This window comes from Rousettus aegyptiacus, unplaced genomic scaffold, assembly GCF_014176215.1.
Source record: "Rousettus aegyptiacus isolate mRouAeg1 unplaced genomic scaffold, mRouAeg1.p scaffold_m13_p_1, whole genome shotgun sequence".
NCBI classification, from domain to species: domain Eukaryota; kingdom Metazoa; phylum Chordata; class Mammalia; order Chiroptera; family Pteropodidae; genus Rousettus; species Rousettus aegyptiacus.
The window spans coordinates 119,832,157-120,120,514 of NW_023416284.1; the positions used below are offsets into that span (position 1 = coordinate 119,832,157).

Below are 288,358 nucleotides of genomic sequence, written 5' to 3' on the forward strand. Positions count from 1 at the left end.
GTATGATTTCATTTATATGAGGTATCTAGAATAGTCAAATTCTTAAAGATGGTATAGAATGGTGGTTGCCCGGAGTTGGGGGAAGAAGGAATGGGAGTTATTGTTTAATGGGTACAGCATTTGTTTTGCAAGATGAAAAGTATACTGGAGGATGGAGGTGATGGTTGCACAACAGTGAATGTACTTAACACCACTCTATACTTAAAAATGGTTAAGATAGTAAATTTCATGTTGTATTTTACCACTTAAAAAAAAAAAAAAAAAAAAGCCGAATGGGTTAATTTGTATATGTATCTTAAGACTCCAAAACCTTTTGATTTACTTATCGATAATTTATCCCTGCTTATTTGTAAAAATATAGTTGAGACAATTTAAAGAAAACAAAACAGTTCAAAATTAATGATCAGCTAAAGAAAAGGCAGATTACACTTAAATTCTAGCTCAGAGCTTCCTGGCAGTGAAACAGTTCTGGCTCATCAAGGGGACCAGGAGAAAACTTTATTACTACTAAAATCGAAGAGAAATTTATCACATGATCCCTTAGGAAAAACAATGCTTTCATTTCTGATTTCATAAGAGATAAAAGTAGGTACTGTCTACTAATGTTTACTTTGTGGTAGGTAAGAAGCGCTTTACCTGCATTATCGCACTTAACCCCATGGTAATGCTGTTTCTGTTCTAGAGACAAGGGAAACAAGATTTGGAGATGTTAAGTAACTTGCCTATGATAAACACTGTTGGTTGTTTTCCCAATAACCATCTCTGCTCACTGCCCTCTACCCTGCCAAAAGAACAGTTTTTTTTTTTTTTTTTACTCCCTTCTGAAGCCCAGCAGCTAAATCTTCATGAATTTAAACCAATCTTAGTCATTGCTGTCCTCCCAGTGTTGGTCTAGGCCTGAGGCTGGTGTGAAACTGACCTAATATATTATGAAAGGAGTCTTCTGGGTGTCTTCTTTGCCATTAGAAAGGACACTGTTTAAGGTGATGAAAATGTTCTGAAATTAGTTTGTGGTGATGGTTGCACCAATTCTGTGAAGATGCTAAATACCACTGAATTGTACACTTTGAAAGGGTGAATTTTCTTCTTTTTTTTCCCCCTCTTTAATTCCGCCCCCCCCCCACCCTTCCACCCCTGACCTACGGATGTTGCTACCTCCCCTTAAGAACTGGATCTCTGAAGGTGGAGTGGGAGTCTCCTCCCACACACTTGGAGCATGCACCCAGGGCTTGGTGCACCCCGGGCCTGGCGCAACTGGCGTATGGTCCGTGGCTCCACTTGGTCCTAGGTGCGAACCTAGGACCTTCTGCATGTAAAACAGACGTGATAACCACTACACTATGGAGCCAAAGGGTGAATTTTATGGTATGTGACATATATCAATAAACTGTTATTTGTTTAAAAAAAAAAAGGGGGGGCTGTATGATTGTCAAGCCCTTTAGCAATGATTTTTAAATCTGATTGGACATCAGAATTCCCAATAGAGCCTATAAGAGTAGATGGCCAAGCCTTATCGCAAGCAATTCTGATTCAGTTGTCCTGGAAAGGTCTTTGCATCTATGTTTAAAGAGCTCCACAGGTTATTCTGCTGCTAACTCAACTCAATAAATATCCATTGTCTCAGCTGCTTTTGGCAGAAACTAAATTGCAATGAATTTTACAGTGCATGCTGGCTCAGGAATATAGAATACAAATAATCCATACTGATAATTGAAGTTCTAGAGCAATTCCGTTGTACAAAAAAACTGAACTTGCATTCTGTTTCAGAAATTCAAGTCTAATGGAGTCATTCAATATTCCAGTGAGAGGTAGGCTATGATAATTTGTGAGCAAGACTAAATTTTTTTCAAATGTAAGCTTTGGGCCACTTGAATGTGTGCCTGGGCAAGTATAGGTTGAAGAGTAAGTACCATTCTGTGAAACTTGTTTCAGTAATTTATATACAAATTATATTTCACCAATTTTAAGATGCATATTTTCCATATTTTTCCATCTCTAAATTGGTGTATATCCTATGACCATATCCTGGTATCTTATAATTGGCAGCATTTGTGACTTTCAGTTGAAAACACCTTAGATGCAGTGAAATACAGTGTGTGGTTGATATTGTGTTGCAATAGAAAATATATTTCTTACTGTGGATCCTAGTCAAAAATCTTTGAAAAAGACTAATCTGTTTGAATAGCACTACTCCATGATGGGAAGACCAAAATACATTTGGATTCTTTTACATCAGTGTATTCCTCAAAGTAAGAATTTTTCTGAAAAGCTTTTAAAAACAAGTCTTATCTTCCTATGCTATAGCTCGGTTAAGTGATGTGATTAAGGTTTACCACAAGTTGCTGTTGAGCATGGGTCTCAGGTATTCTGACTTTACAGTACCTTTCTGCCACTTTGTGTTTTTTTTTTTCCTCCTAAGCACCAGAGATCCTTCACTAGATAAAAAGTTCTCCATCTCTCCTAAACAATCTAGTATAGAACTGTTTCTCTTGGTTTAGACTTCAATTCCCATTCCCACCCTTTGTAGCCTATTTGATGCTAAGCATTTATGGAATTGCCATGCTTAATGAGCCATTATAGCACTCAAACTTAAGTGTTATCCCAGAGCTTAGAGGCTGAATGGGGAATTCAGAGTGTGCATTTCACTTTGAACGGCATTCTCTGCCAACTTAAAATATTCTTCGTATACTTGAAGACAATAATACATTTCTAGTGTTTGTTAAAGAAACTATTTTTTTTAATCCAGTGACTCATAATTAATTTTTAGTTTCATTCTCTTTTAAAGTTAGTCTATACCCTTTTAAAACATGGACAATCCAAATTTAAAACAGCACATTAAGATGCAAAAAACACATTGCCTAAATTTAAAAGGAAACATTTCTAGACTATACTGTATTTAATACAAGACCAGACTATGTGTGTGTGTGTGTGTGTATGTGTGTGTGCACCTGTTTCAAATAATGAAAGGAAACTTACTGAATTTTCTATATTTCCAGTTTCATAAAGAACAACCTCATGGCTTTAGAGACAGGTGTCAGAGCTTTGAAGAAACAAAACCCATGAGCAGTTACATAAAATATGAAAACTAAGTTCCCAGAGATGCATTCCTTAACTTCAATATAAAGAATTAGCTATGAGAAAATGTTCTCTGTACCCAACCATAACTGAATAAAACCCACCTTATTTCTCATTAGACATTTAACCGAGGCGGCTCAACAGAAGTCTAAAGGATCAATCAAGAATGTGTGACAATAGCTAAAGTGAGGGACTGCAGGTCAAGGTTGTGTGGGGCCATTCCTTTTTTGCAGAGATAGAGGTCCACCCCTTTTACCTCAATGGCTACAACCCAGGCCTCAGAAAAGATGCCCTCACCAGGCTGAGAGAACCACTTCCTCAGTCTCCAGACAGCACTGAAACTCAAATTGCTTACGTAGCAACCCTACAATTTTTTCGCAACACCAACTATGGCCTCAATCACATGATTTTACTGAAAATGTAATCAAGTGAAATATTCTGTGTTTTCTTTTCCTATTAGCCATCTGTCCTTTAATCTCTGGAAACCATACTTGCAGGATCATACTACACTGTCAACTTTTGCTGCCAGTTACTCTCACTAAACTACCTACTTCTATTTTAAAATCTATTGTGCTCTTTACAGGCAATAACCTACATTTTACACTTTTGACAATGTCTCAAAGAGATTATATTTAGGCAATATCCAGACTGCCTATGCTGTTGCTTTGATCTGAGTGTAATAAAGTTTGGCAAAGTCAAAGCTATCTGAATTCTTTTAGGGAACTCAAGATTGGTTAAAATAGAAAATTTAAATTTCTAGTCTGAAGATCTTACTCCCACCTTGACCTTAGCAACTTTAAATGGCAAATTATTTTTGTCTACCCAAAGAGAAAAAGTAAATTTAAAGCTACTACCTACTTCCCTTTGCTTTATTAAACATCTGATAAAATTTTCATCATGATTATCTTGTGATTAAAATGGTGAAATGCCTACGGCCATGCCATGCTGAACGTGCCTGATCTCATCTGATCTTGGAAGCTAAGCAGGGTCGGGCCTCGTTAGTACTTGGATGGAAGACCAGCTAGGAATACCAGGTGCTGTATGCATTAAAAGAATAATTTAAAAAATCAAATAAAATGGTGAAATGTGACCTAGATTATAGCAGTTAAGTGAATTTGCAATTAGCTGGACCATAATCAAAGAACAGTTCTCTTAATGCAATACCACGGGCTTCTGTTTTTATACCTAATGTGTAAGTTACCAACTATTTAAGTCAAACTACAGAAATAATTATATGTGTAAATGACAAAGCCCACATTTTTCTTTGACGTGTTAGATAGGCTCAAGATTCAGAATGATCTCAACAAGATGATAAACTAATAAAAAAACAGATGAACTATAGCAGAGATATATGTAAACTCCCAACATTTGATTTCTTAAAATTAACCAGTCTTTTCTTTGACTGAATCAATCCCAGAACAGGAAAAGGCAATTAAAAAAAAAAAAAAAAAAAAAGCAAATTCTAAATAAAGTAGGGAGATTAATAGTGACATACCAATGTTGGTTTCTTAGTTTGACAGATGTACTCTGGTTAATGCAAGATAATATTAGGTGAAAAACTAGATGAGGAGCATGTGGAAACTCATCTTTGCAACTTTTCTATAAATCTAATACTCCAAAATAAAAGGTTTATTTATGGAAAAATTAACCATGCAGTTTAAAGGATATCTTCCTATAGTTTTGTAAAGATGTTTGTTCACTATAATCTGTAAGTACAATGGAATTAAGTAAAGCTGCTGTTCTTTCAAACAACTGTACTGATAAAACTACTTTATTGGCTGTTCACAATACACCAGGTACTACACTACAGAATCTATGTCCACTAGTTCATCTTCACAACAATCGTAAACACAGTATCATGCCCGTTAGATAGATGATGAAAGGCATAGCTTTTTCCCAGGATCATTTAGTCTAAATGCATTAATTTAGGAAACTTATCTTTGGGTCACATTAATAAAAGCACCCTGTAGATTAAGAGACCAATCTTTTATGCATCCACAGCTTTATTTAATTTGGGTGACAACACTTTAAAAAGCTATCAACTGTCTGGGAAGAACAGCATGGGAAGAATTTAGAAACCATGTGACTTAGGGTTAAGAAACTGCTGTAGGAACTGAAAGTGTTAAGCTCAGATGTGACTCAAGGGATTATCGTTTGGTGTCTTCAAGTAAATTGGTGGCTCTTGTAGAAAAGAGAATGATAGTTTAATTATCCTAGAGAATAGCCTAGGTACAATGATTGTAAATTACCAGCGAATTTAAATATCGGGAAAAAAATTCATCTGGTGATGGGATGACTTAGCCTCTCCTCTATCCATGCCTCACATCTGTAATATGTGTAATACCTGATCCCTATGAAGGTTGTTGAGGATTCAGCAAGATGTCGCTAGCCTCCACATATTACATAAACATTGATGAGGTAAATCAAGCAAAGATTTCAGTGAATATATTCAGTTGATTTCAATATTAGATTAAAAAATTTTTAGATTTTCTCAGTTTCCCTGATTTTGTGTTTGTTATGAGGCCAAGTTAAGCCTCATATATTGAGATATCTAATACAATGTTTTCATGTTGATTCAATAACTCCTATTTATCCTTCAGGTTTCAGCTATTCCTGATATATGCCTTCTCTAGCAAATCCAATTGTCCCTTTTACTCTTCTCTCATAGTATCCTTTTCTTTTCCTTCATAGCATTGTCACAACTCAGAGTTATCTACTTAGTATCTATCTCCACCAGATTATAAACTTGAAGGGCAAGAATTGTGTCCATTTTGTTCACAACTCTATCTTTTGTGCCTAGAATAGTGCCTAACACATAGGAGGCATATTTAAAAAAAAAAAAAATTAGCTTGTCACTGTGCTACAGCATCTCAGTGCAGCACTCACTTCAAATTATTTTCTTCTTAAAAACATTAATACTAGCAAAATAAAATGTAAAACTTCACTTGAAAATTTATCACTAATGGTTCAGCCACTTTGGAAAACTTGAGCAGTTTCTTATAAAAGTAAGGCATATACTTGCCGTACGATCCAGCAATCCCACTGCTAGTATTTATCGTAAAATAAAAACCTATACTCAAGCACAAACCTATATGTGAACGTTTATAATGACTTTATTAGTCATTGTCCCAAACTGGAAACAACCAAATGTCTCTTACCTGGGAGTGGATAAACTGTCATATCTATTTAAAAAAGAACTGATTACTGATACATGCAAAATGGATCTCAAATGCAGCATGATAAGTGAAAGAAACCAGACTCAAAAGGCTATGCTATAAATTCGGGTATATGACATTGGTGCAGAAACAAAATTATAGGGACAGAAGACAAATCATTGGTTACCAAGGTTTAGGGGAGAGGAACGTTGACTACAGAGGCACTGAAGAAGTTTGGGGATGGCAGTGATAGAACTGTACTTTGTGATGAACTGTAATACGTGTCAAAACTCGCAGAACTATATACTTTAACAGAGCAAGTTTAGTGTAGGTAAATACCTTAATAAAAAAGTGGGAAAAACTTTTAATCTCTTGCTTCCTTAGGTTTTCCAATATTCCTTGCTTACTTAGAATTATTAACAATAGTTCAGCATTATCTGTTGTCATGTCTCTCCTATGGAGACCAAACCGAGCTCTAAACAATTTAAAGGCAGTCCAAGGTAAATGATAATGTTCCTTCTACTTATTTCACTTGCTTCTGGTAACTGCTGGACTAAAGCATAACCCTTAGAAAATGAACAAAATCATATGGTCCCTCTGAGAGATTTCCATTGAATCAAGGGTCAACAACCTTTCAAGAGCCATGTGAGTTTCCTAACAAAGTTAATACATTTTCCTCTTTTAAATCACTGACTAAGTGATGTATTTAACAATAGTTAGGCTTCAATTCTAGTTTTAACTAGTCACTGAAGTTCCCAGAGACCTGCAAATAACGGAGTTGACTTTGATGCCATCTGCGTGAGAGAACCTATAGGTTTAAGTGAAAAAGGCAGTTATGAAAAGCAAAGCCAGATTAGGCAAGAAAACTTCAGGAAGGTAAAAAGAAGAAAAAGGAGAAATGTCTTATTCCCTCACCTCACCTGAAATGCTATGACCTCCTCTTATCAGGACTTGGGTCATAACTCCAAAATGCAACTTTCTCGACTGGATTTATTTCTGTAGCATTTCACTTTCAATCTGAAACATGTAAGGGTATCTCAACACATGAATTAGCTGTCACCCTTTAGAGTTGCCCATTTCAAGAACTGTGAATACAACAAAAAAAACCTTTGGCTTGAACTCAGTGCTCAACTTAGCAGAAAAGGTTACAAAGGTAGTAAATTTTGATAAAATCCATAGTCCTGATAATATTCTTTGGGGTTTTTATACCCCATTATTGAAAAATCAACTCTTCATTGATTTTATAGTCAATAGCCTTTTGTTAGGCAGAACCATAACTAAACCAGATGAATTCCCACGTTCTTGAAAGAACTACTTCAGCAATGCCAGTCTTGCTGCTAGAACGTCAACTTCCTAAGTTTACCGATATTGATACTTAACTGCAAAACTTAAGTTTTGGTAAGGTCAATTTACATTTGTTGGAAACATTTAAATGCTAAATATTCAAAAAAAATATACGATTTTTGTTGTGTATTAAGTGCTATGGGGCCTATATATATATATATATATTCTGAAATGAACACCCGTTACTTTGGATTGCTGGGCATAAAGTCAGATAAGCCTTATTGGCAATCTGTATTTAACTCCTGAACCAGAATGTCTTTCTGCTTTCATGTTCTGAAATCACACGAGAAAGGAACAAATTTCAACAAGATCCCATCTAAAATTCTTTAGACGCATGAGTACAATGGCTGAGCAATGTAAAGCACCAGTTTGATAGTCTTACAAACCCATTCTAAAATATTTTGCTTTTAAGCAAAGTATAAGGAAATGCAACATGTAGAAACTCAGATTATGTAAAAGTGCTATCAATTAATTTAAAATTCAACTAATTTGCCGTGGCCACCAGTAGGTGGTGCTCCAAGCACTTCACAAGCATACACAAGGTCAGTATAAACCTATACAAACTAAAGCTTAAACTTGTTTGTTCTACTTTCACAGTGGAGCAATTTCTAGGTAAACCTCGATAGGGGGTTGTCAACCTTCAGCTGTGTCAGACTTGCATTTGTTATCTACCACTTATTGACCAGCTTTTAAAAAGAACCTTGTATTTTACTACAAATAAGCAACATACTTGTAAATACATTTAGGGAAAAAGCTGCTTACTGAACTATGGTTGTCAATGTACATCCTTCGTCAATGGTCTCAGGTAAAGTGCTAGTTGACTCAGGGACTACCCAATTTAGAAATAAAGCTAATAAACTTCAAATTGCAACTAAGTTGAAAAAAAATTATATATGGCCAGTTTTTTATATCACATTCCACTTAGTATTAAATGTCTTACATGATTTTTGCCACTTTGAACTGTATTAAATTTCCTTTCATACACAAAGAGGCCTATTTAAGGATTATACAGAATTAAAACTTCTATTCATGTTTCTCAAATATTCTAGATTTCCCATCAAAAGCCAGAATTTACATTAGATGTTTACAAATGTCAAACTAATGGTTTCCCTTTTGTAACCAATCACCACATGCAATCCTCATTAGTTAAGTACTTACTTTCATCTTGTCCAACTAACTTCAAATTCAATATTCCTTTCAGCTAGCCAATTTTTGAAAGGTGGACGGACAACCTTCCCAAACATTTGCACTAAAACCTTTCCCCTAACAGGACAGTCCCAATGAGTCCGTCCCACTTACGCTCATTTGCAAATATCTAAGCTTTGAATTTAATCTCCAACGTTGGCAATTTGTTCACTGGACTTTTTACATGAAACTCCACTTCCCAAGAGGGCTTAAAATATTTAAGTGACAAAACACACTCAACTTCCAGTATCATTTATTTTTTTTCCTAGAATCTGGATACAATTAACTAGCAAGACAGTGCTCAATACTGTTTAAGCCTCATTTTAGGTTTATAACTACCTGGGGTATTTGTAAATGTGAGAATTCACATTCCAGTAACTGGAAAACTAAAACTTGACAGAACAAAATTTACTTACTATTGATGTCAACTATACAAAATTTCATATATGCAACACATCAACTTTATTACAGAATTTGGCCCTTGTAAACTAGCTTACACAGAAAGGTACTTTGCTCATCTGTCCTGACCTATTAAGTGTTGCACCAACAGACCCAGCCCATAGCTTTTTAAACTATGTAAACAGATGATTCCTCCCCTTAAGCTGAAAAACCCCAAGTTCCCACCCAGTAAAAGTTAACCCAGAATTATCAAATTCTAAAGCTTCAACATGTTAACACCAGAAATATTTTATGGGTAACTCTTTTAAGTCTTTCACCAAAATACCATAGGAAGTTACAGTGTTGACCAAAAAAACACACAGGTTTATCATTAAACTTTGTTTTAATGGGGTCTCAAAATGCTGTGACAGATTTTTGGTCAAGTTGTTTCCATTAAAAAGTACTGATTTTAAAAACTAATAACTTAAAAACTGCCACACACACAAAAAACCAAATGGTCCACAAAACATTCTCCTTTCCTTCTGAAGGTTTTACGATGCATTGTGATCATTAACCAGTCTTTTACTATTAAACTTAAATGGCCAATTGAGACAAATAGTTCTGAGACCGTTCTTCCACCACTGATTAAGACTGGGGTGGTAGGTATTGGGGATAATATTCATTTAGCCTTCTGAGCTTTCTGAGCAGACTTGGTGACCTTGCCAGCTCCAGCTGCCTTCTTGTCCACTGCTTTGATGACACCCACAGCAACTGTCTGTCTCATGTCACGAACAGCAAAACGGCCTGTTAAAAACAAATTTTAAGTTACTGTTAGAAACACCTAGCACACAAAAGAAATACTTCAAATAAAATTCCTAATTACACACTAGTCATTCTTACCCAGAGGAGGATAGTCGGAGAAGCTCTCAACACACATGGGCTTGCCAGGGACCATGTCAACAATGGCAGCATCACCAGATTTCAAAAACTTTGGGCCATCTTCTAGCTTTTTCCCAGAACGACGATCAATCTTCTCCTTCAGCTCAGCAAATTTGCAAGCTATGTGAGCTGTGTGACAATCCAGCACAGGTGCATATCCGGCACTGATCTGGCCTGGGTGGTTCAGGATAATCACCTTCAAGGCAAGATAGGCATTTAGTGAATTCTCAAAAACAAGTAATCAACAACCTGGCACTAAGTAGAGAGTCACTTAGTTACCTGAGCAGTGAAGCCAGCTGCTTCCATTGGTGGGTCATTTTTGCTGTCACCAGCCACATTGCCACGACGAACATCTTTGACAGATACGTTCTTGACGTTGAAGCCCACGTTGTCCCCAGGAAGAGCTTCACTCAAAGCTTCATGGTGCATTTCAACAGACTTTACTTCAGTTGTTACATTGACTGGAGCGAAGGTGACCACCATGCCAGGTTTGAGAACACCTGTCTCCACTCGGCCCACAGGTACAGTACCAATACCTAAAACGTTTTGGAAATAGTCATCAACAGCTCATTTGGGTAGGTACTGCAGCAAGCCATGCAAGGTACATTCTGGTATGTTCATCTTACCGCCAATTTTGTAGACGTCCTGGAGTGGCAGACGCAAAGGCTTGTCAGTTGGACGGGTTGGTGGCAGGATGCAATCCAGAGCTTCAAGCAGCGTGGTTCCACTTGCACTGCCATCTTTGCGGGTGACCTTCCATCCCTTGAACCAAGGCATCTATAAAAGGCAAGGTTATCAATTAGTGTTGCCAATCTTCCCCCACCATAACCTGGGCTTTTCTTAACTGTCACAAGCCACTTACATTAGCACTTGGCTCCAACATGTTGTCACCATTCCAACCAGAAATTGGCACAAATGCTACTGTGTCAGGGTTGTAGCCAATTTTCTTAATGTAGGTGCTGACTTCTTTAACAATTTCCTCGTATCTCTTCTGGCTGTAAGGCGGCTCAGTGGAATCCATCTTGTTAACACCAACAATTAGCTGTTTCACACCCAGTGTGTAAGCCAGAAGGGCATGCTCACGGGTCTGCCCGTTCTTGGAGATACCTGCTTCAAATTCACCAACACCAGCAGCAACAATCAAGACAGCACAGTCAGCCTTTGGAGAAAAAAAGCCAATCTTGTTAAACAAAAGCTCCTCAAAAGGATGAACCCAATATAAAACAGGCAAAAATAATTTTTTTCAAGTTTAATCTACGAACCTGTGATGTGCCTGTAATCATGTTTTTGATAAAGTCTCTGTGTCCTGGGGCATCAATGATGGTCACATAATACTTGCTGGTCTCAAATTTCCACAGGGAGATATCAATGGTGATACCACGCTCACGTTCAGCTTTTAATTTATCCAAGACCCAGGCATACTTGAAGGAGCCTTTCCCCATCTGTGAAGATTAAGGATGGTTACTTCGTGATCAAAATCCAGCTTGAAATTCCTTACTCCCACTATCTGGGAAAACTATTAGACTCCACTTTATACCTAACTTAGTTTACAAAGCAAATTGATTCACCACATGTTAGATTATACCTTAACTGGTACAACACACAGATCTAGGTTAGGGATTGATTTTTGGAAATTACCACTTAATTACTGGCAGTTATCTTAGTTTATCTGTTTATGTCGATGTACCTACCTCAGCAGCCTCCTTCTCAAACTTTTCGATGGTTCTTTTGTCAATCCCACCACATTTGTAAATCAGATGACCAGTTGTGGTAGACTTGCCAGAATCTACGTGTCCAATGACGACGATGTTGATGTGAGTCTTTTCCTTTCCCATTTTGGCTTAAATTTAGCGTTGGTTTTCACGACACCTAAATTGGGAGGAGGGGGAATCTTTTAACCACCGTCCCACAAGCTTGAGAGCAAGCCACGATGAGAACTCAAAAGGGCAAATTCCAAGGAGAATCACATCCAGTGCCAAGCTGGCCCAACTCTTGTCTCCACCCACCAAGTGTGGGGAAACTCCATCGCCCTCGCCTAAAGTCCCCTCCCCCAACCAGAGGCAGCCCTGCTCCAAAGACCATGAAACCGAGGAGCCGGGACGGTGCCGGGCACACGACGGGGTCACAGGAAGCAGCGGCCGTGGAGGGAAAGGCCCTTCCCTTTGTGCGGGTGACTCACCCGCCCGCTCTCCCGGGCCGCCGCGTCCTCCATTTTGAGCTCCCTGCACAGGGCCGCGAGCGGCCATCTTTCCGCGCACGCAACTGGTGCCGAGCGGGCCAGGCCGGCCTCGCCGCCCGGGGCGGGGAGGCGCACGGCGGCGCCGGGGCCGCCACGGGCCTCCTCCCGCGTCGACGCGGGGCCGAGGCTCGAGGGCCCCGCCTCGCAGGCCATGTGCACCGGGCGGAGGGCCCGCCGCCGCCCCGCAGCCCGAGCCCCCGACGCGAGCGAAGCCCGCCCCGTCGGCGCTGACCAACCTCGGCCAAAGCCCCTCGACGCAAGACCCCCGGGGACACTTTCCCCGAGAACTCGAGTGGCCGGAGACGTCTGGATCACAGGGCGGGCGAGAAGGCGCGGCGGCGGGATTCGCACGCGGCGGCCACGTCGCGCCAACCAGGCCTTCACCCAAGCACGAGGCGACCGGGCCCCTGAAAAAAGCGCAAGGCCTCGAACTCTCCCACCCGCTTACGACCCGAAATTCGGGGTCAAGAACATCGCAAAGGGGCTCCGTGGCGCAGCAGCAGAGAAAGGCACGCGAGGGCCGCAGCCCGCTCGGGGAGGCCAGGCCCGCGGAAGCCACGCCCGGCACTCACCTGTGTTCTGGCGGCAAACCCGTTGCGAAAAAGAACGTTCAAGAGGACTACGGCACTTATATACGGTCCTCCCCCACCCTCGGGAAGAGGGCGGAGCCAGCACACGACACGACTTTCCCAGTTTACCCCGCGCCACCTCCACCGGGCACCCGTTCAATCGCCGTCCCCTCCCCCAACGTTTCGGGGACCGTGGGCGATGTGCGCTCAGCCCACTGAAGAGCACCCGTCGCCTTGCGCATGCTCCTCTCGACCCTGATGATGACGAGAGCGCGGGTGGGAGGCGGGGACCAGCGAGCCCTCGGTTCTAGGTTAGTGGGAGTTTACCGACGGTCCCTGGGATTCCCCGAGGCCAAGGCGAGTCCTCCTTTTGTATGAATTACTCTCAGCTGCAGCTGGGGGTGGGGCGGGGCGGAGAGTAGACGGCCAGGCGGGGACGCTTAGAATCTTCCCTCCACTGTTCCTGCTTTCTTTGCAAAGATGGTATCCAGGTTGGGGTATCCCTTCACCCCGCAGTACACCTCCCGTCCTCAGCCTTGACCTCTCGCGGGTCCTGGACAAACCCCTTGAACAGCTTCTTCTACTGGTCCCACACCCGCCCGAGGCAGGGTCCTCCTCTGTCTTTGCCCTCCGAGTCCTTAACCGGCTGGAGAGGAGTACCAGGCTGGGAATCCGGGGCAGCGGACCCAGGGCCGGCCTCAGAAATCGCAGGTGGTTAAACGCAGTGTCCCTGAACCCGAGGAATATGCTCCTCAACTGGCTTCTTGGCTTGTTTCAGTAAAAGCCAGCTGCTTTTACAGAAGTCCGTGTCAAAAGTCACCCCATGGTACCCCAGGCGCCCAGGTTTTCAGTTTTTAGACTCCAATCCTACAGTTTGCTTTACTTCTAACTCTAGTTTTATTAAGCTAAAGGGACCCTGAGTGTGTGTCACCCTCGTGGTACATTTTTTTCCAGTGTACACTCATTCGATTGCAAGCATGAGAAACCTGAAAAGAATTTTTGAAATTCAGTATTTCCACATGATCTCATGTGGAGACTAAGCTGTACAGCAACAAGGTTATCCACCCACTGTGAAATCACTGCTCCTAAAAAAACGGCCTATCCCATTTTGATAAAATGTCGTTTTCTGTCGTCCTATTAATTGTAACTGAATTTTAGCATGCATTCAGGGTGAAACTGTGTAAGGGCTTTTTGGCTGGCAGTCAGGGCAGACTCAGAAATATTCCTCTGAAGGAAGAACTTTTTTAAATGAGCTAATTACTAGATCGTTATGTCTCTTCTTTCATGTATAGAACATTTCTGCAACTTCTCCAGCTGATCTATTAACAAATATTTGAGAACCTACTAGGTGTCCCAGTGCTGAGTAAAGCTCTGTGGCATGAACAAAAGAAATACTTCTTTTGGAAAGGAACCAGAATCAAATCGGAGGAGGAAAACTAACATATAAACAACTGGAAAGCTAAGGTGGATGGTGCTTACTTTCTAATTAATTGCAGAATACAGTTCTATTCCTAGCTTTCAGTTACTTCTCACAATCCAAATGCTTTTTTTATTTTAATGAAAGAAGTCTTCCGGAATAGGCTTCCTATGCCTTTTTGTTTTACCAGTCTTTGTAGACATAAACTTATAAAAATCAGGTTTTTCTGTTTCTTTATTAACATGTTTATAGCCTTCTTGTTTTAACTTTGAGATAGTTTCTGTGAAAGAAACTAGGCCATATAAGTTTCCCTACAATACAAATAACTAATCTTTTTCTAGCAACAAAAGCCTTTTCTGTGTGTTTTTCTAGCTTCTCACCTTTCACAAATTCTTTTTCTCTTGCATTTCCTAGTGCCCTTACATGTGGAATAAAATTATCTTGATATGCTAGTCCATGTTTGTAGTAAGATGTAAGAAGTACCAATGAAAATCACTAGCAATAGAACAATGCGAATATAGACCTCTGTGTTTATTTCTTTGGAAATATTAAATAATGACTATTCTCTCTGAAACCAGATTCTCACAATCAGGCAGACTTGTGTAGCACAGTGATACTGACTGCACGCTGTGCTTTTTCAGATTAAGATTAGGGTGTTACAATAGAGTTATTATTTTCCATGCCTTCTTTAGCAGTGTATGCTTTAAATGGTTTGGGTTTGCACACTGCTGGAGATAATACTAAATATATAAATATTTCAACAGGAATGATGAATTTTTGAAAATGCAAAGAAATGATTAGTGACAAGGGGGAAGGAAGCAAAGACTAAAGATTAAAAATTGAATATTTTAAAGTTGTATATGGAATCCAGAATTATAGTTAAACACCTAATCTAAGAAAGAAAGGTTAAAATGGAAAGTGGATGTTGGTTAGGAGGGTAAAGTATCAAATTTCAGTTTAGGAAAAGTGTGAAAACTTATTTCTGTGAAACGAGCACGGTTAATTAAAATGTAACATTGCAAATGTTTATACAGTAATAACTGTACTAATATGTATGCTTTCAGTAGAATTATTGTTTGAAAATATGGGCCTATAATTTAAACAGTAATTTTTGTAGATATATGTGTTCAGCACTATATTGGACATGAATTCTCTAAGAGATGTTCACAAACATTTCCTCGGTTGCTTATAAAAACTACAGCTCCTGAGTCAAATCTCACCTTTTCATTTTTCTAGTATTTCAACCTTACTGTTTTGGATGGTGGGGGAAAAAATACAACATTCCAAACATAATTATGGTAACAAATGGTTCGAAAGTGTTCCAGGACCAAATCATATCAGCCAAAGTTTCATTACTATGCCCAGAAAGAAAGAAACGAAAATTGAAAAGGTATAACTCTTATATCCCAGATTATAAGTAAATTTTCCCCAAGGCCCTGTGATTGCAGGTAAGAGTATACACTTTATAAAATACATAAATACCTTATAGAGAATCCCTTTTTGAATTAGCACCTAACGAACAGCAAAAATATACATAAGTCCTTGATTTATATCTGAGTAATCTACTGGGCATCTTTGACTAGGTTATTGACTGAGGTAATGGCCGAGACTTCGTGAGAGATCGCGAACCATCCGGTGCATTAAGGTTAGGCAGGGCCCACAAGCCTTATCTCGGGGCAGAGCTCACATTTCTGCCCTGGGTCGAGGCCGGAACAGGACGGGAACGCAGGTCCCGGGGAAGCCCCGCGCGGCTCGGGGCGCCCTGGGTTCCGAGGAGGCAGTGCGCTGCGGTCCCCGGGTAGCGAGGCGGGCACGGGGCAGTCCCCCAAGTTCCGCGTGCGCTCCGACACCTGTGGCCGGGCCAGGGCGCGAGGCAGCGAGCTGGCTCCCTGGCTCGCTGGCTCCCTGGCTCGAGTCTCCGAGGGAGTGAGGTCGCCCCAGCTTGCCCCTGGACACGCCCCCACTTTGAGGTCACTTTCTTTGGTGCTCGGACTGCGGAAGGAAGTGCGAGGGAGGAAGCTGAAAACCCCACGTGGCTCGGGGTGGGGGTCGGTTTTCGTCACCCGTGGCGTGGCCTCTAAAAGCCTGAAGCAAAAAAAACCCCAACAAAATAAAAGACTGAAGCAGATATTATTACTCCTTTTTAGAAAGCTCTTATCCTTAGGGCCAGTATTTTGAAACATAATCCCAGTTTATTTTATCTCTACAACTTTACAGCAGATACAGTATGCCTTTTACTGCTTAAATGTTAAAATAGTAACAGTAGCATCGTTGAAACTTGTAAATGTACTTTTTGGTTGTAATCTGAAGTCGTATTTTGTTTAAGATTTTCCTTAGAGTTGCTCATGCCATTTAGAGTAGCAAACTGTTAAAATACATTGTCCTAAACATCTGCACTGTCCCTTTTAGGGAAAAAAAAAAAGAATTTCCTTAGTAAAAGGGTGAACAATAATAGTTCTTTGATATCTGTAATTGTGATTCACCAAGCATCTCTCAGTATTGGCTAATCACTTTGCTATTGGGCCTAATTTAAAGCAGCTTTAAGTAATTACATTTTGCTGTGGCTTGCCACGTTTTCATCTTGCCTGTGCCAATTAAAAATGGTTTTTAAAAGAGTATTTTTGAATATGATTAAACCAAGGACTATTTGGCTTGAGAAACAAAATAAAATGCCTCTTGAGTGCCAGATAACATTTGCACTATTTAATGTGACCTCACTACCAACATTTTACAGATGGAGAACCTGTAGGCAACAACTGATAGTTTATGCATAATAAGCAAATGCAGACGTTTATTTTTTTTAATTTGTATCTTTTTTTTTTTTTTTTTTTTTTGCACAAATGGTAAGGTATATCACCTTGCTCTTTTCACTTAATACTTTTTGGAGATCTTTTCTTGTGAGTAAATTAGGGCCCAGCAGAGCAACTTCGGAACCCAAGTAATCTGGCCAGAGAGCTAGTCCTAACTTTTAAGGCAAGTCTAAGGAGCCTGGTATAATGAAAATAGCAGTAGCATTGAAGTCAGAAAATCAGGGATTCAGCCATTGCTCTGCTATTTACAGATCTGTGATTGCCAGTAGTTTTTGGTTTCTCAGTGCATCTGTAACAGGGGGCTGCTCATGATTCATCCTTCGCACCTACCTCATAATTCTAATATGCAATAATATGAAACCATATGGGAGCACTCAATTTTCTATTTAAGACTGAGTTTCTATAAGCTTTTTTGGACAACTGTCCATGGTTGGTTTGCCATGTGACACTAATATGACACAATAGAGAAAATAAACTCATTGGTGTCTTTTTATTTCTGAAAGTTTTGAAATAGGAAATACATGTACATAGTAAAAAATATGTACAGAGGTTATACAGTGAAATGTTACTCTCTTTTCAGTGGCTTAGAGAAAGTCTGAAGAATATTCCAGGATGTTTAAGGAGACTAAAAATGTTTCTGCTACTGCTATCATGATTCCAAGCCAGTGCCTACCAGGATAGAAGCTCTCTGATTTGGCATAGAGGAAAAGATGACCTTCCCTCACTTTTTTTCTGAATTCACACTTTATAGACAATATTCATTTTCAGCATTACTATATAGTCATAGGCAACTTAATAGAAAGAACACTGGACTAAGAAGAGCTTGAATCTATTCCTAGCAATTTTATTTATTAGCGATGTGATCTTGAATAAATCACCCATGAGCTTGTTATCCTACTCTAAAATATCTAATAATACCTATTTCACAGAACTAGTCATAAGGACTAAGTGAGAAAATGTACCTGAAGATACAGACTATTTTTACAAATGTTAGTGCTCATTATAATTAGAAAATAATCATTAGCTTTTTCAAAAAACAGAAAGAAAAATTGTTCAAAATACAGAGAAACTGTCAATTGTCATTATTCATTCTAATAATGAGCACTATTTGGTCCATTTCATTTAAGTACAGAACTATAGATTCACCAATACATGTGACACTGTGTGTTTGTGTGTGTGTGTGTGTGTTCTGTAAGTGGGAGGGACTTTCAAATTATGGCATTCAGTAAATATTGGTAATTGTACAGGACTTCAGATGTCAGTCTTTATTCATCCATCCGTTCACATTCGTTAAGCAAGTACTATGTGCCAGATAATTAGACATTGAGGAGATAAAAAACAATTACTATTGGATGGTGTGTGCCATCCAAGAGCCCTGGAGAGGTAGAGAGAACATTGACAGTGAACAGATGACTCCAGGAGAGCATGATTGTAAGCCTAGGGTGCTTTCAAGCACTCAGGAGGGACCCAGACTGGGGGAGAGGATGAGGACAGCATCAGGGAAGGCTTCTCAGGATAAACAGTCTCACCTTGTTTGGGTAGAAACTAGGAGTCAGTCAGTGGAAGAAAACCTTGGAGGGTGGGTGTGTTAAGGGTGGAAAATTTTCAAGTGGGCCAACTCTAATTCTGTAATCTGCTTGTTTTATGTTAACCAGAGTGGTTCCAGGCTTTAGAAACTGTCTCTTTTGGGAGCTCAGGACTGATCTCCTCTAACTCTGCGTGGTAGAGAGTCAGTTGCCGGCTGGCTAATAAAAGCTCACAATTCATCTCAATTGGCTCCGTGGGTCTTAGATTTGATTGCACCACAACAGGTGTTTTGGGGTGACTGCTCTAGAAGAGAAAGTGGGAAGGAGAGTTTGCTCCTCCGTAGATATGAACAGAGAGCAACATATATCTGTTTTAGGGTATTCACTGAGACCCCTGAGGGACCTGCGAAGTACATGAGCTTCAGAGACAGACAGACCTGGGTCCAAGTCTCACAGCCATTGCTTACCAAATGTGCGGTTCTGGGCAAGTTAATTTGACCTCTTTAAGCTTCAACTCCCTCATTTATAAAAAGGGGATGATAATACCTACCCTGTAAGACCACTGTGAAAATTAGATAAGAAATTATCTCAAGTGCTGAGCATGGTTTTTTTTGCACCAAGTTAGAACATAATTGGCAGGAGTTTTTTGTTTTTATTTTCCTTTTTGTTTGTTTTTACCCATTGAGTATACAGCATGGTGCTTTCAGGGTGAGTGCAATCAGAAAGCCTTCACTCAAATCTCTGCTGGCTCTACCACAGCTAGTGATGGGATGTTTGGCAAGTGATTTAACCTCCCTAAGCCTCAGTTTTCATATCTATAAAGTGCAAATAATAAGTAAAAGCTACCCTAGAGGTTTGTGGTGAGGATTCAATAAAACAATCAATGTAAAGTAAAGTATTTAAAGCAGTGCCTGGCACCTGGTAATCATTCAGTAAATCTTAATTATTGTGCATGTTTGTTTTTGTTTTTGTTTTTTGTTCTTTTGAACTGGAATCTTGTCATAGAATGAAGTTTCTTTACTAAGAAAATACCACGATGACCTTGCTTTGAGCTGTATTTAACAGCCCCGCATTTAAGTTTGCTTGTTAATTTCCCTGTCAGCTCCATTTTCAGAATCTTAGAGTGCCATGTTTTAAATATTGTGAAGTTAAAAATGTTTAAAAATCAGTTTTTTTAAACTAGGATTTAAAAAAATCAGAGACAGCATAAACAGTTGTCCCGCATTCTAAAGTCTTGTCACATTCTTGTACTTCCTAAGATTAAATGTCCTGTATCCTTCAAAAAAATATTTTAGTTTGGTATCTTTTGATTTGTTGCTATGTCATCTGTTTTTCTAGTACCATCTGCTTCCGGTATATCTACTGGCAAGCTGTTCTTGCTGCAAAAAGAACTTCACAGACTTATTTATTTATTTTTTTTTGAAAAAACTAACTATTTTGTGTCATGATTGTTATGGAAACAGTGTGTCACACAATCATCAATAAAAAGAGAAAACCAGGTCTCAATAAATGGGGAACCACTATGGTAAGCTATTAGATCATCTTCTTATTTTTAGGACACATTAACTCAAAAAAAAAAAATTGAGAGCCATCATACGCTTAAAAACTATTGACAATCTCTCCATGAATTTGCATATCTGCCACCTGTGGCTCCACTGCAGAATGACTACTACTGTCCCTTTTTATATAGTATATATATGTTATTTCCATACTTGATTTTATTAATTCCATTTAACCTGTACCAGCCTTTGCCATAAAGCCTACAATAATAAACTCTTCAAGTTGAAAGAGAGTTTATTCTTCATCTAGTGAATCCCACTAATTTTACAGATAAGGAAAAGTGTCAGAATGAGTGATTTGCCTAGTGCTCACCTGGCTAAAGATAAAGGCTGCCCATCCTGTGGCTTCTATTTTTTGCCTTTGGTGGATAAAGTAGTAGGGATTAAAAGTGCACATTCTAGAGCCAGACTAGCTAGATTCGAAGTCCATCTCTGATATTTACTAGCTATGTGATCTTAGACATATTGCTTTCCATTTTTAAGTCCCAGCTTCCTCATCTGTAAAATGGGGATGATATTACTTATTTATAGAGTTATTATGAAGATTAAATAAGTTAATATGTATTTTTAGTATTTCTTGCATTCTCTAAGAAGTAACTATTATTATTTTGTCTGTCTTGTTCATTATCTATTCTCAATACCTAAAACAGTACCTGCACAATAAGTATTTGTTAAATGAATAAATGAATGGATAAAGGATGAGCTGTGTGACTGTGCCATCATTGACTAATTGACTCAAAAGGGATTTTTCTATATTTTTATGAAAGGATGGTCCTTACTGTCAGACATGAACAGATTAGATCAGTTTCAATTGTGGAAGGTAAATGACAGCTGTAGGTAGAACTACTTAATTTTTTTTTTTTTAGTCTATATTAATTACTATGTTGTGAAGAAATAGTGGCTGAACATTTTCCAAATTTGGTGAAGATCAGAGTCAATCCCTTCAGTGAAACCCAAGCAAGATAAAAAGACATTTCTTAGGTACATCATAGTCAAACTACTAAAAGCCAGAGATTGAGAAAAAAAACTGAAAGTGCTCAGAGAAAAATAAGGGAGCAACAATTGAAGTGACCGTGGGACATGGAGGCAAAGAGATAGATGAGCAACATTTTAAAGTGTTGAAAGGAAAAATAATCAAACCTGACAACCCAGAATAATAATAATTCCTCCTCTTCTTCTTCCTCCTCCTCCTCCTCCTCCTCCTTCTTCTTTCTTCTTCTTTCTTTTTTCTTCTTTCTTCTTTCTTCTTTAGAAAAGAAAAGATTCATTAGAAGGGAAAGTACATTTCCAGACATGGAAGTGGGCCTGAGCAAGAAAAGCATGGCTCAAAATGCCCCAGAATTCTTTATCTATTGAAAATATTCTTCATAAATGAAGGTGATAAAATCACAATGAGATATCAGTACACACCCACTAAAATGGCTAAAACTGAAAAGACTGACAGTATTAAATTTTGGCAAGCAATTGGAACTCACACAGCTGATGAGAATGTAAAATGGTACAATCTCTTAGGAAAACAGTTTACTAATTTCTAAAGAAAGTTAATCATACTTCTACCATATGACCACTTCTGGGAATTTAAAGAGAAATTAAAGCATATGACCATGTGAAGACTTGGGGCCAAATGTTCATAGCAGCTTTATTGGTAATCACTAAAAATGGAAAACAACCCAAATGTTCATCGAAAGGTGACTGGATAAACACATGATGGTATATATTCATACAATAGAAAATTACTTGCTCTTTCCTCCCACAGCCCAAAATGCCCAAGGCTAAGAAAGCTAAAGTGAAGAATCAAGAAGCCAAATAGGGTAAATCCCCTATTTGAGAAAAGATCCAAGAATTTGGCATTGGACAGGACATCCAGCCCAAAAGGGACCTCACCTACTTTGTCAAATGGCTCTGCTACATTCAGCTGCAGCAGCAAAGGGTTATTCTGTATAAGCACTTGAAAGTGCCTCCTGTGATTAACCAGTTCACCCAGGCCTTGGACCACTAAACAGCCATGAGCTACTTACGCTGGTCCACAAGTAAGGCCAGAGACAAAGCAAGAGTAGAAGCAGAGGTTGTTGGCTTGAGCTGAGAAAAAAACTGATGGACAAGGGGATGTCCCCACCAAGAGGCCACTTGTCCTTCGAGCAGGGGTTAATATTGTCATCACTTTGGTGGAGAACTGGAAGGCCCAGCTGGTAGCGATTGCACATGATGTGGATTCTATCGAGCTGGTTTTTTTCCTGCTTGCCCTGTGCCGGAAAATGGGGGCGCCCTACTACATCATCAAGGGGAAGGCCAGGCTGGGGCGTCTGGTCCACAGGAAGACCTGCACCATCATTACCTTCACATAGGTTAACTCAGAAGACAAGGGAGTATTGGCTAAGCTGGTGGAAGCTATCTGGACCAATTACAATGACAGATATGATGAAATTTGCCGTCACCAGGGAGGCAACGTCCTGGTCCCAAATTTTGTGGCTTGCATTGCCAAGTTGGAAAAGGCTAAGGCTAAAGAACTGGCCACCAAATTGGACTGAGTACCCTGTCATGTTTTCTGTACATAAAAGTAATAAAAATTCTTTCAGACACTGTTGGAAAAAAAAAAAACTTCGCCAATAAAAAGGAATTAACTATTGATAAATGCAACAAAATGAATGACATTCAAAATGATTGTGCTGATTGAGGAAGCCATACAAAAAAAGAATACATGTTAAAATTCTTCATTGATATAAAATTCTATAAAATGCAAATTTATCTGCAGTGACAGCACATTAATGGTTGCTGGAAGCTGGGGGGGGGGCAGTGCTATGGAAATGAGACAAAAGGGGATTGATTGCAAAGAGGTGTGAAGAAACTTGTGGGTGATGAATACATTCATTATTTTGATCGTGGTGATGGTTTCATAGGTGTTTACATATGTGACATTTTACCAAATTGTATACTTTAAATATATGCAGTTTGTCATATAACAATCATATCCCAACAAAAATAGGAAAAAGAGAAGAAAATGAAAGAAATAAATGAAGGCAAAAGAGATACATTTTTGGATAAAAGAAAACTAAGAATTTGTTGACAGTAGACTTGTGCTATAAGAAATGCTACAGGATGTTTTTCAAGCTGAAGAGAAATAATACTAAATTGAAACTCAAATCTTCAGAAAGGAACAAAATGGAAATGATAAATATCTGGGTAAATATAAAATACTACTTTTTCTCCTAATTTCCTTAAAATATATAAGATTATTGAAAGCAAAAATTATAACATCTTACAGGGTTCATAACATGTGGATTGAATACATATAATAGTTATAGGTTAAAGGACAAGTGTAGGCCTGTAGAGCAAGGCTTCTACATTGTACATAAGCTACTGTTAACTCTAAGTAGTTTGTGTTAAGTTAACAATGTATATTGTACCCCTTAAAGCAAATGCTAAAAACAAAATACATAGATATAGCTAAAAAGCCATTAGATAGAATGGAATTCTAAAAGAACACCTAAATAATCTAAAAGAAGAGGAACAAAAATCAGAGGGGAAAAAGAAAACAAATAGTAAAGTGGTAGACCAAAATCCAAATATTTCAATAATTACAATAAATATTAAGGGACTAAACATTCTAATTAGAAAACATGGTTCGTCAGAATGGATTTAAAAAAAAGAAAAAGCAAGATCCAAACATATGTTGTCTTATGAGATACACATTTTACATTTTAAATATAAAAACATGGATACGTTGTTAGATGTCACTTATTTTGTCACGCTGAAAATAGCTTTTAAACTCTGCCTGTCTCAATCACCATACTTATAAGACAAAAAATAATTATATTCTGTCCAAGATTGTAGCAGTTGAAAATAATTAAACGATTATAATGAACTTTGCAAATAATATTTGCGGAATTATTATTTTCTTATAATAATTACTTAATGTACTCTAATTATTCCATTGTTTCTTTCTGGACAAGCTTATCAATATTTAATGTAAGCATTGTTGTGGCTTGCTCAAATCTAAGACCCATAGAACCAAATGAGATGAATTGGGAGCCTTTATTAGCCAGCCAGCGACTGACTATTTACTACATAGGGTTAGAAGAGATCAGCTCCAAGCTTCCATTAGAGGCAGTTTATAAAGCCTAGAACCACACCCTGGTTAACAAGTAAGTAGATTACCACACCCTGGTCAACATCAAAACAAGCAAGCAGATTACAGAATCAGAAATTGGCGGTTAGCATATCTTTGAGCAGATTACCATATCCTGGTTAACAGAATCAGAGTAAATCCTTAATACTGGCTTACTGGAAAATTTCCCACCCTTAACAGCATTATCTTATTTAATAATGTTATCCTACTTAATAACATTTTTACTATATAGCATAATTGAAATCAGGGTTTTGGTGTCAATATCCCTGAGTTACTCTTGGCTCTGACATTTACTATATATTCTCAGGCAAGGTTTATACTACTTCTTGGATTAAATAAAAGAGTGCAATGTGAAATGCTCTACACAGAGCCTGGTACATAGTAAAAGCTCAATAAATGGTAATTATCATCATCACCATCATCATAATGACAAGAGTGAATTCACATATTTTTTAAGACATTATGTAATGTCAAAAGAGAAAAGACATTTTAAAGTTTTATATTTTTGTCAATACTTTCAACAAATTTATAACACTATGTTAATGAAATAAAATACAATGAAAAAAATCTACAACAACCCAAAGAAAGCGAAAAACACCCCATTATATCGCAATCCTCTATATGTTTCTACAAAATTAAGTGGGTGTCTATCAAAGTCTTCCTGTGTTTGAAAACATTTTATTCTGACACTAAACTTTAACAATCCAATGAAGCAAATGAGAGCCAGACAGCAAAAGGAGTCTATTATCAGATTCCTAACCTGAAGAAAAAATTGTCTACAGACACCCCCTTTGTTGTGGGCATGTCCATTATGTGACAGGAATGTGAGAGAACAAAAAATAGAATTGCAGCTATTGAATAGAAACTGGGAGCCTTCAGCGTCAGAATACTTAAGTGAAAGACAGGATTCTATGATAACTGGGAAAAAAATGCATTTTGTCTTGATTAACTATCATAAAATGAAGCAATCAGTGCAGGATCATTTTGCTCACATACTTTTTTACAGCACAAATGGCCACAGAAGATGGTGAGATGAGCAAAGGACAGGACTCAGGCATGGCTGGCTCTAGTTCCTCCCTCCGGTCTCATCCCATCTGCTGCATTCTCAGAGGGATCCATCTAAAAGGCTTCCCTGTTATTTTCCGTTATGGCCTCTTCTTGGTTTCCTTCTTAACACCTATCATAACATGTACTTATTTTATTCACTTAGCTCCTGTTTCTGCTTTGTCTCCTTTACTAGAATGTAAAGTCCATGACAGCAGAGACCTTGTCTGATATTCTTTTTTCCCCCCATGATATCTGGAACCTAGCACACGGAAGATCGTCAACAAACATTTGTTGAATGAATGAGTGGATGAATGGAGAAGGAATCTGGGAATGCAATCTGCTTCTCCTCAAGTAAATTTCTTACTGACAGGCATATGCTGTCTTCAGTTTGAGAATCTACCAAAAAACCCTTTCTTTGGTGTCAAAAATCTTTCTAAAATTCATGTTTTTCAGGAGCCTTCCTAATACACCCTGGTCTTTCTTTTTTTCTAGGTTGGACTTTCATTATGTTTTCCTGTTTGATTTCTTGGTTTTTAAGGTTTGACTAGGAATGAGAAGTGCACCCTGGCTGTGGTGAGGGCAGGAAACGTCCCTAGATGTTGTCGCCCTGATGCCTGCTTACCAAATAAAGTGACATCTTCCTGTGGCCTGAAAAGAGGAGTCAATCACACTCATGACTTGGATTGGCTTAGAAACAGGTAGGGGGCAGTGAGGGTGGAGGGAGCTCACTGAGAGCAAACATATGTCCTATTTCTTTGTCTGTTCATCCATCCATCCACCCATCAGTAATTTTAGCATTACTGAGCTTAGACCTATACCAGAACTGTTCTAAATGGTTTATGCATATTAATTAATTAATTTCGTTGTTACAGTTACCCTAAGAGTTTGTACTGTTTTTATCCCTAGTTTATAAATGTGAAAACTGATAACCACTTTTTAAGCATTATTATTCAATAGTCTTTCAGAAGGAACTGACGATTTTTTAAATCAGATAGATAATCTAGTTAAAAAAAAACACTATGGTATTTTTCCAAATCACTTTTGACCCATGTAATTATAATAGTACAGTATGTAAACAAAATTACATATATTACCCTAGAAATATGGGAAATGTTACCATATAATACACCTTAGGATAAAGTCAGTGGCAAATAGGAGAAATGAGCAAAGTGCTGCAGAGAGGACGCTGGAGGAATGGAAAGAATATGGCACTGGAGTTGGAGAGACTTGGGGTTGAATCAGTTCTCTGTTCTTGGGCAACATGCAGAAGGCTCAGTTTCTACACCTGTGAAGTGAGAGTGACGAACCCTCTACAGATCTTTTCTGAATTCCCCAGACTCGGCTACGTGCCCTCCTCTGTGCTTCCCCATCATCTTTTGCAATGTCTTGCATGTCATTTGCCAAATCGAAAGCACTCTTGATATGACCATATCTTCCTTAGATTATAAATTCCTTGAGAGCAACAATATCTGGGAATGTTCCCCACCACCACCAGGACCTGGGTAAGCTCCTCACTTCCAGTTAAATTCGACTGGTTCTTTAGAGCTCAGCTCAGTTACCTTTTCAGGGAAGCCTGCCCTGACCCTCTCCTCACCTATTCTATTGCCCCCCACCCCGCCCCCCACCAGAGCTGTAACGGTTTCCTTTGCATAAATGTTTATAAAACCAAGTTTCTATATTGTCTTCCTTTGAGGTACTTGTCTTAGTTTGTACTTATACATAGATTATAGTGAATATTTAATAATTGTCCTCTCCTCCCCCCAGCCCCATAGGCCTCAAGAAGGCAGGGAGAGACCAAGTATATATGGTTCACCACTGGATTCCCTATGGCTAGGGGATCCTCACAGAGAATACGGGTCTTGAAAGATGTAAAGGATTTCTACTGGCATTTGAGGCAGAGAAAGCAGTAATTTAAGACATGTAAGTTCACATTTTGTTTTTAAAAAGTTGAGTAGTCCTCTGTGTTTCTAGAACAGTGGTTCTCAGCCAGGAATGATCTCACCCATCTCTCCCAGGGGACAATTGGCAATGTCTGGAGACATTTTTTTATTGTCATGACTTGGAGAAGCTACTGGCATTGAGTAGGTAGAGGTTAGGAATGCTCTGAAATATAGTGCTCAGGACAGCCCTGTACAACAAAGAAATAGGTATAGTTCTAGCTCAATATGTCAGTAGTGCTGAGGTTGAAACCTCTGTTCTGGAATAAACAAAGTTAAATACACAGTTTGAGGCTTTATCACGGAAAGCCCCAAGTCCATCTTCATAATCTTCAACACTGATTAGGAAACACTTGTACTAACAAACACTTGTGAAATGGATTTAAGTACCGAAAAACCAGTTAAATGTTAAATTCGGGACAAATGTTGAAAGACATTTCACCAGATACAGAAAGGAAGATGAAGTACTTTTCTTCTTCAGTCAGGTAGATGTAGGTTCAGTTCTCTCTAGACATATGTATTCTTTAAAAAGGCCTTTCCCTAAAAAGAACCACTTCCCACAGGGGAATGGGCATGTTTAAAACTTAATTGAGCAGTTTAAATAATACTTAAATCTTTCAGTTATATTTTATCGGTAGTTTAATCCTATTTGATGACTGACTGAGTACAAACTCATTCTATTTCAAGAATGGATAATGGAAACAAAAAAGTACTTGGAGAGTTAAAAACATATCCACACAAAAACCTGCAGACAGATGTTTATAGCAGCTTATTCATAATTGACAAAATTTGGAAGGCACCAAGTTGCCCTTCAGATGGTGACTGGATAAATAAATGGTGGTACACATAGACAAAGGAGTATTATTCAACACTAAAAATAAGTGAGCTATCAAGCCATGAAAACAGAGAGGAAACCTAGGTACGTATTACTAAGTGAGAGAAGCCAGTCTGAAAAGGCTACAATGCTACATGATTCCAACTGTATGACATTCTGGAAAAGGTAAAGCTATGGAGACAGTAAAAAATCAGTGGTTGCCAGGGGTCGGGGTGGGGGAGGAAGGAATAGAGGGAGCACAGATGATTTTTAGGGCAGTGGAAATACTCTGTATGATACTGTGATGGTGGATATGGTATCATACCACACATGTGTGGTCATTATACACTTGTCCAAACCCACAGAATGTGCAACACCAACAGTCAACCCTAATATAAACTACGGACTCTGGGTGATAATGAGGTGTCAGCATAGGTTCATCAATTGTAACAAATGCACCACTCTGGTGGGGGAGGGAGTGTTGATAATGGAAGAGGCTGTGCATTGTGGGGACAGCAAGCAGAGGGTACACTGGAAATAATCTCCGTACCTTCCACTCAGTTTTACTGTAAACCTAAAACTGAAAAAATAAAGTCTATTAAAAAATAGTCCTTGGGCTTTTAGCTGTTCTTAAATTATATATTTTTTGGAGTTACTAAACATGGAATTGGACCTCTGGGGTTAAGAGCAGGGAGCTCCTTTTAGAAGTAAAAAGATTGATTACTGAATTGAAAAACAACCAAAATATACAGATATTAATGTAGGAAGGGTACACAAAATCAAGGTGAAAATGGCAAACAAGGTACAAAAGTAGGATATAATACTGCGGCGATATCACCCAAGAGGTTCCAATAGACAAGATTAGAGGTTGTAAAACACTACTAAATTATAGTCACTAATTTCCACCTAAGGCAATTTTGGCCTTAATTTGTTTAAAAAAGTTTTTTTTTGAAGTCCAAGATTAAAACTCTTAAAGCCAGGGAAGGTTTCTATAATGTCCAATTGGAGGGTAAGGGGAAAATTTTAATCAGATAGAATGCTTGGCTGATTGGTGGCAAATCAGAACAAGGTTTTGTAATAATACTGTTTAAAGCCCAGATTATTGAAAGGCAAATATCTACATAAAACAACCGATCTCAACATAGATGTTGTTGCTTTGTTCTGGGTTATGGTTTCTCCCAAGTTATCTTTCGGGAATTTATAAGTGATCTTGTGCACTGTTTGAAGATTTCAATGAGAACAAATCAAGGCACTTGGCACTCCACAGGTCAAAACAATAGTTTTATTACAGAAGGCTGCCTTAATGCTAGAAGCAAAGCAACACATGGTGATCATCTCAAGAGACTGGAGAAGATGTAGCAGCAGAGGGATGGGAAGATGCTTGCTTCACCTTCAGAGACATTGGACTTTTTTTACTCTAGGAAATTCCATAATTAGTTACTAGATAGGTGGCTATTTTTATGGCCAGGCTCTCCCTTTACAGAAGGATTTTCTTTTTTATGAATGCTTTCTGTCCTTGACTCTCTTACCCAGCTTTCAGCAATTGGCCCTACAATATAGGGTTTACAAATGTGGACTCCCTGCTGGATTACATTAGGGTTCCCACGCAGTTCACCCTGACATATGTGTCCTCTTTGAGGGGTAATGTGACCATTTCTTTTGCCCCCTCTTAATTCCGCGCCCCCCTCCTCGCCCCCACATTTTCACCCCTGATGTATGGATGTTGCTGTTTCCCCTTAAGAACTGGATCTGTGAAGGCAGGGTGTCTCCCACACTCTCTTGGTGTGCATCTGGGGCCTGGCCCACCCCAGGCCTGGTGCACCCAGGGCCTGTCGCACCTGGGGGTCCTAGCGCACCCGGGGTGGTCCATGGCTCCACCTGGGGCACGAACCCAGGACCTTCTGTGTGTAAAGCAGACATGCTAACCACTACACTATGGAGTCACACTGACCATTTTTTTTTTAAAGACTTTTTTACAGCATTTTTTAAAAGGTGCACAGCAAATTTAGCAGAAAGTCCTGAGGTTTCTCATATGCTCAGTGTCTCTACGCATGCATAACCTTCATTATCAACATCCCCCACCAGAAGGCCATAGTTTATATTAGAGTTCAGTCTTGATATTGTACATTCCATGTGTTTTGACAAATGTATAATGTCATGCATCCACCATTATGGTTTCATAAAGAATTGTTTTGCTGCCCTAAAAAACTTTTGTACGCTATCTATTCATTTCTCCCCAAACCAACTCCTGGCAAACCACTGATTTTTTTTACTGTCTCCATAGTTTTGCCATTTCCATAATGTCATATAGTTGGGATATACAATACACAGTCTTTTTGAACTGGCTTCTTTCATTTAGTAAATATGCATTTAAGTTTCCTCCACGTCTTTTTATAGCTAGCTAGCTCATTTCTTTTTGGCACCTATTAATATTCTATGTTCTGGATGTATCACAGTTTATTTATCTATTCACCTACTGAAGAATATCTTGGTTGATTACAAGTTTTGGCTCACGATGCTTTTTGGACTTTAAAAAATAAATAATTCGAGCAAGAAATAGAGATTTAAAAACTACATATGACATTTTGGGTCTCAGAGTTTAAAAAAAAAGTTAATACAAATAGATTGAAAAGATATGCTGGTGAAATTCTGAGACTCTTCCATAACAGATTTTTATATCTAGAAACAACCATTAATCAACAGGCAGCCCAAATTTCAGTACTTTTGTCCTAGTTTATGTGCATTTAAGTACAAAGATCAGTTTAAGTTACATTACTGGACTATTTTAATAATGCTTAATAAATAAAAGCAGGCTATAGTGGTAAGTTTTTACTTGAATTTAAATTTGTCTAATATAAAATAAATACAAGTGGACAAAGAACATTATTAAAGAGTGAGACTATTCAGTGAGGGAGAGAATATGAGGAAGTAGGGACTCATACTTTTGATGAGACCAGAAAGCAATACAATCTGTTTTTGAAGGCAATTTGACAGTCTCTTCTAAATTTTTAAGTAGTATATCTTTTGACAAAGCTTCTAGAAATTTGTTTTATAAAAAACATGCAAGGACTACATTGAAAAATGCTGGCAGTATATTAAATTAAGAAAACAAGGTATGAATAATAGCAATGATCTCATTGTAATATATACTTGTATATGGATTAAAATACTTTGAAGGGGATATTGCAAAATATCACCTAAGTGTGTAATTGCCTATTGAAAAATGGTGTTGGGGGTTTTATTAGTTTTCTATTATTGTGTAACGAATTACCACAAACTCAGAGATATAAACTAACACCTGTGTATTACGTCACAGTTTCTGTAGGTTAGAAGTCTGGCACAGTGCACCTTGGTCTCTGCTAGGGTAATCACAAGGCTGAAATCAAGTTGTTAACCAGGCTGTGTTCTTATTGGAGGGTTTTGAAAGAATCTGCTTCCAAGCTCAGTCAGGTTGCTGGCTATGATACTATGATTTATAATAAGAAATACATATTTGGTTTTCCTTCCAGTTTCTGACACGGATATCCTGACTCTTGGAATTTCCTAAGTGATAAGATCCATAGAGTCTATGGTCGTGCTACCCTGAACAATCCCAATCCCATCTGATCATCTGATTTCGGAAGCTAAGCAGAGTCTGGCCTGGTTAGTACTTGAATGGGAGACCACCTAGGAAGACCAGGTGCCGTAGTTGTAAAAATAAAAAAAATAAGGGCTTGTAAACTGACAAGGTCCTTGTAATCTGTGATGTCAACCGAGGGTTGACTTGCCTTAAAAAAAAAAAAAAAAGATCCATTGAGGTGTCATTTGTATGTTAACAAGGTGATTTTTGGACCCTCACCTAAGAAGGGTGTGTGGGGGAGGCGGGCAGGGAGAGTGCTTGTTGCTAGGAGAACCAATCACAGGATAGGAGGATTGGAACTTTCAGTCCTACCTCCTGAGCTCCAGGGAGTGGCCAGGGCTGGAGGTAGAGTCGATTGTCAACGGTCCATGATTTAATCAATCAGGCCTATGTAATGAAGACTCAAAAAAAAAAAAAAAAAAAAAAAAAGACAGCGTTTCTAGACTTCTGGGTTGGGAAACATCATTTCGGGAGAGCCGTGTGCCTGGAGAAAGCATGGAAGCTCCTTGAGCTTTCCCCATACTTTGCCCTATGCATTGCTTCCTTCTTGCTGTTCCTGAGTTGTATTCTTTTATAATAAACCGATAATTTAGTAAATGAAATGTTTCTCTGAGTTCTGCAAGCTGCTCTAATAAATTAAACAAACACAAGGAGGTGGTGGGGGGCTGAGGGGATGGTCCTTGGAACCTTCAATCTGCTGTTGGATCAGAAGCAGAGGCGATGACCTGGACTTGGAGGTTGGTGTCTGAAGTGGCAGGGAGGGGGAAGGCAGTCTTTTAGGACAGAGTCCTTACGTAGTCTGTGGGATCTGACATCATCTCTGGATAGATAGTGTCAGGATTGAGTTTAACTGTAGGACACACAACTGCTGTCTGAGAGTTCCATGATGGCGTGGGACCGAAATTGGTGGCCAGAATTGTTACTGGCAGAATCCCATATCTTGTACAGAAGTAGTAATAAAACTGTTAGTCAGGGTATGCTTGCTCTTACCTCCCAGAGGCTGTCTGAACTCTTTGCCAAGTGGTCTCTTCCACCTTTAAGTGCGCTTCGTCATTCTCACACCTCGCATCTCTCACTTCCTCCTCTGTCACCAGCCAGAAAACACGATCTGATTTTAAATGACTCATGTAGTAGGGTCAAGAGCACTTGGATAATCTAGATTAAGGCCGATTGTATCATGTTACGTATCCCAATCATGAAAGTAAAATCCATCATATTCATAGTCCCAGGGACTATGTTGTATTACCCCAAGGGGGCTGAAACTCTTGGGGTCCATTGAAGAATTCTGCCTTCCGGAAGGGTGGAGGTAAAGGAGGAGTATTTTCATTTTGTACTTTATTTATATCTGTAATGTTTGAATTTTTGGGGAAAAGAATATGTATTACTTGTAATGTAAAATGTCTAGAAGGATATACTCTAATAGTTTAACAGGGTCTAGGTTATGTGTAGGAATAAAATTTTTTTATATTGTTGCAGAAAAATCAGACCAGTGAGAAACCAAACACCACTCAGAGAGTTAGAGAACTCAGGTTTATTACACTGGTGGTCCCAGAAGAGCTAGTGCTCTGAAGATCTGGACGCTGAGCTCAGGGGTAACCTTACTTTTATAGGGTTTATTTGCGAACAAGCAAAGGGGATACATCTGTTATCTAGACAGAGCAAGCAAAGGGGAGGATGAGTCTTCAGTTGATCTCGAGGTCACCCTGCCCTTTGGCCCAAAGCACTGTAAGTCTTTGGAATATTGGAGGGGAAAGATTCTCTTCTATGATCCTTCACAACTCAGGTGTTTGAAGAGTAAAAGTACTTTTCAGCCATTTCAAAGAAAATGCGCTTCTTCTCTGAGTCAACAGTAAAAAAACTCACTCTTGGTTAGGAAGAGAGAATGTATTTGAGTTATTTATTATTTATTATATGCAGGTCAGGGAACAAAATCTCTAAGTGCAGGGCAACACAGAGCAAAAACAAACTGCTAAACTAGATTGACTTTTTATTTTCTGTTCTTTTTTAGTAGGTCTTTGTTCCCCCAAAAGGAAGGGCTGATACTGATTAAATTGGAAAAAACAAGTTCAGAATGATAAAGTGCTTCCTACATATTGCTGCTAGTCTGTGTAAATCCCAATTTGCACACATTTGTACATTTTTCTCCCACCCCGACATCCCTTCCTACAAGATCTGAAGTCTTTATTAGGACTACAACAGAATCACCATTCTTGCTGAGGTCAGGAGTCATGTTTTTATAAATAAAGCCTCTTGATTGAATGAAAAGAGCTGGGGCCTGGGAGTTAGCATTCTACGTTCTCCCCCTAACTAGTTCACTTATTTGACAAAGTTATTGAGCACCTACCATGTGCCAGGTTAGGCACTGTTCCAGGGGCCAGGCACACAGCAGGGAACCAAAACTAGTCCCTGTCCTCTTAGAGGTGATACTCTAGTAGAGGGAGAACAACAACAAACAAAAAGAAGTCTCAGTAGAATTTGGTTGATGGAGGTGAAGACTATGGAGAAGAAAAAGGGATTGTAGCCAGTGGGGTGAGACTGAGGGATTCTCAGATGTAACTTGCATCGGAATCACCTGGGAGTAAGGCACTTGTTAAAATATAAACTGCTGTTCACTCTCCCCAAATTTCTGATTCAGTAGGGGAAGAGTGGCTTGAGAATTTGTGTTTTTAACAAGTTCTCAGGTGATGCTGATGCTGTGGTCCAGAAACCATGCTTAGAGAACCACTGGGGTAAATCACGTTATACATGATGTCCAGGAAAGTCTTCTCTGATAATATAACCTATAAACAGGCACCTAAAGAAGTAAGTATGCTATATGAGAAAAGCAAGAACATTCCAGTGAGAGGACAGAAAGTGGGAGCCCCTGAGGTGGGCATGTACTTGGAGCGTTTGAGAAATGGCAAGGGGGCTAGAGTGGCTGGAATGGAGGGGAGAGGTGGGAGGAAAAGAAGATCATATAGATTTTGATGGCTAATATACGGACTAATTTTTGCCTCAAATAAGGCAGAGCCAGGAAGGAATTTTGAGCAGAGAAGTGCTGTGGTCTGTGTTAAAAGTATTAAGCAAGTGTAGGGTATGGCTCTCTGCAGTAATAATGACAACTTTCACAGCAATAATATTCAGACTTATTTCCTGGATAAATGGATGAAAAGGAAAGCCTAAACATGTTTGACAGCTATTATAGAATGAATGTTTGGGTCCCCCTAAAATTCATGCGGTGATACCTAATCCCCAGTGCAATGGTGTTGGGAGGTGGGGCCTTCATAATGTGCTTAGGTTATGAGGGTGGAGCCCTCGTGAATGAGATTAGTGCCCTTATAGAAGAGACCCCCCAAAGAGCTCCTTGTCCCTTTTGTCTTATGAAGATACAAGGTGAAATATGCATCTGCAATATGAAGATGGCCATCTATGAACCAAGAAGTGGGCTCTCATCAGACACCAAATTTGCTGACACTTGGATCTTGGACTGCTGGGCTCCAGAACCGTGAGAAATAAGTTTCTGTTGTTTATAAGCCACCCAGTTTGTGATATTTTGTTATAGTAGCCCAAAGTGGACTAATAAACAACTTAACCGAGGTTCATATTTTGAATACTATTTACAGGATCTGTGGCATTGAAGATCAATAAACTGTTACCTTGTATCTTAAAACAGTTTACTTTCCTGTGGCCCATTAGATTAGAAAATCTATAAGGATAAAGGCCATATGTGTGGATAGTGTGTATATTGTTCTCATGTAGTCTTATCTACAGTTATTTATGTATCCCCAGTGCCTTATATCCTATTGTGCCCTCAATTATTTTTGGAAAGATGAATGAATGAATGAATGAATTAAATATTAGTTTCTACATAGAATTGTACAACATCAACAACTAAATCACAATATTTGTATAAAGAATTTCTGTTGCCGATTTTCTCATTTGATGCTCAGAATATTCCCATTTGGTAAGACCAAGTAGTCTCTTTTTCAAGGGGAGACTGAGAAGCCCTAAGTGTTGAAATGATGATCCAATGCCGTATGGCTGGTAATGGCTGAGGTAAGTCTTCAACCAGAATCTCAACTCCAGAGCCCAGGATCTTTTCACTACATTACCTTTTACAGATCTGCAGCTAATAACACACTGTGGGAAGTTTTTTTGTCCCAAACTTGACAAATTCCAAAGCCTCTTGCGACCACCCCACAAAGTTAAGCAAGACATGTAAAACCTCTCTCTTATTGATTCAGAATATATTCTTCCCTCAATACCTACATATATATCAGTATCATGGTGCATTTATTTGGTAGGTTAGAGAATGGTGTGTTTATGCAAACGAACTGAAGAGATAGTTCTTGATTCTCCTTACATTTAATTATTGGAGTATCCAAGAAGAAAGTAAGTTTGAAATACGCCAGCAATGCCAAGTACGTTCATGAAATATTAATGAGGAGATGTTCCTTGAAGCAGAACTAAGTCTTTCTTGGTGAAATAAGTAAGAAATTTAGCATACTATCCTCACTATTATGTTAATAGCACACAGTTTAGTAAAAGCTCTGAAAAGTCTTGTATTCAAAAATCTATTTAACTCTGTTTCGCTTAAAAAAAATTCTTCCTTACACTTAAGTGATTGCTAATTTTAATGCTATGCAATGTTTCTCAAAGTGTGCTCCGTGACTGATATACATCGGTATTACCAAGGACATAGGCTAACAATGTATATTTTTGGGTCCTGCCCAACCTCAGGTCAAATGGATCGCAGTCTCTGGAGAGAGGGAAAATTTGACCAGCTTCCCAAATATTTCTATATACATTCAAGCATGAAAAAACTTGGTATCTTTCAAGTCTCCATCCATACTTCTAAACTCACAGCTGCTGCCAACAACTCGCAGAATCTATCTTCTCTTTGATGGAGCTTTGTGGGCAGCCTGGAACTCCAGGTTGTTAGGAGAGGCAAGAGTTTCTAGATTAGAAAGGCAAATAATATCAGTCGCAGGGATTTACAGATCACTCTTAATTTTGCACATAGATACAATTTCTTTTTTTTCACCTTTCATTGTTTCATTTGGTTGCTCTGAGAGTTGAATGTACTTGACCTCCTTACATAGATAGCAAGAAGCTTAATGATGCCATTGATGATGTAAATATTTTACATTTGTCCTTCCCCTTTCATTTTTCTTCCTGTTTTGTTTCTTTTTTTCTTCTCTAGTATGAAAATGCTAGAAAGCAATACACTAAAATGTTAACAGTGGTTGTCTTTAGTTAATGGGGATGTGAATAGGTGATTTTCTTTCTTTCTCCCCTACTTTGTACTTTCAGGTTTGCCAGTGTAAGTCAGTCAGTAAACTCAAAAACACAATGTACGAGAATGGAGAAATCTGTGGAAGGAACACCCCTAGCCATTGGCTACCTTCACAGGAGGGAGACTAGGGCGAGACATTACCTTATATCTTTGTCTTTCTTTACCTGTTAGGTATACATTTTGAAAATAGTAAAACAAAATTTAAACTGTTTCTCTAGATTTTTTTTTTCTTTCTGCCCTGTTTTTCTCTTTTTCTTGCTGATCCTGTCTTGTCCTACCAACTGTGAATTCTGTGTTAGGGAAGCAGCTGAATGACACTTGCTGGAATGAAAGAGCCACTGTCTGGTCTTTCTATGTAAGTACAAACCACACAGAGTTTATGTATAGCCTCTTTCTCCTGGAGGGTTGAGATTCCTCTTTATAATTCCACTGCTATTTTTAACATCCCTACAGGGTAAGGAGAAAGCCAAGCCCCAAATCTTTGAGCTAGTCACAAGGTTTCTCCATCTCCATTTCCCCTGGAGCGAATAATCCAGAGCCTGAGAGATCATCTACAGTTTAGAAAGTACTCTTGGATAATTTCTTTCCATATTCTTAAAGGAGCCAGCCCTCTTAGTTATTAAAAGGCTACAGGGAAAGAAGGAAAACACGGTTATATCGATTAGTGCTTGAGGAAGGATCTTATAGTCATTTGTATCTTCTGCAGCAACACTCCACTTCGTCCTCTAAGTATGAATGAAGAAAGCTCCAGGAGTAAACAGCCTACCACATCCGGCAAAGGCAAAACAAAACAAAACAAAACAAAAAAACCCGGCAGGCCCAGGCACTCCAGGCTCTCAGTCCCCGGGCCAAGTGGCCTTGATAATTTCTCTCATTACTCTAGAGACTGTTAATTTTTCAGTCTGTACTTGAAAATGGGCTATAATTGTCCACTGAGCACAGACGGATACGCTAAATCAGCCCCTGGAGAAGGCACCACTGAGCCCTCCTGGTTGCCGCGGCTGTTTCCAGGCGCACTCCCTGCTGCCTTTGAACTGCTCTTGAGAGCTGAGAATTATGCCCAAGAATTGAAAACTACCGCAGCTGCCTTGGCTGCACCCTTCTCACTAATAGGGAAATTAATTTTAGATCCACATGGAGCGCTCACTTTTAGGTATATGGGGATTATTTTAGCACTCTCAAATCTGGGTTTTCCTTAGAAGTGTGAAAACCTCATTTAAATATTTTAAACTAGTACTAACAGCAGACAGAAGTCCCTCGACTCTTCAGAAAAAAAGTGGGAAAATAGTTTTAGGTATTTTCGCCACGATCAATGGCTGTGGCGGTGCATCATACTTATTGTCGTTATTGGTACTGTTTAGGGGATCTTTACAAAGCTACTAAGGGTAGACTTTAACCACACTTGCCCTCAACTTTCTTTTGATTTGGGGTTACTCTTCTACAGTAAGACTGAACATAGGCTAGTGGGTGAGAGTTCAGTGAGACAGAGAATAAGTTTTAATCGGTGTTTTAGATTGATAAGAAAATTTTAACTTGAATTGCTCAGTATTCATATACACCAAAAATAAATAAATTTGGAACCTCACTCTGTGTTACATTTACACATGAGTGAAAAACCTAGATGAGACCAGATTCTCTAATCAACAGGAACCTGTATGCTGACTTTTTCTAATTAAGAGCATTTAAAAAAATAGTCTAGTGAACACTTCTAGTGAGTATTCCAATGAATGACCACCGATGTCATTCAGCCACATTAATCCAGTCAATATGTTCAGGCAGTGTTCTTAGCGTTAGTGATCTAGAAACATAAAAGACCAGGTTCTTCCTTTCAGGAAGGCTGGTGGGGTGGATTTGAGGTCACTGGAAAAGACAAGCATGAATATGAAGTCATAAGTATTTTAGTATGGTATTAGCAGGCCTAATTCATCCTCCCCCCTCAAAGTAGGTGGTTTCTGGGCACCTCAGGTTTGAGCACATTGAGCGTCTAGCTCTGCCCAGGGCAGCTGCAGTGTGCGGGAGAAAGGAATCTCACTTCTATTTTTCAAAGTCCCCTCCCAAATCCAGTTTCTGTGATAAAAATCATTGAGGAACCCCCCTTCCTACCGCCCAATTTCTATTCCTACCTTCGTCACAGAAAAGAGCAGAGTCAAATTTTAGATGTGATAATTACAGTTCTATAATTCCCTGAGCAAAGTTTAAAATGTTTTTCAGTCAACAAAACAGCAACTTCAATTAGTTAGGTATCAGGGTCTCAGGAAACATCTTAACCCCAGTATCATTTCATTACCTCAGCCCACCAGATACCTACCTGTTGTATTTCAGAGGGACATGTTCAATAAATAAATGTCAGTGCTAATAGCTCAAGTTTCATTGTTAAAGTTCAGAATTTTCTAAATCATAGAAACTTTTAACTTTCTAGCCATTGACCCCAGACATTTGGCAAATGTCCCTGTGTAAATGGAAAACTATCATTGCTACTTGGAAAATAATGTCTATAATATTGTTCATCTGCTATTGGAAATTTTCAGAGGAATTATTTGAGTTTATCTAAGAGTGCAGGAACATGTAGTATTACCAGGAACCAATCTGGGCCTACATGGGAACATTTTAGGGACAGCAACCCTACTGATCTCACCAGAAGGTAGAGAATGAGCAAGTAAAGAATTGTTCCCCTGTTGTGGCCTAATGACTACCCCTCAGACAGAATGAACAGATTTCATTCCCTCTAGAATTTTTTTTTTTCTCTAAGTAGTTATGTATTATGTAATGCAAGAAAGGACATGGATTTTTGTATCTGGACATTATAGTTTTCAAAATTTAGTATTCATTCTCTGAAGTTCACATCTATGATTACGTAAACATTATCAAGTATTTTATTTTCTTTTTCTACAGAGTATGAGTACACAAGTATTATAAAACAAAATGAGTAACTCTCATTTGGGATCTTAAACTTATTCAGTTAAATCAATACTATTTATCCACCTCCAATATACTGGCCAATGGATTATCCAGCTTATTTTGGAATGCTTCTTTTAATAGGGAATCCATTCCCACCTGGAAGAATTCGCTCCATTTTTCAAGAATATCAATTTAGTCTTTTGGAGCCTTCTTTTTACGGTCTCAGATATATCACTCAGTTTCAGATATACAATGTTGTTTCATTTCTCCTTATTGACAAAGTAGTCATAGAAGGAAATATAGTATGTTTCATTGAATTTATGAGGGCCAAGTGATTGTTACTTTTTTCCTCTAGGTGCCTGCAATTCATCCCTTTTAATAATTCATTATAAATCTCCTGAAGAATTATAGCCCTACTCACTGGTGTCGATGATTATTTGAGTATGGTAGGGGGAAAGAGGAGGTGCTTAGAAAATGGGTCTTATCAAAATTAGGCCTACAAAAAAGTGTAACCAGACATTTGGAATCTGTGATTCAGATCCTGGATTTGAATCTGTCATTAAAGGAGAAACCACCTTTTTATTCCTTTAAAAGGGGCAAAATATTATTCAGTGTTTCTCACTGTGACCCACCCATCCTCTGTTTTAAATTTCTATGTTTTCCAATAACAAAGGAATCAGTCAGTATTGCTGCGGTGGGGACTCAAATCTGAAGGGTTTGACACTAAGATTTGGGAAATATGTCTACCCTTAATATATATATTTGACATCAGTTATTTAGTCATTTTCAACAAAGAAATTGCTTTGAAAATCTGTCGCATAATAGTTTTTTTTAAAATCTTTGTATCCTGAGAGCCTAGAACAGTGTTTGATTCTTAATGGATGCTCAGAGATAGCAAATAGATATTTGTCAAATAAATAAATAAATGTTCTTATGGATGCTCTTTTTTGGAACTGAGTTTGATTCCCAAATTAAAGTAAACAAATATAACTAAAAGCCATCTCATAGTTCTTATAAAAAGTACCAACATGGACATATTTTACTACCTAGATTAGGCAAAAACTACTCAAATAATTGTTATCTAAGAAGTTCATAACATATGGTATAGGAGACTGTGTGTAGGAAATAGACTTTGGAAAATGATCACAATCATAAGGTCAGTTTTTATGGAGGAGATAGAACTGAACTGGGCCCTACCTAATTAGTTTATAGTAAGCAAAGGGGAGAAGCAAGACTAACAGGGAGGGGAAAATATCACCTCAGGCCAGGAGCAATAGGAAATCAGTTTGAATAAACTGAGAATGGGAAGTTTTGGAATAAAATGGGAAGAGAGTGAACTCAGATCATAGAGAGCATTGAAAGTCACACAGAAGTGCTTAAACTGACCCAGTGGGAAACAGGGAGCCACAGGGGTTTTATAGAGTAAAATAATGTATAAGGAAGTTATACATTATAACCTGTGGAAAATAATGTATAAAGAATGTAGCCTGGAAATGCCAATACTAATAGTGGTTTCCTTCTACTGAGGGCCTGATGTGTTCTAGGCACTTGGCCAACAGCCCTAAGAGGACAAGAATTATTGCTCCCATTAAACAACTTTGTAAAATGAGACTGAGAGGTTAGACATCCGTCTCGAGAGACTTAGTAAACGGCTAAGTTGGGACCCACAGTAGGGTCTCTGCCTCCACAGTTTGTGCTTTAGAGCAAGGTGGACAAACTATGGTGCACCAGGCAAATCCAGCTCACTGCCTATTTTATACTGTCCTTAAGGTATGAATAGCTTTTACATTTTTAAAGAGTAGGGAGAAAAAATCAAAAGAAGAATAAAATTTCCTAACATGAAAATTATATGAAGTTCACATATTAGGGTCCACAAATAAAATTTTATTGGAACACAGCCAAACCTATTAAGTTACATGTTGTCCATCTGATTTCATGCTACAATGGCAGAATCGAGTGGTTGGACAGAGACCCTATTGCCCACAAAGCTTCAAATTTTACTTTCTGGCTTTTTATAAAAAGTTGACTGACTCCTTCTGTACAGCTTTGTTGCTCAAAGTGTGATCTGTAGACCAGGAACAAGGGGTATTATCTGAGAGTTTGTTAGAAAGACATAATCTCAGGACCCCCTCCAGACCTGCAGAATCCAAATCTTTACTTTAAGCAGCATAATTTGTATGCCCATTCCAAGTACAAGAAACATTGTTATGCCAGTGTGTTGTTTTGGCTGAAGGGTTGTAGGAGGGCAACCTACAACCTACCTACAACCTAGGTACCTGCTAGGACTGTTGGGTGGCTTGAAGATTAGGAGAAAGAGGGGGAAGGGGCAGGGTCCACAGACATTTAAAGAATGTCTGACATTTAAACGTGTACAAGCAGCCACACATTCCTGCCCCAGGCCTCTGGGATTCCTGCATATATATCTGCAGAGATTAAGAAGCCATGTACAAGTTAACATACAAATCTGCATTGGTTGCTATTAAAGTGTGTTTTGCCATGGCATTTTGAATAAAGCTAATCAACAGGAGGATAATCAAATTAGCCAATATCTAACTCTCCATTTCCAGACAGGAAAAGGGCTTCCCGACCAGCAGGAACACCCAGTCTACCAGAAACTGGCATGAAGCACTGCTGTGGGGAAGCTTGGAGAGACAGTAGCTCCGATTATTTGCTGAAGTGTTTTTGCAAATGCTAGCATAGTTGTGAAGATGATGGTGTAGCCTGCAGTCCTCCCTCGAAGATATTCTGCATGGAAATGTGCCATTTGACCATTTTCTACTTTGGTTTTTAATTGTTGGTCAGGTTCAAGGAAGAATTGAATGCTCTATAATTTGAAACCACATTGGAGTTTACAGCTGTCACTTATTGCACTCCATTAAACATCACAATATTTCTATGCTCCGGGGCTATAGCCCCATTTTACTACTCAAAGTTAACTACACTTAAGGACAGTTTTGCATTTGCTCAATTAGTGGAGAATGTACTAGGCACAGAGATGTACAGATAAATAAGATAACAAAAGGGTCTTTATTCAAGAAGTTGACAGTTTAACGGGAAGATAGATATGTAAAGTAATAAACAACAAAACAACATTTTGTACTAGCACAGAGAATATGTATACATATATTTTTCTCAGCAATTCCAGTCAGAGTCACTTACTTCCCTCTCTGTGCTGGTCAAAAATGTTTATTACCATAATCATGATTACTATTATTATTGTATTATATGTAATTTATTTTAATAGTTTATTTTAAAATATTTATTTATATACACGTACTTTCAATTTTTTATTATGGAAAAGCTCAAACAGGCAAAAGCAGAAAGAAAGGGAGAATAATCTAATTCTTTCCCTATCCATTACTTCCCAAAAACTCATCCATCAAATGCAACTATTAATAACTCATGGCCAGTCTTCTTTCATCTCACCCTCTCCTACTTACCTCCTCTCCTATAGAAGTATTTTGAAGCACATGCCGGATGTTATAACATTTTGTGGAAAAGTGATGTTTCTTCGAGTGGAAGATGTTTAAGAATTCACTGCATGAAGAAGAGAATGGGAAGCCTTCAAGTGGAGGAACTGACCTCAATACCAGCATGAGGGCAGGAGAGTGTAAGTCACAGTCCACAGCAGTTTGGCTCGAGGGAAGAATTTTGCAGGTATTTGTGGAAAATAGGTTGAAAGGAGAGTTAAGCTAGAACGTAAGCACCATGAGGGCAAGAACCATGCTTGCAATTGTTGTCCCTGTATGAAATCCCTTGGATCCCCAAATGCCCGATGGGGATTAGGGCTCAAAGGCTGTGTTAAAAGTAAATCAGTGAAGGTGGGGGCAGACAATGGCAGCCTTAGAGTATTAGGGTCCTGTACTTTATTCTGGGGCCATTGAATCAGCTTAATTTAATTAATTGGGGCAGTGGATTGTTATATGATTAAATGCTGTTTATGAAAGATGAACTCAACTAGAAACAAGTATATTATGTCATGAGTTCACCAAGTTCCATGCAGGATTTAGCCCTGCAGGGCCTCATCAACAACCCCACCTGGTCTAATGCTGCTCCTCTCAGCTGAGCCTCAAGAAATCATGAATCTCATTGTAACATTTTTTTACTTTAAAATAATGATAATAATTCTGATTTTTTAAAACCTTTTTCGTAGCATCGACCTTGGGATAAACTAGTAAAATAAAACATGAAAAATATTTTTAAAGTGCTATATAAATGTATCACACAACAATATTTCCACAATCATTTAAAATATAAGTATGATTGCTTTGTATAATTGGATTTCCTGTTACCTCGAGGGAATGAGGATAACATCCTCCAAGCAGGCCCTACAGGGATTCCAGAAAAGGAAGCTTCCTGCCTGAAGTGTCCCCAGCCTGTTCTCGGCTCACAGGATGGAGTTTAATTTCCTTATGCTCAGCCCGCTTTGTGGCAATTAGAGGTTGCATAAGAGAGCAGGGTACAAAGTGTACATGCTTCGGTTGGCATTCATTTAGTCTGTTGCACATGTTATCTTAGAGGTCAGTGACTTGAGGGTAAATTGGAGGATGGATGAGTGAGTGAGTGAGTGAGTGAAAGCTGAGCAGAACTGGGAAATGGGGTGATACTAGCAGCATTTAGACTGCCAAGGATTGTGCACTAGGTCCAAAGTGGGTACCTGCAGAGGCTGTGAATGCAGTAGGCCAGTTGGGAATGCCTGGATCCACATTCAACGCGATCCAGTAGGACCGTGATCTGGCTCAGGGTCTTTATCCTGGAGCTCCTGCAGGAGGCCCCAGCACTTAAAGCAGTGGTTCTCATACCTTAGTATGCGGCCTCATCACCTGGAAGTCAGGTTAAAACATAGACTGATGAGCCCCAGAGTTTCTGGTCCTGTAGGTCTGAGTGAGGCTTGATAATGTACATTTTAGCAAGTTTCAAAGTGATGCAGATTCTACTGTTCTCTGTACCACACTTTGAGAACCATTGCCTGAATATGCTGACTGGTTTAATGAATCATCTGTTTTAAAGATCAGACTCAGAAACCTAGTAGCTTACGTAGAGTCACAGAGCACACCTCAAGGCCAATTCTATACACTACTACACTTCTCCCTGCACTGAATGCTGTCAGCCTTCAAAAGTCATCTCAGAAGAGGTTATTTCCCAGTCATTTTGCACAGTGACAAATCTCTCAGTTAATTTATGTGTACATTGAATTCAATAGCTGAATAAGTATGTTTTTACATATAATAATGTCTTTATAAATCAAGAATGCCACTACATAGACTGTAAGATAATTTGAAAGGATTTATACTTATAAATGGAAGATTAGGTCACTCTCCTAGTTGGACTACTATTTGAAAGCAGGTGGTTGAATTCTGTGGACTCTAGTGGAATTGTAGCTGTAGCTAATTTACTGAGGTAACCTGCTCTTTTTTCTGGCTCCCTGAGTGTTGCTGTTTTCTCTTCTGCTCACTTCAATATACACACTGGCCTACAGTATCCGGAAAACTTGTGGAAACAGCAGTTTGGGAACAGAGCAGCAGAAGTCAGATAAGACATGATGAGTAAGCAGGCATTCAGTCCTTCATCACTGTAAAAATTACTACCTTTGCATTGAACTTTCTCACATAGCGCAAGGGACTGAGCAGGGCCAAGAACCCCAGCACAGAGGCCCGGCTCTGCTCAGCACACATAACTCACAGTCTCCCTGTTTAACCTCAGTGGATCCTTGGTTAAGTCCATTCTCTTTGTGGGTCTCTGCATTTTGCTTAACAATTTTGCCTTAAGTTCTCTAGTAGCATATGTGCAAATGATCTTAACTACAGCTTTGTTGTATCATGCACATTTATTTATGATTGTTCAGTCACAGCTATTCACTCGCCAAACATTAATTCATTGTCAGGTGCCATACTCAACATTAGAACTACAAAGAGGAGTAGATTTTAGTTTCAGACCACCAGTAGCTTTTAGTGGAAATAAGACATGGGAACAAATAATTCCAGCAAAGTGGTGAGTATTGAAATAGAGGGATGTACAATGACTGATGAAGCAAGGAGGGCTCAGAGAAGCTTCCCAGAGGAGGTGACAATGGACCTGAGTCTTAGGAGATCCCTGGAAAGAGACCCCCTAATCTGGGCTCAAGAAGTAATACATATCAAGGCCAGGAAATCCGGAGAATGACTTATTCAGCATGGCGGCCTCATGATGTGTGGCAAGGGAGAGGCAGCAGATGGAACTGGAAAGGTAAGCATTGACATCAAATAGAGCGGTTGCACCCATAACCAGATATACCAGCTTCTGTCCAGGATAATATCCTTTGGATAGATTGGTTAACTATAAAGTAGGGAAATTTCAGACATCATGCAGTAACTAATTGTAAAATTTTTAGTATATGAATTTTCACCTTAAAAACAATTGTGTTTCTTTAAAATGAACCAGAACAAGTATTCAGATAAATATGGATTAGGAAGGGCAGAGCAGATGATCGAAAAGCTCAGTACTCCATAGAATGATGGTACATGGATTCTACCACCTTTTTCCGGTCACACTGGTTGAATATTATGACTATAATAAAAGACAAGAATCTTATCAAACGGGGTTTGTTCTTGTGCACCAAACAATATAAATTGTCTCCAAGTCTGTAGACCTTTGTCCTCTGAGCAGAGAAACCATGGTATAGGACTGACTTGTTGGATTATCATTGTTAAAAAGTTACCATATTTTTCAAATTCATATTTATAGTCTTGAAAATCTGGAAAAAGAGTGATGTTCTGATTGAGTTTGCCTTTTCTTTTGCATTTTCAGTATATGTATCTTTGTTTATTTGAGTTGCTATAATAGAATACCATAACTTAGATGGCTTATAGAAAACATTTATTTCTCTCAGTGCTGGAGGCTGGAAAGTTCAAGATCAAGATGCTGGCAGATTTGGTGTCTGATGAGAGTCCTCTTCCTGTTTTATGGACAGCTGTCACATTGCTATAGCAGAAGGGGCAGAGGAGCTTTCTAGAGGCTCTTTGATGAGGGCATTAATACCATTCATGGGTTACTTTTTCATGACCTAATTGCCTCCCAAAGGCCCCACCTCCAAAAACCAACACTCTGGGGATTAGGGTTCACCATATGCATTTTGGGAAGATACAAACATTCAGTCTATAGCACTATGTAAATCAATTTTAACCAAAGCACAATTCTTCTCTGATCTCTGGCTCCAGATTTTTCTGAGTTATGACATTCAGAGGAATTTATGTCTAATACAAAAGAGAAATGGAGAGGAGAAAGGTTCTGGTTGTCAGTGAAGGCTTAGAGAGAAACCGGAGTCTTTCATTCATATTAATTTACTTAGTCTAATTTTCTGAGATATTTATTAAGCTCCACAATATGGTAAGTATGAGGCTTGATGAGGAGACAGATGAACGGCCTGCTTTCTGCCCTCAAACTGCTCAAAACCTGGGGTAATGAGAAGTTATAATGAAGTGTGATAAGTGATTTAACAGAAGTTACCTCAGAGTGTGACAGAAATACAGAGAAGCAGTATCTAATTCAATGTTGGGGATGGAGTATATGGAAGGTTGGGAGACAACAAATAAATCTGAGAGATGTCGATACTTAGGTCTATTAAAAATTATTTTTAAAAATTGTTGTCTTATGAAATATTTCAAACATCAAAAACTACAGAAGAGAACATGACAGTCATAAGACTATCATCCAGATTTAACAGATGGTAATAGGGGTGTCATATTCTTTTCTGTACTTTCCAATGTTTGAAATGTTTCATAACACAGGAGTTGGATCTCACACCCTGGCAAGCTCTTTTGCAATTAGATGCTATAAATGTTTTGGGGAGCAGCACCCTGATATATAAGCTCTAAATCTTTGTAAACTTTGGGATCTGTAACCTCATCTGGTCAATGTGCAAGATAAGAATTTGAGCTCTCATTTTGTAAATCAGGAACTGGAGGCACAGAGAGAGTAAGTTGATGGGAATAAATGCTGAAGAACATATAATTTTGTTAAACATACTTATATTTGTCATTTATTCCTCAAAAGCACATAAGAAGTAGAAGCTTCTGGGTATGAAAAATCCACCAGAGGTATTTTTTTTAATAAAATAAATTATAGCAGTGAACATTTATAGCCCTTACAGCCTACAAGGGGTTTCACATGCATTTAAGAACGTAATCCTTGCAAAGCTGTGAGATTGATTGATATGGTAATGCTCATTGTAGAGACTGAGCCTCAGGAGGCTTTGTGAGTTAGTTGCCTACCATTGCACTAGCGCCAAGTGGCCGATCTCTGGTCCTGAAGTCACATTCATCTCACTAAACCATGTTGCCAAATTTTCACCAACTAGTGCACAGCACATATTCTCCAAGACAGATAGGAGGGAGGCTTGAATATTTGTGACTCTGCCTTCCCTTCCAGTTTCAAGGCTGTAAGACCTGTGTATTATAAGTGAACCATACGTTCTGTTTGATTCAGAGCAGGTTTGTTCACACACCACAGCCGCTTCTAGGCAATGCATGAAGAACTGGGCTTATCTGGAATTTTATCTCATTCTTGTGGTGGCATTTTTTCAGTCCATTTTTTGTTGTTGTTGTTACTGCTTCTCTTTAGTTTATGGCCCTGGAGTTGTCAGTGCTCTCGTGAACTTTCCTGACCTTTCTTCCAAATTCCTTGCACCAGCAATTGGCCTAGGTTATGTAATCCTATCCTTACCAGTCTTCCAGAAAAGGCTGCCATATCACAGTGGAAAGTGTGGTTTCCCGAGCTGCCTCCTGGCAAAGTGCTCTTGCTTATCCAGCTTTGGGCCAACTCCAGGGTCTATGAGTTCCAGGAGAGGTGATGAAGGGCTGTGACAAATGCCTGCCCTGGCAGATGGATCAAATGCTGGCTGCCTCGAGAGTCGAGTGGAGCAGTGGCTGCCCCCAGGATGGGACTTCTGTACCTCCAAAGGATGACTGCACTTGTACTGTCCCATCTGGTGGGTGAGGCCTTTGAAATCACCAGCGTGTTTGGGGGTCTTCACTTCCAATCCACTGGCAGTTGCCACCACTCAGCCACTGAAAGACTCTAAGCCAGATCCAAAAGAATTAGCTACTAACCTTGAGAGGCACTCTAGGGGAGAAGCCTAGATGTAGAGAAGACAGCAGACCCGGATTCAAGGCTTGGCTCTAATATTGAGATCTTCTTGGATGCTACAGAAAACTCAGACTCAGTCTGGCTTCAACAAAAAGAAAATTCATCATTTTTCATCTCCACAAATAGAGCGAGCGCCAAGCTCTGCGCGATCAGTGGCTTAGTGATATCATTAAGGACACAGGGTTTTTCTGTCTCCCCATTCCTGCCATCCTCGATGTTGGTGTCAGCCTTGCTGGCTCTCCCTCATGGTTCCAGGATAATTCCCACGAAGGCTACAATCAGAGCTACAAGCTTCCTAGTCACTGCCAGTAGGTAGATACTGCTCCCAAACAGGGCCTATAATTTTTCTGTGTCAGTTGGATCAGCCCACCTTTGGTCTCCAGCCTACCCCTCTGGGACCAATATTGGTGACCACGGGAATGCCATGTTGAGGGGTTCAGACTTGCTTTGTTCAATATAGAAATGACGAGCCACATGCGACCATCAGGCACTTGAAAAGTGTCTAGCCTGAATTAAGATATACTCTAAGTGTAAATACTGATCAGATTCCAAATTTGTTTTTCTCCTCTCCCCACCACACACATACAAACACCCAAAGAAAATATCTGTAGATGTAAGAAATGTTCAAACCTATAGAGAGTTTTTATGAGTTTATTTGAGCAAAACTGATGACAACAATTGTCAGGGAGCAAGATCTCAAGTGGTCTGGAGAATAAGTCTTGCAGGGTCTTTTATGCGTTTGAGATCAAGAAGGGAGCCTTAGGAAGATTACATGAAGGTGGGAGAAAGCAATGGGGCATGGATCAAGGAGAGTTTAACTCACACTTTCACTTATTAGAAGGAGGGGTCTGAAAGGCATGTTAACCTAGATGCACAGAAACAATGGACAGGTCTTTCTTAAGGCAAAGATAAGCCCTTTACTAAAGAAGTTATGTGGGTGGAGGGAGGGGGAAGGAAATACGAGAGAATTAAAAAAAAAAGAAGTTACAGGCCTGGGGTGTGACTACCTACGTTGACCTGCCCACAGTTAAGAATTTATGATAAGATCACCCTGCGAGGTTACATTCCATAGAACCCATTTTTTGTCCACATATCTCTTATTTATATTGATTCCATATTGAAATGATAACATTTTAGATATATTGGGTTAAATAAAATTTCTTATTAGAAGTAACTTCGCCTGTTTATTTTTATTTTTTTAATATAGATACTAGAAAATTTAAAATTACACATGTGACTTGCTTTATATTTCTATTGGGTAACACTGGCTCAGGCAATCAGGGTCTACTTCCAGAACTGGAGACACATGGATGCCTGAATAAAATCATGATTCTTTCGGAAGGAGGAAGTCTTTTCTTTTTGGAATAATTAATACATCACTTTTCTTTGCAGATATTTAACAGAGAGGATGGATGAAGGGCAAACAATGTGGGGCTATACATTCACAGAGAACTATTTATGTGAAAATGTGCTGTGCTAAGTGTTGTGAGAAAAAGAAATTGCTGACTGAGTAGGGGAGATAAGATATGTAGGCATGTGAATGGTGCTGATAATAAAGGCTGTAGGATTTCAGACTTTGGAGAGAGAGTTTCTGTCTTGTGTGACAATGGAATGTCAGTTCGATCTGGGCCTTGAAGGTAAATGGGGCTTTCAATAAAAGAAGTCAAGTGGCTAGAGTTGGCTTGGGAGGCATTCTAGGTGGTGGGAAAAGCATAGGGAAAATGCTGAGTGTAAACTGGAATTTTAGTTTAGTGGAAGCTGAGGGTTAGAGAAAAATCAGAGTTGGTTATACTGCTAATGGCCTTATTCCACCACTGTGCTTTAGTCAGGGATGGCTGATGGGAACATTTATTAAAGAGCTACGGACACCAGTAAAATACATCTTTAAGTACTTTAGCAAATAAGCTTAATTAAGCCAGTTCTCACATCTCTTGCCTTTAGGAAGTGTTCACAAGTTGGGTCAGTATAGTTCAGTGCCTGGGTGCATAAACCCTGGCAGTAAACTGCTTGGGTTCTAATCCTGGGCTACAATACCATTTGTGCAATTTTTCAAAGGTGAGATTTGGGTCAATTTCCTTAACCTCTCTTTGCCTCAGATTCTCTTTCTGTAAAACGAGAATGATAACACTATACTTACTTTGTGAGGTTGCTGTGAGGATTAAATGAGTTAACATATGGAAAGTTCTTAGAACATATAGTGCATAAACATAGTATGTGCTATGAGTTTGTTAAAAAAAAAAAAGGTTGGTTGTTGCTGACTACACATAGCTAGGCAGCTAAATTGCTACTGCTAGGGAAAAAAATTTCTTTTTCAAAATCTATATATATGTAATAATTACAAGTATATAAAGACAATGCACAGAGAGGATCCCACAGGAAGAAATACCATTGTCAGGTCAGTCTGGCGCAGTGAGCCTAGCTCCACATCCCTTGCAACAGTTGCTAACCCTGCTTTGCTGATGTTTGCAGAAATTGTTGCAGCGTTTACAAATAAATCTCTAAGTATTTAACAAAAGTGGAGCAAAATACACTAACTAAGCTTAAATGTTCTTAATAAAATAGAATATTTTGTTTTCTTTTTAACATGCACCTCCACCTGCTTGACTCCCTCCTTTTTCACTGGGAGGCTGTGAGGAGTAAAGACTATTTTCTGGATTTAGATAAATTGCTCAAATTTCCCAAGGTGACCCAATATACTAATAAACTGGCTTGCCTCAGACAGCTTTTCTGTCCGGGTGTAATTATTAATAGCATCCCTTGCCCTCTAAAAGTCTTCGTTTGGATGGTAAACCATATGGTCATCTCATCTACGGAAAAAGGAGAGAGACTTGCATGTATGTATCAGCTCTGGGGGAGTTGTAGGGTTTTAGTATATGAGGGTGTGGTGTTCTCGGAGGTGAGGAGAGAGATTAAGAGGGGCAACTCTTGAGTTTGGACGGCATTCTGGGCTTTGTGGCTGGCAGGAAACTGTCCGGGGCAGGGCGTGGGGTGGCGGGGACTTTGGTATTAAGGGGAACTGGCCATCACAAATTGTATGCAGAGGTCATGCCCTCTTCCCCGCAGGGTGTGTCCTCCAGGATCTTGTGCCATTGCACTTGGCTCTCACAGTTGGGGCGCAACCCACAGGGCTGTGACCACTGGAAACGCCGGGGGGACACTGGTGGGTCTGCCTGGACATATTAAGAGCTGGCTTGCCGCAGCCAGGATGCTTTTCGTCCCACGCACTGGCAAACACGCCAATGACTAAAACCAGTCTTAAACATTCTATTGATTTTCTAATCTTGGCTGCAGGTGCTGTATTCCTAGAGAGTAACTGAGTCCCCAAACTCCACACATTCTGTAGGAGAGGACTGCATTTTCCAGAGAGCGATCGTCTGGCCACCAGGCCTCAAGCCAAGGTCTTCCCCGACTCCCCATGCCTGTCTGAAAGGGTGAATTCCCATCTTGTGCGGTCCAAGCTGGCCTCTTCCGACTTTAGTGAACCGTTCACCCCTGGCCTGGGAGCAAAGGTGCTTTTTTGTTTGTTTGTTTTTTGGCTATAGTGCCTTTTTTTCAGGATAGTTTCGAGTGAGTTAAGAAAACGTGTGCAGGAATCTGCCCAGTCCCTTAGGCAGCGGGGAGGGGGGCGGGTAGGATGGTGAGCGAGGAGTCGATTTGGGGTTTCCTGGGGTCTGCCATTTGCTGCCGCGGTGACCCTGGTCTGTGGGAACGAAGCCCAAGGACTTTTGCTTTTAGGTCCCACAGCTCCTGTGGGTTTTACAAAATTATCATAATTATAATGTAATCTTAAGAGGTAGTTCTGCATTTTAGGCTAAAAAGCAAGAAATGAGGGTAAGAAATAGTCTTTTTTTTTTTTTTTTTTTTTTTTTAGCATCCCTGCTGCCGCGAGCTGCGGGCAGCCTCGCCCCCTCCCGCCGCGGGCGAGTGTGGACGCGGCGGGCGAGTGTAGACGCGGCCAGAGGCGGGTTCTGAGGCCGCGCTGTGACTTTCCATTGTTCTCAAGGCCCAGCCGCCCCGGCTGAGTCATTCTCAATCCTTTTGTTTTCTCTCGGCGAGCGCGCAGAGATGGTTGCTCTAATCGTAATATTCTCTCCTCGGAGGAAAGAAATCTAGTCTTTGATAGTTCTGATTCACGAGTCAGCTAAAATATGAGTCAAACTCAAGTTTCCTGAGGTCTATAAATATCTGCTCCACCCCGCCCTGATGGGAAGTGCCCACAGTTCATGTTTCGCCACCAAGTGGCTCACATCTGGAAGAATGCTTTGGTGTCCAGGGTGAAATGATCCGCGCGCTGTGAGTGGTTTGCAGGGCAGTGCAACTGCAGTGTATTCCAGGCTTCTGAAGGAAGAGGAGTATGAGTGTGCGCGTGGACGTGTGTGTGTGTGCGCGCGCACGTGCACGCTTCATACAGTTCTTTAAAAGTGTTGTTAAAAGTATAAAATCCTTACACTGAAAATAATGGACATTATACTGGGATAAGGGAGTAGAGAAAGTAGCAGAACTCAGCGGCATCCTCTACCCGTGCCTGGTCTTTTGGCAAGTAAATATGGGTCATTTGGCATGGCCTGTGGGCTGACATGAATATCAACAAGGGCCACTTTGTAGGCCACAGAAGCCACTTTACACCCAGGCTGAGGTGTAAAGTTTGAAGAGAGATGAAGCTGGGCGGGGCGGGGGAACAGTTCTGGGACTGACCCTGAGTTTTTGTATTTTTGGTATTTTTTAAACAATGTACTTTTTTTTCCGATTTAAAAAATGTTAACTTTTATTTTTGAAAATTTAAAATAAATAAGAAAGTACAAAGGAGAAAAAAATTTAAGCACCTATTATATCACTATTCAGAAATAATCCCTTTTAACATTTCGGTGTATATACTCAGCTTTTTTTGCCTTTACAAATTTTATTTAAACAAAAATGGAATCATATGCAAGAGAATTGAAAACATATGCCCACAGCAAAACACCTGTACATTAATGTTCATAACAGCATTATTTATACCAAAAAGGAAATAACCCAAATATGTTTATAAACTGATGAATGAATAAACAAAAAGTGGCACATTCGTTCAATGGAATACTGTTTGGTAAAAATCAGGAACAAAATATGATACATGTTGCAACATGAATGAACTTTGAAGATGTTATGCTAAGAGAAAGAAGCCAGACACAGACCACATGCTACATGTTTTCATTTGTATGAAATATCCAGAATAGGCAAATCTATATTTAGGGAGAGTAGATTAGTGGTGGAAGGGCCTTGGGCATGGGGGTAGAGGAATGCGGAGTGACTGCTAATGTACAGGGGTTTCACTTTGGAGTGATAAAATGTTCTGGAATTAGATATGTGATAGTTGTGCAACTCAGTGAATACACTAAAAACCACTAAAATATGCTTTAAAAAGGTGGATTTTATAGTACTTGAATTGTATCTCAATAAAGCTGTTATTAGAAAATGTAAGCACAATGAACCTAGTAATATAATATGAATATTTCTCTAATATTCCCAATAACTACTCTTTTGCAGTTTTATTATTAATCATCGAAGTAATGCACATTCATTGTAAAAAAATGCAATAATAGAATAAAAATTAAATAGAAAAATAAATAATAAATTAAATAGAGGAATAAAAATTTGAAAGTGAAGTCATTTTCTCCTACACAACTTCAACACCTTTGGAGTACCTGCTTAAAAATTATTTTTATCTCATATGCTTCTGTTCTCAGAACTTTATGTTTAGTGCAAGCTCACGCACTGACTCGTTTTATTTTTAATTTTTCTCTTCTTTCCATCTCTACTCTTATTCTCCTCCCCTGCACCGCCACTCAATCTGTTTCTTGTATGTTCTAAATTATGCAAGTACCTTTGGCAAATATCACATTTTTTTGAATGGGTTTTTAAATTTCGGAAGTGGTATTGAGCTATGAGTCTCCTTTTTCACTCGACACTTTTTGAGGTCTCTGCATGTTCCTGAGTGATATTACTCTGTATTAAACATACACCACATTTAACTTACATATTTTCCTAATAAGGGACTCCTCGGTTGCCTCCAACTCTGTCACAATAAACAGTGTGGTGTATATGCTCCCTTAAGGACTTGAGCAAGAATCGCTTTGCAGTTGCGGGGGCATTATATGGGGTCAAAGGATGTATTCTTATTTAACTTAACTACAAATATTTTGCTTTCTGAAGCAGATATACTTATTTGTAGTCTCTCCTCTCCCCTTGTGGACAAGAATTTTCATCTCCCCACATCCTTCGCCAACACTAGGTAGTATCAACTCCTAGACTGTAAAGATATTTTCCAACACTGTTTTCTATCCCCTTTCTAATTTCACTTACTACTATTAACAGATCTTCTATGTACATATCAATGCACATATAATTTGCTTTTTTGTTAACAAAGGTATGAAAAAACAGTTTTTGTATTGTTAGGTAGTGCTTTTTCATCCTCCAAAAAAAAAAAAAAAATACAGATGTTCTCCTGCACCTCTATCTCAGCTCTTTCTCATTCTTTTTAATGGTTGCATTGTATTCTTTACTATAAACACACCAGAATTTATTTAACAATTTCCCTTGTGATGGAAAATTCACAATATTCTAAAAGATGTTTGATGCTTGTTCAAGTATTTTTTAGGCTAGATTACCATCGAAATTAATTGATGGTAGAGTTGCTGGTTCATTGACTATATTTATTTAATTTTGATATACTGCCAATTATTCTCCAAAGATGTTGTAATGATTTTTATGCTCATCAACAGTGTTCGAACTTGACTTTTTCCCATGGTAATGAGGCTTATTCCTTTACTTTTTTAAAAAAATTAAATGTATTGAGGCAACATTGGTTAATACCATTATATAACTTTCAGGTGTTCAAGATTATAATTTGACATCTGTGTACTTTAGTGTGTGCTCCCCACCTGAAGTCTAGTTTCCTTTTGTTACCATACATTTGACTTTCTTCATCCTTTTTGCTCTCCCTCACCTCCAGCATGATTCTTAATGGAGATGGCACAGCATAGGACTGAAGAAATTTTGCTCTAACATCAGAGAGACCTGGTTTGAATCTTGGCTCCTCCACTTAACTATGTGACTCTCTGTTTTCTCATTTATAAAATGGTGCTGTTGATACCTACACAATAGGGCTGTGGGGAGAACGAAGTAAAAACTAATTAAACAGTACCTGGTGCCAGTACCTGGGAAATTTACAAGTATAGTTATTTATAATATTATAATACTAGATACTACTACATCGAATTTTGAACACATTCTCACTATTTCCTCATCTACTTTAGTTTTTGTTTAGTTGACAGTCTCAGGCAGTCTGGGTTCAGTCTACTCCACCTTCTTCCCTTTATTTTCAACCTGCTCAGACTTACAGTGGAAGAACATGGACTCAGAAGATTTAATAATGTACACCCCATGCCCGCCTGCTCCTCGGGCCAGTCTAAACTCACCATTGCTCCTCACCAACCTTCTTAGTCCCATTTTACTGTGTGGGTCAAAAGTAAGTGTAGAAAGAAGGCCGAGTGTCTGAGAATTCCTCCCAGAAAGAACAGAGAAGCCAGCGGCAATGACTCTGCAGCTACCATTCCTGCTAACAGCAAAGATAAAAAAGGGTGACGGTTCTAGCTCCCCATTGCTGTGTGTGTGTGTGGGAGGTGGCTATCACAGAGTCAGGAAGTGAGGAAGATGTGGGAGTGGAGGTATAGGAAACACAGGGTAAGGAAGGTTCTAGAGTTATTTTTCTTCTGCATCCTGAATTTATACTTCCCAATGGGAACTGAGGTTCTTCCTCTCAAATCCTTGCTTCCTATTCCTTACTTTGAAATAACAAGGTTCGTGGAACCAAGAATGGAATGTCGACAACTCTTCTGGAGGGAGTTTATTTTTCAGGAATACCATAGAGTGGGAGAGTTGGTCTTTGGCACCACATCAAAGTGTCCTAATTGTTGGAATTTTCAAACTGGTATGTTAGTAGAAATGACGAGGTAAATTTTTTCCACAGAAGCAACCAAATAGTGTATTGGCATGCCTAGGTTTACAGAAACATTTAAAAAACTCATAGTACTACAGCATAAACAGAGAGTAATTAAATATGCTTTAATATTATACATGGAGCTAAGATAATGTTACAACAAATTTCCAGCTGGGCCCAGGGTTAATTTTACAACTTGTTCTGGGGGAAAGTAAAGATCTTCAGTGTGCTCTTATGCACAAGGCTTCTCGTAGGATTTTTTTTTTTTTTTAATAAGTAAGAAATGATTTTGTCTTTTAAATAATAATTTGATTCTATGCTAAAGACAGATATTGTTAAGGAGTTTTTCTTTGGTCTAATGTAATAGTTTGAGCCATTGGGCTTATTCAGTTGAAGTTGGCTTTAAGAGCTAAGATGACTGACTGGGTGAGTCGAAGACCCTCCATCAATAGTTAGAGAATGTACCTCTGACCCCAGTTGTAACTGGGTCTTGCTCCCTGCTTAGTCAGGGTTATTGTTAGGATTAGGTGAGGAAATGTATGTGATAGTGCTACCTTCGTGAAAACCTCAGGATAAACTTTCTGCCACTGACAATAGAACAACTCAAAGCACTGCAGACATCTGAAGTATTTCCTTGGAGTTAAAAAAGGGAAGGGCATTATAATAGATATTGTCTAGGTAATTTATACAATATACACACTTAAATTTCCTCTAACAGCATCCCAAAACTATCATTTAGCATTAAAGAGACTAGAATATATATCCTAGCCAGGTAGCTTTCAATCTCAACCAAGCTTCTGTGGGAAGCTCAAGTTTTAGACTGTGGAGTGAGTGTGAATTTGTAAAATGCTTAAAACTGGGGCTATTTGTGGTGCGATAAAGGAATACTGGAGCCAATATGCACATTTGATCCTAAAAGGTGATTACTGTTGGAAATGCTGTCACATTTCAGTTGTTTCTGCAAAAAAGAGCCCTTTGGGAAACGGATTTAATACAATATTTAGGATGGTAGGCTTTTCCTCTGCCCAGCATGCAGCCTGTCATGACAGAGAGGCGTGTGTGAGGGGAAACCGGTCCTTTAAATGCTTTTTAAACTCAGTCGTGCAACAATGGCTTCTCGCTTACAAGCACAGTGACGTGGAACTTGTAAGTTTCCTCCTCCCCAATGTTAAGATAAAGTGAAAGTAAACAGGCCCTTGGAAAATTACTAGTGTTCTTCCTTATCAAGGCACGTGAAAGAGGGTGGCAGAATTTGTTATATTTCTTTTCTTTTCAGTACTGCCTATACCCGGCTTTTCTATAGCAGAGCTCCTGCAAAGTATTTTCTATGGGACCCTCTACAGCACAAACTTTTATAATTGGCTTTTCTGCTTATGGTTGCTCTAAGAGGCAGAGGCATTTGAAAAGGCTTTGTGATCCATCTTAATTTACATTTCTATGAGAAAGCTAATTTATTCTTTAACTGAAATTAGACATTATTTACCCCACCTCTATTCATCTGAAGCAGTTAAGTGGTTTTTTTTTTTTTTTTTTTTTTTTCCTGAGAGGAACCAGGCCATTTCCTATAGTGCTCTTCTATCTCAAATTTAAATATACTCTTATCGATATTTTTCTACTGGTGGAATTTAATTTTGAACAGCTGCTCTCAGAGAAGAGATTAGATTTTGTACTTTGCAACAGGGTCTAAATTCTAACATCTCCATTTCTGACTCTTGAAAACAAAACAAAGACTGAAGTAAGAAAAACATTACAATGGTTAATACAAACTCCTGATTTCAGCACTTACCTCAATTTCTTTCATAACTCTGTTTCTCAAAGTGAATTGGCATGTTCATTCCCACTGGATTTGATTGATTGGTGGATAATGACGTTTTAACATGGAAGGTTTCAAAGGCTGGACTCTATGAAGAAAATGTGAGCTCCAAGAGAAAAGAGATTGGCGTTTTTTTCACAGCTGTATTTCAGGTGCAAAGAACAAAGCCTGGCTTATAATAAGTGCTCAATAAATATTTGTTGCATAACTGGGAGAAGTATTTTGCCTATATAGCACTAAGCTGTCCTCAAATACTTTTAAAACCGCTTACCAATAACTGCCACTTATAACATTTTGAGGTTAACATATTGTTTCTTCACTAAAAAGGTGTTGGCACATTTACTTGTCTTTTTTTTTTTTTTTTTTGAGAAGAAAATCACATACTGAAAAGTTATATATGAGATAACAAATTCAATTTAGTCCATTGAACCAAAAGATTATTTTTGAAATATTTATTAAGCAACTGAAAATAAGACAAAACATATATGGTTATGAGGAAGACGATGCTGAGATGAATCAAATGAACCCAGGGTTCGAGATGCTTGTGATCAATCTAACAGGGAGATAGACACATGCATGTGTTAATATGTGTTATAAAGAGAAGGCCATGAAGGAGAAAGGGGATCAAATAGTCTGAGTTCCAGGGAGGTCTCCAGGGAGGGAAAGGACTGTCAACTACATCTCTGTAAACTTATCGCCTGGCAAAGAGGAGATGTTCATATTTGTGGAATGAATGCATGCATGCATGCATGAATGAAGAAATTATCTCTTCCTCAAAGTTGAGTTTAAAATAAAGAAAAAAACCCTATGAAATAAATGAATAATATCGTGTTTCAGTGGATCAAAGGAGACCACATCAAGATCAGGGAAGGTAGAATAAATCAGAGGTCAGGAAGGAGGTGGAGTTGAAGAGCAACCTTCTAGGCCCAAGCAATGAAATTAGTAAAGGTGTGGAAGGGGAAGGGGAAATGGAGAGCTGGTGGAAAGAGTGAAGTAGCCAAATGTAGCTGCAACAAGGTGTGGTGGGGATGAGTTTGGAGCAGGTTGGGCCTAGGAGTTGGGAAGGCAGGCGGCCAGGTAGAGGAGTCTATTGGGCAGACAAAAGGGCGCCAGGGGAGTTCTCCCTGGGGGAGCATCCTGATCAGGGAGATGAGGAGTATTGGGACCATGAACTCAAATTGGTGGGAAGTTGGACAGAAGAGGATCGGACTAAAAGCAGTGAGACAACTTTTGTTTCCAGGTGGAAATAAAAGTCACAATGATCTTATTTAGGGGATGGCAGAGGGATTAAAAAAAAATTCCAGAGACTTGAAAAACTGGAATGGAAAAGACAGGTGGTTAATTAGACACAGGGTTGGGGGAGGAAGACTAGGGAGGAGGAATGAAAAATGACTCCAGGTCCAAGCCTAAGTGACTGGGGAAATGAAACTTTTAAAAGGAATAAGGAAAGTGGCAGGTACAGCTACATTTATTGGGGGTGGTGATGGAGGAGTGAGATTGGATTTAAACAAATCTTAGGTACTAAGATAGACAGTAGGGGATGTCCAGCAGGCAGCCAGTGATTATACAGTAGCTTCAGCAACGGGTTTTTAAAATTAATTAAATTAAAGAAATGATTTAAATATCTTCCCCCTTCTGCCTCGTTTTTTTTTTTTTTTTTTTTAAATGATGTATTTATTTGAATAGGTTACACTGCCACATTTGGTCAAGTGAAAATTAGGTCTCCTTCCTACTCCCACTTGCGTATTTTCTCTCTTCAAAGGTAGCCACTGATTCCAATTTCTATCATTCTTGAGATATTCTGTATATCCTGTATATCTACACACCACACACACACACACACACACACACACACGTTCTCAGGAGAGTTTTGTAGTTTTGTTTTTTAAAGACTAGAGAAGAGTCCTGTGTTTTTGAGACAGAAAAAAAAAGAATAAGGAGAGTGGTAGGGATGGAAGCAGCAAATTAAAGAGGAATTACTGGAGTAAGGTCTTAGAGGAGGTAGGACAGACTAGAATCTGTTGTAGCAAGAAGAGCAGATCCTTTTCAGAGTTAGGAAGGGCAGATTGACGGCAATAGAGATTTCTGATGCTGCATCACTTAGATGGCCTAGGTCCCCATAGCCTGGTGTGGCAGAGACACATGTAAAAATAGACTGGTGGCTTGAGGAGGATGGCAGAAAAGATGTAAAATAGCCATTGTGGACTCTAGAAAATATCATAGAACTGTCAGACCCAAAAATCAATCCAAAAAGGTTTATTTTGATGATTTATAAAAGTGCCATGATAGCAACTTAAAGCTATTTATAAATTTAAAAATTTACAGAAGTGTATTCACATCATGCTACATTAATCACTTTTATTAAAATGTTACAGTAGTGTTGAACACAACAAAACATAAACCAAGTTCTAAGTCACATAAATGTGCTCAAAGCTTGCTCAAAGACCACTGGAAGATGGTCCAGGAAAAAACTGGAAAAATATGATTTCAGGAAGCAGCAGAAATATAATTATACCTTTACATGACAAACAGGCCTCAGGTGATGTGGCCTTTAAAAGTTACTTAAACTTAAACTGTAACCAGAATTTTTCATGTAGACAAACTGAGGTTTTTATTTTTAATTTTGATTTTAATTTTTAAATTCTGGTATATCTCATAGAACACAGGACTTGGAATTTATTCTCTGATCCATGAGAAGGTAGTTTTAATCAAGGATGACATTATTTCTGGTTATTGGGCATCACATTTTTCTTTTGTGGGTTACATGCCAATGACTTTTCTTGGGAGGGGAAGGTTTGAAGATACATCGGAATCGCGGCTGTGGATCTCAATGCTCCTGACTTCTCAGGGCTTTATCTATAAATTAACAGCCCCCAAGGGAAGAAGAGTGTCTGAAGACTTGGCACTGACTCTGCTCTTGGATGCTACCACTGATAAATGCTGTCTCTGAAGCCAGGAAAGGAATGCTTGGTGGCTGCCTGGACCTGCTTTCCTCAGCCCAGTTGCCAGGCCAAATTATAGAATGGCTGGCAGCTCCATAAAGAGTGTAAAGTTTGAGACCTCAGGGTCAGGATTCCTGATGACAAATAATTCTTATGAGGAAAGTGAATAAAAACATGTTTATCAAGACCTGAGAATTATTATCTAGTTAAATTAAGCAGAGGTATAGAGGGGTCCATTTCACCTCATTCAAGTAAAGCCCTTAAAAATAAATGGAACTCCCCTACTTCATGTTGTCTGACTTGCAGCCAGGTATGTAGCCCTAAGTTATAAGTTCCAGTATACATGTTATTAATAATTAAAGACAGCTAATATTACCAATCTGGCAACTGGTGACATTTCATGATGATAAGCCTTAAAAATTTAATACAAGTATAATTTTTCTTGTATATAGAATGATTACATATTAAAATACCAAAGGCACTTTTAGGTTACATGATAAACAAAAATACATTAATAGAGACATAATTATTTATTGGTTCCTTCAGTTTCTGTGTCCATGGTGATCATCAAGGGCCCAGTTTTGCACTTCACCTTTGGCGAACAGCGTGAAGAAAGCGGCACCAAATACATTAATAGTAGCAGCGATCCAGAAAACAGTTTGCCATTCTCTAATAGTGTTCTGTTGAGAAAGAAAAAAATGCATATAAAAATTTTTTATTTGTAGCCCACCTTATAGAAAGGTGATGTCACAAGAGTGTTACAATAGTAACACTATTCATAAAAGAAGTAACCCCAATATCCATCAACAGTGAGATCATGGTGCATTTGTTCAATGGAATACTATATAGCAATGAGAACAAATGAGCTATGACATCATGTATATCTTTTGCTAAATTAAGCAAAAGAAGCCAGACATAAAAGAGTACAAATCGAATTCTCAAAGATTAGACAAAACTAATTTATGGTGTTAAAAGTCAGGAAAGTGATTCTTCTTGGTGGGGGTGAAAAAGGAATGGTAGGAAGGGGTCCCTAGGGGCTTTGCAAGGGAGATAACAAACTGGGGAGTAGAACTGGCAATGATATAGAAAAAGGCAGTAAAGCTAGTATGAAGTCGTTTATTTAGGAAAAAAGGAAAAACATGAAGGAAGGAGCACTCTGTGGTTAAATTATCTGAGATGAATGTATTTTGGTGAAAAAAAAAAACCCCTCAGAAATCCATCTTAAATTTTAGTGTCTATTTAAATATGCTAATAATGCATCACCACCCTAGAAGAGGAGCCAGTCAGTAATTACACTATATACCAGAAAGGAACGTTTAAGACAGCTTCTTACAATTCCTAAGACAAAGCTTCTCTGTGTGATCTACAGGACAAAATAATACCTCAGTGTTATATGGAGGCAATGAATAACTTAAAATCAATCAACTGTACCAGAAATGTGACATAGCTCCTAGTTTGTTTTTTAACAAAAACTCCACCAGTTTTGAGAGAATGCTGTTTTGTTTGTAACAAAATTGGATCTCAGACACACTTTGACTTTTAATTTATTTATACTCTGACTTATTCCACAAAGGTTTTGAGGCAGGACAGTAGAATGTAATTGTAAACAGTTATAACTGTAAAGGCAAATGTGTTCTTTTTTAAATATAATACCTTTTTAATACTAAACAAATGCTACAGCAACATATCCAAAATCCAGTTCAGTTCCCACTTTATACACATTTAAGATTTTAATTCAAGAATCCATATTTCCCCAGTATAAGTGCTAGGATCATCAATAAATGAAATTAACATATGGTAGCATGTTGACTTACCTTCTTTTGTTGTCACAATGCTCTGTGAAGATAAGGTAAAACATTTCTGACATGTCCATATTGAGACACAGAATTTTAGAAAAAATTTTCCCAACATACCTCTTATTAAGTGAGAGAAAATAGTAATGAGGAAACATTTAAGTAATTACCGATTCATTTAACTAAGAGAAGAAATAGGAACATTATCTGTGGTGAACACATATATGTCTGAAATTGGTATATTTGGTAATAAGAAAGTTTGTATCCATATCTTAAAATTTAAAGGATTAGATAGAGTTAATTTGATCACGGAGACAAAACAAAGAGAAAGTTAAATCTCTTTTAGCTTTTTAAAAAATATATTACACCAGTCCTTTAGATTTTTTTAAACAGTAGAAAACAGGAGATGGACAAGGCCTTTGAGGTCATTTATTTTGATTTCTTACACAATGTAGGCAACCTTTTACATGGCAGAGTCTCTGCTTACTGATCTGGCCCCAAGCTGCCAGCTGCAGGCTGGCCGAACTCGGGGCTCACTCCACTTTCAGGGCCCAGTGCCCTTGCAGAGTCTGAGGCCCGGCCCTTCCCACGCCTCTCGCTCACCGCTCTAGCACTCCTTCCTCACTAACTGGTTATTCTCTCCTCTGTGCACAGAGTACAGAAGAGAGAATATTTTTGTGTGCACAAAATATGCATGCATTTTTCCCCCTGCGTTTGTCATGCTGTACTTTACTATTTGATTATATATAACCTCTAAATGATGAGTTTCGCAAGCGCAGAACCTGTCATTTTGCCTTTGAATCTTCAGTATCTGGCATGTTAATAAGAACCCAAGAAATGCCCGTTGAATATATGTTTGACTATTTTGGGGCTCATTAGCTCATAAGGCAGCCCATTCCATATAGTAACAGCTTTAAGCAAAAAAAAAACTTTCCTATGGCCTCCTCATAACTTCTTTCCATCTGTCTTTATGAAACTGCCGAGAATAAGTATCTTTCATGAGGTAGTCCTTCAATATGTAAAGATAGCATGTCTTCCCAAGTTTTCTCTAAACATTCTCGGTTATTTCAACTGTGCCTTATTCATTCTCACATGTTTTCCTGACACCTTACCTTTGTGGATCCACTTCTTGAATAATTTTACATTGCCAATTTTGACTCATTCAAAAGACAAATTATTTATCTGGTATAATATCACTTTTAAGTACTTGCATGGCTTTAGCTACAAGATCTTATTTAACTTAGTTCTATTGTTTTGTTTAAAATCCGAAGAGTACTCTTTGAAAATATACTTTCCTACTTATTAAGGCATTTATTTGTTTGTTGCTATAAGGAACTACATAAGAATAAACATTTAGAATTTTATACTTAATTAAAATATATTCAACTTTGACACAGATGTGCAGCTTCAAGTAAACTGTTTAAACCTTTCTAGTTTACAAGTTAATTATTTACTTACTTCGGGGGTCAGACTTCTAGCAATGACAGGCCCAACCATTCCTGGAATAGTGGCAAATGTATTTGTAATGCCCAGGAGGATACCAGCATACCTGCAGAAACATTTCACAGAGGTTTATTATTGTGTTATTACGCATTAATGTAGCTTTTTTCAGTAGACAGCTATACCACTCCCAGGTTGTATTCTTGTGACATTTTATGTCTAAATGAAATGTCTTACTGAAATAGGACTGAATATTTAGCTGGTGAAAAACTTGCATTTCAATAGGTAATTAGCATTCTAACACTACAGAGAGAAACATGGCCATTGAAATAATTCCTTTCACAGTGAATAGAAAAATGCTGAGATATGACTTCCATATATGACTGTATCTAGATAGGAAGCTTGATGCGTCTTAATATTATTTAAGTAAAAAAAATTATTTTGTGATTACAAAATTTATTTCATTGTTGAAAACTTAAAAACATTAAGAAAATAATATAGAAATAAGATCATATTGTACATCAATTTCACAACTTGTTCTACTTATTACATGACTGCTTGTAGCTAAATCTTTGTACACTGTTCTAGAAGTAGACAAGTTAGGTCTACAGTGTGTGTCTGTGTGTGTGTGTATAACAAAAATGCCTTTTAGTAGGCTTAGAAAAAATTCTGATTTATTTTAAGGATAAGTCTTCAGTGAGTGGAATATTCTTATCTATGTTTAGATGCAAATCTTTAAAGAAAGAATTCCTGTATTATTTGAGAAATGTTAATGATCATTGATTTCTCTGATAAGAAATCTGTACAGATTAAGGAAGATTACCAAAGCCAAGATCTTAGATGCTGTCCTAAAAAGAATGAGATGCTTATCATTTTCTATAAAGAAGTCATACTGGACTGATAATTTCAGGAGACCTAAAGATTCCTACCTAGTTCCATCATTAACCATTTGTGTGACCCTGAGTAAGTCAGTGATAGATTAGTTCTCTTATCATTCATGGCTTCATAGATGTATACATATAACATATCTTGTGGTCTCAGCTGAGCTCCCCTACATCCCACCAAGTATTCAAGAAAAAAATTTTTAGGTGTAACATACATATGGAAATGTGTAAAAACCATAGGTGTACAGCTTGATGAATTTTCAGTGAACACAATAATGTTACTAGCACCTGATCAAGAAACAGAAGCTACTGGTATAAACATTTTAAAAGACATGTTACATAATGGCTGAACTGCATCTCAGACTGAATAAACTTTAATTTGAATAATCATAATATTGTTGCGTCACCCCTCTCCTACTCAAAAACCTGGTTTAATGCTCACTATAAGACTGTAATCTTCTGCCTGATTTGCGATGACCTGGCCTTTGTCCATCTACCCAGCCTATTTCCTATTACCACACAATATACAACTTCAGATCCACAAAGCTCTCATTCCAGCTGCTCACATCTGCTACATTTATTCCTGCTACTTTTCTTTATTGGTACTATATTCACTATCTGAAATCCATACTCTTTCCATCCAAGCCACTTGCTTGGCCTCTCTCCCATGAAGCTTTCTCTGTCTAGTTCAGCCTATATTGAGTCAACTTTTCAGAATCTTTTACTGTCCTTAAAGTTGGTACTGCATGTTTTATGAGGTAATTGTTCTCTAATTCAAATTTGCTATATCTGACCCCACAGTCTCACTGCAAACTCATGTTTTATTCTCCTTTATTATTCCCAGTGACCAGTGACAAAATATATGCTTATTAAATATGTGCTGTCCAGAGAAGTGGCACACGACCCACAGTTGTTTGTGGCTCCCTGCATGGATCCATGGGGCTCTGGCTGCACTGACTGCTGGAGCTTTGTCCCATGGGGACTAGCACCCCTCTTGGGCTTTGGCTCCAAAGAGTGTCAGCTCCTGCTCAGGAATTTCACATAAATGGAATCAAACAGTATGTAACCTTTTGAATTACATACTAAGGTTGCTGAGCACCATTCCAAAGTTGTGTTTTAATAGTTCGTTCCTTTTTAATTGCTGTCTAATTGAAGAAACTGGGATTTTATCCTGTAGACAGTCCTACATTCTGGATTTTGTAGATTGTCTCTGAAGTATCATTTAACATAAGCTTATGTTTTCTGTATTTCCTATACACTGGTAGTAATACATAGACTCTAGATCCTAGAGCACTCATTAGATTTAGCTTTGACATTTTTAGCAGGAAAACTTAAAGGTGGTGGTTAGTTAAAAATTAGTTAACCAAGTAAATGGCATTTATTATTTTTCATAAAATCACCTATGCATAAAAAAAGTCCAATTAGAGCTTTTAATTTTTTCATGAGATAACTGGTGTTATAAAATTTCAGTCAAAATTAACAAAGCTTGATTTTATTAGTCTGTATAATCTTATTGTGGGATAGTATTATTTCTATTAGGGTTCAGGACCCTCAATACCTGGGCTGAAAGATTACTGATCTGAAATTCTTCTCCCCATTTTAGATATGGAAAAGTGACTGCTATGGTCTGAATTGCATCCTCCCCAAATTTTGATGTTGAGATCCTAACCTCCAATGTGACTGTATTTGGAAATAAGGCCTTAAGAAGTAATTAAAGTTAAATGGGATAAGGGTGAGGTCCTAACCCAATAGGATTGGCAGACTTATAAGAAGAGGAAGAGAGATCATTCTCTTGATCTCTGTGAGTAAATACTGAGGAAAGGCCATGTGAAAACACAGAGAGAAGTTGGACTATCTGCAAGCCAGGAAGAGTCCTCACCAGAACCTGATAATACAGGCACCATGATCTTGGACTTCCAGGCTCCAGAACTGTGAGACAATAAATTTCTGTTTTTTAAGCTACCTAGTCTATGGCATTTTGTATGGCAGCCTGAGTTGACTAATACTGTGCCTGAATAACAAAAATCCTATTGAACAAAGGTATCTATGAACATCACAAATTTGAACACAGTTCAAAACTCATGTATACAGGATACAGTGACAAAACCATGAGACGCAGATCTTTCTGGCTTATGCCCTTTAGGGAGTGTATCTTAAATTAACTAAGCTTGGCAGTACTTCTTCTTTTTTTTTTTTTTAAACCATTAACACCTTGGCAGTAGGAGGAACTGACTGCAATGTTGCCAGGGCTTTTCAGTGACAGATATTAAGTGCAAATGAATGTTGTGAGTTCTAAATGTCAGCACCAAGAAGCTCATTCAAGTATTTCTATTACACTTGGCCAGAAAGGGCCATGAAAGATTGATGACTGCTTGGGAGAAATATATCGTATGAATTCAGTCTGGATTCTGTACTATTGGAGTACTAGAATTCTGTGGGATTCGGTGTGAAAAACATCTATCCAATTCCCTTGAATCCGGGCAACAAAATTTTCCATAGAAAACCACTATTTCAATTTATAGAAGAAAAGGCTTAGAAAATGCCATCCACACATTTATATGTTAACAGGGATACTATTTATTGAAAAACCTTATGTCAGGCATGGTCCTAAGGATCATTCATATATATGTCATATCATGATATATAACAGTAATCTCAACTTCACAAGGTAGAGATTATAATCTTCATTCTACAGATGAAGGACTATAAAATGTTACCCAATTTGTTTGATTCCAAACCAGTACTTAATATTATAATGTTATAATCTCTAATGCTGCCTCGTTAAAAACATAGTTATCACTGAATTTGAGTTGTAGGAAAGATCAATTTTCTCATGCTTAATTTTTCACCACAAGCTCTAGTGCCAAATGCTTAAAGGTCTATGGCCCTCAAGTGTTATCCGCTGGATAGGCACTCAGTTGTTAACAAAGACAATAGGCAACTAAGCAACAACATGGTCATAAGATATGTAATCTCCGCATTAACCAAGACACAGGGAACTAGAAACAACTAGTATCCTCTGAGCCAAGAAATTCTAGTTGGAAAATAAAAAAATGAAAGCTTATCTGAAGGGATGATTCAAAATATAAAGGAGAGAAATAATTTTAACTTTGATGATATTATCTTCTACTTGTACAGCTATATAATTTTAAAAATTACATTTGTTGTTAACATACATACATAGTTGATCACAGCCATAAATCTGGTGCCTCAGTCATCTTAGAGCAAGTACAGCATTTTTCATTACCTGAGGCAAACAAGTGCGTACCATTCTCCTAACTTCTACAACTATTTGCTGACATCATTTATGTTGCTAAGTGGTTTAGCTTCATACCATATCTGGGTAAATGTCTTTTTTGGCTTATAAGACTCACAAAATGTCAGGGTTGGAATAGGGTCTTTAAGATGTAGAGTTCAACCACTCAGCTGATGCTTGAAGCCCCATTCCGGGATCCCTCCTGTAAGCTGTCCAGTACAGGCTTCAGGGCATGGCCTTATCACCCTTTGCTATGACACTGAAATTTAGTAATTGTGAACCCAATTCATTTTTTCCATTCTGTGCAAAAGGATATCATGGGAGATTCTGCTGCAATCTTGATATATCAAATATATTGTTTTCTCTATGTATGAAGCTAAAATTGACATTGAGAAATTAGACTATTTTGCTATTTTGGCTCTTGGTGATTCAATGGTGGTTCCTTTGTGATCAATAGTTTATTTTCTAAGAGCTCACCAATCATCTTTTTAATATCTTACTTGGATTAGTTTATGACCCTGGTTATGGCACGTGACCCAAAGTTTGCCAGAAAATAACATGTTTATTAAATTATGTGCAAATGCACTTATTATATTATGAGCTAAGTGTGAGTGTCTCTGTGTGTGTGTTCTATTTAATCTTTACAACAATCTTAGAAGATAGGTACCATGCACATTTACTTTTTCCTTCTCTAGCATTCACTTTCATCTTCTTTTAACAATAACTCCAATTTCTATTTGATGATCCAACTTTCCTTCATTACCAGTTTAAGAGAGCAGAGTGGGATCTTTGACAGATTCCAGAGCTTCTGACAGGCTCCAGGCACCTGATGAATTCAGAACTACATTCCAGCTCCATGAAATGGAGTAGGTAGCTTACTACCTTCCTTCCAGCTGGGGGGCTACAAAGCCAATTTTATGTTCCCTATTATTTTTACTTCTCATATTCATTTAGTTAGTTTTATAACAAACTCACATTAACTGAGGCAACCAGAGTATCTATTTTCTGCAATGAGTTCTTTCCCCTGAGTTCTCAAAAAAACTTTCTAGTTCTTCTATAATAAACAATAAGATCTTCCAAATAAGTAATTGAGATGCAACTTAATGTAGCAGAAAAACCCGTTGGATCATGGAGCTGAAAAGCCTGGGTTCAAGTCTTAGGTCTGCTATTCATTAGCTGTGACTTTGGAAGTCATAAAACAATCTGTGCCCAAATTTCTTCAACTTTGAAATGAGTCCTTTGCATTCATAACTTCATGTGTTGTAGTTGATGTAATGATGGTCTCCAAAGTATCTATTCCCATGAGGTTTGAGGGACTTCAACTCCTTTGTCTCAAACTTTAGGGGTGGGTGCTTACTGTCCTAAAGTCAAATGGTATTCCCTTGGCAATAGGGGTTGCTTCATGGTGGGTATGTCACTCAGTTTGGTTCAATCGAAATGAAGCCCAAGACTTATTTCCATGACTAGAAGAGGAAAAGAGTCTTCTCTTTCTTGCTTGACATGAATGAAGCAGCAAGTGATTCTGGTCATTACTGCCAAGCATTTCATGGTGTGATTTTACAAGCACACCCAGCCTTAAGATAATAGTATTATCATAAAAGGCAGAGTAGTGAGTGAAAAAGAAGCAAGTCAGGAATATTAGTAGACAGCTAGATATCAACTCTTGCCTGAAGCCTATTGTTTTTGGACTTTACACACTAAGATCTAGATATGTTATGAATCGCTAGATTTTTAGTCATCTCAAATGAGGATTTCTATTACTTCAACTAAAAAACATCTAAGAGATAACACAGCCTAGATCTCTTTTGTGCCCAAACTCTTAATTCCCATTATCACTCTGACTGTTCACTAAGCCTAAGCTTGTGAACAGTCAAACAGCACATTTTCAATACTACACTTGGGCTACTAAACACCACTGAAAGAAATAACAACTTAGTACAATAGTGAGAGTACAAAATTAACCTCCAACTTCAGCAGGTCCTCATCAATGCTAAAAATTCCTTCTACGAGTTCTTAGTGACTTTTTCTCAATAGCTATTTCAAACCTTTATCATTCTCAAGTCTTTTACTCCACCTATCTTCTTTTTAGGGACCACTATGTCACAGAGGCTAACAGTTAAGATTTTTCAATTTACTGTGACATCTAACACTGTTGATCAAGTCCTCCCTTTGGGCATCCCAGTCTCCACTTATTTTCTTTATCCTACTACTGTTGCTTCATATCAATTACCATTGCATCAGGCTCTTCTTTCTCTTAATGGATTCCCAAGGTTCTCATCAGAGTTTGCCAAGTAATTTTATCCAATTCCATGGCTTCATCTACTACTCATATGTTGATGCCTCCTAAATCTTTATCTCATCCAGATCTCGATCTCTCTCTCTCTCTCTCTCTCTCTCTCTCTCTCTTTCTTTCTCTTTTAAAAGCAAACCCAGGGCTTCTTTTTTTTTTCTCACCAACCCCTCTGCCTCTTTTTCTTTTACTTCCCCCCTCAGCTTTATTGAAATATAATAGACAATTAGTTGCTCGTATTTACCTTGTACAATTCATTTTTTCCAGTTATAGTTGGCATACAATAATATAACAGTTTCAGTTGTACAGCATAGTGATCAGAGATCCACACAACTGACAAAGCAAACACCCCATTAAATCTAGTACCCCGCTTCCCCTTACATATTTATTACATTATTAATCATCTTTCCCATGCTACATTCTACTTCTCTATATCTATTCTGCAACCATCCATTTTGTATCTCTTTGCCTTTTTTGCTGCTTCCCCAATACCCCTCCCATCTAGTATCCCTCCAAATATTCTCTGTATCTATGAGTTTATTTCCACTCTTGTTTTTGTTGTTACTTACTTTGTTCTTTAGATTCCACATATATGTGAATCATGCAATCTTTGTCTTTCTCTATTCGACTCATTCAGTGTAGTACCCTCTAGGTCCATCAAGGCAATATCCTTTTCCATTCCCTTCCTTTTAGTCTGTGTGTGTCTTTTAATCTGAAGTGAGTCTCTTACAGGTAGCATATATGTAGGGGTCTTGTTTTCTTATCCATTTGGCCACTCTCTCTTTTGGTTGGAGTACTTAATTCTTTTCCATTTGAAGTACTTGTTGATAGGAATGTAGTTATTACTATTCTTTATTCATGTTTTTGATTCATGTTTTTCTTCTTAAAGAAGTCCCTCCAACATTTCCTGTAATACTGGCTTGGTATTGATAAATTCCTTTAGCTTATTTTTGTCTGGGAATCTCTTTATCTGTTCTTCAACTCTAAATGATAGCTTTCCTGGATAAAGTATTTCTGGTTGTAGATTCTGGGTTTTCATTATGTTGAATATTCGTGTCAAACCCTTCTGCCTTGCATAATTTCTTTTGAGAAATCAGCTGCCAGTCTTGTGGGTGCTCCCTTGTAGGTAACTAACTGCTTTTCTCTTGCTGTTTTTAAGATTCTCTCTTTGTACTTAACTTTTGGCATTTTAAATATGTTATGTCTTGGTGTGGGGCTCTTTGGGTTCCTCTTTCTTGGAACTCTCTGAGCTTCTTGGGGTTGTATGCCTATTTCCTTCACCAGGTTAGGAAAATTTTCTATCATTATTTCTTCAAATAGCTCTTCAACATCTTGTTTTCCTTCAGGTACCCCTATGACATAGATATTTTTACATGTAATAGTGTCCTATAGGCTCCTTAAATTATTATAGTCTCGGCTTTTTTTTTTCTTGCTGTTTGGATTGAGTGTCCTTGGCTTCCCCATCCTCTATATCCATGGTTCAATCCTCTTCTTTATCCACTCTGTTGACTCTCTCTAATATACTCATCTCAGATGTGTTCTTCATTTCTAATTGGTTCCCTTTTATAATTTCCATTTCCATTTTTGTTTTATCTGTTAAAGTTCTCACTGCATCCATCTACATTTCCCCTAAATTCACTGAGCATCTTTATAACCAGTGTTTTGAACTCTGAATCTGTTAGATTGCTTGACTCCATTATTCCTGGATCGCTGTTCTGTTCTCTCATATGGTTTCTGCTTCTTTGTCTTCCCATTTTGGCTGTCTTTCTGTGTCTGCTTATTAGTGTGGTCTTACTAGTGTGGCTTTGTGTAGTAAGTGTCCAGTGGCACAGTCCTGAGAGGGGTTCAGCTGCAGGCTACGTTTAGCTCCAGCCTACGTCCCTCTGGGGCCACCTGTTAAGATTAAGCAAATAATCCACAGATGCTGTACTTATAGTTGCCTCAAGAAACCACACCAGAAACCGAGGCCAGCTGTTACCAGTGTGAGTCTTGGCGCTGCTCAGCAAGGAGCACCTGACTCACTGAGGACACAGCTGGATGTGGCTTGGGTGGGGCTGCAAGTTGGGGGAGGCTCAAATCTCTGTCCTGAATTGAAGACTGGATAGTCTTGACTTCCTTGAAGCATATTCTTCATTTTCCTTCTATCTCTCTCACTGTCTCTTTTTTAGTTTTCTTTTCTGGCTATTTCCCCTCTTTCTGTTCTCTAAAGATCAAGATCCAGTCCTGAGATTGCTTGTCATTCTACCCTTTCCCTCTAGGCAATCCTTGTCTTTAAATACATTGATATGTGGATTATTATTCCTTAATTTTCAGTCAGACTGCTTTTCTGAGTTTCATTAGCACAACTACTATTTTGTGATGTTTTCACAAATATCTAAATTTTAACATATCTGAAATTTTAATCTTCCCCCAAGACCCTTCCTTCTTTAGGCATCCCAGTTCCCTAAGTGGTATGTCTATCTACCCAGTTGCCCATGTGAAATATCTGGAAATCATCATCCTTGATATCTTCCTCACTCATCAGGTCTCATAGATGTCAAGTCCCATCTATTGTATTTATAGACATCTCAAATCCATCTACTTCTTTATATCTCCTATTATACCCCATCACTTCTCATCTGGGTTACTGCAATAGCTTCCTAATTGGTTTCTTCTATTTGTACTCTTGTCCACACAGCAGTGATTTTAAAATACAAAGAATGTTATTTCCTACTGGCTCTAGATATAATATAAAAGGCTTACTATAGGCTCTTGCTCACTTCCCCCAGTGGCTTTCTTCTCTGCCTCTCAGCCACAAACAGCCTTCTCTTCAGTTAAATGAAATATTCTGCTATGGACTAAATGTTTGTTTGATAGGGTCTTTAGGAGGTGACAAGGGTTAAATAAGATCATAAAGGTGGGGCCCTAATCCGGTAGGGCTGGTGCCCTTATAAGAAGAGTAACAGACACCACAGCTCTTTCCCTCTCTGCATACCTGCATGCACGCATGCACATACCTAGGAAAGACCATGTGAACACAAAGCAATAAGGCAGACCTTCTGTAAACCAGGAAGAGAGCTCTTACCAGAAACCAAAATCATGTTGGCACTTTGATCTTGGACTTCTAGCCTCTAGAACTGTGAGAAAATAAATTTCTGTGTTGAAGGCACCTAGTCCATGGTATTTTGTTATGGTGGTCTAACCAGGCTAAGACACACATAATTTATTTTTCCTCTCATATAAATTCTGCCAGAAATATGACTTCCTTTTTGCCTGGCTAACTTCTTATTCTTCAGACTTTAGCTTAAATATCACTTTGTCAGAGAGATTTTCCCTCTCTCCCTGAACTACATTATGTCCCCCTAGTATATTCATCCAGTTTTTCTTAAAAAAACAAAACAAAACGGTTTTTAGTTGTGTGATCCTTCATGGCCACACTCTATACTAAAAGTTCCACAGGCTAGACTGTGTTATGGCTGGCGCTTGGCAGGCATTTGATAAGAATGAATTATCACAATATATTAATTATTTGTTTTCTTTTGTTTCTTTCCTCAACTATATCAACCTTCTTGCAAGCAGGAGCTAGATTTTATCTTTTGTAGAGTTGTGTAGACTATAAATGTAGGATAAATTTGAAATTCAAATTTTAAACACTACAAAGATTGTAACTAATGGGTTTAATAATTACTCAAATCTATTTCTGGTTCTGAAAGTTTGTGTGTGTGTGTGTGTGTGTGTGTGTGTGTGTGTGTATACTGGTATATTTTTGGAAAATAAAGAGTAGTTTAGTTCAGCTACGGCAAAGAATAACTAGAAAGCAAGGTGAGGTAGGAAGTAATAAACTTAGAAAGATAGGTTGGAGCCATAATGTGAAGGATTTTGCATGTTGGGTGAGAATTCTGTATTTAAATGTAATAGAATATAAAAATTGATTTTATTATGCATGAATAGTAAAGCAAGAGCTTTCAAGAAAAGTATTGACATATAGTAAGATCAATATGTAAATAGTTTTTCAGAAAGAATTTTAACATGGTACTGAATATGAAAGTCTATTTTTATTCTTCCATTCATGCAATTAATTGATTACGTACGGAACATGTCTCAGCACAGGGCCAGGTGCTGGTACTACGGTGGTAAATCAAAGAGAGTTGGCCCCCGCACTCTCAGTGTTTATAGTCTCAGAGCTTTTGCTTAGGTTACCTTTTATTTCAAATGGTTTCTTGGTCCAATGCCTAATTGTTACTGGTTTTCTTTCCTTGGTTCCCCACTGTTAAGGGCATATGTAGAACTGGAGCTCCTACTTTCTTGGTCTGATCATATAAATTAACTACTCAACAAGTATGGACTGGGGATGCCTCTCCTTTTACAGAAGGTGAAATATGGATATGTAAGATGTCTCAGTCTGAGGGAGCTTACATCCAAATTGGAGAGATAAGAGTTACATTTAGAAATAATTACAAATCAAGTTAAGGCAGTTACTAAAAACACATTTAGTATAAAATTATAAACAGAATGCCTTGAGAAAAGAAAGAAATAAAAGCAAACAATAATGTTCTGGAAAGGCTTACTGAAAAACTGGGATGGATTCAGATGTATGGAGAGGAAAAGGTACTGCCACTGGGGCCGGAGGTACTAGAGAATGGCTAACAGCGCTCTGTCAGGAGCTGGACACACAAAGACTCTAACCCGGTGGAACCTTCTTGGACTTTTTATATAAAATGAGAGATTGGATTAGAATCATTTCAAAGGTCTGCTTGAGTTCTATGAGAGTCAGCTTAGTGGAGCTTATCTTGAAGTACTTACTTAAAAGATGGGAGACTGAGGATCCATAGCAATATGAAGACTCTGTAGTCTGGGTATAAAGGATTTGGGTTAGGGGAAAGATGTTGAGAGACCTCTGTTCTCCGAAAATAAGTTTGTATACATTGTTAAAAAAACTTAAGTGCAGACAATCTTCTGGGTTAAAATATTTATAGTCCCCTCCTCTACCTTGTCAACTAGCACAAAACGTATTCTAGAAGTATGTGGCCCAAAGAATATTTCCAGAAAAGCAGCTGTAGAAAGAATTCTGAGCTTAACAGTGAGTTTTTGGTTCAATTTTGGCTCTATCATTTATTAGCTGTGTGGTGTAAATAAAATCACTTAACTTCTCTGAATTGGAGTTTCTTTCATCATAAAATAGGTCAAGAATACCTATCTCATAGGAATGCTTTAAGGATAAAACAAAATCACATTTATGAAAGAGATTTTTAAGCTATTGAGTGCTGGATAAATATATTTGCAGACAGGTCAGACAACACTTGAACAAATCAACTGGTATGGTCTTGGGTATTCGTCCATGAAACTAAATGCCCGCTATGTGTAAAGCAGGATGGTGAGCCTTGATAATGGTAAGATAAGAGTCTCTGCCTTCACAGAATTCTTATTCTAGCTGGGTTGAAAGACACAAGTTATAATGTATTATATGTAATGTTTTTATGGGAGCATTGTATACAGAGTTGGTGATAGTTAGAAATTTAAATTTAAAAACAACTTCATGCTTTAATTATTGTGTAAACTAAAATCTTCCTTAAGAATTTAATGTCATTTCTAGAGTATTCCAATTTATAGAGCCAGAAAGTAGAATGGGGGTTGCCAGGGGCTGGAGTGGGGGAGGGGGAATGGGAAGTTAGCATTTAATGCATAGGGAGTTTTGGTTTGAGAAGATAAAAGTTCTGGAGACTGATGGTGGTGACGGTTGCACAAAAATGTGAATGCACTTAATGCCACAAAACTGTTCACTTAAAAATGGTTAAAATGGTGAATATTGTGTTATGTATATTTTACAACTTAAAAAATAACTTAATCACATCCAATCTTTATACTAGTACTCACGAAGGAGCAATATCCAGATGGTTGATGCTATATCCAGAAGAACAAAAGCCTCCCAGTGTTGTTGACAGGGTTAGGAATGCAACAGCCAAAGAATAATCACAACCTATAAATCCAGCGGCTACCAGAAATACTGCAGGTCCAATCATTCCTTAAGTCAAAAAGTTATAAAAAGAAAAAGAAGTCCCAGCATTATTATTTGCTTGCTCTATCTTGATACAGTATAAATGTGAAATTGGATATTACTGCCACCTACTGTAGAAATGTCATATTTCATAGAAGACTCTAAATTCAAATTATGTAGTTTTGTGAAAAAAACTTGTGAAAAACATAGGCACAATGCAACTAATATAAACATAAAAAAAAAAATTTCTTTATACAATGTCATTAAATCTACTTGTGACCAGGGCTCAGCTAAAGTTCTACAATGTTAGAGCAAGAGAATGAAAAATATGGTCCCAGATAGAAGCAATAGTTGCTATGGAGTGTGATTTAAAATTCACATAACTAAAGAAGATAAACTAAATAATAAACTTTGTTGGACAAAGTTATAGAAACACTCCAATTAGGTTTCAACAACTGAAAACAATATGCATAGTTTATTACAGGCAGTTAAGCATAAAATACAAGATAGGAAGGGACTTAAGGAGTAGGTTGCCATTTTTTCTGTGTCTATAGCAGTGTTATCTAATAACTCTGTTGTGATGGCAATGTTGTATTTGTATATACTGCAACTGCAGCTGAAGAACTTATTTTTAAATTTCAATTAAATTTAAGTGGCCACACATGGCTAGTGGTTACCGTACTGGACAGAGCAGGTCTACAGGAAGCCAAAAAAAAAAAAGAAAGGCCTTTTATGGTCCAAAGGGATTTAATTTACTTGCAGATGTGGAAAATTTTCTTGAAAGTCGAAGTAAGCAAGCAGTGGAACAGGACAGTACCTTTCAGTGGTAGCTGCTCAGAAGGTGTTGGCAGAATTATCCCGAATAGGGTCCTTTTACAATGTAATAACTGAAGTATCGCCATTAGCAACTTCCAGGGTCTCTACTTACTCTTTAAAGAAATTGAATAATTGTCCTAGATAGTTTTAAATTTTACTTTTCTGAAAGCAGAGTCTGAAACACATGATTATTTAAGGTTCCTTTGAGTATTTTGATTTACGGCTCCTCATTTCATATAATGATGTTAGTAGATATTTTTGGTTTGCAATTTATAATGTATTCACTTAGAAAAGGAGTAGAGGCTTAAAAATGTTATTTTCATTACAAATTTAGAGCTGAAAAAAGTGACAAAATTCTGGGGATGACATTAAGAAAAGCAATCCATTTTTATTGTTTTAATATGATGGTGGAGATAAATCTTAATCCTCAAAATGCATAATTCAAAGAAAGTCATTTTATATAGAAATGCACTACATGCATTAAAACATACTATTTTAATATGTGAACAAAGTAAATGACTAATATTATTATTTTTTTACTTTGTCTTGCACTGTAGACACAGTAGTAAATAATTGCAAGCCAAAACAAAATCTGATTCACTTCACTTACCAATAAGGTTAAAAACTCTTCGAACACATATAGTTGAAAAATTCCATTTTGCCCTCAAATAGTCAGCAGCTTGACCAGACAGGATCATACATAACCAAGAGCCAAAATAAGGCACTGCAGATAAAATCCCATTCTGGAAGGAACAAGAAGATATAGGATTAACTACGGTGGGAGGAAGAACCAAAACAACATACACACACACATCCACCACCACTCAAAAACAAAGGAAATACATGGCAATACACTGTTAATTTTTATATAGTTATCGTAAATAAGTTTGGTTTTTTGAAGGATTTTGGGATTCAGTTCAATGGAAGATCTAAGATCGTGTCTCAGAGGGAAACAGAGCTTACCATTGTCCAGTCTGCTCAAGGTAATCTTGAATGTTATTTTGGGACCTGGGCTATAGGTTCAGTGAAGAAAGATGTCTTCCTATTAGCCTATGGATTTTCCCCACTGGACAATTTCTGACTTCAATTTTCAATGATTTATTTATTTAAAAAATAATTTTTAATTATAAAATAAAACAGATACAGAAAAATACATAAATCAAATGTATAGCTTAATGAATTATTCTAAAGTGAACACCATCTAGGTCAGGTGTTTGGTGCCTTTAGCATGTGCTTTGAGAGGACAAAGGCAAGGAGGTGATAGAGAAAAGTGTTTCTTTCCCTCTTCTTTTCCTGTAAATTTACCACCTAAACAAAATGAAAACACCAGGAGATATGAAACCGAATTTGCCATGGAAATGTTTTATTTGCTTTGTAGGAAATTATTTGATAGCTTTCTAGCAAATCACAAATTCTGTAAAATGAAAAGTACATACCTGGAAAAAAAGACAGCAATGTTTTCTATTCGTTTTTCCTCAGCACAAACCTGAGGAGCCAAGACTAACTGGCCTAATTCTGATAAAAACAAATGTTTTTATAGTCTTAAGAGAGATGGGTATACTTGTTAATGTTTCCAAACACACAAAAAAACACAGAAAGGTATTTTACCAGTGATATTTACATCTTGCAATAATTCCATTTAAGTATCATTCGTGATGCAACCAGAAATATTTGTTAAAATTTAAAATTTAAGTGTGCTTAAGAAGAGATTTAATTTTTTCATCATAGTTTGTGGTCCTCTATATTTAGATGTTGCATGCTTCCAGTTCTACTGGCTGTTGCTGAAGATTTTTATTTCTTTCTGGTACTAAGCTGTGTAATATCCTCTTTAAATTTCATTCCATTTAGACTTTTGAATAATGAGATCACTTCTATTGTTACTTATGGCAGAATCCTACACATGAATAAACTGTAGCAAATAGAGAAGTAAATTTTCGGGTCTTGGTCTTATTCCCTGGTGAGATTAGACTGATAATTCATCAAAGTTAATAAATTTTTCCACCTAAAGTCCCAATGTTAAAAACTCCCAACAACCTAAAACTATTAAAATCTTCAACATTTACTCAATTCCATGGGCATCTTCCATAGTTAAGCTTTCTGTTCAAGGATATGATTCCTTATATTCATTTGCTTAAAAAAATGATTCCAAAATATTAATATCCAAAATAGGGTAACAGATATTGCCCTAACTCTCACTGAGTTGTAAGTAACCAGAGTGCTAGAACTGAAAAAAACTAGGAAAAAAGAAAAATGAGGATAACTAATGAAACTAAACTTATATGAAAAAGCAAGCTTATAACAAAAGATCATACAAATTAGTAGTTACATACTAGTCATGGGGATGTAAAGTGTAGCATAAGAAATACAGTCAGTAATTGTAATACTTATGTATCGTGTCAGGTGGGTACTAGATTTATTGGGGTGATCACTTCGTAAATTATATAAATGTCTAATCACCATGTTGTACACTTGAAGCTAATATAATATTGTATGCCGACTATAATTAAAAAACTTAAAAATCATTTAAAAATCCATTAAAATATCAAGAGCTTTAAAATAATAAGTTAATGTGAGATTATAATTTTAAATACAATGCTTCTTGAAGCAAGGTTTTGCTTAAGCAAAGGTCATTTCATTAGTGCGATAAATTGATTTTCAAGAAAAAAAATCCATATTAAAAAGAGGCTCTGAGGGGGATCAAATATATGGTGATAAATGGAAACCAAACTTTTGGTAGTGAACATGCTATATAGCATATACGGATATCGAATTATAACGTCGTATACCTGAAATATAAAATGTTATTAATCAATGTTACCACAATAATAAAAGGGGCTTCTTATAACTAGAGAATTATTTTCAAACTCTATTCACATTTTAAAATTTTGATTCGAAAAGAAAATAATTTTTTTTGTATGAAATGAAAGAGAAATTATTCTTGCTTTAAAGTCTCTCATTATAGAACTTAAAATCTCAAATAGAAACATTAGTTGAATAATTTTTAATTTTGCATGCAATTCAACACTGTAGTAGAAGATTACAGTCAGGCTCTGTTAACAGAGAGTTTAGAAAAAACAAGGTTGCTCACAACAAATCTATTCCATGCTATTGCTGAAGCTTCATTTTAGTTTAACTTCCGTCAATGCCATTCGTGGATATATTTTGGTATATAAGTGATATTATTTTTCAAAAGTAAGCAGAAGAGTTCTTCGCAGCTCAGTTGCCTGAATAAAGTTCAAGGTTCGGTGCATGTGGTTAATGTTTTCAGTATGCTTTGAAAGGTAGGTGACTAAAGATGCACTTTGACAACGTTTAAAGCTGGTAAGTCCAAATAACCAGTACAGTTATGCAGTCAGCCTTGCTATCTTTATATTCGGCATCTAGGCTGCTTCTTTACTTCGAGGGTATGGGGGCCCAGGATAGGCCACCCCAAGATATCCCACAATGGAATATTATTTTGAACTAAAATCACTTGAGAAGCAGCAGAGTAGAAGGAGTTGTGACTCTCCTCTGTCTCTCAAAAAGTAAGAAATAAATCTATGTGATTGGTGCCCTTCTTGTTCCAGAGAGTTGAGAGGTATCCTTATCACAAAGTTAAAAATCCAGAGTTGAAAAGCCTATATAAGCACACCTTGAAATGCTTTTACCAATTTTCTACCTAAGTCCGAACCTTGCTTAGATTCTTTTCCCATGTGCACTAACTTTCTTTGTCCTGTCAATTTCTCACAATTTATTGTTTCTTTGTCTAAAGGTACAAAAATGTGCCTGCTTCAGTCATTTATTTGTCTCATTTTATGATCTGAGTATCACATTGTGATTTTCCCATGTGCACGTTATTAAACTGGTTTTCTTCCTGTTAATCTACTCTTATGTCAACTTTATTATTACTCGTCCAGCCATAAGAATTAAAGAGGCATAAAAGGGCAGGAATGCTCCCACTTCTCCAACAGTTTTGGCTAGCCAGCCAGGAGACTTCACTGTTGGGAAAAACTGCCTTTTCCTGGAACCATGGCAGCTAAGAGATCCTTGGGGGAAAGCTGACAATGAGAAGGCAAACAGGTAAGCTTTTTCTTACCTTGTCAGCCTCCCAGATTCTCTATGTGCAGGGTCCAATGGAAAAAAAGGTGATGAGACTTTTATTCTCTCTTTTTAAATTTAGAGTAGCAGGAGAGTTAGAGAGCTCCGCCCATTCCTGCTCCTTCTCAAATTATTTTAGTTCAAAATAATCAATATGCCATTGTGGGATATCTTGGGGTGGCCTACCCTGGGCCCCAACAAGGGCTTTCACTTTGTGGCTGATTAATATTCCATTGTATGAATGTACCACCTTTTTGTTTATTTATTCAATAGCCGATGGACATTTGGGTTGTTTCCACTTTTTGGTTGAGTAATGCTGTTGTGAACATTTGTGCACATTTGTGTGGACATATATTTTCGACTCCCTTGGATATAGACCTCGAATTGGAATTGTGGGGTCATATGATAACTTTATATTTAACTTTTTGAGGAACTAACAAACTTGTCCACAGTGGCTACACCATGCTACATTCCTACCAGCAAGTAATGTATGAGGGTTTCATTTCCTCTACAGCCTCAACAACTTTTGTTATTTTTTTAAAAATTCTAATAGATGTGAAGTAATATCTTATCATGGGTTTGATTCGGATTTCCCTAATGACTAATGATGCTGAGAATTTTTACATGGGCTTATTGGCTATTTGTGCATCTTTGGAGAAATGTCTATTCAAATTCTTTGTTCACTTAAAAAAATGGAGTTATTTGTCATTTCATTATTGAGTTGTAAGAATTCTTTATATCTTGTGGGTACTAGATCCTTGTCAGATATATGAATTGCAAATATTTTCTCACATTCAGTAAATTGTCATTCTTGATAGTGTCTTTTAAGGCACAAAAGTTTTTAATTTTGATGAAGTCCAATTTATTTTTTCCTTTGGTTAATTGTGCTTTTGGTATGTAAGAAACTGTTGCCTACTCCAAGGTTGCACAGATGCATATTTTCTAAGAGTTTTATTGTTTTAGCTCTTACATTTAGGTCTTCGATCTATCTTTATTTTGAAAGCAAAAATACCACCAATTTTCCTTACAAACTGTGCTTCTTTCTCTTGAGGCTTTTCCTCAACTCTGTTTAAAGGCAGAATCTATCAACATAGAGATAATAGGAAATGCCTTGATTTGCTGAATTGAAAAGGAGCTGGCAGTTTCAGGAAGGTCCTTCTTCTACAGCTTTACAACGATAGCTCTTCCAACGCCTAAATGATGCTGCAGAGCAACTTCTGTGTAAGAGAGACATTGCACCTCCCAACATCCCTCTCAGCTGCCATCAGAGTCCCACTACCATCCTTTTTAGAAGTGAGTACTGATACCACTTGAATTTGTCATCTGATGTTCTGGCCTGTTACTAGTGGTACTTTACTTAGTAGGACTTTATGGTTAAAGGGTTACCAGCCAAAAGATTTCTTCAATCGAGTTAACACACACAGAGAAAAGAAAGAACACTGTGAAGCAAAACTAGAATTCAGTATATTGGAGTAAAATGGAAGACACAAAATAACTGGATTTCATATAGGTAAGAACAAATTCTGTGTGTAGTTTAAAATATGTACTCTATATAAGAAGCATATGATCATGTTTTCATACCTTTTGAACACTGAACCTTAGGATCTCCTTCATATAAGTAGGCAATAATGTCAATAAAGTATAAAAAGTCCAGTTGTAAGAAAAATGTGCAGCAACAATAGCCCAAAGTGGCAGGGATTTTAGCATGGGTATCCATGGTATTGACTTCTGTGAAGACAGCTGAAAAAAAAAAAAAAACAAGCACAATTAGGATAAACTACAGCTATGTTTAGGCTATGTTTAGATCTATATCTTCTTAGCCAAAATTCCATTTAGAACACATTTTCAGCCATGATAGTAAATTCTAGATTTTAAACCCACTCTTTTAAAATATTAAACAGCAAGAGAGCCCATATTCAGATTAGAAGAAAAACAGAAAAGTAATCTTAGTATAATGTTAACCTCAAACACTCTTTATGAATGTCAGAAGTCACCTACAGTATTGATTTCACCATCTATAAAATCGAGAATAGTTTCATAATCAAATTCAAAGGCTGGCTGGCATAAGGGGGAAGGCGACTGGAAATCCTATTAGAATTTATATTTCATTATCTAATTTTTATCCAATTACAGTGATTTATAAGGACTGTGCAATAAGTTTTTTTATGGAGCTAAATGGAGTAATGTTCTTCAAAGTAGGGTGTAAGCACCCTTACTGAGGGGTATGCAAGATGATCTACAGGGGTGTGGAGTGATGTATTAGAACTTCTACCTATACTCACTTTTATTCTAAAAAAAGAAATTAAACTCTATTAATATTTAATAAGTAGGTTGGCCCTGGAGTATGCCAGATGTATAAGAAAAACAGCGAAATGGAGCTGATGTTGTCAGAAGAGCAATCTAAAATGGAGCCAGGAGGCCTTCAGGAAGCTGAGTGAATACACCCGCTCCTTGTGAAACAATTTTTGAACTAGGCTAAACCAAATAACTAAATCCTGATATAGCACCGGGAACTGGCTCTGTATTACTAAACTCTCTATTAAAATATGAATTTTTCACCTAGCAATAGATACAAGCAATTAATCATGTATAGCATAGCGTAAGTCTGCTTGCCAGCACCAATCATAGCTTTTCAAAGCAACTTGCATAACCCCTTTAGAAGCCCATCTTTTTCTGTCTTTATAAACGCTGTCTTTTCTTTCCCCCTTTGAACACAGTCAGGTTTCTACCCAAATCTGTGTCTCCTGGATTTGTAGTTACTAAAAATACCACCAAATAAAACTTTTGTTTGCTTTGTAGCTCGGTTAAAATTGATTGACGCAGACAAAATCACATATTGTATGATCTCAATACAAAGGGGTTAATGGCGTCCTCACTTATTTGTTTGTTCTCAGTCTATTATATATATCTGCCTTTGAAAGTGAATTTATAGATTTTATTAGCCAGTTTCAATTAAAACAAATCTCACAAACTTGACAGTATCTTCAAAAGATTCTTATAAAGAGTCAACAGAAGTCTAATAATGTAAGCACAAGTGAACACTAAGAAAATAGTAGAGCTGACACTTTTCCTCTTTGTCAGCTATCACACCGAGCAAAATGATGGTAGGCTCATCAAGTGCAACATATTCCAACATTGTTCCTATTAAGTCACATTATTATTACTAATTTTTAAGTAATAAAAAGATTTTTCCTATTAAAATTTAAATTTATGTATTTACTCTTTCATCTTAGTTATCCTTTAAAGTCTATTTTTGGTTTTATAATGTACATGTAAATAACCTATATATAAATAAATAAATATTCAAATTGTTAGCACCCCATCATTTTATTGATGCACTATCAAGAGAGCTTAGAGATCATGGGTTGGGGGCATCAGATTATTACATTTCCTATATACTGAGGCTCTATGGCTTCTTTCTCAAAAGCTAGAGGAATCTATGTTTCTGCCTTAAGGGTTCACTGTTATTTCAAAATGAGGAAGAACCAGTGTTAACCTTCTTGTAGACTTCTTCCTAGGTACTTTTTTTTGACTTGGTAGCTATGCTCTTGTGTTCTCCATTGTGTATCAAAGATGTAAGAGATATAGGGGAAGAGGAGAGAGAACACTTATTCTTATATAGCAGTGGTTCTTAATTCCAGCTATACTTCAGAATCACCTTTGACACTGCAATATTACAGATGGCTAGGCTCTACCCCAGATCTACTGAATCGAAAACAATACCTTTTAAATGGAGGGCCAAGGCATATATTTTAAAAGGCTTTATTGGTGATTCTATAGAGAAATGGTTCTCAGAGTTTCCTGTACATTAGAATCACTCAGGGAGCTTAAAAAACCTGCCAAGATCACACCCCAGATCAATTAAACCAAGTTGGGGATGAGTACAAGGTAAGTGGCAGTATTTTTAAAAGAGAGCCAGGGGATTTCAAATTGTAGCAAAATCTGGGCCCACTACTGTAGAGACTAAAGAAGTTTTCAATCACTTCATCTACCTCCATTACTTGAAAAGCTCAGAGCAAAGAGGAAAGACAAGGCCAGTCTACAGATTTTAGAGTTTAAAGGAATTTAGAACATAGCTATCTTTATATGGCTTTAAAATTCAGAGGAAGTAAAATCACATTTCTGCATTAAAAGGTATGAGCTTATATGTATCTGACCTCCGAAAACTAAATATATTCTGAATAATGTATCTTTCTTCTTGGAAATATAATCTAGTGTGAAATATGTGATAATTTTAAGATTCCTGCTATATGTACTTACACTTATTGACAGTGGTGTTTTAGAAAAATGTATGGCTCTGATAACCGCTTTTTTAGCTTTTTGCCAGAATATAGGTATAATCTTGTTTGCACAAATAAAGCAAACGTAAAGCAAATTTATTTAAATTTAAATTAGCTTCATTCAAAATATTGGCATATTTTCACAGTCTATAAATATTAATTGAAATTTTCATAATCTGATGTTTTTGGAAGATCACCCAACCAAGACCAGCTCTAAGTGGAGAGTGACATAGGCAAGATGGCCAAATAAGACATCCCACACTCATATGGCATCCACCCACAGACAAAAGTGCCTTTGTGGGAGCTGCAGGATTCAGCTCCATGTGACAAGGGGCTTGGGAGGAGTCTTACGCATCCTACATTGGGTAAAAGACATAGACCTTGGTTCCTGCTGTGAACTCTGAAGGTGGTTGTGAACCATCTTCTTGGCCGAGGTCTGGGAGCCCTTGGAGAATATTGATTTAGACAATCAGCTACCAACAAGAAAATCCTGCCATATATGATGTGAATGGACCTTGAGGGCATTATGATAAGTGAAATAAATCAGACAGAGAAAGACAAATACTGTATGATATAATTAACATGTGGAATAAAAAAAAGAACTTATAGAAATAGAGTAGAATGGTACTTGCTAGGGGCTTACGGGTGGGTGAAATGTTGGTCAAAGGATAAAAACTTTCAGTTATAAGATGAATAAGTTCTGGGGACTTAATATACAACATGGTGACTGAAGTTAATAATACTGTATTATGTACTTGAAAGTTGCTGAGAGTAGATCTTAAATGTTTTCTCCATAAAAAAGGAAATGATAATTATGTGACATGATGGAGCTACTGACTAACCCTAGTGTGGTAACCATTTTGTAATATATAAGTGTATCAAATCATTACCATGCACACCTTAAACTTACACAATGTTATGTGTCAATTGTGCCTTAATAAAGCTGAGGGAGAAGACCAGCTGTATGTCCAACACATAAGCCTGACATGTGGCAGGTTCTCAAAAGCTATTTGTTGCCTGAATAAAATTTCTACAGAGTTAGAGGACTGGAGAGAAGAATATGATACATACACATTACAGCTTGGTGTTCATCTGTAAACTGGGTAAAAAACAATAGTTTTCTTTTCTCCCAGTAAGAATTGTCAGATCAATTTATAGTATTTCCACATTACGGGTTATGTTTCAGGGAAGAAAAAAATCTTCATTTATAAAAATATTCAAGTTAAGGATGAATTTTTAAATGTTACTAGGAGAATTTATCCAAATACCCAGCAGACAAAATCTTTTAAGGTTTTACGGTAGAATTACCTAATAGAACTTTCTATGATGATGGAAATGTTCTATATCTGATTGCCCAATTGGATATAGAACATGTGGTAACCAGTAATCACATGTGGCTATTAAGCCACTGTAATATGGCTAGTGCGACAGAGGAATTGAATTTTTAATTCAATTAGTTTAAATTAAAATTTAATAGCCACATGGGCTAGTGGCTACTGTAATGAAAGACACAGGTTTAATAATTTCTAGATCTAGAAATTATTCTCTTGCTATTGTTAGAGAAGACAGGTCAATCAAGCAATATCCAAACACAATCTCTATGGCTTCATTATACCTAATGTTGGAAAAAACATTAAAGTTCTTATCAGAGCTCTACATTATTCTAAAATGCCATTGCTGATAAATGAAAATACAATGGGAAAGAAATTTTTAAATTGTTCAGATCATTTGCCCAGCCAACATTTTGAAAGCCAATTTTCTTGAGATATTTGAATGATAATGAAATTTCTAAAGGAACCATCAATGAAGTCTTGGACTCTTGTATAGAGAACGTGTCATTAAATTTGTAATAATAGCTAAACCAGCTTTTTTTTTTAATAAGTTGAAACAGAAAAAGACAAATTACAAAAAATTTGTTGTCGTGCTAATCTTCTCTGTATCGTTCCAATTTTAGTATATGTCCTGCCGAAGTGAGCACTATTTGTTGTCAAATGTGTTAATTTTCTAGAATATAGGGAGGATAAGATTATTCAACAAATATTTGAGTATCTTCTACATGTAACTTCACACACACAAAAACATTTACCTGTCCAATCCAAGTAACAGCAAACTGATATAGAAAGTTGCACGCAATAAATGTTCATAATTTATGGCAACTAAATATTCCAACCAAGGCCCCCATCTGCTTCAGAATGTTGCCAAATTGTGTAATCTTTCTTACAGGTATAAAGGAAAAGCAAAAACAGTTATAAAATATGCTGTTCTCCAGAATTAAGTAAAAAAAAGAGGGGGGGAAAAAGACACCAATACCAATCTCCAAGAATAAAAATTTCTGAAGGTGAAGTGGTAATGTCTTCTCACAATTTATTAAAAGAGATCTTCAAAACAGAGTAGCATTTGATGGTCTTAAAGCACTCGCTAGCACAGAACTAGTCATGAAATGGTCTTCTGAGTTTACCTGCAGAATGCCCTGAAGATTTTATTGCTCTTTTTGTAACATTTTTTTCCCCTAAAGATCTACTCTAGAGGAGTAAATTATATTATTACATATAATATAATTTATATTATTATATACCATAATAAATGTGCTGTCCTGTGCTGTCTCCTTATTAAATCACACTCATTTAAAATATAGATAAAAACACTCTAGTTTTCTAACAACTGACATTGGAATGTAGCTGTAAGATTCCGTTCATAAATAACACATTTTATTTTATACTAATTAAGAAGAAAAGACAAACTTAAGACTCACCTGATAATCATTAACTAGATTCAAAATTACTTTAAAAAGTAATTTAATTTTTCATAGATTTAATCTAGAAAGTATTGAAATTTCTCAGACAAAACAAATTAATACTTCATACATTTATTTCATTTACCTGCTCTACTTTGCCTAGAGTACACATAATAAAAATATCTATTAAAAATTGGTATCTTAATTCTGAAGGAAAAAAGTTTCTGAAATTATTTTTAAAATCTGCCAAAGTTCATACCTGATTTTTTAATGATGAAATAATGTATTCCTTTTCACAGTGGGAGATTGTCTTATGAGTTTCTGGTATATCACTAACTAACCAGATCCATAGAATAAACCAAATGATTCCGACCACACCTTAAAATAGAAAAATAACAGTTAAATAAAATTAGAATTTATCAATGGCAATTTTTACATGTCTTGAAAAAGTTAAGTAACTATAAACGCAATGTAAAATTGGCTTCAGTCTAGTTTTCTTTTCAAGTTCCTCTTATAATTTTTTAATGTGATAACTGCTATCTGTATTATTTCCTATGAATTTTGAAGAGAACGGCTTTTAACAATATGGCTCTCCTATTAGGGTATATCAGACAAATCTTTTAAAATGTAATTTCCATAATCTATTACTTCCATAGGTATCTGTTATTGTTTATTGATTTTTTGTTTTGATTGCAGATAGATTTCCTACATGAAATGTCTTTGTGGCCATCTAATGTATTAAAAATATGTATCATCATGCTAATGAAAGGTCTTTGGACTAAATAACAGATCAAAACTATCAAGTAAAAGCATCCAATTTTGCTTGAGAAAAAATTTTTCAAAATATACATTTTTATACCATCCAACACGGTATAAAAATAGTATGTATAACATTCAACTCTTGGATTCAAAAGCAGTTTCTATTGAGAATATTCCAAAATTGATATTAGGTCATAACTCAACTAGATTATTTTAACTATATCAACTTGAAAAACAGGTAAGTGTTTTAGAGCTTTGTTGTTTAGGAGATAATTACTTCAGTGAACTGGAATATATATTTTAACCAATTATGAGACTGCTATTAAATTCTGGATTTAATATTACATTATAATTTAGTTTGAATTTTTCAATAAACTTACCAAAAAGGTAGAAGACATAAGTCCAATTCATATAGAAGCAAATTATTCCAGAAAGAGGAAGAGAAATTACTGTTCCAAGCTGTGTTCCTAGAACAACAAAGACTTTGTAAACTCTGGAGAGAGATGAATAACAAGGAGACAGGTTTATTGCTGAAAGAAGATGGGTAACAGATAATAGAGAAGCGAAAGTATGAATCAAATCCTATAGGAGCTGAATCAGTCACATGCAAATATAAACAAGTCATTCTCATAAGGAATCATTTATTAGAAAACCCACACTATGTAAAATGTATATGTTAACATGTAGTTGCATTAATTACAACTATGTAATTATTAATGCCTTAGAAGGTATTGATCAATATAAGACCTATTATAATATGAGCTAGTATATGCCACATGTATTAGAAATCTCATTATCTGGGGCAAGGTTCAAAGATGGTCTCTAAGGCTGACAAACATGACCTACTGCAGCATACTTGATGGAATAAGAATGAAGCTTTTAATAATCTAATATGCCCCAAATATATTACAAACAATTATTTCAGATACATAAATAATAAAATTCATTTTAACTATCAAATGTAAGACATCTTAGAGTACAGAGGGAGCTAAAATAATCAGACACTGTTTCTTGGCTCAAGTTTTGTTCTTACATAGGATAAATATAAAAAAAGAATTATTACATGTTAGAAAGTATAAGGTGTCACAGAGCAATATGTAAGTTAAAATATGGGACAGATTATCTCTGACTTTCAGAGGTCAGGAAAATGTAAGCAGTAGCAGTAGACTTTGAACAGATGGGTAAGATTTTGTTCTGTAGGATCAAGGTAAGAAAGAAGACACAGAGGGCGCTGTAACAGGATGAGCAAAGAAAATAGAAGTAGGAAAGCAGACAGTGGATTTGGGAACTTCATTTGGGTGAAAGAAAGGAATAGAAGATAAAGCTAGAACAAAAGGTTGAATAGTTACTAAATACCATCTCATGCCAAGGACTGTGTGCCATGGACTAGGCTAGCTGAAATGAAGTGGTAAAGAATGTGTAAAGAATGCTGACCACTAGTTCAAATTTAGATTTTATTCAATAGGCAAAGGGGAACCACAGATGGCACCTGTCTTGAATTTATCATCAGATTTCTCATGTTAGTCTCTACACAGTTTTAAGAATCATCTTAAAATATAAATTGGATAACGTCTCTTTCTTGATTAAAAACCTCTGATGTCTCTCCATTGTATCTGGGAAAGAAAAAAAAAATTCTTTCCTATGGTCTATAAGGCCCGATGTAATCTGGCTCTTATCTATTTCTCAAAGCTCTTATACCATTATTCCTTTTTTCATTATGTTCTAGCCACCCATAGTGATTTTTCATTTCTCTGAACCCTTATGTATTTCCTTCCTGAGGGCTCTTGCACATACTGTTCTGATTGGCTGGAATGTTCTTCTTTCTGCTCTTTGCATGACTAGTTTATTCTTATTCCTCAGATTTTAGCTTAAAAGTCACTACAGAGAGGGCTTTTTCAACCACTATATTTCAAAGCAATCAGGTCAAAAAGTTTTCATTCAGTTAGTGGAAGAAAGAGTAGAATATCTTATGTGATCCAGTAGAATTAAAATGCACATATAAAGCTCATGCTATCTCACCTACAGGTCAAAATGATGGACAATAAATGCATAGAAGAAAGATATAAGAAAAGAGGTGTTGCGAGTCATAATATGTGCATGAGACAATAAAATAAGAAATCACAATTTAAGGACAAGTGTTCAATTTTCCAGACATTGGACTTAGAAAAAAACAGCATTCTCTATACCAACATCTGAAAAGGCAACATGTTTTAAAATAAATGATGGCAAAGGGAGAAAATGACATTAGTCAATTAAGCTATACTACTAGGTACAGTTGCACCAAAAAGAAAAATTAATAAAATTATACTCCTAAAACTTAATTTTCTCCCAAAGGAGGCATCTGAAATTGCATGATTCCGGTGTATAGTCAGTCACTTTTTCTCCAATGCTGATATGTATACATAACAAATTATAGTAAAAATATTTATAATAATAGTTATCTCACCTGCATATGAAATGCTAAGAAGCTTGCTTCTTTCAAGAGGGGGAGCCCAAGAAGACCACATGGCATGCATGGCTGGAAATGTGACACCCTGAGGAAGGAAAAATGATATTTTTGGTGAAGTACAGGTAATTTTGTTAATGTTTTAGATTCAGTTGAGTGTTTTGTTGCAAGAGAAATTTCTGGATAAGAATCAAACTAGAATTATGTTCCATGAAGTGAGGTGTCTTTACAGGGTTAAATGAAAATACTTCATGATGGAATACTTCAAAATCTGAACAAAGATTTGTGGATTTTGTCAACTGGTTAGAAGACTACAAGGTAAGGGTTACAGTAAATCTAAAAAAATGTACTGAATGATGACATAAAGGTATTTATTTCAAAGTTAATTTTACTCTTTCACTTCATTAATGGCCTGAATGAAATGTGAATATTAGCAACATATAACTTAAAAATACTGAGCTAACACTTTGGGATACTGGAAGAAAATTCAAATGGTCTGACAAAAAAAGATTTAATTAGAGTGTTTATAGTCTGTTTTTTTTTCTTTCTGGTGATAACTAGCCTTGTAAATGACAATTACTGATATAAAAAGGCATGAAACAGAGAAGGCAGGAAGGCTTACAGAAACTTGGGAGAGGAAAAATACTGCAGGAGAGTGAAAGGGTATAGGGTTTGGTATATTCAAAATAGTAGATTCACAGCTCTACTTGGCTACTTACTAACTGTATAGCCTCAGAAAGATCAGTTAATCTTCCTGAACTTCAGTTTCTTTATCTGTAAAACAGAAATAATACTCCCTATTTTGCATGATTGTTGTAAAGATAAATGGTAGCTAGTGCTATTATTAATGAGAGAATACATGCTTTAATATTTTGTACTTTCTGTTGATTCTTTCGAAAACAAAAACAAAAACAAAAACAAAAAAGAAAGAAATACCAGTGGAAGGCAAAAATAATTTAGGTGGCATTCGAAATCAGTATGAAACTGTATCATGAACCATCCACAGGAGGAGTCATTATAGAATAAAGCTTAAAACATTTGGTAATGTCCACAGAGAGTACCTTGTGGAAAACCCTTGAGACAACACAGGTATATTTATAGAGAATCGGATGCCAGGGCTGAAAAATGCTGACATAAGTTTATGGATAAGGTAATGTACATGTAATACATATTGGAGGAATAAAGGACAAAAGAACCTAAGAATAAATACAACCTAAATTCTATTGAGAAATAAAGCAGTCACTTGAGATAGCAGTAGTAATACAATCAATATAATACTAAATCAATGGCATAGACAAGAAGCTAAAATATAGGAATTCATTCAGCAAGGAGTTTCAGTATCTGGGTCAGAGAAAATATGCTACAATAAAGTATACTTTACTTAGGTAAGGAGAAGAGAAACCTGGTAATACTGAGGTAATTTTTATTTTGTAGTCAAGAGGGGTTTGTTTAGTACACTCCTATTTGATAAGGATAAAATAGGAATGTTCAAATGAGTGATCAAAGCTTAAATTTAAATAATACTTGATAATTTCCAAAGTATTCTAGCAATCATTATTCAATCTGAGCTGTGACTGAGAATGGGGCAGGTATTTTAGTCCCAATTTTAAAAAATGATGGAATTGAGGCCTAGCAATTAGGACTTAAAGTATCACTGTTAAACACAGTGAAGCTATTATTCAAAGTCTGCTTTTATGACTCTAGTTAGTGTTTTTCCAAAATAGCATTATAAATTATTACCTAACATTACCTTTGTGGTCTACACCAAACTCACAGGCCACTATCTTGCTTGGGTTAAAGAAATGTCAGGAGAGAGCAAATTAATTTATGCCTCAATGTCATGGGTAGAAGTTCCAACTTAGAAACAAAAAGAGATGATTATTTAAAGATGGAAGTGGATATGATGAAATGCAAAGGAGAAGTGAAAAGGAAAAGATAAGGAATTAAAATTTTAAAAAATGATAAAAATCTTAGGAGGGCAAAAAACATATAAATTAATAATAATTTAAAAAGCAACAGAAAGGCCAGAAGAATCAGAACCGAATTAAGTTATATAAAATGATAAATAGTTTGTCTCTAAGTTAGAGGACCAGAAAAAGAATGAATAATAGAGAAAGTTTTATGAATAGCAACAAATTTAAAGGTAGAAAACGGTAATTTGACAATCTTTTGTGTAAAATGTTTCAGATATGTGCAGTCAATGCTACAGCAGAGATAAATTATGGCAAAAGTTCAGGAGGTAAGGATGGTCTATCTTAACTGTTTTAATAGTGGTTTATCTTCTTATTTTCTAAAGTAAAAGAGAGTAGAAGGAACTATGAAGTGTCCCTGGAAAATGTTTTCTCTACTTTTTGAAAAAAGCTTTCAATTTCAGGGTGCTTCTACTTGAAACCTTATTGACCATGAACGAAATCTACTCAGGTTATTTTCTAATCATTTTCCTAATTAAAAAATAAATCCCTATTATCTTCCAATGTTAATTTTTGGTTCATAATCATACCAAAGATGATATCTTTAAGAAGACAAGAAAGCAATATAGGGTAAGTAAAACAGAAGAGAAAAACATTACCTCTCCTAGACCTTCTAGTGCCCTAAGTACAATGAGAGCTCCAACTCCGAGATCTGCAGCAATGGGAGTTAACAGGGTGAAGACAGCAGTGCCGAGGACCCCAAATCCTAGCAGCAGTTTCCCCCCCATTTTTCTGGCAATATATCCTCCAGGAATTTGTGTGATGATGTAGCCATAAAAAAAAGAACCAAGAATCCATCCTTGGGTTTCTGCATCCCAGTGGTACCTCTTACCCTATAAAGAGTAGGAAGAAAAAAAAATCAACCATTTAAGACATTGATTAAACAGCTCCTTTAACTTATTGGCATGTGAGTACATATAAATATAATTTAGAACTACTGTTTTAGACTGCAGAACGTGCAACTTTCTACAAGGTACCTGAGTCACGTGATACAGAAATGGAGTTTCTAGAAGTGAATGGAAATTAACTGACTCCCTGACCCCCAACATCTTCTTTCATCTTCAGCTGAAAATGGTATTTAAGGTGGTGGGGTTAGCCATGTTGGTGTTACTCAGTTTTCCTGGGTCTCTCCCATGTATACAGGAAGTATACCTGCCATTTAAACTTTTATTTGTTTTTCTCCTGTTAATCTGTATTTTATTACAAGAATGTCTAGCCGAGAACCCAGAAAGGTAGAGGAAAATTATTTTTCTTCCCCTACAGAGCAACAGGCTATGCCATAAGGCCTAGGTGCATAGTAGGCTACACCATCTAAGTTTGTGTAAGTGCACTCTATGATGTTTACACAATGACAAAATTGCTTAATGATGCATTTCTCTGAATGAATCCTTGTTAAGTGGCATGTGACTGTATTTAGAGTGTGTAAAACTCAATTCTGAACAAATGATGAACACTTATCGACTCTACTATAACACAAGGCAGGCAAAATAACTTTAATAACTCAGGTTAGACAAGTATACATTTTGGAAAAGAATATACTAAGAAATTGACTTGATCTTATTATCCTGCAGTTGAGATTATTTATATTCTCCTGCAACAAGTAGCCTTATAAGAAAATAGCGATTAAATAATAGTCCCATAAAAACTATTTAACAGCATCTAAAACAATCAAATTTTCTGATATGAGGGAGGAATAAATTTTCTTCTTCCCTCCTAGGTTTTCCAGCTGATCTAATAATTAAATCTACATGAGACACATTAATGAGAAAAAATAACCAATTTAACTACACTCTTATGTAAGAGAACCCCATATACATGAGAGAGTCAGGGATGGAAAGGAAAAATGAGGTATATGTGACCTTTTGAACTCAGGATAAGGTAAGGCACCTTGGGGCTTCAGAGAGGTGGAAGGTCATTGTAGGATGATAAGAGCAGATGTTCAGTAATTAGAAGTTAGCCCTGCCCTCGAGATTGATCATAAAACTATTTCTAGTTGTCGCTCTTATTATCTAGTTGTCAGTCTTATTAAGATCCCTAATTTAAATTATTTAAGGGAGATGTAAAAGTTTCTCTGAGGCTGCAGCTCAAAATCACATGCCAAAGTGGCACATCTTAGGGTGGCCAGATCTGAACTCCTTCAGTCTTGCCTTTGAAACTTCCTGAGATGTTTCACATTCCATAAGTTGGGTTGAAAGATTGCTCCATATCTCATTAAACTAGTCTCAGTCTTAAAAATAGGTCAGTTCAGTTAAGCAGTTTTCATTTCACTTCAGGACCTGGCAATGCCAGTGGGTTCCCAAAGTTAGGCCTATGGTACAAGCAACCAAGTATTTAATAAGAGGTATCCCTATGGAAACAAAAGAAAAAACGATGGTTAATGATTGAAGCAGGCTATAATCCCAATTTCTGAGGTCTGAAGGCTGGCAGTCAAGAAGATTTTTAGATGTCTAGCTTAAAGCATCTTCAGATGGAGTGACAATTTGATGGATTTTCTTGGTTTTAAGTTTGAATGTCTCTGGTGATCTTTCTGCATCAGGCGTGAAGATCGTCCATATGTGAGCTGTTGAGTGATTCCTCTGAAGTTTGTATCAGGTTGTCCCACTTGCATGGCTTTACAAAAAGGGCAGTTTTAGTTCTCAATGGTTGCAAGTCACAGGATAGGAGAAAAACTAGAAACGTTAGCTTGGAGAGTCATAGCCAGCTATTAGAGAAAACTAGAAGAATTCATGACCCAGCCCAGTTTACAGGTAAGAACAAAACCTCAAAAGACAATGAATAGCACTAGAAGTGAATAGCCACAGAGGTGTATTACTGAAACACAATTTTTTCTCTTTGTAATCACCTCCATTTTTTTACCAAAGATAGGCACAGTAAGACTGATTTATTTGCGAAATAATTCGCTTCAATAAATTTGGCCTGATTATTTGTGTAAGTCCAACAAGGATAGTAATGAACAATATAGGCTCTTTTAAATTTGGAATTTTTCATAAGGAGTCTTCAGATTGAATTCTGAAAGGCCTCTTGAGGTCAGAAAAGCCAAGGCACGGACTTGCCATCAGAGGTCACCTATAATACCTACAGATTTGGGTGAGTTCCTCTTTTTTCGAGGTCCCTATAATATCTCAAGGTTCTTGAACCAGCCAGGAAAGTGACCTTCTTTACTCACCTAGTAAGGCTGCTGGGAACCCTGTAAACAAGATACCAGGCTGATATTTCCAAGGTTTTTATTGCCTTCCATACGTCAATCTTAATTCTTTAAAGCTATCTGGTCATAGCTGAGTCTATGCACGTCTCTCTTAAATATGACATTCCAGTCAAAACCTTGGAAATATAACCAGTTTCCAATTGTGTTCTGTTTCATGAGCAGATTCTTATTAAACTTATGCAAATAACAATATTGCCATGAAAATGAGGATACTCGCTAGCACTTTCCAAATTCTGGTCCTGGATTTCTGTTTCTACTAGGTTATTGAACTTGGCGGTGTCTAGCCTTTCATAATATTCTTGTATAATTCTTTGTACTTCTGTGGTGTCTGTGTTAAATTCTTTTTCATTTCTGACTGTGAGTCTTTTCTCTTTTTTTCCTTAATGAGTCCAGTCAGAGGTTTGTCAATTTGGTTTATCTCTTCAAAGAACCAGCCCTTTGTTTCATTAATTTTTTCTATTATCTTTTTATTCTCTACTTCATTTACTTCTGCTCTGGTTTTTATTTTTCCTTCTACTGACTTTGAGCTTCATTTGTTCTTCTTTTTCTAGTTCTTTAAAGTCTAATGTTAGATCGTTTGCGATTTTTCTTGTTTCTGAGGTATTCCTGTAATGCTATAACTTCCCTTTGAGTATCACTTTTGCTGCATCCCACAAATTTCAGTATGTAGCATTGTCATTTTCATTTGTTTCTATGTATCTCTTGATCTTTTATTTCTTCTTTGACCCAATAGTTGTTCAACAGCATGTTGTTTAATCTCCATATACATGTGGTTTTTCCAGCTTTTTTCTTGTAGTTAATATTCAGTTTCATATCTTTGCAGTCAGAAAATATGCTTGGTTTGTTTTTGATTTTCTTAAATTTATTGCGACTATCTGTCAATTGGGGATGGAAATTCTATAAATATTGATTAAGTTCATTTGCTCTAATGTGTCATTTAAGGCTGATACTTTCTTGTTGACTTTCTGTTTGCATGATCTATCCATTGTTGACAATGTAATATTCAGGTAATCTACTATAATTATATTTTTGTCAGTTTCTCCCTTAGGTCTGTTAGTAATCACTTTATTTTGGTGCTCCCAGGTTGGATGCAGATATGTTGATAAGTGTTATGTCTTCTTGATGAACTGTCCCTTCAATCATTATAAAGTATCCATCTTTGTCTCTTATTACCTTTTTTCCCCCCTCTTTAATTCCCCTCCCCCCACTTCCACTCCTGATCTATGGAAGTTGCTGTTTCCCTTTTTTAAGAACTGGATCTCTGAAGGCGGGGCGTCTCCTCCCACACACTCATGCACTTGGGGCCTGGCACACCCAGGGTGTGGTCCGTGGCTCCATCTGGGGTATGAACCCAGGACCTACTAGGTGTAAAGCAGATGTGCTAACCACTACACAATGAAGCCACCCTCTTATTACCTTTTTTATCTTGAAATTTATTTTGTCTGATATAAGTACTGCTATACTTGCTTTTCTCTGGATGCCATTTGCTTGAAGTGTCATCTTCTACCCCTTCACTTTGAGCCTGTTTGTTTTTAGAACTAAGATGAGTCTTCTGCAGGCAATGCAGAGTTAAATTTTGTTTTTTAATCTATTCCACTACTCTGTGCCTTTTGATCAATAAGTTCAGTCCATTTATATTTAGAGAGATTATTGAAATATAAAGACTTACAACAGCCATTTTATCTTTTGTTTTCTGGTTGCTCTGTATCTCCATTGTTTCCTTTCGTGATTCTATCTATTTTAGTTCAGCAGTTTTCCATTACTTTTGAATTTGTTTCCTCTTTTTTTTTTTTTTTTTTTTGTCTCAGTTCTGGATTTTTGTTTTGTGGTTACCTTCAGGGTTGTGTAAAATGTCTCATACATACAACAGTCCTTTTACTTCTGATTGACCCTTATCTTCATTCACCCGTTCAATTTGTTTCCATGAGTACTCATATCGGATAACCAAGAGTCACTAAGCCCAAGAAACTTGTTTCACAAATATTTTTCCCTGCTAATCTAAATTTTGATTAGAAAAAAAAAAAAAAACTCTCGCCACTTTGCTTCCACTGAACTCTGCAGGTAGAGATCCAGGAGTCTGACTTGGCAAGAATCCTTATCTTCTTTTTCTGGCTCATGTTAAAGGTCCTGAGATCTTTCTATAGCAATAGCTTCGAGGTGAGCAGTGCCCAGCCGGTGACATATTCTGTTCACAGTGCAAACTGTGTGGGAGGAAGAAATTTTCCTCTACCATCAAGATTCTTTTGACCGGACTAATAATTAAATCGATATGAGACAGATTATCAAGAGAAAATAACCAAATTTAATTACATACATATATATGAAAACCCAACATACGTGAGAGGTTCAGAGACAGAAAGGTAAAATGAGGTATATATGGCATTCTGATCTAGGGATTAGGTAAAGTCCCTTTGGGTCTCAGAGGAGAGGAAGGTCCCTGAAAGACAATAAGAAGAGCAGATGTTTAGTAATTAGAAATTTGCCTTGCCCTACAGATAGGTCACAAAAGGTTACTTCTGGTGATAACTCTTATTATGGGTAAGACCCCTAATTTAAAATCTTTAAGGGAGAGGTAAAAGTTTCTCCTGAGCCTGTAGGGTCTCAATTGCCTTCAGCTCAAACTAATTCACAGGCCAAAATGGCACACATTGGGGACACCTATTCTGAACCCCTTCACTGGTATGCCAAACAGGTTTTTCCAAATTTTCTTCAAGGATGATATGTTTATAGAGAAAATGACAACTTTTCAAACAGATCAAGGCATATCACATACATCACACAGATCAGCAGCAAAGCTATAGTTATAAGTTGCTGTCCAACCAGTTCCTGAGAAAACACAAAAGAAAGTGATTCAGAGTTTACTGAAGAAAGGTCTGTGGTTTCTATGGGAAGAAGAAAGACCTTTCAATATTCTTATGTAAATGAATTTTAGGAGTAAGATTGTTTGCTTAAAAAAAATACTTACGGTTTGATTATGGAGAACTTTATTGGAAGTAGAATGCTCTGCACACTCCTTGGAAGTTCTATTATCTACTAAAGTTGTATTTGAATCTACCATATCCACTAAAGCAACACTCAGATTCACACGTAATGCATAGAGAACAAAGAAACCAAAAAAGGCCAAAATTGCTAAGTTGTAACGAGCAGAGCAGCACACTGGAGCTGAAACAAAGATTGGGGAAAAATTTTGTTAAAAGAATAACTAAAAAAATAATAACTTAGGTGATATTGTCTAAATCAGTAAAAGATTTTTTAAAGTGCACAAATTAATACATCATGAATACTTTTCTGAGAATATTAAGCATATCTAAAACATTTGTCAAAAAAGATTTGTTCCCAGTATCTTTAGTATTGATAAGCATTTAACACCTGAGAGCCTGCACTGTTAAATAGTTTCTTAAAACAAGGAGGCAATAGCTTTATCAACTTTGGTTGGAAAAATTCCCAACCCAAAGTCAATACTGAACCCCTAATCCCTGTCAGGTGGCAAAGATATGAAAAAAATAGGTAAGGGGGTTTAATGGCATCACCACTAGTTTGTAAAGAGCTATCTGAAACATGGCCAATAAGCACTTGAGTACCCACTACAACAATATATTCCACTGACTACAGGCTGGTTTTGGCACTTATCAAACTGACTGATTCATGGTGAAGCATTAACAAATAGGGCACAGCTACACTTAGGTACATATTAAAATAATATAATACAACTCACTTTTTTATAAGTCCACACACACATAAACAACTGCTATCATTTTTCCTCTGGGCAAGATTTACATCTTTTGAGAGAGAACTTTTCATTTGACATTCAGTAAACATGAGTTCCTTTCCTGTTAACCCTGGAGAAAGTTATGACAATGAGATAAAGTGCTACGATATATGAGTAACAAGGGACAAAGAGTCACATTAATCTGCGTGTGTCTGTGTTAAGTATTATAGCTATTATTACTACTTTTTCTGGATAGTAGAAATTGTTCATTTGTTAGGAATTGAGGTTATTTATAATTTGTGAGAAATTAGGGATTGGTAAGAGAAGTAAGAAGTTGTTAGAGAGTGGGGGTGTGACGTTTCCAGGGAAACATACACGATTGCCAAGTCAGTACACACCCTGGGCCTGGGTGAGGAGTAAGTAAATACTGAACAGTGAGGGGCTGAGGCTGAGATGGAAAACCCATGGTTAAGGGCACTGACCTAAGCAACAGTGATGATGATTTTTTTAGAGGAGGATGGGCACTAGCCCTAGTGAGTCTTCTTGGCTTTAAAAAAAGATTTCCTATCTAAAATGGATAAAATGATTTTTATCCTACCTGGTCTTATCCTACCTTAGGTATTTAATTCCTGATAAATTCTTATCTATTCCTAGCTTCTGAATTAATATTCATTTATATGAAAACATCAAATTCCATTAAAAGGAACTCAGTTATTTTAATATTAAAACTGATTATCGCCACATGACCCAAGGCTATTTCCCTTCATTCTACAATATGGTTGCTCTCTACCAACACACCATATCCATACTTTATATTTAAGACTACATTAACACACAAAGTATATTTGTAAAACTCAATATTTGTGTAACTGAACCCTGAATGTAAACCACCCCAAAAAGAATAGATGCAACTCCCCCCAAAAACCCCAAAACAAAATCAGTAAAAACAAAGCAAAGGATGTACCATTTAAGGTTAGACAATCACAAGTTTTTATAGAGTGGTACAGTGAAGAACGGGGTCCTCATTTTGTGGTGCCCAGATTCTCTGAGGAATACAAAATCCAAATGGTCTTCATTGATGATGATGATAATGAGGATGATGAAGATAAGGAAAATATTAATAACACTTACTATGTGCCAAACTCTGTTTTAAGCACTTTCTATTAGCTTATTTAATCTCCACAATAACCTTATGAATCAGGTATATTATCTTCCCTGATTTATAGATAAGGAAAGCATAAGAGATTAAGTAATTGCCCAACTCACACAGCTAGTTAGTGCATCTGGGACTGGCAATTAGGCACTGTGGCTCCAGATCTATGCTCTACCTTTAGACATAAATATCTTAGAATACTAAAGCTGATTTCTCCAACATAAATGAGCACATTTTTGGTACAGCAGTATTTTGAAAATTCACTTAATTGAATACATGATACATCTCATTCCCACAAAAGTAAACCTTCACTGGTGGAAAGTGAGAGGAATAAAGAATTTTTATGTGGGAGAGGGGAAGCTTTGCTCTTCCTTGACTAATTCCTCCCTTCCTTCTACCTAAATGTGGCAGAAAAATCTATAGACTTCCTATTGTTTATTAGCATTGAGCCACCCTTCCCCCATCATTTTGGTGTGAACTTCTGAAATCCACCAGGCTAAGTACTAAAATCAAATGCTTTAGAGGTAGGGTTACTGAGAATTTTGTCATATTATATCAACCTGAAAAATATTAATTCTTAACATTAAAGAAACTTATCCTAATTTTAGCTCTCTCAATAAAGAAACACTATGCATACTTTAAAACCATGTCCTTATTCATGGTTGAGTGGAGAACTTTAACATTTGTGAAGGATTAAGTAAAAATGATTAAGCATTTTGCAAATAGGAATTTCTTTGATATAATGTTGCAGTTTTACATCAAGGAAGGAAGCTGGGACTAAAATCCAAGAGAACTCTGAGGTTAGTCCTTAATAGAGCTAAATGCAATTTTTGGGAATTTAACTTCTTTGGCCTTCAGGTATTTCTATATAAAATCATGTGCCACCAGATGGTTGTTAGTTTCTAAGGTCTTTTAAGTGCTATAAAATTTTACAACTGACATTTTATCAGCCCTTCTCCTTTAAAAACAATACTATGCACTTAGGCATAAATAAGTATCAGTTTGTTCCAGAAACAAAAGTAAAATAAAATAAAATGCATATAAACATATGCACCAACCTTAGAGACTGGCTGATCATAATTGATGCTCATTCTGATAAAAATTAGCACCCCTCCCCTGCCTCCTGCTACATGCTGGTTCTTGAAACAGGCCATTGTCCTGACCCAGTCAAATATGTAAAATGTTTGTACCTGGGACTGATCACGAAAGGTACCTGTGACTATCCCATCCTGTTCTATATAATTTTCTGGCAACTACCAAGCAGCACAGGGATCCATTTCATCTTGCAGCCACCAAAACGTGCCTCTGATGTAAGTTTCCCTTAGTAAACTCTATTAATTACCAGACTGGAGTGACTAGCTTCATTCTTTGGTCTTTCCATGCCTTGTGGTTAGGGAGTTAGATTTTTAGTCCTGGGACCTTTCTCTAAGTCTGAATATACTGATGTGGATGGGAAGTTTTCCTTTTATTTATTTTTTATTAAAAAAATATTTTTTTAAATACCCATACTATCTTGAACATAATTTAATTTAGAAATATAACTAAGGGTCATCTTATTTCTCCTATCAGATTGTATGTAGTAGATATTATTACTAAAGCTAGGACAAGGGGCACTACTGAGAATGAGAGTAAAAGGAGGCCCCTGGCACCTCTTATAAAGTTGTTATACCCATCTTTACCTTTTCCATCTCTCTTCTCCTGGTGCTCCTCTCTTGTCCTCCTGCTCACAGCATCCCAGACAAAAAGCTTAATTTAAAATATTGTTGACTAATGCAAGGTCCTATAATTGTAGGCTCCTCTTCCCTAGAACATTTATTATATTTTAAAAAGCAAAAAAAAAAAAAAGCGTTGCTGTTATTTTTACTTCATTTTTGCTCTCCAGTGGGTATGTAAAAAATAAAAAAAAGAAAGGAAATGGCTATAATGAAGATAGTCACCTCAAGCCAGGTTAAACAGGGCTAAGATCTATATACTCAATCCCTGAATCAAGCTGGGATTGTTTTTAAAAGCAATGCTATGAGTTAATCTTTTTCTTTTTCCATCAACTTTACTAACGCATAACTTACATACATTAAAATGCACCCATTTCTAACACGCAGTTTGGTGAATTTTGACAGATGTATACATCTGTGCAACCAAATCAAAATGTAGAACTTTTCCATCCCCCCAAGAAGTACTCTGGTGCTTCTTTGCTGTCAATTCCTTCCTGTCTGTAGTTCTCAGGCAAGCACTAATCTGCTTTTTGTTATTATAGATTGGTTTTGCTTGTTCTAGAACTTCATACTGATGGAATCATACATTTATATGATGGCTTCTTTTGCTCAGTGTTTTTGAGATTTAACCACATTGTTATGTGTGACAAGAGAAAAAATTTTGAGAAAAATTCTAAATTAAATTACAGCAGGTCAGAGGAGACAAAGGAGGTTAATCCGTTAACATAACTGTGGGCAGAAACCAACAAAAGACTGCTTACGTTCTTGAATCTATGTTGAAACTGTACATCTATTTCCAGGTGGTTATTTTCATCTTATCTAACAAGGGATAGTTGACCACCAGATAGCACCAGACCCTGCTTATGCATGAACTTTCCAGACTGTTGCCCCCAACCAATCTAAAATCAGCAAACACTTCTTCCTTATGGACTATACACCTATCCCCAAACCAGCCCTGCTTCACCTCCTCCCCAACTTATATATAACCAAGGTAAATTCTTCCAAAACAGCTTCTATCTTTCTTTCCCAAATTCATTGTATAAGAGATCCATCAATACCAGGAAGGCGGACATGTCAGTCCTCTCCATTAGCTCTGCTGCTGATTGTTCAGACTGTATGTGCCAGACCCTGTTTTTTTCCTGGCTAGTATACGGCTCAATAAAGTCTTTCTTTGAGAAAAAACTTTTGGCCTCAAAGGCTGTTAACATGTGTATCAGTAGTTTTATTATTATTATTATTATTATTACTACTGAGTAGTATTCCATTGTATGGAATTTTATATGTATGGACATATAAAATCTGTTTATCCATTCACCTGTTGATGGATGTCTAGGTTGTTTCAGTATTCTACTATTATGAGTAAAGCTTCTATATTATGGTAATGCATATATAACTTTAAAATAACTTGCCAAACAGCTTCCAAAGTAGTTGTACCACTTTATACACTTACAGCCAAGTATGAGAGGTCTAGTTATTCCATATCTTTGCCAACATTTGATATCTTCAGCCTTTTAAATTTTTAGTCATTCTAGTGGGTAATGACTCATTGTGGTTTTAATCTGCATTTTCTTGACAACTAATGATGTTTAACATTTGAGCTAAATTTATATATAAATCTCCCCCCAAATTACAACAAAGTATAATAGTCTCTAGAGACTATCTTTATTATGACATTGTTTCTGCATTTCCAGGTTATTTTACAGAAGACTATAGACATCTAACACTATAGGCCACAGGAAAAGATCAGTTTATGGAACTAAGTCCAACTTCCAGGTAAAATATCACTGTGGTACAGTATTTATATGAGCATCTACTAAAATAAGCTACCATCTGTTAGATGCAGCTATAATGTTGCCACCTTTACTGTTGCCATCCGATAATGTTAAAAAAGATATCACAGGACTATACTGCTCTTGGTCAGGAAAAGTCAAATTTCTAATTCAACTGTTTCTCATGCACACATCTTTAGATTTGACTATAGACTGTATGCAAACTGATTTGTTTTTAAGTTTTAATTATTTTTTAAGAAAGTTACATCACAACGGTATCAAATAGTAAAATATTTTAACTTCCCCAAATTCAGGGAGGATAGTTGTTAAGTACCTCCTTTTCTCTTTGTTGCAAGACCTTTGGCAAGTTACCTCAGAGTTTTATAGATATCTGGAGAATAATTAAGCTGTTTGCTAATTTAAATCAAATGATGTAAAAAATAGTGCGCAGCACTTTTAATCTCTTACTGCACAATTTCAAGATATTCACTGGGTTATGCAATGATTTCCCTTCGCATACTCAAAAATGTTAATCTCAGTTCTTTTTTGTCTCCCATCCTCGCCCAAGGAACTACCAGATCACATGCTGGCTGACTTGAAGCTGCGGAAACCTGGCAGTAACAGCTGGGAAGAGCCAGCGGCTCGGTCCAGTCCTTTGTCCATCGATATGCAGGTTTCTCCTCCAGTTCGCTTTTATATCTGGTACCACCCGACACTTTGCCCATTGATTTGCGGTTTCTCCCCCGGTTCGTTCTTCCATAGCCTTCCCCCGCTCGAAACTCCTTAAAATCGCCAGTACCCCAGTGGCAGCGGCACCCAGCAGCTCCTTGCCCAGGCCCTGTGGGGCTGCACTTGCCAAGGTCCTACCGAGCCTCCCGCCAGGCGTGGCCTCGCGGTCCCCCACCGCCTCCGGAGCAGCTTTTGGGCACCGAGGCGGGCGGGGGCTACGTGGGGCCCGGAACAGTCTCCCCTTCCTTGAGTCCCCTCGCGCCTTGGCTTTCCCCCAACTGGGGACTCTCTGCTTAAGCAGCTCTGACCCCATTGCTGCCCGCCCGAAACCCCTGGAACCGCGCCGCTGCTCACCGGCTTCCGCCCGTGGGGCGTCCTGCAGGAGGGGTGTGCTGTCCGAGGCCTCCTCGCTGTCGCTCGGGGACAGGCCCCGAACTGGGGATCTCATGATGCCTCCGAGGAGCAGATGTGCAACCTACCGGCCTAAAGGAGCACTTCGGCCGGACAGCCCAAACCCAAAGGCATCGCCGGCCGGGGGAAGCGGTGCGGCTGGCACCGCCCCCGGGCTGACAACACCCCTCAGCCACGTCTTGTCACTGTGGCCCCGCCCAGAGGCGGCCGCACTGACTCCGCCCCCGCCGCCATCTTAGGTTCCGGCAACTCTGGAGTGGATTGGGCAGGGGCGGGGGCGGGAGAAGTGGAATTCTGGAACTTCCGGCCTGGGGGCGTGGTCTGCGTTTAGTTTCCTGCCCCGCTGGTTCTAGGCCTGAGGGGTTTGCGGTGATCATATGGGTGAAAGGTCCTCTCTCATCCTGCACTTCCTATAAAGCTCAGGGGCCGCCCCTCCGGGACCACGGATGAATGGGAACTTGGAGGTGGACAGTGAGCACTTGCATCGTGCATAATTAAGGGGAGGGCTTGGATCGAACTTGGGAAGTGGATGGTGTGTATTTGACGTTCAGTTTTCAGTAGTAAATTGCCATGAATATTAGTAGCCGTGGTACTACTATCAGTGATAGCATATTGTCCCTCAAATAGCTTTTGAGAAGAGAAAATAAATAAAAACATATTGTCGAATCCTATGAAATTGATGATTTCGTAGGTCAAAATAACCTAGTCTCAACGGTTTCAAGTGATTCAACTTATAGAATCTTCTGATACATTTGTGTTATGTCTCCACAGGGCTAATGTTCAAATCAGCCTGTCCTGGTATTTGCTGACAGAACGAGGAACTAGGAAAACGGGCTGGCCTGCCTTGGGGTGCAGGTGGGGATGGGAATGGGATGGATATGGGGCCTCTCCTGGACTCAGGCTTTAGTTCGTCAGTTATGGTGGGTAATAAAAATATGGAGATAAAAGGAAAAGTATGTGGTAGATGTCCCTGGGGAGTTCACTGTAGTCAAAGAAGACTCATAAGCCAGTAATTGAATTAACCAGATCAGAGGCTTGGTGAAATCTGTGTGGGAACAAATGGGAAGGTCGCACTTGCACTGCAAGGAGGATGGGAGTTGCTGAAGATATCCTCACCTTCTGATTGGTAAATGCTCTGAGAACAATGAACCAAACCTTGTTTCTGAGTTACTGAAATTATCATGTAAATTTTAAATCCTTTAAGGGAGGATTCAAACTTTTTAGATTTGTAGAGCAATGCCACTCAACTTGAATATACATGAAATCACTTGGCAGTTCCTTTTAAAATGCAGATTAAAATTGATCAGGTCTGCTGTGACAGTTAATTTTGTGCGTCCTCTTGGAGGGTGTTTTTGGATGAGTTTACCATTTAAATGGGTGAATTCTGGGTAAAGCAGATTGCTCTCTATGTGGGTAGACCTATTCAATCAAAGGCCTGAATAGAGCAAAAAGGCCAACTCCCTGAGCAAGGGGGCATCCTCTATCAGACTACTTTCAGACTTCATTTGCAGCACAAGCTCTCCTGGATCTCCAGACTGCTGGCCCACATTGCAGATTTTGACTTGCCAGCCTTCATATTTACATGAGCTAATTTTTTGTAATGATTCTTTTTATACACCCATGCTATATTGTTTCTGTTTCTCTGGAAACCCTGACTGGTACATTGGGGATGGGCCTGAGATTCTGTATTGCTAAAAAGCTCACAGGTGACCACACTTTAAATAGCTGGATTATAGAGGACTTAGACCAGGGAATAAAGCTTCCAACACATTTGAAAGATTTCAAACTAGATTTAGGAAAGAAGACTGCAGAGGAAAAGTTCATTCTCATTGTATAATTGCAAGGGAATGTGAAGTCAATGTAACTCATCACTGATGATTATCATTGGTGACATGAAACTTCATCACATGCCTGAGTTAGTGTCAGGTTTACCCTCCTGTAAAGTGATGCTTTTTACCCCCTTCACATTATCCATACTTTTCTCTTTGGAAGGAAGTCAGTATATGCAGCCTATATTTGAGGGGTAGGATGTTATGCTTTACCTGTTTGAGGGGCAGAATTCTTTTGAATGGGAGATTTATCTGTTCTCCCTATTTATTTATTTATTTATTTATTTAATCATGTATTACTATTCTTATGGACTCGTGGTTATTTATTTTCTACTTTAGGTTATAATCCCACACTATGTTATTTATTTGCTTGCCGAAATTGTTCCACAGTTGGTGATTGGGAGCTCTTTCAGTTGGCTCCTGTGTCTCTTTTACGTGTCCCTATTGTGTTTTTTGAGTACTACCTTACTTTATGGTATAATAAGATGTTTCAGGTTCATCCTATATATTATCTGCTTCTGCCAGTTTTTCAAGGTAAATGATGTTAGAAACCAAGGTGGGAGCTGGGTGTACTTCTTGCTACTGTATTGTCACTGATTCTAGGCCCAGAGGAAGTACTTTTTTGTTTTGTTTTATAATCTTCCCAAGAAGATTTTTTTTAAAAAAGTATCTTTATGTTTGCCATTTACTTCCTGACTGTTGATTACTATAGAAGATTGTTGTTGATGTTATTTTTTGGTTGCAATTCCTTCTTTATCCACATTCTAAACCACTGCTGTTCAATAGAAATATAATGCAAGCCACATATGTAATTTAAAATTTTCTAGTACCACATCACAAAAACTTTAAAAAAAAAACCCCAAAATAATGATATACATTATTTAACGAAATATATTGAACAATATAATTTGGTACTGAATGGATATAAAACTCTTAATGAGGTATGTTACATTTTTTTTCAGTACTAAATCTTTGAAACCTGGTATGTATTTTACACTTAGCGAACATTTTCATTAGGACCAGCAACATCTCGAGTGCTCTTGGGCTACCATATTGGAAAACAGCTCTAGACCAAGTGAGGGCTTAATTCTCTCCCCAAATCCTGTCTTTGGATGGGAAGCGAACATTGTCTGAGCTAAACGCCTAGTTCAAAAGACTCCATCTATTTTTCTCCTCTGTAAAATGAAGATAATAATAGAAACAACCTCCTAGGATTGAATAAGATAATGCATGTAAACTGCAGTACATGCTGGAAGTAAGTCTCCATATATGTTAACTATTATAATTTTTATTGTTTGTTTTGCAAAATGAGTCTACCCATCTTAGAAACTCCCTTTTGATTTTTACTATAACTTTTTAAAAACACATTCTATCCGAAATTATGTAGTTGATTGTGTAACTGTTTTAGGTCCCTTTTGTGACTGTAGGTTTCCTGGGAATTGGTACTGTCTTATTTATCTTTGCAAGCTGAGCAGTTTCTAATGTTGGTTCTTTCACCATGTTTATCATGTTTCACAAGTGCCTTACCCTTTAGGCCTTGGCGAGATGACTAAGATGAGAATTTCAAGTAGGCAGGAATACATAGAGAATAAAAAATTGAATGGAGGGACAAATATTTAAACCACAAAAATGAGAAATAGAAAAAATTGGTAAAGGAATTTTTGGATGAACAATGTGGCCCTATAAAGTAATCCTGTCTTAATCTCAGCTTTTCCTCTAAAATAATGATAATCACAAATTATAATGATTATTGAGATATAATGGTTAATGAGATATTTTATTCAAGTTTTAATTTATTTTTGCCAACATGACAGTTATCTGAGAGTTGATTTCTTCAGGTTAATTTCTAAATTCTTTGCCATTTTATGATTTGAATCTCTAGGATTTGGTAACTATTTTCTTTAACAAACATTTCATCTTTTGGATACTTTTTCCTCATAGAGTTCTGTGAGTTGAATTCTACTGATCCTTTTTATTCTCATTATACCTTTGTAACTTATACAGAGTATTAAAATATTTGCTCGGAAAATAGATTTATGCAAAGGAGAAACAGTAAAACTTTAAGAACCGCACAGATCAGCCTAATTAAAACAATGACCCGATGTAATTATATAGGGAGTATCCAAGTATTTTAAAAAGATATGATTGATAAGAAAATTTTTATTAACTCTAAGGTCTCTCTCTACTGCAATCTCCTAGCAATACTTTTCAGGCATCACAATTCCTGATTTGAAACTTTGTTACAAAGCTATCATAATGAAGACAGTGTAGTAATCATTTTGCAATATATGTGTGTATCAAATCATCATGTTGTGTACCTTAAACTTACCTATGTTATATGTCAGTAATATCTCAATGAAGCTGGAAAAAAGATTTCTTCTTTTCCCTGTTAAAATAACATCTACTGTACCTCATTGTTATCTCTCTATAATATAGGTCTGATACTATTACCCTTTTAAAAAAATTCTTCACTGTTCGCTTATTGTTTAGGTCTTCATATTTTTTGATTGTGTATAACAATAAAAATTGTGCAGTGGAGGAAGCATGAAAAAGGTGAAGGGAAATAGGAGATACAAACTTCCAATCATAAAATAAGTCACAGGGATGTAATATGCAGTGTAGAGAATATAGTCAATAATATTGTAATAACTTTGTATCGTGACACATAGTTTCTAGACATTGTGGTGAAGGACTGTTAGGTATATAAATGTTGAATAACTATGTTTACATCTGAAACTAATATACTATTGTATATTAACTATATTTTACTAAAAATTGTTTGAATATGCACCCAACATGTATATTTTTCTTTATATATTAAACATACACACACACACAATGCACTAAACACTCAAAATTTAAAAGAGATGAGAAAAGATAAATACAAATAGATTTTCTGATTTTTCCCTGGATCATGTGCACAGTTTACTGTCATGCTTATATGATCGCATGCACTCAATTATTTTTATAGCAGAGTTTAAATTTCCTCCAAGCTTTACAGTTTAACAATTGGATAATTCTTGTAACATACCCACTAAGACATGAGTGTTATTGTAAATATTTTAAAGAGGAGAACTAATAGATGGCAATTGAATGAAGTGATTTGTCCATGATCAGCAAGTGCCACTATTAAAATTCAGATTTATTGCTTTTTCTAGTTTTGGAATCCCAGGATGGTGATTCTTCATAATTCCCTTTATTTTCTACACTTCTGTGTTACCTTTGCTTCTTAAAACTTTTGAGTACAATTTCATTTAGTTTTGGAAGTCATTTCAATGATAAGTATATAATATGTGAAACAATTGCTGATTATAAATTATATGTCATTTTCTTTGTCAACTTTTTTTTTTCATTTTCTTGCCATCAGGTGCTGAAAAAACAGCCACATTAAAAAAAAAAGATATAAGTAATGTTGCCCCTGTGAAAAGTCTGGAAGAGACTGATGTGTAAAGGTTAAAATACACTGAAAAACTTAAGAAAATATGTCATTGTTTTATCTCTTTAACTTCAAGTAGTTTAATATAAAACAGCTTTTGCAAATGGTGTGAAATATCAGTGGAACAGATAGTAAATCAGATAGGAAAATCACATAAAAGGCACAAGAAACAGAATGACCTTTAGAAATAAAGCTAAAAGTGCATGCAAAGCAACTAAAAATTGAATGACTCAGGCAGATTAGAAGATTAAAGTTCAAATCCGTTCTAACGTGAGGCTTCGGTGCAGTTAGCTCTTCCTAATAGTCTTTTTTGGTCAGAATTTTCTCCACATATGCTTACATATTTTCTGTCTAATGAAAGATATAGTGGCTTAGAAACTAGTTGTGGTTATTTTTAAACACAAGACTAATCAATGGAATCTTGATATTAGAAAGTGTACAGAATCATAGTAGCCTGCCAATTTATACAGTAATACCTTATTTTTCCAATGCATGTATTATTAAAGTTATATATAAATTCAACCATAGTTAAGATGACATCTGAGAGTTTGCTATTTTTTTCAAAAAGGTATGATTATTCATTTTGTAGAGGGATAGCTGAATTTTCATTTTTAAGATATTCTTTTAATAGGGCAAATTTATTCTGGTTTTCTCACCAGTAATTTAAATAAAAAGAAAACTTGAGTAGAAATCGTAGACAGTTCCTATATTTGCTGCCTGCCCCACCCCAATTTTCCCTATTATTAACATCATGCATTGCAGTTTAGTCATTCTAATAGGTATATAGTGATATCTCATGGTTTTTAAAATTTCCAGTTCCCTAATGACATATGATATTCAGCTTCTAATTCTTTTAAATCTGTAGCAGTTTGAGACATTTCTTCCCTTGCCATGCCATTTATTTGTTAAAGAAACCAGGCCATTTATTTTGTAGAGTTTTCTACATTCTGACAGAATCATGATGTATAAAGTACATGCTTTTTTGATGGAGGTTTGGTATCATCACATTTTAAAGAGAACACACCAGAAAGATCTTATTTGGTGGAAAGACCTTAAGATTTTACTGTAGTTTACATATTAACACTTAAATTTAGTATTTGAAGATATTTTGCTTATGTAGGATAGATAGGCATCCTTCACACATTTCAGCTTACAGGCTTCTTTTTATATAATTTGTCTGATTTTGTGTTAACTGGTAGAACAAAAAAAACCCTCTGACCAATGCAGAGTTAAGGTTCTGCAATTCTATTCAATGGTGTCTATTTCTAGGACTTTTAGTGCACACTAAAAAACATTTTGACAATGTAATTATCTAAAAATGCTTTAGGTTAAGTATACATTTTGTAGAAGCCGCATTCTAGCTCTCTTCAGGAACAATAAGAACTCAAGAGAAACATCTGTTTTAAAATAGATTCAATATATGCACCCTTATGTCTATTGCAGCATTATTTACAATAGCCAAGATATGGAAGCAATCTAGGTGTCATCAATAGATGAATCGATGTGATATATGTGTTTACACAATGGAATATCACACAGCAATAAAAAAGAATGAAAGCTTGCTATTCGCAACGACATGGATGAATCTAGAGGGTGTTGTGCTAAATGAAATAAGTCAGGCAGAGAAAGACAAATGTATGGTTTCACTTATGTGGAATCTAAAAACAAAACAAAACAAATAAAACAAAGTTATAGAAAGGGATGGTTGCTGGAAAGGAAGGGGCAGGGGATAGGTGAGAAGAGGAAGGGGAATATAGTTAATATTGTATTAAGTTTACATGATGACAAATGATTATAAGAATTAGTAGAGTGATCACATTATAAGTTATAAACAGGTAAAATCACTATTGTACACTTGAAATAATATAACAAATGTAAGATTGTTTGCCAATTATATTTAAGTAAAACAAATAAATGAAAAAAATTGGGTCGCTATAATTGTGGCATTAGAAAACAAAACATTGAGTTATTTTAAATGTAAGAATATTAAAGTGCTAGTGCTGCCTCTTCACTGAATGAATTATAGTTGCTTTGACCATTTCCTTATTAAAAAAAAAGGGGATTTATTCATTTAGTTATTTTAATAATGTTCTTAATAGAATGTTTGCTATGGGAATCCATAGTTACTTTATAGTCAAAATGGTTACATAATAAATTCTTCTTGACATAATTTAAAAAAGTGAAATAAATTCAAGAGGGCTCTAGTTGAGCATTTTACCTTCTGGTTTATAACTGATGTCTTGGTAATAATGTTCTTGTTCTTTGAGGCAACAATTTCTCTTGACAAATAGAAATTTTTAGTTTTTAGTAAAGGATCTAATACTCTGTGCTCTATTACTCTTTTAATTCTTGTGTTTTAAATGGTAACGTGGAAGGTATTGTTGGTGTTGTTGGTGATCTAGGGATCAATGTACATAAGAGATTTAATATTTAGTTATTAAGAAATAAACGTTCTGTTTTAAAAAATAGATATTTTATTTGGAAGGAACAAGTTACTTTAAAAGAGTCAAGATTTCATTTAATGAAAACCATAAACTATAATGTATATCATTATCCCTAAATTTCTTATGTCATATATATTTTGAGGAATTGACAAATTTTTATCAAGATGTCTTGTATTTCTATGGAAACTGTCCTTCAGTGTGGGCAAAACTGCTGGTGCTGCTCAGACACATTTCTGCACATAATGGGTCACTTAAATTCTTTACCCCCTTGTAAATGAGGGAAACATTTCACTACTTTCTCCTGACCAGGGTTGATGTACATTAGTTAATTTACTAATGATTTAACAATTTAAATCCTGTGTAAGTTCAAAAAGGATATAAAGAGATGGTAGCAACACAGCATACAGAAATATACTTAGGACTTCAGTGTTACCTAAAGAAACCCTGCATTTTTATAATTGAATCCTTACAGGAATGAATGAAATTGCTGGAGATAGTTATAGCTATCTCGAGGGAATAAGTTCGTACTAGCAATTATTTCCTCAAATTTTAAGCATCTTTAAAATTTTCCGATAGTAGAAGGGAAAAGGTAGAGAATAGCTCATTATAAATCCAGCATGTGTAAAAAAACCCAGATAAACCTGGCTCACCTGAAAGTAGGTTTTGGAAATGTATTAGCATTTCATTTATTTTCTATAGAAATCAATGGAATAGTAGTTGTTATGGTTTCCAGATATGGCTCTAATTGTATATTTTTGACATAGTATTTTTTTTTAAGTTGTAGTGAGTTTAAAACAATTTAAAACTGATATTTTTTATTATCCATAAAATGGAATTAATACCTGGGTTTAGTTTAATAGCTTTTACAGTTTATTGTGTGATTGTTTTGTGGCAGGCCCTTTATCTCATTTAATCTTCATGGCTCCCTCCAACGTATTATCTTCATTTGACAGACAAGTACTTTGAAGCTTGGAGGTGGTAAGCAGTTTGCCCGTAGATACAAATGGTAAATGGTAGAGGAAAGACCTGAACTAGGTACTAGCTTCTCAAATTCAAAAGTTTGTCTGAAGGTTTAAACAATACACAAGATGGCAAAATGTGTGGAGCACGACAGTGTTTCGTGAATATTGATTTGCTTCCTTTCCTTTCCACTTAAACCACCAGGAAGAGAGATGCCCCCTTCATGTGCATTTTCCTCTCCCCACAATTTTATACCTAAACATATAAGATCACTTTGTTACTGAGCATTAGCCAACAGTGGGCTTATTTTAAAATATAATTTTCAGTCAATGAAAGTAAAAACATTTTTTGGCCTAAAACCCAAACAAACAAAAATTCAAAACAAATAAATATATCAGAAGATAGCGCCTGAATCAGAGCTTACCATCATCATGGAGCTTTGAGTTGTTGATGGCTTTTGAGTGCATATAAATTAGAGGTCACAGTACCAAGGGCCCATGATGTTCCCTACCATGGATGGCTTTGCATGTACAGGGTCCCAGATTTAAAACCTGGGCCTGATATTGCTACTGAGCACTTCTTCAGAGTCTGCCAGGTGATTTGCTGTCCTCCACAGCTGCCACTTCCAGAGATACCTGAAGTTGGGAGATCATTTAGGTCTACCTTGGGAATCCTTGGTGTTGGCCAGAGTAAACTCTTCATCACAAATGTCTGAAGTATAACCTGTTCTCCAGGAATACAAATGAAAGGTATTTTTAGGATGGGTGGCATTTTTACTAAGGTTTAGGTTGGCATTAAATTTAGGTCATCCTTAATTTTTATTGAGGGAAATTGAAATTCTTTTGTCCACAGTGATGAATACAAGGCTATTCAGGATCAAGGTGGTAATTCTGAGATCCCTATGGTCTCATGTTCATGTTCTTCCTAGCATTCTATATGGCTGAGCCAATCATGTAACTGTGGTCTAAGCTGAGGTTATAGATGGTCTATTTCACTGATGTTTAAGCAAGTGACATGGAAACAATTATCTTCGTAAGACTCCTAATTATATAACAAGTATAAGAATTACATTTCTTTATAATCGGAAACATCTTTTCGTAAGAATTTTATCAATAACTCTTTAGTTATTGTCACATTCTAACAGAAATGTTTACTTTCCTCTCCCCATTTTTTTTGACCCAGTAAGCATCCACTCTGAGGCACAGAAAAAAATGAGGCTATGCAGTCATGCGCCGCCTAATGATAGCATGGTGAAAAACAGATCTCATATACATTGGTGATCCCATAAGATTATAATAGAGTTGAAAAATTCCTATTGCCTAGTGATGTCATAGCTGATCATCGAGTGCAACACATTCCTCATGGGTTTGTGGTGATGCTGGTATAAACAAACCTACTGTGCTGCCATCATATAAAAGTACAACACATAATTATGTACAGTACATAATATTTAATAATGATAATAAACAACAATGTTACTGGTTTATTTATTTACTATACTATACTTTTAATTTATATTTTAGAGTGTACTTTTTACTTATATAAAAAAGTTTGCTGTAAAACAGTATACCATATTAGTGGCTAGCAGCTTCATATATTTCCTGTTTATTATATCCCTTGTGCATCATTTTCTCTTGTGCTTGATTTAATATCATGTTTTGTACAGTAACATCCTATACAGGCTTATAGTTGAGAGCAATAGGTCTATCATATGGCCAAGGTGTGTGCAAGGCTATACCATATAGGTTTGTGTAAGTACATTCTGTGATGTTCATACAAGGAAAAAAATCACCCAACCATACATTTCTCAGAATATTTCTTTTTTTATTTTAGGTATACAGTACATTGGTTAGACATTTATATAGTTTATGAAATGATCCCCCTGATTACTCTATCACTTATCTGGCTCTACGCATGGACATTACATTACTACTGACTATATTCCTACGCTGTACTCCCCATCCCTGTGACCATCTTTCAACCACTAATTTGTTCCTCATAAACCCTTAATCTTTTTCACCCAGCCCCCAATCCTTCTCCCCTCTGGCAATCACCAGATTGTGAGTCTGTTTTTGTTTATTCTTTTTTGTTCCTTATATTTCTCATATAAGTGAAATCATATGGTATTTATATTTCTATTTGACATATTTCACTCAGCATAATAACCTCTAGGTCCATCCATGTCATTGCAAATGGTAGGGTTTCATTTTTTTATGGTTGAATAATATTCCATTGTATGTATGAACCATAACTTCTTTATCCAATCATCTATTGATGGGCATTTAGGTTGTTTCCATATCTTGGCTATTGTGAATAGTGCTGTTGTGAACATAGAGGTGCACAGATCTTTACGAATTGGTGTTTTGATCCTTTGAATGTTTCCTAAGTGGCACAGGACTCCATATGGATTATATGGTCACCCCAGTAACATGTTGCATCAATTGTTGTGGCCACTAGGTGGCATGCTAGGTAACCGACAGCACCCTAGGTAATTAAGAGTTCTATGACTTCTCAGGCCACAAACATGATGATAAGAGCATTTACAGCAGACTTTTCCTGGGTTCAGACTGCAGCTAGATGAATCAAGCATCTGTCTTCTTATGGACTTATAGCTCCAATGGCCATTCCTCCTCATTTCTTTTAGGCCTTCAAACACAAAAAGACTAAGGGTCCTATCTCAGTAGAGCTGTTTCCTAACTATCTTAAAGTTATTCCAGAGTTCCCTAGAGACATCTAGAACTCAGAGGGGTCACAGTTTAAAATTTTGAGTTCTTTCTGAAAACTCATATAGTCCTGTATTAAAAATTTTAAAAACCCGAAGTGGTGATGGGTATTGAAAAGGAGGGTTTATCAACTACAGTCTCTGGAGATACCACAGCCCAACAAAATTACCTCCCTTTTCAAGTGTTTATGAGAAGTTAAAAGGTTTCAGTCTAAACTAGCTTCCAGTGGTTCATCTTTGGTTAGGATCCAGCTATTTTCTCTTTCACCATACTCTTTTCTGCTTTATAGTGATATTGAGTTCAATAGTGGCAATGAATCTCTTAACTAAGATGAAACAACTTTTGTTCCGATGTGTTCTTAGATTGGAAAAAGTCTGTTTTTAGCTCAGACTGATTTGCCTTAAATGATATCTCAGAGAGTGATGTTGCTGTCTGGTTTGGTTACTGTTTCTGATGCTTGAACCTTCCCAGACGCTTTATTACCCTCCCTGCGTCTACCCGGCTCTTGTGTCATGGTCCTACCCCTGGCTCCAGTGAGTGCTAGCATATCTCCCTGAGGTGTGCTAGCTTGTGTCCTTGTTCAGAATTTAAACTCTGCCTTGTTAGTCCTGTCACCATGTTGCTAATTAGGCTCTGCTATTAGCACCTGAACTTCTTGCCTTAAGGCTCTCGATGCTGTCACCATTGGTCAATTCAGCTCTACTTTTTTTCATGTCCGTTTAGTTGCTTGATGGAAACTAATTAATAGAAAGTTCAAGAGACTCTACAGAAAAACTCTTAGAACTAATAAGAGTTCAGCAGGGTTACTGAGTACAAGATCAACATACAAAAATTATTATCTTTTATACCATCAGTAATTCATTAGGTAATGCAATAAAAAATACCACTTACAATAACATCAAGGACTGTATACCTGACAAAGGATATATAGATCTTTGTGGAGAAAAAGCATGAAATGTTATTGTAGAACATAAAAACATAAATATCGAACTACACTATGCCCACATATGTGAACATTCAATTTCATAAAGACATTGATGCTCCCTATACTAATCTATAAGTTAAATGACGTTCAGATAAAAAATGCCATCATGCTTTTCTCCATGGAGCTGGACAGATTCTAAAGTTCATATGGAAGAATAATAGTCAAAGAACATCGAAAAACAATTCTGAAAAGAAACAAGGAGAGGAAATTTACCTATTAGACATCAAAACCTGATACAAAACTTAAAGCATGTGATGTCTGGCCCAAGATAGACAAATAAATCAATAGAAGAGAAACGAATGCTCAGAAGTAGACCGAAGCATTTATAGCAAGCAAATTGATATTAGTTAGAATTTCTTTCTGTGAGTGACATGAAATTCAGAATAGAAATGGCTCAAACAAGATAGATATTTATTTCTCTCTCACCTATTAATCCAAAGGACATTAGGGACCCAAACTTCTATTTTCTTATACAATTGTGCACAAGCTAATTTTCTAAATGGAACTAATGGCTCAAGATGGCTTCTCCAGCTCCATCCAACATGTCTGTATTCTAGCATAAGAAAAGAAGTTAAGAATGGGAAAAGGCATGTCTCTTCTCTTTCAGGACATTTCTTGAAGGTTGCATACACTACTTCCATTAGCAATTCATTGGCCAGAACATGGCCACAAACAGCTGCAAGTAAGGCTGAAAAATGTAGTTAATTCTGGATGCCCATGTTTCCCATTAAAAATTCTGTTAGTGTAGAAGGAAATGGAGAAAGGATATTGAAGAACTAGAAGATTCTACTTAGGTGGCAATACAAATTAGTGGAAGAAAGATTCATTTTTTAATGCATGTATTGAGGCAGTGAATTCATATGGAAAAGTAAAATTAGATGCATTCCTCACACTATACATAAAGATGAATTTTAAATAAATTAAAACCTAAGTGTAAAAAGTAAAACTTTAGGACCACTTGAAGAAAATATAGAATATCTTTATGATTTTACAGTAGGAAGAGATGATTTTTTTAACAGAAGACACATGAAGCACAACCTATTAAGCAAAGGTGTGATAAATTTGTCCACATCATAATTAAAACCTTCTGTGTCACAAAGGACAGAATAAATAAAAACAAGAAACTGAGGAAGATATTTGTAACATATATGTTAAGGTAATGTTTTGGAATCCAGAACATATAAAGGTCCCATAAATCTATTAGAAAAAATCAACCTAGTACAAACTGGAGAGAAGATCTCATGAGGCAATTTATAGAAGATGAAAATAGAATGACAATTAATACATAAAAATTTATTCAACCTAATTAGTAAAAGTATTGAATGGAAGGATGCATTCTAAATCATAATGATGGTTGCTTCTGGACAGACAAGATCAAATATCCAGTGAGAGAGAGAAATAGGGTTGGAGGAGAGAACAAAGGGGAGTTTAATAACTTGTTACATGGCTCCTAGTCTTAAAGTTAAAAAAAAAAAATGAAGAAAGGAAAAAAAACAAACCACAAAGCCCTCTCGATTAACAATTTTCTCAACTCCATTCGCACAATCTTAGACAGGGCTCCCTGAGGTCTGCCTATCCATTAGTCCTTGTCTGCACCAGTGGAGAGTAGAGGGGGTCAGTTGGAATGTCACAGCACTTTCCCTCCTTGATGACTGCATTCATCCTGGCCCTTTACAAGGCCATGCTGAGGAGAGTGACATATCATTCATGCAGAAGCCCTGTGGCTCTTGTTCTCTTTGATGCAATATCTCTACAAAGGGAAACACAGGGATTCTATGTTGTTTTTGATAAGGATCCCTTCTCATTTCTTAATCTTGCAAAAGGAGATCATGGCCTTTCTCTTAGTAAGCTCCGTTATTCTCTGACTCCTGGAGGTAAACGGGATACCTGAGTTAATTTGTTCTCTTTCTTGGCAGACTGTTCTCTCAGCTAAACCCAAGAATTCTTGATAAAATGGTCATCAGATAAAATTCTAATGGTCCCTGATCCATGGATAAGTCCTGCCCAGGTAATTTAAAAAAATAAAAGAGAAAAAATTAAAAAGAAAAAAGGAAGTCTGTAATAACAAATTATTTCAGTGATTGAAAGAAGCATCTGAAATGGAGTCCTCATTAATATCTGACTTTTTATCATATCTAAAATGAAAATGTCATCTTTCTGTGAGAGACCACACACAAGACTGGTTTGGTGGTGGTTGTGTTGGGGTGACAGGCCCTCTGTGAGTCGAAGTGTGTGTCTGATGCTTGTGAAATTATGGAGCTGAGAACAACAACTGTGTGGCTCTGAGATGAGCTCATGGTGGGTGAGGAGCAGAAGCCAAAATGAGGTAAATGTGCATGAATGAACACAGGATCAGGGTGAGTCTCTAGGGGAGACTGCATGGCAAAGTAAATCAAGCCAGCTTGGATGAGACATCAAGATTAAGTCTAAGGTTGGGAGGAGGCAGGTGACCAAGCAGAGTAAAACTGGGGACCACAAACCCAGAGATATAGGTATAACTATGATTAATTTCTATTTCGTTTATTTCTGTTCCAAGTCCTTTTTATTATTGTACATTGACTTGATTTATTTTCTAAATATATTAGGTACAGATTTATGTAATTACATCTGTCTTGCTTCTATTCTTTTTGTTTTATACAATTCCTTTTTGCAAAGATCTGCAATTTGATAGAAGTTCAAGAAGCAAACACATTTTAGTACATGGAGGTAAATATATTTTATAACAACCCCTGAAGCTTGATTGGATGATTCTTATTAAAATACAACAGTGGAAGGGGATGCCATATTCAAAAGACAAAATAATGAGGAATAGGTGGAGAAATTGCCCTTTACGCCAAAAGGGCTTAGCCATGGTGGAAATTACTGACCTCAAGGATATGTTGTGATTTGTGGGGGCAGACAGGATATGAAAGATCAGTTTTCATGTTCTGAGTAGGCAGAGAGAGGGAAGTGGCAGTGGGGAGCTTTGAGGGAATTGTAGGCTCACAACACAGCTTGCCAAGCTTGCTTGAGGAGACAGTCCCAGGGGGGAAAGGCCTGAAAGTCTGGCACTGACTTAGGAGTTCCCTCTCACAAGGAGGTAGATCCATTGGGAGGGGCAGTTGGGGAAGTCCAGGGCTGCTACGGCCTTGTTCTTGTGCACTCAGGGATCCAGGTGCTCTCTACCTTTCTTTCCATTTTGCCCTCCTTGGTAGCTTTCATCCTCTGAGTTGCCAGGTCTGATGCCTGTGTTCTGGGCAAAATGAAGTGGAAGAGCCACAGGCCTGCTTTCTTGAGGTGTTGCCTTTTTATTCAAGGGGAAAATGCTTTTCCTACAGTTTTATTTTTATGTCTCATTGTGTAGAATAATATCACAAAGTCATGTCTTGTTGGATTAAGCCTGAAAAGGCATATTTTAGCTCTCTAGCTCCTCTGACAAAGGAATATATGGCAGAGGGAGGCAGTAGATAACTTTTCAGAAGACAGTTCTACAGCGTTCATTTCTAAAGCAAGTAGGTGGTTCCATAGGTGCCTTGCAACCCAAAGCGAACAATGAAAATGTAAAGCAAGGAGAAGCTAGGAAGTTAAAATGTGGATAACAGAGCAAAGAAAAAGTATTATGTCAATGTGACAATTAACTTTTGGTGCGCGTATAATGTTGACCAGGTTTTAAAACCTTGACACAGAGTCTTAGGTCTGTCTTCTTTAAAAAGTAACATTTTAAATCCGGGTTTTAAAAAGTTAAACATGGTTTAAAGACTCATATAATTCTACAAGATTGTAGAAAACAACAAAAACCCCAGCAGTCCCCTTCACCTTCAATTGCCTATTTCCACAGGAAGCCATTACAAACTGATTATTTTGTTTCTTGGTATTTCTACCTCAAGTTTCATTTTTTTCATCATTTTTCCATTTCTTCATTGAGAACTTAACTAGATATCTTTCTTAGGCTATGGTAATTTCAGACAAAATTTTGGGACATAATTTTCATCTTCTCTGTGAATCTGGTGAGTATTATTAGCCATTTTTTTCTGTTTTAGTTTTTTTCCTTTAAATTGAATTTTCTTGTATTTTTGTATAACTTGTTTTGGTACAAAAATATTTTCATTATGGAGCATTTCAAATATATACAGAAGTAGAGAGAAGAATACAATGAATCTCTATGTTCCCAACACCCAGTTTCAACAATCATCGACCCACAGCCACATTTTTCTCCCTCTGACCTACCTGCTTGTCCCTTCCTATATTATTATTCTTTATAGTAAAAGATACACAACATAAAATTTACCATATTAACCATTTTTAAGTGTACAGTTCTCTGGCATGAGATCTATTCTCATTGTTGTGCAACAATTACCATCATCCATTTCTAGAACTTCTTAATCTTCCCAGACTGAAACTCCCTTCCCATTAAACAATTACTCTATTCATATTTCTCCCCAGCCCCTGGCAACCATCAGTAGAATGTACTTTCTACCACTATAAATTTGACTACTCTAGGTACCTCATATAAATGGAATCATACAACATTTGTCCTTTTGTGACTTGCTTATTTGACTTAGCATAATGTCTTCAAGGTTCAAAAATGTCATAGCATGTGTCAGAATTTCCTTCCTTTTTAAGGCTGAATAATATCTTATTGTGTGTATATGCCACACTTTGATTATCCATTCATCTGTCAAGGAACACAGGTTGCTTTCATCTTTGACTATTGCAAATAATTATAAACATAGATGTACAAATATCCATTTGGCATCTGCTTTCAATTCTTTGGGGTATATACCCAGAAGTAAAATTACTAGATCATATGATAATTCTACTTTTAATTTTTTGAGGAACTGCCATACTGTTTTCCACAGTGGCTGTACCATTAAATACTTCTACTAGCAATGCACAAGTGTTTCAATTTTTCCACACCCTCTCCAACACTTATTTTTTGTGTGTGTGTTTTTTTCTTTTGTTTGTTTCTTTGGTTGTTTTGTGTGAGGGAGTGAGTGTGTGTGTATGTGTGTGTGTGTGTGTAATAGCCATCCTAATTGTTCTAAATTGGTTCCTGTATTATTTTTGAAGCGAATCCCAGACATTTTAACATTTTACCCACAAATATTTAGTATGTATTTCTAAAAGATAAAGACCTTTTCAAAAAATAACTCCAACTAAATAATTAATAAAAATTCTTTAATATCAAATATTAAGCCACTATTCACAATTTTAACTATTTCAGATGTGTAATAATTCTTTTTTTCAGTTTTGTTTGGATCTAGAGCCATATAATATTCATACATTGCTGTTAGTTGTTGTCATTTAAGTCTCTTTAAATTTATAGTTTCTTTCAATTTTCTTTATTTTTCCTTGAAATTTATTTGTTTAAAGAAATTGTATTGTTTAATAAAGTATCACACAGTCTGGATTTCACTAACACTTTTGCATGGTATTTAGTATGTTCCACTACATTTCCTTGCAAGTTGGTAGTTAAATCTAGGGGCTTGATCAAATTCAGGTTCAATATCTTGACAAGACCACTTAGGTGATGCTATATTCTTCTATTGGGAGACTTGTAGTATCTGGATGTCTCCTTTTGTGATACTAGCAGTCATTTATGATCATTATTTAGATCTGTATGATCCAATATGGCAGCTATTAGTCACATGTCATTATTTAAATATAAATTAAAATTAAATAAAATTAAAAATTCAGTTTCTTAGTTGCACTAGCCACATGTCAAATGCTCAATAAGTTCATGTTTCTCATGGCTACTGTGTTTGTTAAATATGTCCAGATATAGATTATTTCCATCATCACAGAAAGTTCTATCAGACAATACTGATCTAGATCTATGATTTCATTAAAGGTTGTGATATGGGGCTATTCTACTTCTAACGTTGATTTTACATTTACCAGCTGGAAAACTTCTATAAAGGGCAATTTCTCTATATGTACCATTTGATTACCAGTGATATAGTTCATGTTGGAAGTCAGGATGGAGCTTAGTTCTCTTCCTTTAATGAGACCGATTCCATAACTTATAAATCAATAAACCATGCTTACATCAACATAATTATATAACCATTGTTTTTTAAGAGTCTAGATAAGTTTATTGTCCTTTGAATATTTCATACAAAAAGGAATATAGCAATTGGATCAGGGTTCATTAAAAAATAAAAAAATGCAGGTTCGAACATGTTGCTCTATTTACATTGGGGAGTAGGCTCTCCCTGATATCAGGCCCAGCTGCTGCACTTGTCCAATGCTCTTTTGCAGAGACAGCCCTTGGATCACTGGGCACATCCAACGGGGCAGCAGGAGCAGCAGCTCCTCTTGCAAGAGGTGCATCTGCATTCTGCATTTGCAGGATCCAGCGCAGGTGCAGAAGCCACCTGCAGGTGCAGGAGCCACTAGTGTAGTGAGGTAGGAGCAATTGGGGTCCATTTCGAGCAGGTAAGACAGGAGGTCCAAAGCAAGAGGCAAAGAGGCACTTGTGTTCATGCAATGTGTGGTATATAATTACTGTTTACTGCAGAACCAATTAAGAATTATGGTTATGCTCTCTTCCCTCCACCCCAGTTTTTTCTTTTCCATAGAATTTCTAAATTCCCTTCTCTTTTATTGCAGTATTTTACATTATTATAGTCTCAATTTTCATCCCTACTTCTACATCACATTTATCTATTCTATTAAGATTCTTTTTTTTAACCCTTTGAGACTTATTCCTTGAATTCTTCTTCCTGTTGGAACTTCTCACTTCATTGTTCTATATATTTTCCTGAATTTTATATCTTTTTTTTTCTTGGCTTATTTCACTGGTTTGTTAAATATGTCCTTCTAAAGCAACTTTCTAAAAAGAGTTTGTGGAAAGTAAAGTTTCTTAGCTATTCCATTCCTAAAAATATTTTTATTGAATATTCACTCTTGTTTGATAGTTTCATTGGACAGAGAATACTTTTTTCTTTCTTTTTTTTTTTGGTGCTATATCTAATTCATCAAGCATTTTATTTAATTTCTCATTAATTAATCAATTAATTTTAATGGTGACATTGGTTAACAAAATCCAATAAGTTTCAGCTGTACATTTTAACAGTAAGGCATATATATATATATTTACACTGTGTGTTCACCTCCCATAGTGGACAGAGAATTCTAATTTTAGACTCTGGACTATCATATAGAAAGTGAAGGACAAGCCTCATTTTTATTATTTCTTGTTAATTTCAGTATTGTTTTCTGTCTTCCATGGGACAGGGATTTTCTCCTTTTTCTTTGGGTAAAAAATATTCTCAGGAAATATTCTGGTGTTCTGTGCAGGATTCGATCTAAATAGCTCTCAAACAGATGGTGAGTGTAAGTAGACATTCATTTTGTACAAAATATTTCTGAAATGTTACAAAATCTGAATGTGTAAAAATCAAACAACAGATGCTAAAATGTGGTATATGCTCTACATCAGTAACTAATGTTCCTCTCAAAGCCAGCTTCACTGGTCTGAGAATTAGGCAGTACAAATTAGAGTGGTTCCTTTACTACCTCTAGTGATCCACTACTGAAAATTTTGCTTCCCATTCCCACAACATTGAGCTCTTTAGGGTTAGCAGTCTCAGTTACCAAGAAAGGAACTCTTACACTAGAGAACACAGGCAATGGTTCAGTTAAACTGGCAGATGAGATTGCTAGCTGGTTACTTGAGCTCCTCCTGCCAAACCAGCAGCCGAAAAAGGGATTGCTCCACTGGTTGGAGTCATTGAATGAGCCTGATTGTCGAGGTGTTGCCACTAAACAAAGGGAAGTAAGAAGTATTTCTGCAATGCATAAGATATATCTGGGTGTCTCTTACTCCTCTTAGGTCCTGTGATTAAAATCAATAGAAAATAACAATATAATACCAGAAGGACTGCTAATGGCTCAGACCCTTCAGGAATGAAGATTTGGGTCACCCCACCAAGTGAAAAACCATGACCAGCCAAGGTACATGCTGAGGGCAGAGGACTAAGTGGAAGAAGGTGGTTATAAATATCATCTACAGCCATGTGACCAGTAGCAGAAATAGGAAGAGTAATAGTTATTTGCATTTCCTGTTTGTTTTGACATGAATATATTCGTGAATATATTAACCAATATATATACATTTTTTTTTAGTATCAAAATTCATGAACTTTATTTCCAAGAGTTTCTAAGATGCTCTTTTAAAGACTATTTACTAATACAATATCATTCTTATATTTTTCCCTTCTTAAAGGGAAAAATATATATGGATTTATTGTAGAAAACTTGGCAGGTACAAGTAATCACCAGGATACTCATAACATTTTGGTGAATCTCCTCCAAGTCTTTCTTCAGTGAATATATCTATAATGTATGTGTATACATAAACATACTTTATTTTGATAAAAATGCAATCACATTTAAAATGTTTTACGAAACAGACTCCCCCCAACAACATATCATGAATACTTATCTATAAATAATTGAATCGTCTCCAATTCAAGAACAAATTGTAATCACTTAACATTTCGTTGCATAAATATATTATATTTAACCCAGTCTCTTACTGTTACTCTCAGACTATTTTCAGTTTTTCTTAATTAAAAAACTCTGAGATGAATATTTTTCATGGGTCCTTTTGATACATTTTTTATTGAGCAGCTACTCTCTGCCAGGCATCTAACAGCTTCAACTCTGTGCAAATCCACATGGCTAAATTTCTGCATGGTTAAGCTTTTCATCAAGTGTATATTGTGAAAAAAAAAGGGTGGTGGGGCGTAAACAGGGCGGCTGCATCAATTTAAAATCTGCACAGATTTAATTTTGTAAAACAATTAGGTGGTTCTAAGACTTTCTAGAAGTCTTCTTGGAATGTAATATTATTAACAAATCTTTTAGAGTCCCTGTTACATTTGCTTGCCTCTAAGAATCAACCTGAATTTATTGATCCATCTTATGAAGTGAAACTTGAAAAGCATTTTCTCCATGTTCTCAACTTCCTTTTCTCATCAAAGTGCCCTAAAATTGCCTCTACCTGTAGATACCCTGTGGCTCACTGTAAGCTTCAGTAAAACAGAATCTCGGTCCCCATTCCAGACCTGCTGAATCAGTGTCTGAATTTTAATGTGATTCTCATACACATTAGAGAGTGAGATACACTGATTTAGACCTTTATAGTTGGCCCACACTTGACCCTAGCTCTCCTCTCTGAACAACAGAGGTAAGGAGACCAGACTAGCATAACAGCTGTGTTAGGGACAGGATCTGTACCCTAGGATCCACTTAGATATTTTCACCATCCCAAACCCTGCCTGCACAGGAAGTTGGCCACTAAAGATAGGCTGCCTGTAGGAGAAACAAGGACATAAGGAACCTCTGCAAATTGTTCAGCAGAGTGAAAAGGGGTGGAACAGGAAAGGGAGGAAAGTAAGTTCCTGGATTTCAAAAACCGCAGTTTGTCTAGGTGCTACTTTCCCCCGTTTTAGCACATGACTTTGTCACAAGACATTCCTTTGCTAACCTCTTTTCCTTTTGCATTTGCCTGGTATTAAAAAGTCACCATCTAAACTTTTCTCCATGAATTAGAAAGTTTAAGTTCCCAGGGATCGAATGTGCTTGTTTTTCAACAGTTTCTGCCGGTTCTTTGCTTTTATGGTGTAGTCATGGTGAAACCTGAGTCATCTGAAGATGCTGGTGGTGCCAAAGAACTGGAGGAGGAGCTGCCGACAGGACAGTGAGAAGCTAGAGATCTGTAAAGTTGGGTGCCAGGGCCACTGTCCTTGGTTAGGACAGGAAAGCTACACCAGTCTGAGTCGTGTTCATACAAATTGCTCCAAACTTTACAGTTCTAATGGACACTTTCTGTAGCAAGTGTGTTTCGACACAGCCAGATGTATAAGCATCTCCCCAATTGTTTCTCAGAGTTCCAAGTAGCAACACCTAGCTCTTGTATGTGCCAGGATTCTTCTTCTTCTTCTTCTTCTTCTTTTTTTTTTTTTTCAAGCTGAGAAATCACATTTTCCTGGCGAGGCAAACAATATACCTCGGTTTTTGTATTAAGATAATAAAGTCTTCTCCGGTGCCCATTCATATACATGAAACAACTACCCAGTAAATACACCCGTTTGGGGTGTGTGTGTGTGTGTGTGTGTGTGTGTGTGTGTGTGTTCGCCATTTCTCTAAAATTCTGACTCATAATCTGGCGGACAATGATTACTTTTTTTCCACTTCGCATAGCTGCTATGAATTTCTCCTCACAAGGATGGCCCTGTTTACTCACTCTGGGCATCGTTGGTAAAGCGTTGGGGTAAACAGCCCAGAGAGGAACCCGGTAGGCTGAAAAAGTGGCGCCCTGTGTTCTCGGCGGGGAGCAGGGATGCTTGGGCCAGGTTGAGCTGACCGCATTTAGAGACCGCTTTTTGAACCCCACTGGATTTGCGATGTCTGCCAGAGCAACGAGAAGCGCCATTGTGATGCGGGTGGGAGGGGTGGAGCCACCAAGTCCTGTCTCAATTTAGATCTCTCACTCCGCTTTTTAGGCGCGCCCATTTCAGACTGCTAAACCCCAGAGTCAGGGGAAAAAAAATCAGGGTGGAGGTGGAAAGCCACACCCCGCGGTGCCCGCGAATTTCCCCAGGAGCCGACGTTCGTCCAGGCAGACACCGCAGAGATGCGGGGCCCACGGCTCCTAACCGCCGCCCACCTTGTCTGCATGTGGACCGCCGCGCTGGCCGCAACCCCAGGGTAGGAGCGCAGGAGCGCGGGCGCGCGGGGAGGGCGCGCGGGGCCGCGCTGTCCGCCTGGGCCCGGGCTGCGGGAGGCAGCGGCGGCTGTGCAGCAGCGGGTGGGAAACGGCCGCGCGGCGGCACCCCGCAGCCAGGGGCTGGCCTGGAGATTTGCCTGTGAGTCGCTTCAGCTTGGTTCTCCATGAGACAGTTATATTGTCCACCCATGAAGTTGTTTAAGCGGCTCTCTGGTGGTAACTACTTTCTAAAGAGAGTCATTTTATTTTTAGTCCACGTTGCCTCTATTTTTCTCAACTATTTGCTCCCAAATAATGTGCCTTCTTCTCTCAATAACATATACTATTTTTTCTAAACAAGGTGTCTCAACTTTGGCATGGAAAAATGTGGCCGAGGTGACTGAAGTGTGGGTTCAGGTGCAGATTTTGTAGGCAGGTAACTCCCGAGACACCCAAATAATGGACAGTTCCCCATTTCTAAAGATTTTTGCTGTTGAGCCCTAACCCCCTAGCTCAGGCAGAGGAAAAGTGCTGTTTTAGCGACTTTTATGCTCTGTTACCCCTAGAAATTTCACCATTGATAGTTTAATTTCTGATGGTATATTGCAATTGATTGGTTAGATGATATTTTCTTGGGCACATGCCCTAACATAAAGGTTTGCATAAGAAACAGGCAAAAATCCGTGTGCGTGTGTGTGTGTGTGTGTGTGTATGTGTGTATGTGTGTGTGTGTGTATTTAAGCCAAGAAAAAAAATCACACTGGGATGAGATCATCTGTAAAGGAGAAGTTTAGAGGCTTGTACATTGCCATTTATACTGAGGTTCATCCTGTGCTGTTGGTGGTTTACGAAATAGAAGTAATGACACAGGCCCTACTCTACTGGTGCATGAATTACATTTAAAGTTGATCGATGGGAATTATTTCAATAGCATTTCAGTGCATTTGCTAAATGGAGCAGTGGGGCAATATTAACTGGAATGACTGCGATTGGCACAATATATGGAGTATATCTCCTATCAACATAATTTGAAGATCACAAAAGAATGAAGGTGTGAAGATAAGAAACTTTGTTTTTCCCTTATTGGGAACTCTTTAGGCCCAGGTTTCTGGTGACAGCCCCAGAGATCATCAGGCCTGGAGGAAATGTGACTATTGGGGTGCAGCTGCTGGAACACAGCCCCTCACAGGTCACTGTGAAGGCCGAGCTGATCAAGTTGGCAGGAAACCTCACGGTCTCTGTCCTGGAAGCAGAAGGAGTCTTTGAAAAAGGTAAGATAAAAAGCACAGAGTTTTACCCTTCTGTTGTAATAACTGGAATACGTTAATAAAACTGTGGCTTTAGGTAGATAAGGTAACAGATAAGCCCCAAATTTGCAATGGCTTATGTAATAATTGAAAACACTTTTACATAAAAATTAAAAGCACTTTTAATTCTTATCCACCTAAAGTCCAAATTTTGTTCTTGGCTGTTCTTCCAAGTGGTGAGTCAGAGACCCAGGATCCTTCTACTTTGTAGCCCCATCATCATCAACATGTAGTTTCCAAGTCAGCAGAAGAAGAGCATGGAATTTCTCATGTGGTTCATATCGCTTCTGTTCCTCCTCTAATGGCCACATTTAGCTGCAAAGAAGGCTGGGGAATGTAGGCCAAGATATAACAACAAGAAGAAATGGATGTAGTTAACAGCCTTACACAAAATCTTATTTATTGGGTACAGGGAATTTTCCTAAATAAGCCTGTGGGAAGGAAAAGAAGAGCTGCACAATATTTAAAATTCAGTTTTATAGAATATTTCTTAAGACATTAAGTAACAGAAAAAATTAATGTAAAAGTGGGAGCCATTTGTAAAAGAATCCCCAGATCTTGTTTAAAGTTTGGATTCTAACCCATCTCAGCATTAAATTGGGTCAATGAATGTCTTCTTTTTCAATGCTAAGAGAAGAAATGATTTTTTGGGGGGACTTAAACTTTTTTCCTTTAAAACAAACATTTATTGTATTTTTTTCTAGCTGAAAGAGTATTATATATTTCGTGTTTACAACCTGATAAACACTAAAAGTAAAGGAAATAAACCCAAATCACCCATAATCCTACCATTCAACTATAAATACTGTTAACTAGAAACATGTTTACATGTATAATCAGGGGCCAGAAATTGAAGCATAAATTCCTATAATGTTAAGAGTTATCTTTAAAAAAAAACCATTTAACAGAACATAATGAAAGATGGATGTTATTCCACAGTAGTTCTTTATAAAAATGTTTATACTCTACCGGATAGAAAAATTAGCACCATCATGAAATAAGGTAAAATCAAAGTTGATTTACAACCATGGTTCTCTCTCCACTGGAAGTTGATTGACTGAGTGGGTAAGTTTGGCATAGGAGTCAGGAGGAGGCCTCCAGGGGTCTTTTATAGGTATAATATCAGGGAAAAAGAGGCCTTGTTTTATTGGAGAGGAAATCTACGTTAGTGCTCAAGATCTGAGATTGAGGCTTAACACTCATTTGTGTGATTTTGGGCAGGTTACTTAAGAGCTCTGAGCCTCAGTTTCCTCATCTGTAACCTGGGGATAATGAAACTTAAATCCCAGGGCAGTTATCAAGATAAAATCAGTATTTAGACTCTATTAGGTACTCAATAAACAACAGTTGTTAATATTACAAGGAATAATACTAAAAAAAGATTCTGGAAGCATAATTTATTTCCTTTGTACCTGGAGGCAGACCTCTCCTTTCATTATTGAACCATTATTCTGGAAATGAATGAATTCTGGTCTTAAAATAATGGCTAAAGAAAATATTGAAATACTAAATCACAGCAGACACTATTTAAGGTAGTTCCACATTCAGTATTGTTTATTAAGAATTATTGTTTTGGCTCTACATGTGTGGCCATTTTACTACAATGCAGAAGTCCAGAATAACATGGATAATTTTGATAAATATCTGGGCCTTGTTTAGAATTTTACATACTCTTATTCTAGAATTTCCCCTGTATTGTCTTTACTGCAATTTCCTTTATCAGTCTCCTTTTTTTTTTTCCCCTGCAAATAATACCAACAATGGTGATACATGTTATTGTTGCTTGGTTTTTAGTTTTATTATTAGATTTTTCTTTTGGAAGGAGAGTCTATCACATGCCTCTGGGAAGGCTAAAGTGCTCACGACTGGGTGGGACAACACTATCCTGGGAGCAGAATGAATCTTCAAAAAAGAAAATGAGAAAGTGTGCCTCTTTCAGGGGCCATTTTTGGCTCTGTTGACATAATAGTTTCATTGAGTATACCATTGCTGGAAGCAAGCTCTCTCTTTCAAAGTAGAATGTTACTCTGCATATCAGAGGCTGTGAATCATTGTTCTCAGAGCAGATGCTTCCTGGAATGTAGGGACTTAAGGATCAAGACATTTCTCCTTCCTTGTCTTCACATCCTTTGCTTTATCTCACTTCTCCAGTTGTAACTAACTGTATGTAGATAAAAGAGGACTTCTGACTCAATCAATGGGATCTGGATCGTCCTAGGATTCATTTTTATTTCTAGCCAAATGATTACATTTGAGATCTGATTATTCTGTCACTTTCTTCTGAGGGCCTTCAAGAAAAGGTTGATTTTAATAAAGATTTATCTTCTAGCAGAACTGGGTAAGGAGGGGGACTGGGTCTGAGTGGCTGTTTCTAGCAGTCCTGGTCTTCGTAGAAATTCTTGGGACAGAATGCATTTCTAGCTTAATTTGTGTCAAAAATAGTAATAGCTAAAGGATTTGAAATGTAGAGTATACTTTAATAAGGGCAGAAAAGTATAGGTTGTCCTCAAGGAATAGTTCATTAATCTGTTTGACAGACATGGGGAAAATTTTGTTTGCATCTTTATCCTTGAGGCTGGCAGCACTGCTTACATTATAGTTTATTCGTTTTCTTAGGTATTCATTCTACATTTATTGGTGACTAATTACATTTTTTTTGACCAACTCTTTAGAAAAAGTGTTTCTCCTAAACTTTGTGGAGTTCTTTAAAGATGTATCAATGCCTCTTTAGTGATAAGATTCATACATTTAGGTGTACTTGTCATTATCACTACCACCATCATTATCGCCATCATCACCATCATTATTACCATTATCTTCTCTGTAGTGACTAGAAGTAGGTTCATAATCTCATCCTACGTTGTATATTAGAGTAGAGCATCTCCTTGTGAGTGCCTGATGGTCTGGAGGTACCATTTATTTATGGTGCCAAGCATACTTACATCTTCCCATTGAGGTACTGGCATGAGACATATTCTGTGAATGTGTCTATATCCTTTAACGACTTGCTTTTTCTTTGTGTCCTAAAATTTGGATGAGTTAATGGGATGTTTACCTTCTATTTTTTAAGATTTAAAAATTCTTCTTTGTTCTTTATTGTCTTTCTTCCTTCTTACATCTACTAAGGGTGGGAAATCAATATTTCAATTTGAGATATTAGCTGAAAAACTTTAAAAAAGTCATCTAGTTCAGTTTAGATGGCTTTCTGGTGGAAAAAAAGCTTCTGAACACATGTTTCATGGCTTGCAGATTAAAATCAGTCCCATGGTTTTCATGAGAGGAGATTAATGAGTGTAGCGTGTGGGCAGATCTTCCAGGGCAAGTTTTCACAGGCAGCTTTACCAGTAGAGCTCAGTTTAAACTTCTAGTTATGTGAGAATTATTTTTTAAAGGGTGTAGGCTCTTCATTCACACGTCTTTGCTATTATGTGTGACATGTATAAATAGGTAAGTGGTACTTGAGGATAAAGGACCATAGCGTAATTACGAAGTGCTGGGCTCTGAAGCCAGGCTACCTGAATGCTCCTCAGTGATTGTGTGCTGTGGGCGGTCATGATCTCACCAGGCTTCAGTTTTATCATCTGGAGAGTGGTGGCTTCTGCCTTTTACAATTACATAGTTATTGTGAGGATTAAATGAGGTAACATGTTTAAAGCACTTAATACTTATGAATCATTCAAGAAAATGGTAGCTATCGATATTAGAAGAGGATTGCAACAATCATGTCACAGGCAATTATTAATCACCTATTTGGATGGTCTTGATCTGGGAACTCTATAAAAGGCAAATCAGTAGGAAGGGATGGGAAGGGATTTAAGATATTAAATATTGGTTTTCCATAGTACCAAGGCCTTTCTGCACAATATTTAACTTAAATAACTGTGAAGAAGGCACTGCCATTTTAGAGATGAGGCAACTGAGGCTAAGAGAGAACAATTATTTTTCCTGAGTTAACACAGTAAATGAGAAAGCCTGAATTTGAAGTTGGTTCTGTTGGTTCTTTTGGTTCTAAATTTAAAGTTTTTTTTTGCTGCCTCGAAAAGCACGAAATATTTTTTGTTTGCTTTATTTTGGGATATCAATGCAATGTTATATCAGTCATCTTTCTCTAAAATAATTTTCATGTTTACTGGTGGTAGTTTAGTCCTGAATCTAATGAAATCTAATCTGGACCTAAAGAATCACAAAATGCAATGCTAGCTCTCCTCCAAATATACTTTAAGGTTCACAGAATTTCGGAGCAGGATGGGACCTCAGAGATAAGATTGAGATGTGGTGTTTGGTGACTTGCACAAGGTGAAATTGCTTCTTGGTGGGAAAGTAGAAACAGATTGCAGGTCCCCAAATTTGTAGTTAAATGCTATTTTCATTATACACTAGGAAACTTTCCTAACATATGGAGGAGAACTGTGTGTAAGAACAAGGATATATTTGCAAATGTTGATTTTTTTATTTTTATTTTTGATACGGAAGAAAATAAAGCTAACTAAGGAGTTTAAAAACGCTTACCTGCATTTTTGTGCAAGTTTCTTATTTTGGCTCAAGGTGGACTTGCTCTTTATGGACTAATGGTTCTACATCGGGGTGGAGGAGGGGCTAGGAGCCTCACAAATCTTTCTAAAACTGAATTTTGGCTGTGCTGCTCAAAGTGCAAGTCATGCTTACTAAAAATGAAGATTCTGTGAAAAAGGAAAAAAACGAAAAAAGAAAAGAAAAAGATAAAAATGAAGATTCATGGCCACTCCTTGAAGACATGGAGTAGGTCTAGGAATCTAAACTTTATTTTAGGCAATCACCACAAGTGATTCTTAGACACTTTAAACTGAGAACAACTGCTCTTCAGTGTCTCAAAGACTGTTCTTGACCTGGTACCAGAAAGCCTGAGAGTGAGAGGCATGCCTTTGCAAGTCTGTGATGATTCATGGCAGCTGGGAAAAGGCTCAGACTCCTAGACTTCTGTATTTGCCTTTCACGCAGCCCCTTCCCCTAAGCACTGGTGTTAATGTTAAGCAGTGGAGAAACGTGTATTGGGGTTTGAGTACGAATCAGTGATTGCGTGGAGTTGAAAGTGAACATTCTGATTCTTTAAACTCTAAACATTTGCAGCTCCTCTTCTATCATGGAATGAGTCATTGTCCCAGTGACTCAGTGAAGGGTTGCAGTGGAAGTAGAAATTAGGTTCTAAAAATTTGGGCGGGGTTTAATGTTTTGCAATGCTGAAACTCGTTTCCTCAGTGATATTCCTCCCGTTAATTTATTACTTTTTGATTATTTGCTATATGTGAAACATGAATGAATGGGTGGGGGGCAGGTGAGGAATAAGAGGAAGGAAGGCATTAGAAGAGGATCAGAGGTTTCAAAAGGATAACACATAATATTAAAAGTGCAGAAGGTGGGAGAGTTTTTATTTCTTGTTTGTATAAAAAATTCAGTGCGGTTTGTAATAGTACTTCTTATGTGTGACCTTGTGTCTGGTACTGTTACCTTTTATATCCAGAGCTATACAAATGCCTATTCATAAATGTTCCACCTCTGCTGACATATTTGGCATTTAGTGGAAACAGTTATTTCACATAGTAGAGAAGGGAGGGCTGTGCTAGAGGAGAGAGCCAATGGCTGGGAGTGGCAATTATGAGAAGGAGATAGAAGTTTGTGTGTGTGTTTTCTGAAAAAGTGTTACCCTCTGCTTAGATGTCAGTTTGGGAGAGGCATCCAGGTGGAGATACCCAGCAGATAGTTTTGAAGTTGTAGCTAGGGAGAGAGTTTAGACTTTTTTTTTTTTTTTTGTAGAGGCAGACAGTGTTTGACGTCTTGGTGGGAATGCATAAGAGGCACAAAGAAAGACAGTGCTTATAGAAAGAACGGACTGTTGACAGAAGCTTGGTAGGAGGAAAATAAATCAATGAAATGGATAGAAAGCGAGCAGCCAGAGGAAGGAATAGATTGAAGATGTTGAGATATGTCAGAAGGCAAGGGAAGAAAGAGTTAGAGGAAGGTTTTAATAGTACCAAGTGTCCCAGAAAGTCAGAGAAGAGACGATGAAGACAAAGAAAAGGGCATTGGTGATCCTCAGGTGCATGATTTTGAGTGTTGGGGAGCAAAAGCCAAATTTTAAGTAATAAATGGGTGGTGAGAAAATATATTCAGAATGTAGAGACCACTCTTTGCAGAAATTTGATGATTGAGAGGAGAGAGGAGGATGATCTCTCAAAAGGTACTGCAGAGAGGTAAAAGTGATTGATGAAAAAGTGAGGAGTGGACAATTCTTGGGTCAGAAGTTATGGGATCAGGATCAGGAGCACAAATGAGTGGGTTATCCTTTAAAAAAACACTTGTATTTTTTCTTTGATGTAAGAAAAAAATTGAAGATGATTAGTAAGGAAAGAAATATTTTAAGGCGTGAACTTGAGATGAAGAATAAAGTTGAAATATGGTTTTAGGAAAACTTTGCCATAGCTAATCTACCTGCCTATAAATGGTAGAGTTTGGTTATCTCTTTATAGGAAGTGGGGATAAATATTAAAAGTGGCCTATTAAAGAGAAGCACAGATTGGAGATATGCCCTGGTGATGCCCTAACCTGGGTTCCTGCTGGATTGTGGGATATGGGAATGCAAATGTTGATACTTGTATTGGTATGGGGGAGGGGGCACAGGAGAAGAGAGAAGAGAAAGGGGCTGTTTATTGTGGCAGTGTGGGTGAAGAAAAATAATTTTTAATCCTCCCTATCTGGACTACCAATCTGGCCGGACTAATAATCTAATTGACATGAGACAGATTAACATGAGAAAATAATCAAATTTATTACATATGTATGTATAGGGGTTCCATAAGAATATAAGACCTGAGGACAGATCGGGCAGTTAGGCTTCTATACCATCTTGAGCTAAGGAGAAGTGGGGTGGGTGGTGCTGGTTCAGAACTTCAAAGGGCAGGAAGACAATTCACATTGAGATAGAAAAGCAAAAGTTTAGTAAAAATGTTTGCTGGGCCATCTTTAACAATAGGACAGAGAGGACTTTGATCAAATGGGCCTTGCTAGTTTCCTCCCTGCCACACTTAATTCATATTAAAATATAGATATCTGTGCTCATAGCTCCCTTCCTGGAGCAGGTCCTCTATCTAAACTTTTTTTTTTTTCTATCTAAATTTTTTTTAGGCAGTTGGGAAAAGGTTAAAGTTTCTGAGTCCTTTGTTTCTTAAAAACAAGTAGCTTAAAATAATTAGTATCACAAAAGGCATATTTTGGGTGGCAAATTATCCTTTCACTCAGTAGTATGCCTCACTTGAAGCTTGAGGGGATAGGGTAGAAGTATTTTATTATTGCTGTGAATGTTAGTGTGAGTGAGAAGTGAAATTGTAACTCATTACCTCTTGGTCTGGGCTAAGATGACTATCACACCAAAGGTGCAGTGACAAAACTGGACAAGGAAGTAATGATCATGGGTCCTGGTCTCTCTCTGTCTCTTCTACTCTTCACTTCCCTAGGAAAATTCCATGAATTGACTTTTTCTTGAAAGGGTGAGGGTGAAATTGGTCGAATAAGGTTTAATGGAGGGAGTTGATTATGGAGGTAGTGGGCAGGTCTGTGGATTTTAATTCTCAAGAAATGATTCATGAACTAAAATCTGAAAGGCAGAGTGGTAAAGAACTTGGAAATAAATGGAGAAGAGTTTATTAAGAGCATCTGGTAGATTCCTTTTATCAGAGCAATGTTAGAAATTTACATTTATGAAAATGTGGCTGACAGAAATGATTTAGTATTATAAATTTAAATTTCAATGAAATATATGTTTAATCTCCTCATGAATATAGTTAAGACAGGGCATTTAGTATTTTGAGAATTCCAAACATTTATCAGGCACCAAATTGTAAATGGCACAATATTGGGTGGCATAAATGTTTGGTTCTCTTCCTCATAGTGAAGCAAAGTAAGTTTGATTTCATGTGCCAACTTTAGTTGATGGTAGAGGCTGCTTGGAGTGCCATGTTGATGGTTTCAAGATCAAGTTTGGGTTTCCTAGAACAGAGAATAGGTGGATTAGCTGTGTCTGCCGTGGGCATGGAAATGGGGAGTGTGGTATGGAGCCTCCAAATGAGCCTGTGGAGCTGATGAAGGATGATTGCCTACAGGGCTACATAGGGGCTTAGGGTAATAGCAACATGGATAAGAGAGAAGATATGGAAGAGCGAGTGTCTAAATGCCAACACACGAGTGCACTAAGCTACAGAGGAGGAACAGGCAGGGATTAGGAGATTTTGTCTGGACTAATGTTTTGGAGGAATAGCCAGGATGTCCTGTACAGTTTGGGAGACATAGTGGATCAGATTAGGGGCCCCGGAGGCATATTGGAATTGAACCTTTAATGCTACCTCTTACCACCTATGTGGCCTTGCAGCAGGTCATTTCATCTCATCTAGTCTCAGTTTCCTCATTTGTATAATGGCACTAATAACAGTACCTACCTCAGAATATTGTTGTAAAGATTAAATGAGACACTGCTTCAGAGCTACACTGTCCAGTATGGTGGCCACTAGCCACATATGGTTTTTGAGCACTTGAAATGTGGTTCATACAAATTGAGATGGGCTGTGAGCATCACACTGGATTTTTGAGTACTCAGTACCAAAAAAATGCAGCAAAACTCAATAATTTTTATATTGATACATGTTCAATGGCAATATTTTAGATATATTGGCTTAAATAAAATATGTTATTAAAATTAATTTCACCCATTTCTTTTTTCTTTTTTAAAGTGTGCTGCCTTAGAACATTTATCTCACAGTAAACACTCAGGAATGTCGGCTATGTTGTACCTAGTATTTCTCAGTAGTGGGCGTGAGTATTGATGCCTCCCTCCCGAGCAGAAGCCTGTGGCATGAAGCCAGGTCTCTGTTGATGGCTGTTTCATTCTCACTCGAGTGAGCCTTCAACCATATTCCGTATCCCTTGAGGAAGGAGGAAGTGCCCCTAACAAGATAACTGTATTATAAGAGTATTAAAAAGGAAGATGGCAAACATCGTGGGTTTGCTGGCCTTATGGTCTTTGTGGTGGTTGGTCAACTTTGCCTTTGTGGCGTGAAAGCAGCCATGGATAACACTCAACAAGTGCGTGTGCTTGTGGAGCATGAGAACTTTGTTTTTGGACTCTGAATTTGGACTTCATATAATTTCCATATGTCACAAAATATTGTTCTTTTTATGTTTTCCAGCTATTTAAAAATGCAAAATCATTTTTAGTTCATAAACTATACAAAAACAGGCATGGCCAGTTTGGCCCTGGAGCTGTATTTTGCCGCTCCTCCCATAATAAATGCCCTGTATCTTTAGCGGCCCAGAACCTTTGCCTGACTCTTGGTTTTGCATTTATATTGAACCTGACATCTAGTTTCTACTGTACCAGTTTTATTAATTATTTATCTTACTTTTAGCGGGTTTTTGATTGACCTAATTTACACTTGGCAGTCTAAATGAAACAAAATGTTATTTATGTATTTATTGAGATATTCGTAAGCAAAGGGAAGCAGGAGAGAAAAAAATTAAAGACGTATGTAAGGAACAAAAGGAGATTGTTCTGCTTTGTTTTGTTTGAAATACTTGGTATAACTGAAGAGTTACTTAGCTTTAAAGTGACATTAAAATGTGGGACGGAAATATACTTTAAAGTTTTGTCTTCCATGGATATTGGTGAAAAACCCATTTTTCACGTTGTCCATCTGCAATCAGAAAAGATTGCTGAATAATGAGAAAATATTTAATAATTTGGTAAATAAGTCAAAATTTTCAGCAAAAAATATGCTATACCTAAGTTTATTACTGTATAGCATGTTACTGAATAGCAGAAAGCTGCCAGAAATAATTCCGCAGTAAATACTAAGTTAGGCATATATATTGTGGAAAATCTGTTTTTATTTTTTCCCCATAGAGAATATTTCTGGACCTAGTGGATTTCCAATTATACACCACTCCTTCCCTTCAGCTATTCTCTTCAGAGCTATTTGGTGAACACAGATGTCAGAAGAGGCAGCATATGGTGTTATAGAGTGTGTTTAAAAAGTTAAGCAAAGGTTAGTTTTTGTGTATGCTTATTACACAATTTAAAAATAGCTTTGACTCTATTTGTAAATCAAAAAGCCAGCTCTCATGCCTATGCCAAGCATGAAGCCTTAAAACAAGGTCCCTTTTGAGAGGCTTAGCGGTATGGGAAGGAGAAAGCATCTGAGAGGGTTTTAAGATTGACTTTCTCTGATTATACACAAAAAGTTATCTACAATAGGGGTAAGAAGAACTTTACATACACAGTGTATGTTTACTCAGTGATCTAAAGGAGTGTCATGCAGTGTTTCATGAGGTGGTGACTATATTCCATGTCTGAATGGAGCCTTGGCAGAAGAGAGAAAAAAAAGTTCACAACTTGTAAATACTATCTCATCCTCAATCTAGCAACAGCAGAGAAAGAGATTACTGTTCCTCATTTACACTCACCACCCACCCCCACCCCAATTTTGTGTTTTGATGGTATAAATCATTGTTAGAATGTTAGGACTTTCAAACCAGACTTAATAAGTGCCTAGGAAATTCCAAGCTGCATTTGTAAATTTAAAGGGATGACAACAAATCGAAAAAATGTAAGTACTTAAAGTCGACCTTTTAATGAGGACACATGAGACCAGTGAGTGGGGCCTTAATTTGGATCTCTCTACACATTCTTGAGTCACTTCCTGAATCCATCAAGAATTAGGGGTGGGTGGGGCGACCATACCCTCCACTCTAGCTTTTGGGTGTAGCTTCTGTTTCTGGAAGTGTCTTTCTTGGGTTTGTGAACAGGCATGGTCACATGTCAAAGCAGTGGCACCCAGGCATGTAGTCAACCCCCTCTTCCAAGTTCTCTCTAATGAGAAAATCCCTTAAAGAAATGACTCTATTAAGAGCTACATTAAAAAAAAAAAAGTTCTATGAAATGAGATCTCCTGTACTTCAAATCTGGGAAGCTGGTTTTGAATGGCTAAAATGCTCACTCTCCAATTAATCAACCTACTAGATTTATTTGGATTGCAGACTCACAGCTGTTTTTTACTTTCTCCTTGCTCGGTGTCATTTAGACATATATAAATTATGGCCCTCCTGTACCCTCTACTTAGTATTTGTAAATTTGCCAGTGATGGGAGGTAGACCATGTGTCGGGCCATGATAGAAAGGAAGCACATTGTTTCCTCTAGTCATTGGGCCGAAAAAATAGTCAGCCTAGATGATTTATCCTAAAGTAATGAAAAATAAGTAACTCTCAATAATTGAGGCTGCGGTTTGTTGGAGCTCAACTCACTGCAATTTAATTTGTTTTGATTTTGTTCCAACATGGGACATAGTGGTGGGTGCCCTGCCGTAATGCCTAGATACAGTCCTACGGGGATGAAGAACTCATTCCCTCAAGCTCTGGGTGTGTTGCGGAAGACTGCCCTTAGAGCCAGCCCCCTGTGGGGACTAAAGAGAGTCATCTTGCCCTTGCCCGAGGGGCACCCCTCATTGGGCGGAGGAAGGTCCAGCCAACTCAGGACAACTTTCAAGGGGCATCGCTGCTTTTGAGTGCCCCTTGTGGACGCCTCCTGAGTCTGCATTGCAGCTCTTTCTCCTCCCTCCCCTCCTCCTCCTCCCTTCCCCTCCCCCTTATCTCCTGCCTTCCCCCTTTCTTCCTCTCTCCTCTCCCTGTCCCAGCCCCTAGTCCTGTCTCCTTCTCTTCCCATCTCCAGGTGCTGATCCCTACAAAACCTCTTGCACTTTAATCGCCATCTCAGAGTTGGAATCCAACCTTAGACAGACGTGGTTATTATTTTACTTTCCTTTGAAGAGGGAATTTTCAGATCTTGAAATTAACTTCAAACGTATTAGAACTATTGTAGTGTGAAGAATTGATATAAAACTTGAAATTTTCTGGTTTTTCTATCCTTTTCAGAAGTTGTGGTATAACATGAATTATTTTAAAACCATCTCTGCTAATTCAGTGCTTATACTATAAGGGTTGGGAGAAACATGGAAGAAGAATCCATAGGTTCTGGTGATGCCTGGCATAGAGTCGGGGAGAGAAAGGAGTCTGAGATGACTGAGATTTTGAGCCTCCGTAGCTGAGGGAGAAGTGATAGCCACATACACCAAAGGCTCTCCAGGCTGTGGAACTGTCACAATAATTGAAGGAAGGCGAATAAAAGCAGAAGTACAACTGCTGCTCTTATACTGAAAGGCAGTACATAGATCGTAGTGGTTTAGAGGTCAGACCCAAGGGCCAGGCTGCCTGGGTTAGAATCGTGGCTTAGAGGTCAGACCCAAGGGCCAGGCTGCCTGGGTTAGAATCTTGGCTCCATTACTTCTTTTCTGTGTGACCCAGGGCAAGTTATTTACTATCTCTGTGACTCGGATAATACTTAATAAGATTATGGTGAGGATTAAACCAGTTAATACATGTAATTGTTGTAGAACACTCCAAATAGTATTTTTTATTATTATTACATTCACAAAATTAAAAAGATTATACACAATATAATTATAAGCAAAAACTTGTCCTTCATCCTCTAGACCAGCACTGTCCAATAGAAATATTATGTTATTAATAACATTTTCTAATAACCACATTAAAAAGGTAAAAAGAAATAATAAATTAATAATGTATTTTATTTAAACCAACAATTATAAATATTATCAATTCAACATCTAATCACTATAAAATTCTTTTGTTTTAGTCTTTGAAATATGGAGTGTATTTTATATTTGCAGCATATTTCAGTTGTTCAATAGCCACTTCCGGCTAGATGTTACCGTATTGGACTGTGCAGCTTTAGAGGTTAGCTAGTTAATCTTTTAAAAAAGTGTTCCAGTTATCTATTGCTGTGATTGAACCAACCCTAAAACTTAGTGGCTTAAAACAACAATGGTTTATTATTTCTCACGCGTTTCATTCACCCACCGTGTACACACAAGTTTGATGATTATTGGCTGAATCATTTATTACCATGATAGTTGTGAAAATTTCTAATTCCATGATTCCTTCTACTTTTATTAGTTGGACTTCTGTGATAAAGAAGAACTTTTTTTCCTCCTTCACTTTGTCATCTAATCATATAGCCGCACAAACTTATAGATTTGATTTTTTACTAGGTTATAATTCATTGTTTACTTGAATGCTCAAGTTGTCTGACCATTTTATCTCTCTCTCTCTCTCACCTTAGATATATGGTTATAATCATGTATATATGACTTCATTTCTTTTGCAGGTTTCTTGTATTACCCCTGCCCCCCACATGCATAGCTTTCCTCATTATCGACGTCATTCACCAGAATGGTACCTCTTTTTTTTTAACCAAGGCTAAACTTAACACTGACACATCGTAATCACCCAAAGTCAATAATTTACCTTAGGATTCACTCCTGGTATTGTACATTTTGTGGATCGGAATAAATGTATAACGATGTATTCATCATTATAATATTATACTATTTTCACTGCCATAAAAATCCTCTGTGCTCGCCTGTTCATCTCTCCCTGCCACCCCCTGGCAACCACTGATCTTTTTATTGTCTTCATAGTTTTGCCTTTTCCATAATGTCACGTAGTTGGAATCATACAGTATGTAGGCTTTTCAGATTGGGTTCTTTCACTTAGTAATATACATTTAAGTTTCCTCCTTACCTTTTAATGACTTGGTAGCTCATTTCTTTTTAATGTTGAATAACATTCCATTATCTGGAGGTACCACAGTTTATTCATCCATTCACTTACTGAAGGACATCTTGGTTGTTTCCAAGTTTTGGCAGTTATCAATAAAGCTGCTATAAACGTCTGTGTGCAGATTTTTGCGTGCACATAAGTTTTCAACTCTTTAAGTAAATACCAAGTAGTGCAGTTGCTGGATTGTATGGTAACAGCATGTGTAGTTTTGTAAGAAAGTGCCAAACTGTCTTCCATAGAGGCTGTGGCAGTTTGCATTCCCATCAGCAATGAACGAGAGTTCCTGTTGCTCCATATCCCAGTTAGCATTTTGCATCATCGGTATCTTATTGTTGTTTTAATTTTCATTTCCCTGTGATGTGGAGTATCTCTTATAATGTTTATTTGCCATCTGTATATCTTCTGTAGTGAGGTGTCTGTTAAGGTCTTTGGCCTAGTTTTTCAGTTTTTATTGTTGAATTTTAAGAGTTTTTTCTATATTTTGAATAATAACCCTAAATAGTTACAAAAGACACATTTATCAGATGTGTCTTCTGTAAATATTTTCTCTGGTCAGTGACTCTTCTTATTCTTTTGATGTTGTCTTTAGTAGAGCAGTTTTTTAAAGAAAAATTATTTATTAATTTATTTTTAATTGAAGAAATGATTTAAATTGCACCTCCCTCCCTCCCCCACTCCTCCTCTCCCCATCCTCTGGTCAGAGCAGTTTTTAATGGTAATAAAGTCTAGCTTATCAATTATTTCTTTTGTGGGTTATGCCTTTGGTGCTGTGTTTAAAAAGGCATCACCAAGGTCATCTAGGTTTTCTACCAATGTTATCTTGTAGGAATTTTATAGTATTGCATTTTACACTTAAGTCTATGATCCATTTTGAATTAATTTTTGTGAGGAGTGTAAGGTCTGTGTCTAGGTTCTTTTTTTTCTTTTTTCTTTTTCGCATGTGGATGTCCAGTTATTGCAGCACCGTTTGTTGAAGAGACTGTCTTTGCTCCATTGTATTGCCTTTGTTCCTTTATCAAAGAACAATTTACTATATTTGTGGAGGTCTATTTCTGGGCTCTCTGTTCTCCTCCATTGATCTATTTGTCTATTTGCTCCCCAATTCCACACTCTCTTGATTACCATGGCTTTGTAGTAAGTCTTTACATCAGGTAGCATCATTCTTCCAACTTTATTTTTTTCCTTCAATATCGAGTTTGCTATTCTGGGTCTTTCGTCTCTTCATATAAACTTTAGAATCAGTTTGTTGAAATCTATAACTTTCTGGGATTTTGACTGGGATTTCATTGAATCTGTAAGTCAAACTGGGAAGAACTGACTGCCTAACAATATTGAGTCTTCCCATCCGGAAACATGGAATATGTTCTTTATTTAGTTCTTCTTTGATTTATCAGAGTTTTATAGTTTTCTTATATAGATTCGTACATATTTTGTTAGACTCATACTTAAGTATTTTATTTTTTGTTGGTGATGATGTAAATGGGATTGTTTTTAAATTCAAATTCTACTTGTTTATTGTTGGCATACAGTGACCATAATATTTTTTAATTGAGAAAACACTTTCTCCACATGTGCTGAGGTATTAGTAAGATAGCAAAGTCTGCTATGGTGAGAATATTTTGATTTCCAACTGTTTCCCATACTGAAATGTTTAAATGTTGTAGCCCAAATATTTCAAAGGATCTTTCTTTTTGCTTGCACATTGTCATGCCTCTTTTGATAAATATTTTTATAAGACAAAATGTGTCAAGTAAATTGTCTCTGTTTGTGGTTCTTTTGAATGCTTCACCAGGTTTAGTTGCTGGAATATCATAGGGCTTCTTGATTTCACTTCACTTCAGTATAGAATATGTCTATCTCATTAAAAATAAGAAGTAATAAGTAGAAGTTTCTTCCTACAAGATGAAATATTTCCAAAGCACAGTTACAAAATTTCTAAGTTAAATCTTGTGCAAATTAAACCCATCTCATATTAAAATTTTGCTAAACAAATAAAGATCTAGTACAAATGCTGAATCAGGGTGCTAGGATAACAGCGTAACTTGGTACAATCCTGGAGTTGGCTCACCATATCTAAGAGGCCTCTCATGATCTGGTCCTCATTTCTGCTGCCCTCTCCCTCAATGTGGTCTGGTCTTACCCAGCCCTTTGTGTTTCTAGGCTCATGTTGACTTCCATTTCTTTGCATTTGCTGTTGCTCTGCCTGCATACTCGTCCTCTCCTTCTTCATTTGGCTAATTTCTCCTTATCCTACAACCCTAGACTCTGGCATCATTTCCTCTAGGCACTTTCCCTGATCCCTCCAATGTGCTTCTTGTCCTACCTCTATTGCAGTTTTTGTTTAGTTTTTCCTCCTTCTTCAGCTTTTCAAAAACACTTTTGGTCTAACGTCCTATTGTTCAAGAATCCTGCTCTTTGCTTTCTATAGTTGACAGTTATTGGATAAACTGATCTGTGCAAGGTAGGATAAATGATTTTGATGAATTGTGTATCTGCTCTTGAAAACACATTTGTATTTCATTGCGGCCCTTTACGGCAGTAGTCTTTAAAGTGGATATGCACACATCTGGGAGTGCATAAGCCCATTTGTAAGGGTATAAGTAGAAAACATACTGACTTTTATTTCTATAATTTTATTGGGAAAATTATTAAAGTTTTCAAATACTTAACATTTTGTTTGTGAAACTGCATGTGTATATAACTTTGTAAATCTAAGTTGACTTGGTAATGTGTATTAAATATTTTATTGATTGAATGCTCCATCACAAAAATTTGAAAACTACTGCTATAGAGGCATGCTGACATCCCCAGGGAATCACTTTTCAAGCTTCCTGGCTATGTGTCAGGCACTATTCTACACACTTTACAGGCATCGATTGACATATTTCTTCCTTACAATCACCTTATGAGATGAGTATGATTATTAGCATCCTTATTTTATGAATGAAAAAATTTAATATGGAGAATCAGATAACTTGGCCAAAGGCAGGGTTAGTATGTGGCTGATTCAGGATAGAACTAATGAGGCCACTCGCTTCACCCTTGCTTTGTACTGGGTTATGTGTTATTTATTCCCATGGGATAGCTACAGGTGGCCTCAAAGAAGAGAAGTACCATGTGGTACCCTTAATAAATATTTCTTAAATGAGTGAGGAAACAGAGGGCCCATAGCCATCTCCAAATTCATGTCACTTAAATGGGAACTTCGGATAAGTAGTCTTTTGTTTTTAACTTGAAACATTTTTTCCTTTGAAATAAATGGATCTGATGAGAAATTGGCACGAGTTAAATGAGCAGTTCTATGTTTAGAAACCTTACATGAAAAAAAAGTCTGCATCACTCTACTACTAATGAGTCAGTAATGAGTCCCAGCTCTCTACTGACTGACTAATGCCTTCCCTTTCTTCCTTTATCATGAGGATATGAGAAAGAAATAAACCTCAGATTCCTTCTGTAAACTTTCTGAAGTGTCGCCCAAATGCATATAACCTTAAAACAGCAACAAGAGCAGCAGCAACAATGATAATAAAAATGATAATGCAAAAGAAGAGCAGAACTTACTAATTTTTTGAGGGGGAGGCATTTCGCCCACCGATAGACAGCCTTTTAAGTCTGGCCCAGTTTTCCTTAATTCTTTGGTGCAAGGATATGAAATAATCTTTCAGGTGTTTTGGGCATTAATAAAAAGTTTTGATTTGACCAAATAAATTTATGATTCCATAAGTTTATGATTTCCTCTACATCTAAGAGTATTAGGAGAATCTTGCGAGTTCTGTATTGTATCATCAGATTCAAATTATGACTGTATTTTTTTCCTCGTTTTCCTTTTAGGCTCTTTCAAGACACTTACTCTTCCATCAGTAAGTATCCATTTTAAAAAATTTGGTTTCAGAAATATATATTGCATCAGTGAACTAAATAAATTAACATTTTATTGGCTTTTATATCTATTTAATTCCTGTGAGTTTGGCTCAACACATAGGAATCCAAATTCTCTGTGGGTAAATAATCGGTTCTTATATAATTGGATCTTGTATAAGATGTGGAAGTCTCTTATGAAAGAACCCCTTTATTACCAGTTCTGGGAACCCTTTTTAATAATTTTGGCCCCAAGAAGGCAGAAGACATTTGATCACAGAGATTCAGAAAGTGTACAATTTAACAGTAAGGCATACATACACACACACACACACACACACACACACACACCCCATATATATATATATGTATGTGTGTGTGTGTGTGTGTGTGTGTATACATATATCTCCTTCTGATATTCTCTCCACTGTGAGAAGCAGGTTACAACTTATTCCAGATTTGGTACAGCAGAAAACTCTCATAAAGATTGCTCAAAATCCACCATATTTTTTAATTCTCCTTCTCATTATGTTTCTCTACTGTTAACAATGGGGAGGTGGGGGCGGTGGTTCAAGGTCTGTACTGACATCTCAGGATCTGTAGTGCCACCCAAGCCATGTGCTGATGCCCCGTGGTTCATAAAGACACCCCAGGTTTACTTGACATGCCAAATTCATTTTGCCATCTTTGACTTTCCAGCGCTAGGATTAGCAGCTAGGCCTTGAGGATCTCAAATTACCTGAATTTTACATATGAGGAGGTAAGATTTCTGATGGGAGAGTTGAAAAAGCAAATTAGGGTAACTGAAAGGAACAGAAAGATAGTCAGTACCATCCCCTGTGGAGCCCGTGTCAGCTTCCTGAAGGAGGGAGAGTGGAGTAGGGGACAGAGTAAATGTTTTTGGACATATTTTGGGTTAATTCTAATTCTCTAACTCTTTGGCCTCCTTGTAGGTAATAAATCTCTTTAATTTTAGGCCTCTGCATCATTAATTTGATATAAATCTTCAATCTACTGTCTGTTCTGGAGCTTCTGTGCCACTAAAAATGATCAAACTATATCCAAATCGTAAAGAGCAATCCCATCAAATACCGTATTTTAAATACAGAATATTTATAAACCTTTGCTATATATACGCATATGATATGCTGGTTCCTGGAATATAGATTTTACTGCTTATAGTATTAAGGAATCTCTATAAAAGAATCTGAGAACTGAAGTGTCATTTGAAAAAATAGACTATAAGAATGCAAGTTTCAGGCTAGACTCTCAGCCCCACTAGGGCGCATATCTTTGGCTCATCATGTTGTATCCCAAGCAGTTAGAACAACCTGGAGCTAGAAGTTACTCAATAAGTATTTATTTATTAAAGAAAAGCAAGTATTGACACCAGAGGTCATTTGAAGGTGATGTGTGTGTTACAATTGCTTTTATTAATATTTTATTATGAAAATTTTAAATATACAGAAAGCTTGAAAGAATTTCATAGTGAACACTCTTGAACCCACCACCTAGAATCTACTATTCACGTTTTACCATACTGGCTCTGTCACATATTTATTCATCTACCCATCTCTCTAGCCACTCATTCATCTAATTTTTAAAATGTGTTTCCAAATAAATTGCGGACATCAGAATTTTTCTCCCTAAATATTTCCTGATGACCATTTTACTGGTGGTTTTTTACATTCCCTTCATATTCTTATCCATACTGTGAACTTTATGGTGGCCGCTCTTACCAAAAATCCTGTGGACAAAACATTTTCGAAAATGTCAGAATGTAGCTTTAGAGCCTCTGGTTTGTTAATTTGAAAATGAACTAAAAGTCAGGTGTGCTAGTTATCTATTGCTGTGTAACCTATTATTCCCAAACTTTGGCATAATAAACTTGTATCACTTCTCACAGTTTCTGTGGATCAGGAATTTGGGAACAATATAGTCAGGCAGTTCTGATTTAGGGTCTCATGAGGATGCACTCAAGATGTCAGCCAGAGCTACAGTCATCTATCGGCTTCCCTAGGGCTAGGATCCTCTGTAAGGTGACTCATTCACACAGCTGGCAAGTTGGTAGTGGGCGTTGGCAGGAAGCCTCAATTCCTTCCCACGTGGGCTATTCTACAGGCTTCTTGTGTGTTCTGAGCACATGGCAGCTGGCTCCTGTCAGAGTGAGGAACCTGTGAAAAAGAGAACCAGGCTGAAGCCATCCTTTCTATGATGCAGACTCATTCTATTCTTGATAAACAAGTCACTGAGTGTGGGAAATTAGGTTCTATCTTTTCAAGGGATAGGGTTAGAGAGTTTTGGGACATATTTAAAATCTACTGCATGTAAGCGAACTAAACCAGACAGAAAAAGTTGAAAACCACATGATACCACTTATATGTGGATATAAACCTAAAAACAACAAAGAATAGGACAAACAGAGACTCATGGACATGGACTATAGACTAGTGGTTACCAAAAGGAAGAGGGGGAGGACGGAAGAGGGAGATATGAGGTAAAAGGGGTCAAATATGTGGTAACAGAAAGAAATCTAACTATGTGAGGTAACACACAAGGCAATGTGTGTGTGTGTGTGTGTGTGTGTGTGTGTGTGTGTATATGCCTTACTGTTAAATTATATACCTGAAACTTACTGGATTTCGTTAACCAATGTCACACACAAAAAAATTAAAATAAAGCCGAAATTGTGAAAACAAAAAACAAAACAAAACAAAACAACCAAAAAACCCACTGCATGAAGTATCTTAGGAGTAGTATAGTTCATCTTGGGTTTGAATCTCAGCTAGTGACCTAGAACAACTTTCTTAACTCCTCCAAGCCCCAGTTTCCTTGTTTGTAAAATGGTGTTAGTAAGAGCACCCCCCTGAAGGATTGTCGTGAGGTAAAATGACACAGTGCATGTAAACTGCTGAATATGGCTTCTGGTCTGTTAATGCTGGAAGGTGGGATTTCTATTAATAATAGAATAGTAAATAGTAAAAATAGCAGCTTTATCATTCCTACCAGGACTATGACAGCTAATGCACAGGGTGCTAGAAGACAGTGCATTGTAGAACACAGCTTGAGAGAGTATAGCAAAACAGTTCCTGTGCAAATCTTGCACCTTTTGCTGATTGGCTCAGATAGGGTGAGGTGTGGAGAAGAACGCTGAAGAATATTAGCTATTCTGATCCACAATGACTGTTAGTGAGGAAGAATTCGCACTTGGAATATGAAATGGCAAAGTGACTCCCATTGAGAGAGAGAGAGAGCTTGGTGGGATGTGTATTCTGCATTCCAGAAAACCTGTGATTTAATTGGAGAGCAAACTATAGGGTGTTAAAAAAAAGGAAAACAAATTGTTTTACTTTGCTGCCTAGCAGGGGCAAATTTTTCAACACTGCAATTACTTTTGAGAATACTCTATATTTACATTTTCTATTGTACTTACAATTAAAAACATTTTTGAGGTAAAATAATGAGAACTTGATGTGTGTGATCTCTTTTTTCTAGCTACCTCTGAACAGTGCAAATGAGATTTATGAGCTACATATAACTGGACGTGCCCAGGATGAGATTTTATTCTCTAATAGTACACGCTTATCATTTGAGACCAAGAGAATGACTGTCTTCATTCAAACAGACAAGACCATGTACAAGCCAAAGCAAGAAGTGAAGTTTCGTGTTATTACACTCTTCGCAGATTTTAAGCCTTACAAAACCTCTTTAAACATTCTAATTAAGGTAAGTGTCAGACAGAAATGAAACTAGGAGTTCAAGCCATCACACTGAAGCTCTCTTATAAGTTCTGCTTGTGTTATCTTAGAATTCACCATGAATATGCCTCCCTTCCAACATGTGAATTCTTTCTCTAGGAAGGGAGGCAGTAGAGCATTGAGTTAAGGGCTCATGCTCCAAAGTCAGCCTTTTTGGGTTCCAGTCCTGGCTTCTTCATTGATTTATTCATTCGTTAAACATTTATTGAACTTCTGTGTTCCAGATAGTGAGATAAGATAGTGAACAAAATATATTAGGTCTCTGTTTATATTGAGCTTATATTTTAGTGGGTAGTGGAGAGACAGACAGTAAACATACATATATGCACACACATATAAAGGGATAGGGGTGTGTGTGTGTGTGTGTGTGTGTGTGTGTGTGAGAGAGAGAGAGAGAGAGAGAGAGAGAGAGAGAGAAGAGGAGGTAAATTCAGGCTTTTTAGTTTAGTGTCTTTCTATTTTTAGTTTGTTATTATAAATTAAACAAATAAACAAAATCAAGCAAACAAACATGTACATATAACTTCCAGCCAATTTATGTTTATAGCAAATACTATATTGTTTGGCATGGTGCTTAATATATATATTTATTGAATTGAGTTAGGATTGATTAGCGTTTGTAGCTCTGTGAATTTCTGTCTTTACTGTATATTGGAATGTCTATAAAGCAGGCTGACATAGTGAATAGCATTTCTAAATTCATATAACTCTGAGCAAGGCTTTATGGACTTCAACTCCATTCATACTATCCTTTATCATTTGTCCACGTATACTGAGAACTTACTATATGCCAGAAACTGTGAGTAAAATGGAGGATTTTAGAAGTACATGTCTGTATATCTCTGGCTTTTTACATCTAAATTACATTCTTCTACTTTAGGTGGATACAAGTCAGCACTGAATAAATTTCCCATGAGGCATTAACCCAGAACTAACCCTGCTAATACGGGTCAGCTCTGTGCATTTTTATAATTTTGCCTCTCTATTCTGCTCTAGTATATGCATTTTTAACTTTTGATGTGTAGAATCTTTGCATTATTCTTTCCAATTCTTTGCTTACCCTGGGGCATTTGGCTTTCCCAGAAGCGCTCAGATAAACCTTCCTCTTGCTGCTTCTGGTTCTGAGGGATCCTGCTGACTTGGCCAACATGTGACCGTTCTTGCTAGGGGAGGGGAATTTAGACTAAAATTCCACCTGGACTGCAAAGTGTTTGGGAACAGTGAATGGGGGTTGGCCATTCTCTGCTTTCTGCATTCTGGCAGTGAGGCTGGGATATGAACTCAGGTCTGGCTGCCTCCTTCCTTGTAACTTTCAGAGGACAGGTCATAGCATTGACGCGAATGCCCACATCACTGTACTCCTCCATCTGAAACAGTCATTTGGGCCAGTCTTCACCAGGCTGTAATGTTTTCTACATCTTTCAGTGTGGAATAGTTGGGTTTCTTGGCAAAACTTCCCAGAAAAAGCGGGGCTTAGTTTTAACAAAAGCCCAACTTGGACAGTTGTATTTCCCAACACAGCATCACCTACAGGCTAACGTGGAGAAGTGCATCTGATGGCTAAGAAGCTAATTTTTTGGAACCTGTCTTACCCAGCCAAGAATGACAGTAGGAAGCAACCAACCATACACTGACCATCACCACATATTTGGGGATGTTCAGTGATTTTTCTTTTTTATTGTTGGGTATTATTAATTTTGACTGCTCTATTGCCTGACCTTTTCAGGAAGGAAAGGGGCTTCAGAGGCCTTTCAAGCAGTGAGAAAAACAGGCCCAATTCTGCCCTAATTTTGGCCCCCTCAAGTCAATCTAGCCTAACACAATAGAAATAAGTGCCTCTAACACCGTGGTGGCAGCTGGCACGGCTGGCTTTCCTCCTTGACCTCAGTTCTTGAAGAAGTTTGCTCCTGGCACAGATGAATGACCTTACGTGGCAATAGGTGTTGGTGTGGGGCCTGACATTCTGGCCTGAGCAGCAGTGGTTAAACCAGAACCGCATCCCTGGCCAGATGAGGACATCACCTTGTTTAAGTGATTAGACTTCTCTAATTCCACATGCTGGACAGACACTGTGGGCATAATCCAGGACTCCAGGGAGTGACAGAAATACTCCTTGCAGACACATTCTCTAGCCAGGGAATTTACTGCCCAAGACAGTCTGGCACAGGCAGCTGGCACTGTGCTGTGCTGAGGCAGCAACTGAGATCCAGAGCTTCTAGAGGTGACTCAACGGGCATGAGGGGCTGCTTTTCCAGCATCTCCATCATGCAGCTGTTTTGGCTGTGATAGGGGCACTGTTTACACTGTACATGGCTCTCCTGTATGTGCCCCAGCAGGAGATGACTGTTTGCAAATGCCGAGTTTTCTTGTGATGCCACCATGAATGGCCCGTTCAATCCTGATGGGCTCTCGAAAGACTTCTGGAGTTTCTACATTCTCTCCATCTTCCTGTTGGTGACAGGCTTAGGTCCAAGACGGTCTTGGGAAATCAGAGGGATTATCTCATTCACTCCCAGTTCTCCAGGTTCTCTAGGTGCAAAGTCATCAAAGACTTCAGTTTTGACTTCCTTTGTTTGTAGGGTCATGGCATTACTTGGGAAACATGTGCACCCTCACCAAAATAATACATCAGCGAAGTGCAAATATTCCTTTCCCTACACTTTAAATAACACTGGGAATTATTATTTTTCATCTTTGTCAGTCTGACAGAAGAAAAATGATATTTCATTGTTTTCATTTGCATTCTTTTAATTATGAGACAGCATATATTTATTAGCTATTTGTATTTCTTCCTTTGTTTTTGAGCCTTTAAACCTTGTAGGCTTCCCATGCATCATGCTGTGGCAGGCACAGTAAAGCCAACTGCTGATTACAATGCCTGTCCTGGAAGTTTGCCAAGAATGGTGACCTGCTTATTCCTGACTTGCTTTGGGTCTTTGGTTTTAACAATTAGTTTCTGACTACTCCATTCTCAGCATTGTACTTACCCCTGACTTTCACATTCTCCCCGACTTGGGGAGAGAAATATTTTCTGGCTTCTAATAACTGGACTAACCCAGTACCTCTAGTCAAAGGATAGAGAATAAAGGACAATATTTACTTCTTGCTCTCAGGAGTTCACAGTCTAGTTGGGAACAAACAAACAAAACACCAAACCCCTCTAGATAACCAGTGAGTACTTTATGCGGTAGTATATATTGAAAAGGGGTAAACTCCAGATGTACTAGGGGCTCTCTGGGAAATGGTTATTTCTGCCTGTTGGAGGCATGTATAGAAAGCAAGCCATGAGCTTACTTCATCAGTTAGACCAGGAAGGGAGGCATTCCATGCAGCAATTGTAGAGGCCTAGATGCATGTTTTTTGGGGGGAAAATTGCAAACAAATCTGTATACTTGGGGGAAGATGAGCCTAGAAATGTAGATGTGGTCAGATTACTAAACCTTATAAACTGTGCAAAGGAGTGTAGACTTCATTCTGTAAGGAAACAAAAGCAATCATTTCCTAGTGGTCTAGTATAATGATCATAACCAATGTTTATTCATTCACTGCTTGTTATATAACAGAAATTATGCCAACCATTTCAGCCACTTTGCCTCGATCTCGGATTTGTGTTTCAGATGGATAACACCATTAGCAGTGGGGAAGATATATTGGAGGGGCAAGACTGGAGGAGGGAGATTATTTGCAATAGTTAGAAAATAGGACATGGTGGCTGGATGTGAGGTTGGAAAGAAGAGAAAAAAGAGATATTAAAGAGACAGGACTGGGAATGTGAGAGGAATCTGGCATGACTGCTGGTTTGGCTTGGATGAATATTGCACAGAGACATCGTTGTCAGAGAGTATAGAAAGATTGAAGTGTTTTTCATGCATTCCTTTGGTTAAACATCTCTATGATACACTTTTGTTAAATTAAAAGATGCCTGGGAATCCTGAATTTCATCATGCATTGGTGCTATGATATCGGATCATGCCAATCGCTTATAATTGAGGCCTTACCTAAGCTCTTTAGGCATTAGTTGTCTTAACTATACTATACTGTTGGATAATCATACTTTGAAAGAGAATTGTAACAATTGAATGATGTATGCATTGTAATGATAAGGCAGAGTGCCTGACACATAGTGGGTCTTTAACACATGGAGCCTGTTATCTCTACTGTGGACTTTTCTTTAACAACATCATCATCATCAACAACAATAACAACTACACAGATTTGGTGATGTGTACATTGTACCGTTTCATGTAAAAGGAAATGTGGTGTAGGAATTAAAAGATGGAGCAAAATCAGGATATTCTCAGGGGCATATGAACAAAGAAGATACTTCAATTTGCCTTCGGTGGTACAGAGCTGACATTTTCCAGAAACTATCTTTGTAGCATATTTTGGATATGCCTGGGAGTGCATACAAGAGCATTCATATTTAAATAGGATGCATATACACATAGGCAGCTTTTATATCGTTGACATGTATGATTTTCATTGTAGGACCCCAAGTCAAATTTGATTCAACAGTGGTTGACAGAACAAAATGATCTTGGAGTTGTTTCCAAAACTTTTCAGTTATCTTCTCATGCAATGCTTGGTGACTGGTCTATTCAAGTTCAAGTGAATGTGAGTATAAATACATTTTTAGGGGGAATGCTAAAATGATTTAAATAGGCCAGATGGGGAAATATCTCCAAAGTCATGTATTCAATTAACAGAAAAACATTGATCTGAACATCTAGATAATTTAAGTGGTTTATTTTATAATTTACTACGTTTTTCAGTGGGTCAGCCTACATGCTAACATATCGGAGTTTTAATCATTGTTGTCTTTTTTCTATAATATAATGTTTCAAGGTTAAAATGTTTCACATTTTAGTATAAAACTGATTAAATATTTATTTTACTTATTTATTGCATACATCGAGTATTTTAAAACTAAATAATGGATACATAGCTATTATTTGGCAAACTTAACGTCTCAGAATAATGACTCCTGATGAGATTGGGTTTACCTACTTTTATCTTTGTTTTGAAAAACAAACGGTGACTTTAAACAGCCACATAAATATTCTGTTCCCTAGTTCTTCTTCCTCTTCAATTTTTCCACTTTCTTCCTTTATTTGCTCCCAACTCATGTGGCTCTGAGATTTCACCGGGCGGGGCATTAAAACACCCTTATGTCTCTGCCTCAGGTTTTCTTCTGTGCATTACTGTGTGATATTTGAAGATTAATTGAATATTTTTTCATTTTTTCTTTGGAATTTATTAAAGTAAATTCATGAATAAGAGCTCAAAAATACTTCTGTTAGAACAGGGTTTCTTACTATTGACATTTTTGACAAAAACTCTTCATCGTGAGAATTATCGCTTGCATTATAGAATGTTGAGCAGAATCTCTGGCCTCTACCCACTAGATTTCAGTAGAGCTCTCCCCTCACTCCAGCTTGTGACACTCAAAAGTGTCTCTAGACTTTGCCAGATGTCCCTTGGAGGAACTCTCTTCTTCCTCCATTGAGAACCACTGTATTAGAAGGAATAATCATTCATTAGTATAAGATCTGAAGTAAGATAAAAGGACCTACTTAATAAATAAAAAATTTTTAAAAATTTTCTTTTAGTTAGCATTTTTTGGCCACATCCTAAAACCAGAAACAGTCCACCTTAGTTAGCACATGGTTTTTGAGCATCTGCCTAAAGATGAAGAGCATGCTGGGCTCATGGAGAGGTTGTGCCACAGAGAGAGTGACAGATAGGAAATGAGAAAGTGTGGAGTCGTGTACAAGAAGTTGTGGAAACCTAGAGCAGGGGTGATGAACACTGGGGGAAGCAGACAACTGAGCTTGTAGAGAAGGAGGAAAAAGTAGACATTTGTGAGACTTAGGAGAGAGAAGGATTTGTTTAGAGGCAAGGAAAATGGAAGACGGCCTCATGTGTCTGGGGATTTGGGAGATGTTTGGGGTGCTAGAGCATGCGGACAATGATGGGGGTGGACAATGATGGGGGTTGAAGATTAGGAAGCATATTAGGAAGAAGTTGCGGTTTTATTCTTAGTCTCCACTTTTTGATTTCACTATAGATTCTCCAGAAATCAGTTGTTTTTCTGTCCGTCCGTCCATCCATCCATCCATCCATCCATCCATCCTCTATCGAATATGTGTTGAGGGCTTATAGTGCTGTGATGAATACAAGGAAGCTAGACATGTGATCTCTGTCTTCAAAAACCATTTTGGCACAATGGCGGCAGAAAAATGGAAAGCAGTACAATAGCAGAGAGATCGTTTAAGGTGCTGAGTCAGTGAGGTCCAACTGGTGCCTCTGAGGATGGAGTCTCACTGGAACCACCTTAGGGAAAAGAGGATTTGTTGTAAGGATGAGCACCGATGCTTTGGGGCCAGCTGCTCCGTCTCTCTTGTGGTCTGCTTCCTTTTCCTCTCACTCTTATGTCAACCTTTAAGGTGTTCTCTAGTCCAAATCTGGTCTAGTCACATTAGCTCAACTAAATAACTGTGTCCTCGGAGCCCTACAGGCAGGCCTCTTCTTAGGTGGATGGGCTTCCCTTGAATCAGGAGTCCATTGTTGGTCCATTCATATGTGTGTGTGAGCGTGTGTAATTTTTTTCTTTTACAGTGGTTGTCTAAAGTATGTTTTTACATGTTTAATAATCAGTGCTTCAAAAAGTTATGATGTCCTATAAGGTGGAAATTTAGGTTCTAAGGTCTTTAATGTGAAGTTGAGGTCATATTGCAGTGTTTCAGCACCTGTGAGTAAAATCTAGTCTGGGGAATCCAGGAATGCTTGCAGATATCCTGGCATGGTGGTGGGAAGCCAGTGCTGCCATGGGAAAGACAGAGAGACCCAAGGTGGTTGGCCTGGCCAACATTTCAGTTTCAAATGGGATACACTATTTTTTTTTTTTTTAAATGAGGAGCCAAAGGTCTTTTTTATTTTTTAAGTTTGATATCTGAATGTGATTTTTGATTACATTAGATGTTAATGTTTTAAAGCTATAACAAAGTTTAAATTTTCTACTTCTTGCTCTTCATTTATTTTAACTATTCTTTTATCTATTAAATTGTTGTATGTGGATGGGGAAGTTTTGTTTCTCCTCTTAGCCTTAGTTTCAATAACCAGCAATAAAATTATATATTAAAGAAATGAAAAAAATTGACCAGGCAGAGCAGTCTCAGGTGGGTGCCAGCCTCCGAGAGATCAATTTGTTCAATGAGTGGTGAACAGAGTAAGCACCCGAGGAGAGAGGAGGATAAAATAGCGGAGAAAGACTTGTGGAAGATGTGAGACTGTAGGTGCAAGGATTTGTAGGGTTTCTCACGTAGTGGTTTGTGGACTTCACTTGTCACATTGCTTAGGTAGGAAAGAAAAAAAAGGAAATTTATATACGTAAAAAATTAAAAAGCATTTATAAGATCTGGCCTATGCCCACCTCTTCAGCCTTCAGCCTCAGTTAATTGCCACCCTTACCCTTGAACTCCATGCTTTAGACATATATCCTTCAAGTGTCTTAAACTCACCAGCCTGTCGTCTTATCCCAGAGCCCTCCTGTGCTGTTCCCTGGAATACTATTTTTCTACTCTTATTCAAGTGACTTGATTTCACCCTTCAGGCATCGTCTAAAATGGCTTAACCCTTAGACACTCATATAACACTCTGTACTTCTCTTGGTTTATGTCATTTTTAATTGGCAGTACCTCGTAGATTATAGTTTTGGGGAGCTTGTTCACCCCTGTATCTCTGAGACATAGAATAGTGCTTTGCACATAGAAGTCAATATTTATTAAATGAATGTATGAAAGCTATTGAGTAGTCATTTTTCTTGAACTAAATATAATTTTTCCTTTTCCACGTTCCATAAACATTTTATTCTTTTGAAGACAAGTATGTTTATTGAGTACTTATTACTGATGATGTTTTTCCCCCCAGTTTTGTTGCGGTATAAAAATTGACAAATTAAGTGAAGTGTACTTATTTGATATATATATAATGTGAAAAGATTCCTCATAAGTGTTATAATGTTAAAGCACACAACTAAGAACTATAGGCCTCTTCATTAACAAAAAAAAAAAAAAAAGAAAGAAAGAAAAAAAGAGTCCTCCAAGGGCCACCAGAGGTCAGTATAATCAAAGAAATGTTATGAGAAGCAAAGGCTTTCAGCCTTAGTCTCTGGTTTTCATCTTTCCTCGACTCTGGCACAGCATTCGAGGACTGTATATTGCTCATCATTAAAATCCTTTTCTTTCAGCAATGAATAACGATTATGATGAAAATATATTTGTTATTTAAATAATACACTATTATAAACTATATTTTATTTTCCTAAGGCAATGACTCTTCTCATTATAAAACTCAAGGAAGGGAAAGTACTTTTTTTCAGAAGAGTATTTTGATAATCCCATTTTCTAGAGAAAATATGGACTGATCCTAGTATTACTACTGAAAGACAATGTGTAAAAAAATGCAGGACTTTTCAGAGCTTTGATTTGTAGTGACTGCGGACAATCCGAGTGGCATTTTTAAATTATTCTTTCCACTGGGTCAGGAAAAGGATCCTGTAGGTAAAACACACTTGGTGGGCTCTTTGGCATTTCTCCAACTGTGACATGTAACTTTATGGAATAAGTGTGAGTGAGTCATTTATTAAACTCTTAATCTTTCTGGATTACTTAAATTGCTTTTGACCTTTAAATAGACTTTTTCACCTTCATGATTTTTAATGATGAGTAATTTTTTTAATCTAGTAAAATTTCTAGGTTGTTATTCTTTTCTAAAATCTCCTTTTGTTGTGCAGTATGTGATAGCGAAGCATAATAAATTTTCTGTACATTCATATGCATGTATTTTTTGAGGCTTTATTTTTATATTTTTAAATTAACTTATTTTTCAATTACAGATGACACGCACTATTATGTTAGTTTTAGGTGTACAACATAACGTTAGGCATTTATATGCTTTACAAAGTAGTCACTCTGATAAGTCTAGTACCCATCTGACGCCGTACATAGTTATTACATATCACTGACTATATTCCGTATGCTGTACTTTACGTCCCCATGACTATTTTAGTAAACTTGCTATTTGTACTTCTTAGTTTCTTTCACTGTTTTCCTCCATCTTCCTAAACTTCCACTTCTGGGTATTTACCTGAAGAAATCCAAAACACTAGTTTGAAAAGATATATTCATGTTTATGTTGATTTCAGTATTATTTATAATAGCCTAGATATGGAAGCAAGCTAAGTGTCCATCGATAGATGAATGGGTAAATAAGATGTGGCACATATATACAATGGAATAATATTCAGTCTTAAGAGTGAAATCTTGCCATTTCTAGCAACATGGATGGACCTAGAGAGTATTATGCTAAATGAAATAAGTCAAAGACAAATACCATATGATTTTACTTAAATGTGAAATCTAAATGACTTATGTATTTTTTACAATTACAAAGCAACTCTTGACAATGATTATTTTTAAGCCCTCTTAAAGATTAATAAAATTTAGAGAGAACACTGCACTGACTTTTTTGGGGGTGCTACTTATGCATATATTTAATTTACATACCTGCATTGAACATGAATAGTTCTTTCCTGCTTTTGGGCATGTATTTTTCTCTAAGAACAATCACATGGCTTCTACCTCTCCCAGCTACTTCCACGATTTCTTCCTTAACTTCCTAGAGCATCAGCCCTTTCCTTAGAGGCTTATTTTAGCCATAACACCTCTCCGTAGACACATGTTTTACAGAGCTGTTATAGTCAGGTGTATTATAGGACAAGTGGAGAAACATACTCTGATTTGATAATAATCTTACACTTTAAAACAAGATAACTTGTTTAAAAGTTAACACTGCTTATATTTTCATTTTTTGCAGTATTTCTCGAGGTGCCTTATCTCTAGGTATCCATCTGTGTTTTGACTGGCGTCCTTGGCTCTCCCAAATAGTTGCAAATCTTTCCCCACAATTTTTTTATTGTGGTAAAAATACACATAACATAAAATATACTATCTTAACTATTTTAAGTGTATAGTTCAGTGGCATTAAATACATTCACGTTGTGCAGTCATCATTACCATCCATCTCCAGAACTCTTTTTATCTTGCAAAACTAATAATACGCATTCATTAAACAATAACTCACCATTTCCCCTACCTCCAGCGCCTTGGCAGTCACCGGTCTACTTTCTGTGTGATTTTGACTTCTCTAGATGCCTCACATAAGTGGACTTATAACAGTATTTGTCATTCGTGATGGTTTATCTCACTTAACATAATATCATCAGGATTCATCCATGTTGTAGCATATGTCAGAATTTCTTTCCTTTTTAAGGCTGAATAATATCCCCTTTGTATGCATATACCAGATTTAGTTGCAAATGTTCTTACATCTGTGATTATTTATTTATTTTTTAAATTTATTTTTATTATTTTTTTGGTGACATTGGTTAACGAAATCCAATGTTTCATTTGTACACTTTAACAGTAAGGTACATATGTATTTACACTGTGTGTTCACCCCCCATAGTTAGATTTTTTTCTGTCACCACATAGTTGACCCCCTTACCCTCTCTACCTCCCCGCTCTCGCCACCCCCTACCCTCTGTAAACCACTAGTCTATAGTCCATGTCCATGAGCCTCTGTTTGTTTATCTTGTTCCTTTGTTGCTTTTAGGTTTTGTTCCCACATGTAAGTGATATCATGTGATTTTCAACTTTTTCTGTCTGGCTTATTTCGCTTAGCATGATTATCTCGAGGTCCATCCATGTTGTTGCAAATGGCAGTATTTCATCTCTTCTTATGGCTGAGTAATATTCCATTGTATATATGTACCACAGCTTCTTTATCCGAAGCATCTGTGATTTAAAAAGTGTATTACAGGTTATTAGAAGGCAGACAGAGGTTCTATAAAAGGAAGGCTAATGATAGTGGGAACCAGGAGGGATCTAGCCACACCAGCCCTCTCCCTGTAGGCAGCTCACAGCCCAGAGTTCCAGGCTTCTGGGTGACTCAAGCATCGACACTCACGTTCCTCTGAGAACCCTGAGGGAGAGTTCCAGTCACCGAGAGTCCTGCTCACTTGATAATTGCAGTCCTGTGCCCTCTTTCCTCAGTGGCAGGTGTAAGCCTGTCTTCCCTTCCAGAATGACTCATGCAGCTGAGTTTACCACTTGAGGCTGCTGCTGGTAGAACTTACCAGTGGTCTCAAACATCAGTTTGCTTAGAACCAACTGATTCAGGAGCTTGTTCAAGATGCATAGTCCAGGTCCTGTCCCCAGATCACAAGTCAGTATTGCTGGCATGAGACCTAGGAATCTGCCTTTTAAATAAGCACTGTAGGAAAGTCTGTTTGTTTTTTGGAACCCATTTTGAGGAGTGCTGATATGTGCCCACAGCGAGGCATCTTTAGTTTCCATCTTTTCCGCTGAGAAGCAGTGTCAGGTAGTGGAAAAGGTACTGAACTGGAGACCTGGTCTTGAATTTTTTTTTTTTTTCAACTTCCTAGTGGTGAGACTCTGAGCTTCTTTACTTCTCCAGGTAAGTAGCTCCACGAAGTCTCCTGACACCCTAGACTTATGGAATCAGTTTTTTGGGGGAGACAGTCTGTAATTTCACAACTTATCTGGTGATTTGGACACATAGCCAATTTGGGAAACACTGAACTAGGTAACCTTGCGGTCTCTGACCAGCTGTAGTTTCTCAGTCCTTCTCTGAAACCAGTGCTGGAGGTAGGGGACAAGCAAAAGAAGGTAGAAATCTCAATAGCTCCATGGCTTAAAATCTCTCTTTTGGAGCCCTGGATATCACATTACTATGTAATTCAGAAGCAGTCTCATTTGAATTGTTCTGTGTTTGTAACAGTTACACGCAAAGCTTTTTATAGCCTTTCAGAATGCTCCTTATCTTTACAACCTTGCTGCCCAGCTGTTGCCTGGGTCGGTTTGCTTCTGCTGTCAGGTTTGTATGGAGCTGTTTGTCCTTTGCAGAGAGCACATCTTTGTTCAGACAGTTTTTGTCCTTGAAGCACTCTACAAGTAGCATCTGGTCAACTCCCCTGGCTTTTGATGACAGCTTAACAGAAAGCATGGAGCAAATTGTGACAGGTCAGAAAACAGTGGCATGCTCTCTGGAATGTGGATGTGGCTGCAGAATACTTTTGTTGGCCTTAGCTTAAAAGACTGCTTTTTTTTGGGAAAGACCTCAAATTCTTCCATGTGCAGTGAGAAAGGCAGGGAGAAGTCTGAGTGTCAGCTGGTAGAGGTCAGCATTCGTTCTCTGTTCTTCCATCGCCCTCATATACACCTCTGTGACAGCACTTATTGACCAGTGTAGTCCCCCCCTCTGCTTTTTTTAAATTGTGGCAAGATATACATTACATGGATAAACATAACATAATAAGATATCCATACAAATTTACCATTCTAACTTTTTTAAGTGTATAGTTCAGTGGCATCAAGTACATTCGCTCTGTTGTGCAAGTATCACTACTATGAATTTCCAGATTTGTTTTATTTTTCCAAACTTTGATCAGTGTAGTGTTTAAAAAATCTGACTACCTTATTTATTAGTAAGGGGGAGAGGGGGACACTTTTCTCTATCCTCTTCGGTTCTTCCTCTTGGTCTAATAATCGATATGAGACAGATTAACAAGAGAAAATTGAATTTAATACATACATATGCACAGGAATCCCACATACACGAGAGAGTCAGAGTCAGAAAGTTAAAATGACCTTCTGAGGTGACTCTGAGGAGAGGAAGGTCACTGCAGGATGGTAAGAAGAGCAGATGTTCAGTAATTAGAAGTTTGCCCTGCCCTACAGATAGGTCACAAAAAGTTACTTCTGGCGATAACTCTTATTATGGGCAAGGCCCCTAATTTAAAATTTTTAAGAGAGAGGTAAAAGTTTCTTTTGAACCTGTAGGGTCTCTATTGCCTTCAGGTCAAAATGATCCACGTGCCAAAGGGGCACACATTGGGGAGGCCTGCTCTGAGCCCTTTCATCAGACTGTGAGTTCCTCGAAGACGGGAGTTCTATTTTATTAATTTTCATATTTATTTTATTTTGTGTAGTATCTGACCCCTTTTAGGAACTCGTTCATGCTTGTGAGATGAAAAAAATGAGTGAACAGAGTGAAGGAATTGTTTCTCCCAGACTACTTCTATTGATTATTATCCATTGTAATGTTCTTTGACTTATAGTCTACCCTTCTATAGGATACTACAATTTAATAGAAATATGTGCGCATATTTTTATTTTGAGAATATGTATAGTTGCTGTATTTGATGCACCTGTGAACCAGGGGAAATCGATCTTTTAGATTAATGTCTTGGACTTTCTGAAAATGAAAAAAGATTTCAGTTAAGAATTGAATTTCCTAGTCTCTTATGAAATTCAAAATGCAATCACAATTTTTTATGCCATATTATTCCTGTGACTTTACTGAGTCATTTGATCTGCTCTTGTCAGTCCTGTTGGTGGTGTGCATTTAAATTTCTGGACTCCATGCTGATTTTTGTAAAGATATCTTTGTCTTGTTTTTTCTTTCCAGAAGCTACTACAGAAATGCTCATTCTTTGAAGTGTTTCTTACCTACCCCTTTCTTCAGGTGCATTTTTTTTTGGCCTCAGTCAGAGTTTTGGGATCAGACCTTAGAGTGTCTTGATCATCAGTGAAATGGAGGATCTAAGGATTCATTAGCACATATCATAGGGTTTTAGTGCTGGGGAGGATCTCAGTGGTTGCCCAGATCCATCTCTTTATTTTATGGAGAAAGAATCTGAGAGAAGTGACGTGACTTTGTTAGGCTCACGCAGTGTTATAGTAATGTCAGGGTTAGAAGCTAGATTTCCAGTTCTATAACATTAAGTTATTTCATATGTGCAGGGTTAGAAGCTAGATTTCCAGTTCTATAACATTAAGTTATTTAATATGTGCAGCAAATGCTATTTTAAGTTGCCCACCTCTGTTACATGATTTGAGGGTTCCGCACAGATCATCCCCTCGCACACCGGATTGTTTTCAGAGTGTCTCAGATTCTGACCACAGTAGCCGTGGCTTTAGATGGAGAATTGGAGTCCAGGAGACTCATGTCACAGCATTTAGTTAGCTGGTAGGGGAAACACGCTACTATCCACTAATATATTATTAAGGATTAGCTTGTCGTTACCTAGCAGACTAGATAATCTTGGTGATATGAGCCATAAGAAGGTTAGTTTTTAAAAGAACTTTTTATTTTGAAAGAGATTCACAGATAGTGTAGAGAGGTCCTGAGTACGCTTTTTGCAGTGTACCCAGTGGTTCTATCTTACGTTATTATAGTGCAACATCAAAAGCAGGAATTTGACACTAGTGAGATGTGTGTGTATAGTTGTATGTGATGCTTAATTTTCCATGGCATAGAGGGAGTTTTGGAAGATTACAACTCATTGGACTCTGACTGTTGGTGGCAGCACTGGGTGCCAGAGCATGGCACTGAAATGAGTACTGAGTCCCTGGGTGGAGTGAGAAAAGGAGAAATGAGCAATACATTGAATTATTTTGCCTCAAGTGTAAATTTCCCATTCAATACAAGCTGTAGCTACACTTCCGCTTTTTCCTCTTGCTTGAGATAGGTGCCCAAGAAAGATGGTCCCGTTGCATGTCTTAAAAAAACCTTAATTTTTTCCACTTTCAATAAGAACAGAAGGGGTTAAATAAATGGTTTGTTTTTAAAGAGAATGTGTTTCTAGTTAATACTTTTCTACTAAGGAAACCAGTTTGTCCCTTGTGCAACAAAATGTATATGTACTTCAAATGGTGCAACTTTTTAGAAGTATGAATGTGTGTGTGACATATGATGCCTGGACCACTAATCTCCTAACTGGAGCCTTGTATGGTCTATGTCTTGGTTATTGGTTAGATCCATTTTTACCAAGTCCTATCACTGTGAGCAAATATCAGGTATAGAACGACTTCATTTCGTCAGCTGTTTAGTTCTAGACTTATGAGTACCAGAATATTTGTAATTCTTTCTAATGAGAGAAGGGAGTCAGGAAGATGCTATCTCATGGGGAGATTCTCGTTCTTTGCTCCTCACTCTCAGTAGAAAATCTCCTTTTCTAGTTCATAAAGAAAAGAGAAGTTATCAGATAGAAATTTCTTTATCTCCCTCTGCCAGATTTGGACTTCTCCTTGTGTCGGCACCCGTCTCATGCTTATCATCATCTTTTACAGAAAAGATGTAGCTCTTCACATCTAAAATGGAAACCATTACCCCTCCTATGGCTTCTCTCTTCTTTTATTTGCTCAGAAACCTTACGGTATTGATCATCTCTTCTTTCTCCTGAATCTTTAACCTGGATCTCTCTTTCTCTTGATCTTTACACAAAATCTAATGTGCCATGTCTCTTACATTAGAGGGAGAGATGAGAGAGAGAGAGAGAGACAGAGACACACCGAACTTTGACCCTATCTTTTCTCCAGTGACTTCATTTTTATCATCTCTCCCATTATAGCTCATCTTAAAACTTTCCAAAGGCTTTCCATTGTTCTCAGGATGAAATTCATATGTTTTACGAGGGCCTGCACAAGGCCCTGTCTGATCTAATTAGTGCCACTTTCTAGCCTCATCTTCAGATTTCATAATTTCCTCTAAATTTAATTCACTTTAATTCATTTTATTTTTGTTTGTATTTTATGTTAATGTGTGTGATTATTTGATAAGTGTCTTTCTTTCCACTAAATCAAAAGCTCCATGACAGGAAACTGTATCCCTATCACCTAGCACAATTCCTGGCATTTTAGGTGCAATAATTTTCTACTGAAGGAAAAGATGACTGAATACATTTGTTACATTTGGGCTGCAGCACTGTTAATTGATTCAGTAGCTCTGGGCAGCGGACTGGGCATCTTTATTTATTGAGCCTGCCATAGGTGATCCTGATGTTCAATCCAGGTTGAGAACCTCTAGAGGAATATGTTGCATCTGCAGTTTAAGCCACAGATGTTTAGGTTCCAAACAGGAAAGGGTAAACAGTAGAAATTTTAATAAACATTTTCAGTCATTTTCCACATCTGTCCTTTATGTAGTTCAGCATACATCTACTGACACTTTTACTGGATGATATTTTCATTGTGAGTTTTTGTTAATTTTGAAGTTCTTTGCATATCTATTGTAAAAGTAAAAGAGAGAAAAAGACAGGATATTAAATGATTACTGTTTTGTAAGTATTAGGGCTAAACATAGGAACATTAGTAGGGATCTGAATAAAGCTAAAAATATGGAATTTTCCTATTGTATGTTAGGTGGAAAGAAATGCCAGTCAGTAAACTTCTAAAGATGATAAGACATGGGCCCTACTATTAAGGAGCTCACAGTCAGGGACAACATCGTGTAATAAATGCAAAGAGCGTAGATTGGGAGTTGCAAGACCCAGTGCCCCGTGCTTTAGTCGAGGGACTGTGAACAAGTCATTTCAGCCCTGGATCTCAGTTTCCCCTGCAGTAAAATAAGGGGCTTGGATCAGAGAACTTGTAGAGCCTCGCCATACCTTTTAAATTCCATGCTTTGACTAGATGGAGGCAGAGGGCACTGTGGGACTTGGATGGGAACTTGTAGGGGTGGAGATGGAACAAGGCTGGAAGCTCAGGGACAGAGCTGTAGAGTTGGGAGTAGGCACTTGCCTGGAGTAGTGGCCTTGTAGAAAGTAGGTGTTGAAGAGAAAACTGGAAAAGTTTATGGGTCAAGATATGGAGGATATTGGATAGCAGGCTAAAGTTTTAGATTTCATTTTGTAGATAGTGGAGGAGGGCTCTAAAAACTTTTATTTGACTTTGAATTTCAGTGTTATAAATTTCATATAAAACTTGTTAAGACAAAGAAAGCAAAAATGTCCACGAATGAGTCTCAAATTATAAAAGATTAAAATTATACTCTTATTTTTTCCCTCTGTCTACAAAAGTAATGCATGTTCAGTGTAAAAACACCCAGACATTATTCAGTAGAATGTCACACTTAATGTTAAACCCCCAAACAAAAGAAATCATAAATATTTATTGTCCTGTTGATTTTTGCAGAAAATTTTTAGACAATAGTATAACATGATTAAAGTAGTATTTTAGGAAGATCATAGCATGCGAGGTGATTGAAGGGAAAGGAACTACCAAGAAGTTAGTATCATTGTTTAAGAAATGCATGATACCTTCTAAGTTAGGTAATAATAGTCCAGTCAGAGGGGAATAGGGGGCTCCTTTAGAGGAGCAACGTGAACTAAAGAGGAACTAAAATGTCAAGAAACACTTTTTTTTTTTTTAAATGTCTACAGCACCTGCTATTCCTAGGTGGTCTCCCATCCAAGTACTAACCAGGCCCGACCCTGCTTAGCTTTCGAGACCAGATGAGATAGGGCATGTTCAGGGTGGCATGACCATAGACTCAAGAAAGGCTTTAAAGGCAGAATCTTTAGATTTAGTGACTGACTGGATCATGTTTGGGGCACTAGAGAAAGAGGAGTAAAATGTGTTACATTAATTAAACAGAGAGGCCATTAGAGTGATGGGGCTCTAATACCGTGGTGACCTACATAAGCAAACCAAAATTTAAGCATGTAAATGCCTCAGAGTTGTGAAATCAAAACCCTAAGGACAACCAATCACAAACAGCCAACTAGGCTTTAAGTGATAGCCAATCGATAATTGCCTTACTTTGCTTCTGTCTTTTTTCTATAAAGGCATCTCCCTGAGCAATTCGGGGGTGTACTCCTAACCACTTCCGGTTTGGTGCTGCCTGATTTCATTCAAATTATGCCAAAATAAATTGGCAAAATTTTAAAATATCCTTCAGTTTACATTTTAACAAAAGTGACTGGGATTTCAAGTGTGGTCTTTGAGAGAATCACCCATTACAGATTCTAAGTATGTCAGAACTGGAAGTTTGGTTTGGGGGAGAGAGATGAGCAAGTGGAGTTTAGACTAATTTGTTGGAAAGCGCTACATTCAGGAGCTAAGAAAAGGAGCCATCTAAAGCAATAGAGAAAGAACAAGCAGTCTTGGAAAAGAGAGAAATAAGAGAGTGCAGACACAGAGTGGAGGGGAAGGAATTCAGAGAGACTGGCCAAGAACCAGGTGCTTTGGAGGCCTCCCGGAGAGCAAGGCCTGAGAAGTGATGGGCGATTAGCAGAGGCAAGTGGCCATCACTTACTGAGCGCCCATTTGTGCCAGTGGAATGGTAGTGGTGGAATTCAGATGACAGGGGCAATAAAGAATATAGATAGATCATTTAAAACTTTTGTTCCTAAGAAGGAGAGAATTAATATAATATCTAGTGGGGACAGCATCAAACATACCATATGATTTCATTTATATTATGGATTAAGTAAACTTTTGTGGATCACCCTAGAACTCTAAACCATAACTGTGTCATTGGGAAAATGTCTTATGAGGCAGACATGTGGATACCTTCTATATCTCCAGCTTTTCTTATCATGAACAGACGGCCAGTTTGGTGTGCCCAGTTAGTTATCTGTGTGTAACTGTGAGATGGAACATTTATTACTTGATATAGTATTCTTTTGCCATTTAGTTCTGTTCTTAGGGACCAATTCTCCTTTATTCCTTGGATGAAATGTAAGGCAAATGCCAACATTTTGTTCCGTTTTTTTTTTTTTTTTCCCTCCCTCTGGTAGTAAAAGGTCTTGTCATTTTTGGCTACATGTGCACACACAAAACAGTCTACATTCAGTAACTAATATATCTAGTCCAGTAAAGTTAAGTGTCCCCATATCTCCTCCTGGCTTTTCTCTGGTCTGGCTGCCTGTTCTCCACTCACTAGGCTGCATTGGACTCCGCAGAATTGAATAGGTGGAGGGAATAGAGGAGAGGGGTAAAAAAACCTTTTACTTGTTGTATAAGAATCAGTCATATGAATTTGCCAATATTTGTCCTACAAAAATGGTAATTTAATATGGGTCAGTGGAATACTCTAGTCATCTGGCATCAGAGCTTTCAAGGACTATAGGCATTTAAAACCAACACCTTTCCTTTATAGAACTTGTTTTTGGGTTTTTTGGAGCACTCCTACCTTTGATGGGAAGTCTCTTATCCAAAGTGTCTTTGATGCTTTTGAATCTGTCTCCTCCAACTGGCAGATCACAGCTCTGTCTTCAGCTCCTGGTCATCCACAGTTCACCTCCAGCTTCTATCTTCTGAGGTGGCCTTACCCCTCAGGAGGCTGGTTTTGATCACTAGAGAAGGTAGTCCCATGCTGGCTCTCTCTATTTTGCATATCTAGTTGAGGGAAAATGCTCATGTATTCTTTGCTCCTTGAAACTCAGCAGGTGCAGACCACCCAACTCAGCATCCTCTCTTAGCTCAGCTGTCCATGCAGCTGGTCAGTAGCACTATTTGCCCTTTAGGTTGTTCAGGCATTTCTAGTGCCTGCCAACTGACAACTTCAGGACACTCCTGGGAACACATCTCCAACTCTCTGGATTGTCCTATTGAATGAAGCCCTTTTCCTAGGCTTGAAGTGAGAACCAAGTGACGTCCACCTGATCCCCAGGGTGGGGTGTGTAGGACTCCGAGCTCATCAGAAGCTGTGTACTAAAATTCCTTTCTAGTTTATTTTCATCTTGGTTTTTGGTTGATAGTTGAAAACCCAGTTTTTGGAAAACTTTGCAAGTCCTGCAGCTAGTCTTACACTTCACTTTGGAATGTGGATGTAGTTGGCATCTGTTGTCTTGGGATACAAGCCAAAACCGAGTCTGAAGTAGTTCCATTTTAACATCCTGTTATGTGTAGATATAAAAAATTAAGTCTCTTAATCTTTAAATAAAAATTAAATCTGGACATTGGAGATCAATGCTAAGGCAGAATTTAGGGAAATTAAAATGATCCTAAATGTGCAAACCAAATATAATCCATCCTTCACCTTAGCTCTGTTTCTGGCATTAAAAAATTTTTTACTGTAGAAACAAGGGTTGATAGAAGCTGACCTGAAGTTTAAAAGAATATATATTTTACTGGTCATGTAGTATGCCATTTTTCTTTAAGTTTGTTAAAAATAGAAACCCTCTCAAGAGCTGGATGGCTTCATTCTTGGAGAAGGGCTATTCTGTAACTGGACTATATAGATATATGGTGTTGTAATTCACATGTCTCCAATTTGCACTTTAGTCAGCATATTTCTTAGGAGGGTAGTAAAAATAATGTTTTCTCTCTTTCTCCTTTCATTTGATTGGTTTCCATACATATACCTTCACACTCAATTTTGACTTAAGAATAAGAGAGTAAAGAAATTACAGAGATTACTGAGACTACCTCATGGTTCTTTTTCATTTCTGCTTTAGAAGTTCTTCAGAAAATCTGATTGAAACAGGCTCCCATCTGATACAAATAGAAAGTGAATATATGTGTTGAAGAGCAGGTTTTTTAAGGGAGTGCTTTCCCCATGGAATGGTGACCATATAAGACCACATTGATGAGTTATGTATTCTCTTTCCTGAAAAGGTGTTTGCTTAGAAGACATGCTGCCCAAGTATTTATGCCTTCAGGCCAGCCTCTCTCTCCAGTTGCTGGCAGAGTGAATAAACATAAATTGTATTTGATGAGCTAGAATAAACATAAAAACTCATTTTGAAGTAGATCGTTTCTTTGAAATTGAAGGAAAATTGTTCAGTAAATGAAATTTGTACTTCCTATAAAAGGCCTCAGTTTCATTTTGCTGCATGTTTTCAGTTAAGTCTGGTCAAATTTAATTTAGTTCAGCTAGAATTAACATAGAACAATTTGGAAATAAATTTTATTTAGACTGAAGTCAGCAAATCCTTAGTTACAGGCCAAATCCAGCCCAACACCTGCTTTTGTAAATAAAGTTTTATTGGAGCACAGTTCCATTTGTTTATGTGTTATCTCTGTCTGCTTTTGAACTCCAACATCAAAGTTGAGTAGTTTCAAAAGGGGGATCACATGGCTTGTGTAGGGAGGAAGAAACTTTCCTTTGTCCTTCTAGGTTCTTCCAGTTGGTCTAATAATCAAATTGACATGAAACAGATTAACAAGAGAAAATAACTAAATTTAATTACATGCATATGAGAACCCAACATGCATGAGAGAATCAGAACAGAGACAGAAAGTTAAAATGAGGTGTCTGAGGCATTACAGGCTAAGGATGAGGTAAGATGCCTTGGGGCTTCAGAGGGTCATTGCAGGACAATAAGAAGAGCAAATGTTCAGTATTTAGTAGTTTGCCCTGCTCTATAGATAGGTCATAAAAAGTTATTTCTGGTAATAACTCTTATTATGGGCAAGGCCCTAATTTAAATTCTTTAAGGGGGAGGTAAAAGTTTCTTGTGAGCCTGCAGGGTCTTGGTTGTCTTCAGCTCAAAATAATTCACATGCCAAAGTGGCACATTTTGGGGAGACCTGTTCTAAATCCCTTCACTTGTAAAGCCTAAACTATTTACTATCTGGCCTTTTATAGAAAAAGATTGCAGATCCTTGTTCTAGACTTATGGAAGTACTCAGTGTTTTTGTCTTTATGTGTAGCATAAATTGCTGTTAATTCTCTGAATTATTGTTAATTTTAAGCATTTCAGCATCTTCTACCATTCTTGATTATATACTTGGTAAAAATATTTTATAAAAATAACTAAACTCATTGTGAAAATTGGTATGGCCTGATTGCCTATTGGATGATATGTTGAAAATTACAAAATCAATTTTTGTTTTTCAAACTCCTTGAATAGTAAAGTAATTTATTTCTTGAATTGCATTTCACTACTTATAAGCCTCATCTGGTCCAAAGCGCACTGTCAGCACTCAGTTGCAAAATGATTTTTTGATTTATCGGAAGAATTTAAAATGACTGAAAAGAAGCACATTCCTTCTGCTTTTCTTGTTTTCCATAATGGCTGGCTTCTTCCACTCCTTGGCACTCCTATTACCTCCAAATGCAGGGCAGAGAGGGTTTTTCTATGCATCATTTGACAGACGGCTATGCCTCTTAGAATAGGCTTATTCCGCTCGTGAGAAGGCTATTTTAAGCTCTTGTAGGATATACTGTATGATAACTGAGGCTGACGTGATGAACCCTGTAAGAACCAGCCTGGGGACAGGAATTAATTTTTCATTCATTTATACATACATTCATTCGACAAACATGGAAGGGGTGCTGAATTAGGTGCCATGCCTTCAGTGGTTTCATATTCTCTTACGGGAGATGGACACAAAACAGAAAATTAAAATATATTGTGTTAAGTAAAATGATTGTTTTACTCAGGATTTTTATGGAATAGAAAGGCCATCTAACATAACGTGGGGAAAGGCAATCAAGAAAGGGTGCCTAGTGGAGGATCCAGGTAAAGAAGTCCAGGATGTTCTATAGGACATTTAGGCAGAGATGTCTAGAAGGTGGATTTGAATCAGAATCTCCATACTGAGATGTAGGCTAGAGAAAACTACCTAGGAATCTTTAGTATAGGATTGGCAATTTAAACCATAAATTGATAAACTCAGTAAGGGTCTGGAGAGTGGGAAGAGCACTGGGTTCAGGATGGGAAGGGCCAACGTTTCAGGATTAGAAAGAGAGGACCACTGAGGAAACAAGGAAGAAATCAGAAAGACACTTAAGGAGTACCAAGAAGACAGAAGACTTGAACATATTTATAGGCTGAATGAAAGGGAAGGAGACAGTAAACAGATGAAAAATCCAGGAGTTTATCGGGGATGATTGCTAATGTAGGAGGCAGGGAGGGAGAATTAATTTAGAATATAATCTAATGTAACTACTAATGTGTTAAATAAATAATTGCCTAAAACTTGGTTTCAAGTCTGTTTAAAATAGGTCCAAACAAATTAGTTGATTTTCTACATTTGTCAAAGCTAATAATTTTTATATAAAATAATGCATTTTATTGAACACTTTTTTTTTGGTATCACGCACTCTGTTAGGTTGGTACTGCAAAAAGTATACTATGAGGGATAAAAATGGTCCATCATGGACCTAGACATAAAAGAACTTGCATCAAGATGAGCTACGTATCTAAATATTATGATGCAGACTAGAAAGCGACAAAGAAGGAATAACTAACGTGCATGGAGGCAGAAAGATTGGTTTTAGATTGGAGATTTGAGGAAGCAGTAATATTTGAGATAAGTCTTGGCAGATGGGTAGAGATGAAAGTATGTGTAAGTCAAGCGTAAGGGATAGTCAAATCAAAGCACAGTGGATGAAACTCCAGGACACTATCAGTCTTGTATTGCTCTTGACTATGTCTGTCTCCATCTCTAGACTGACCCTCTGATGCTGAGGACTGTAATTTATCTTTACAGAACTTCATACAGTGTTTCGCATTTGGCGCTTAATATTTGCCATATGAATTTAACTTGACAGGCATCATTGCCAAGTTACTTATTTAGAGCCTTAATGGTGTGGACCGTAGTCATAAAGCAAAAAGTAATTTAAAGACTAGACTTATGTTTACCACTAAAATGGGTAATATGGGTAGATTACCTTCTTGATTTGATTTTTGAGCATGACAAATTAGAATTTATAAATGAATCAAATACATGTAATTTATAACATTCCTATTTATGACATAAAAATTTAAGATAGAGGTATAAATGTGGAGATTCTTAAAGAGTTTGATTGACACAATTTCTTTGGGATCTACTTTAAATAACAACATTGAAGCCAAATTTTAGACAACTATTTCTTAGTGTATAAGTAGTTACATTTGTTTTATACTTTAAAATTCACTATTTCCTTTTAGGATTAAAAAAATAACTTGACGTTCAGATGCTTTAGCTTAACCAAGGGTAATTTTTTAAAAAGCTATTATTGTGTAGCTGCATCTGTGTATTTTCTTTGAGAAACTTAGGGAATCAGAATTAGAATACAGATTTTCTTAGTAGAATTACTTAGCTCTTTCGAAGTGGTTCTATTTAATGTGTTATCTATGATTTAGAATGAACAGATAGAAATACGAGGAGTGAGGGAAAAAAAGATATAATTGGTCACTTTTTTTGTTGATTTGCAAAAGGAAACAATTAACAATATCTGTTATAATAGGGTAGAATGTATTTATTTAATGGTTACACTAGAAAATAATTCCAGGAATTGGGAAAGTAGAGGATGTTGGTCCATTTACAAATATTTGAATTATATGTAACTTCATTTTCTCCTTTGGTTTATTTTTGATGATGATCTTCAAAATAAATTTGAAGTCCTTTCCTGTTAGTTTGACATGTATTAGCCTTGTCTCATAAATTCCTGAATTATCTAATTTTATCTAGTTCTCATTTCACAAACGATGGAAGTCAGATGAAGCCGTTTGTTTATATGACCTATAGTAATTTACAGAATCAGGTCACCTTTTGTATTAGATAATTGGCAAGGAAAGCTCATGAAATTTCAGACTTAATGTTGTGGAAGACTAAAAATCAAGTACAAATGAAAATAAACCATTTTGTTCATTAAATCATTAGAAATGTATTAAAATTTTTTTTCTAATTTTTTTTTTGTGAGGTATGTAAGCAAACAAAATAATTCATAAATTTTCTTGTCTTTTTTTCTTCCTCCAAACAGGACCAGACATATCATCACTTATTTCAGGTTTCGGAATATGGTAAGAGTTCTTCAATTTATTTTGAAGGAAACATGTTTATTACTCTCCACAGAGATGAGAGAAATTTCCAAGAGATGTCTTATTTAAAATAAAAATCACGATGGAGGTAAAATCTTGACATTTCTTATAGGTCTAATCATTTTTCCCTTGTAAAAGTGAAAGTATAAGAAAGGTCACTGTAAAGAATAAAGGAAGAAAAAAGATCACCTTTAGACCCATTATACTGGTCTTTTTCTTATGCACAATTATTTTGTTTTTCTACTTTATTGCAATCATAACATACATATTTAAAATTTTGTATTTTTTAAAAACATAACATCAGTTATTTCCCATAGTTTTCATGTGATAGGCACCGGTAAAGACCGTCTCACTTGGGTACACCCTCTTTCTGCATGTGCCACATTTATAATATCACAGTGAGGAACACATAGGTAAAAACAGTGTGACCCAACTATTTTGTTTGTAGAGGGAAAGGAAGGAAAGATGAGTGTGAAAGCATAGGATCTAGTACTAGTTATAAACTGAATAGCTATTTGAGGTCACATACAAACTCTTTCATGTGATTTGTATCACCTTTTGAGATTGTGTCTCATGCAGGCTTTAGAAATTCTGGAAAGTAGTTTGCTTACGTCTTTGTGGCTCATGCTCCACATATATCATACCACATTGTCACATCTAAGTCTCATGATAAACTAGAACAGAAATCAGCAAAGTTTCCCCTATAAAGGGCCAGATAATAATATTTTTGACTCTCTGGGCCATATGTCTCTATCATAACTACTCAACTTTGCCTTGTCGCTTGAAGCAACCATAGGCAATATGTAGTTGAATGTGGCTGTGTTCCAATAACATTTTACTTATGGACATGGAAATCTGAATTTCGTATAATTTTTATGTGTCATAAAATATTCTTTTGATTTTTTCCAACCAATTAAGAATGCAAAAGCCAGTCTTAGCTCATGCTGGTCATTGTTTACTGATCCTTGATCTGGAACTCTGTTGTCCAGTTTGGGGGGTCACTCACCATGTGTGGCTGTTGAGCACTTTAAATGTGGCTAGTCCAAATGGAGATGTGCTCTAAGTGTGTAAAACACCAGATTTTGAAGGCAAAGTGCAAAAATAAGAAAAAAATTGCTCACTAATAAGACATAGTTTTTATATTAATTACATGTTGCAATGATAATATTTTGGATATGTGGGGTTAAGTAAAATATTACAAAAATTAATTTCACCTGCTTTTTACTTTTTAAATGTGGCTACTAGAAATTTATACCATGTGGCTCACATGTTATTTATTTTGGACAGCCTTGATCTAGAAGAATAAATCAGAAGTGGCCAAGATTTTTAAGGCTATTTTCATAGTGGGGTGCTGGTTGGTGGTATGCTGTTGGATAGGATATAGTGGAGGCACTGAATTGATTACCAACCTATGAGGTTTGAGGAGAGGACATTTGAATTTCTTTACTCTAAGGAAATTCTATATCTGAGTGGCCCCTAACTTCTATGTTGGTGGATGGCCTTGAAGGAAGGTCACAGTTAACCCATGTGGCCTTTTTTGACTGTCCAACCCTAGACTGGTCTAGAGTCCAGGAGTGTCTTGTCACACCAAAAATCATTAGTCTGGTTTGGAGCTAGAGGTCTGCTCTGTGTTGTTGACCCATTGGCCTTCTCAATACTTCTCTTGTGTTAATTGAATGGTTAGATTCCTTTTTATGAAGTAGATCTTTTCTTTGGTCAATGAAGTTAGAGAAAAAATATTTCTGTAGACTGAAAGGAAAGAAAAATTTTATACTCTGGTAGAGTGCTTTACATCAAAGAGTATTAATATTGATAAAATGTTTTATACCTTAATTATATAAAGGTAACCAAAGTAGGGGTTTCTAATTTTGGAATTACCTACCTTTCAGTACCTGCCACACAAGAAAAAAACATCATTATTTTGTGGCCATATCTTAGTTATTAACTAGAAATCCTACTACACAACTTTTTCCTTAGAGCAATTCATTACATTAGACTGTCACCAGATTTGCCATCGATTGTCTCAAATGACAAGGATTTTTTATGACTGCATATATATCACCATGCAGAAAAAGGAGAGTCATGAGGCCCCGGGGGATGGGCTTTTAGTAACCAACTTGGAGAGAGGCCCTAGGGTAGGGGCTGCTCTAGAAGCAGCTGTTTACAAAGTGTTATGAAAATAGTCGAACAAGTAATATGTCCACACTAATGGGTGACAGCTGAAAAAAAGCCTGGTTTTCTAGTGCTCAGGAGCCTTTTGCTTCTAGAGTTCTGGATACAGTTTAAGTTCTACCAATGGGAAGTTTTCACTGACATAGGTATCCATAGTGACTAGCTCCCACTGTCGCTGTCCAGTCACCAACCTTGTGGGAGTTTCTAATTTTGGGTGAAAAGAAAGTGCTTTTTATCTGTATGTTAACATGTATTTGGGTCATAATGAATCTAAGTTCAAATTGTACGAATGATCAACCCCTTTAGGACAATTCTATTTGCTATTTTGTTAAGCTGAAAATGGTAGTAAATTCTTTAAAATATTTCCACTTGGTTTTTTTTCCAGTATTGCCAAAATTTGAAGTTGCTTTGCAGACACCATTGTATTATTCTTTAAAGTCTAAGAATTTAAATGGTACTGTCACAGCAAAGTAAGTATGATTTTTCTTTTATGACTATAAACTGTTATAAAACTGTATGATAAAGAACTTATTATATACCCCAGAATATTAGCACAAAGCTCTGCTTATTAAAATACCCCAATGGGCATGAAACAGAGATCTATAATAAATAATTAAGCATGGAACATATGTGCACAGGTTTTTGAACCCATCTCTCTGCTTTTCAAACTGATCCAGTTTTAAAGTTTCTCACTAGAGTCTTTCCAAGACTAACCAAGGGGATTTACATTACAGATTATGCCAGATTACATTTTTTTTTTTTTTATCTTTCATTATTCCTTGTTCAGCTGTCATGGATTGGGGCGATTTATCTCTTCTTAAATCCTAATTTTTTCTCTGTTGATAATGGATCAACCCTGAATATTCAGCCTTGATAATGGATCAAGGCTGAATCTTGGGGCAGAGATTTGGTTTTGTTATTGCAATTAGCAGATGAGTAAATAATTAACATTCATTATCCGTTTTAGCATATGTTCACAGAGACTTCAAACCCACCCTGTGTAACAAGTATATTGTGGCTTTTATGATATTGATCCACTGGCTTGAACAGCATAGCATTTGGTTTTGCTGAGGCATCCTCAGAGCTCCAGACTAGTGAGTTTCAAAAGTATATGCCAAGATTAGCAGTTCTCAGAGTGCAGGGTGAGGTTGCTCTCAAGTAATTCCAGGACTGATCTCTTGTAGCTTTTATTTCTGATGTGGCAATCCATATTCATGCTTTGGTTTCTGAAATTTATTTAGTTTCAGAATTTATTTGTACTAGCTGACAAAAACTGGACCTCATCTCACTGCTGTCTCACTCGTTACCATGTTCCTGCCCTGGTGAGGGCTGGTGGCAGGGGCAAGCGATGGGCTGTGAATCTTCTGGCAGAAACAGTCTGGAGACCAAAACGTTCTGAGGACTTCTGCTTCAATTTCTGTTTGGCAAAAAATCATGTGAACAAAAAGGCAAAAACATGTCTACGATTTGTATACCCAGTTAGCTTTCTGTCCGTGTTCAACTAAGGGGCGGCTGTGGGTACTGTAGATGGATTTGTGGTTTAGAAGACACATAAATGCCTGCATTTTACGTAATTATTATCTTGTCCTTGATCTTAGCTGAAGGTTAAGCATTCTGTCTGAGTTTTATTTGAGTTATTTGACTAATGCTTATAAAACTCAGTGAGTGCAAATTCAGTGCTTTCAATGGATTAAGCATCAGTGTTTGCATGGATTAAGCTGAGTATGGATATCTTTGCTTCTGTTTCTAGTATTTAGGGCTGTGCCAGGGATTTAGTAGAATCAGTTAAAAGAGTGGTTCTTAAACTCTGGTACATCTTTAGAAAAAATTATATACAATTTTAGGGAGTGTGGATTCGCCGAAGCCACACCATTGACACTCTCCTTCCCCAAGTCCATATTACTTGTGAGACTATTTTCCTAACACTTTGTAAGAACCCTTGTAGTTTTATTCCGATTCTCATTTTTTGAGCCTCTTTGAATACTACAAGCTGAGAGTGACATGACAATTGTGATGGTTCTCTGGCATTTTATTAGTGTTCACTAAATTGTATCTTTATCATTTTCCTTTGTATGTGTATCAGTCAAGGTTCCATCAGAGAAGTAGAACCAGTAGGAGATTTACAGGAAGAGATTAGTTGCAAGGAATTGGCTTACATGATTGTGGGGGCTAATAAGGCTCGTTCAAATTTCCTAGAGGAGGAGGGTCAGGGTGGGCAGGATGGGACTCTCAAGCATTAGCTCAAGTTGTTGTCCACAAGCAGAATTTCTTTCTCTTTAGGGTATTCTTAGTTTGGTTTTTAAAGCCTTTCAACTAAGTGAATCAGGCCCACCCAGATTATCTAGGATCATTTCCTTTGCTTGAAGTCAACTTGTTATGGACTTTAATCACAACTGTAAAATATCTTTACTTAATACCTAGATTGATGTTTGATTGAGTGACTGGGAACTTTAGCCTAGAGAAGTTGACGCACAAAAAACCATCTCAGTCTGTTTGCTTTATCTATTGTGGGTAATGGATAGTCTTTTTTGCCATTGAAAGTTCTCAGATCTGGCTAGTTCTGTCTGGTCTGAGTCTCCTTTCAAGCTTCAGTTGCCAAGGCATGATGTCTGTGATTGTGGCAAAGGAAGGTAGGGTCTTTTGTAAGTCTGTAAAATTTGGCATAGTTCTAGTCTATAAATTTTGTATCCCAGAAAAGATGGAAATGATGATGAGGATGATGATCTTGTGAGTGTTATAATGAAAGCAACATCTCTTTTCCTTTAGGAGGCTAATCTCTCCATTTGCGCCTTGGATACTTACTGCCTTATGTCAGGGGGATCCCAATCCCATTTTCTCTCTCACTTGTGTCTTGATTTCTTCCATTTTGTTCTTCAGGGTCATCTTTACTATGTGTTTAAACATTTCTGTCATTAAAATAAATAAATCCTCTTTTGACCTTCATGTCCCCTTCCAGCCACTGCCCTGTCTCTCACTCTTCACAACCCAGAGTTGCATTTTCCGCTTCTTTACATTCCATTCATTCTCCAGCCCCCTACAATCTTCCTTTTACCCTTACCATGCGTTGAAACTGCTTTCATGTTTTCTTTTTTCCCTTTGCAGCATTTGACATTGTTGTCCTCTTTCATTTCCTTTCTGTTTATTTTGTTTGTTTTTTCCCTTTGGCTACTCCTTTGAAGACTGTTTGCAGGCATCCCTCTTGTGCCCATCTTTTAAAAGTTCTCGTTCCTCAGAGCTCCATCTTTGACTCCCTTCTTTCCTTACCCACTTGAATTTTCTTCTCCATGAGCAGGGCTTCTGTTACTGTTCGTAAGTTGACGACAACTAAATTCATATCTCTAGTCCATATTTCTGTCTTGAGAGTCAGATCCTCATGGGGTGCTTCTCAATAGACATCTCCCACTATACACACCACAGATACTTTAAACCAAACATATCGTCTTCCCCCAAACCTGATTCTGTTTTGTGTCCCTGTCTTGGTGACTGCACCACCATCTCTAATGGCCCAAGTCACCTGTGCTCCTCTCACTCTCTCATTCCCCGTATCCAATCAACATCCAGTGCTGTTGGTTCGGTCTCCTAAATGTCTCCCAAATCCATCTCCATTGCCACTTCCTTGATTCAGGCCAACATTGTCTTTCCTCAGTTACTGTTGCTATTCCTTAAAAGTTTTTATGACTCTGGTTTTACCCATTCCAGTCTTTTCTCTATACTGTATCCAGAGTTCTTGTTGTTTTTGTTGTTCTTCCTCTCCCCTTTCTACTCTTCCTCCTCCTTTTCTTTTTCCTTTTCTTTCCTCTCCTCTCCTCTCCTCTCCTCTCCTCTCCTCTCCTCTCCTCTCTTCTCTTCTCTTCTCTCCTTCCCTACCCTCCTCTCCCTCCCTCTCCTCTTCCCCCTTCTCTCTCTCTCTCTCTTTCTCTCTGGCTAAAGACAAATCAATTTTATGACTCTTATGCATGAAAATTTTCATACCATTACCTTGAGGATGAAGCTCAAGTTTTTAAGTATGTCTTCTTTTCTAGTTTCATGTCTTTTAAAATAACCCACCCAGCCCCTTTTCTAACCTCCCAAACTCTATTTTAAACTTTCCATGTATTTCTAAGAATGCAAATGCCTTCCACCTCCCCCCCCACCCCCCCACCCCCGCCCCCGACCAATAGGCTTTTACATAGGCTATTTCAAGGCTTGGCTACTTGCCTCTAGCCCTCTATTCTTATACCTCTCATATCTCTAGTCACACAGTGCAGCCGTTTGCTAGTCCACCTCTTTGAAGGTAGATCTGTCTCTTGTTTACTACTGCCCTTTGGTGCCTACTATAGTGCCAACTATGGAGAAAGCATCCAATAAATATTCACTGTAAGAACAAATGGATAAACAATGTGATCTCTAAGGTTTTGGTTCCAATCTATATGTAGCTCAGCAAAGCCTTCATATTCAATCAAAAGCCTTCTATTTGGAATGAACCAAATTGTATGGGAAATAGGTTTGGTCTTGTCACCAAATTAGAGAGTAGAGAGTAAGGCTTGAGGTCCAGTTGTTCCTTGGATATATTTTGAAGATGAGTTCTGTTGCCTTACCACTTGGATGGTTATTAAGTTATAGAGATGATTTAAAGTATTTATTTTATAAAAGCTATTATAGTCATTTCTGTGAATGGATAGTAAACAATTTAGGTTCTCTTTTGCTAATTGCCATTTGTCCCATCAGGGCACAGCAAATGTGCAGAGCATTGTTGGCAATTACTCAAAGAAGAAGGTTAACAATCTCTCTTTAATTTTTAAATCTTTAACTGAGATGATTAAAAACCTGTATTTATTATCTTTGATGTGAACATCTGCTCATTATTCTCACCTTATTAAAATAAATAATAGATTATTTCACACTAACCAGAGTGAGTTCTAGAGATTTATAAATAAAATAACATAGCATATATCTAGTTAACTTTCTTAACTCTTGCAGACAGTAGAAATCTAAAAATATTATTTAATTTGAGCTTTATTAAAATACATTTATTGCTTGAAGAATTAGACATTTGTATCTGGAAAATAGCATGGGAAAAAAAAAGTGGGGAGAAACATGAATTATACTAACAGCTATTGTGGGTTCAATTTTTTAAGTGTCATTTTATAGACCTTTTGTGCGGTGGCTCTTTAAAAAAAAATGCTTGTTTTAATGGTTCTATCCCAGAATATCTTTCATTTGCTTTTTCAAATGTCAAACTACTGTTTTCTGAAAAACTAGTTTATCCCGAATGCTTCCAGATTCTATTTAGCACAATTATTGTCAGCATCCTTGTTTCACAATTATTATAATGAGCTTGGGGCTTGGGAAGCTAAATCTGCTTCACATTTAAATCAAAATTAAAAATATTTGTGTCTGAGAATACTTTAAACTATGTCTGGATTTTCAAGCTCCCTGAACTATCATGTGACATAACTCATTTGAAATACAGTGTTCTGGTATTCTAGTTATGCATTTATTTAAACTTTAACAAGATACAGCATTGTTAGGTTTGGAGGACTGTCTTTTGAATAAATGAATTTGATACTGAAGTTGCTAACCAGGGTTTCCACTAACTCTACTGTTTTTGTTTGGAAAGGTAGTGCATTCGAAGATAGATTTGTTTTATGCTTCTTAATTTGGAATACACTATATTTTACCATTGACTTTTTAATGACTTTTTATTTTTTAATTTTTTATTATTAAAAATAATATTGATATTGATCAATATTATTTGATATTGATCAACAAAATCCAATGCTTCAAGTGTACAATTCAAAAGTATGTTGTGTGATAACATAAATGGAGATAATCATGCTAAGAGAAGTAAGTCAGGTAGAAGAAGCTGAAAACCGCATGATATTGAAGAAAGGCCTGGTTGGTACCCCCTGTAGTAAAGGCCTCACAGTATCCCTGGCTTCACTTTTCTTTGCCCAATAGCTTAACAATAGATTGTCCCCAGCAGCTTGACCCAGAACTTGGAACGTCCCCTGCTATAGAAAGTTGCCCTGAAACTTATGATTAATGTCCTTATGCTTACTGATCACAGTCCTTCTGGTCTAGCATTCCTTTCAGACTCCTTCCACCTTTGTTCCTGGGTTGCTGATGCCACTGGAGTACCATGTTGCCAGGGGAACAGCTCCAAGAAGCACAACAGATCCCCCCCACACCCTGCCCATGGAACCTTCAAGTAGCTCCTGGAATAATGCCCAGATTTTCCCTTAAATACAATAAGCCAGACTGGGAAAGGAAGGCCGTTTCAAAGGTGTTAACCTGCTGCCTTCTCAGATCACTGGTGCTCTGACAATAAATATGTATTCTAAATAAGCTCAACTTCTGTCTCAGTCTATTGACTGAACGGCACGTGAAGCACGAGGCCCGGACTCAGTTGCCCTCTGCCTACACTATCACTCATATGTGGGTTATAAATCTAAAAGCAACAAACAAAAGTGACAGACAAACAGAGACTCAGGACATGGACAATGGACTACCATTGACTTTTGAATTGAGTTGATCCAGACGTGGGACTGTTTCTTTGTTTACCGAATGGATTCAGGAAGCAGGAACTACTGTTAGATTTATAGAGTGCAAAGCAAAATTGACTTCCACGTTTGGCTGAGCACTTCACAATAGAGAAGGAAGGAAACCAAGAAACACACTTAAAAAAGGCTCTCTGGCAGTAAAATGATTTACCAAAGATTGCCTTTCCTTCACATGAAGAGACTTTCTCATCATAAGAGGGGACAAAATTAATACATAAAATGCAAAGCAGCAGGGATGAGATTTGACTCAAGAAGCTAATTTTGGTACTGTAGATTAAAAAAAAAGAAACCCACTGTACTCTTATTTTAAATTTTTCTGAAAAATCAACAACTTTTGAGGGCCACAGGCCTATTTGGTGCCCTAGCATATTTGGTTTAATAAGCACTCCTAATTAATATCAAAACATGTAGCAATGGGCCATGGTGATTGCATTTTCAACTACCATTTTAAAATGGTCAAAATCTGTGAACTCTGGGCATACAGTTAATGGGCTAGGCTAGACTTCTGGGATAAAAGATTTTCATAATCTTTTTAAAATCGTCAGACAGGCAACTGCCACTTTCACCTATCAGATTATCTCTGGGGTGTCTAAGGTGCTTAGGGGCTGGTAAATTGTGTACCAGGAACTGTTGTGAGGTTTGGGGGTTAAAAGTCTTCCCATTTCGGAGACTTAATTTTAAGGATAACCTTCTGTTAAGGACATTTCTAATTGTGTTTAGTTTTAAAAATTTATAGTAAGAGTATGTTTTTAATGTACTTCTAGTTGGATCGCCAGTGTATGCTATTGAAAGTAATATTTTCATTGTATTAGTTTTGTAATATAAAGTTGAAAATGTAAAAAAAATAAACCATTTATTTTTTTTCAGGTATACATATGGGAAGCCAGTGAAAGGAGATGTAACACTTACATTTTTACCTTTATCATTTTGGGGCATGAAGAAAAATATTACAAAAAAATTTAAGGTAACTTTTACAGATATCTTATAACTTGTGATGGGGAAAACCACAATTGCACTTTTCCCAGAGTGATATTTGTACTAAGTTAACAAAAAAATTGAGTGTAAGAAAATCAACAGCTTTTTTGTCATTGGACAGTGAGAATCTAACCATTTATCATGACTAAAAGAGAACGCGAGCCTTCGTATTGTTTGATGTAATTGAGTTTGAGTTTTCTAAAATTTGAATTGCTAAAGTGAAGAATAAAATTGAAATTTTTTAACAAAACAGATAAATGGATCTGCAAACTTCTCTTTTAATGATGAAGAGATGAAAAAGGTAATGGATAATTCAGATCGTCTTTCTGAACCTGGGCCGGTAGAAATTTTAGCCACAGTGACAGAATCACTTACAGGTTTGTAGACTTTGAAGTGAAGGTAAAGCTATTTATGTGGTGCTGCTCTATCATCTTTCTTATTATTACTACACGTTTATTTATGAACGTCATTGCTTTTCTAGAGATGCCAAGTAATGCTGAAATTGTCATGACTATTTTAATTAATCTAGCTTGCAGAATGTTTTCAAAATTGAAGGGAAACTTATTTTCTATGAAAGTCTGTACTTCAACCACATTGATAGATATTTGTAATTTTTTCCATTTCTATTCTTTCTTTTCAGCCTGAAAACTATATGGAAAAGCTTACCTTTTCAGCTGACTAACTATTTTCCTTTTTTAAATCACTTAGCATCTTCTGAAATCATACCTGTTCCAGACAGTTTTCTCTTTTAATAATAAAATAAAGGTTAATTACTTGGATCTTTCTGTTGCTATTTCAACAGCTTTCACCAATCTCTGAAAAGAGCAAAAGACTACATTATCAGTGGCCTTCATCTGTGGGTGCACATGTCTTTGATGGGGGTGGCAGTGATGGTGCTTAGAAGGGATCCATTGAGGATGTAATAGTTACAGAAGCCAGTGTGGGAATGAGGATTCTGTGCCCTGATATCTTAACCTTTTGGGGAATTAGCTCAGATGGAGAAATTTATTGTATAGAAGCTATTGGTGAACTATAACTTTTGCTTTCTAAATGATGCAATTTCCGAAACAGGTATCTCAAGAAATGCAAGTACCAATGTATTTTTCAAGCCACATGATTACATCATTGACCTTTTTGATTATGCTACTGCCTTGAAACCATCTCTTAACTTCACAGCCTCTGTAAGTTATCATGTTTTTTAATGATCTAAAAGCATTAAGTTCAATTTAATAAAACAATGGGAAAAAATATTTTCAGCATTTTTAAAAAAAATTAAGCCAAAGGTAAATAGATGCTTTTCTCATTTAGATGTATGAGGTATATAGAGTTGTTTCCAAATGACCTTTATCTAATTTTTCTAAAGATGTAGTTTACAACAAAAATTTTTTCATCAAAACTTATTTAATAAGCAGTTTAAATTAGAGCTGGATTACTACATTGAAGCTTTTATAAAGTATCGAAGGACTTAGATGCTAGTAAAAAAATTTTCTCAATTTTTTCGATGTTTATAATGAATAATTTTAGTTCTAGTAAAGATGTAGCATTAAAAAGTTATTGACAAAGCTGCTCATTTTTTTTTTGAGGGAATATTAAACTAACACTTATTAACTGAATGAATTTTTACAGTGTGCAAGGCATGATGATAGATTGGGTTTAAGAGCTGAGAAAGACTTAGTCCCTACCCTGGATTCACAGTTTTTGTGATGGTAACAAGAAAATATAAACATAGCTATAATGTAAGGCAGGATAAGATCAGTGTCATGAATAAATTTCTATAGGGTTTTAAAATAGGAATTGACAACCTTTTTTTGCAAAGGGCTACATAGTAAATACTTTTAGTATTATGTGCCATATGGTCTCTGTCACAACTGCAGGACTCTGTGTTGTACCATGAAAGCAGCCACAGCTACTTTGTAACCAAGTGAGGGTGGCTGTGTTTCAATAAAACTTTATTTACAAAAAGACTGAATTTGGCCTTCTTGCCTGCCATAGTTTGTTGACCCTTGGTTTAAAAAAAGGAGATGCCACTTGTTGAATGAATCAGGAGAAATTTTAGATAGTTCCTGATTTCAATGATCTTATAACTTAGTTAAAGAAAGGTAAATAAATAAAACCAAAAACCAAAAACCTGAAAACACAAGCTTTGTGTTTGGTTGCAAATGGTAACTTCCAAATGAGTAGAGAGAAACAATGAGAGTTCTGGAAGGAAGAATTAGCTTCGAGATAGAGATGAGGGATGCTTATGGAAGGGGAATATTTAAGCTACTTGTTAAAAGACCAGTAGGATTTAAAATGTTTGGGTGTGGGTTTGGGAGGTGGGGAGCAAGATGAGCTGAGACACAAGGTGAGAGCGCTGGTTGTCAAGTTCAGGGTACATTCAGGCAATAGTGACTTAACCACTGCAATTGCAGCATGAGCTTGTTTCCGGGAGTTATGAGAGAGAAAAGAGGAAGCGATGCTTTGGGGAGTTGTAGAAGATCTTAAATGGCTCACATATGGTTTTGAACTTTATGCTCCAGGCAATGAAGAGCTGAGGAGCCTTGTAAACGTGGGAGAGGTATGGTGAAGGCAGTATTCCAGGGAGACTGATCAGGGCCGTGTGCAAAAGATGGCAGCAGTCCAGGTGTGAGGCGGTGAGGAGCTTCCTGGCCATGGATGATGGAGTGGAGAGGATGTAGGAGAGTAGCATAGGACTTGGTGTACATTAGCTTTGGGAGGTGGGAAGAGGAAGGGAAGATTCAAAGATGTTAAGTCTGGAAGAATTGTGTTATTAGCAAAAAAAAGAAAGGCAAGATGATTGCTCACTTTTAGACGTACTAAATACAAGTAGAAATACAAGTAGAAATTTCCTACAGGGGACTGGAGGTATTGAATATGGTTGGAAGTATGGATAGCTGAGGGCTAAGAACTTTGAGGAAGAGAGAACAGATAATTGAAAATTTGGCCTTGACAAATCCTCACATTTAGGGAGAGGGAAAAGGAAGCAAGAAGGACACTGAGAGGATGCAGAAAGAGGGGTAAGAAGTGAAAGGAGGTTGTTGTGGAGCCTCGAAGGTAAGAGAAACTATAATATCAAGAAGGGGGTGGTCAGAGGTGTTGGATGCCTCTGAGAGAGACACCACTGAATCCGGAAGTTATAGTGTTACTAATAATTTTTGAGAGTTCAGTTTCATGAGAATACAGATGGAGACTGGATCCAATTGAACTTAAATTTTTCGCTTCTTTTATTACCTGTTTTTAAAATGTGTTTTGACAATTAGGTGAAGGTAAGCCGTTCTGATGGCCATCAACTGACTCTTGAAGAGAGAAGGAATAATGTAGTCATAACGGTGATACAGAGAAACTCTACAGACTATGAAAGGAGATTGAAGAGTGGAAATGAGGAAATAGAATCTGTCCAGATCATAAATTGTACTGTCCCACAAAATGGAATCTGTAAGATTGAATTCCCAATCTTGGATGATTCCAATATGCTACAATTAAAGGTACCATCCGTTTCTCATCATTATGTTACTGCAACAACATCATTAAAATTGTGATCTTGTGGTAGTCCTCAACCTGTGGGAGGTCCAAGTTCACAGGAAGTGGATGCACGTTTTTATTTTAAAAAATGGAGAAAGTGTTAAAGTTAATTTAACAACAAGTAGCTGAGGTTAGACTGAATGCTTTTTTATAAATTCATTTTGAAGAGCACAGTAAAATATAGCAATCTGAAGATATGATGGAGAAGCTCCCCAAACTCCCAGTTTAGGTTGATTTTCAATCATTTGTAATTGTGTTTTGGCAGGAGCTGAAATGAAAGAGGAACATATTTTTTTACATTTATATTCCTTTGCTGACCTCTTTCCCAGCGTGGCTCATCTAAGACCCTCCAACCATTCCTGTTACCTTTCTTTTGGTGACGTGGCCCTGCCACAGGCGTGGCCTCTTTGAGTTTTACTCTGACTATTGGTAGATCAAGTGGGCTGATATGATTTCTTGCTTGTAAATGAGCTAGCTCTGTGTTGTGGAGAGAAGGAAAGGAATCCTTTTTTATTTCATTCTCTCTTGTCACAGTGTTCCCTGATGTAATATATCTTTGTTTCTGAAATAAGTTAGGACTATGCTTTTCTTCCTCTTAGACCATGATGATGAAGACCCTCTTCTGTGTTTTAAAGCTGTCACTTTCTTTATAATATAAGCTATAAAATGATGAAGATCCAGTGTCTAGAGAATGTATTTTTCCTGCATGAAAAGAAGTAAAAAGTGCATTCGCTTTTTAGTAATTGTTCAGCAGGTAGCATCTTTTCTCAAGATGTTGCTAAAAATGAAAATTTATATTTCTTTTTTCTTTGGTTATAGGCCTCTTTTCTTAATAGTGTGAATAGCATGGCAGTTCGTGATGTATTTAAGTCTCCTAGTAAAACATACATCCAGATAAAAATAAAAGATGGAAATATAAAGGTAATGCTTATAATCATTTGATAATTATAGTATAAATATACTCTTTTGCTATTAAAAATGAATATTAATTAAGATTTTTTTTCTAGGTGGGATCACCTTTTGAGTTGGTGGTTAGTGGCAACAAGCAATTGAAGGAGTTAAGCTACATGGTAATGTGTTTTAGAATCTTAATTTATGATCTATTACAGAATCATCTTAAATGGTATCTACCTTATGTCTAGACTAAACTTACTGACTTTTAAAATTCAGCCTCATACCTTTTGAGCCTGTCCTTTTTATACCGCAATCAAATAACCTGTTTTCTTTTTTTGCTTATATTTGCATTTCCAATTTAAGATGGATAATTAAGTCTTGCATTATGATAAAATTTAAATTTTAAAGTTTAAATCTGTATTGGATAAGCCATGTACCTTTATTGTAGGAAATTGTAAAATATCAGAAGAACAGAAAATAAAATAAAAATTGCTACCCACAGCCTCATAGTTTTGCTAATCCAGCTCTCCAGTGGTGCTCTGTATTCCTTCCACTCAAAAACAGATTTTTTAAACTTAAAAATGTTTATCCATTTATTTAAAAACATTTTAAAATTATACTTGGCATACAATATTACCTTAGTTTCAGGTGTATAACATCGTTGTTAGACATTTATATAGTTTATGAAGTGATCACCATGCTAAGTCTAGTGCCCATCTGGCGCCATACATAGTTATTACAATATTATTGACTATATGTACCGTGCTGCACTTTATATCCCCGTGACTAATTTTATAACTGGCAATTTGTATTTCTTTATCTCTTTTACCTTTTTTGCCTATCCTCTGCACTCCCCTCCCACTTGGCAACCATCAGTTTGTTCTCTGTATCTATGAGTTTGTTTCTGTTTTGCTTTGTTAGTTCATTTATTTTGCTTTTTAGATTCCACACATAAATGAAATTGTATGGTATTTGTCATTTCCTATCTGACTTATTTTACTTAGCATAATACCCTCTAGGTTCATAAAGTGACAAGATTTCATTTTTTTTATGGCTGAATAATATTCCATTGTATATATGTACCACTTCTTCTTTATTCATTTGTCTATTGATGGATGCATAGAAATTTTCCATATCTTGGCTAGTGTAAATAATGCTGCAAAAAATAGATTCTCAAATATAAAGCTACTGTTGCCTCAATCAGAGTTACTTTATCTTGTCCTTTTCTATTTCCCAGCTGTACTCTCTGTTGGTCAAGGAGGTTTTCTGGCATTCAAAATGATTTTGAAGTTGATTTAAGTTGAATTCGTGTATATAGTTAAAATTATGATAAATGTAGCTGCAGTTGACATTCTCACTAGTGTTAGCATAACATAAAACTTGTCTACTATTCTTTTCAGGTAATATCCAGAGGACAGTTGGTTGCTGTAGGCAAGCAAAGTTCAACAACCTTCTCTTTAACACCAGAAAATTCTTGGGCTCCCAAAGCCTGTATAATTGTGTATTATATTGAAGATGATGGAGAAATTATAAATGATGTTCTAAAAATTCCTGTTCAGCTTGTTTTTAAAAATAAGGTAAGATTAAAGTAATGATGTTTGAAAGAAAACTCTAAATTAGTGAATTCTGAGGAATGTAAGATTTCTTTTGAAAAGTATCATGAAACCAAATTGGCTGGAAATTTATATTCATTTCTAGACCTATCGTTAAACCTCTTCATATTTAGTTCCTACGTACACATGTGTCACTAAGTGAGTGTTTTTGAATATGGGATTATTGGGCACTGTGGGTTTTATTTGTAAACTATGATTTTTGGCTTTAAGAGTTGAACTCAAATCCATGAAGCTATTTCAGGATTTCTCAAATGGTGGAGTCAGTAGTGCTCTGGCATGGAATTCTAGCGGTAACGTAGAATTTGTGTGGTGTTGATATTTGTGTATGAGAGTGAAAGGAAGGGTTTGGAGGAGGTGAGGCCATCTGCAGTGATAGTGGAAGCAGAGCTGGGCATTGATTTATTCATTTCATCAGCCTGGAAACTAACCCAGGACAAATTTACAATAAGCTTGGCTACCTTGGATGTGGAGATCTGTGTGGAGTCTGGTTTCCAAACATGCCAGTGATTTTTATAGCCTGAGGTGCATAGCTTGCATAGGAAACCCCCTTGGAGTCCACTCTGAAATGTAACCTGATTGTGAAAGTGCCAAGTGGAATGGAATCATCTTATGCATATTAAAATGAGCCATTGTTGTCACTAAAAGCTGCTGCCTTCCCCAAGTTTGCTAGACACTGCTGTTTTCCCTTCAGCACTGGCTAGGAGCTGAGGTGTGAGGGATGGAGAAGGGAAAAGATAGAGAAGTGAAGGATAATATAGATTCATGCCACGGTAAGAAGTTCCATCACTTGCAAATAGTGTGGGATTAAAGGTTTATATTTAAACTTTTTTTTTTTAAATTCGTTTCCTTAGAGAAGGCTTATGTATGGTTTTAGAATGATCCCTGAGCCACAAAGCAAATGTAGAATTTTTGCTAGATTTTGTCATTGATCTTTTATTGGTGAGACATGTAAATAATGCTTTAACAAGTGAAATAAATTGATCTTATTCTCTCCTTTTCGTAGATAAACCTGTTTTGGAGTAAAGCTAGTGCTGCACCATCCGAGAAAGTCTCTCTCAGGATCTCTGTGACACAACCTGACTCAATAGTTGGGATTGCAGCTGTTGACAAAAGTGTGAATCTGATGAATGCCTCAAATGATATTACAATGGAAAATGTGAGTTTAGCTATTTTTCATTACAAAAACATGTTATAAGAGAAAAAAGAAACCATTGCATTATTTCATGGATCTAAAGGAAATTTCATTAGTTCCTCTTCAAGGATAAGTCAATAATCAGTACAGCTTCCAAATATAAAAGGATCTGCGTTCTAGTCATTAATGTTGGAAAGAGGCTTATGGGGTCAAGTTTCTTTGCTGTTTTACTTGAGAAAAGCCACTTGGTGTTTTCACTCATTTTCATACTTTACTTTAATGTAAGACTCTTCTAGAAGTACTAGGAAATTGACCTACCCAATTCTGGATGACATTGGGGAAAAAGAGCTTTCTATAATTTTGAAGTACTTTCTTTTTTGGATATACATAATGTTAATAATTAATTATAGATACCATTGAATCAGGAATTTACAGTATATTGAGGGAGTGAAATTATGTTGATCTGTAGAAAATTTACAAACCAAGGAGTATATGAACATCTAGAGTTACACTCATCCTCTATTCATTAGTATTTTATTTGTAAGTTCTTGGTATATCTATTGTCACTTAAAATCTAGATTGTATAACCGATGTCCATTAATTAAGAAAAGTGATTAACAACATGTTAGGAAGAAAGATACGTATATTTAGGCTCATTTAGTTATCTTGTTGTATATTTAATCTTCTTGAGAGAAATTATGCTTTTTTTTTTAGCCTATACAGCTAATTTTTCTCAGTCCCCCTCTCTGTTTTTTCAAAACTCTTTTAAAACCAATTGGTCATTTTTTTTCTCTTGACTTTTCTTAAATTCATGTTATTAAGTCTATAAAGTCTATAGCATCTTGCATTTGATTTGACAGAATATAGTATTATCTGTCATTTTATAGCTTTCTAAATATCTTTATATATTAGTTTGTTTTTTCTTCCCTATGTTTACACACATACACACACGCGCGCGTGCGCACGCATCTAGTGCTCATGCTCTGTGTCTCTCTCTACCTTTGTCTCTCTATCTCTCTATATAATTATATTAAATTTTGTCAGACATTAAGATTGCTACCCTAGCTTTCTTTTGGTTCAGACTCGCCTGGCATATTTTTCTATCTTTTTATTTCCAACCTTTCGTCAGTTTTTGTTTTAAGTATATTTCGCAGATAGCATATTATTGCATTTTGCTTTTGTTTTTAAATATAATCTGATAGTCAATACTTTTTAATAAGCTTACTTAATTCATTTATAAGTATGGTAATTCTTGTTCTAATTAGAATTTATTTCTGCTTTTTTATTTTATATTTTTAAATTTAGACTACTCATTTTATTTCTTTTTTTCTTCTTTCCATGGACTAGATCAAATTTCATTCTGCTGATTTTGGAAGTTAAACATTTATTTTTGTTCCTGTGGGAGATGCCCTTAACTCATGAACCATACTCATATTTATTAATTCTTATCGATTTCTGAAGGTTATCAATGTTTGCATCTTCATCTAACAAGATAAGCATTTTAATGTGCTCTCATATTCTTGCACATCCTTTTTCTTTCTCCCTTTTTTCCTACCACTTTTTCCAATCCTGGTCAGATTACGTTGCTATCGTACAGAATTTTAGTTTAGTGTTATTATTGATTGCCCTTCCAATCCATGTTTTCTCTTCATTTTTTAGTTTTGGAAATTCACATCCATTATTTCTTCATATATTTCCACTTCTCCAGTTAAATTTTTCTTTTTCTGGAACTCTGGTTATTATTGGCATTTCTTCCTTTCTTCGTATCTCTTAGTTTTCTATGTGTTCTATCTCTTTGTCTTTTCTGTATTTCTTTGGGAGAGTTTCTCAATTGAGTCTTTCTTCTCAATGATCATTCATCAGTTGTATCTATTCTACTTTGATCTCTTATATTGGATTTTTTAATGGCAGCGACTATACTTTTATTGTCTATTATTTTCCTTTGGTTCTTTTGTTCTTGTGTTATATTGATAATATTTTTCCTTATTTCTGTATGTATATTTACTATCTTTATTTTAAAATCTTGATCTGACTTATCCAGTTTTCTGCTTTACATGCTATATGTCTAGTTGGATGTCTTTTATGGTAGTTATATTTTTTGGATGTTTGGTTGATTTGGCAGCTACTCTGATAACGTCTGTTGGGGAAGACCGAACACTCCATTCCAAACTGTGTAAGTCTTGTGAATTTAAAGCGAGAAGAGAGAGCTGCAGGGACTAGATTTCTACTCTTGATCCTCCCTGTGTGCTGCCAGCTTCTGTTCTGTGTTTCACTTTTAAGCTCTTAGGGAAAAGCAGCACCAGGAAGAGGCAGTTTCTTGAGGTTATAATCTACCACCTCTGAGGGTTTGGAGGAGAAGGGGAGGAAGACTGAATGTTGAGGGCCAGTCCACATATTTTCCTCACTTTCTCACACCAGAAGGGCAGAGGTACTGACTTGGGATTATTGTCCTGACACCTGTACAGCCAGTTTGGGCTGCTGCTGCCACTGCTTATTTTGGCTGTGCAATTGCAAGGAATGATCTTCCCGAGGCTATCCACTGAAGAGAAGCAAGAGCAGAACTTAAAAACCTTTCCTTCAGTCTGTTATCTGACTGCTTCCTCTAGCAGCTTTCTGCCCTTTGCTTCCTCGTGACACAGTGATTCGATATGTCCTTCACCGTTCCCAGAGTTGCCTTGTCCCATGTCTTATGTCTCCTTGCTTTTGTTGTTTTTCTAGAGTTGTCTCTGGGGGACAGAGTCAGTAGCCTGCGATAATAGACCATTTCAGCTTTTTTCATTTTTTAACAATTTATATGGGCTGCTGAAAGGGACTAGATTGCCTTGGAATAATTTAAGTGTACTACATCTTGCAGGAATATTTTTCAGATACCAACTTTCCCCTCATTAGCCTGTGCTGCAGCTTTGGCAGTGCCTTCTTATTGAGTAAGTGAGAGAAGGAGAATATCTAATGAGATGGGCGCTTCTTTCTAGGTGATTCCATCGATTCATGCCTGAGTGTCAGCACAAGGTGATCTTGCATGTGTTTATGTTCTGTGGTAAAGTTTGGTTCATGGAATTGAAATCTTTTCATTATGTCTGGCTCTGGCTCCATTGTCTGTATTTGGGCTAATAATTACATTTGCCAGCTTGGAGATATTATGAAAATTTTCCATTTTCTCATTCTGTTCTGTTTTTTTTTTTTTTTTTTTTTTTTTTTTTTTTTGGTGCCTGTTCTAGCACCATGTTTGCTTTCACAGATGTGACAATGATTATTGTTAGCATAGCAGAAACAGTAGTTGTGGGTGTTTAATTTAAACTTGGTGTTTTTTGTAAAGTTGTACTAAGAATCTTTCATGATTTTTATTCCTGCCTTTGTGTTAATTTGGGTAGTGATAATGTAAATAAAGGAGATGTATCAAAATAGTTACCAAAGAGAGTAAAATATCTTAACTTTTTTATTGTAGTAAAATATATATAACATAAAAATACAATTTTTATTTGAGATTTTTCTTGTTTCTTGAAGTAGGCTTGTATTACTATAAATTTCCTTCTTAATACTTCTTTGGCCGTGTACCATAGATTTTGGGTCATTGTGATTTCATTTTCATTTGTCTCAGTTATCTTTTGATTTCTTCCTTGATCTTTTTGTTAACCCAGTTAGTAGCATGTTATTTAGCCTCCATGTGTTTGTGTGTTTTTCGGTTTTCTTCTTGTAATTGACTTCTGGTTTCTTACCATTGTGATCAGAGAAGATGCTTGGTATTATTTCAGTCTCCTTAACTATAGTGAGACTTGTTTTGTGGCCTAACATGTGGTCAATTCTGGAAAATGTGCACTTGAAAAGAATATATATTCTGTTGCTTTTGGGTGAAATATCCTAAAAATATCAGTTAAGTCCATCTGGTCTAATGTGTCATTTAAGACCATGGTTTTCTTATTGATTTTGTCTGGATGATCTATCCACTGATGTTAATGGAGTGTTAAAATTTTGTACTATGACTGTATTACTGTTGATCTCTTCCTTTATGTGCATCAATATCTGTTTTTATATATTTAGGCACTCCTACGTTGGGTGCATAAATGTTTACAAGTGTTATGTCCTCTTGTTGGATTGATCCTTTTATCATTATGAAACGTCCTTCTTTGTCTCTTATTATAGCCTATGTATTTTGTCTTACATAAATATTGCTACCTCAGCTTTTTTTTCATTTCCATTTACATGAAATATCTTTTCCCATCACTTTATTTTCAATCTCTGTGTGTCTTTTGATCTGAAGTGAGTTTCTTGTAGACAGTATATGTATGAGTCTTATTTTTTTAATTCATCTGGCCACCCTATGTCTTTTAATTGGAGCATATAGTTCATATCGATTTAAAGTAATTATCGATAGGTATGTAGTTATTGCTATTTTGTTAATTGCTTTCTGATGGTTTTTGTAGTTCTTTTCTGTTCCTTTCTTATTCTCTTGCTTTCTTCTTTTGTATATTGATGATTTCCTCTAGTGTTGTGTTTGAATTTCTTCTCTTTATTTTTCATATATCTCAGAGATTTTTGAAAAGTACAGTTTTTAAAAGTACAATTCAGTGGTGTTAATTATGCAATCATCACCACTATCTAGTTCCAAAACTTTTTCATCATGTCAAACAGAGACTCTGTAATTATTAAGCAATAATTCCCCATTTGTCCTTTGCCCCAGCCGTTACTAACCTTTAATTACTTCTGTCTTCATGAATTTGCCTATTCTAGCTATTTCATATAAGTGGAATCATATATTATTTGTCCTTTTGTGTCTGCCTTACGTCACTTAGCATAACGTTATCAAGGTTCAGGTTTTCAATTATTTTGGGTATGTACATAGGAATGGAATTGCTGGATCATATTCTAATTCTGTGTTTAATTTTTTAAGCAAATGCCAATTTTACTCACTTAGCTTATTTTACTCACTCATTGCAAATGTGATACCATTATTGAAAAAACTATTTCATTGATGTTATAATTTTCATTGTTTTAATTATCAATGAAGTTGAATATTTTTCTGCTTATGAATAATTTGCATTCTCTCCTTTGTGAAGTGTCTCTTTGCATTATTTTAAAAAATTTATTTAACTGGCATTTTGCAGAACTTATTTGAACCATCAAATTTAGCTTGTTTATTTCTGCCAAAAGTATGGGTCATTTTTTAAAATACTTATCTCTATGCATTGATCTTATCAACCATGACATTTAAGTTCTTCTTGGGCAAAACTCAAGCTCACACGTCTTAGAAACTCTGGATTACTGAATAGAGTGAAAATAAGTTTAAATAAGAAATGTAATTTAAATTGTGAACAAGGCATTCACATATTCATTATTCCTCATTGTATCAAATTTGGTGAGTATGTGAGCTGTGTCTTATCTAAACATATAAGAAATGTTGCAGAAGGTAGAAGAGGTTGATATGAATCTATCCATTCCATATATTTTATCTTCTCCTTAGGTGGTCCAAGAGTTGGAACTTTATAACACAGGATATTATTTAGGCATGTTTACGAATTCTTTTGCAGTCTTTCAGGTATGTTTAGTTTGCTATATAATTTGAAAAGATATTAATATATTTTATTATTGCAAACACTTTTAGAATTAATGATATGAATTATGAAACATTAACCTTTTATTAAAGGTGCGCTGAAGTGCACTGTGTTATATAAGTATAATTTGAAATGGAAAGATAATCATCCTTCCAGTTTGTAAAGCAAATGGAAAAATTCACTATTAGAGAAATTAATGGAATTGTCGTTCAATAAATATTTTCTTTCCTTCTTTGAAATGGCTTTTTATGCATATGAGTGTGTGTGTGTGTGTGTGTGCGCGCGCGCGCGCGCATGCCTGTGTGTGAGAGAGGGAAAGACAGAGAGAGACAGAGAGAATATATGCTCATGTATGTACCTACACTCTCAAAAATGAGCAAAGGAAACAAAGAAAAAGGAAGTACTTTAACATTTTGCATAAAAACAAATGAGCAAGAATTAGTTAGGAGTGTGGGAGACTGCTGTGACAATTTTGAAAGCATTTAAACTTTTAAAATTGTTCTTTCTAGGAGTGTGGCCTCTGGGTTTTGACGGATGCAAACCTTGTGAAAGATTACATTGATGGTGTTTGTAAGTCAAATGTGCAATGTGCATTTAAAATAGTTAAGTCTTCTCAGATATTTAAAGTTACTTATGTAGATATGAATACTTTCGGTTGAACATGGGTATTGTGATTTTTGTTTCTTATTCTCTTATCCTAAAATGTTTGGAGTTTAATGTACATGTAAGTATATCTGGGACATGGTATGGAATGTTCATCTGGGCTTCTGTCTGGATCTTTGAAATGAATGCTTTCCATTTGCTCTCTGTCATTCTTTGAGGTGGTTAGAATTTTGGACACACTGGAAGATCCTGTGGAGATTCCAGCTTGATGTAGTGAAGCAAACCAACACACAGAAGAGTGTGCTGGGGGCTGTTATGGGGAAAGTGTGCCATGAGCACACACAAAGTTCATGCAACCAAGAGGCAGAGCAGAATCATCTCTTGAGACTATCCTTCCTTTTTGCTTGGTTTCAGGCCCTTATCAGTGTCTCCTATAGCCTCTTAACTAACAGTTTTGCCTATCTCCATTTTCCTCCAGCTCTAAACCATTGTTCACACTGAGGCCAAGGTTATTGTATAAAACATGTGTTAGATCATGTCTCTACTTTATTTTAAAACCTTCAATAGGTCATCATTGCTTCAAGGATTCTGTCCAAACCCTTCATCATGGGATATATGATATTTTAAAATGTGGACCTAGTCATTCTTTTTTCCCCATTATATGCCACTTTTTTTTTTAACCTAATACTCATTGTCATATTTCAGACATGCTTTTGTACTTAGCTTACTTTTATTTTTTTCCTGCATGCGATACTCTTTATCTGGAGATTTAAGGAAAATGGAATTCAAAAAACAATGCATAATGCTTCCCCCTCCCCCCACTCCCCACCAAGCCATACTCTTTTCATCATTCAGATTCTGAGGAGAGTCAATCTCTCTCTGCATAATAGACATTTTACATATGTCTATTATCACTCTTATCATGTTGGCTACAGTTTTCTATTTATCTGCCTCCTCCACAGACTACAAATGGAGCTCATTGCATTCATCTTTGTTTCCTCGGTACCTGCTACAGTATAATTTTTTTACATTTTATTTTGAAAAAAATTTAGAAATATAGAAAAGTTACAGAAATAGAGATAGGAGATCCACAGTTTGTACGGCAATATAACTTTTATATTAGAATAAAACTAATATACTAGGTGATTGTAGCACCTTATGGCTGGTGGTGTGAATGGTAATCAGCATTCAAGAGCTAAAAAGAAGAAAAAAGTGGAGGCAGCTTTAATAATGTGAGAAATATGATTTAACTTATTATTTTTTAGCAATTTACTGTAAGTAGTTTTTCAGGTATTGGCTATAGGGGAAGGATACTTTTTTTTTTAGTTCTGGGTTGACCATAACTGACCACGCGGCCCTGGATATGTCACTTGATTTCTCCGGGTCTCAGATTTCTCATCTGTAAAATGAGAAGATTGGACAAGATGAACTCTAAAGTCCCTTTCAGCTGAGGGTTGTGGTGATTCTGTGGACTAATTTTATAATCATTCTTTACAGTGACTTTTTCCTAACAGTTGTCAATATTTATTTTTAGATGAAAGCGTAGCATTTCTTGAGGACTCCCTGGAGGAAAATGAAGGATACTTGGTAGATCTCTATGACTTCTCGGTTAGCAATCCACGTATCAGAAAGAATTTTCCAGAGACTTGGATTTGGCTAGACACCAACATGGGGTAAAAAGGTTTAAAGTTTTTTATCCATGTATATTTATGTGTGTGTGTGTGTGTGTGTATGTGTGTGTGTGTGTGTGTATACACACGTATATACATACACACATTTAGTATTTAGTGTTAAATAAATTTTGCCCTCTTTCTCTTTAAATTACAAAATAGTGTGATTAAGAACTAAGCAGACCAATAGGTTTTTATTTTAAAATGTTTATTATATCTACATCTTGTATTTAATAAAGCCACTTGCTGTTGTGGCAGTGAGAATGTCTTTAAGAGAAGATAGGCCTTTTTCTAATGAAGGGTGATTTTAACTTTTTTGAAGTCTCCTGGTTCTCTCTGGAGAAAAAATTGCTGGGAGTACATTTGTTGCCTTAGGGCAGGAAGTGCTCATGGTTACTCCCTCTACCTTGTGGCTCCTCATAAAACATCTGCGTGAGCCACAGAGAGAAGCAGTGTGGGTAGGGGAAGGAATTCGCCTTAGTTGACAAATCCTGTGTTACCTGATGACTGAGCAGGTAAATCATGAAATCTACATATATTTTATAGTCAGCCATTTGTGGAAACTTGAAATAAGACACAAGTCAAACCTAAAAAGGCAACAACAAATAACAGCATTGACTGGGATACAGAGGGAAACTTTTATGCAAATTGAGAGGCATTATTGGAGTTATTTGAAAAAATATGTTTACTATCTATACAAAATTTATGAAAATAATGTTCATTTTGAATACATAAACACTGTAGAAAGCTTTTTCTGGGATATGAAACAATATGCAATGTTATGACTTTATGACCTATTCCTTAAGAATATAGGATCTACTGTTTCATGCTTAAATCTTTAAAAAAAATAGATATGTAAGTGATTTGGAAAATTAATAGTCTTCCAAAAATGGTTTAGGTTATGTGGACTTATTTTGAAATGTGTCAGTTGTTGGTTTTGTGATTTTTATGTTTATCTTGACTTTAGTTCCAGGATTTACCAAGAATTTGAAGTTACTGTGCCTGATTCTATCACATCTTGGGTAGCTACTGCTTTTGTGATCTCTGAAGATTTAGGTTTTGGATTAACAACTGCTCCAGTGGAGGTAGTGTGTTAAAGTGCTGCTTATAAATTTCATAGTGCCACGAAGTGGAGAAAATGTCAACTTCTCAGTGGATTAAAAAAAAAAAAATGACTGCTTATAATGTTGATTAGAGATTACTCGGTTTTTCTTTTTTCTTTTTTTCATCTGTTTTCTATTTTAGAGTGTGAGCTGTATTAGCTGCTAAATGTGGTAGGTCCATATTAAGATCTGAATAGAAAGTTTCTTATTGACTAAAGCCAGCCACTTGCAAAGGCCAGAAGAGAAAATTGCAGTGTGTCTCTCTTTCAAGGATGAGAAGAACATCTCAAGATGTCCCCTAGCAGACATTTCTTTGCATCTCTTTGGCCAAATTTCATCACTTGTCACTTCCTAAACCAGAAACTGACAAGAGGAATATAATACCAATCATTAGTGTTAAGCCAGTAGCTCTCACCTCTGTCATACCTGAAGCCTCCTTTTTATAACAGATTTTTTGTTTTGTCCCTTTACCATCCATAATGAAATTCATAAAATATATAACATACCTATACACTTAATTTAAAAAGTCAGTATGATGCCCTAAGTGAAATATTAGAGAGAAACAAAAAAAAGTCATATATAATAAAATAAGGTATATTTCAAGATATAAGTGACCAGGCATAGCTGCACTAGAAGGCTTAGTAACATATTTAAATATTTATGCCATACATAGAATCACCCTGTGTGTAACAGCTGCAAATGCAGGTTGATATACATGTATGCTTCAGCAGTTCAAAAACCTTCAGGAGTCCTGCCTGTGGTGATGTAGATTTCTGAAACTATGAACAACTTCTGAGAAAGTTACAAACAAAACAAGTGCAATCGTTTTTTTTTTTTATTTACAAAATGGTCATATCATGAAAGATTCAGTGCGTATTGAAAAATGCTTTGGGTTTATATATGTTACAATTAGGTTTTAAGCTGAGGTCATTATAAGCAGGTACTTTACGTGAATGGTTGAAGGGACATTGAAGAATCATGAGGGATATGGGACAATTCTTCATCGTTTGGGACTGTCTTGAGCATTGCAGACCTTCACCCACTAACTGTCAATGCACCTTTCTATCATTGTAACAATCTAAGACACTTCTACAAATGTCCAAATAAACCTCTAGAGGGAATAACTGTCACCAGTGAGAACCATTGACCTAAATTTATCCTTAGACATAGGGGAAGGGTTCAGCTTCCCCTGGAGAACTTGGCCAACAGTGTCAGAGTTGGGTTACCAATGAGGAGGTAAATGCATATATCTAAGTTATAAGGTAATAAGCAGAACACCACACATCAGTCTAGAACAGGCTGTTTGATTTGGCTAGTGGCTTTTAAAGCAGGTTGGTAGAGTGAACATAGGATTGTACAAGGGGAACTTGGCTTCGTGTTAGACACACTGGGATCCAGTTCTGGCTCCACTTACTAGCAATGTGATATTCCACTGGTTGTAGAAGTTTATGAGTTTCAGAGTTTATTTCTGTAAAATAGGAGCATAGTGCTTGCCTCATAAGGTTGTTATGATTAAATGAAATAATTTGTGTTAAGTACCTGGTTCCTAGTAGGCACTTAAAATGTCATGATTACTATGTTAATGAACATAAATCAATTTACTATCATTTATTTGGTATAAGTTACTATTTGCTTTTTGTTGATATGCAAATGGACATTTCTCTGTGAAGTTAACAAGCATCATAGGTTTTGTGAGATTTGCTTTTAATTGCATAAAATGTGAAGAATTTTGACTTGAATAATATATGTACTCATTATATTCTTTCCAGCTACAAGCCTTCCAGCCATTTTTCATTTTTTTGAATCTTCCCTACTCTGTAATCAGAGGTGAAGAATTTGCTTTGGAAGTAACCATATTCAATTATTTGAAAGAGGCCACCGAGGTAATATATTAAAGATTCTTTTAATCACCTATGCTTCAGGGAATAAGTGGAGAACATGCAGGGATTGGGTTCTGTAGTGTTTGGGTTCTGGATATTTAAGCCTTTTATACATTTCTGGAGGGTTAAAAACAAACATACTTTCTCAGTGATTTCTTCTGCCTATTAATGTCTAAGGATATTCTTTGCATGTCTAAGCATTCACTCCTCTCTGTCCATTCCAGCATGGTTCTCCACCTTAGCCATGTAACTTCGGTGTTGTCTCTGAGGCAGGTCTTTCTCTTTCTTGGCTCCCTACAGTTTTTTTTCTAGTCTTACCCACATCTAGAATGTACTGCTACTTCTCACTGCCATTCTGTGCCCACTGCAGTTGGCAAGAATTTATTCCATTCAAGATATGGCTTGAAACTAAGATACTTTTCCTTACTCGTTCTGTTATGTTTGTTGTCCCATGTTTATATAGTGCATTCTCTCTTGAAGGCTTTGTTTTTTGAATCATGTGCTGTGTGTCCTTAGTCAGTTCCCTAGAAGTCAGGATGAGGCTCACCGTTTGTGTTGTGTGTACAGTTGCGTTGACCAAATGATTGATTCCCCTGCCCCAAACTAAGTAGGGGTATGTAATTAACCTTAATATTAGAGTACTACATGAAAATGCCATAGTCTCTTTAAGCATCATGTCAATAGAGTAAATTATTTCTGATTAAAAAATTTTATTTTTTAATATAGTCAGTGTGATTCAGTGTAATGAGCAAAAGCTCTGGGATCAGAGGCCCAGATTCAGTGTCCTACTCTACCACTTAACAGTATTTAACTTAATCGTAGTTTCCTGTAAAACGGCAATAATAATTATGATCTCTACACAAAACATTTTGAGGAAAATAAATGGGAAAACATTCATAAGATGTAAGGCTTAGAGAAATGCTATTCTTGATGAGACTGGCAACTTTGACATACTTTACAAAAAGTTTCCAACCGGTGTATGCTTCAAGACTGATGTCTGAGTCACACTTAATGAATGTGACAACATTTGATCTTATTTGTCTCAGGTTTTTCTAATGGGGCCAGCGCCCCAGGATGACACTGTTAAATTAGGCTGGTGGCGATACCATGACATGCAGTAACCTTTCTGGGCACCTCCTTACTACTTGACGGCTTCAGATGAGAGAATTAACTGTTAATGGGAGTTTAATGTTAGAAATGGAACTAAAGAGTGCCCTTTTCCCACGTATCTTGAGGTAGACTGGGAAAGCAGAGGAAAGAAACAAAGTTTTCCCTGATACTCTCTCATCCTCTCCTTGGCTAACTCTTTGTCTCATCTTCCTCTAGTCTTGGGCTTCACAGATAAATAGCACTTAATGTGGCGATAAAGCAGCACTTTACTGAGGAGCATTTGTTATATAAAACCTTTGATAATTTTTTCTTCCAGGTTCAGGTAATCATTGATAAAAGTGACAAATTTGAAATTCTAATGGCTTCGAATGAAATAAATGCAACAGGACACCAGCAGACCATTCTGGTTCCCAGTGAGGATGGGGCAACTGTTGTCTTCCCAGTCAAGCCAACACTTTTGGGGGAAATTCCCATCACAGTCACAGCTATTTCACCTGCTGCTTCTGATGCTATCACCCAGAGGATTTTAGTGAAGGTAAATATTTGAAGTCTCACAGAAGTGAAATGGAAATATGTAATTGAAAAGGAAACGGAAGATGGTTCTTCTTGGTTAGGTTCATTGGCGAGACTTGGTAGGTCATCTCCTCCATCTTCCTGGGAATGCCGAAGTGTTTTCTCATCTGTATGTAAAAAGTATGTCACATTTTGAAAGTAACTTCCAGTTTCCTCTTCAAATTTATAGTATAACTATAAAGCAAGTCTTTTTTATGATTGGTTACATTTACAAATGGTGTTACATTGTGATCCTATTAAATCATGCCAAGTTGATATATAGATTTTGAATTCTAGAATTCCTCAGTACAGGTAGAAGAGTAGAGGCTTTTTTTTTTTTTTTTTTTTTTTGAGAAGACATTATGTATGCACAAAAAGACAAGTCAACATAGTGGATAAGCACTTGTATTCTGGGATGAGGCAGCCCTGGGTTTGGGTTTGAATCCCAGCTCCGTCACGTGTGAGTTTTGGATAGTGTAATCTCTTGGATAATAATAGGATCTACCTCAGAAAGTTTTTCTCGTCACCTTTTCATTTGCTTTTTTGTCATTTCCATTTCCATTCATGAATTCTTTTTGTCTAATTTAACTAGAAAGTCAACACTTATTAACAAATTTGAAGAAAGAGTCAAGAAATTGTAGGTATTCACCTAACCATACACACATTGCAGCCGCAACAGTCCAGATGTTCATCTTATTATCTGCATACAGTTCTCTGTAAACAGATGAGTGGAGGCCATGCTAATTGTGTTACTTTTGTTTCAACAGGCTGAAGGAATAGAAAAATTGTATTCACAATCCATCTTGTTGGACTTGACTGACAACAAGCTACAAACTACCCTGAAAACTTTGAGTTTCTCCTTTCCTCCTAATACAGTGAGTGGTAGTGAGAGAGTTCAGATCACTGCAATTGGTAAGAATAGAGTCTAGTGTCATCACTATAGGTTTATTTTTCAATGAAATACTATTTTATCATCTATTTATAGATGTACCATTTTTCCTTATTTAGTAATAATGATAAGAGGTTGCAGTAAGGTTTTAGTTGGTACCCATTCATCTCAGTTTTCAATGTGCATATGAATCATTTGGGCATCTTGTTTAAAGGCAAATTCTGATTTAGGAGATCTGGGGTGGGGCCTGGAATTCTGCATTTCTGAAAACCTCCCAGGGGATACTGATGCTTCTGGTGTACGGTTCACTTTTTGAGTAGTGAGGCCCCACTTCAGTATGACTGCTGAGGGAAGTTATTTCCAGGAGCAGAGCTTCAGGCTTCTGTGGCTCTCAAGCCCTGATAAATAGCAGAATCTTCTATGGTAAAAACACAAATATCTTGGCTCCACTCTCAACCTACTCAATCAGAATCTCTTGGGCTAAGGCTAGGGTATATATATTTTGAAACACTTCCTCAAGTGCTTCTGATAACCAAATGTTGAGTTCTCTGTGCAGGACACAAGTCACATTTACAGTAGGAAGCTACCCTCTGACATTTGGCACCCTTTTTGAGCTCTCCTTCTGGCACTCTAAAAGTACTTTAGAATCAGCTATTCAGAGCTCCCACAAAGTTTGTTTATATAGTTGTACTTTACGAAACACTGAAATTCTATTGACTTCAAATAAATAAATGTGAATAAACGTTTAAATTAGTGGCATCTAAGAAGTTTTATTTTCAAGGTGTTAGGACCTAAGGAACCTCTGAATTTCATCTGGTGTAGTGCTTTTTATTATAACGTCAAACAACCAATTCCTCCATAGAGGACTTTTTTGGAGCTGTAGATTTATCTTTTAAAGAGAATTAAATAAACTCTCTATTAGGGGAATAAATTCTGCCCAAGCATCTCCCACAGTGTTGGGATGCTGGGAGATGCAGCACACACACTGGAAGATGCAGAGCACGCACTTATACACCTGCATGTGTGCACATACATGCACACAAAGGGATGAAGCTTTGACTTTTAAATGCATACTACCACATTGGAATGAGAGTGTCTAGGGCCACTGAAGTACTCTGAGGTTTACTTTCTAAGCTTGATGTAAAGAATGATTTTGCAAATTTTTATATGGTTTCTATTTTAAAAAGACTGTGTGAATATTGGTTCACTTCTTTGAATTTTGAGTCTGAGTTTATGTTTGCTCTGAATATTAAAAACATAACCTACAGTGGGAATAATATAGCCTTTATTTATTTCTCTGTGTTAACATCTAAAGTTTAAGACATCATATGGTAGGTAGCATGGCTGCAGCCTACTCATATGAAAGAGGTCTTCTTCTCTTTTTTGGATTCATTTAAAAAATTTTTTTAAGATCAGATTTTCATTAGGTGTTTGCACTTGGAATGGTATAAGTTTCTAAATAGCACAGAAGAATATTCTTCTCCATACAGCTCAAGCACATTGGGATCAGAATTAAATCGCAGCCTCTGTATTTCTGAATTTTTATTTTTATTTTCCTGAGTCCTGGTGTCTCAGAGAATTCTTTTCAGCATGTGCTTGTTTAATTTTTTTATTACTAACGTTGAAGAATATTCTTAATCCTTTTTGATTCTGAGAGTCATTGAAATACTTGTATTCGTCAGTTCTACTTCATTGTTGCTAAATAAAGAACGTTGAAAAATATCACAATTTCTGCCCTTTTGTAAAAAATTATTTCTCAAGTATCTGTAATGTGTTTTTAAGGAATCAGAACAAAGTTCTATTTATATGAAAAATACTACTAATAAAATATTTCTTTCCCATATAAGAATGATGGCGTTCTAAAGATTAATTCCTGACATTTTTGTTCAAGAATTATTTTTTAAATTTATTTTTTTGCCTAGTGTATGCTTATATCTTGAGCTGAGCTAAAAGTGTCCTAATTTATCACATAATCTATAAGTTCAGTACCACCATATTATCATTTATTTGAGCACTTGTCCTAAAAACCTGATATAAAGTTTCTACTCTGTTCTGAGCAGTGAGTGCCTTCTGTACTCACTGGCAGTCTCTGCCACCAACAGGTGCAGATAGTGGGTAGTTGATGAATGTATTGAATATCTTGTGCTTTCAGGAGATATTCTTGGTTCTTCCATCAATGGCTTAGACTCATTGATACGGATGCCTTATGGCTGTGGTGAACAGAACATGATAAATTTTGCTCCAAATATTTATGTTTTGGATTACCTGACTAAAAAGAAACAACTGACAGAGAATTTAAAAGAAAAGGCGCTTGCATTTATGAGACAAGGTAAGCATTTTAGAAACCTATTTTTGTTTGCAAAAAATTTTTATTTTTAGGCAGAATTCACTCTAGACCCTGTTTCAAAATAGACGCATTTTTGTTTTTGCTAAATGATTGTGATTGTGGGACAGGATGGTGTTGGAATGTGCTAAAGGTTTGAACAATGGGAAGCTGTTACCATTCTTTCTTCAGCTAATTGTTTGCTAATTGCTGCTTATTTGTTAAGGAGCCTGTTTCTGGAGGGGTTTATATTTTAATAAAGGACGTGAAATTTAAAGCTACTTAATCTAAGGGAGTGAGAGTGTTGGTTCATTACACGTTTATGGAGCACCTCTTAGTGCTGTAGGGCCAGGGCAGCTCTAATGCTGAGGAGACAGGAAGTCGAAGCCTTTCGAGAAATTCTCCGTCCAGTGGAGAAGACTGTGTCCTAAACACATGTGGTGTTGCGTAGCAGGGACCTCCGCAGTGCATTTAAAATGTTGAACAGATGGTTAGGAGAGAAATATTTGTATGGGGAAGCCCTTCTTGACCCTCAGAAATGCCGTCCATGCCAGTGACGACTCGATCCCCACTCCTTGTGAGGTTGATACTGTTCATAGTCACCATCACTTTGTGTCTACAGCTGCTATAATACCAACGTTTAATATGAGCTGAGTGCTTACCACGTGGCAGGCAGTGTTCTCAGTACGTTACAGCTAATATCTCATTTAATACTCACAATCAGTATTAGTATTCCTCCTATTTTTACAGTTGAGGAAAACTGAGGCACAGAAAAGTTAACTAACTTTCCCAGGGTCACCTAGCAAGTGAGCAGCAGAGCTGGGATTTGAATTCCAGGCGCTCCCTGTGGTAGAGTGTATGTCGTGTTAAAAACAAATGATATCTTTGCATACTGCCATCATGATTATATTTAAGGAGGTGAGTAAAAATATTTGAAATTATCATACTTTAACTCTGCACCTTTTGAAAACAAGATTCTGATTTGTATTTGAAATTTAATTTCACTAGGTTAAAGTAGATAGTCTGTAGGAACCAGATGGTACTTCACAATTCGATATACATTCTTTGGGATATTTTAATAAAGTAAACTATTATAGAAAATGCCACATATTTCATATATTTTATGCTTTATGAATTGTAATGTTGGCTAATCAAATATCAATGCCTTAAAAAGAAAGAATAAGTTTTTTAAAAATTTATATTTCAATTCCATTAGACATACAATATTATGTTAGTTTCAGGTGTACGACATTAGACATTTATACAACCTATGGCGTGATCACCCTAGTAAGTCTAGTCCACATCAAGACAGAGTAAGTTTTATAGTTTGAACTGTTTAAGGAACAATCACTCATCCCTTAAAAATAATTTGAATTTGTGACCTAGACACTGCTCTGAGTCAGCAGATATTCCAAAGAATGAAGAGTTCAAATCCACAGAACCTTTTTATTTTATTTTATTTATTTATTTATTTATTTATTTATTTAACCAAAAGGAGTGCTGTTCCCTCAGCCAGTCCTGGCCAGGTAGTTGCCCAGACTGCAGTTTTTCAAAGCGGCCCTCCAGGTGGTGCCATTTCTTTGATTGCTTGGGAACCTTCCTCACATTTGCTGGTCGTTAGAAGGTGCAGAGGGACCGGCGGGGAGAAAAAGTATTGTTCTCTAAATGCCACATAGTCTTCCAGGTTGTCAGAATAAAAACCACTTCCGCTGCGAAGTAGGCGAGCGCCACCTCGGGAGAAGTAGGCCTGGGCTTCCAGTACCTGTTGTGGAGGCCAGACTTGGGCACTTAATCCTGCCTCTTGCTTTGGGCTAAATTCCTGGCTCCGGGAGCCTCATTCTCCCCTTTCTTAATAAAGATTATCCTGATTTTGAAGATTCAATGAGTTATTTTAGCACTTTATTTAACACACAGTAAATGCCTAGTAACTGTCAGCTATAGTATAGTCAGGTAGTTAACATCTAACTGGGGAGTTAGAGTCTAAAGTCAGCAAGTAAATCCTGGCCATTCTACTTTTTAAAACAAATGTGAAATTCTTCTGCTCTTTCCATCCCACAGCTAGTTGTTCCATTCAAACGCCATCATTGCTCACCTGGACTACTCCAGTGGCAGCCTAAATAGACTCTTGGCTTCCATGTTCACAGTCACCACATAATGTAAAAGGGATCTTTTGATAATATCAAAATCCTGTTACTTCCTTTCTTAAACTTCTCCAGTGGGTTCCTGGCCTCAGCCTTCATGGCCCTGCCCGCACTGGTCTGGCCTCTATCTTTCACCTCACTTGACGCCGCCCTCTCTTGGTACCCCGCCTGGCTACATCTGGAGCACTTCCAGCTCCACGGTGCTTCCTTTAAACTTGTTCTTCCTTCTTCTAAGAGGCTCTTCCCCTAGACCTTTCCATGGCCACCTTCTTCTCATTCAGATGGTGTTTTCCTCAGAGTGGCCTTCCCTGACCATTTAGTGACTCTCATTCATATACTCCATTTTATTTTGTTCATCACACCTAATGTTATTTAAAATTATCATGTTTTTCTGTTATCTATCTCCTGCACTAGAAAGTAAGCTCCCCGACAATGGGGACCATGTTTAATCTCTTCTCCATTGTATCCTTGTGTGGACACCTCAATCACTATAGAATGGATGAATGCATTATTATCAATATTAACGTCTTTGGGCCTTGAGTTGATCATCCTAATGTGGAGATGGGCGCCAGATCTATCAAGTGCTTCCACCATGTGGTGATTATTTGTAAACACTAAGGGGTCTACCTGGCCTCGGCATGTTCTTTCTTGTCAGCTAGGAAATGTAACCAGTGATTTCATTGTGTCGCCTGAACTGGGGAAGTGGCTGTTGGAAGTCAGTACAATGGAGATCCCCCAGATACATCTTTTCACGTGCTGAACTGAATTATGTTTCAAAGTAGTCAACCAAAACTTCTTGGTATAATGATTTTCATTATGAAATCAGTGTCTCATTTCAGAGACTCTGTTTTTTCTTTTGCCATTATATTTGCAAAAGTCTTTTAAATATACTGTAGTTGTTTTTATTTTTTAAGAAATTGGAGTGGCTTTGGCACGAATCATGATTATATTATTTAAATGTCATTTATGAACAGCGCATTGTTTTACTTAAATCATGCTTGGCCCAAGAATCCTGTAACCTAACCCATTGTTTTTTTGTTCAAAATAACAGCTACATCATTGAATGAAGTATCTTTTGCTGTCAAAAGAAAAATAGAACTGTAAAAGGAAAGCTGTTTTTGATAAGGACTGGAAATCCTGAATCTGTTAATTGGAGACTTAAAACACTTGTTTGCCTCAGATATTTAAATCATAGTGCCTGAAGCTCAGTTTTTCAAGTGCGACTCAGACAAGACTTAGTTGGAAACACATTACATTTCCTCTATTGAAATAAAAACAGGAAAAAAGTAGGTTTCAGAATTCTGATGCTACATTTGGTCATCGCAAGAATGGCCAGAGGCCATAGTGAAGATGCTATAAAAGAACCTGGAGGAGGTGCTCACTTTCCCTGTCATGTCATAGACAGTAAGGAAGTTGACAATGATTACCTGTCTTTTTAGTACAAAGAATATTTTTATCAGCTTTTTACCAGAGAAAGTGATTGATGTAGTCGCAAGGAGCTGTTTTTACTCTTTTATTTGTGTGCAGTTTCGACATGAAGTAATCCAAGTCAAACTGTGGTTAGAACGTTACTTTTCTATGAATAGTACTTTCATCTTTATTATGAAAAATTGTAAAAATTTTACATTTGTGGATGTTTCAAAGAAATTAATGGCTCACTAAGTATCCATTTTTTTCTGGCCCTTTATAAAAGGCTGTTCATGTGGTATTATCCCAGCAGCCTCTGGACTTCTATATTTCAAAGTGTCTGTTAATTATGATTATGCTGTTACTTTGTAACTCAAGAGCTCTTCATAAAACTATGAATCTAAAGGCAATAGCCTTATTTCTTCATAAACATTTGGAGAACACCATGTTTTTGTCTTTCTCACCTATCATGATGAAAAGTCTCCAACTTAGGTGACTACGTTGGAGCACTGAGTTGCATTAACAATAAACATTACAGCTGAGTCAGCAGTGTCCTTTTCTGCTTATGGAGTGGGTGATTTGGAAGACAAGCAGCCTAAGGTTCTTTAACTAGACGTATGGCTTGTTTAAGACGAGGGAGGGAACCTCCCACCAGGAGAGTCATGTAAACTCCTTTCTCTAGGCTCTGACTCGTTCCTTTGTTTTCCCATGGGAGCAGAGGATGGTTGAATCCTCAGTTTTATCTAAACCAGCTCAAGAAATGCACTCTCAACTGGAGATTGCCCACGAGTCCTCCACCTCCCCTGGGCTGGCTGCCCCTAGTGGAAGAATGGCGCTAGTTGTTGATATTAATGGGGCTTTTGGAGGTCAGCCACCTGAGGGGTAATTTCCATAAGCAGTGATCTCATCTCCATGAGCTCATCTCTCTGACCGGTTTTACAATAACTCATACTTGGAACTGCAGTTGTTTGGGAGCTTGGAGGCGTATGGTCTTTTTCTTGACATTGGTCCTTCTTCCCACAGAAGCACCTCCTGTAGTGATGGAGGGCCCCGAACCTATTCTTTTTTTTTCTTTTTCTTTTCCTCTTCTTTCTCCTCTCTTTCTCTTCTCTCCTTTCTCCTCCCTTCCCCTTTCCTTCTCTTGTCTGTCAGACTGAGTTCAGAGTTAAACTCTGCTGTCTGATGGGCTTAGTCCTGAATTGGAAATCAAGGAAGAATGTCTTGGACACTTGATAATTTCCTTTGTGAATATTAAAAAATTATTCTGCTTCTCTGTGATCCTTGATTGGCTCTGAAAAAGGAAGAGATTATATGTTGTTTTATTTCAAAATGACATGAAAACTAAAACGTGTTAAAGTAAGGTGGTATGAATAATGCCTGTCATTTAATTTTTTCCATTCTTATTTGATTTTTTGAATATGTAGAACATTAATATCTTTCCAAAAGTCAAACTTATTCTAAAAGATATATGCAAAGTGTGTCTGTGCCTCTCGTATCCCTTCTCTCTATCCCTTGTTTACTTAATTCATTAGTTTCTAGTTTCTTCCTTTCTCTGTCTCTTCAGAAATTAATGTACACAGATGTTTTCTTATTTCTCTTTCTCTTAACACAAAAAGTAGCATACTTTATATTGCTGTTTTAGACTTTGTCTTTTCACTTCACATATATCCAGTGAATTACTCCACATCAGTTCAGAGAGAGAGTCCCCATTCTTTTTTTGACGGCTGCATAGTGTTGTATCATGTGTGTGTACTGCAGTTTATTCAGTCAGTGTCCAATTCGGGGGCACTTAGGTAATTTCCAATATTTTTGCAGTTACAAATAATGCTGTAATAAAACATCCCCTGCATGTATATTTTTGTGTTGTTGGAGGTGTATCTTCAGGATTGATTCTTAGAAATAAGATTATTGGGTCAAAAGGCATAGACATTTTCCCAGAAGCTGTACCATTCTGAATTCCCTCCAGCAATGGATGAGTACTAGTCTCCTTACAGCTTCCCCAGCAGAATGAATGGCCAAGCTTTTGAATCTTTGCTAATGTGATGGCTGAGAAACGGTATCTCAGTGTAGTTTTAATTTTCATTTCACATATTAATAAGTTGAACATTTTTAATATATTAAAGTCCATCTTTGTTTTTTACGAAATGTCTGTTTTTGTATTTTATTCATTTTTTCTAAAGGATTTTAATCTTTTCCTCTCAATTAAAAAATTCCATATATATGTACATGTATATATACTAATATGCAAATAATATACATAACATTTAGATATTAATATTAAGGATATTAGCCATTTATTTCTCTTAAATGTTACAAATATTTTCTTCTAAGTCATCTTTTAACTGTGCTAACAGTGTGTTTTGCTATGGAAAATTTAACACAATTTTTTTCTCGTCAAATTGATCAATTTTTTAAAAAGGAATTGAATGGTTGGAAAGTCTTTCCCTATGCTCATGTTATGAAATGATACCTATTACTTATTGAGAGCTTGCCATGTAAAAGGTATGGTTCTGAGGACTTTGCATAAGTTAATCATTGGAAGAGCTCTTTGAATCAAAAGGAAACAGCAGTTTTGGAGACAAATAGACTTTGGCTAATGCTTATTTTCAGTACCTACCAGCTGTATGACCTTGCACTTGGTATATTCTGAGTTCTATCGTCTCTAAAAAGGAAATAATAATGGCATCTACATCGCAAAGTAGTTGTGAGAGTTACCTGGGTTAGTGCCTGAAGGGGCTTTGAACGTTCCTGTTCAAACACATAGTCAGTGTTGGATAAAGGTTGGATATTTAATTACCATAAAATTTTAGTTTTAAACATAAAGATTATAACATAACAGCCTGTTCTTCAAGTTAAGCAAAATTCCATCATCACTTAAATGCTATTTTTATTTCTTTTACCATAGTTCTTAAAGATCACCATGAAACAGTGTCTTGTTTTTTGCACCTTTTGTCTTACTGTAGCTTAAATCAGATACTCAGATCTGGGGTTTCTTGTGGGAAGGAAGGCACATAAAGAAGAGTTTGGGACATGGCAAGAGCAGATTAACTAATTTTAAAATACTAATGCTCATGTTTTGTTAGTCAAATATGAATAATTATAGCTATTGATGCTTCTAAAATGTGGAATTCATAAAGTAAATATTTTTTTTACCAGAATTTACCAGGGATTGAATTTAACAGTGCAAATGTTTATGGTTGCTAGGCTCTATGTGGCCGTGCTGCAATGCCTGTAGCAGAATTCGGTAATTTTTAGGAAGAATTCTTGATTATCAGAGAATCATTGATAATGCCTGGAGTTGGAAATGTTTTTGGCTCTTGCTTGTGCTTGATTTTTAATGATAAATTATTACTATTTTAATTTCATTTTTAGCAAGTCAGTCTGTTGTGAGTTGTTTGGTGAATCTTTAGTGTTGGCCTATGATTTTTCATTCACTGGGTTTTGAGACTTGCACGCACGGCTTTGCAAATATGAAACATCTGCCTCTTATTTGCAACCATTTATTTAAATTTGAAACATATGTTTTTATCAAAGCAGATGTATGAAACTTAACCTCCTCCCCAGTTTACTTCTATATTGTGACTTGATTACTGCCACCAAGTTTTTTTTCTTTTAGTGAGATCTTGGAATTGATGTGGTGGGCAGACCAGTTAGTCTTTGGGTTTACCTCAGCTTGCCATGAACAAAAAAATTTTAGAGCCATTGTTTTAGATTATTTGTCAATCCCCCCACCTCTGTCGCTGGCCTAAAAATAGAAAGCATTTTTACTTTGTGTTTTAGCCTTAAACTTTAAATATGATACTATAGTTTTTTTTTTTTTTTTAATGTAGCAAACAATTTTAGATGACTAAGCATGGAAACCACTGTGAAAACCACAGAGTTAAAACTCTATCTTTGACTGGCTTGCTTTTGAGTAACTAGAATTGTTATCAATGATATAGTATTCTTCTGAATTTACTTTAAGTTGGGGATATCACAGTTATTTTTTAAGCATTCTGCTTGAAAAATTCTGGTATTTTAAATATCCATAGCACTTAACATACAAAGTAGTCAATATTAGTGTTGATTTGCTGTTTTCATCTTTTTCATTCTCTGTGCATGTTTCTTCAATATGAAGTCATGATCAGAAACTTTCATTCATTGCAAGTTGACTATACTGATGATCTATTTTGGTGTCTTCAGGTTACCAGAGAGAACTTCTCTATCAGAGGGAAGATGGCTCTTTCAGTGCTTTTGGGGATAATGACCCTTCTGGGAGCACTTGGTAAGTGTTTTTGCTAATGAAACAAATCCTTGTCATGGAATGGACCTTCACTAGGTCACCATGGCCATGAAATTGACATGTAGGCTCAGAGGCTGCTTTTCCCATAGCCTGGCTTTAAAAGACATTTGACTTTTTAAATATGATTTAAAAATTTTAAAACACTAACAGACCAAGTGTTTTTGTTTAGAAAAGAGAGGTCATAAATCCTTTTTATTTTGAGGAGGGAAAGCAGCAATAAAAATACCCCATGATGATGGTGCAGCTGACGGGAAAAATCAGTTAGAAATACTGGGTGATTGTGACGTAGTTCTTTCTTTAATATAGCATGATTAACATGAATGTTGTGTTAATACAGTCAACGTAGTTATTTTAAGATTGTTTTTTTCTGTGTGTGTGTGTGTGTGTGTGTGTGTGTGTGTGTGTGAGAAAAGCATTATGAAATTAAGTAATGAGTATCCAGAATTTCCTCCAGAATGGAATCTCTGAATGACTGATTTTGGATGATTACACTTTCTCCTTGAACTATCTTCAGTCCTGTATTACAGTTAGAAAAAAACATCGACTAGATGTATTAGTTGGGTTAGACAAGGCATGCTTTGGTAACAAATAACCCTTTAAATCTCAGGAGCTCTTTATGATAGTTTCTTACTCGTGCTGCATTTCCACTTTGGGCCAGCAGGGGGCTCTGCAGACTTTGCTTCAGCGGCGGCCACCTCACAATCTTACCAGGAAGTTCCAGGCTTGCCAGTGCCGGTGTAGAGAAGGTTGGAGTATCCAGCACTGGCAATTGGATGCTTAAACCTGGGAGTAGCCTTTCTTTTCACTTTATCGTGATCAGAGCTGGTCACATGGCCATGCTTAACTCAAGGGAGCCAAGGAAGTGAATTCCTCTGCATACTCAAAGTAAAAGAGAACTAGATATTATTGAATGTTAGTAATGTTTACCACACCAAATCTTTTATAGGATGAAACAGATCTGCTTCAAATTTTCTTTTGGCATGATTCAGGATATAGATCCATAAATAGAAAGGTTTCAGTGTTTTATTGCTTGACATTCTTTTCACCTCAATATTTAGTGTTCTATAGCAGGGATCAGCAAACTTTTTCTGTAAAGGGCAGATAGAAATATGTAAGACATTACAGGCCACTTAGTATTTCTGTTGCTTATTCTTCCCTCTCCTCTCACCCTTCCCTCCCTTCCTCCCTCTATTCCTCCCTCCCTTCCTTCCTTCTTTTTTCCTTCCTTCCCTCCCGCCCTCCCTCTCTCTCTTCCTTCCTTCCTTCCTTCCTTCCTTCCTTCCTTCCTTCCTTCCTTCCTTCCTTCCTTCCTTCCTTCCTTCCTTTTCTTCCCCTTTCTTTCATTTCTTCCTTTAAATATCATTTTTATATGGAGAGTGGAGAGGGGAGAGGTACATATAAGAGACCCTGGGCTGTATTTGGCCCAAGGGCCAGGTCTGGCTCAACGGATTTGGCCCACAAGCTATAATTCACTGACTTCTGTCTGTCCTACAGGAGAGAAAACATCTGTTTCCTCTATTAAAATTATGACGAGATCGTGAACTATATACATTTCGTCAGACTGAGTGAAGTATGTAATGAGATCTTCCTTGGCAAATACCTAGAACAGTCCAAAGGTGAATAACCTTGGACATTTTATTTAACTCTCTTGGAGTGTCACATTCTCAATTTATAAAATAATGAGCCTGAATTAGATCGTTTCTAAATTCCTTTCCAAATCTGGTATTTTGAGTTGACCTAAAATGTCTTGGCCATACTCAAATGGAAACTAGGTCTACCAGCTGGGCAGAGTTGTTTGTGCTGTCTCTCTTGTCTTTGTTTATTCTTCAGTGATTTTCTTTTTGGTGAATCTTCTGATGGAAAAAAGTGTTATCGTTGGTGTTTTTCTTGCTCGGCATTACTTGGAGGACTTTTGTAAAGTGTATATTTTATGTAATTTTCCCCCCTTTTCTACCAAGGTTGTCAGCTTTTGTTTTAAGATGTTTCCTCGAAGCTGATCCTTACATAGATATTGATCAGAATGTGTTACACAGAACATATACTTGGCTCAAAGGACATCAGAAATCCAATGGTGAATTTTGGGAGCCAGGAAGAGTGATCCATAGTGAGCTTCAAGGTGGAAATAAAAGTCCAGTAACACTTACAGCTTATATTGTGACTTCTCTTCTGAAATATAAAAATTATCAGGTATTTAATCTTTAACTTAATAAATGAGGGTGGCAAATTACAAGGGAAGTAGGTCTTGATGGGTCAGATATGTGTTTGGAAACTTGAAGAGATTTTTTATCATATTTTATATCATATTTGAAGTCTGAATTTGGGTACCCTTTTGCTTTGCATGTGTGGCACATTCCAAATGCTGATAATAAAAATATTGACTCCCTCTTTCAGAGTAATGAAGAGAATTCTAAAAATCCATTCTAATGTGCATATTGTACTTGCTGTTGGTAAGATGAGTCAACATATACTTTATCGTTAGAAAGATTAATTTCTTAGGAGACAGGAAATTCTTCAGAATTTGGGAATGCATTCTAGCAAATTTAGGTTGTGAAAGATTTTGTTTTTTTATTTCTAAAATGTCAATTACAATGTCTACTAATTTAGTATAATGTACACGCACACTCTAAGAAAGTGTGTTAAATGGGCATGGATGTCTGGATGAGAATGAGTGTGCATGGAAAGTTATGCTAATGACATTAATTTTGCTCCAGAGCTGTTTCAGTGATTGATGCTTTTACTGCTAAATGCTAACTGCATCTCACATGATCAAAAACAGCCATTCTTTATATTAAGCCCCTACCATTTTCCTATCCCTGTACTAGGCATGTAGAAGATAAACTTTCCCCTGAACTTACAGCTTCGATACCTGAGAAATATCTTTCTCAAGCTGTATTTTATACTGTCATCTGAGTTAGCAATATTCAATGCGAGAAACACTGGCAAAAGTTCTACTTCTTATTTCTTATTCCCTCTAAGGACTGGTACCTTTTTACTTATAAAACTGCAAAGCAGTGTTATTTTCAAAATGCTTGGCAGATCTATGAATGTCAATGATCACTGTTGAGTCCCACTGTCTAGGCAAAGTCAGGTGCTCAATAGACACTGATATTATTTTTTAAGTGAATGTTTGAAAATACTTTCGGGGTTATTTTGAATGGTAAAGTATATATATATTTTTTCCTTCAAGCCTAATATCGATGTGCAAGAGTCTATCAACTTTTTGGAGTCTGAATTGAACAGAGAAATTTCAGACAATTATACTCTAGCTCTTATAACTTATGCGCTGTCATTCGTGGGGAGCCCTAAAGCCAAGGAAGCTTTGAATATGCTGACTTGGAGAGCGGAACAACAAGGTAATGCATGGGGTCCTTCTGACATTGTGAGGCTGTTAAGTGTTATAAACTATATACACAGCGTGAGAAAGTTTTATAAGCCAGATACGAAATTGATTATGTTTGCATTTTCCGAGTGGGTTGAAAATTGAGTGCAGATGTGATCAGATGGGACTGACATGGCCAGGCTGGTCCCATCCTCGCCAAGAGTTGTCTAGAGAATTTCGAGGCCTGGGTGTTTCCTTCTTTTAAGTATATTCTGCCGGATGTCTGTTACCCTTTGAATTTTTCGATACCATTTCTGGTTTGGTAGCCAAGAGTGGCCATTAAGACCTTGGGTTGTGAGAAACTTGGGTTCAGATTCTGGTCCTGCTACTTCCCTTTATGAGTTTCAGTTTCCTGAACTGTAAAATTAGAATGACACCAATTTTAGGGTTTCTTTGAGGATTAAATGAGATAATGCACAGCACCTGCCACATGGCAGATGTTCAAAAATGTGAACTAAAATGCTAATTAATAGAAATGCACATGCCAAAAAATGCCAATAGTGAATTATATGTATGATTTATTTTTTGAATGAGGACTGCTTACGGGCTACAGCAAGACAGAAAGTACAGGTGTTATTACTTCCCAGATGGCCTCTATAGTCAGGGATTCAGATGTGTGTGTATATGTGAGACAGAGAGGGAGAGGAAGGGGAGGATAAGTGAGGGAAAAGAAAAGAGATAGAGATAGAAATGGAGAGAGAGAGAGAGAGAGAGAGAGAGAGAGAGAGAGAGAGAGAGAGAGAGAGAGAGAGAGAGAGAGAGAGAGAGAGATGAGTATGTGAGTACGGGCGTGGGCAGAAATAATTTTAGGTAATGTCCACTGATTCAAAGCTCTGCTAATTCAAGAAGGGATAACTATAGGAAGTGCTTAGAGATGTCTGAGACTGTAAAAATATTGTATTATTATTATTAGCAGTAATTTAGATTGAATCTATATTATCTGTTGCAGTGCTGGGAACTAGGAGGTTATTCCATAGCAGCTGAAGTAGTCTTTGACATTTTCTTCTTCTTTTCTACTTGGCTAAGTGTAGTTATTTCACATTCCACCTAAGTATAATAATCATCTAACTAATAATATCTGAAAGAGTGGGGAGGCACCAAGCAGGATGCTTCTCTGGGGATTAGTAGGAATATCTCCAGGAAGACTGTTAAGTTGGCCAGAGTTTCTGATTTTTTCTCAAGGGTTGGATTTTGAACTTATAACACCAACTTTCAGATAATAAAAAAAGGAGAAATTTCCCAAAACGTTAGAGCAGTTAATGGGAGATTAACTCAGAACAGGGATCTTTTCAGTGTGTCCTAAAATATTTTTGGGATGGCCTGGTCAGAAAAGTTCCATGCATTATCTTCTGGAATACAGTGGGTTTTTTTTTTCTTTTTTTCTTTTATTTATAGCTGTTTAGTCTTGAACCAAACATATGGAATTTCTCTTGGGAAAATATTTTCATCACAACATCTTTAAATGTAAGCAATAAGAAAAGGATGAAAATTTATAAGGTCTATTAGTTTAAAAAGTGAGACATAAGTATGCATATATATGTGCATGTATGTGTGTGTGTGAATACACATGTATTTGCTTGGCATAAATATACCGATATATAGGAATATGTATAATTTTTTATGCTAGTCAAGTAGAACTTGGAACAGTGTAAGAATATTTTATGATATAAAGTATGTTTTTCTGTAATTGGTTAGACCGTTATTACTTTTCTCTTGCAGGAGACATGCAATTCTGGGTGTCATCTGTGTCCAAACTTTCTGAATCATGGCAGCCAAGCTCCCTGGATATTGAAGTTGCAGCCTATGCACTGCTCTCACATTTTCTGCAATATAAGATTTCTGAAGGAATCCCAGTTATGAGGTGGCTAAGCAGGCAGAGGAATAGCCGGGGAGGTTTTGCATCTACCCAGGTGAGTGATGATAGTTTTTTATCTATCTATCTATCTATCTATCTATCTATCTATCTATCTATCTATCTATCTATCTATCATCTCTCTCTATATATATATATATATATAATACACACACACACACACACACACACACACACACATATATACACACCTACCTATCTCTATATATTCTTAGGAACTATGTGGTTGCTTTTTTATCATGACTTCATAAAATTACCTGACAGTTTAAAAGTTTAGTAACTTAAGTAAAAGGTTTAAGTTACTAATTTTAATTATTTATCATAGATATAAATATCCTATTTGATATTTACATGGAATAAATTAGTCTCGGTCTATGTTAGCATTTTTCATTTGTAGCAGCTGATATAGTAGATGCTCAGTCCCATCCAACAGATATTTTCTGAGACTCTCATGCACTGTGGGTCCAGGAGATTCAAAGATGAGTAAAGGAGAGCTCCAGTCTCAAGGAAGATAGATGAATGTATAGCGGGCATCCTAAACATCACTAAATTTACTCATTGGAGACTGTGATATACACTTACATGCACAAACGGTTTTCTTTCCTCAACAGGACACAATTGTGGCCTTGAAGGCCCTCTCTGAATTTGCAGCCCTAATGAACACAGAAAGGACAAATATCCAAGTGGTCGTGACGGGGCCCAGTTCACCGAATCCTGTAAAGTTTCTGATTGACGCAGAGAACCGCTTTCTCCTCCAGACAGCAGAGGTGTGGGATGGGGTAGTTATTTAAAATTCTGGGTAGATGAATCCTAATGCTGGAAAACTGATTTACTTATTTCTGTTTTATTGACTCTAAAAAGACTGGCTCCCAATTCCCTGTAGAGAGACTAGGAGGAATACCCGCCTTTGGTTAGATTTGCTGACCCAGAGAAGGGAGAAGGGGTGGAAAGTTTGGAATAGAAGAAAACCTAGCACTGTTCTATTGGGAAAAGAATGAACCCCTGTTGAGTTCCTATTCTTTGCAGGCACTGTGCCAGATTTCTTCACATGTGCTATTGCATTTACTTCTCAAACCAACACTAAGAAGTGAGTACTTTTATCCCTGTTGTACTCATATTAAAACCCAGACTGAGAAAGGTTAAGTAACCTGCTCAAGATCATGTTACTAGTAACAGTAGAGCTAGGATTTGAACCCATGATTTCAAAGACCATGTTCATTTCAGCTGCACCATATGTCTTCATAGGAGAATCGATAGAACCAATAGTAGAATTCTTACTTTGCAGTGGAGTAAAGGCCTATGCTAGACTCTAATTTTATTTCCCCTGGGTAACCTTGTGGGACTTGAGGGGGTAATGGATGAAAGTGATAACTTCAGGGCTGGAAACTTAAGAAGAGGGGTGACTACAAAGGAAAAAGAAGGAATAAACTTAGTCGTATCAGCGATGATGTATCACTGTGTTCTCAGGAAAGCCAGAAGATTAGGCACTGACTAAGGGAGGTTAATGGAGGGAGATGACTTGTTTTTTGTCTTTCATGCTTTAACCCCTACAGAAGGGCAGACCTGTTTGTAGCAATGATGTGCGCTCCCAAAGGGCAGGGTGGGGAGAGTTACCACTTCCCATAGCTTTTGATATGTGAGGCCATGTAAAGTTCTTAGAGCTTTCCACAGATTACTTACACTCCTCATGACACTGACCTCTTGTGCTACTCGGAAGGACTGAGGTATGGAAAATTACCTTTATTCACTTTTTTCCCACCTTTATTCAGCTTGCTGTGGTAGAGCCAACTGAAGTTAATATTTCCGCAAGTGGTTTGGGATTTGCTATTTGTCAGGTACGTAATAATATTTAGTTTTGCTTAGTTACATATGATTTATATAATAATTCTTTGGTTTGGGGCACTGCTAAATCTTTAACTTAGATAATGTATAAAATTCTTAATGATTTGTTTCTATGACTTAGGCAAGATAAATCACCCTTTTAAATAAAAAGTACTAGAAATGTTATTAGCTAGTGAGTAGACAGCAACTATATAATTGATAATCTATTAGAAAAATATTTCTTGACTATTATGTGCTTTTTGAAGTAAGGATTAAAATCCTCTGTTATTATTCATGTGAAGTGTTGGGAACTCATACCTTGTTTTATGAAAATACAGCTCAGAATTGTAATGCTGTGACTTGATAAACAAATATGCATTTTACTTGCAACTTAATATTCATCTAACGTTATAAAGGTCACGGTGGTATTACAAGTATTGACCTAAAGATAGGAAGTGTATCCCTTTAATGTAAAATCTTATATAATGATGAGTAAAACAATTAAGCATGGTATGTTCAATGCTCTGGTACAAGAAGAAAATCCAAAGAAATCTACCTATATGGTGCAATAGGGGCTAGAATAAAATGGAAGTAGGATGAAAAATGCTGAAAGAAATAATTATTATACTAAATAATACATGAAAATCATAGGGACTGAAGATCATAGGGACTGAAAATCATCTTATTGGAGATCCAACATAATATATGATAGGACCAAAAATGATTATGTGCCTGATTAGAAAAACAAACCAAACAAACCCTGAAAGACTTACTGAGAAATTGGGGGAAAAAAGACTCTTACAGAGAAAAGGTACTTTTTCAAAAACCAGTACAATTGTTCTAGACAAGAGAACCACCACACTTGCTAATTAGACAAAATGTCAGGTTTAATTTGGAAACTTCCAAATAATTCTAAGATTGTTTTATGTGATACTCAAAATACAGCAAATGTTTTTTTTAAAAAATATCAAGCAACAACTTTCACAGTTAGAAGAAATGCTGTTCAATGAAAAAGGAAGAGTGAATAATCTCTACTGGTTTTTACTGACAAAGCCCATGTGAAAATTCTCATTCCTAAACCCGTCTTTTGATGTCAACAGTAAATCCAAAAGTAAATACACAAAGATATTTTAGATATGATTGGAAAATTAAATCAACTTTAATCACCAAGTTGGTTGGAATTTATTTCTGATAAGCCAAATGTAAGTAAAATACTCAAGCCAGGTGATTTTTAGTTGAGGTTTGATGGCAGCAGTCAATATGGTACTTACTAGTCAGAATGTTCACCAGTCCTATGTCTGTGCCAACATGCAGAAAACGAGGTAGTGACCAATAGTCTCTTCTCACTATGGAGAAAAATGTTGCAGAAAAATCAGTCACCCAGAAATATGTATTGAGATTTCCTTCAGTTCATATTTTTGTAAGTGCCTTGGAAAAGGGAGAGCACAGAAGACTCTCAGGTTTGCAGTAAATGTTAACCTCTTTCGGGTAATAAAATGCTAAGATGTTGGAAATAAACCGTAAGGTCACTTGATATTTTCTGAGTGAGCAGTTGAGCTTTACCATAGGCCATACATAAAGCCTAATTCTCAGGTATAATTTTGGGGATTAATTATGACCCTGGGGACAAATCTAGTAGCCTTTCTTTGTTTCCTGAAGACAGTGGTTCTTAAAGGACAATTGCCTGCCACTGGAAAAGAGATGATGAAAATAATGGAGACCATCTCTCCAGTTTTACGAAACCATTCTTCAACCGCTCCAAGAATAATACTCTATAATGTTAACTGTAGTTTAAGAAACAGTTGGAGAATGTTCAAAATGAGATAACCAGAATGATCAAGGGGATTAAGGATTATGCACCTCAGGTGTGACAGAATGAAAAGTTAGAACTCTTAGGTTTGAAAGATGAAGGCTTAGAGAGAGCACTTTTTTAAAGCATGTAAATCTACATTGGCTACTAAAGGTTTAGTGTCCTCTTCCACCGTGTGTGTGTGTGTGTGTGTGTGTGTGTGTGTGTGTGTGAGAGAGAGAGAGAGAGAGAGAGAGAGAGAGAGAGAGAGAGATTACATAGCAATAGGAAGGCTTGTAAACCTTGGCATCAAAAAAAGTTGAAGAGGTAAAAAATTTAGGTTCTAGTTCAACTTGGCATGAGGCAGGCCTAGAAGATTGTGAGTACATTCTCAAACTTCTGATCTTAGGATCCATTTGAGAAAAACACTGGTCCTCACACTCTGCCAGTGTCCCCATGGCACCTTTCATATTAGTGGTGGGGACAGAGTATGTATGTGCTGAAAAAGAACCAGTTGACTTGAAAACAATCATTTATTTTATCATCTTTGAAAAATGTATGATTACAAAGAATCCTCAGCAGTTGAACAGGTTTGTATTCAACCAAGGCTTCTGAATGTTTTAGTTTTGATTTATCGTAGAGTTTCTAAGGTACCAGTTTGTGAAAAATGACTTCAGTTGGGCAGCAGAGTTTAGAAATTAGTGGATACTCTCAAGAAAGTTGGCAATAGTTTTACTTTTTCCCTATAGGGAACGTTTTGCATTCTTTGAAAAAAACAATACCCATGAATATCATCCATTATCGTCTATAACACTTGTTTTGGAATGTTACCTAACACTTTTCTCAAATTTCTAAATCATTGCTTATAAAAACTTTCATAAGAGTATTTTTTAATAATGATGCTTTGTTAGTGAGTAAAACTAATTTTTTTCTGTGTTGAAGATTGTAAATCTAGTTGGGTTTATCCCAAAGAGAATCATTACCTAACATTTAGAATACATAATGCTGTCAATTTGTTATTAATAATATATTACTAATTTATTATTTATGCCACTTTGTTATTTATTACAGCTTAATGTTATTTATAATGTGAAAGATTCAGGGTCTTCTAGAAGACGAAGAGCTATCCAAAATCAAGAAGCCTTTGATTTAGATGTTGATGTAAAAGAAAATAAAGATGATATTAATCACTTGAATTTGAATGTGTGCACAAGGTTGGTATCTATTTAAGTTCCCCCTCTTTCTCTCTCCTTTTTTAAAAAAAGTAATTTGAAGATTTAATTACTTATATATATATAGTTATCTAACTATATCAATATATAAGGAGTATATTTAACAAAGATTTCATTTATGCATTACACTTTTGAGTACAAACTAGAAATACTGCTAATTATATTTAAGCATTTATGTGTCCAAAATTATTTACAAGTTATTTTGGGTATTTGTAACAGATTTGAATAGAAAAATATAATAGAACTCAGGTCTAATTGATGGAAACTTGAAATTAGCCAATCATGTTTAATACTCCAAAATTGGTTACTTCTGGTTGTTAGTCATTTTTCTGTTAAATAATTATTCCAGGTTCATATTTAATCTTCAGTGTTATATTTTTCAACTCAAAACTTCTTGAGAACATGCAAGTTCAGTGAAAGGAATAGGGTTTTTTGTTGTTGTTTTTTTTTTTTAGACAGCGAAAATATTACAGTTTAGAAGTTCCTCACCTTGGGTAATAAGGCACTTGTAGCTTCCGAGGGTATTTAGTAGGCGATTTGTAAACCTGGGCTGTATCCAAAGCATCTGACGATCTCATTAAGTCATAAGGCAAAGGGTTTCCACTTCCATCTCAACCCTATTGACTTCCCAGACACAGAGTTCATGAGCTGCCTTCCTCAGCTTTCTAGGTCATTGCAGTGCACTCACAACTATTAAGAGCAACTCCTTTAGAAAGTTCTTGAGTCAAGAGACTTTACAGTTGGGATTGCCGAGCCAGCTGCAGTCAGCAGTTGTGCTGTGTGGCTTTTCAGTTAGTCACTGGTGCGCTGCTCTAAAAAGCAAGATTTTCTACCAGCCCTGCTTGCATTTGCCATCTGAAAGGACAACAGGAGCTAACTTAAAAATCTCTTTGACGGACTTCTTTCCTAACCAAGTGGGGTTCTTTCTGCTCCAAACAAAAAGGTCTTGCCAGCTTTGCATTTCAGAGAAATATTTATTTTACAGGAGACAAAATGTTGTTGGTGCCAGGGTCCGTTGTTGCTCACGTTGTGTGCAACAGGGTGAGAGAACGATGCAATGTGACAAAACTTTCCGAGGCTTGTAATCCTCTCAAGGTGGCCAAAGAAAACACGCAATGTGCTCTAGTATGCGAGAGAACAAAGGGAAGGACTCTCTCCCTATTGGTCTTCTTTTTCTAAAACCAGATGAAGAAGGGTTGCTAAAGACTTGGCCACGGTCTACTGCTAAGCGGTAAAGTGTTGCCTCTTTTTCAGTTCCTGGCTTTCAGCTGAAAAGTTTAGTGCTGTCAACTTTTGAGAAAATGAAAAATGCAGTTCAGTTTGGAATCACCACTAGAAAACAGGGTTACGTGATGAAAGGGCATCTAGGTTGTACTCGTTAACAACCTACAGGCACGAGCCTGTTACATGACAGTTTGTCAGATGGACACATTGTTGTATCATTATTTTTCATGTGGTTGAATGTTATAAGAATTTCACACCTGGAAGGAAAGAATTACCTGTTTTATAATTTTCTATAGTGACTTTTTATTTTAACAAAACAGTAAGTATTTGGAATAACACTTGGCAGTTTTAATTTTTATATGAAGGTAGTTTGCCAGCAGGTTTAGTTTTTTTCTAAAGGGTTTTCTTCCTTCTTTTCTTTTTTGCTCCAGGTTCTTGGGTCCAGCTAGAAGTGGCATGGCCCTTATGGAAGTTAACCTGCTCAGTGGTTTTACTGTGCCTTTAGAAGCAATTCCTCTGAGTGAGACAGTGAAAAAAGTGGAACATGATCACGGAAAACTCAACCTATATTTAGATTCTGTGAGTAGTAAAACCTAAGTGTTTGTGTAGGTAACCATTGACATAGCTACCATTTATTGCATTCAGAGTCTTATGCAAATTTTCTTTAGGTCATTCTTTCAGCTTTTTGTGTCCCTGAATGACTTTAACACGACACCCATATGTCTGTTCCCATAAAAAGACATCATTATAAAATTAGTTTAAAGAGAATTACTATTAATGATGAGCCCAGTTAAAGTCTTGAGAACTAAATCATTATTTCATATCAGATATAAAATATATAGAAACTGCCATATTATAATTTCAAAAATTCAGTCCAGGTCTCTCAATTTGAGAACCCCTCTACCTCAGGGAATTGCTAAACATTTTTGTTTAAATGCTGGTGATGATGAAAGCTTTAAGTACATGTTTTAAAATGCTTTCATGAAGGTTTTAATAAATCCCAAAGGGGTTAGTATATCTTTATTGAAGTTAGGTGCTTAACTCCTAAAGGAATATTCTCAGAGGTTTGGGCTTTACACATAATTATTATATAATTTTTATACATACTTCCCATTGCTGTATGAAAATTACTGATCCAAGAATAAAGTACATAATTATGTAAGAATAATGTAAGTGAAGAATTCAAGATTCTACTTGTTATGTCTCAAAACTGCTGGTATGTAAGTTTATTTTTCTGACATCTATATGAAATTCATAGGTTGAATTGAAATTGAGTTCTAAGTGTTCTTAGGATTTCATGTTACATAGGGGGAGTATATATGTTTCTTATTCCCCTTTTGCCAAGTATGAATCAGAAATATATTGCTTTAGCAATATATCTCCTTTTAAAAAGCTAGTTTCTGAATGTCCTCATTGTTTTGAGATGTCAAAAATCACTCTGGTTAAAAACTTGTTAAAATGAATTCAGAGTTTCTGGTTCTTTTTGTGTTCGGGAATTTTCATACATTAAATACTGCTTGAAAGCCACAGGCCTGATTTTGAACTTGAAATACAAATTTAAGATTTTTATTTAATAATGGAATTGGTTTTGGAGTTTGTCTTGTACCTGCTATGTTCTTGTTAATGGTTACTTTAATTTGAGTGTCCATTATGTTTTGACAAATTTTAGTTTTCATTTACTGTTAATCGATACATAAAGAAATGTTTGAAGAAATTTATCAATTTCAGATTCCTTAACCAGTATGGTTTGCCAAATTGGCATAAGCTGCTCTCTTGGAGGCAAGGAGGTCATATTAGTCAGTTGTTGGTTTTAGGGTGCACCCCCACGCTGGGGTTACCTCACTTACTGGGAGAGGCGGCTCCTGTGAACTGAGGGCAATTCTCTGGAGCATGTATCCTTAGGCTTGCTGCTTGCTTAACCATTCAGTATCTATCCCTTTCAGTAAAATCGAAGTAAGAACAATACCTATCTTGTAAGGATAGTTTTATGAGTTGAGATAATTTATATAAAGTGCTTATCACAGTACCAGGCACATAGAGGTGCTCCCTAAAACTTAGTTTCTATATCTGTTTACTAACATGATAAGAAAAAGAAATGTCTTTTACTTTATCATGAACACATAGTCTGCCACCCTTTAAAAGTCTTTTGTATTTTTTAAGGTAAATGGAACCCAATATTGTGTTGATATTCCTGCTGTGAGAAACTTCAAAGTTTCAAATACACAAGATGCTTCTGTGTCCATAGTGGATTACTATGAACCAAGTAAGTGTTCTTATTACTTTAGGAGTTAAGCTATTCATTCATTCATTCATTCATTCATTCATTCATTCATTCAAAGTAGCCACCTACTGGATTGGTTTTGTGTTGGGGGAGTGTTGTTGGAGGAAGTGTAAGAGCTGAGGGAGCAGGAGGTAAGCTTTCCATTTAAATGAAGACAACCGATAATTTACAAAGGTCTCATGATAGCATTTATCATATGGTATTAAAAAATGATGCTTTTGCTCATAATGTTTTAGGTTTTTAACTCACAATTATAAAGTTTACAAAGAAAATTGTTGTAGAGAGTCCAGTTATATTTAGTTTCCAAGGTTTTGCTCCTATTCCAAGCACCTGTTCTGTCTGGTTTTTGTCTTAAAATGGGAGTTCTTCAGGAGAGAGCATGAACAGCATGCATAATGGAAAAGCCTCAGCTGGGTTTAGTGTTTCTTCATGGGAGGGGTCTGTTGTTAAAATCGATACATTATAATTTTACTTTTAGTATATCAAGAAAAATATAGTTTGTTTGGAAAATAACTTGAGCTTCTTTGATTCTACTGATACATCTTACTTTATAAAATGTTAGAAATTTAGGATGTGAAAGTAGAGATCTGGTTTGGAGATCACCTAAATTAATCAGGATGCATCTACGTTTAGTGATCTCTGGGCTGTGATTTCTTGGCACGAGAATTATCCTGAGTAAACACCCCTGGTGGCTCAGAATCATCAGAATGCATGAGAATCATGAACATTTTTATGTGTTAGGTAGTTGTAGACACTTACACTTTAAAACTGTTGACATTGCTAGTAGTTTTTGATAGAGTATTCATGGAAGACTAGGGCGTAGCTCCAGTTCTCTCTCCTTCTAAATCAACAAGCCAGTTCCTCTGTTCTTTTGTCTTCTGTTGGAATTGGGGATGAGCATTCGCCTAAGTTCTTATAGGACATTTTGGGGAAATACTGATGTCATACTTGTTTTCTGGTGGAAGGATGGGATGTGCTGTTGAGACTCAAGGACAGTGCTTAGTTATCCAACTCTGTTATTTAACCTAGTCACAGAATTCTCTAGCTGATCTTTCTTAGGTGTATGGAGAACATCTTAAATGTTTAAGAAAAAAATTCAGTCTATGTAATTTTTGTGTGTGTGTGTGGAAAACGACTTATTTATGAGGGGCACATTTTAAAATGAACATTTGGGAACAATCAGGTTAATCAAAACCTACAACCCATTTTTAAAAATCCTGGAATTAGAAAACATATTTATGACATTAAAAAGTTGATGAAAAAGTCAAGAAGAAATTTGAATATAGAATATTTTTTAACTTGTAAAAATTAAAATAATTTGTTTTATAGTGAGTTTATTATAGTGTTATAAGTGCTTTGAATAGTTTTTTCATATTAGCTTGTACTATAAAATTTAACCAAAGTTGAATAGATTTTAGAGACTATGTGCTCAATGTCTTAAAGCATTGAAACAAGGCATTACATAGGCAGTTTTCTTTATATTTTTGTATTTTTCAATAAAGCTGATGATAGATATCTTTTATTTTTTAAAATTAATGTATTCTCCAATTACTGTTTACATATAATGTAAGTATCTCTTTTCAGTAGTTCTAATGATCAGAACTTGACTTGAATGTGTAGAAAAATGTCACCCTGAAATAAACTTTCGAGGAGTTGAAACAATCCTCGGTTTAAAAGCTTTCCTGCTTCATAAGAAAGTCAAGTTGGGCTTGCCATTGCAGCATACAGTCTGGTTTTTTTTTTCTTTTAATGCTGGCCAACGGCTGGTGGTAGATAGATTGGACTAAAAGCATTGTTTCTTTCTTGGATTTGGTGAGCTGTTTGGGCCCCTCTGGAGCATTTCAGTTGTTTCTTGTAAAGAAAAATAAAATTATATGAAGATTGGAAAACTCAGAAAAGTCTATTGAAATGCTTTTAAGTTTTGGCAAAGCAACTGTTTCTAAACAAGGGAGACGTGTAACTGATGTCTGCTTTTTTTTAACAGGGAGACAAGCGGTGAGAAGTTACAACTCCAAAGCAAAGCTGTCCTCTTGTGACCTCTGTGGAGATGTCCACGGTTGCAGTCATTGCCATAATGGAGCTTCGATCTCTCTTCCTCACTCTTTAGTCATTTTTGTTTTCTGTTTCATGCTTCTGTTCTCTTTACAACATTGGCCGTGATTTATTTTTTAAAGACTCCATGCAACATATTTCCAGAAGTCACATGTGATTATCATGTTTTCATAATCAAATATTGCTTCTGATTATTTTGAAAAACATTTTTTTTTCTTCTTATGGGGTTGTGGGTTTGGGGGAATGGTGTACAATAGATCCTAGTATGTATAGCTGTATAGATTTCTTCACCTAAATTACATGTGGAACAACATTTAGAATTATTGCAGTTTTGTATATCTTTATGTTTCCCCCTTTAAAATATTTTTAAGATTTTTGTAGGAAGCGTTTTCTCCAGAATAAATGTGTTATTTTAGATTGGTTATTTTTTTCATTTTATAGAACATATGAGCCTAGATTCTTAAGCATTATTATACACCAATGTTTCCTTTAGTTTTGATAACCTAAAAATAAAAGGCCCTAATGAGGGGCAACAGCATTAATTCTAGATCAAAAAGAATAGCTATTCTTCAGGAGGGAAGAATGAGAGAGGGATTGTGCTTTGCTGGCTGGGTCAGAGATTGAGGAGTGTACAGAAAACTGCCCGAGGGGCCTTGAGTGTGCAGCTCTCCCTCTCGCTTCCTCAGCCCCACACACTGGCTCTTTTTCAGGGGGTGGAGGTGGAGAGCATTGCAATATGTGCCTTATGTGACTTAGACCAGAAGACCCTGGACCAGGAGGCACAAGTTTTGTTAGAAATGGGGAGACAAGAAGCCAGGACTACAACAAAATCTTATATAAGATACAGCAGACCTGACCTCTCTGGTCTGGGGAAAAAGCTGAGGTTTGATGAGGACCAGAGAGTCTCGACATGCCTGCTGATCTAAAGTATTACAGAGCATTGCCCGGGGTCTTGAGGAAGCTCTTCTAGGCTCAGGTGTCTGAGCATCAGCTTGCCTGCCATCTGGTGACATCTAATGCTTGCTGTGAATCTCTAAGAAGTTTCCTGAATTTTGAGCACCTGGATCAATGCTTACCTGTATTCTAAAGGATAATATTCATTTATCCTGGTGAAAATTTTGAAGAAAAATTCCTTTTCTCTTTTTCTTGCTTTTCCTCTTTTCTCTTCTCCCCGTTTCTTACTTCCCTTTCCTTCTTTCTTTCTACTTTCCCTTCTAAAAATATTGAAATATATTTGATATAGCAAAAAAGAATTACATTTTTTTTTTTTTTTTTTTTTTTTTACTAAATCTAAGAAATGGTTTAATTTTCTCCTTAACTCCATGGCATATCTCTCAAGTGGGCATGGGAAAAATAATTTCCATGGGCTCCAAAGAGTTTGCATTACAATATATTCAACTGTTTTAAAATAAATCTATCAAAAATGAAGTATGCAAATACAGCTTTGAAGTGAGTTTTAAAAAGAATTTTAGTTTTAGTGAATTTTAAGAAATTGTAGTGGAGTGGCTATTCATGTACTGCTTATGGATATTTTGGATACCAAGGTAGAAATTATCAGCATTCAGTATTTTAAAGCTTGAAACCTCTGTGTGGACCAAAGATTCTCACAGAGTGGTCTATGGAGAAAGAACGGTTAAATATCAAACAAATAATTTTCCTGTATTGTTTATAAGTGGGGGAAAGTTTTTAATTCTATTATACCTCTGAAACACTCTGATCTAAAATAGGTGCTTGTTATGTTTGGGACTTCCCAAACTTAAGATATGGTGTTTTCAGCCTTTATACTCCAGGACTTCTTGAGGGATCAAAGTATCTTACAATGCAGCTGGTGGGGGGTATTGGCAAAGATACCATCCCCCCCCCCCCCCCGCCCCGCCCTACCCGGGAACTTTATGCTGACCATCAATACCTTATATTCTTCAGTAAATAATTTATGCTGAACTTCTAGTGTAGTGTATTAGGAAAGACTAGAATGAAAAGGCCATTGGAAGGGAGCTCGTATCTTTTTTAGACTATAGTTCCTCATTTGAGAACTGGGACTCTAATACTGATGTGAAATACTTCATATTTTCACAGTGAAAAGTCCTCTTGGAACTCATCTCTTTATTGTGAAAGTATTAGAAATGAAGAGCTAGGTGGTGGGCGAGAAAAGGTCAGTTAGCTCTGCGTCGTGGTATGTGGGGCCATGGAGGGGTGAGGCCCTGTCCTCTTCCTCCTTCATCTCTCCCATAGAGAACTCGCTCTGCTACAGGTAGTGGGTTTGGGTGAAAAGTGATCAAGAAGCCACAGATAAATAAATAAAAAAGGAAGACATGGAGTAACAATTAACAGTATAATTTTTCTTCATCGCTTATAAGTAATGCTATTAAAAACTCATTTTACCTTTAAGTTTGCTTATGCTGAAGCTCTTCCATTTAGAATGCCATCAGTTTCATTAATCGATAGAAACTAAAGTCTCCCCTCCTTTTCCACTGACTGGGAACCTGATTAAAACACCAGCCTACATCACTTCCAGTTTTGACTGGACAATGGTTCCAGAGACTGAGTGTTGGGAATAACTAGTAGCCAAACAAGTCAAGGACAGAACAATACTTTCATATTTGGTTTCACCATCTTACTAACTTCAGTGATAATTCTAAAAAAGAAATTAAAGCCCATTAAGATATGTCAGGGCAATGAAAGGTTTCCTTCTATTTATTGTCCTATTATACTTTATGTTTTTCAAAATGTTCTAACGATAATCTTTGGTTTAGTATTTTGGTTATATTATAATCTGAGGAGCACTGTGCTAATGTAAAATCCAGATATATATCTATTACCTAATAGTTTGTTACTTATATATGCAATTCCATATCCTACATGCAGAAATTTTCAGAACTGTAGATGGCATAATTCTCCCTGCATTAATTCTTTTGGGCTTAGGTAGAGTTATGTCTTTAAAAGTTATGTTTAGCCCTAATTTCTGTTCATGTTAAATGACGTTATAAATATTCTGGCAATCTAATACCATTTATATTTTGATATAATTCAATTATTTTATTCAACAGTTCTGGCTCCTATATTGACAGAAATTGGAGCTGAGTTTTCATCATCATTTTTAAAAGAAACCATTTTATTAACCTGTTGGTATATAACCTGGAGTTATTTATAACAGGATTAGTTTTCATAATTTGCTTTATTGAAGTTTAATACTGATTTCTATAAAAATATGTTGTAAATACCTCTTTGACAAGGTTGCTTAACATAAGGGTAGTACATATTTTGAGTTTACCAAGTGGCTACCATAGGTCCAGATACCATTTATATTCTTCAGTGCATCATTTTCTTGCACATTATAAATCTGATGCACTTTTAGTAAGTGGACTAGTTCTTGGATAAGCCTCAGAACCTTTTATTCACTCGGTAGAGACATCTGTTAAACAGAAGAGTATAGTCCTTATTTTTTCTTTGTTTTCAAATTCCAGGAAAGCATAGCACTTTTAAAAATTTAAAAATTTCCTATCATCTATCCAAATGATATTCATGTTACTGTTAAATATCTTAGGTTATACTGGGAGTCACTTGAGGTGCAATTTTATCACTACTTTGAATAGAAGACTGTTATCCTATTTTGGGAAAGTAAGCATTAAATATATATTTTTAATTAAGTGTATATCAGTAGGAGTAGGCTTTTTTCTAAATTATTTCTGACCAATGAGTTGTGTTTGTATGTTCCTCATCAAAAGGCAATTCCACATTGCATCATTCTGTAAAATGTCATTTTCATTTTAGTTATCGTAACACAGGAAAATAGATATTCTAGGTGATTTCTGAGTTTCTTACTTCAAAGGAGGCTTACGCATTGGTATGTGTGTGTCTCTATAATAGGGATAATATTGATTTATGCGTAGCTACTTATTTAAGAATAATTCTATCTCTTTGTCACAAGGCCACAATTTACCACTCTTCTGCTAGTGTATTGAATCAGTGGTAGAGGGCAGTTCCATGTTCCACTTGTAGATCTTTAAGATTTTATTTTTGATAGCTTCAATAAAATACAGCTCTCTTCTGGTCCTTCAAGACTTTATGTTTTGGATTTTTAGGAGGATGCAGTTGATGTGGTAGAGTCCATTTCTTTTATACATAAGAAGCTTTATAAAATTTTATTCATAAATCCCCTATTTTGAGAACCTATTTACATATGAGACAAATATTATTGAAATGAAACACTATTTTACCAGAAAATAAAGCTTTACATATTAATCAAGGTAATTCTGAAAGTTTAAATTTTAAACATTAGAATGTGGTTACTGTAAATTATGCTCTATTATGTATTCAATAAAAATAGCTTATCAATAAAAATTAAATTCCTTTCTATTTATTATCAGTGTTTCTTTTATTTTAGCTTAAGTCATGCCTATAGCACATCTCCTTTACCTAACCTTATTTATTTATTTATTCTGAATTTTATGAGTTTGAGCCAAACCGATGACATATGCTGGGGCGCAAGATCTCAAACGCTTCAGAGAATAACAGTTTTGCAGCTTCTTTTATGCATTTGAAATTAAGGAGAGAATGTAAGGAAGATTATGTGGACGTGGGAGAAAGCAAGCCAGGACTGACTGGATTACAGGACAGTTAACGAGAATGCGTAGTTTCTTTATGGTGGTTATGGCAAAGGCGTTTTGCCCTAGATACACAGAAACAATGCACAGGGCTTGTTTAAGGCAGACAAACCTTTTACTAAAAAGTTATACACCTGGGGCGTGACTACCCACCATGATCTGCCCAAGTCAGGGATTTCTGATCAGAATACCCTGTGAGGTTACTTTCTATAGAACTCTTTTTTTTCATCCATAGTTACCCCTTTTGGTCATAAATCAATCCAAAGGATACATTGATGACCAACCTTTTGATCAGATAGTGTGGTGTCATAGTGCCAGGAAAGCTCATTTCTAGGAAGTCTTAATACTGATGTTGTCTTAATGACCATTGGGGATGGAGCAAAACTGTAACCGTGGGATGTGAGTTGAGGCCAAATTTTCCCAAAATGGAGAGGGGAGGTAAATGGAAGGCAGTCAGGTCTTATGGCCTTCGTTGTGAAAAAACACTCTGGATCATTTCTATCCTGGAAACTATCATGATTGGAGTTTTGCCTTCTGTCTCATTTTTCTGTATTTGGCATCTAGTATTATATTTACATAAGCCATGAAAAAAATATTAACAGTTATCTTTTACATGTTCCATAATTATAAATAATTGGACTATATAGAAAAACCCAAAAAACAAGTATAACTATTATTATGACTAATATCATTAACAGACAGGTAAGGACACACAAAATGAATTCTGAGTTCAATATCAGTCCATAGATATTCAGGCCTTGTTGATGTCTTGAGATAGCTATTTCTTGTGTCCATGGCTTCTTGTCCTTGAGGAGTCTTTAATGTCCATAGACAAGGGTAGATGTCCATTCACAGTTAGGCTCCTGATAGGGTCCTTTCCAATGAGGTTGGAGAGTGTCTTTTATTTGATGTTCTTTTCCAATAAACAAAATCTCCAGGCAGCAGTCTCTTTAAAGGCAAATAATCTTTAAAGTCTTTGTTCCCAGGAGCTAACTGTGAAAGGAAGTGGTTACCAACTTAGCATTTTCTTGAAGTGACTCTAACAAATGTCAGTAATAGTGTAAGATGTCTTCTTTTAATAATGTCAGCTCATAAATTCCTTCATCTAAGTCCAGCTTAAATGCACTGTGATGCATGAAGGAAAGCAAAAACCAAAATATGGGGAAAGAACCAAGCAGTTGTCTTGGGTTTCCCATCTCCCTGATCGTTTGTTTAATTCACAACCATTGTTTACCCTAGACGTTTTCCTACATATATTGAGATTTTAATCCTTACAACCTCAGAGTTTAATAACAACTTAGAAGTAATCAATTAGCATTTTTGAGATTGGAAATTTTATAAGTCATAGAAACATTTTTCATAGATATAAGTCAATTATTACCATGGACATATTTTTGTAAAATCCAGGTAAAATAAAGATATCTATTTTACTTAAACTAACAAACTTAAGCTAGCTTTTATATACTAAAGATTAATCTTAGATCACATGAACTTGAAAAGTATTCGATTTAGTTTCTATATTCATGAGAATTTTAGAATACCCAATTCTTACAAACATTTGCCTTTAAATTAATTTTAACAATACCATTCGGAGGTAGAAAATTATTTCACATTTACGACATATACATATAAAACACACATATAGACAGACTTTTTAGCTCTGAGAAAAAGTCACTAATTTATAAAAGAACAATTGGATCCAAATCTTGCCCTGCAGGGATTTACAACTTATATCTGTCCTTGACAAGTCAAGTTCCAAATGACTGTCTCCTTTTTAAATGACAGCCATTTTTAATACCTGAAAGAAATAGGTTGACACCTAAACAACATAGGTTGATCTATTTATCTAAAACCTCTTTTTGAAGCTTTGAGAGACCAATTTTGCCTAATTTTATAGCTAGCTGTTTATAATTCTGTGTGCAAAAGATTAATTTAGAAGTATCACAGGATACTTATTTTGGCTATCTTAGTGCTGATGGAAGGCTGACTGTCATGGGATTTGTCATCCTCAGAGGTATGATTTCCCATGTTAATTTTGAGATCTGTAAAGCCTGAATGAATTTCTAGGAAAAGCCAGCCCTTACCTGTACATCTCCAATGAGCAAATGCAGTGGATATTCCTATAAAACTGGTTTATGTCCTAGAGGAAAATTTTGCTCAGGCAATCCCACAAAGATTCTTAGTCACCTAAGCATACTTGAGCATATCGATGTTAGGATGGAAGATAAAAGGATGTGGGGATGCTCAGCTGGTGAATGAAACAATGTGGACTCTAATGCTTTTCTTCAAATATCTGAAAGGCCGGCACCTGCAAGCTCACATAGCAGACTCATTACAAGTGGGCAGATTTTGGCACAATATTAGGAGGAGTTGAATAAAACACTCCTATTTCAGAAAGTTGTGATTACGTGGTCCCTAGAGTTGTTTAGCAGGAGCCGGTTAACAGATGTTAAAGAATTAGAGAAGTTATTGAGGTAATGAAGATGTAAATTGGCAAGTAAAACTCATGGTTTGGAAGTTTTTATTCTTTTATTTTAAAGAGGCACACTGGAAAGGATATCTTCTCTGTCTTTGGGAAATTCAAGCTAGGTTTATGTCATTTTTCTCATTAGCTTCTGAGTCCTATGCTCACTTCTAATATCACCCGCTTCCCTTAATCTTGTTTCTACTTCGCTTATCAGAAGCAATAAGAAGCATGTTCCTGAAGGAGGGATAATGATTTAGTTCTTAATTTTCAGTATCTATATAGAGTTTAGCATGTAATAGATACTCAACATGGTCGATTCCAAAAAAAAATCACTTCTTTTTTTTTGAATAAAGGGAATACTTTTTTCCTCCCCTTATTTCCCTCCAGAACATCATTAGTTCATTTAGATACTAAATGTTCTGGTCACCTGTTCCAACATGTGAAGGGGGTTCCTCACCACCAAGAAATTCTTGGACATCAGCTGGGTGTCCTATAATTCAACTTAATTATAATACTGTCTACCCGGAAATTGCGTCAGATCACACAGGTTAAGGGTTCAGTCCTACAAGATTGTGCTCCCCACCCCAGTCCCTTCAGATGCCAGTCACAATACGGGGGAAGTATGTGGAGCTTCCCTTCTCTGTTCAGGGGAGCTACTTTCCCTACATCTCCACGTGTTTATGAACCCAGAAGCTCTCTGAACCCCGTGCTTTTGGGATTTTATGGAGGCTTCATTACATAAGCACAATTGATGAAATCATTGGTCACTGGGGATTGAACTCAGTCTCCAGCCCTTCCTATCTCCCTGGAGGTTGAAGTGGGACTAAAAGTTTTAACCCTCTAATCACGTGGTTGGCTCCGCTGGCAGTCAGCTCCAATCCTTAGGTGCTGTCCAAAGGTCACTTCATTAACATAACAAAAGACAACTTTATCACGCTTATAGATTAGGAAATTCAAAGAGTTTGGGGAGCTTTGAGTCAGAAACCATGGATGAAATCCAAATAGATGTGAGAAATATATTTTGGCCATCTGACTGACCAAATATACTTTTTTCTTATAAAAGACAATAGTGCAAGAATTAATTACAAGGAACAATATAATATCACACTTATGCTTTCTCATAGCTCCTAACACTACTTTTAACACTGTAGATATTCAGAAATGTTTAACTGAATAATAGAATTCAAAGTAACTGCAATTAATAACTCCTCCACATGAATAAATAAAAAAAAAAACAGGACTAGAGATAGAGAAATTAAAGGGGAAAAGGGTAGAAAGAAAGAAATGCAGGAGATACAGAAATATAGAACAGTTCTAAGCATAACCATTAAATTTATTACATTTCATTTATATGGCTTATTAAATTTCATTTATAGTGATTTGAAGAATTTTACCTGATTTCCAAACACTATATTTAAATCATGTGTTTTAAGTGTATCTAATTACTTGCTGCTCTTGTCCAAGTCTGCAGGAGTAAGAAGGTTTCAATTCTTATTTTTAACTAACTTTAGTAATAAATCTCATAGTTGTGAATTACTGAATGTGCTTTTGGAATATTAAATTATTTATAAAATAAACACTATCATGAAAGAATCGTAATATGACTCCTTACTAGGCTAAATTTTAAAATCTTGAGACTTTCACATATTAAAAACTCCATGGCCCTTTCAGCTATGACTATCTCTTCTCCCTTCATAACCAAACTTTTTGATATAATTTTTATATTTATTATTTATACTTCTTCTCATCTATTTTTCAAAACACTGAAGCCTAGACTCATTAAATACAGTGATTAGCTCTTTTTTTCCCTCTGCATGTAAAGGACAGTTTTCTTCCTTCTTGTCATCTTAGCAGCATTTCACACTGTTGACTACTCTCCTTCCTGAATCTTCTTTGTCCTTTGCCTCCTATGTTTGTATGGTCTCTTGATTTTTCTCCTATCTGTCAGATGTATTGTCTCAGTCTCCTTTGAATTCTCATTTCTCTTTGTACATATTTAAAATGCAGACAAGGTATTACGGAGATATTAATAGATTAGATGTAGAAAGTGAGTGAAAGAGGAATTGAAAAATCTGGTCTTTGCAACTAGGCAATAGGGGAAAGGCATTTATTGAGATGAAGAAAGATTGGAGAAAAAATATTGTGTGCGTGTATATGTTTATCAAGGATTTCATTTTGGGTCATTTTACCTTATTTCATTCCCAGGAAAGAGGAACAACATATAGTTATGATCCTCAATTAATTTGCCAATGCAAAAAATAACAATATATTAGTACCTAATTATTTCTATACAGTGCTTTACTCTTACTTTTTTTTTTTTCAAGCTAGAGAGATTTGGAAAAATCCAAAGGAATTCATATAGAAAATCATTAATGTGGACCATAGGATTTTATTTTAAAACTTTTTATTTTGAAATAATTATAAACTCACAAGAAGTTGTAAAATAGTACACAGAGGTCCTATATGCCTTTCACCCAGCTTCCTCGATGGTGACATCTTAAATACTATAGTGCACTATCAAAGCAAGGATGTCGATTAGCACAATACAATGAACTAGATTACAATCTTACTTCGTTTTCATGATCATTTTACATGCATTTATTTTCTTATACGTCTTTGTGTGTAATTCCAGAACATTCCTCATTGTATAGTACTGTTGTCTGAATGTGTTACCCCCAAAATTCCTATGTTGAAACCTAACTAACATCTAAGGTGATGATATTAGGAAGTGGGACTTTTAAGAGGTGATTAGATCACGAGGGCAGAGCCCTTATGGATAGGATTAGTGCCATTATCAAAAAGTCTCACGATGGCTCTTTTACTCTCTTCCATCACGTGAGGTTATAGAGAAAAATGTCATCAATGAACCACCAAGTAGGCCATACCAGACCTCTGCTCTTGGTCAAGACCTTGTTCTTGGACCTCCCAGCTTCCAGAACTGTGAAAAATAAATGTTTGTTGTTAATAAGTTACCCAATATATGGTATTTTGTTAGAGCAGCCTGAATGACATGAGACCTATAGAGTCAAACAAACACTATTACAACTAAAATACAGATCTGTTTCATCATCACAAAGGAACTTCCTCATGCTGCCTTATAGCTACAGCCTTCCTATCATCCCTCAGTCCCTGTCAACCACTTATCCGTTCTCCATCTCTCTAATTGTCATCTTGAGAATGTTATATAAATGGAATTGTATAGTATGTGTGACCTTTTGAGTTTTTTTCCCTTTCAGTATAATGCCTTAAGATCACTCAAGTTGTTATGTGTATCAATGTACACCCCCTTTTACTGTTGAGTAGTGTTTCAAGATTTGATTTTGAGAGTCCGCTAGAGTCTCAGGTACAGAACGTATATCACTTTGCCAACCTGATATAAAGTACTCAAATGAAAGAACTGAAGTCGATATAATGGATAATAATAAGTGTGACGAAGGAAGAAGAATAACAAGGAAGAAAATTCTTAGCCTTTCTCAGGAGAAAAAATGAGGTTGGGACAATGCCTACATGCCAAGGTATATTTTACAAAATGCCAATAGGTCTAATGTGGAAAAAGTGTTTAATGGCCAAGTTTAGGAAACAGTCAAAAGTGTCACTGCTGGAGGATTTATCTTTAATATGGTCATGTATATTTTGAATTTTAAGAGAAAGATATGATAGTCTGTGCCTTCCAAACCTTTAGACCAGCACATTAATGTCCTTTTCTCAGAATTTCTTTCTAGGGTTTTTATAGGGAAAATATTTTGGGTAAAGCTGTTGTAAGTTAATACACAATATTAATTTCCAAAATGATCATGAAGTTTTATCACACAGTCAAATGTATTTATTAAGTTGACTTCAAGGTTTATAATAGGCATAAATTACAATGGATTTACTCTATGGGTGGACATATAACAACCAAATATTTCTAATGACAAAAAAAGTCAAACTCATAGAACCAGAGAGTAGAATGAGGATTTCCAGGCGTTGGGGATTCGAAAAACAGAGTGATGTCGGTCAGAAGATGCAAACTTTCGGTTATAAGGTTAATAAGTTCTGGGGATCTAAGATACATCATAGTGACTATAGTTAAAACTATTGTATACTTGAAATTTGCTAAAATTGTAGATCTTAAGTGCTCTCACCACAAGAAAAAAACCGAAAATTATGTGAGGTGTTGGATATATTAAGTTTATTGTGGTAATAATTTCACAATGTATACACATGTCAAATCGTCACATGGTATACCTCATATATATATACAATTTTTATTTGTCAATACATCAATAAAGCGTGGGTGGCGGGTGGGTGGGAGGGGTGGGAATCACGTAAAATATGCTGCCACTAGGGGGCAGAAGAGGACTAGAGAAAGAAAATTTCCTGTAAATTATTGCCTAATTCTAAAATTCCTGTTGAGTACTAAAAATGAAATTAGATCTGAGAGCTTTTTCTCCATTCTGTGCAAACAGATAATAGGGCAATTAAACTATTCTGCTTACTCTTATTACTATATACTCTTTAGTATGTATTCTTATCTTTAGCATGTAATTTATGCATACTAATTTTTATTTTTAGAGAAAAAATATCTCCAGAATGGGAGCTTCTTTTTGATTCTATAAAAGTAAATCCTGATTTTCAAGTCCCAGGAGATCATTAGCCCTTGTACAGTTTAGAAAGAGATCCTATTGCTATATCCTACTACCATTCTATCTAGCCAATTTTGGTTAGGGAATGAGTTATGGCAAGTAAAGCTTGACCTAGAATTTGTGGAATTTTAATCTCCTCTTGGAATTAAAGACTCTCCATAAATCCTCTAACATATACATTACTATCTTTTCTCCTTATACTTTTGCTTTGTGCTTGAAGTACTTTCTTTCTTCTAATGCTACTTCTTTTATAATTACAGCTGGAGCAGAACAAATAAAACTGAAAAGGTAGCAAAATGTACTTGTTAGTGGTTTGGTTGTTTGGCGAGCTTCTCAGAGGCTATTCTCACTGTGCAGCACCAGCCTCCCGCATGTTCTTTTTTATTATAAACTAGCTTATCCAGGTAAAAATGTTTCATGAGAATCCAGGAATCCCCTCTCATTTGGGAGGACTGTCTAGAAATCCCCTAATAACAAAGTGCATTATTGTGATCTTTACTGTTAAGAAGAGACCTCCCCTCCATGAAGCCCGCCACTCTTTTCTTCTATTCCCTAAAGCGATGCTTGTTTGTGATATAATTTTGCTGGTGAGGAAGATCCTAGGATGGGGGTTTCATCTCCCTGATGGGGACAGAAATTCCTGGAGGCCATAATCTGGAGAAATTGTGGGTCCTTAGACAGGAAAATGGAAATAAGGAGATGAAGGAGGCAATTCTTGTCTTTCTCTAGGTAGTGCCTTCTTGGGTCTGAATTTTGGGACATTTAGACATGCTTGAGAATTCTCCCAGATAAGAGGGGTTTCAGGTGGCTGCTGCCATATGGGAAGGTGGGGAGTGAGGGAAGAGGCTGAAAATGAGTGCATTATACCACATAAAATGGATTATCTAATTGTCCGCTTATTCTCTTCCTGTGACCTCTTAGATGTTAGTGATTTCTAAGCGTTGGCCATTTTCAGTTGCACCGAAGGGAATTTAAGGGAAAGTTAAAATTGTGAGGTCCCTGCAAAATGTTACAGAGGTCTGTCCCTTAAGCTCTTCCCTTGACAAAGTCGTTTCATATTTGTCAATTACTAGAATGAGAAGATTAAGTAAATGACATGGCCCCAAACAGGGATGTTTTCATTTTCTTGGCCAGGTTATCTTGGCTCTCTCTCTGCATTGACATAGAAGATTCAGGATACCGAGAGACCATAAAAGGTTTCTACTAGTTCTTGTATGGTCTTCAGCCCTGTGTTGAAAGTGAAATTCTTTCAGGGACTCTGGACCCCGAGCTGTGTGGCTCATTGGTTATAAAGAGGCAGACGCAGAAAGGGTTTCCTGTACTCCACAGCCAATTCCTGAGGGTGTGACAAGATAAATGCCTCAGAGAAGTGTGTGTATATGTCTATGTGCATGTGTGTGTACGTGTGCATGTGTGTCTCCTTTTATTGCCTCTGTGGGAAAGAAATGGTGGGCCAGGAGACATTGAATCATTACCTTCTTCTTTTATCCAGTACACTAAAGGGCAAAGTCTTCTCTATTAATTAGACATGAAATATGCAAACCACCTCAATTCTAAACAAAGGAGCATTGAGCAGGTGCCCTATTTTTTCCTTTCAGTGCAGTTAATCTTCTGGGAAAAGAACACCAAGATGTTGATGACAATTACTTAATGATCACAGATTACTGACCTCAAGTGTTCCTGTGTAAAAGGGAAACCATCATACAGCACTGTCTGTGGGTCTTCTATAACATCTATCCAGCCCTCTTTCCAGTTTGGCAGCTCCCTGTAGTCAGCATCTGTCATTTGTGGCAGCAACTAACACTGATTGCTTGCCTACTACGTGCCTGGTATTTCTAAATTCTTTATATGTATTATGCTGGGCAATCCTTCCAAATGCCTTATAAGATTGGTGAAATATTACAGATGAAGATACCAACAAAATGAGGTGTAAGTATATATCACATAATAGTAAATGAAGAGCCTGGACTCAAACTCTAGCAGTCTGGTTTTAGAAAATATGCTCCTAACTACGATACCACCCTTTCACCTGTTAGCATTCACATGACTTCTGTGGAATCCTATGGACCTAGGTTAAATTTTGCAGATTTTATCCACAATTCATTATGTTCTGGTGTGATCACAAACATGGAAGTTACTCTTGTTTGGGGAGAGCAATCCAGAATGAAAACTGGAGTGTGATGATAAAAGCACCCTAGTACCAACTCAAGAGTACTGTGACCTGGGATGTCATTTCCTATATTTGACTCCTTAATATAATTTGTGAATTATACAGCTACTATTTATTGAAATATTATTTAGTACTTAACTAAATGTAAAGCAGGCGTTTTACATGTATTACCTGTTATTCCACCCAGTAAACAAATGGGTTAAGTACTAGTATTATCCCTAGTTTCAAGATGAGCTTAAGGTTATGGAGTGATTCCCCAATGTTATGTAGCTTTTTAAAAAGCAGAAGTGAGATCTGAACCCAACACTATGACTTCAGTGCCCACATTTTTAACCACCGAATTAAAACAGTACCTTTGTTGGCTGTTTCGTTTCAAGACAGACAACTTCACAATGAGTTAGCTTTTCTGAAAAATTGTGAACAGTAAAAATTTGGTCTCTGTGTTCCTGAATTTTATTTTGCTGATTCCATTCTGCTCTTGAACCATCTGTGTACCATTCTTTCTTTCATTGGTATTCAACTTTCATCATCTGGTTTTGATTTGTTCAAACTCTTTCCTCCATGAGATTTGTATTGTTTGAGTTTCTTTTTCTATGGAAACCATTTTTTTCATAGTTAATTTAATAATACATGTTTTACCACTTTAAAGTCTTATTATTTCACTATAATAATGGAATTTATATAGTGTTATGATTAATATGTTTAGTAAAAAGTATATGTACTTATACATAATTTTAAATATATAAATTTTTGGCCCTACAATTATCCTTTTGAATTGTTCATCAAACAAACACAACTGATCCAAATTCACTTTCCAGCGTCACTTTTCCTGCATGCCATAATTTGAGGGGTGTAGAAAAGTGTCTGCGTTAAAAATATTTGTTAATGGCATAGAGAAATAAAATATTATATCCAGAAAGTCCCCTGGAAAGACAAATATGGTGATCCCACCATACAACACTTAACGAGTGTTGTATTAGCCGAATGAGTTACTCTGAGTTACTGAGGATGGGCGCAAAACCTTTGGTGAAAAGGTCTGGGACAGGTAAATTCATCATCAGTAAAGAGCATTTTCCTTCAGGCATGTATAAGTGGGTCAGTGAGCTTGTAGGATGTGAGTACCTTGAAGACAGTGGGTGGCAATAGGAGCAAGGGATGGGGAGAGAAACAGAAATTTGAAAAAGTGGAAAAAGCATAATGTGTATGTGGACTTACAGTGAACATCACTGCAGTTGCCTGCCCAGCTCACAGTATTTCCCCTTCTTTGGTAACCTTCTGTTCCTTGTCTCTGCTCCCCATCTCCCACATGATTAAAGGGGGAACAGCCAAGTTCATACAACCTGTTTTTCCATAGCTAATTGGGCAAATATGGCCAGTATGTCCCTTCTAAAATCTCTGTGGCCAAGAGATTCTAGACAGTCGGCTGTTCTCCCAAACAGAGGAAATATAAACCCAGGACTTCAGTGAGAGAGAAGAATGAGGCAGATGCTAGAAGTGACAGAGATGAGAAATAGACTTTTTTTCCTCCCCATGTTCCAGTCACTGCCTTATCTAATCTGTTTTGTAGAACCTTTTATAACTCTGGCCTTTGCATCGACAAACTCCTCTGCCTTTTTGCCTTTTTGCATAATTTATTGAACTTCTTACCATTTATAACTAGTCACTTTTTTATTGTGGTAAAATATGTGTAACGTAAAATTTACCACCACTTTTTAAGCATACAGTTTGGTGGCATTAAGTACATTTACAATGTTGTTTGACCATCATCACCATCCATTTCCAGAACTTTTTACACCTTCCTAAACTGAAACTCTGTGAATTTGACTACTCTAGTTACCTCAGATAAGTGGAATAAACAGTATTTGTCCTTTTGTGACTTGCTTATTTCATTTCGCATGAGGTCTTCAAAGTTTATTCATGTTGTAGCATGTATCAAAATTTCCTTCATTTTAAAGGCTAAATAATATTTCCTTGAATGCACACTTGAACTACTTTCATGGTTTGACTATTGTGAATAATGCTGCAATGAACATGGGTGTAAAAATATCTTGAGTCTCTGCTTTCTATTTTGCAATATACCTAGAAGTGAAAATGCTAGATTATATGAGAAACCTATGTTTAATTTTTTGAGAAATTGTCATATTATTTTCCACTATGGCTTTGCCATTTTACATTTCCACCAGCAAGGTCCAGGGGTTCTAGTTTCTCCCCTTCCTTGCCAAGGCTATTTTGATAATAGCCATTCAAATGGGTGTGAAGTGGAATCACAATGTGGAATTGATTTACATTTTTATAATGATTAGTGATGTTGAATATCTTTTCATGTGCTTATTGGCCATTTGTATATCTTCTTTGGAGAAATGTCTATTCAAGTACTGACTTTTGTTGTTGTTGTTGTTGTTGTTGCTATTGCTGTTGCTGTTGCTGTTGCTGTTGCTGTTGTCCGGTTGTAGGAGTTCTTCCTATATTCCAGATAGAAATCTCAGATCTATGAATTACAAATATTTTCACCCATTTTATGTGTTGCCTTTTTGCACTGTTGATAGTATTCTTTGATGCACAAAGGTTTTTACTTTCAATGTGGCCCATATTATCTATTTTTTCTTTTGTTGCTGTGCTTTTGGTGTCATATCCAAAAAATTATTGCCAAATCTAATGTTATGAAGTTTTTCCTCTTATTTTTTCTTCTATGAATTTTAGTTCTTACATTTAAATATTTAATCTATTTTGAGTTAATTTTTGTATATGGTGTGAGGTAATAGTCCAACTTTATTCTTTTGTATATGGATACTTGGTTTTCCCAGAACCATTTGTTGAAAAGACTCCTTTCCTCATTGAATAGTCTTGGCATATTTGTCAAAAATCATCTGATTAACTATATGAGGGTTTATTTTTGGGCTCTCTGTTTTTTTCAATTGGTCTATGTCTGTGTTTATGCTAATACCATAGTGTTGTAGTAAGGTTTAAAATCAGAAAGTATAAGACCTTCTATTTTGTTCTTTTTCAAGATTGTTTTGGCTATTCAGGGTCCTTTGAGAGTTCATATGATTTTTAGGATGGAGTTTCAAAGTCATTGAGATTTTGTTAAGGATTGTCTTGTTTGAACTTTTGCATCTCTGCTTTGAGCTTCTGTTCTACAAAAGTAATTAGTTTAAGTCTTAAAATTTGTTTTATCTGTTCCATGAAAGTTTCTTGTGAGTATCCTTTGCCATTTGTTTTCAATCTCTCCTTGTATTGACCCCCCATCCTCCCCCCCATACTTTTTGGCGATATCATGGTGAAATATTTTCAGTGATTTTTTAAAAATTATTTCTTCATTCATCCTTAAATGAGTAGAGTTCTTTCTGTACCATGTGTTACAGGAGGTTTATGTGAAAGAGGGGTTAGGGAATTTTTCAGGTTTGTAGAAAATTTCTATTACAAGTAAAATTCTTCTGACCTTATGACACAGGGTTGTATGGGGAAATTCTTTTGGCTTTTATTTCTTCCCAGCCACCTGAGATTGTCAGCCATAGCACTGTTCAGAATGTTCTCTACTCTGCTTCTCTTTCTAAAAGCTCCCTAAAAATATAGTATGCATGAGTGATTCTTGGTTTACTCTAACCTTCCCAGTTTCTCCTTGATACAGCTTACACACCTCTTAAATTGCCCTTAGAGACCTGTGCTCTGACAGCTTTGAGGTCTTTAGCTAAATATTTCCCCTCTGAGAGTCCTTCACAACTCTTTTCAACCTTCAATGCATTTGGCAGCTTATCCTCATGTATTATGTCTTAGAATTATAAAAATTTCTGAATTTTATTACAAGTGGAGCTTAACCTTCTGTTTCTCATTCTCCTAGCTGTTTTTGAGTGATTTCCTGAAGAAGAGGCTAGTATCATACTTTCCAACAATGAATCTGGGAGGCAAGAGCTTTAGCTAGTTGAAATAACAATCATAGAAAGTTGACTTTCCTATGCAAGAAATGTGAGGAGAATGGATAATAACAGAATACCAAACAATTTCTTTATGGTGAATTCTAGCTAAGTAAAGACACCTGCATGATCTGCATGAATGACAACATATGGAATGCAGAACTGATGTGAATTAGTTGCCATTGCCCTTCACAGGCAACCTTCGGGTGCTCTGGAGAGCTCTGCTTTAGGCTTATGTGTAGTTCTCAGCTTTTGTTTTTGAATCTAGTATTGTCATTTAGTGTTTCCATCCCTAAATATCCTGGCTCAGGTGCTTTTCATATTCTTCCCCATGAGTTTTATTTGGACTTGCCTAGTCCATTGGCTCTATCGTTCTTTCTTCTTTCCACCTAACACCAACCAACAAGTATCTGCTTAGCAGACTGGGTGGATATCTAGATTTTTAAGGTAATGTGAATGTGACAGGGAAATAGTTATTTTTCATTTCCATTAAGGCTGTAATTATAAAGAAGAGATAAGAAATCTATGGTTATACCTATTTAGGATATGAACAGAAGTTGGAATAAGGAAGGTTACATATTCCACATGAGATTAGAAATGTTTAGATAATAATAGTGGTTGGCTAGACAGGGAGTAACATCCTAAAGGAGGTGGTGTGTTGGAGAGGCTTAGACAAGGGTTTGTTTTCTTTATTTATTTATATTATTTAGGACAAATTACTTCATAAAACGCATGAATGGGTAATTTCAAAATGCTGTGGTGAGAAGGAGTGACTGCTTAGAGATTCATTGAAGCAGTGGATTCATCTAAGTATTTGCATAAAATAGTCCATAAAATATTCTCAAAAAAAAAAATGAGTGGAGCTTCCCTTTTCCTTTTCTAACACTGCTCTTCCCATTATGCTTCTTTTGTGATTTCTTTCTCCTTCACGTGTGTCTTAGGTGTTCATTTTGCCCTGTGTAATATTGTGAGATATGGCTGATGATTGAAGGGGTTAAAGAGCTCACTCCTGTAGAGATGTCCCTATCTTATATCAGGTAGATTCCTTAATATTACAATAAAATATAAAAGACTTATTCAACCAATGCCATAAGGTTAGCCTATGAAATACTAGAAATAGAATAATTAATTACCTTTTGAAGTCCCCCTTTAGACATGGTTACAATTCCATAGTAATTATGTTAAAACATATTGTATCTAGAAATAAATAATATGCCAAAATATTAAAGAGAGAGTAAATGTATATACACTGTTATTAAGGCCAACATAATCAAATGCATATGTTCTAAATTAAATTATTTTCATTTTTTTTGTAAAGAGGACTTTCCATATCTCAGCTTAGGGTGTTGTCATGATGCACTTTCTAAATCAGGAAAAACAGTTATATGAGAATAATTAAATAAAACTTATATACATGTTTCTTAAGTGAAATAATGTTGTCATTCTTTGAAAGATATCTAAAATCTCTCATATACTATATCTGTTGAATTGATCTCATTCCTTTCCAGCTATGTCTCTTTTTATTGTACTGAATATGTGTTTTTTGAATTCTAGGAAAGCTTCTTTATCAATTTTATATTTGGCTTCTTTAGTCTCCAGAGCTTGTGAATGATATGAGTGGGAAATGTAAATTACTCCAAATAATTGGAACTTTGGAAATAAAATTATTGCCCCATACAAGTAAAATAATTTTTTTTTTGGCCTGGAGCGTATTATTTCTAATTTTATTATGCATCTAATTCGTAAAATTTCTCTATTTTTTATGTGGAAAAAGAAGGAACAGAATGGAACTCTAAAGTAAAATAAGCTAAAATTAAAGAATGTCTTCTACTTTTAGAGCAAATATTTTCATCTCTATTACATTAAAAAAGGAAATATTTCAGTCCCATTTCCTAAATGAGATATCCCTTTCTAAATGGCACATGCAACAACAGTTTGATGATGAACCCAGATTCTAGAGGATTAGTTCAATGTTTCAAATGTTCAAGATGAAATAAAATCCAATGTTCTAACCAAGTTCTCTTTCTCCTAAGGGAAAAGATGGAATCTCTATATTTTTCATTCACCTAACAGAATCTTAGGGTTGGCAGAGGTCTAATTTATACTTAAAATCCTCAAAGGTTACTTTTCCAAGCTATTTGATCTCAGAATGATGGACTTCTTCCTGATTGTTTAAATTTGGCCATTTTGGAATCTGATTAAGAAGTTAGGAAATACTAACTTAGTCAAAGGTTGCCAAACTATAATAAAGAACTAAGCTCAATTCAAAAATAAAAAGTGAGCTCTGATTGAGTGTTAAATTTGGCAAATATCTTTATACACATCATCTGTCTTCCATAAAATGGGTTTGATACATTTCTAGGAAATGATGCCTGCTAGCTTTTTAGATTAATTAGATGCAGTTCTTTGATCAAAGTTGACATTTTCACTTAGCATTTGTAGTGTAACTATTAATACTGAAAATCTGGACTGTGACTTATAGAAGAAAGTGAATATAACAAGAATCTATCGTTTAGTATTGTTAAGTATTATGCAATCATTAGAAAAATTTATTAAGTGTTTAATATGAAAAAGTCACTTTTATTTTCATGTTATAGTACATATGTGCTTTTACATAACATTACTTCCATGTGTAAGCTATATCAATCCAGCTTATACATTTATAGGTTTATAAGTATCTCATAAATATTATAAATCAAGCTTATAAAATTCATATACTTGGAATGTCAGATCATGTTTGGTGTTTAAAAATATTTTAAAAACAAAATATAAAAAGTAACACGATAGTCAAAAAACTTATGAACACCAGTACTTAAGCCAACACCCCACACCGCATCCCCCTACCCCCAAATTTAACACTATGTGATTGGTTAATTTTTTCATCATCTCTATCATTATATTTGTCCCTTGCTGGAGTTGCAAGCTACATGTACAACCAAGAAAAGAATTACCATTTCAGGCTGAAAAATTACTGGTTTGAGATTTAAGGTTGGAATACGGCACCTAAGTGTACCTTCCAGGATGATTTGATCCAAGCTGCTTTTTGATCCAAGGTGCTTTTCAGGATAAACCTAGAAAGGTAGGTTGTAATGAAATATGTTGAGTCTCAAATGCAAGACCAGAATTTGAATTAATTTTGGTAGGAACTATTGCTGACATTTGAGTAGGGGAAGTACAGAATAAGGGCTGGGCTTTAGGAAGATTGATAAAGCTTCAGACTGTTTTTATTTACTTCATTGTACAAATTCTACTTTGAAAAATTATAGAGATCAGACTTCTGTTTTGAAAAATTTCCAACTTTATTTAAATATGGTTGACAAAAATTGTATATATTTAAGGTACACAAGTATATATACATTATATAATTATATATTTAAGGTGATAACTTCATATATGTACATATTGTGACATGATTATCATAATAAGATAATGAACATATTTATTACCTCACATAGTTACCATTTAAAAAATTAATTTATTTTCCAATTACAGATGACATACAATATTATATTGGTTTCAGGCATACCACATAATGATTAGACATTTACAAAATGATCACTCTAATAAGTCTAGTACCCATGTAACATCATATATAGTTATTACAACATTATTGACTATATTCCCTGTGCTGTACTTTACATCTCTGTGATTATTTTTATAATTGGCAATTTGTACTTCTTAATCACTTTCACCCTTTTCACCCACCCCCAAACTCACCTCCCATCTGGTGACTATCAATTTTTTCTCTGTATCAATGAGTTTGTTTCTATTTTTTTGTTCATTTGTTTTTTAAATTTCACATGTAGTGAAATCATAAAAGTTATTTTTTGTGTGGTGAAAACTTGAACTTACTCTTTGCAAATTTCATGTCTATAACATTATGTTTTGAAAAAATTTTAAACATCAGTATATTTAACAGAAAAAATAAAAAAACAGTAGAAAATTAATAAACACCTGTCTTTTTTTCCCCCATCATTTGGTCTACATCATTGTTTCTTGAAGGTGATTATGGTAATATAAGAGAATTTGTTGTTCTTAGGAGACAAAGAAAAAAGCCAACGTAAAACATGTATATACAAAATTTTAACAATTGGTGAATTTAGGTGAAGTGTATACATGAATTCAGTTTTATTTTTGCATCCTTCGTATTTTTTTTTTCAAAATAAAAAGTTTAATGACTTCAAAATCAAACAAGGCTTTAGGTGAACTTTCTAAGAACATTTAAAAAATATGATTGCAACTTTAAAAAATTTGTAATTTACTTTTTAAATTATTTAAAGTTTACCTTAAAAATACCTTTAAAATCTTATTTTGGTCTTTATGACTGATATTTTAGAAGAAGATAGGCCAGTTGTTTTGTAGACTATCCCTCAATTTGGATTTGTTGGACCATTCAGCATTTTTTTTCAGTTCATGAATCTTTGGCAGGGATGCTACTATGTAAGCAGCGCTGTGTCCTTCTCACTGCATTACACAAGGAGGTACCACATGTCAGTTTGTCCCATTATTGATGGTAATTTTGATGACTAGGTTAAGATGGTGTTTTCCAGATTTTTCCCTATAAAGATATCATTTACTTCCTTCTAATTAATATATTGTATGTGGGGAGATATTTTAAGATTGTGCAAATAATACATTCCACACAAAATTGCATCCAGTGATGTTCAGAACCAGTGCTGGTTCTTGCTTTAACCAATTATTAATATAATATTATGAAAGTAATTTTTAGGTCTATTATGTTTTTGCATTTATTAGTTGGCTTTACACTTTAAAACAGGGGTCCCCAACCCCCGGGCCATGGACCGATACTGGTTTGTGGCCTGTTAGGAATGGGCCACACAGCAGGAGGTGAGAGGCAGGCCAGCCAGTGAAGCTTCATCTGTATTTGCAGCCGCTCCCCAGAGCTAGCATCACTGCTTCAGCTCCATCTCAGATCATCAGGCATTAGATTTTCATAGGAGTACTGGTCCCTGGTGGCAAAAAGTTTGGGGACCACTGCTTAAAGAAATTTTTTCTCTTAATAATTTATTTGTTTTGGTATCAGTATGAACTCGAATTATTATTACTCAATGTGCTATAATCTATGACTTTCACGATTTGTTTTGATGTTCAAACTGTTACAAGTTTGAGCACTGGAAACCCTGCTAACTGGCTCCCATATCCTTATGTTCCCCAAAGTTTTGCGCCATACCTTGCTTGTTGGCACAGTAAGATATCCTGGGATCAACTTATACCTTCCTTGGGATCAGCCTCTCTTCCTTCATTTGGAAATACTATTTGGAAAAAAAGATCTGGGTGTCAGGTATTCCCACTGCTATTGGCATTATCTTTGCTTTTAGACCCTTTTAGTTGACGAGTTAGAAATAGATTTCTTTCTTTTACTTTTTAAAAAATTATTAATTGTGGTAAAATATACATAGAATTTTACCATCTTAACCATTTTTTAAGTGTACGGTTGAGTAGTATTAGGTACATTCACATTGCTGTGCAGCCAATCTCCAGAACTCTTTTTATCTTGCAAAACTAAAACTCTTTACCCATTAGCAACAACTCCCCATTCTCACATCCTCCTGGCCCCTGGCAACCACCATTCTACTTTCTGTGTCTATGAATATGACTGCTCTAGATACTTAATATAAGTGGAATCATATAGTTTTTGTCTTTTTATGACTGCCTTATTTTATTTTAGATTTCTTTTTTAATCATGAATTTTATAAGAGTATTATTGAAGCATTGTGTAATGGATTTTTATTAAATTTGATAAAGCTTTTTTGACAAATGCCATTTTAGAAATAGGTGAAACTTTTGGGTATTTTTTTATATTTGAGGGTACTGATCAAGTATTTGGTTTCTCCATATCTGTCAGTTTTATTAAATAATAAGTGCTTGGCCTTGGTAACTTATGAATCTCATCTACTTTTCCTGAACACACTTATTATTTTTTTTCTTCTGGGATAGCGTGAGTACTTAGAGAAGATAATATTATTTGGGATCTTTTCCTCTTAAATAGAAAAGGAATAAATTTATAAGTAGCTAGTGAAACTATCCCAGATGAGCATAAATTTTGTGATATTTTTTACCTGGAACACTAAAAAGTCACCTAATCCCTTTAAAAGAAATATCATATATGTATTTACATATCTATGTGTAGGACAGATATATTAAAATGTGAAATATCTAACTTTCTAAGGGAGTTTTCCAAATATATGAGGTGACGCTTTTATTAACTGACCAGAGAAGCCAAAAATTACTGACGGTTGTAAAAGATAGACACTTTGGAACTGCATGTGATTCAGAAGATTTTTGGATGAGTTCCCAGAGTCTGTATTAGGCAGAATATTTGGAGGAATTTGGATTTGATTTGTGAAAGTTTTTCATAACACATTATGCAGTTATGTATTTATCATGTAATAGTGAAAGTTGCTTGAACATCATTTAATTTAAACGAGACATTCTAACCACTCTATTTTCTTAAAATGACTTTTTATTTTTTAATTACAGTTGGAATACAATATTATATTAGCTTCAGGTGTACAACACAGTGAAGACATTTATATAACGTATGAAGTGATCACTCCCCCAAATCTATTATCCATCGAACACCATACATAGTTGTTACAATACTATTGACTATATTTCTTATGCTATATGTTATATCTCCATGACTATTTTGTAACCACTAATTTGTACTTCTTAATTCCTGTAATATCCCCAACCCCTCCCATCGGGCAACCATCAAAACATTCTCTGTATCTATGAGTTTGTTTCTGTTTTCTTTGCTTGTTTATTTTGTTCTTTAAAATCCACATGTAAGTGAAATCATGGCATTTGTCTTCCTCTGTCTTACTCCACTCAGCACAATGCCCATTCATGGTGTCCATCCACATTGTCATGGATGGCAAGATTTTTTTTTATGGCCAAGTAAGCTTCCATTATATGTATGTACCACCTCTTCATCCATTCATCCATTGATGGACACTCAGGTTGCCTTCGTATCCTGGCCACTGAAAACAATTCTGCAATAACTGTATGGATCCACCTGTCTCCTCAAAGTAGTGTTTTGGGTTTCTTTGGATAAATACCCAGAAGTAGGATTACAAGGTTCTTCTTTGTCTCTTGTTATAGCCTTTGTTTTAAAGTACATTTTGTCTGGGAGAAGTATTCTTATCTCAACATTTTTTTTTTCATTTCCATTTCATTGAAATTTCTTTTTCCATCCTTTTACTTTCAATCCCTGTGTATCTTTTGATCTGAAGTGGGTCTCTTGTAGGCAGCATATGTAAAGGTTTTGTTTTCTTATCCATTAAGTAACCCTTTCTTTTGATTAGAATATTTAATTCGTTTACATTTAAAGTAATTGTTGATAGATATGTAGTTATTGTCATTTTATTATTCTGTTGAGAAATCAGCTGATAGCCTTATGGGAGCTCCCTGCTTTTCTCTTGCTGCTTTAAAGATTTTCTCTTCATCTTTAACCTATGGGATTTTAATTATAATGTGTCTTGGTGTGAGTCTCTTGTGTTTATCTTGTTTGGAACTATCTGTGTTTCCTGAGCTTGTATGTCTATTTTTTTTTCACTAGGTTAGGGAAGTTTTCTGTCATTTCTTCAAATGGTTTTCAATTCCTTGCTCTCTCTTTTCTCCTCTGGTACCTTATGATGCAAATGCAGGCACATTTGCTGTTGTCTCAGAGGCCCCTTAAACTAATCTTATTTTTTTTTCTTTTTGCTGTTCTAATTGGGTATTGTTTGCCATCTTATCTTCTAAATCACTGATTCAATCTTCTGTTTTATCTAATCTATTGTTGATTCACTCCAACATATTCTTCATTTCGGTTATTATATTCCTCGTTTCTCTTTCTTTTTTTTTTATGTTTTCTGTCTCCACTATTGTTTTCTATCTCTTTGTTAAAACTCTAACTGAGTTCATTCACTCTTACCCTAAGTTCATGGAGCATCCTTATAACCAGTGTTTTAAGCTGCATGTGGTAGATTGCTCATCTCCATTTTGTTTAGTTCTTTTTCTGGAGATTCTGTTCATTCAGTTGGAACATGTTTCTTTGTCTCCTCATTTTGGCTTTAACCTTGTATTTGTTTCTATGTATTAAGTAGAGTTGCTATGTCTCATGTTCTTGGTAGAGCAGCCTTAGGTAGTAGGTGTCTTGTGGGACCCAATGTTGCAGTCTCTGTTCACCTTAGCCCAGTGCTCCAGGTGTATGTCTCTTGTAGGGGTTGTGTGTGACCTCCTGTTGTAGTTGAGCCTTGGTCACTTTGCATGTCAATAGGAGGGATTGACTTTCAGGATGATTGTTGTCAGGATTGGCTGGTGAGTACAGCAGAGGAACAATTGTGCAGGGGCTGACTCTACGCAGAAAGATTTGCTTTAGCAGGGCTCTGGTGCTTGCCCGGTCTGATCTTTGGGTGTGTTGTCTTCAAATGTGGCCCTGGGTGGTTGTCTGGCTTGATTGAAAGTCAGCCACCAATTGTGCAGGCCCTGGAGCATCCTGTGAGGGGTCCTACTCCAGGCCAAGTTCAGCTATAGCTTGTTCCTTGACCAAGGCCATCTGGCATGGGCCACACCAAGCAAACTACAGGGACTTCTCAGTAAGATGCTGAGAAGCCAGATGCTGCTTGTTTAGGTTTTGTGAACCTTTGAGAGATTTTAGGAAAGTCTATGACATGAGCCAAGACAGGTCGTTTGTATGAAAAAGCAACTAGAAGCAGCTTGAGTGGGCCCACAAGTTGGGTGGGGCAGGGTCTCAAGAAACCAGCAGAACTGAGTCAGCGATGTTAGCCAGGTTGATGGAGGCTCAGATATAGTGACCACTTGTGTCCTCAGGCAGGGAAGGGGGAGGGATTAACAAATAAGCAATGGATTTTGCCACCCCTTCTGTCTTTGAGATTACTGCCCCTCCAGCCCTCGTCTTGAAGTCAAACAATTTAGTTTTTTTTTTCTGTCTGTCACCTTTCAAACTGTTGACTCAGTGCCGGAGCTCACAGTGAGTCCATCAATGAGTAAGTCTGTGCATGGAACCTTTAAGAGGTCTCACTCAGCCACAATCTCTGTTGATATTCATAGCCAGAAGTTGTGGAGACTTCCCTTTCTGGTATTGGAACACTGGGGTGGGGAGCCTAGTGTAGGGCTGGGACTCCTTTCTTTTCTGGAGGGAACTTTGCAGTTAAAATATCCTTTTCAATTTTTAACCACCACTGACAGATGTGGGACCAGCCCATTCCACATCAACCCTCTTACCAGTCTTGATGTGGCTCCCTCTGTATGTACTTAGTTGTATGACTTCTGTTTAGCTTAACTTCAGGTGATTTCCAGTGATAGTTGTTCTATAGTTTAGTTGTAATTTTGATGTGGTCATGAGAGGAGGCAAGCACAACGTTTACTTACTCTGCCATCTTGATTGGAAACCTCACTTTCTCTTTATATAGCTAAACTTTTCAGTTCTACTACAATGTACTAGTTGTTTAAAGTGATATAAATTAGCACTCTTTTTGGATTTGGACTGGAGAGATCTAATGACATTCATTGTGAAATATAGGACCAGGCAGTGGGAAATTGGAATTGGTTCCCCAAAACAATTTTTTTTTAATTAGGGCCACTTAATTACTGAGCTAGAAGGCACCTGGCATCTTAACCATTTATCTATTTAGAAAAAAAGTGCAGCTCACTGTCAGCGTTAATTTAACATCATGCATAGGAATGCTATGTTTTCTAGGTTTTGACATTTTCAGTGATTGGGAATTACTATATTTTGTAAATAGAAATACCACTACTAAAAACCGAATACTATACATAGAACAATGCCATTTGTTTCTAGAGACTATAAGTATACTAGAGTGATGTGAAAATAATAAAAGTGAGATATTTTGTGGCAAACTTTGGAGATAACTTTAGGACTATAGGACAAAAGTTAGGACAGCTGAGCAAAAAAGAGGAAAGAACCTGATCCTTAATGGTAAGCTGCTAAATTAATCAGTCCCAGAAATATTTTGCATTTTGATTTCTTACTGAGAGAATAAATTCTTTACTGATTGAATCAACTGAGCCAAATATTTGGTTACTTAAGTTAAAAGCATATCAAATAATATGCCTTATCCTGCTTTGTTCTTCCCACCCTCCAATCTTAAAGATCAGTTTATTGAAAAAAAATTAAATTATTAAAAATTAAACTATTAACACGAATTAAAAATTAAAAGTATTCACAGCTCAAGCAAATGCCAATGCTCTTTGAAAGACATACCTAGGTATGTTTTCTACACTATTCATATGTCAGGTTGAAATAGGTCAAAATCATACAATCTGTGTCTGAATTCTAAATAATAATTCCAAAACCAAAACTTATTCTACTAGTAGCTAAACATTTCCTTTTAAAAAAATTACTGGTATTCGAATAATATTTATATGACATCATGTCATGTCACAATATTCAGTCTTGGTGGCCTTTTTCTTTTACTCTTACTTGGATTATAACATTAAGAGAACTCAAAGCTATTCTTTCTTCCCGAGCTCTTAGATTCACATGATATGTTACACAGTTTTTACATAATTTTATAACAATCAGCACTTCAAACATGATACATGGTGTAAGTCAATGTTCTCATAAATGTTCTTTTTTTTTCCAGCTGCTGTATGCCAACTTGACTATGTCTTTTGCCTGAAAACAAACAATTACTTGGAAACTAAGGGCGGTGTCTTATGAATGAGACTATCAGTGGTGATTTTAACTCCTATTTTAACAAGATAAAAAATTTTTACAGATCTGTGGAATGTTAGTTGGGTAGACATCAGAGGCAATCTAGCATGCATAAATCCTTTTTGAATCCTTCATTGGATAGAGGAGATTGGGTGGCATAATGTATTTTAAAGTTGGTATAAATTTTTTATCTATAAAATAGCTTAAAAACTCTTAGTTCCACTTGTCTGGTAGAGTGGTCGTGAGAATTAAATGGAATGACGTGTCATCCAAATAGCAAGTGTTAACAACCACCACCATAACAACATCCTGTTGGGTGAATTTATTTCGAGTAAGAACCACTGCAGATTAAAATTAAAAAATAAAAATAAAAAATATTCCATTGCTTGCTGAAACTATCTTTCCTCTTCTGTCTTTTGATTAATTCTATCCATTATCAACCTTGGTTCAGACATCTCTTCCCTGTAGAAAATTCTCTGCTTCTCCTTAAGAGCAGCTTAGATCAGGTGCTTGTCCCTGTGCTTCTTCAGTGTGGGTCTGTAACTTGATCACAACATTTATCTGTCTTCCTCTTGCTAATCACATAAATCACTGCATCTCACCTGCTTTGAGAGAGGGAAGTGGCAGCAAAAGGTCATAAGTGTGACTCCAGCTGTGCTCCTTCCACCTGGAAGGAAACAAAAGGAGTGTGGAGGAAACGTTTCCCCTAGTTTTCCCCAGCTTTATGCTCTCTTGATCACTGGGCTTAACCATTAAGCTTAAGGTCAATTGGGGTATAGTTAATCCCTTCAAATGAGATAATCTGCTATTTTTTCAGGGCAGTCGTGATTGCACTTTCACATAGTCAGTCCTCAGTACCAAACACTGATTCTTTAGATCTCATTCTGGTACCACTGGTGGGCAATATAGATTTTGACTCAGAAGGTACAGAAGTAGGTTAAGACATCAATTAACTAAAAAAACCACAAAGACAACTTTGTGTCCACGGGTGAAAGTCATTTCCTTTTCTAATTCCCATTGCAACTTATATCCAGCTATGTGGTCTGTCATTGTCTATTGAGGTTTCAGTGAGATTAAATGGAACTATTAAATAAATCCAAAAATAAAACCTAGCATAAATTCTTGGTCTCTAAAGCAAGTATTAATTTTGTTCTTTCCGTAACAATATAGGGATTCCCAAAACCCAGATTTAAATTCCTGCACTTGTAAAATCCTCTGAGAGAAATTAAAGACCCACATCAAAAGAAATTAAGGCCCAAAATTAGATTCTCTTGCCTTTGGGAGTTAAAAGTATAAAGATATTGCAGTCCTTTCTATTTCTTATTCTAATCAGTCTTAATTAGAGGTTCTTGGTCCTTGTGCAGAAATCTAAATCCTATGTGTCATTCACATGAGTGGGTACAGTTGTTCTGAGGCTTTAGAATCTCCAATGTCAACTCTCTGACAAACTTCTTTAAAAAAGAATTCAATGAGTAAATAGGGCCTCATAGCCCTGGTCCCACACTCAACAACTTGAGCAAATAACCTAGGCAAAATTATATTTCCAGGATCCAGTATGTAGTGTTGCCAAAGGTTATGGAAATAACTCAGTATTATCTGGTGCAAGGAAAACAAAACAAAACAAAACAAAACAAAACAAAACAAAACAAAACAAAACAAAACAAAACAATAATAACTAACCAAGAAAACTTGGTTTTAGTTTCTCCAGGATGCAATCAATGCTAATTATCCAGAAACCACAATGTATGAAGTTAAAATAAACTAGGAGAAATTTCTCACCAGTTTTGTTTGGGGGGAAAAATCCATCCTGTTTCCACTCTTAGAAGATAGTGCTTGAGACATTGCTACTGTCTTGCAAAGTTTAGAGATTTGCAGTGGTGGAAGCCCTATCACTGTCTCTTATGCATAGCCATTTTGGTTTTGTGCCTCAGTGGCTGTTTCCACTATCTGCTTGTTTGGAATCGCTTAGGCCTATGAAATCTGCTCTTGGAGAAGGCTTCTTTCTCATTTGTGCTTAGATTCAGAACCTACTTGACAATCCTTGCTAGTGGCGACTGACTGTAGACATGCTGAAAAAATGTGAATGTCGGTCATGCTGTAGTTTCCTCCTTGGAAATGCAAAATGAAATTCTGCGTAACCCATTATGTGCTTCTTAGAACACTAAGAACACTTACCCCATCCCTCGCTCACTAGCTTCTGTTGGGACACCTAGGGCACAACTCCTCTTCCCACTGCCAGTTTCTTCAGATGAGCCAGTACAAGGAAAGCTCTGTCGTTGTGTCCTGAAGCTGCCTGTGAGGGCTCACATGTCATTTGGCTTAACCTGTCTCTTTATCTCACTCACTCTTTGATTCAAGTCTGAAGCCCCACGTCCTTGTCTAGGCTGCTCACAGTCCTACTCATGCTGCTCCCCAATCAGTCCTCACTGTTACTTAAGATCAGGCTTATTGAAAACTCTCACCTTTGCTGAGGCCCTGATGGAGCATCAATGCCTAAAGAGATCCAATCCAACTTCAGGCTGTTCAGGCCAAACTGTGTCTGTTTGCCTGCACTGAGCTGAGTTCTGTCTCATGATCCAACTCTCTTGTGGTCAGGCATTTAAGGTAGGAAGGGTGGGGCTAGACTGGATATGTGGTGATGCATTTGGACTTTATAGCAATATTATTATTGTTATTTAATTAATTGATCAGTTAAAAATTACTTATGATTGCTCTGTGAAGTGTTAAAATGAATTGAATATATATATTTTTAAATAATGGCAAATATGTTATGTGGCTTGATCTGGAGTGTATAGCAGGGTTGATTTGGATTGCATGGGTTTTTTTTTTTTTTTTTCCAAAAGCTAGTGCAGTCATCCAGGCCAGGAAGGTGACAGGGAAAAGGGCATATTTTTTCAAGACATTTCCAAGAGTTAGAATGACTAGGTGACAGGGTCAGTGGGATGCAAAATCCTGTAGAGCAGTCCCGACTGTAGACTTAGGAATATTCCCCATTCTTTTCTCTCTGCCCTTATGACTTTTGAGGGGGAAGGAGGCATAGCCTTGGAGGCCAGCGGAAAACACTAATTAGGTGACAGTGGAGTGGTTGTAACAGATGTCATGAAAGGTTCTCCGCGTGCTTTGAGTTACTCTGATGTGCAGCATTGGAATGTGTGCCTGTTTTTCTCTCTTGGGTAGTTGAAAGATGCCCCCCTGGCCTCAGATATGATCCATTCTGAAGGTAGTTCTAGACATATGGTGCTAAGACAGTGATCTTGACAAATGACTAACATTTTAAATAAAGGAAAATATTACATCGGGGGATTCCACGTATTTCTCAAAACCAAATGGCATCGAAGCTACAAGACGTGTCATGGTTAAAAAGTGTTCTGAACTCTAGGGAGGTAATAATATTGAAGAGAATTTTGCAAATTTCTCCAGATTTCTAGGCCCTAATTTAAAGAGCATTCCCTGAAAGACTCATCCCTTTACCCCCTGTGAAGGAAGAGAAATTACTTTTTATCCAATGAATATTTGGCCATCATGTTAATGATGTCCACCTGCATTCTACAAGAACAGCTGTTTTCTTTCATTCCAGGAGAGCTGGGCATAAAGTGTCTCACCCGCTGTCAGCACTTGGCTTCTAGTACCTGACCAGCATCCAGATCAACATAAATTCCCAGCCATCTCCTAATGAAATGCAGCATTACAATGCATAAGTAATGTAAGGTGTCCTGGCCAAAACTAGGCCCTATGAAATTCAACCCAGAAGAGATGGGGATAGGATGTTTTTGTCATAGGGGACTTTCCCACTTCTTTCTCCAGGGCCATTTGTAACCCATCTCTGAGAGATTTTAGTTAATAAAATGATTTACTAAATTCTAGTTAGAAGAGAAACATCTGGAGGAAAACAAGTCACTTTTTGTATTACTTAAAGAAAAATGCCTTTTGATAGTAACCACCAAAGGGGGCCCAAGGAAGAACTGAGCACTGCTTATGGAGAAAACATTAGGTCTAATGCTGAACAAGATAAAGAAATGGAGATCTAGTTCCCACCAATAGGAAATTTGCAAAGTAGGTGAGGCCTCTCTACTGTTGCCTCTGACTGGACCTTTTGGCATGATCCCCTGGACAGGCTGCTAACCCCCATTCCTACCCCACAGGCTTCAAGAAGACCTTTCATGTACATCCTGTGCCGCGGTCTCCCCCAAACCACCAAACCAATCGTTCAGGTGTATTCAGTTTTCTTTATTAAATGCTCTAGGCGATTATTAAAGAGAGAGAGAGAGAGAGAGAGAGAGAGAGAGAGAGAGAGAATTTAAACAAAGGAAGAGGAAAGAGAAATAACGCATTTAATCAGATTTTCTCCAAAGTCCAAAGATTTAGTAAAAGAAGTGAAGCCCTATTATTTCCTCTCTCTAGACTGGGTGTCTTTTTTTGGTGGATGGTGAGTGAGCTGCAGGCTGATTTTGTTTCTGACACTCCTGTGAAACCCAGCAAGTACTCATATGTTTCCCAAGGTCGAGCTTTAATTCTCAGGCACTGGATAGTCTAAATTCCTAAAGAAGAAAAAATTTTTTTCTTGTCTTATAATTCGTAAGCTGTTTCACTCTCTCTGTGCAGGATAGTATGTTTATTCCTATTTCCAGATCATGCACCTTAAGAAGTGTAGGAATAGGAAAGGATCTAATTCTCTTTTCTGTCTCTTCACATTTACAAAAAGAATCTGTGAGATGGTGGTTCTAGCAAGGATTTTTCTTAGTCTAAGAGTTTATTTTTCTCTGTTTCCGTCTAGAGGAAGGTAAGAAGAGGGCCACTAGTCCAGTTACATCATTTGTAATCTTGCTAATAAGCCTAAAGGTCTTAATTATTTAACTAATACTTATTGGATTACTAGTGAAATTGAACTTTTTTTCTTTTGTATATTGGTGCACTCTTTTGTATATCTTTAGAAAATTGTTTGACTCCCCATTTTCTCACAGTCATGTCATATTTTCCTTACTGATTGATGAGTCTAAACACCAAATTAGTGCATGCTATCATGCAAAATTAATGTGGGTTTTCCTCCCTAATGTATAGTAACTATTGTGTTCTGAGAAACTTAGGCCTGATAAAGCCCTTCCGGTTCTGCTTGTGGTAGGATGCCTTAATTTGAAGGAACAGAATGGAGGATCTGTATTGAATAATAAGTATGATACCTTATTTATACATTATTTTATAATTTAAAAAGATCTCTTATACATATAATCACATTTGGAAGCAAATGAGATATTCTCTGAGTTCTTAGACCAAAAGGAAAGAAGTCTTTTTATATATTTCACAAGGATTTGAATTGTACTAGCTCATTATTATTTATATTTCATGGGATGTTAGTCTGTTTGGCACTGGGCTTTGTGTGACTGTTGTTAGGACTGTACCCCTGGTTGTGCTAAGTGATCAAGAGAACGGAGTCTGTTTGTTGGCTCTGATGTTCCTTTTGGCAGATTCAGAATTGGGCTGGGATTCCATGTATCTCAATTTAGAGGCACCATTGCATGCAAAATATTATTTTTAATTGTGGTAAAATATACATAACATAAATTTACCATCTTAACTATTTCTAAGCATACAGTTCAGTGGTATTAAATACATTCACATTCTTGTGCAACCATCACCACTGTCCATCTCTAGAACTCTTTTCATCTTGCAAAACTGAAACTCTGTACCCAGTAAATAAAAACTCCCTATTCTTCCATTCCCAACCCTGGCAACCACCAGCTACTTTCTGTATCTATTCATTTAGCTAGTTTAAGTATCACATATAAGTGGAATAATAAGTAATTGTCTTTTTTTTTTTTTTTGATTGGTTTATTTTTCTTGAGCCATTGGCATTTTGGGCTGGACAATTCTTGGTGGTGTACAACTGTTTCTTGCATAATATTTGACTCCTTGGGTGACCTTTGGACACTAGATGCCTATGGAAACACCACTATCTTATGCCAATCATAACTGGAGTATGGTAGTGCTCTTTTGGGTATCCAAATAAAACCTTTAAACCATCTGAAGTTGATTCTTTCAAAAGTATGTATTTGAAATGTAAATAGCTCCTTATCCCAATCTGTGTAAACAGCCCCAGATGCCACTCTCTTAGACCTGAGAGAGCCAAGCCAAGTTTCATCAAAGGCTCTTTCAAAGTTCAGTTCCTGACCAGGCACTTGTAAACAGTTTAAATGTTCTGCTTGGAGTGTGTGGTGTGCATCTGGGCATTTAAGATTCACAGTGCTTGGCTTCTTCCAGGAAGAAAAGACTACACAGTCAGCTTCTTGTCTTCGACTCCCTTCCCAACCAACCCTTTTGATAGTTCCACTTAATGTGAATAGTTTACTACCATGTTCATTATGTATTGCATTTTTCAATATATTTATTTTAGCAGAAATACCTATAAATACTTAGAATAGCTTAGGAATACTGCAAGTGGTGTGCTTGTCTTAAATGCCAGAGTGGAAGTTGGACTTGAGGCGAACAGCCTTCCTGGGAGAAATGGGCTCTTCTGAAACTCTAGGCAGTCATGAAAGACAAAGGACAGATCATCTCGAGGCCCTTACCATTATTGCCACACATACTCATCAACAAAGCTTTATTTTTTAAAAGGTGTTTTGTATTATAACAGTAATAAATGCACATTATTAAAATATAGAAAATAAAGGAAATTATGAAAAGAAAGAATAGGAAGGAAATTAGAGCATGTGAAAGTACTTATGGAGCACCCATTTATTGACGTCCGGTATATTTAATGCATTTTAAAGATACAGTTCTCACCTATTTCCTACCTTCCTTTTCAAAGAGAACATGCTTGCATTCAGTTGTGCTAAGATGATTGATAATACAATTAGGGAGCTAAAATTGAATTCAGTGATTGGTCCATCCACCTCGCTCATTCTATAGTGAAACTCTTTGGAGGCAGTTAAGTGTCTTGCCGGTGATCATGCTACTCTCCATAGTGATGTTTGGTAACTTCTATTCATGTAGTTGTGAATTTCAATAATACTTTAAAATAAGTTTGGAAAGTTATAAAATCTGCCTCTTCTGGCTGTGTTATGAGCTGTGTATGCTATCTGCCAAACTTTGGGGCTCTGACTTTGGGGCTCTGGCCTGTGAGGTTTCATTCTAATTCTGTATAACTCTTATAATGCATTTTCCCCTATCCACTCTTAACAACTGCTCTTTATGGTTGTCTGATCTTTTATGTTTTATGGTTGTCTGCATATATTGTACCTAGAAAGATAAGTTGCAATAAGTCATGGTTCAATACTGTGAAAAGAACAGACTCAACAAGAAGGCCCGAGTCTGCCTTTATCTCAGGCAGTCACAAGATTTCTCTAAGCTCCAGATCTTTTCTTTGTAAAATGGGGTGATAATGGACTACCTATGAGTTTCTGTAAGTATTAATAAAGTAATTATAACAGAATACTTTGTAAGCAAAGGCTTGTGCAAATATATTATGCCCTAATGCTGTCATTCCTTTTGCTGAAGTTCGTGGATAATCTGTTCTAATAGCAAGTTAGAGTTTTACTTAAAATGATTTAGTTAATAAGAAATAAGAGCTTCCATGATGTTGAAAACTCTAAGTGGAGCTTAAAGTTATACAGAATTATTAGATGCGATTTTAACAGCTTCTCTGAAAGGCCTTCCCTGTCTACTCAGTCTAAAGTTACCCCAACTTTCACTTTCTGTTTCATTGCTAATTTATTTCTATGTGGTCCTTGTCATTAGTTGAAATGATACAAATTCCTTTATAAATTTACCTAACATCTCAGTGATCTACTCTTTTATTCGTGGTAAGGTTGCTAACTCCTAGAACAGTGCCTGGCACACATGATATGCCAGTGGTTGAATAAACAAATGAATCACATGCATTCAGAATTAGTTACAAAGAGATACTCAAATATTTTCTCGACTTAAAATTTTATAATTAAATATTTTCAAATTGGACCATTTGGGTAAGAGTTGGAGCTGCTTAAGTACATTTTTTTTTTTTTGTAGTGAACCTTGAGCTGTTTTTATTATAGTATGTTTCTACCAGATGCCCATAGATTAATGCAGTTAGTAATGAGAATGGGAAAAAGCAATAAAATGTTGGGGAATGAACAATGGACCAGGTGTAAGGCTCTCTTTATCTCAATTTTCTTAACTGTCAGGTGGCATAGTTGGAATACTGATGGTCTCAAGGGGCCACTATAATTCTATGAGCTCTTCGTAAGAGGAAATGAGAAGGATCTAAGAATCTTTAATGCATGTGTATAAACAGACATGTCAAAACTTTTCTTTAGAAGGAAATAGGGCATCCTTTTAAGCCATTGTGAAGCATGGCAGTTGATGAACTGATTATGGGAAGAGCTTAAGAGGGAATATGAGATAGGAAACAATTTCCAAGAACTGTCTAGTTGGTGCAGGAATTTTCCTTAAATTCAGATCCTTGTTGTGACTTAAGTTAGCTAGCCCAAACATACTGGAAAATTTGTAGCCAAATTTGAAGATTTTTAAAAATCAATTGTTTAATCAGAACTCGCCCTTCTAAGTCAATGAATAAGTGACTTATTCATTGTGCTTATTTATAAGTGCTACTGCTCTCCTTTCTAGCTGTAGGCCATTGCTTCATCACTTTTGGTTTTCTATGATTATTATCTTGGCACTGACACTAGTTTGATAACTGTGCTAAAGATGAAGCAGAAGACAGTAGAAGGCTGAAGTTTCATTTATAGATACAGGCGATTTACCCTTTCTTCCCTTTTAAAACTTATCATAAATGAATAAACAAAATAATGGCAATACTTTATGAATGGAGTAGTTGGAAAAGCATTTACAGTAGCATTGTTGTGGATTGTGATAGCAGTGTGACGAAGATATGAAATATGTTTAACTTAGAGGGTTTCTGGACAGGTGTAATTCACTTTTATTAGATACTAGATTGTTTTTATTTTCTCTAACATGTTACATTAACCATTTAAGAAAATGAATTTTCATATTTTTTATATTTCTAAATGTTAATAATCATTAAGGTGATTTTTCTCTAAATAAACAAAAACATATTGGTATGTACAGTACAAATCTCATGCAGGAAAGTGTGATTGGTTAATCGTCATTTATTCCTGCTGTGTTTGTTTAAGTAAAGCTATAAATACCATTGATATAGGGAGACATGGATATGTTCTAATTGTTCAGAACACATTTTTGGTTGTGAATTAAAACATGACTATTTTAAAGAGATTTCCTTTAAAAATTTAGCTTCAAAAATATGTGTATGCATCATTATTAGAAAAGCGACATAGTGAAAAAATTATGGATTGGCAGTCAGAATATGTGAGTTTAAGTCCTGGCTTGGCCTCCCTGCCTCCCTTTCCCCCCACCCCCCTCCAAAAGAAGGGAACTTTTTAATAAGGCTTTCTATAACTTCTTTATTTATAAAATGTCATGATTTAGATGGACTTCCTTCTGCCATACAATCCTGTGTATTTTACAATTTAAATAAAAATTATATTGATCTTTACAAAAACAAATTTGAGAAAATGAGAATAAAGTCAATATTAAATGGTTTTAAGATTGGCATTGATTCTTTTTATTAGGATTTCCTAATTATTGTCTAATCTTTTCACAAAGGAACACAGACTTCCTATAAGCTTTTGGGAAAAAAAGTTTATTCTAGCCAGTTGAAGAGTACAGTTGATTTATCCTGGCAATTGTGCTCTTGGTTAGAAACATCTTTCAACTAAAGATCACTCTTCCCTTGGCTTCCACCTGAAAGGCAGAAACAGGAGAATATCCTGAGATGTGGTTTGGCAGCTCCTAATCTCGGTGCCTTGCAGACTCCTCTGCGCTGTGTGGTTTAGGGGTTGTGCCAGGAGCGTGCTCTGGTATAACCTCCCTGGTCTGAGGTATGTGTGAATGTGTGAATGTGTGTGTGCGTGTGCGTGCATGCGAGCACTAGTTTTTATGTGTGCAGAGGCGGGTGGTTTGAGTAATTTACCTTTGTCTGCCTGGCAAGACAGATTTGTTTTGGTCTTCTTTCTTTATGAATCAGCTTCATTAAATTTTGAAAGTAATTACCCCTGAAAAAGGACAAATGAACAAGATTATTTTCCGAAGAGTTATCATTTGGTGCCAGCAATCAGGCATGACTCCATACCACTCCTTGTGACCCACGATGTGATCTGATATTTAACCTAAGTACATGCTCCACCTTTTTTCCTGGATACAGGAAAGGGATGTATAATGCTTCATTCTTATAAAATGACTTCTTAAAATCTAGAATTACTGAGACTAGGATAAGAAAAATCAGTCGTGGCATTTAAGCACTCCCTGGTCCCCAGAGTCATTTTGAGAGAAGGTGATGAACATGTTTTAATAGTTTAATATTTCTGGAATGTGAGCAGGGTCTGCATAGTCAGAAAGGTTGTCACTCCAGGGATCTACTACAAGACTGCTGACCTTGCTGCAGCATCCAGTGTTTTTGGGAACAAAGCCTAACCTCTCAATATTCTTTCATATTTCCTTTCCTTGAATTTTACCCCATGGAAAATGGATGGTGTTGGGATATGCGGAATGAGTGTAATAAACCACTTTTTTCATCTGTATATGTTAGCTATATGTTATCTTTCTCTGTAATAAAATGCTGTAAATTAGTTATTGCCCTTATATAGAATTTCACAGCTGATGGGGAGATATTTCTTATATAAGGTCATTTCAATGCCCAATAAATCAAAGCAATATAGTATGATTTGTCTACAGACATGAATGGCTGTTGGCATTTTCATCAATGTGCTGACATTCTCTCTAAATTAACCAAACATAGGACATCATCAAAATAGTAGAATAGGTGGTCCCCAACTTTCGTCTCCTTCTCAGAAAGATCAACTAGCAACTATCTGTAGACGAGACACCTTTGTGAAAATTCCAGATGCCAAGTGTGAGACTGAAGCATTCCCATGGACTTCAGAGACCAAGAAGGACTATGTAAGAAGGGTAATCAATGTTTTCATTTTGACTGCATTGTCCCCCTATCAGGATGGCACAGCTCCACATCTAGAAGGGCCCTTTGAGCCTATGGTTTCTTGGGAGATACAAGCGAACCAAAGGTGGACATCCAGTTTCTCCTGCACTCTTCCTGGGAAGCCCACTTATGTCTTGCCTTTTAGGGATCCCTGGGGGAATCGATGGGGCTGGACCCCCAGAATCAGACAGAGATAAAGAAAGGAGGTGGGGAGCCACAATTTCTTTAGGAACAAACTGTTAATTCTGTTTCAGTGCAAGAAAACAAGGTATTGTTTCCCCAATGGGTTCTCTTACACAATCAATCAACCAATTTGCCTTGAAATTTGGCAGAAAGCTAGCTGAATCTGCTGAGGGTAAAAATATTTAAAATATTTTATTTTCTCTTTGGGGCATCTCTAACTGCTTGACTGTGGTGTGCTTGGGCACCAGAGGTACCACTGCAGCTCAAACAGACCAGAACAGAGATCAACTGAACAGAGATCACAACATCAAATCTTATCTTGAAAGCGAGAGGAAAAGGAAAATGAACTCCAACTTGGGGAAGATTGAAGAAATATCTTCTGATTTCCAGACACTAATCTCAGAAATCGACAATCCTAGTGATGTGTATGTACTTAAAACAGCCAACAGAATATATGGAGAGAAAATGTATCTATTTCTCGAAAATTATTTAGAAGACATGAAAACATACTTTGGTATAGAGCGATGGTATGTTAACTTTTTGGAAGCTTCTGACCAAATTAGAAAAGAGACCAACTGTTGGGTTAAAAGCCAGACAGGGAAAAATCCTGAATCTCCTACCTGATGATGGTGTGGATTCTGCAACCAGAATGGTTCTGGTGAATGTGCTTTCCTTTGAAGGAAGCTGAGAACATCAATTCTTACTCCAAGACACTACAGAAAAGCCTTTCAGAATAAACAAGAATACAAGCAAACCAGTACAAATGATGTGATGGAAAAAAAAAAACTGTTTTTCACACAGAAAGGCCACACAAACCATTGGCCTTCAACTCTATTATGAGAGTCATGACTGCAGCCTGTTCATACTGCTGCCCACAAATATCAGTGGGCTGGATCAGCTGGAAAAAGTTGTCATCTATGAGAAGTTGAATAAGTGGGCCAGATCATACATAATGTGGTTATACGATGTGCAATTGTATATTCCCAAGTTCATGATGGCAGAGACTTATGATCTCAAGTCAGCCCTGAGCAGCAGGGGCATAAACGATGCCTTTAAACCAGAGCACAGCCTGACTTCTGAGGAATGTCTATGAGGAGAAACATATTTATGTCTAGTGTTTTCAACAATCTTTTGTAGAACTAAACGAACAAGGTACAGAAGCCACAGCTGGCACTGGGAGTGAGGTGAGTTTTCAAATTAGACTCCTCTCCATTGAATTGAACGCAGACCACCCACGCCTCTTTTTCTTCAGGCACAACAAAACCGGTGCCATTCTCTTTTATGGGAGATTCTGTTCCCCCTAAACCTGCATCTCTGGGATTGTCGGTTTCTGAGATTAGTGTCTGAAAATCAAACAAGACCATCTTATGATGTGAAAAATGCATTATAAGATGGAAAAACAATTATAATTAAGAACTAGTCTGGATATTTTTTACATTTGAATATTAGCAAGTCAGTCTTGAAATAATGCAGTCTAGTGATACTGTCATATCTGTATAGCTAGAGGACATGGCAAATTTTATTTTTACCCATTAACATTTTGTCTTAATGTGACTTTTATTTACATTTCAGAAATACTATGTTATCGAATTGAACGCCTGGTAATTCTTGAGCTGTCTGGTCACTGTATCATCATTGCCACTTGTATTTCACATGCATCATTTAGTGAAAAAAAATCTTTATAAAGGTGATATACTGATAAACAAAAGTATTCTCAAGAATGTAATTTTAATAGTTCACAAGTTACTATAGTAACATTAAATACCCCTCTTCTACTTTTTGACTATTTAAAATTACTCATGTTGACATTAACAGAAAAACTAGTGAAATCCAAATGAAATATGGAGTTTAATTAGTATCAATGCACCAATGTTGGCTTCTTAGCTTTAGTAAATGTATTATGGTAATGTTAGATGTTTGGGGAAACTGTGTTAAGAGTATGCAGAATTCCCTGTGTTATCTTTGCAACTTTTCTGGGAATCTAAAAGTATTCCAAAATAAAAATTTTATTAAAAATAAGAAAAAATAGAAGCAGGGAGGGATTTGCAGCAATCAGCCTGCAGATCTTGGCGGACCACATTTCTGCTGGTAGTGGTGCCTGCACAGAGATCTCAGACAGGAACAGAGCAAAGCTGTGGCTCCATCTGGATAGGGAGCTTGGTCAGCAGTTCTAGGGCTATGAAACCCATTCTATGGTTCCATTTGAACAGGGAAGCGAGTAAGCAGCCCTATCAAACTGCTGAGCATAGTTCCCTGCTCGACCAGGAAGGCCAGTCAGAAGCTCTGGGTAGCAATGGAGCCCTTCGTGCAGCCTTTCTCTAGCAGAAAACCATGTCAGCAACTCCTTGTAACAGTAGAATATAAACTCTGGCCCTGCCTGTCCAGGAAAACTGAACACTGCCAGGGCAACCTTGGAATAAAATCTATAGTACTGCCAACCTATAGAGTCCAAGCTATACACCTGCTTGATTGCTGAGGACAGCCTGAGGCCTTGCCCAGGGATAGAGTCACTTGCCCAGCCAGTGACAATGGCCAGTTGCAGAGCATAGCCTGTGGCCATACCTGACCAGGGAACTAGGACAGTAACTTCACTCAACCTTGGAGCATAGTATCCAACCCCGTCTAATTCCAGGGACCCAGCCAACAACCTTGCCCAAAGTGGAACACACAGCCAGGGGCTGATTTCAAACTATACTACAAAGCTATAGTAATTAAAACAATATGGCATTGGTGTAACAACAGACACATAAACCAATGGAATAGAATAGAGAACTTAAAAACAAGTCTCTACATTTATAGTCAACTAGGGACAAGGGAGCCAAGAATACTCAATGGGAAAATAATAGTCTCTTCAATAAACGATGCTGATAACACTGGGTAATAACATGCAGAAAAATTAATTTGGACCCCTGTCTTATGTCACTCATAAAAATTAACTCAAAATGAATTAAAGACTTAAAAACCTGATACTGTAAAACTCTGAGAGGAAAATAGGGAAGAAGCTACTTGAATTTGGTCTTGGCACTGACATTTTTGATATGACACTAAAATCACAAACAACAAAAGCAAAAATAAACAAATTAGACTACATCAATCTAAAATGCTTCTGCACAACAAAACACAATTAAATTAAAAGGCAATCTATGGAATGGGAGAAAGTATCTTCAAACCATATACTGATAAGGGGTTCATATACAAATGAAGAACTACAATTCAGTAGGAAAAAGCCCCCAAATAATTTGATTAAAAAATGAGTCAAAGAACTAAATAAATAACTTTCCCAAAGAGGATATCAAAATGGCAAACAAACATATGAAAAGGTGCTTAACATCACTAATTATCAGGGAAACGGAAATCAGAACCATGATGAGATATCACCTGTCAGAATGACTGTTATCAATAAATCAACAAACATTGAAAAGGATGTGGAGAAAAGGGAACCCCTTTGTTCTTTTGGTGGGAATATAAACTGGAACAGCTACTATGGAAAACAGTTGGAATTTCTTCAAAAAATTAAAAATCAACTACTATATTATCCCTGAATCACACTTCTGGGTGTATATCTGAAGGTAATTTAAACAAGATATCAAAAAGATATCTGCACTCTCATGTTTATTGTGTCATTATTCAAATTAGCCAAGACATGGAAGCAACCAAAGTGTCCACTGGCAAATGAATGGATAAAGAAAATGTGGTATTTATACACAATGGAATATTATTTAACCAAGAGGAAGAAGGAAATCTTGTCATTTGCAACAATGTGGATGGAACTTGAGGGTATGGTGCAATAAGTCAGACAGAGAAATAGGAATACTGTATGATCTCACTTATGTGTGAAATCCAAACAAGTTGAACTCGGAATAGATTAATGGTTGTCAGGTTCCAGGGTTGGGGGAAATGAGGATACATTGGTCAAAGGGTACAAAGTTCCATTTATAAGATAATTAAGTTCTGGGAATGTATAATTGGTACAGCATGGTGACTGTCAATAATACTGTATTGTATGCTTGAAAATTGTTATGAGAGTAACTCTTAAATGTTCTCACCACACATGCACAAAAAGGTAACTGTCAGCTGTAGGGTGTGTTAAATTACCTTACTGTGGTAGTCATTTCACAATACATGTGTATCAAATCATCATACTGTACATTTAAACTTACACAATGTTATTTGTCAGTTATATCTCAATAAATATAGAACGATGAAACAAAATCATTAAATTAAAGCCTTTCTGGAGTATTTAAAATTCCTGGGGCAGCATTTTGTCCTCTTATATTTAGTTTCTTCTGTTAGCTATAGCTATGTTTTAAGTGATGAGGCTATGTATTTCTTTTTTCACTGTCTTTACTTAGTTTTGGATAAAAAATGGTCTGTTTGGATGGGCTTGTATTCTTTTACTGTTTTCTACAACTACTTGGATTAATGTAGAATTTAACAATTAACTGAAAGTTTGGTATAACTCACATACAAAACTATTTGGCTTGTTTCTTTTTGTGTGTGTGCCAAAGGGGACATCTTTGACGACCCTTTCAGATTCTTTAATGATCTTTGGTTTATTACAGTTTTTTAAACCTCTTCTTGCACCTATTTTGACATCTTCTAGCAATTTAACATTTTCCTCTAGGTTTCACAAATATTAATATATAATTGTTCATAAAATTTTTTATTTTTAAAATTTCCAAAGTTTCTACAGTCTTCATTTTCTCCTTCTGCATTTTGTTTATTATTTAAACCTATGACTATGATGGGAGATCACTTGCATGATTATATCATTTTATACAGCAAAAGAAAGATTATCCTGAATGGTTCTGATCTAATCATGTGAGCCCTTTAAAAGCAGAGGATTTTTTTTTTTTTTGACTAGCTAAAGAATAAGAAGTCAGAGAAATGTGCTCTGAATGGCTTGTAAGAAAGTAAGCATCTATGCTGTGAGGGCCTATGGTGGCCACGTGGTGAGAAACTGGGGGTGGTTTCTAGGAGCTGGGAATGGTCCCTAACTAAGAGCTATCAAGAAACTGGGGGCCTCAGTCCTACAATTACAAGAAAAGAAATTCTGCCGAAAACTAATGAGCTTTGAAGGGGATCTTGCAGCACAGGAGTAAATTGTAGCCCTAGCTGATACCTTGATTTCAGCCCAGTGAGACCCTGGGCAAAGAGTACTGTACCATTCCTGGATTCCCGACCTACAGCAAGTGTGAGATAATAAATATTTGTTGTTTCAGGTCATTAAATTTGTAGTAATTTGTTATGCAGCAATAGATAACTGGTAAAATGGGAAAAGGGCATTCAGAACAAAAACGCAACGAGAGTTCTGCATTCGCCCTATAGTAATGCTACCTGTACTGATGCTCTGTGCTCGAGTGGTTTTTTCCAATGATGTCGGATGTTCATTCCAGTGATGTCAGATGTTAGGTATCTATATCCTAAGAATGAAATCACAGGTTTAGAAAGCCGTTTATAGTTTTCTGTTCTCTTTGGATCCTCACTGAGGCAGCACAAACCTCACCCCTCACCCCGATGCTTCCAATGGGGTATAATGAAGAAAATGGTTATTTAGGTGCATAGCAAAAGCAAAAGCATTCCGTGCCCTTTCTTGCTGACCCCTTCATGCCTCTTTGAGATTTCTAAGTGGAGAAAGTCAATATGGAAAACCTGAGATGCTTCGTTGCTAAGTGAACAAAAAGATGATAAACTTAGTTACTCTCACAATCAGTAGAACTTAAGGTATATTATATTCTAGAGGAGAGTCTGAAGTCAATAAATTGCAATATCATTATATATAAATAGGCTGAGGAGACAATGAATACCACAAGTAAAAGATTAGAGGTCATCGGAAAGCCTTCCATAAGAAGATATAAGATCTTTATAAGCAAGTTCTAGAGTTTCACTGTTACAGATTGAATTATGTTCCCCAAAAGATATGTTTAAAGTCCTAACCCCCGGTACCTTAGAATGTGAGCTCTTATGAAATAAAGTTGTAAATATAATTAGTTAAGATGAGGTCACACTGGAGTAAGATGGGTCCCTAATCCAATAAGACCGATGTCCTTATAAGAAGACAGCCATATGAAGATCTAATAAAAACAGGTAGAGCGCCATGTGAAAATGGAAGGTTAGAATGATAGAGTTACAATCCATGAAACCCTAAAGTTTGCTGTCTAACCACTGGAAGCAAGGGAGAGGCTTAGAAGACTCCCTTATTGACTTTAGAGGAACATGGCTCTGTTGACACCTTGATTTCACACTTCTAACATCTAGAATTATGAGAAAATAAGTTTCTGTTGTTTTAATCCACCCAGTTGGTCACATTTTGTTACAGTAGCCCTAGGAAACTAAAATACCTGCTAAAGTCTTTACCGAGTCAAGAAAGTCCGACCCACTTGCATCTGGCTTTACGTGGTCTGAAGGTATTTGTGCAGGGGGTCAGTCATACCGCAGAGCTTGGCTGGCTGCTAACTGTAAAGTGAAATTGGCAGGTTTATGTCTTGGAAATGATTCCCTCTCCCAGCCAATCTTTCCAGCATGAAGAGAGTGTGACCCTCATTAACAGTTTCATACTTCATCAAGAGACTTACTTATGTCCTTAAACTTGATTAGCACTGACTTTGGGTCACAAAATGCTAGCTCTTTTCCTATTTACACATTACCTAGAAAGCTATCCTTCTTTCCAGTTTTTAAAACTCTACTTGTTTGAGGAAAATTTTCAAACACCAACATTTTTGCTATTACAGTAAACAATATTTCTCGAAGTTTGTTCCATGGACTGTCAGAAGGTACAATTTAATGAAAGATTTCTGAGACTAGGTACATTTAAGAAATGGTGAATTAGACAAAGTTAAACATGTTTCTCCCTCCCTCTCTTCCTTATAGTATTTCTCAGGATCTTTAATATGTTCACATGTATAAGGAACTTCTAAGGTACAGGATAGAGATGGGAGAGATTTATAAGTTCCCCCGAAGTTATTTACATACTTACACTTTTTATTTTGAAGAAAACATTCTGACAACCAATATCTCCGAAGTATACTTTGAGAAATGCTGACTGAATCATAAGACTTTTAGAGCTAAATATAGTTGAGAGATGATGTATCCAAATCTTTAAATTATCTAAAGTCACACAAACAATTAATAGTGGACCTGCAACTTAAAGCTCAGGTCTTTTGAAGACCATCGGAGTTACTGTCAACAATTTTGTAAACCTACACTTAAAAACAGAGCTTTTAAAACCGCATGCTTTCATTGTGTCAAAAGAATTAAGCCTGTATTATGCAAGTTTAAATTAAATATAAAACTGATGCTCTTTCTTTCATTTATCTGAATAACACCCTCTGAAATTGTTAGCATTTTTTTTTTTCATCAGAACTATGCTTGCTTTTCATGAGAGTAAAGAGTTGCCATTAGATTTTGGCATTATCTGTCCATGCAGAAGGCAATTCAGAAACAGATGGGGACCAGAAGGTCTATAAATGGCTGTTGGAGAGTGGAGGGGTGGGGGATGGAGAAAGAGTCTTCCAAATGAATGATGTAGGAACAGCTGAATCAAACCTGAGCTTCATTAAAATTTCTCATTTATGTCCTAAAATTTGGAAATATTAGCATTCTGCACTTCCCCTAGGGGTTTGTCCTTGTCTTTTCACAGACTTGGGAGGCAGTGGCAAGCAGCCTTGCTTCATTGTCAGTCCCAGGGAGGCCCTCCAGCTCTGTGTGCCTGCCAGCAAGCTGATAAGTCCAAGAAGCTGATCTCATCTTAGGCACTTGGGAAAGAGTGTGTTTCCTAGGACTGGGAAAATCTTTGTTAGCACAGTCTATTGGGAAATGTCAAAGATAACCATGGCAGTCTTCTCAAACCATTTCTCTTCTGTTTTACTTTCCTGACCCAATGTAGAAAAACTCACAAAACAACAATTAAATAGACCTTTGGAGATATCTAGGATCTAGTCCACAGGCTCAATATATCAGTTCATGGATAAGTCTCAGAAAGTCTGAGAATCCCTGAAGTGGTATGAAAAATTTCGTAACTAAGTCCATTTTTCTGGGAAAAGAATCTATAGCTTTTATTCGATTTTCAAATGAATTATTAGCCCCCCAAAAGTTTGAGAACCATTGACCCAGCCTAATTTTCTTAGCTTACAGAGTTGGGGAAACCAAGTCTCTGACAAGCTGAATGACTTTATTTAATAATAAAGTCTTTGTTTTTTAGTGGAAGTTTGGACTATTGCACTCCTTCAATCCAACTCAAGTTAATTATGTTGCATTAAATGAGCAAATTAAAAAAATAACATTTTTTCATTCTGAAGACTGGGAAGCTTCTCACTGTTAACAAGTTTCCTTGTGGGAAAGGCATACCTATTGATATAATAGTTAATGGGTGTTTGCCCCAAAATTATTTCTTATTATGGAAATCAGTCATTTTTGCTAATTTGTGACTTTAAACAATCTTATATGTAAATGATCTTTATTAAAATACTTTGGCTCTAAAAAAAAATTAAAATTTCTCTATATTTGGGCATTCAAATTTGGAAGAGAATCTGGGTTTCATATGGGGTTGTGTATTCCCAGATGTGGGTCTTAATAATTGTTTATAAGATATTCAGAAGTGAAAAGACAGAGTTACTTCCTCTACTATGTTATTGCACATATTTTTTCCTTTACTCCTCTGCTCAACATCTACTTTTTCCTACTTACTTAAAAATTGTCATAATGAAGTGGTCTCATTAAGCAGGGTAGTCTCATTTTGTATGTTGCTTAGGTTCTGTGTCAGTGAGAATGCAGCCAGGAAACAATATAATCAAATCACTAAGCTTTTTGAAAGAGGGAATTTAAAAAAGAGAATTGCTCACACAGGTGAAGAAAGAGCTCAGCAGCCAAATGGGATGTGGAGGCAATCCAGAGAACGGCGACAGCAGCGAGCTGCTCCCTCTTTCATGTCAGAGGGACAGGAGGAGAGCTGGTGTTTTCAGATCCTAAAATTTAGGGCTTCTGGAAGGATCTATAACCCTCATGGGGGTTCTCTGGTGGGAGCTGGAACCCCAGGGGAGACACAGCTATTGCCATTAGCACCACTAAAACAGAGAGAAAAAGGGAGAAATACTTGGCTTTCACTACTCCAGCTCTCCAGCCTTCTGCCAGTGCCTCTCATTGGCCAAACCTACCTGGAAGGCAGAGAGCAAAAGACCTTGGGAAATGTAGTTCCCTGGGATACAGAATGTAGTAGGAGATGGGGTTAGAATGGACACAGGAGCAAAAAAGCAGCCATCTGGCATGGATTCTAAATTCAACAAGAAAAGCTAGGTTGTGAAGAGTCAGAAGCCCTTATGAAAATGTCACTTTGGAGATGAGCTCACATTGTGAAGTTTAGCACAGCCAGTTTTACTTCTGGTGTTGAAATAGAAAATTCTTTTTTTTTGATTGAGCAATAGATGACATATTTGGCTTTGCTCTGGGTCATCTTGTATGAAAAATATGAATATTTCAAGGCCAAAATCACTCAGCTCAATGACATGCTCATACCTTGAGAGGTTGCCAGAAACTGAGAAGAGCAAGAGTAAAAGCAGTTTCATACCTTCCATTTCATGCTCACTCAAAAATCTCTCTCCTCCACCCCTCTCTCTTGATAGAGATCTTTAGAATGGATGGAAGAATTATCTACACTATGTAATTGCTAATTCTATCCTCATTCTTCTCCTTTTTTTATTCTTTCCCCTTTTCCAGAGGCTATATACTGAAAACGCCTATAATTTAAATGATGTTATAATGCTGCTCAATCCCACTGAATCCTACTATGTACTAAATAACCCACTTAGGTATGGAAATAAAAAATGAATGAGACATGGGTCCTGAATTTAATGTTTGGAGATAGTAGAGATTATGCAGACTACTGAAAAAGAATTCAAGAAGAGATAGTTATACAAGAAACCAGTTTATTTTGCATAGTAGACTATTTTTTAGGGGAAATATTTTTAAGAAATTCATAATTTGGAAGTGTGTTGATCCCTCATAACACAAACCCAGTGCCACATCAAGGAACCGAATACCATATACAAAGCAATATCCATGTAAATGTTGATAATTTTGATGACTCCTTGCTTATATAAAAAAGAGTGGTATCATATGCCACCCGTGATTTTTTTCCTCATCTGTATTGGTCGATTGGTGAAATAATGCATTAAGAAAGTGACAGGATGTTGCTTGGACAAAATCAGAAGGAATCAGCCAGGGGCCTACTCTGGGTTGAACCTTGATTACAGATCTAGTGAGTGATCTTCATTATTAACCAGTTGGTATTAACTAGCCACTGATTATTATTTAGCGTGTTATATATTAAATAATATAATAATATAATATATTATAATATATAATATATTATAATATATAAGGTAAAATAACATAATAATATAATAATACAATAATATAATTTCTCATTGATCATCACCACAGGCATTTTATGTGGATTTTTTTTCTCATTTTCAAGTGAGAAAACCAAGGCTCAAAGGGATTAAATTATTTGCCAAGAACCATGCAATTATTTGTGGCAAACCAGGGCTGAAACTCTATTCTGACTGTACTGACTTGTTCCATGAGATCACTTGGGCATAGGCAAAGAAGGATTATACATGATCTGATAAAATTTGATAATATAAATAATTTTATAAAATATGTTTGATAATATATTTTTATCACATTCACCTAATTTCTTATAATAAAAATGGCCATTGTGACTTTCAGCCATTAATTATTAAAATGGGCATATATGGACAATCTTTATAAATTTTCTAAAGAAATTTTAAAAGTATTTTGAAAAATTATGCCCTCAGCAAGCAGAATATAAATTTATCGGAGAACAGATTTGACCATGTGTTAGTCACACAAAAATCTCAGTGATTTCTTAAAGTGAAAATAATACATATTACATTTTCTGAACACATAAAGGAAAATAAAAATTAATAAAAAATAAAAAATCTTGTACATTTGGAAATTTAGAAAATAATCTCTTTTTTACTAAAGAACTAAATACAAATTAAAATAGCTATCTATTCGAAATAAAAATTAGACCACTTAATAAAAAAAACATTTACAAAACTGTTTAAACAGCACTAAATATTTTAATCTTAAAGGGATTTATTAGGAACTAAATATTTCCATAATTTTGAGGAAAGGAAAACTTATGAAAACTAGAAAACTGGAAGCCTCAGAGAAAAATATTGATGGATTTAGTTATACAAAATTTAAAAACTTTAATATGACAAATGACACCAAAATCAGTGTTAAGACACACAGTTGACAGAAGATTCAAATTTGCATTATTGCAACATATAGAACAAAGGCTTAATATGCAAAAAATATAAAGCTGTCATACTTAATAAAGAATGAGGTTATCAATATAACAGAGAAAAAGGTGAAAGATATGATTAGGCAATTCAGATGAAACACAAATAACCAAAAACCCTTTTAAAATATGTAAATTAAAAGAAAATTAGGTAATATTTTTGCCCAAAAAGTTGGTAAACATTTTAAAGAATACTGGTAAGGTGTGAGCATATGGAAAAACATATACTCTAATAAACTATTGAGTGGCAAATTAACACAGCATTTTTAGTGGGTAAATTGGCAGTACCAATTTATATTAAAACCATGTATGGCCTTGGAAAAAGTAATTTCGTTTACAGAAATTTATAATATTTGTACAAGAATGTTTATTTTAGCATTATTTGTAATTGAAACAAATAATATAGGAAATCCCCCCATGTGCATAAATTTGGAACTTGTTAGGTAAATATGGTGTATCCGTTTTACAAAATACCCTTTTAGAAAGAACGTGTAGATCTATCTATACTGAAACAAAGACAACCATTAAGAGAGAAAGGAAGTTACAGAATGATTCTGTAATATTTTATCTAGTTTAAAATATAGATATTGATATCAAATTCCCACAGTTCTAAGATATGTCTTTCTCTTTTCTAAACATATATCTGCAACTGGAGTGTACTGTGTCTTTTTCCATGTTGATCATATAATTTCCAGATGTAGGAAAAACTTATGACTTAGTTATCACTGTACGTGCAAGAGCCATGCTAAGCACAGATGTCATCATTTCTTATGGTTATCAGCTCGGTATAATTATGCCATTATTGCCTCCACACATGGTTGAGTTTTAAATCTGGATCTTTAATTGTCACATCAAATATCTTCAAAAAAGGATTATATCACAATGTAGCAGTAAAATAAAAAGCTGTTTCTGTGAAAGAATGAATATCATCCTCTAGGCAATGCAATGAGAATTAGTAGAAGTTGCCAAATATCTCAGAATAGATCACAGAATTTTCAAAGCTAGAAGGGGTTGCTGTGCCCTTTTAATGTATTATAGGGCTTATTGCACAGGTAGGTAACACTTCTCCGTAAAAAACTTGCTTGACTTTCAAGAAAGGTCATTTAACTTCACTCGATGTGAAAATCAGTTACTGAAAAAATAAACAAGAAATGAAGCCAGTATCTTCAATATGCTTTGAGATTCTATTGTCGGATGCTATAAAGTCAAAACTGTCATAAAAAGCAGAGGTTGCCCATGGCACTATGTGCAACCGCGATGGTTTAGAAGTGATCCAGAAGAATTATTAGACTTTGCCTATGAAGAACCCTGCGACTCAAGCCTTAATTGTGACTTGATTGACCTTGTGATTGTGATTTCTGGAGAAGAGACTTTTAGCCAACAACCAAGTAAACTGTTGGAACCACTTCCAGGTGCATGAGATACAGCTTTAAACACAAAATATCATATTAATAATTTAGTCTGACTGAAGGTTACAGTCTGTTCTCTTTGGTCTTGGGTTTATATATAAGATTTTGCAATATTTTGGTATATAAACTATTTTCTCTTGGGTCAAACTTTGTCCTTCTCTCCCTAGACATAGGTCTCATGGCAAAGAGAAATAGTTGGGGTGGATCTTGATGAGAATGGATACTCCTTGCCAGACATCTGCCCCAGGTGAGACATTGCATGAGCTTCAAGAAAGAGATAGATCATCTCCTTAGACCTGGGAGGGCAAGCTGCTCTACTGGCAAGGATGGTGAGTCCTGCCTAGATGTTAAGTACTGAAGTAGGGGAGCGATGAGAGCTAAAGGTGACTCAGGGTCATGTAATAAAATAATTGACTATCATGTATGATAAAGTATAGCTTCCAGTTGAATTATGTTTTAAAAGTCACATTACTGCATATACTTTATACTGTCTTTTTGAGAAAGAGGCAAGTAGTAGAAAACTAAATTGAAACCAACAAAAAACTTTGATTGTGGGGTCATTTTCAAGATAATAAGTGCTACACTGTCCACAAAGCCTTGCCCCATTCAGTTTTAGGACTGATTCTGTTGCTAGAATGCTCTCTTTGGAATATGTAGTTCAACCAGAAATATAAAGACCAGGTTAAAGTACAAAAAGGCTAAATTACATTTATTGTACTTTATTCCCACAATGAATTTTAGAATGTTTATTTTTGTTAAATCCACTTAAGTAAGCAGTTATTAACAATAGAAACATCCCTGATTTTTTCTTTTGTTTCCTCTATTCTTCATGATTTAATATTTCCCAAATCTACATCCCTCCTGTGTAAATCAGAACTGCTTTTAGATATTTCCATTTCCTCTTTCCCAGGCAAAAAGAATAAAAAAATTATAGCCTCTCGACTTTTATTTTCCCTTGTGTACATTTCAAATAAAGCTGCATTCTAATAGCTTAACAGTTACCTTCATTCTTCTCATCTCTATTTTTTAAAAAAGTTAATTTAAAACAATTTACTCACAAACTCATCATTTTTGGACAAGGAAGAGACCCATTATTATATCATCTGATTTCATTCTCCCACTTAGTGCCAGAACTGTCCCCACAATGCATTCGCCAGTGATAATCTTGGTTCATTTAAAACGTTTCAAGCACTAGCATTTATAATATTCCCTCGGGGTATGATACACAGAGTAAGAGGCTTCATTTAGGAAAATTTTCTTCTTCTCCCATTATAGATATAGTTAACCCCCACAAGAAAGTCTAAGAATAGATATACATGAGTAATACTTTGAGTTGGTTCCTATATTAAGAATTTTCATATTTTAAGACCTTAAATTGAATAAACTCTTTTTTATAAATTCTCTTAAATTTAGGGCCTTTTTTTTTTTTTTGGTCTTACATGCAGCTACCCTGAATTTCCCTCTTTCTTTGCTTTTTTATTTTTAATTTAACATTTGTAGAGCTGTAGTCGGTGCTAAAATGTCAAATATATTCAATACTATTGATTGGTTTTCACTTATTTACATGAAAATCGCCCATGATAAACTTTAAAGCAGTGAGATGACATCCTTGATTTTAAATCTTTCTCTCTAGTGTGCCAGCTGTTCCAGAACTATCAGGATTCAGTTTGGTTCCTGTGTCTTTTATAAAGTTTTACCTTGTTTATTAGACCTTATTAATCTCTCCCTTGTCTGTATCTCTTACATTATTCCTAACTTCAGCAGTATGTGTTCTTATTTGCAATTTCCATGCATGCTTGTGTTATAAAGTAGAATATAACCTATTGGAATTTAGGAACTTTGTCTTGTCCACTCCTGTCAATGAGCAATATAGTAAACCAAATCAATCAATGTGCTGAATGGGTAGGTAGATTAATTTATAATTTTATTTTCTTATATTTTCTTCTTACAATTTGATCACTTCTTATGATTGGTTTAACAAACTCTAGTAATAGGAAAGTTTATGTTTCTCTAACGCACTTATTTCTTATATGAGACAAAGCAAACAGTATTCCTGCTGGCCACCCAAGAGATGTTTGAAAAAGTAAAAAAAGCTTAGAATGTGCAGAAGATGCGAGGGTTCTTTATAGAAGAGATTTGTAATCCTGGCTTAGGTGTTTGTGATTATCACCATTCGTGATTGCTGTACCTAAACTTATAATTAAAAAAAAAAAAAAGACTGTTAACTAAGCCAACTTGTGCAAAATTCACATTTTTTACGAAATATTTTTTGGCAGCAGGCCTTGGCCATTAAGATCTGGAAACATAGGGCAGTAGTTGGTAGGAGAGCCAGGTTAGGGTCTTTTCTGTGTCACATCTGCATCCCCCAACCATTTGTTGTTGAGAGGACAATTCCTGCACTTAGTTCCATGATCTCTAGTTTCTCTATCTATGTGT

The 288,358-nt window shown here is 36.7% G+C and overlaps 3 protein-coding genes, 1 long non-coding RNA gene and 4 pseudogenes across 9 annotated transcripts; 5 read left to right on the forward strand and 3 right to left on the reverse strand.

Annotated features, from left to right (window-relative positions):
- Positions 1–4,002: 4,002 nt before the first annotated feature.
- On the forward strand, positions 4,003–4,121 carry LOC118606995 (annotated as a pseudogene).
- Positions 4,122–9,521: 5,400 nt separating this feature from the next.
- Positions 9,522–13,074, reverse strand: EEF1A1 (eukaryotic translation elongation factor 1 alpha 1). The gene is made up of 8 exons (XM_016141675.2): positions 12,888–13,074; positions 11,768–11,945; positions 11,339–11,518; positions 10,939–11,235; positions 10,703–10,853; positions 10,356–10,612; positions 10,038–10,272; positions 9,522–9,941 (listed from the first exon to the last, which is right to left on the reverse strand). The coding sequence occupies exons 2-8, from the start codon at positions 11,909–11,911 to the stop codon at positions 9,817–9,819; spliced, it is 1,389 nt and encodes a 462-aa protein (XP_015997161.1). The 5' UTR covers positions 11,912–11,945; positions 12,888–13,074; the 3' UTR covers positions 9,522–9,816.
- An 8,884-nt stretch (positions 13,075–21,958) lies between these two features.
- Positions 21,959–22,726, forward strand: LOC107509266 (annotated as a pseudogene).
- Positions 22,727–61,063: 38,337 nt separating this feature from the next.
- SLC17A5 (solute carrier family 17 member 5) lies at positions 61,064–107,338 on the reverse strand. 6 transcript variants are annotated; one of them, XM_016141677.2, is made up of 13 exons: positions 107,116–107,332; positions 104,231–104,354; positions 101,405–101,528; positions 100,655–100,851; positions 95,084–95,317; positions 92,515–92,602; positions 90,449–90,535; positions 89,569–89,687; positions 83,877–84,035; positions 78,829–78,961; positions 77,282–77,429; positions 65,017–65,107; positions 62,167–62,445 (listed from the first exon to the last, which is right to left on the reverse strand). In XM_016141677.2, exons 4-13 carry the CDS (start codon positions 100,745–100,747, stop codon positions 62,308–62,310), a joined length of 1,290 nt encoding a protein of 429 aa, XP_015997163.1. In that variant the 5' UTR covers positions 100,748–100,851; positions 101,405–101,528; positions 104,231–104,354; positions 107,116–107,332; the 3' UTR covers positions 62,167–62,307. The 6 variants fall into 6 exon arrangements, with proteins under 6 accessions (XP_036075359.1, XP_015997163.1, XP_015997165.1 ...); XM_016141679.2 differs by lacking the exon at positions 104,231–104,354; XM_016141678.2 differs by lacking the exon at positions 101,405–101,528.
- Positions 107,339–107,524: 186 nt separating this feature from the next.
- LOC118601682 lies at positions 107,525–109,945 on the forward strand. Its single transcript, XR_004950502.1, has 2 exons — positions 107,525–107,704; positions 107,944–109,945. It is a non-coding gene; the product is annotated as an uncharacterized LOC118601682 (long non-coding RNA).
- Positions 109,946–129,729: 19,784 nt separating this feature from the next.
- On the forward strand, positions 129,730–233,934 carry CD109 (CD109 molecule). Its single transcript, XM_016141681.2, has 34 exons — positions 129,730–129,834; positions 130,043–130,247; positions 131,344–131,516; positions 149,101–149,129; positions 152,623–152,853; positions 157,374–157,499; positions 177,450–177,489; positions 180,065–180,149; positions 187,089–187,185; positions 187,450–187,573; positions 188,268–188,377; positions 190,457–190,681; positions 191,538–191,639; positions 191,726–191,788; positions 193,013–193,189; positions 194,229–194,381; positions 199,816–199,890; positions 200,416–200,476; positions 202,044–202,182; positions 203,147–203,264; positions 205,052–205,165; positions 206,589–206,807; positions 207,592–207,736; positions 209,866–210,042; positions 217,767–217,848; positions 219,825–220,053; positions 221,054–221,219; positions 222,965–223,155; positions 223,730–223,885; positions 224,888–224,953; positions 227,800–227,942; positions 229,616–229,763; positions 231,345–231,447; positions 233,450–233,934. Exons 2-34 carry the CDS (start codon positions 130,174–130,176, stop codon positions 233,623–233,625), a joined length of 4,317 nt encoding a protein of 1,438 aa, XP_015997167.2. The 5' UTR covers positions 129,730–129,834; positions 130,043–130,173; the 3' UTR covers positions 233,626–233,934.
- Positions 170,182–170,300, reverse strand: LOC118605717 (annotated as a pseudogene).
- A 39,352-nt stretch (positions 233,935–273,286) lies between the features above and the next one.
- Positions 273,287–274,491, forward strand: LOC107509275 (annotated as a pseudogene).
- Positions 274,492–288,358: the final 13,867 nt, after the last annotated feature.

What these genes read in the sequence shown, in the direction of transcription:
- SLC17A5 (XM_016141676.2), bottom strand. Translation starts at nt 107,209, where the DNA reads ATGAGATCCCCAGTTCGGGGCCTGTCCCCGAGCGACAGCGAGGAGGCC. An exon ending in TTTCATCATTAAAAAATCAG is followed by an intron (nt 84,036 to 89,568) that starts GTATGAACTTTG and finishes TTTTTTTTTCAG; the next exon opens with CTGTCTTCACAGAAGTCAAT. An exon ending in AAGAGTTTTTAACCTTATTG is followed by an intron (nt 77,430 to 78,828) that starts GTAAGTGAAGTG and finishes TTTTGACTTAAG; the next exon opens with GAATGATTGGACCTGCAGTA.
- CD109 (XM_016141681.2), top strand. Translation starts at nt 130,174, where the DNA reads ATGCGGGGCCCACGGCTCCTAACCGCCGCCCACCTTGTCTGCATGTGG. An exon ending in ATTTGAAAGAGGCCACCGAG is followed by an intron (nt 205,166 to 206,588) that starts GTAATATATTAA and finishes TTTTTCTTCCAG; the next exon opens with GTTCAGGTAATCATTGATAA. An exon ending in GACCCTTCTGGGAGCACTTG is followed by an intron (nt 217,849 to 219,824) that starts GTAAGTGTTTTT and finishes TTTTCTACCAAG; the next exon opens with GTTGTCAGCTTTTGTTTTAA.
- EEF1A1 (XM_016141675.2), bottom strand. Translation starts at nt 11,911, where the DNA reads ATGGGAAAGGAAAAGACTCACATCAACATCGTCGTCATTGGACACGTA. An exon ending in TGTTGGAGCCAAGTGCTAAT is followed by an intron (nt 10,854 to 10,938) that starts GTAAGTGGCTTG and finishes TGCCTTTTATAG; the next exon opens with ATGCCTTGGTTCAAGGGATG. An exon ending in CAGCTGGCTTCACTGCTCAG is followed by an intron (nt 10,273 to 10,355) that starts GTAACTAAGTGA and finishes CTTGCCTTGAAG; the next exon opens with GTGATTATCCTGAACCACCC.